At 38.6% G+C, this 243,793-nt stretch overlaps 4 protein-coding genes and 1 pseudogene across 5 annotated transcripts; 1 reads left to right on the top strand and 4 right to left on the bottom strand.

Annotated features, from left to right (window-relative positions):
* The first annotated feature begins 831 nt into the window (after positions 1 to 831).
* On the top strand, positions 832 to 102,095 carry PIGU (phosphatidylinositol glycan anchor biosynthesis class U). 2 transcript variants are annotated; one of them, XM_043982764.1, is made up of 13 exons: positions 881 to 1,017; positions 10,992 to 11,056; positions 25,834 to 25,898; positions 26,675 to 26,734; positions 37,381 to 37,443; positions 47,223 to 47,332; positions 48,601 to 48,701; positions 63,473 to 63,570; positions 66,181 to 66,335; positions 76,137 to 76,280; positions 79,535 to 79,659; positions 88,325 to 88,467; positions 101,780 to 102,095. In XM_043982764.1, the coding sequence occupies exons 4-13, from the start codon at positions 26,732 to 26,734 to the stop codon at positions 101,891 to 101,893; spliced, it is 1,056 nt and encodes a 351-aa protein (XP_043838699.1). In that variant the 5' UTR covers positions 881 to 1,017; positions 10,992 to 11,056; positions 25,834 to 25,898; positions 26,675 to 26,731; the 3' UTR covers positions 101,894 to 102,095. The 2 variants fall into 2 exon arrangements, with proteins under 2 accessions (XP_043838698.1, XP_043838699.1); XM_043982763.1 differs by lacking the exon at positions 10,992 to 11,056 and having other exon boundaries at positions 832 to 1,017.
* Positions 102,096 to 103,316: 1,221 nt separating this feature from the next.
* Positions 103,317 to 106,371, bottom strand: MAP1LC3A (microtubule associated protein 1 light chain 3 alpha). Its single transcript, XM_043982765.1, has 4 exons — positions 106,146 to 106,371; positions 105,263 to 105,318; positions 105,070 to 105,176; positions 103,317 to 104,146 (listed from the first exon to the last, which is right to left on the bottom strand). The coding sequence occupies exons 1-4, from the start codon at positions 106,183 to 106,185 to the stop codon at positions 103,984 to 103,986; spliced, it is 366 nt and encodes a 121-aa protein (XP_043838700.1). The 5' UTR covers positions 106,186 to 106,371; the 3' UTR covers positions 103,317 to 103,983.
* Positions 106,372 to 110,208: 3,837 nt separating this feature from the next.
* On the bottom strand, positions 110,209 to 120,869 carry DYNLRB1 (dynein light chain roadblock-type 1). Its single transcript, XM_043989996.1, has 4 exons — positions 120,721 to 120,869; positions 115,968 to 116,043; positions 113,309 to 113,476; positions 110,209 to 110,643 (listed from the first exon to the last, which is right to left on the bottom strand). Exons 1-4 carry the CDS (start codon positions 120,721 to 120,723, stop codon positions 110,600 to 110,602), a joined length of 291 nt encoding a protein of 96 aa, XP_043845931.1. The 5' UTR covers positions 120,724 to 120,869; the 3' UTR covers positions 110,209 to 110,599.
* Positions 120,870 to 123,472: 2,603 nt separating this feature from the next.
* On the bottom strand, positions 123,473 to 200,608 carry ITCH (itchy E3 ubiquitin protein ligase). Its single transcript, XM_043984645.1, is given in 25 exon segments — positions 123,473 to 126,553; positions 131,051 to 131,123; positions 133,675 to 133,771; positions 135,257 to 135,361; positions 139,188 to 139,308; positions 140,738 to 140,878; positions 141,243 to 141,376; positions 142,042 to 142,201; positions 144,807 to 144,895; positions 146,741 to 146,812; positions 148,779 to 148,851; positions 149,518 to 149,646; positions 155,831 to 155,915; positions 170,904 to 170,973; positions 173,226 to 173,400; positions 174,341 to 174,436; positions 183,308 to 183,530; positions 184,684 to 184,841; positions 197,569 to 197,585; positions 197,587 to 197,612; position 199,295; positions 199,350 to 199,372; positions 199,375 to 199,456; positions 199,458 to 199,486; positions 200,587 to 200,608. Coding segments are annotated over 25 exon segments (2,286 nt in total). The 5' UTR covers positions 200,594 to 200,608; the 3' UTR covers positions 123,473 to 126,453.
* Positions 200,609 to 235,315: 34,707 nt separating this feature from the next.
* Positions 235,316 to 236,707, bottom strand: LOC122742154 (annotated as a pseudogene).
* Between the last annotated feature and the right edge of the window lie 7,086 nt (positions 236,708 to 243,793).

The following is a 243,793-nucleotide window of genomic DNA, read 5'->3' as shown; positions in this document are numbered from 1 at the left end:
GTCTTATTGACTCCAAAGTCAGCTCTCTATCCACTGTGCTACTAAGACTTTACTAATTAATCAAGAAGTCAGTGCCAATGTGCTTTGCACCATACTTTGTTGCAGCTACAAGTACAAAGAGTCAAGCTGTCACTTCTGGTAATGAGTTTACATTTTAATGGTGAGGCGCATGTACATAAATAGTGATGTTTGTGGATTGATTAGTTGGTTAAAATATGTTTATGTATAGAATACATAACTCAGACTCATCAGGGTGGAGGGGCTTTCTGGGAGGCTTCCATGGGGAGATGACCCTTTGCAGCCTGGCCTGGCTGGAGCAGAAATATTCCTGGGCCCGGTATTAGACCCGAATCCCAACTCTGTTCATGATGTAACTGGATAATCTTGAGGTCTACACTCTTACATGGCCTCAATCTACCGGTTCAAAGAAGCAATCCCTAAGTCTCTGCCACGGTTTTATGCTCTACGTTTCCTGGCTCCGGCCGCTTGCCTGAGCCCCCGGAGAAGCGCCCTTTGAAAGCACCACGTGGTTGCAGATACAAGTACAAAGGGTTTGCGAGAGATGCGCAACAAACGCCCCCTCCAGGTCTCTACCGATCAGTAGAGCGGAGAATCTGTCAGCCTATAGAGCCTAAGAGCAGGTACGAAATAGTTGCGCCACGAGAACGAACGATCCCTCCTCGCTTTCCGTCGTTCAGGTCCTGCCACGGCCAACGAATTCTGGGAGTTGTAGTTTCCCACTCAAGGTACCCTCTTTTCTGTCGTAGTGCCCACCTTGGCGGTAAGAACTACAGAGTAGGGCGCATGCTCCAGGCGGAGCCCCGCACCGCTCAGCGTCGACCCCGCCCTTGCTCCGTGCGCCCGCCTGCTCTCCCGCCCCCGCTAACATGGCGGCTCCTCTGGCCCTGGTGCTGGTGGCGGCCGTCACTGTGCGGGCTCTGCTTTTTCGCTCTAACCTAGCCGACTTCATCTCCGAGAGGGTGGAGGTGGTGTCTCCGCTCAACGCCTGGAAACGAGGTGAGTCTGTGCAGGACTGCTCCGCCTCCGGACGCCCCTGGACCCGGCCCCGCCCCCGCCCTGGCCCCTCCTCAGCAGACGCCGCGAGGTTGGGCTGGGGGAGCGATACTGGAGAGGCGCGCTCAGGGTCCCGGGGGCTTTGCTTCCCCCTCCCCCACGAAGGGAAGGAGGGGTTGGTACGAGCTTGGGCGGGACCATCGAAGGGCGGGAGGGTGGGGGGGCGGGGTGAAAAACCTCGTGCCTCAACCGGTGAGGGAAGGGGCCGCAGGGCCATTGAATGGAGAGGGTGTGGTCCCTAAGGCCCGGGGCACACTCTTAGGCAGGACCTTCCTTTTATTTTTCTAGGGGCCTAGCCTAGAAAGGGGAACTGTGGTAACTGTGACCCTGGGCCTCCGGGGGAGTATGTGTGTTCCTTCTACTCTTCCTCACCTTCCCAGTCAATGAGGAGGGCGTGGCCATCGAGGGAGGGGGCGTGTCTTGTGGAAGTGCTCCACCCTCCCAGTGCTTGGATCTTGTTGAGGCACCTCCCCTAGGGCAGAGACCCCTGGGCTGGTGCCGATGATAATGTGTGACTTTCTGCTTTCTGTGGACGGTCATGGATGGGGTTATTGAGCACCGGAGCTCTAGAAGAGTGGGACAGTTTGTTTTTAAATCATAAAAGTATTTTATTATTTATTACTATTATTTATTATTTCAACATTTGTTTTCATAAGATTTTTAGTTCCAAATTGTTCTTCCTCCTTCCCTTCTCTCCCCCTCCCCAATACAGAAAGCAATCTGATATAGGTTATATATGTACAATCACATTAAACATATTTCTGCCTTAGTCATGTTGTGGAAGAAGAATCAGAATACAAAGGAAAACCTCAAAAAAGAAAAAACAACAACCAAAAAGTAGAAACAGTATGGTTCAATCTGCATTCAGAATCCACAGTTCTTTTTTCTGGATGTGGAGACCATTTTCCGTCATGAGTTCTTTGGAATTGTCTTGGATCATTATATTGCTGAGAAGAGCTAAGTCTATCACAGTTGATCATCACACAATGTTGCTGTTATTGTGTACACTGTTCTCCTAATTCTGCTCACTTCACTCAGCATCAGTCCAGTTAAGTCTTTCCAGGTTTTTCTGAAATCTACCGGCTCATCATTTCTTTTTTTTTTGGGGGGGGGGGATGGCAATGGGGGTTAAGTGACTTGCCCAGGGTCACATAGCTAGTGTCAAGTGTCTGAGGTCAAATTTGAACTCAGGTACTCCTGAATCCAGGGCCGGTGCTTTATCCACTGTACCACCTAGCTGCCCCCTCATCATTTCTTACAGCACAATAGTATGCTATTACATTCATATATCACAACTTGTTAAGCAATTCCCCAATTGATGGGCATTCCCTTGATTTCCAATTCTTTGCCGCCACAAAGAGCTGCTATAAATATTTTTGTACATGTGGGTCCTTTTCCCTTTTCTATGATCTCTTTGGGATACAGGCCTAGTAGTGGTATTACTGGGTCAAAGGGTATGCACAGTCCCATAGCCCTTTGGGCATAGTTCCAAATTGCTCTCCAGAATGGTTGGATCAATTCACACAAAAGAGTGGGCCAGTTTGAAATAATAACCTAATATTGATAGCCTCCTCAGGCGTTTTTTACTTCTATTCCTTCTTCCATTCATTTAATTAAACACCTATTGCTGAGAATCATCATGCAGGGCACCCTTGAGGAGATACTGGGTGTGGCTATGGGCAAGGAGCTTCTTTAGAGCCTCAGTTTCTTCATCTGTAAAAATAAAGTTTTGGAGTAGATGATCTCTAGGATTTCATTTAGGTCTGAATTCTTTGATCCTAAAATTGGGAGGGGGCCAGTGGATTTGTATGTCAAGAACATGCACCTGTGTGGAAATCTATGAGGAATTGTAGGCAACACTTTTAAGGATAAAAGAAGAGAGAAATAGAAGTGTTGTTATGGTATTCTTTTGGGGGGGGGGAGGGTGGTAATGAGGGTTAACTGACTTGCCTAGGGTCACCCAGCTAGCAAGCGTCAAGTGTCTGAGGCTGGATTTGAACTCAGGTCCTCCTGAATCCAGGGCTGGTGCTTTATCTACTGTGCCACCTAACTGCCCCCAGAAGTATTGTTATGGTAATATACTACAGACCCACTAGCCTGGAGTAGGAAATGCATGATGAGTTCTTGTTACATATCTCAAAATTAAATTCAATTAAAAGATATTTATTATGCACCAATAAATGTGTATTGATTGATGCTGTTATACTTGGAGTTAGGAAAGCCTGGGTTCATGTTCAACCTCCTACCTTAGCTATGTCACTTAACTTCTATATCTCAGGCAAATCCTTATGGCTTATATTCTTATGAAGGAATGTATGAACAAATGAAAAAGCATTTATTGTTTATTGTGTGACAGACACTATGTTAAGTACTATGACTACAAATTTTTTAAAAAAGGAGAGAGATTCCCTGCTTTGAAGGACTTATGATGAAAAATGCTATGTGATATGTGCACTTTTAGAGGAAAGGTCTGGGCTGATTCTGTCACTGCTTTTGTAGGGATTTTGAATGTTGTGTTAGATCAGATTCTCAGGGATAAAGCATGTTAGGGACCTGCCAACTTTGAGTACTTCCCAAGTGGTCAGATCCAGAGCAAAATCCAATCATTGACACCCTGGTCTGAGCTTTGTAATTTTATTTTATTTTTTTAAGCATTTTATTATTTTCCAGTTACATATAAGGATAGTTTTCAACATTTGTTTTCACAGGATTTTTAGTTCCAAATGTTTTTCTCCCACCCTCCCTTCCCTCCCTCCTACCCAAGATGGAAAGCAGTCTCATATAGATTGTATATGTAGCTTTGTAATTTTCTGACTTGGGTTTGGGTCTCAGTAACAGTGGAGTTCTGCTGGACTCAGCCACTCTCAGCAACTGGAAAGTTCTTCAGTGATAGAACCTATAGGCTGGAACAACAGTACAGGATCCCATTTGATTTAGAAATCCTGTCCTGATTATTCCTTTACAGGTTTCTGGTTGGGCTCTTCTCCTGGGGTCTGAGCCACACAATTGCTGCTTGCTTCTGAATTTCTTCCTTGCTTGGTATAGGTACACAGGCTAAGGTGTGCAGCCCCTCCTCACTCTTGGATGCAGGTCACTGCATCAATCTTTCCTACACCTGTGACCCAGAACTGGGTAATAAATAACAAAGCTGCCATTTGACACTTGTTCTCATACTTCACAGGAAGTCTGGATCTGAGACATCATCTTTCCTTTTAGCTTCTCCTAGCCAGACCCCACTGTTTCCACAGGCATTTTTGTATCTTTATGCTGAACTAGGCTGGACAAATGACTTACTATAATTTTTTCCCCTTAAATTTTCTGATTAGTATTACATCCAATTAATTTTCTAGCTGTATTTGGAGTTTTGAAGGGGGGAGCTCACTTCTTGCTACTCTACTATCTTCACTCTGCTTTCTTTTTTTTCCTTTTTTTGGGGGGTGGGGTGGGGCAATGAAGGTTAAGTGACTTGCCCAGGGTCACACAGCTAGTAAGTGTCAAGTGTCTGAGGCCAGATTTAAACTCAGGTCCTCTTGAATCCAGGGCCGGTGCTTTATGCACTGAGCCACCTAGCTGCCCCTTCACTCTGCTTTCTAATTAATTTTTGTCTCGCTTTACTAATAGTTCTATTCTTCAAAAGGTAGAATAGGTGATGAGAGACACCAGATTGCTAACAAAGAATTAATTAAAAAAAAAGATTTATATTGATATCTTGGTTTTTTGTTTGTTTTGTTTTGTTTTGCAGGGCAATGAGAGTTAAGTGAATATATCTTGGTGCTTTTTTTTTTTTTAACACAATGGCTAGATTTCGAGGGGCAGCTAGGTGGCGCAGTGGATAAAGCACTGGCCTTGGATTCAGGAGGACCTGAGTTCAAATCCAGCCTCAGACACTTGACACTTAACTAGCAGTGTGACCCTGGGCAAGTCACTTAACCCTCATTGCCCACCAAAAAAAAATGCCTAGATTTCTCTCATTTCCTTCTTGACCCTTCCAGATCCATTCCTGAGAACAGGGAATTTAAAAAAAAGAAAAAGATTTAAAAATCAACAGAACCGATCAATACATTGAAAAAAACCTGTTATATGCAATATTCTGTAACTCTGCCAGAGAAGTTGAGGGAAGTATTTTCTCATGTCTCTTCTTTTGGACCAAAGTTGGTTTTTTATAATTTTTCAACATTCAGCTTCAGTTATTTTGCAGTAATTGTTCTTTCCATTTATATTAATGTTATCGTGTATATTGTTTTCCTGGCTCCGCTTACTTTGCATCTATCTGTTCATGTAAATTTTTCGATACTTCTTTGTATTCATCATGTTTGTCTTTTCTTACTGCCCAGCAATATTCTATTACATTCCGGTACCATAATTGTTTAGTTGATTCCCAGTTGATCATATACTTTGTTTCCTTTTCTTTGTTAACCACAAAAAATACTGCTGTAAATATTTTGTTTTATATGGAGCCTTTCTTTTTGTCAACAACTGGCTTGAGAGCATATGCCTAGCAGTGGATGGATTCTCTCTAGGTTAAAGAGTATAGCTAATTTTGATTCATAAGGAGAAGGTGGTTGGTGAAGTAGGTACAGGAATCTTAGCAGAAAGTGTCATTTCAGAGTTGTAAAGCCTGGGTTAAAGGTAATGAGTTTCCTAGTTTATAGTAAAGCAGATTTTTAAAAGTAAAGGTAAAAAGCAAGTTGAAGGAGGAAATTGATTTAAGAGGGATAGAGAAGAGGCCAACAGCATAGTTGAGAATAATCCAGATTATGAAGAAAAATTGAAGAGGCTTCTAAAGAGGGTTGTAATGTGATTGTTTGAGAATTATGAGATGCATTTAGGTTTAAGATTACAATATACAAAGGATGGAAGCAGAAGCATGTAACCAAGGACAGATAAAAAAACAGGGCATGGGTTTGTAAGAATAATTTGGTTTTATGTTTATTGATGACTTAAAAAAATTATTGTTACTTTCCAGTAACCCCCACCCATAATAGAACTCACACCTTTAGCAAAGAAGGGTACTTAATACAAGATCTTGGTAATGTCTGACAAAATATGCTGTATTCCGGGCAGCTAAGTGACACAGTGGATAGAGCACTGGCCGTGGAGTCAGGAGTACCTGAGTTCAAATCTGGCCTCAGACCCTTGACACTTACTAGCTGTGTGACCCTGGGCAAGTTACTTAACCCCAACTGCCTCACCCCCCCCCAAATTGTTTAACTATTCTCACATTAATTGAGATCTACTTTCTAGTTTTTTAAATAATAAAAAGTGTTGTTTTAAATATTTTTTTATATAGGAGCTTTCCTACTGTATTTTTTTAAGGCTCTCCCATCTCCTTTTCCCCATTGAAAAAAAGAAAAGAAAAACAAATTTCTTGTAACAAATATACATTGTCAAGCCAAACAAATTCCTAAATTGGTCATAGCCTAAATATGTCTCATTGTGCACCTGAGTGCATCACATCTCTGTTATGAGTTGGGAAACATGCTTTCTGTTTTTCACTGTTTTGACTATTTTGGGGAGTATATGTCCATTACGGACTTTGTGAGGTCAGAGTGTATTCATCTTAAAAAGTTTTCTAGGGTAGTTCCAAATTGTTTTCCAGAATAGTTTGGTCAATGCTTAACTCTATCAACTCACCCTCTCACCATTTACCATTTTTGTCTTTTGTTACCTTTGCCACTCTGATGAGTGTGAGGTGAAGACTCGGTGGCTTTAATTTGCATTTCTCTCTTTTTTTAAAATTTCTCTTATTAGTATTTTGGAGCATTCTTTCATATGGTTGTTGATAGTTTTCATTTTTTTTTCAGAAACTAGCAGAAAAGATAGGGTCCTGAATATGTTGAGATTTGCCCGATATGCTAAAGGTAATTCAAATATTATTTTGTGTTTTTATTTTAGAAAAAAATATTTTAGTAGATCTCATTGGCATAGAGACAAATCTCAGCTCCCTTAGCTCAGCCTGATTCTTTTTTAGACTCCTCAGCTTCCTTTATTAACCCTCATTGCCCCACCAAAAAAAAAGAAAAGAAAAGAAAAGTCATTCCATATAACATACCATTTTAAAAAAATGTTACTTTCTTTTTTTTGTGGAGCAATGAGGGTTAAGTGATTTGCCCAGGGTCACACAGTAAGTGTCAAGTGTCTAAAGCTGGATTTGAACTCAGGTCCTCCTGAATCCAGGGCTGGTGCTTTATCCACTGCACCACCTAGCTGCCCTGACAACATACCTTTTTCTTTTCTTTTCTTTCTTTCTTTCTTTCTTTCTTTCTTTCTTTCTTTCTTTCTTTCTTTCTTTCTTTCTTTCTTTCTTTCTTTTTTCTTCAGGGCATTGAGGGTTAAGTGACTTGCCCAGGGTCACACAGCTAGTGAGTGTCAAGTGTCTGAGGCCGGATTTAAACTCAGGTCCTCCTGAATCCAAGGCCAGTGCTTTATCCACTGTGCCACCTCGCTGCCCCGTTAACATACCATTTTTAGAGAAGAAAAAAAGGTAGTGGAAAAAAATCAGCAAAACCAATTAATACATTGAATAAGTCTGAAAATATATGCAATGTTCCATACCCCATACTCTACAAAAGAGTATAGTGTTCACATCTTTTTATATATCTCCTTTGAAGCTTGTTATTTGTAATTTTATAGCATTCATTTTTGATTGTTGTGCTGTTCTTTCCAGTTACATTGTTGTCATTGTTGTGTATATTGTTTTCTTGGCTCTGTTTACTATGCTCCTCATCATATGGTGCAAGATTTGCCATGCTTCTCTGCATTCATCATATGTTTTGTTTCTTTAGCATAGTAATATTCCATCACATTCATCACAATTTATTTAGCCATTCCCAAAATGAATAGGCATTGACTTTATTTCCAATTCTTTGCTTTCACAAAAAATGCTGCTATAAATATTTTTATGTATATAGTGACATTTTCATATCAATGATTTCCTTGGAAAGCCTAGTAGTAGAATCTCAGAGTCAAAGGGTATGGACATTTTAATTATTTGCATAATTCTAAATTGCTTTTCAAAATGGTTATATTTATTCACAGCACCATCAACAATGCCTGTCTTTCCACATTCTTCCAACATTGACTATTTCCATCTGTCATCTTTGCCAATTTGATGAGTGTGAGGTGAAACCTAAGGGTTGTTTTAATTTGCATTTCTCTGATTAGTGATATGGAGCTTTTAATCTTATGGTTGTTAATAATTTGCAGTTCTTCTTTTGATAACTGTTCATATCCTTTGACCAGTTGTCTCATGGGAAATGGCTTTTGGTTTGTTAGTTGTTGAAATATTTTATATTTCTTGGTTAGAAAACTCTTAACTGAGAAATTTTATATGAAGACTCCCCCTGCACCCCTATATATCCACTTCCCTTATTCTAGGTACATTAATTTTTTTTGATTAGTAGCTTTTCAGTTTCACATAATTTTATCTTTTATAATTGCCTCTCTCCTTTAGTTAAGAATACATCTCTTATGCATAGGCATAAAAATATGTAACCTGCATTATGATTTGATCTTTAATATTAAGGTCATATTTTTATATATACTTTATTATGGGAGGAAAATTTATTGTGAAATATGGCATAAGCCCAGTTTTTTCCAGACTGCTTTCCTGTTTTCCTAGTATTTTTTATCAGATATGGAGTTCTTTTCTATCTATCCTACATTTTTATTTCATTTTCTTAGGAATTTATTTGTGTGTTTAGATGAATGATGAGACTGAAGGCAGGTACTTATATTAATTGCCAGAACATATTATTAAAGTGCCTATTTATTTGTACATGCTGCTTGTTATTGTGTTATTGTTAGAGCTTCCTGGGGCTTTTTACAACCTGGTAGGGTCACCAACTTTTTAGGTTCAGAAATGTAAGAAAATAATGGGATTTGCTAAATGCCCAAAGGCCCCAGATTGATTTGTACTGATTAGATTGACTGAGAGTGATTGACTTCAAAGATTAACCCACTTAAAGTTAATTCAGTTAAACCACACCTGGCTGACTCCCAAGAGGGAGTGTTCTCAGAGGCTGTGGACTATGACATCAACACAAGACTACCCTCAAGTCCAATGAACCAGTGGATTTGGGTGACACTAACTAATCAGCTTGAAGCAGTGTGTAAGGACTGCCTTTTCTGGGGGACGCAGGAAGTGCTTGCTTCCTCTCTTTCAGTCGATTATTCGGACAACCTGGTGGTGGAGTAACACTTGGGAGAAGGAGGCCAGGCTGAACTCTTCTAGGGTAGATAGGCTTCCCCATCTTTCTGAATTCCACATGTTCTCTCTTTAATAAATGCTTAATGCCCAAAGACTGGTGCTAAAGCTTCTAATTTATAAGTAAACCCTTGCTAGCTTTCCCTACACTTGGGACAGAAATAGGCTTCCCCACATTTAGATTTACTTGTCACAGTAAGTTGATTTTATCATTCAGTTGGTAAAAATCAGGTTCTAGGAGGACTGAATGATTCATGTTTATTAGACAAGCCAAAATGCCAATTTTAAAATTTACGTGAAGAAATATAATTGCCAAGGGAAGTTTGGAGAGGCAAGAGGAGAGGGTGAGGGACATACGTTTGGTGATGGCAGGAGAAGGATGTTCTTGTTGTTGATTGGTCACTGTGTTCTCTTCTGTGTAAGACAGAAATGGAATTATAATTGGAAGGTTGAGTTGTAGGGTTTTAGTGGATGATGTTAACTTTTCAAATGTGTGTACAGACCAGAATACTTGAATCAATCCACAATAACACTGTGATTTTTTTATATATAGCACTTTGACTCTCATTTCAATTCAACAAACAGTAGGTGCCACTATGTGCAAGGCACCATAGTAGTTACTAGAGATACAGTGGCAAGGATGAAAGTATTTTTCCTCCAGGAACTTTTTGGCTGCATGATAAAATGTACAAAAGTAACTGTACAAAATACACAAAAGGTAATGTAAAGTAATTTCAAGAGCCAGAAAAGTCTCTTAACTGGAGGAATCAGGAAAGGCCCCCCAAGTAGGAGCTGGCATTGAAACAGTCCCAGTGCTTTGAAGGAAGGGATTCCATGAAGGAATGACAAGGAGGGTGAGCATTCTGGGCCTGGAGTATGCAAAATCAAGTAAGCTGATGGGGAGCAGCTAGGAAGTCCAGTTTGTCTGGAATGGAGAGGACAGTGAGACATCATGCAGACCACTCCTCTTATGACAGCACTGTCATCTTTTAAAAAATTAGGTCACAGGGGGCAGCTAGGTGGTACAGTGGATAAAGCACTGGCCCTGGATTCAGGAGCACCTGAGTTCAAATCCCATCTCAGACACTTGACACTTACCAGCTGTGTGACCCTGGGCAAGTCACTTAAACCCCATTGCCCCGCGCAAAAAAAAAAAAACCACAAACCAAACAAAAAATTAGGTTACAGCATATCATTTCAGTTTCCTTGATGAGATTTAAGAGATAGCCTCATCTCCTTGATAAAATTTGGGAATCACCCTTTTGTCTTATCAGCAATAGAGTTATAAACCTTTACAAAAGGTAATTTTAAAAACATTTTTTCCCCAAATTCTAGGGATGCCTTTATTTGTGGCACTTGTACTTCACTAATACACTGTCTACAATACTGTATAAAGCTTGTCTTTTAAATTTATAATCCAAGAGGGATAGCATTGATGTGTACACAAAAATAGTCTGGGCCTGTGTTACAGATTAATGCAGAACTAATCAGTAAAATAGAATTACAGGATTCTAGAGCTGGATGAGACCTAGATTTTATCTAACTCCCTGATTAATGGATGCATCTCCTTAACATCATCTTTTGCAAGTGGCCATCCAGCCTTTGCTTGAATACCTTTAATGATAGAAAGCCCCTTATATTATAAGGTAGCACATTCAATTTTTGTATGACTTTGGTGACTAATGTGAACATTTATGTTGTCTTATCCTAGATCTGATGTCATGAAGAACAGTTGTAGGTGTGGCTAGTATGAGAAAGTCAGTGAAGATTTTACAGGTCTGTGAAAACAGGTATATCCCAGCGTATTTTTTGAAACCTCTCTGTTAGGCAATCATGCTTAGTTATTTCCTTTAATGATCTCTACACAAACTGTTGGAACATATATAATTTGGGAAATAATTGTGGTTTTCAAAATAAACTTACTTCAGAGGGGTATAAAATAGTAGTGCTAAGCTTTCTTAGGTTCCTCCGGCCAAATGAGTAGCTCATTTTTTAGTTAAGTTTTTTTCTTTTCTTTCTTTTTTTTTTTTAAGTGAGGCAATTGGGGTTAAGTGACTTGCCCAGGGTCACACAGCTAGTAAATGTTAAGTGTCTGAGGTCGGATTTGAACTCAGGTACTCCTGACTCCAGGACCCTATCCACTGCACCACCTAGCTGCCCCTAAGTTTTTTCTTAATCATTGTAATGTGTAAGGGGCTAAAATTCTAGCTATACTATCTAAAATCTAATGAGTGGTTGCCAATAAGTTATAAGCTTTAGCAAGAGTATTTAAGTGTTTAAGTATTTATTAAAGAGCATTAGGATTAGAGTGAAAGGTAAAAATCTAACTATTTCTAAGAGACCCTATCATCTGACCCACCATAGTGAGGTCAGGAACCAAAGAGACAAAAGCCCTCTGCCAGCGTCCACTTCCTACTTCGTGTCTTCCTTCCAGAAATGGGAGGCTCCTCAAGTTGATTGGCTGGTAGCCTTGATAGACAGTACCCATGAGCAAACATCACTTCCTGACGCCAAGGACCTTGACCACATGGCTTGCCCTCAGAAGCCTTCTCCTCATGGTGGAGCTTTCCTATAGTAGCTCTCCAGCAGGTGGTATCATTGCAATCATTACAAATATTTTATGGAGACTGTTGTATGTGACAGTCACCATTTAGCAATGTATAGTTTTGGGTGAGGCAATTGGGGTTAAGTGACTTGCCCAGGGTCACACAGCTAGTAAGTGTTAAGTGTCTGAGGCCGGATTTGAACTCGGGTCTTCCTGAATCCAGGGCCCATGCTCTATCCACTGCACCACCTAGCTGTCCCGCAATGTATAGTTTTAACATATCTAAAACTTGGATGGTATAGTTATTCAATATCGTGAAAATGTATTGTAGGATGAGAGGTGCAAGAAAAAAGAATGAGGTAAAGGAATTGGCTATAATACTGTTCCGTTCAAAACAAATGATAGAATCATAAAGTCTTAGGAGCAAGAAACACCTTAGCCGGTGGTTTTTAATCTGGGGTTGGTGAACTTTATTTCTTTTGATAACTTTATTTCAATTGAATTAGGTTTTTTTGTTATCCTATGTGTTTTATTTTATGCATTTAAAAACATTCTGAGAAGGGCTTAATAGACTTCCATGGCTTGAGAAAAATGGTTAAGAACCCCTCATTTAGACCAATCCTAACTTGACGCATGAATAGACTCAGTGATATCCCCAATAAATGGACATCCAATCTCTGCATAAACTCCTGTAGTGACAGAAAGTTTGCTCTCTCATTTCATTATTGGGCAGCTATAATATAACAGTTAGAATTGTTCTACAGTGGCGGTTCTTTCTTAAATTAAGCTAAAATCCAACTCACTGAAATTATCACCTACTGGTCCTAGTTCTACTCTCTGGGGCTCAGTAAAGTAAAGAACTGGAAGCACATTAGAGGCTTATAATAGGATCATGCCATACCTAATTCTACAACATCTTCCAAAAATGACCATCCAATATTCCTTTAAGGATCCCAAATAAGGGGTAACCACTATGCTCTAAGGCACTGCATTTTGTTTTTAGACAATTTCTTTTTTTTTCTTTTTTCCAGACAATTTCTAGCATAAATCTGCCTCACTATAACTTCCACACACTTTCTTAGTTTTGCTGAATGGTGCCAAGCAAAACAGGTCTAATCCTTCTTCCACATGATAGCTTTTTATATCACACATCTTCATATCTTCAAGGCACACAAGCATGCTTTCCAAATTTTATCACGGAGATGAGGATATCTCTTGAAGAGTACTTTATTTATCCCTTGATAAGTCTGCTTTTCTGTCCTCTGCCATCTTGGTGGTCCTTTTTCTGGATGTGCTCCAGCTTATTAATGTCCTTAAACTGTGGTACATAGAAATAAACACAATTCTTCAGAATTAGTCTGACCAGGGTAGAGTACAGTGGAACTGTCTTAATGAGCTTTTTTGTTTTCCATGTTGTACTGCCACTATATTCTCTTTCATTCCTGAATCACATGAAGAGGTGGCCCATCTCCTTACTGAGATTCTGTTTCATCATGTCTTCTCCAGAAGATTGGCTGTTCTGTCATCCCCACTTTCACTTATCTTCAGTGGCTTTTTCTCTGCTATCTACTTCCCTACTGTCTACAAACATACCCTTGTATTTTCCATCATCTAAACACTCTCACTTGATCCATCCATCCCTACTAGCTAACATTTCCTATCTTTCCTCCCTTTTTACAGTTAAACTTGGGAGATCTTTCATTCAAATCAAACCTTTCTCTAAAGTTACTAACAATACATTAATTGCCAAATCTAATGGCCTACTCTTTATCCTAATCCTTTTTGACCTCTGCAGCTTTTGTCAGTGTTGATTACTCTCTTCTTTAGGTTTTCAGGACGTTACTCCTTTTATCTATCTATCTATCTATCTATCTATCTATCTATCTATCTATCTATCTATCTATCTATCTATTCATTTTTGTGGGGCAATGAGAGTTAAATGACTTGCCCAGGGTCATACAGCTAGTATCAAGTGTCTGAGGCCGAATTTGAACTCAGGTCCTCCTGAATCTAGGGCTGGTGCTTTATCCATTGTGCCACCTAGCTGCCCCTCAGGACATTACTCTTTCTGGATTCTCTTCCTGTTTATCTGACTATTCCATCTCAGTCTTCTTTGCTTTATCTTTATCCATGTCATGCTCGCTAACTGTGGGTGTCCCACAGGGATCTATCCTGGTCTTCTCTCTGTATACTGTTTCACTTGGTGTATCATCAGTTCTCATGGATTCCATTATTATCTCTATGCTTATGGAGTCCTAACTTCCCTGTTCATGTCTAGTCTTGAATCTCCCATTCTCTATTGGACATTTCACTTTATGTTCTATACACATCCTAAACTCAAAATTGTCCAAATTTAAATTCTGAACTAATTATCTTTTCCCCCAAACCCTTCCTCCTACTGTTGAGGGTACTGCCCAATTATCTAGGCCCCCAACCTAAGTGTCATTTGTGACTCCTCACTTTCTGTTATTCTCTATATCCAGGCTATGGCCAAGGCCTATTAATTTTACCTTGTAACAAATAACATAACCCCATTCTCCCCTTTGACACTGCCACCACTTTGGTACAGACTGTATCACCTCATGCCTGGACTTTTGCAGTAGCCTTTTGACTTTTGTGATAGCCTCCCTGCCTCAAGTTTCCTTCCTCTTCAATCCATTCTACGATCAGATGTAAAAGTGATCTTCCCTAAGTGTAGGTTTTACCCCGTCACTCCCTCCCCACCCCCACCTCACTCAATAAACTCCAGTGACTCCTTATCACTTCCAAGATCAAATATAAAATCTTTGGCATTCAAACCCTTTCATAACCTTCTCCCCACCTTCTACATCCTTCCAGTTTCCTTATACTTTGTTCCCACCTATATATACTACACACTGATGACATCGGCCCCTTTGTTGTTCCTCAAACAAGACAATTTGTTTCATAACTTTTTGGGCATTTTCATTGGCTGTCCCCCAGGCCTGGAATGTTCTCCCTCCTCATCTTCCCCGTTTGCCTTTCTTCAAGTTCCATCTAAAATTTCACCTTCTATAGGAAGCCTTTCTTGATCTTCCTTAATGTTAGTGTCCTTCTTCTGATGTTTATTTCCAATTTATCCTGTACATGTTGTTTGTATATACAAACAGGCTGTATCTTCTATATCTTATTTGTACATATTCATTCACTTTTGTCTCTCCCATTTGATTGTGAGCTCCCTTAGGGAAAAGATTCTCTTTTGCCTTTCTTTGTACTCCCAGTGCTTAGCACAGTTCCTGGCACATAGTAAGTGCTTAATAAATGTTTATTGACTGACTGACTGTTGACTCATGATTGTTTCACAGGAATTGTTGATTAGCCATACTTCTCTCATAAAACATGTTGAATTTTTGAAACCAGGTAAAAGATGTTATGTTTATCCAGATTAAATGCCATCTTATTAGATATAACCCAATTGTAGCCTTTTCAGATCTTTTTGGATCCTGAATCTTCTATCCAAGATGTTAACTTCCTCTCAGCATTGTGATATCCACAAATTTGACAAGCCTACCATCTATAATTTCATCCATATCATCCATAAAAATATAAAATAGTGCAAGGAAATATTCTTGGGGCACTCAGCTAGAAATCTTTCCTCATCTAAAATAGATGACAAATCTTTAGGATTCAACAAGTTGTGAATTAACTTTATGGTCATATAGGTTATATTGGTTCATTTTGTTCATGGATATAGCATTAAAAACTATCAAATGTTTTGCTGAAATCTTTAGTATGTATCTGTAGATTCCTTTGATTTATCAATCTAGTAACCCTATCAGAAAAAGGAAATGAGGTTAGTTTGGCATGACCTATTAAATTTTTTTTAATCTTATTTTTGTTGACACCTTCTGTCTTTATTACACCTTCATTTCTGAATTCATTCCTTCCTTCTCTCTACCTAGTGAACCATTCCTTGTAACAAAGATTAAAAAAGAAAGAGAAAAAAGGCAATTAAGCAAAATTAATCAAAACATTGACTATGTCTGACAGTTTATGCAACATTCCACATCCACTGACTCTCACCTCTGCAGTGAAGGGGAGGTAAGGCACATATTCTCAACATTTCTCTAGGGCAAAACTTGCTCATTATAATTATGTAGCATTGAATTAAAAATTTTTTCATTTATATTATTGTAGTTATTGTGTAGCTTGTCTTCCTGGTTCTGCTTATTTCTGCATCATCAGTTAATTTAATTCTTCTCATGCTTTAAATTCTTCATAATTGTTTTTTTTCCTTACACAGTAACATTCCATCTCCTTAATGCAAACTCCACCCCCCCAAAAGAAAAACAAAACAAAAAAACCAACCCATTTAACCAGTGCTTCATTGAAGGACACCTACTTTACTTCAAGTTGTTTGTGGTTACAAAAAAGTGCTGCTATTTAATGTATGTGGGACTATTCTGTCTTGGGTCTTCTTGATGTATATACCTGTTGCCTCTCAGTCTGGCTAACAATTTCATAACTCAACTAAAACTCTTTCCTTTCTGGGTTTTCATGACATTTATCTCTCTTGCTTCTTGTCCTACCTGCTTGATTACTCTTCTGATTTTTCTTGTTGTTGCTGGATCATCATCCACTTCCTGTCCCTTAACTTTGGATATATTCTAGTGCTATGTCTTCAACCCTCTTTTGGTCTCTCTTTGCATTCTTTCTTGGTGATTTTATCAGCCCACATGAATTCAGTGATCATCTCTACTCAGAAAACTCTATATCTAGTCTCTTTCCTGAGTGGAAGTCCTATAATCCCATAATCATCTCAAACTCAGCATAGAATCACAAATTTAGAGCTAGAAGAGACCTTAAAGGTTATTGAGTCCAACCCCCACGTTTTATGTGTGAGGAAACTGAGACCCAGAGATGTTAAATGATTTGCATAGGGTCATAGCTAGTAAGTGTCCGAGATGGAATTTGAACCTAGGACTTTCTGACTTAAAATCCAACACTATCTACTATACAAAATTGTTTCTCTCAAGGCATGTCTAAAACAGAACTCATTATCTTTTCCCCAAAACCCATAACTATTTCTAATTTTACCTCTTTCTGTCAGGGGGTCCCATCATCCTCCTAGTCACCTGGGTTTGCCAACTTGTGAATCATCCTCTCCAATTTATTCCCTCTCACCTCATATAGCCAGTCATTTACCAAGTCTTGTTAATTTTCCCTCCACATCATTTTCATCTGCCCACTTTCTACTTGCATAGTGACCACCCTAATTCACAGCCTCATCACCTCTTGTCTGAACTATTGCAATAACCTCCTAATTGGTCTTTCTGTCTTGAAATTCTCCTTTCTCTAATATATCTTCCACATAATTGCCATAGTGATATTGTAAATTAAGGCACAAGTATATTGTTGTCATCTGCTCAGTAAACTCCACTATTTCTCTGTTGCCTCTAGGAGCAAGTACAGACTCTTCTGTTTGGTAAAACCTTTCACAATTTGGCTCAGCCTAACTTTCTAGACTTATTGTACATTATTCCCTTTCAGGCTTTCCAGCCTAACTAGCTTTCTTTGTGTTTCTTGCACATGACATTCCATCTCTTATCTCAGTGTCTTTCCACAGGTTTACCCCTGTGCTTGGAATGCACTTTCTCTTCTCCTCCATATCTTAGAATCTCCTAGCTTCTTTCAAAGCTCAGCTCTTGTACTACCTACTTTATTTTTTTATTTTTTTGCGGGGCAGTGGGGGTTAAGTGACTTGCCCAGGGTCACACAGCTAGTAAGTGTCAAGTGTCTGAGGCCGGATTTGAACTCAGGTACTCCTGAATCCAGGGCCCGTGCTTTATCCACTGCACCACCTAGCCGCCCCCTTCTTGCACTACCTCCTACATGGGACCTTTTCTGATCCTACCTATTAAATACTTTCCCCATGAAATTACCTTATATTTATTTTGTATATAGTTATTTGTGTATGTAGGATGTGTGTGCTGAGCATGTAGGCTCTATGTATGTCAGCATGGGTTGTCTATATACATCTTGCGAGGAAGCGTTGGTAGATATCTTGAGAATTTTGCCTACCCTGCTCCAGAGGAAACTTTGATTTCTGCCTGAAGGAGAGCAGGAGAAGGGACCACGAGACTGACCATTTGTTCTCCTCTGAGATAGAGGGGTACTAGACTAGAGTTATCTCTATCTGCACTCTAAATATTGCTAGTCTAGAGTAATGATTTTTTTTTTTTAGGTTCAAGGTGCTTTTCTGGTTGCTATTCCTTCAAGAGGTAGGGGTACCTTAAGCTTACATCTGGAGTCTTTACTGCTTTCTATCAAATGCTAATTATATAAAAACCCATCAGAAATAGTGAATAGTGAGTAAGAATTTATCCAAGCAGATAGCAAACAGATATCAGAGAATTTATATAGATTAGAATATATCAGATGTACACAGAGTGCTTGAGCTTACTGGGAGTGAGATGTTTCAGGTCAGCTGAGAGAGACCCCTTAATCTCATCTAAGGGAAAACTCTTTGAAGTTTCTAGGGAGGCAACTTAGAAATCAGGGATATATTGAAGAGCCAGGTTTCTTCTACATGTCTGCCTTCCAAAATCTGTGTTCTCTCTCTGTCTCCCTTTTCCTCTTCCCCTTCTTTCTCTCTCATCTGAAATGTCGTGTGCGTTCTATCAAAACAGGAAGCAAGAATATCCTTTCCAAAGTTTTCGTACCATTTCTATCCATTAGGTAGGCTTTCAGGGAACCATGATTTTTCCACCGACGAGGAGAGACTTATGTACATGCTTTAGTTTTGAAGCCATAGTTATATGTGTATATTGTTTATCCTCATGGAATGTGCATTTCTCAAGGGTAGGGACTATTTCATTTTTATTTTTGGATTCTCAGCATCTAGTATAGTTTCTGGCATAGTAGGTGCTTAATAAATACTTACTATTGATTCCCTCCTCAAGAGTCTGTTTTGCTTCTGACTACTGCCTCCTTTAATCTATTTTCCCAGTTATCCCGCTTCCTTTCTCTTAATTCCTTTCTTTCTTACTTCCCTATTGGATAAGATAAATTTCTGTGCCCATCTGTGTGTGTGTGTGTGTGTGTGTGTGTGTGTGTGTGTGTAGTCTTACTCTCTTTAACCATTTTAGATGCCCATGAGGTTCAAGGTTTGCCTGTTTCCCCCTCCCAAATTATCCTCCATTGTATACATTCTTACTTGTGTGCCCCATTTATTTATTTTTTCATTGATTGATTGATTGATTGCAGCGCAGTGGGGGTTAAGTGACTTGCCCAGGGTCACAGAGCTAGTAAGTATCAAGTGTCTGAGGCCGGATTTGAACTCAGGTCCTCCTGAATCCAGGGCCGGTGCTTTATCCACTGCTCCATCTAGCTGCCCCTCGTGTGCCCCATTTATGAGATAATTTTCCACATTCTTCCTCTCCCACCACCCAGTTCATCCCTGTTTCTCACTCTTCCATTCGTCTTTTGTTTTGTTTTGTTTTTGTTGGGTTTTTTTTGCAGGGCAATGAGGCTTAAGTGACTTGCTCAGGGTCACGTAGCTAGTAAGTGTCAAGTGTCTGAGGCCGGATTTGAACTCAGGTCCTCCTGAATCCAGGGCTGGTGCTTTATCCACTGTGCCACCCAGCTGCCCTATTCCATTTGTCTTTTAAGATCATCCCAACATAATAGAATCACACCTATACCCTCTGTGTGAGAGACTCCCTCTAACCACCCTAATGCTGATAAAGTTCTGAGGGGTTACGTGTATTGTCTTTCCATACAGGAATATAAACAGTTTTAATAACCTTGTTAAATCCTTTGTGATTTTTGCTCACATTTATTTTTATGTTTTTCTTAAGTCTTGTGTTTGAATGTCAGATTTTCTTTTCAGCTCTGGTCTTTTCATCAGGAATGCTTGAAAGTCCTCTTTTTTATTAAATGACCATTTTCTCCCTGTAAAATTACCAGTTTTTCTGGCTAGGTTATTCTTGGTTATTCTTTCACAAAAGTGAAAATCCTATGCTTCAATCTGCATTCAGACTCCATAATTATTTTTCTGGATGTAGAGAGCATTTTCCATCATGAGCCTTTTGGAATTGTATCTCCCATTTATTCTACTGCAGAATGGCTAAAGGTTAGAAATCCCCACTCTGCTCTTGGTCTCAGAGCCACAAAGCTATGTTTCTGGAATTTATTCCTTGCTCCTTACACACTAGAGCCCCTATTTTCTCGTGACCCTGCCCGCTTTTCTCTGCCTTGGAACTGTGACCCTGAACTGAGTAATGGGTGACAGAGCTGCTAAATAGTATTCATTACTGCTCACAATGCTAGTGCAGGAATCCCTTGCGATCTTTTTCTTCCCAGATATTCGAATGGTCCCCTGACTGTCCCTGAGCACTGGGCTATTCTTTGCTACTGCTGCTGTAGCCACTGCCTTCTGCCCTGCTACTACTGCTTCTGTGCTGTGCACCTGGCCACTCCCCACTCCAGTGTCCAAAGATCTCTGTTGTTTATCTTTCTGAGCTACCCTGGTCTGGAAAAATGACTCGAAATTTTTTCTTGACTTTCCCAACCAGAATCTGGTTTGACACACTTTTAGGTCATTGTGGAGGAGGTTGTGAAAGAGCGAAGACAGCATCTTTACCTCTCACTCTGCCATCCTGGCTCTGCATGCCCCTCCCCTCCCTTGAATGTCTATCTTAAAAATAATTCAGTATTCATATACAGTCTGAATAGAGTTTAATGAGTGGAATTGTCAAGTCCCTCATTCGATATTCTTAAAGTATCTTAGGATAATAGTTATTTTTGGTTGCTGGTTTGTCTCAGGCCAGTTCCTTGGTAGTTTTGGTTTGATTTTAGAAGAAAATGAGATACTTGTAGCTCATTCAACAGTTAAAAAAAGATTTACTTCACCATAACAGGAGAAGAATATTCAATTAATAAGGATAGGCAATGAGAGACCCTTGAGTTAATTCAGCTGAGAGAAACCCCCATTTCAGTCCACTAGTCCAGCATCTCAGGACCTTTCCAGGTCCTCTTGACTGCTTTGTTTTCTGGTAATAAGAAAATGACATCAGCAGACTTTGTTCCCTGAGCCAACTAAGTCTTGAGGAATGAACGTCTCAGTAGTTTTTGAGGAAAAATGAGCTTAACTTGTATGAGGAAGGGGTTAAGATAGTGTCCTTACCTCACCATACCTCCCCTAATCTATACTTATGAAATTTATTTTTGAGTGCAAGTGTTGAACTTTACATTTATCCTTATTAAAATTAATTTTGTTTTATTTGGCTCAACTAGTTTGTTGAGGTTTTGTCTATGTTCATGTCTATATCCATTTCTATATTCAGTGCTTAGCACAGTGCCTAGCACATAGTGGGTGTTTAATAAATGTTTGTTGAATACATTAATTTAATATCTTTATCTGTTCGTACATCTATAGCATTTAAAAAAATCTTAAAATGGTGGGTGGACCACACTAGACAAAGATGCAGAAGCAATTGAACAGAGTCCAGGGTTCAAGAAATCCAAGAATACAAACTGCTAACTCATTATTTGACAAGAACTACTGGGAAAATGGGAAAGCAGTTTTTTTGTTTTTTTTTTTTTTAATGTATGAGGTATTTTATTTTTTCCATTACATGTAAAGATAGTTCTCAACTTTTGTTTATACATGCTTTACAATTTCAGATTTTTCTCCCTCCCACCCCTCCCTCCCCCCTCCCCTAGACAGCAGGTAATCTGATATAGGTTATATCTATATATCTCTATACATATACATATACATATACATACATACATACATATATATATATATATATATATACACATAGTAACATTAATCCTATTTCTGCATTAATCCTGTTACAAGAGAAAGAATCAGAGCAGTGATGCAAAACCTCAAAATAGAAAGAAAAAAAAAAACCAACAGCACCCAAAACAAAAGAAATAATATGGTTCAATCAGCATCTATACTCCACAGTTCTTTCTTTCTTTTTTTTTTCTTGGATTTGGAGATCCTCTTCTATCATGAGTTCCCTGGAACTCTTCTGTACCATTGCATTGGTGAGAAGAATATAGTCCATCACAGTAGGTCAACACTCAATGTTGATGATACTGTGTACAATGTTCTTCTGGTTCTGCTCATCTCACTCATCATCAGCTCACGTAAGACCCTCCGGGTTTCTCTGAACTCTTCCTGCTCATCATTTCTTACAGCACAATAGTATTCCATTGTATTCATATACCACAACTTGTCCAGCCATTCCCCAATTGATGGGCACCCCCTCAACTTCCAATTCCTTGCTACCACGTAAAGAGCAGCTATAAATATTTTTGTACATGTGGGTCCCGGGAAAGCAGTTTGTTAAAAAAATAGGTTTAGGCTAGCCACAGTCAGCTATACTCCAAATATGAAAGGTCACACCAGAAAAAAATTAGAATATCATGGAAGGAGCATCTTCCAGAGTTTAATAAGAGAATTCACAGTCAAATGGGAGGTAGAGATGCTGACAAAAAATGAAATAGATAATTTTGATTATATAAAATTAAAAGGCTCTTAAGTGAATTAAATCAGTGCAACAATATTGTCACTGGGGAAAAAATCTTTTCATCAAATATCCCTGATAAAAATTTGATATTTAAGATGTAAGGAAATTAAAGAAATATATAAAAACTAAGAGCAATTTGCCAATAAATTAGTAGTTAGAGAATATAAACTTTTAAAAAGTTTTTTGATGCCCTTTGCTTTTTCATCTTGGTCTTTTCCTGATAAACCCCTTCCCACCATGGATCTTTCCTTATGAGACAGAAAAACAATTAAATAAAACCAGTTGGAAAAATGACCATATATAACAGTGAATGTAACATTTTCACACCCATAGCTCCTGACCTCTTTGTGGAAAGTAGGGAGGTGCACTTTTTCTCCTTTCTGTGGCCAATACTGGTCATTTGATTATGTAATAGTTGACTTTGCTTTAGTGTTGTTTATTTACATTACAATAGTCTCTGTATATTTGTTTGTTTGCTCTGAATCAGTTTATACAAGTCTTTCCATGTTTGACTCTTACAGAGCAATTAATATTCTATTAAATTTATGTACCCCAAATTTGAATTGATGATTTTCTCCTATGTTATATTTTTATTTTGTTAAACATATTCCAATTACATTAAAATTTTTTCTTTTTCCCAATCACATGTTAAAAACAATTTTAACATTTTTTTAAATAAAATTTTATTTTTCCCCAATTATAGATAGAGACAATTTTTAACATTCTTTAAAAAATATTTTGCATTTCAAATTTTCTCCCTTTCCCCTTCTCCTCTGCCCCAAGATGGTAAGCAATTTGATATAGGTTATATATGTTCAATCACAATATTTTTTTTATTTATTTCTTTATTTTGCGGAGCAATGAGGGTTAAGTGACTTGCCCAGGGTCGCACAGTTAGTGTCAAGTTTCTGAGGCTGGATTTGAACTCAGGTCCTCCTGAATCCAGGGCTGATGCTTTATTCACTGCGCCACCTAGCTGTCCTCAAAAATCCATTTAGACTGTGCTTTCAATTGCTTTTTTGTTTTGTTTTGTTTATGCTCATCATTTCTTATACCACAATAGTATTCCATCACAATTATATGCCACAACTTGTTCAGGCATTCCCCAGTTGATGGGCTTCCCCCAGTTTCCAATTCTTTGCTACCACAAAAAGAGGTGCTACAAATATTTTCCTTTTATTTGATCTAAACAGATGATTTTCTTTCTTTTTTCTTTCTTTTCTTTCCTTCTTTCCTTCCTTCCTTCCTTTCTCTCTCTCTCTCTCTCTCTCTCTCTCTTTCTTTCTTTCCAGGGCAGTGAGGGTTAAGTGACTTGCCCAGGGTCACACAGCTAGTAAGTGTCACGTTTCTGAGGCTGGATTTGAACTCAGGTCCTCCTGAATCCAGGGCTGATGCTTTATCCACTGTGCCACCTTTGCTATTTTTTTTTAACCTTAGAAACTGTATCCTTTTTAATCCTTTCTTCTTATTTTTTTTTTTGAGAGGCAATTGGGGTTAAGTGACTTGCCCAGGGTCACACAGCTAGTGTTAAGTGTCTGAGGCCAGATTTGAACTCAGGTACTCCTGACTCCAGGGCTGGTGCTCTATCCACTGCGCCACCTAGCTGCCCCAATCCTTTCTTATTAGTAGAGTATTTTGCATTTTATAATCCACTGGAGTCTTACTGCATTCTAAAGCTGAGCTTGTACTGGCCTGAGTTAGGTGTCAAATAAGACAGACAAAAAAGTTGTTTGAGAAGTAGGAGGAAAACCACAAGTATAGTATAGTAGAATGGCTCTCAGACTTTTTTTTTTTTTTGGCTCACAGGGTATTTTTACTCTTTTTTCTGAGGAATTATGGCACCTTATGGTATAGGAGTTAGAACTGTATATGCAACATATGCTTCTTTGCACGTGGAAGTTTCATATAATTTCTAGAGACTTGAGTGTTCAGTTATAAATGTAAGTTCCATACAATTTCTGGCACACTTAATGAGAGTTCATGGCACTGTATAGAATGCCTTTAAAGAACCACTGCTGTAGTGGCAGTGGTTATTGCCTTTCTTTCAACATGGACAGGTCCTTTCTATTCTTAGGGAGGAAAACATCTCTTTGGGAGGCTCCAAATTTCACTTTGTCAGGGGGTAACTGAGAGATGAGAAATTGTTTCTCGGTGGGCTGAATGTGCTTCTTTTGTATAGCACTCACCATCTGGGAAACAAAACACGGAAATGACATCTGGTGCTCGCTCCATTGTACTAACACTGTACTTCTATACAATAGTTGTTCTTAGGCAACTATTGACACTCTGCTAATGCCCAGGGTCCTGATTGGAATTGTTGGTTTTATGAAAGCAACGTACTCATCATGGCTGGAAGTGTTGGGCTGGGTTGGTGAAATATGTCTTCATTTTTCCAGATGATTTTTACTTTGGACTGCATGGTTTCTGAGATTGCTTTCTGCTCTAGATCTATGATCCTTTGATTAATGGATCCAGTATAAATAAGCACCAGAAGCTCTTTAGTGTAGTGTGAAAAGAGCCCTGGATAGAGATGGATTCAGGAGTACCGAGTTGGAAGACTAGTTCTGCCACATACTAGCTACCTGACTTTTACACAGTGGACCTTGAATACATATTGAATTGAGTTGACCTTGGGCAAGTCACTTTACATTCATATTCTTTTTCCTCATCTGTAAAATGGAGATAGTAATTATAGCTTGATTTGTATAGTTCTTTTAAGGTTTTTGCAAAACATTTTATGTAGATTGTTTTGATTGTTCTGTACAATAATCCTGTGAAGCAGGTGCACAATAATCCTATGAGGTATTGTTTCTATTTTACAAATAAAGACAATGAAGATAAAAGTGAAGTGACTTGTCTAAAGGGTCACAGAGCTAGTAAGTGTCAGAAGTAGAAGTCAGCCAAAATCTTTCAGATTCCCCACTCCATGCTTCATTTGCTACTGCATCTTACTTTAAGGTTTACAAAAGATTTTACATACATTTTCTCATTTCAGCCTCATGGCAATTCTGTGAGGTAGGTACTTTTTCCAGATGGGGAAACTGGGACTCAGCAGTTAACTGATTTGGTCATGATCATATAAGTAGAGTTAGGATTTGAACCCAAGTGATTCTAAGCTCATTGCTTATCTACCATGTCACATTTTACTGTAGCTAGTTCACAGGGATTTGAGAATCAAATCAGTTAATGAATGTGAAACATTTTACAAACCAAAGTGCTATATACACATATTGTTATTAGTCCAGAATCATGGGGAAGACAGTGATTCTTGAAGTTTGTTCCTAACACATTCATTTCCCTATCCCCCCACTCTTGGGCTCTTCCTTTGGCCATTTCACAATATGGGAGGTGATTGTATAAAAGAGTCAACCATTAATTTCAGGTGAGTGCCTCAAAAATCAAAATTTAAACTGCTTCAGAGTTTCTTAGGACTCAAGTCCTTTGATTTTGTTGGTATGTCCAAATAACTCAGATATGGGTTTTTGTTTGTTTTGTCTTTACAGTGGTTGAAGGACTCTCTCTATTGGATTTGGGAGTGTCTCCCTATTCTGGAGCAGTTTTCCATGAAGTAAGTATTAATGTTCCCTTTCTTTTCCATGTGTTAAAAATATTTTATTGCTACTCATATGAGGTAAGAAATTTAAAACACTGGGTATTTAATAGGTAACTTAAAATACCCTTTGAAAATAAGAAATAATCATGATTGAAACCCTCATCATATGACAGTGATATCACAATTGTGCTGGAAATGATTGCTGTATAAAACCAAAGAAACAGGCCTTGGCCATGGGAAATATGCCAAGAGAGGTATTTGAGAAAATAGAAAAACTTGTGCAAAGTTCTTTTCTTGACATTGTTCTTACATTATTTTCCCAGATCTCTATTTCTAGACCCACAGTATAGGTATTCAGTTTGGTAAATTGAGAAAGAAATGTTTTTGTATTCTTAGGTCTCACTAGTGAGTATGGTGTAGGAGAAAGAGAATTGGACTTAGGACACCTGCGTATAATGCGTAGTTCTACCACTGGACAAAGTTACTTAATTTTCTTATCTTCTTTGTAAAAGGAGGATGATCTTTCACTAGCTACATCAGGTTTGTGAGGAGATAATGGATATAAAACACTTTGTAACTCTAAAGCACAATACAGTGTAAGCTATTAAGAGCTTACTGTTAATATTTAGGTGGTTCTGTGGTTTCATATGTATGGGTACTTTTCCTTTGATGTATATTGCAATTCTAATAATTTCCCTTTTTTGGGTTGTTCTGGACATTATTTTCTTCTAGACGTTTCTTTCCATAGTGAGAGATTTGGCTTAAACTGTTTTGTTTCTTTTTTCTTATAGACACCGCTAATAATATATCTTTTCCATTTCCTGATTGACTATGCGGAGTTGGTATTTATGGTAAGCTGCTTTTTCTTGCTTTCTTTCAATTTAATTTAGTTTATTTTTTTGTTACATTTATCAGTTCTTCAACTCTAGGTGGATAGTATTGTGATGTTTAAAATCTAATGTGTGGTCACCTTAAATTAGAAGCTTTTAGCACCAGTCTTTGGGCATTAAGCATTTATTAAAGCATAGTGAAGAGAGAACACGTGGAGTTCAGAAAGTTTAGAAACCTATCTACCCTAGAGAAGATATCAAGAGTTCAGTCTGACCTCCTTCTTCTGCCACCAACAGGAGGTTTGGGAACATAAAAGAGCCAGAGCCATGGAACCAGCTGCATTTCTTACTTCCTGCTTCACTCCCCCAGAAGAGGTCATCTTTTAAGCTGATTAGTTGGATTGGCTCACTGGACTTGAGGGTGGTCTCATTGTTGAGTTCAAAGTCCTTAGCTTCTGAGAACAATACTCTATTGAGGGCTGGCCAGGTGTGGTCTTCTCCATATATTTGAGATATGAAGCCTTTATCCAAGAAACTGTCTATGAAATTTTCCCGCAACTTTCTGTTTTCCTTCTGATCTTGGCTACATCGGTTTTATTTGTTTAACAACTTTCTAATTTAATATAATGAAAATTATCCATTTTATATTTCATAGTGCTCTCTATCTCTTGTTTATAAGTAATCCACTTTTAAAGAAAAATCATTGTTATAATATTTATAGAATCTGTCAGAACTTGTCTTGATTGTAATAGTTTATGTATAGCCTCAGATTCTGAAACATGTTAATTCTTAGAACTGTTATAGTGTCATGAAAGCAAGGAGTATTTTCCAAATCTCTGGTTAAATAGATGGGAAGGAGTATAGTAGGGTGGAAAGAGTACTTGTATACAGAGTCATGAGACCTGTATTTAATTCCCTCCTCTGATGGTTATTAATTGGTGTGTCCTTGAGAAAGATACTTAACTGGCCCTAAATAAAAGGGCCTCTGTAAAATGGGTTAATACCTACCACAGGGTTGTTGTACATGGATTAAGTGAGGTAATGTACACAGAGGTGCTTTATAAGCAGTAAAATGTTATGTAGACACTGAAATACTTTGGAGAAAATGAATTCTCTCTCCCTTTCTTCTTCCCTTCTTACTCTTCAGAGTGGAACATAAAGATAAATTAAGACACAGTCTATACCGTCATGAAACTTTTAGTCTTTTAATGAAGGGGATAAGACATGTACACAGATAAATATAATGCGAATTAGAACATGACAAGTTCATGAAAGTTATAGAAGGTGTTATGAAATTAGATGAGGGAGCATTTATAGATGGGTGAATGAAGGAAAGTTCTTTACAGAGAAGGTGTCATTTTTTTCATGTTTGTCTTGGTGTTTTAAAAGATTATTTCTTGCTAGAATGTTTTCTAAAATTATTGATACTTATATTAATGGCTATTGCACCCATTTTGGCAGTAAACATTTATTATTAATTGATATTATATATTATTAAATTATTGATTGCATGGCAGTTAGCACAGGCAGAAAAGCCCCAGAGGACCCATGCTGTCCTTCAGAGAGCCACCATGAGGTCTCAAGGTCTAAGAGGAAGAGTATGCACCAAGAGACAGCATACTGAGCCAAAAACACGAGCCAAGATGGCAACCCTTTCGTGGTCAAGGCTTTTTATCCTCTTTTGATAGAGATGGGTCATTATACATTGGTGGGGGAGGGACAAAAACTGCATTTCTGGATCCCCAAGAAATTAATTTTTTTGGTGGGGGTGAGGCATTTGGGGTCAAGAGACTTGCCCAGGGTCACACAGCTAGTAACTGTCAAGGGTCTGAGGCCAGATTTGAACTCAGGTCCTGCTGAATCCAGGGCCAGTGCTCTATCCACTGCACCACCTAGCTACCCCCAGAAATTAATTATTAATAATTATTTTCTTGGAGATTTCTGGGGTGGAGCCAAGCTGGTGGAGGAAAGGAAGTGAGCTCTCGAACTCATGACATGATCACTCCAAAAAACATCCAAATAATGCCATAGGAAAATGCCCGGAGCAGCAAAACTCACAGAAGAATGTGCTGAAATCATCTCACCAAGAACAGCTTGGAAGGTCAGAAGGAGGAAGCTGCTGTGCTGATACAGGAGTCGGGCCCAACCCCACAGTCACCCTGACACAGATCCAGTCTTAGGAAGGCTTCACCAGAGCCTGTAAATCAGCTGAAGCACCAATGTCGTCTGGACCTAAGCTCACGGTCCGGTGAGAGGGTTGAGCCCAGGGCAGGGGGGAGACTACAGGGGTCTATGCTGGTGCTGAGGCAGAACTTGGATTTTTCACCCCTGCTGAGAACCAGGAGGTAGGCTTGAGTAGCAGTGGCCCAGGTGGGGGGAGGGGCACACGCTCGTTGGAGCTAACAACCATAACACACAAAGCTGGTTGATTAGCAAGTTGGTCTGGGGTCATCTAGGACCAGGAAACAGGCCAGGTGAGTGAAGAACCTGAGAACCTGATCCTCCTTAAATCATACCACCTGGGACTTCTTACACTTGGGAAACTGCAGCCTGGAAACAGTGCCTCATTTTAAGGAGCTAAAAGTCAAGTAAAAGAAAGGCAAGATGAGCAGACAGAGAAAGGTGAGGACCATAGAAAGTTTCTTCAGTAACAAGGAAGACCAAGGTGTACCCTCAGAGGAAGATGTTAATGTCAGGGCCCCTATACCTAAAGCTTCCAAGAAAAATATGAATTGGTCTCAGGCCATAGAGGCACTCAAAAAGGATGTTGAAGATAAAGTTAGAGAGGTAGAGGAAAAAATGGAAAGAGAAATGAGGGTGATGCAGGAAAGACATGAGAAAAAAGTCAACAGCTTGAAAAGTCAAATTGGCTAAATGAAAAAGGAGGTACAAAAGCTCTCTGATGAAAATAATTGCCTAAGAATGAGGAGCGAACAAATGAAAGCCAGTGACTTTATGAGAAACCAAGACACAATAAAACAAATCCAAATTAATAAAAAAATAGAGGGTAATGTGAACTATCTTCTGGGAAAAACTGCTGACCTGGAAAATAGGTCCAGGAGAGATAATTTGAAAATTATTGGTCTACCCGAAAACCATGATCAAGGAAAGAACTTAGACACCATCTTCCAAGATATTCTCAGGGAAAATTGCCCTGAAATTCTAGAAGAAGAAGCTAAAATAGAAATGGAAAGAATCTACCGATCACCTCTAGAAAGAGATTCCAAAAGGAAAACTCCTTAGGAATATTATAGCCAAATTCCAGAGCTCTCAGGTCAAGGAGAAAATATTGCAAGCTGCCAAAAAGAAAGAATTCAAGTACTGTGGACCCCCAGTCAGGATAGCACAAGATCTAGCAGCTTCTACATTAAAGGACCAGAGGGAATGGAATATGATATTCCAGAGGGCAAAGGAAATGGGGTTACAACCAAGAATCATCTACCCGGCAAAACTCAGCATAATCTTTCAGCAGAAAAAATGGGACTTTTTTTTTTTAAATGGGACTTTAATGAAAAAGAAGACTTTCAGATATTTGTGATGAAAAGACCTGAACTGAATGGCAAATTTGACTTTCAATTATAAGACCCTAGAGAACCATAAAAAATTGGAGCTGGGGGACATACCTGGGGTCGTACAGTGGGTGACTGTCTTGTGTTTGAGGCCAGGTTTTGGCTGGGATCCCCCTGGGTCCAGGGGTGATGATTTGTCTACTGTGTCACTTAGCTAGATGATAACATCTTTAGGGTTAAATTGAGGGGTGAAGGGGATTCATTGGGGGAGAGGGAAGGGCAGAAGTGAAATCCTACATGAAAGTAACAGGAAAAGGCTTATGGAGTGGGAGAAGAGATGGGAGAGGAGCAGGGCAGTAAATGAATTTTACACTCAATCAGAAAAGGCTCAAATATCTTAAACTCATCAGAGCTGCCTCAAGGAGGGACTAATAGACACACCCAACTGGGTGGAGTAATCTATTTAATCTGGGCAGTAAATGAGCCTAACACTCATCAAAATTGGCTCAAAAACCTCAACCTCATTAGAATTGGCTCAAGGAGGGAATAATGTACACACTCAATTGGGTGGAGTAATCTCTCTAACCCTGCAGAAAAATAGGAGGGGAGGGGGATAAAGAGAGAGGGGCAGTGGCAGCTAGGTGGCACAGTGGATAGAGCACCGGCCCTGGATTCAGGAGGACCTGTGTTCAAATCTGGCCTCAGACACTTAACACTTACTAGCTGTGTGGCTCTGGGCAAGTCACTTAACCCCAGTTGCTGCCTCACCAAGAAAAAAAGAGAGAGAGAGAGAGAGAGAGAGAGGGGCAAAAGAAGGAAGGGCAGAGTGGGGGAGGGGACAGACATAAGCAAATCCCTTTTGAAGAGTGATAGGATGAAAGAAGATGGATAATAGAATAAATATCATGGGGAAGGGAATAGGATGGACGGGAAACAGTTAACAGTAATCATGAAAAAGAGAAAAGGGGGGGAAATTGTACAAAAAATATTTATAGCAACTCTTGGTGGAGGCTAAGAATTGAGAATCAAGGGAATCTCCATCAATTGAGGAATGATGGAAGAAGCTGTGCTATATAATTGTAGCGGAATGGTTGTGTGCTACAGGAAATGACAAACAGGATGATCCCCAAAAAACCTGGAAAGACTAATGAACATCGATGTATAGTGAAGTGAGCAGAGCTGGGAGAACATTGTGCATAGTGACAGAAGAATTGTTCAATGAGCAATTTCGAATGATTTAACTATTCTCAGCAATGCAGTGATCCAAGACAATCCCAAGGAACTAATGAGGAAGCTTACTATGCACCCCCATAGAAAGAACTGATAAAAAGAACACTTGTGGATTGTACATATATAACTTGGTTGCGATCTTGTGGAGGGGGGAGGAGAGGGAGGGAGGGAGGGAGGGAGAAAAATTTGGAACTCTAAATCTTTTTTTTTTCTTTTTTTTTTTTTAGTGAGGCGGTTGGGGTTAAGTGACTTGCCCAGGGTCACACGGCTAGTAAGTGTTAAGTGTCTGAGGCCAGATTTGAACTCAGGTACTCTTGACTCCAGGGCCGGTGCTTTATCCACTGCGCCACCTAGCCGCCCCATGGAACTCTAAATCTTATGAAAATGAATGTTGAAAACTACCCTTACATGTAACTGGAAAGAATAAAATAAATGTTTGTTGCTTAAAAAAATAATAATAAATTATTTTCTCACATCACTTAATCTTCAAAAAAATTGACATATATTGAATATGCTAATGTGTATGACATGCTGTCCTTTATAATGACAAAGTTCATTATATTTATTGACCTCCTTTGATCCTCAAAAATGATAGGTCAAATGTTGATATACCATTTATAGATGAGGAAACTATAGATCATCTTGAAATTAAGCACCATGGTCAAGATTAAGAACCTATGGCAGGGGCAGCTAGGTGGCACAGTGGATAAAGCACCAGACCTGGATTCAGGAGGACCTGAGTTCAAATCCAGACTCAGACACTTGACACGAGCTGTGTGACCCTGGACAAGTCACTTAACCCCAATTGCCTTACCCCCCCCCCCCAAAAAAAAAGAACCTATGGCAAACCCAGGACATTCTGATTCAAGATTTTCATGTTGACCTCTGTTTACTACCTATGTGACTTCTTCCTAGCTACTTAACCTCACACAGGTATAGTTTCTTCATCTATAAAATGAAAGGTTGAACTAAGTGATTAGAGGTTCTTAACCTGAGGTGTGAACAAAAAAAAAATTGATAACTATATTTCAGTATAGTTGATTTCCTTGTAATCCTATGTATTTAAGTTTTTACATTTAAAAACATTCTTGGGGGGGCAGAGCCAAGATGGTGGAGAAAAGACAGGAACTCACTTGAACTCTCCCAAATTCTCCTCCAATTGACTTTAAATAATGCTTAAAATGAATTCTGGATCAGCAGAACCCACAAAAGTGAGCTCCAGACCAAGACAACTCAGAAGGTTGGTAGGAAAGGTCTGTTTTATAGGGTGTGCTCCATCAAACCAGCAGCAGGCCTTAGGGGTGACTGAACCAACTTGGCAGCTGAGGCTTCTGTAGCTTTCAGCTCACAGAAGGTAGGGGTTGGACAACGGTTTAGAAGGAGATTACAGGAGTCCCCTTGCTGGCAGTGCAGGACTCTATTACATTGCCCATACTTGTATTCAGGTCACAGTCCTGGTTTGCAATCCTAGGGCAAAGAGAAGTACCAGCACACCAGAGCTTGTGACTGCAGGGGTGTGGGGGCCCTGGTCACAGTTCCAGGGTAGAAAAGAGTGATTGTAGACACTGACAGATCAGAGCACAGGCCAGGAGAAAAGTAAATGCAGCTCTCCTTAGATCATGCTACCCATGGAAAAACTGAAAACTTACAGATCCCCTCCTCTCTCCTGAAGCTAACTCTGAAAAAAAGCGGCACAAAAAGCCTTAATCTTGGGACAGTTCCCCCTCCACCTCAGAAGCAGACGTTAAAAAGCAGAGTTAAAAGTCATGAAATGGGCTCGGAAAATGAGCAAGAAACAAAAAAGGAACCTGACCATGGAAAGTTTCTATGATGACAGAATAAGATCAAAAGATCAAAACATAAATTCAGAAGACAACAAAGTCAAAATTGCTACATCCAGACCCTCAAAGAAAAATACGAATTGTTCTCAGGGCATAGAAGAGCTCAAAAGGGATTTTAAAAATTAAATAAGAGAAAAAATTGGGAAGAGAAATGAGAGTAATGCAAGAAAATCATGAAAAAAGATCCAATAACTTGGTAAAGAAAGCACAAAAATACTGAAGAAAATAACACCTTTAAAAATAGAATTGGCCAAATGGATTTATAGAAATTCACCGAAGAGAGGAACTTGTTAAAATGTGGCTAAATCAAAAAGGAGGTACAAAAGCTCACTAAAGAAAATAATTCCTTAAAAATTAGAATTGAGCAAGTGGAAGCTAATGACTCCATAAGACATCAGGATACAATAAAACAAAATAAAAGAATGAAAAAATGGAAGACAGTGTGAAATATCTCATTGGAAAAACAACTGACCCAGAAAATAGATTATTTTTTAAATTTATTTTTTATTTTATTATTATTATTTTTTAGTGAGGCATTTGGGGTTAAGTGACTTGCCCAGGGTCACACAGCTAGTAAGTGTGTGTTAAGTGTCTGAGGCCGGATTTGAACTCAGGTACTCTTGACTCCAAGGCCGGTGCTCTATCCACTATGCCACCTAGTTGCCCCTCAGAAAATAGATTAAAGAGAGAGAATTTAAGAATTATTGGACTATCTTAAAGCCATGATCAAAAATAAGAGCCTAGACATAATCTTCAAGAAATTATCAAGGAAAACTGCCCTGATATTCTAGAACCAGGATTATGTCCAAAGTAAAATAGAAATTGAAGGAATCCACCAATCACCTTCTGAAAGAGATCTTAAAATGAAAACTCCCAGTAATATAGCCAAACTCCAGAACTCTAATATCAGGGAGAAAATGTTGGAAGCAGCCAGAAAGAAAATTCAAGTATCATAGAGCCACAGTCAGGATAAAATAGGATTTGTTTCTACATTAAAGACTGGAAGGCTTGGAACATGATATTCTGGAAGGCAAAGGAGCTAGGATTACAACCAAGAATCACCTACCCAGCAAAACTGAGTATAATCCTTCCGGGGGGGGGAAGATATTTAGTGAAGTAGAGAGCTTTCAAGCATTCTTGATGAGCCAAATAGAAAATATGACAGTTAAATATAAGATTTAAGAGAAGCATAAAAAAGTAAATAGGAAAGGGAAATCATAAGGGATTCAATAAAATTAAATTGTTTACATTCTTATATGGGAAGACGATACTTGGAACTCCTAAGAACTTTCTCATTATTACGGCAGTTAGGGATATAAATAGAGAGCATTGGTGTGGATTAAATATGGTAAGATGGGGGCAGCTAGGTGGCACAGTGGATAAAACACCGGCCCTGGATTCAGGAGAACCTGAGTTCAAATGCGGCCTCAGACACTTGACACTTACTAGCTGTGTAACCCTGGGCAAGTCACTTAACCCCAATTGCCTCACCAAAAAAAACCACAAACAAACAAACAAAAAAATATGAGGAGATGATATCTAAAAAAATAAAATGAAGCTGTGAGAAAGAGGAATACACTGGGAGAAAGGTAATGGGAGATAGGTAGAATGAAATAAATTATCTTAAATGAAAGAGGCACAAGAGAGCTTTTACATTGGAGGGGAAGTTGGGAGAGGAGAGGGGGACCGTTTGTCTTTGGAATTGACACAAATAGGGAATAGTATAGACACTCAGTTGGATATTGAAATCTATCTTACTCTATAGGAAAGTAGGAGGGGAAGGGGATAAGTAAAGGGGGTGCTGTTAGAAGGGAGGGCAGATTGGGGGAAGTGGTAGTCAGATGCAAAACAGTTGAGGGTAGACAAGGTGAAAGGAAAGAGAGTAGGATAAATAGGGAAAAAACAGGATAGAGGGACACACAGTAACAACTAAAAAAATGTCTACAGCTAATTTCTCATAAAGGCCTCATTTCTCAAATATATAGAGAACTGAGTCAAAGTTAATAAAATTAAGAATCATTCCCCATTTGATAAATGGTTAAAGGATATGAACAGGGAGTTTTCAGAGGAAGTAATCAGAACTATCTATAGTCATGAAAAAATGCTTTAAATCACTATTGATTAGAGAAATGAAAATTAAAAGAACTCTGAGGTACCACCCCGTACATATCAAATTGGCCAATATGACAGAAAAGGAAAATGACAAATGTTGGAGAGGATGTGGGAAAATTGAGACACTAAGACATTGTTGGTCAAGTTGTGAATTGAACCAGCCATTCTGGAGAACAATTTGAAATTATGTCCAAATGGTGATAAAACTGTGCATACCCCTTTCATCCACTCGCTGTTTAATGAAAGCTCTAGCAGATCTTAGCTCTTGTTCTATCTTTCTCCAGCAGTCAGACTGATTCGTGTTCCTTTGTGTCATTTTCTTTCTTTTTTTTTTTTTAAGTGAGGCAATTGGGGTTAAGTGACTTGCTCAGGGTCACACAGCTAGTAAGTGTTAATTGTCTGAGGCCGGATTTGAACTCAGGTACTCCTGACTCCAGGGCCGGTGCTCTATCCACTGCGCCACCTAGCTGCCCCCCTTTGTGTCATTTCCATTGTTAACTTTATCACAGTTCTTCTCAGTTAAACTATTTGCAACTCTACGTATTTTGATTTGGTGTATCACAGGTTCTCTTATCTACCACAACCTATGTCATTTATGCAGAGTAGCAAGTTTTGATTTAGTACTTTTCCTTTTTTAGGGTTGTTTGCTTTTAAAGGTATGCAATCCAAGTATAATTAGTAGCTAATTTTGGTTTCACTGGTAAAACTTTTAGTGTAATTAACATTTGAGGATATTCCCATGGAGGAATATCTGTAACAAATGGCCATTTTAGTCTTCTGTTTGAGCACCTCCAGTAATATAGTACTTATTATCTAGTGAAACAGCTTCATTCCATTATTGGAGAGCTCAGGTTGTTAAGTGTTTTTCCTTATATCAAGCTGATATTTGCTTTTTTATAATTTCTAATGCATTGTTCCACATTCTGTTTTCTGGAGCCAAGAAGAATAAAGCTATTCCCTCTTGTAGATTATAACTCTTTAGATATTTGAAGACATTAATCATATTCCATACTAAATTTTCTCTTTCACAGCTTAAACATATCTAGCTCATTAACTGATTCATGAATAACATTGTTTGAATCCTTTCACTGCCCCTCTTGGACATATTCCACTTTTTTAATGTTCCCCTCTAAAATGTGGTACCTAGAACTAAACGCAGCTTGTCCAGTTGTGGTCTGACTAGATCAACATGCTGTGAGAATCTGACCTGTCTTCTGCTATATGTACATTTATTACTATATCTAGAGTGTAGTCTAATTGGAAACAGCACCCTGACCTATATCACCTTGTTTAGGAATCCATGATTGTCTTGAATTGTGAAGCTAGTTTTGGGCTTATTCTGTGTTCCATATACATATTCTACCTAATTCTGCTAGTCACAGAGAAAAAGGGGTTGAAAGACTAGTTAGAAGTCTAGAAAACAATTTGGTTTAACAAATATTTTGTCTTTATATTCCAAATCCAATTATCATATTGTCTGATACAAAAGACTTATTTGAAAAGGACCTTGTGGAGACCCTGGAATTTCTGGTCTCTCTTGTGGATTTGAAATGGCCCAGAGCAAGGATTGAGCTGGACCCACCTTCTTTATTTACCTAATATTATTTTCAAAGGAATTATCCTGAGCCTTCTGTGAATTGATTTTTGAGCTCAGTCAGGGTGAGAGGGAGACAATACTTCTACATGGTTTAATGATTTTAAAAAATTTTTATTTTGGTGGGACAATGCAGGTTAGGTGACTTGCCCAGGGTCACACAGCTAGTAAATGTCAAATGTCTGAAGCTGGATTTGAACTCAGGTCCTCCTGAATCCAGGGATGGTGCTTTATCCACTGCGCCACCTAACTGCCCCCGGTTTAATGAAGTTTTTGCCTCAACGTAACTATGTGAAAGGAATGTATCTCTCTAGCCTTGAACTTTTCCTACTCCCATTTTGACTTGGTCTCATTTTGTAATCTTCTCCTTACTTTCTATAGGTAACTGATGCACTTACTGCAGTTGCACTGTATTTTGCAATCCAGGACTACAACAAGGTGGTGGTAAGTAGTCGGTAGCTCAGTCATTCCTTTTGGCATTTTTATCATCTGTTTTTTTCTTGTCTTGGTGTGAAAGGGATATGTGTTCAAAGAATCCCCTATCATCAAAATCATAGGTAGTGAGATTGAAGGTGCTTGTCAGATCTTATTGATTACAGTTGTGATGAAATAATGGGATTTAGCAGATACTCAAAGACCCACCTGGAGATTAATCTATACTGATTGAATCAAGTGAGAGTGATTGACTGCTGATTAAGCCTACTTCAAGTTAACTGGATTGTAATCACACCTGGCTAGCCCTTAAGAAGGTATTGTTCTCAGAAGCTAGACTGTGAACTCAACTTGAACACCTTCAAAATCAATGGATTTGGATGACGCCAACCAATCTAGCTTGAAGCAGTGTGTAAGGAACGCCTCTGTTCCAGACCTATAAAAAGGTTCCACAATCAGCTTGCTAGAGAGATCGTGATTGAAGCAGGCTTGTGGCAGAGGACTGGAGGAAGAACCAGACCAGGCTGGAACTCTAGGCTAAATAGGCTTTTTTCTTAACTTTCTGAACTCCATGGAAATATCTGTATGCTTTAATAGATGTTTAATGCCCAAGGACTGGTGCTAAAGCTTCTAATTTAAGGCGACCACAATTTAGATTTTAAACATCACACAGTTGGGGCAGCTAGGTGGTGCAGTAGATAGAGCACTGGCCCTGGATTCAGGAGGACCTGAGTTCAAATGTAGACTCAGACACTTAACACTTACTAGCTGTGTGAACCTGGGCAAGTCACTTAATCCCAATTGCCTCACCAAAAAAATAAAAAAATAAAATAAAATAAACATCACACAGTAAAGTCAGCTATAATCTGTGTAGCTTGTTAATAAACTTTATTAGTATCACACATCTGTAAGTCTAAACTTGAATGAGTTGAGCTACACTTTTGTTATTAATAGTAAGTCCTAAAACTTTCTTTTTGACCATTGCTTTTAACTTTCAAGGGAGAATGAATGATAGCTGTAATTCATTCATTCATTCAGAAGTTTCAGCAAACATTTATCAAATGCCTATCTCTTTTCTAAGCTCTGTGCTAGGTGTTAGAAATAGAAAGATGCATAAAAACATTGTCCCTGCTCTCATGGAGCTTTTATAGAGTCTAAAAGGGAGGATCTGACCCATTGATAAATAACAATAAACTTGGTATGCGTAAGTCAGGTGATTACAAAATTCTCTGTGAGGACTGACAAAGGAAAGATTGATTCTATTTAGGGTAGCCATATGGAAGAGATAAATAGCATTGACCCTTATTCATTGTTGGTGGAATTGTAAAATGATCTAACCATTTTGAAGAGCAATCCGGAATTATGTCCAAAGAGTTATTAAACTACCTTTATATATCCTTTGACCCAGTAATACCACAACTTTGTCTGTTTCTGAAGATAATTAGGAAAAAAGGAAAAGAACCCATATATTCTAAGATGTTTATAGAGGCTCTCTTTGTGTTGGCAAAGAACTAGAAATTGCAGAGATGCCCATCAATTGGGGAATGGCTGAACAAGTTGTGGTATATGATTGTGACAGAATACTACTATGCTATAAGAAATGTTGAGCTCGGTGATTTTAGAAAACCATGTAAAGACTTGAACAAAATAATGAGGAGCAAAATGAACAGAACTAAGAGAACACTGTATATAATAACAGCAATATTGTTTTAAGATTGACTTTGAGTGAATAAGTTATTTTGAATATTATAAATACCCATATTAACCATAAGGGACATATGAAGAAAGACTCTATCTGCATCCAGAGAAAGAACTGATATATAGAAGTATGTATAGAGTAATTTTATTTATTTATTTTTTCATTCATTCATTCATTTATTTTTAGTGAGGCAATGGGGGTCAAGTGACTTGCCCAGGGTCACACAGCTGGTTAAGTATTAAGTGTCTGAGGCAGGATTTGAACTCAGGTACTCCTGACTCCAGGGCTGGTACTCTATCCACTGCGCCATCTAGCTGTCCTCTAGAGTAATTTTACATGCACACACATATACTCAGATACATATTTATGTCTGGGTTGGGGCAAGGGGAGAAAAAAAAGAAATGTGCATGATAATTTTGTTGAATAGCAAGTTGTACATAGTAGATTTGCAGTTTTATGTGCAGTCATCTTTTTTATTGTACTATGTTATGGAAATACTTGTTTTCCATAAATTAAAAATAAAATTTTAAGAAAAGGAAGGAGGGGACAGCTAGGTGGCGCAGTGGATAAAGCACCAGCCCTGGATTCAGAAGGACCTGAGTTCAAATGCGGCCTCAGACACTTGACAATTACTAGCTGTGTGACCCTGGGCAAGTCACTTAATCCTCATTGCCCCACAAAAAAAAAAAAAAAAGAAAGAAAGAAAAGAAAAGGAAGGAATAGCATTTGAAATGTCTGAATAGGATGCCTGTGATTTCCTCAGATGAAGATAGGGAGAAAAAATTCTAGAAATAGTAAATAGGATTAGCAAAGATGCAGATTCAGGAACATAAAAGAATGTTTATAGACAGTGAGTAGTCTTGTTTGGCTAGAATGTACAGTAGTGCGTGGTACCAAACTAAAAATAAAGGTTGGTGCAAAATAAGACTGAACTTTCTTCAGTAGGTAATAGGTTGGTTACCTGTTGCTATTGAAGGGTTTTGAGCAGAGAGCTCTTATCATTAGGTCTTAAGCATAAAGATAAATTAGTATGTATAGAGTAACTGGGAAAGGAAGAGGCTAAAGTAAATAGACCAGAAGGCTAATGAAGTAGTACAGATGAGAGATAATGAAATCATGCAATAAATTGGTGGCAAGGGGAACAAAAGGAAAGGGATGGATGTCTATCTGTCTATCTATGTATCTATCATAGTTTTTTATACTTTTTCATTTTTATACAAGTCTTTCTGCTATAACCCCCTAAAGAACCTTCCCTTAGGGGCAGCTAGGTGGTGCAGTGGATAGAGCACCGGCCCTGGAGTCAGGAGTACCTGAGTTCAAATCCGGCCTCAGACACTTAACACTTACTAGCTGTGTGACCCTGGGCAAGTCAACCCCAATTGCCTCACCAAAAAAAAAAAAAAAAAAAAAAAAAAAAGAACCTTCCCTTATAACAAAGAAAAAGCTATGCAAAAGCAAAGCCAACACACCAACTGTGCCTTTCTTTGCTTGACTAATATTAGTAAAGAAGAAAGTCATAGAATCTCAGTTGGAAAGGATAGGGAGGGCTAGTTAGCGTTAACCGAGAAGCCCTTTCATAACATTGCTCAAAAATAGTTACCTTGCCTCCATTTGGAAAGCTCATGGAGTTTCAGAATTAGAAGGGGATCACAGCACTTCTCTAGTCTAACAAAAAAATACTACAACATGTCTGATAAGTTGTCATCTAACATCTGCTTTCAGACTTCCAGTAAGTGGCAACCCACGGAATCCTAAGGTAACTGGTTCTATTGTTAGATAACTATAATTATTAGGGCATTTTTACTTACATTAAGCCTAAATTTACCTGTTTGTGTTCTTCCACTTATTATTGCTCCTAGTTTGTCAACCTGTGGTCAAACAGAACAAATTTAATCCTTCTTCCACATGACAGCCTTGAAATATTTGAAGACATTTATCATATCCTCTGTCAGTCTTGTCTTCTTTAGATTCAACATCCTCGGTTCTTTCAACTGGTCCTTATGTGGCATGGATTCAGTGCCCTCAATCACGCTGGTTTTCAGTGTCTGGACACATTCCTTTGTCTCCCTACTTTTCAGCTTCCTTTTGTGTGTGGTCTTCCCCCATTAGATTGTAAGCTCCTTGAGGACAAGAACTATTCTCCTCCCCTCCCCTCCCCGGCTAAAAATCCCTAGTTATTTTGGTAATTTCTCATATAGTATGGTTTTTAGGTCTCTCTCTTGTGGCCATTTCCTAATATAACTCCCCCCCCCCAAAAAAAAAAAAACAAACCCAACCCAAAACTATCTGGTAGTGAAGTCTGGCCTCAGTAACCTCTGTTTCCCTCAGTTTCTTTAACTCTAAATTGGGGATGATAATAGCACCTACTTCCCAGAGTTGTTTTGAGGATCAAATGATATAATATTTGTAAAGTGCTTAGCACAGTGCCCAGCACATAGTAGGTGCTATATAAATGATGGCTATAAAAATTTTAAAGTGACTGTGTGTAACTACATACAGTATTCTGTTCTGGAATCCTTACCCTGTTGTCTTTCCTCCCCTCTCTACCAAATAGAGGGAAGTTATGAAACAGGGGGAGGATTCTTTCATCATCTGTTCTTTAGGACCAAGATTAGTCATTGCAGTTAAGTCAGATCAACAAGGATTTATTAATTGCCTGTATTTGCCAGCCACTGTGTTAAGTGCTGATTATAAAAAAGAAATGCAAACAAAACAACACCCTCCCCAGCAAATCCCATTTCCTGCTCTTCAAGGACCTCACAGTCTAATGGAGGAGACAACATAAAAACAACTAAGTACAAACAATATATAAACAGGATTACTTGGAGATAATAGCAGAAGGAAGACACTAGTATTAAGAGGCATCCAGGAAGCGGGATTTTAGCTGGGTTTTGAAGGGAGTCAGAGAAGACCAAAGGTGGGAATTAAGGAGAGAATTGTAGACATCAGAAGACATCTGGTTAAAATACACAAAGTCAGGAGATAGAATATCTTGTGTTAGGAACATCAGGGAGCCTGTGTCACTGGATCTCAGAGTACATTGGGGAATGTCAGTTGTAAGTAGACTGGAAAGATAGAAGGGAGTTTATAAAGATCTTTATTTCTTTTTTCTTTTCTTTTTCTTTTTCTTTTTTGGTGGGGCAGTGAGGGTTAAGTGACTTCCCCAGGGTCACACAGCTAGTGTCAAGTGTCCGAGGTTGGATTTGAACTCAGGTCCTTCTGAATGCAGGGCCGATGCTTTATCCACTGCGCCACCTAGCTGCCCCAGTTTATAAAGATTTTTGAAGGCCAAACAGAATATTTTATATTGGAGTCTGGAGGTTAGGAAGCCACTGGAGTTCATTGAACAGGACATTGACATAGTCAGACCTGAATTTGAGGAACATCAGTTTGGCAGCTGAGTGGAAGATGGACTGGAGTGGGGAGAAAAAGCAGGCTATTGCAGCAGTCCATTCTCAAGGTGATGAGGACTTGCAACAGAGTCATTACAGTCTAGATAATTACATCTAAGAATCATCAGGATAGAGATGATAATTGAATCCATGGGAGTCTGGTTGCTTTTTAGTATTGCTTTTGTTGATCTTACTGTAGTTTTTGTATAGTTCTTCTACTTCTGCTTGTTTTTTACTGCTTCAGGGTATATGGCATGTTCAGGTAGGACTAGTACCTTTGGTGTGAGTGCCACTGAGCCCTTTTCAGGGCTACTCATTCTTCCACCTTTGGTGTCCACCTGCCACCAATGACTCTGGAAGAGAGAGTTAGGCTGATGACTTCACAGAACTCTGCCTCACTTAAATCCAATTTATGTGTGAGTCAAGAGCTTTCACTCTTAACATTTTGCTATTTTACTATTTCATCATTTTATTATTTTACTATTCAATAATTTTAGAATTTTATTATTTTGTTATTCAGCTATTTAACTGTTTGGGGTTTTTTGTTTGTTTGTTTTTAGTGAGGCAATTGGGGTTAAGTGACTTGCCCAGGGTCACACAGCTAGTAAGTCTTAAGTGTCTGAGACCGGATTTGAACTCAGGTACTCCTGACTCCAGGGCCGGTGCCCTATCCACTGCGCCACCTAGCTGCCCCTATTTAACTGTTTTATTCCTTCTTATTTTACTATGTTATTACTGCACTGTCTTGTTATTTCGCCTACCTCAAAGGCCTGTAGTGATGGGCCAGTGACAAAGTAGCAGGTGCAGATATACTGGGAACTGTAGTCACAATCCTGCAAATGCCAGCTCAGGTCATAGAGTTGTCCTATCACTGGTCTGAAGCAGCAGTGGGACTTGGCAATCCCTTGGGTGTCTCAGTAGCTTTCCTAAGGATTGCATTGTTCACTTGATGGGAGGGAGGGGCTAGAAAAGGTACCCTAAAAGTTGTCTGTTTCACCTAACCCTGGCCTGCTTGCTGTAGCAGTTGGGGATCCCACCCTGCAGTCAAAACACGAGAACATGTACAAAAACTTCTGTAAAGATGATTCCAGTCACCATTGGTGTGTGGACTGTGCACATGCTTATGGACAGCAAGAAATTCATTAGACCCAAAAGACAGTCAGCTCTTGCTGCAAGAAAACTCAGCAGGTATTGCATCCAAATAGTAGCCCTGAGTGAAACAAGACTGGCAAATGAAGGCCAGCTTACTGGAGTCAGAGCTGGATACATGTGTTTCTTCAGTGGCCAAAGTTATGGGGAGTGCTGTGAAGCTGGTGTAGATTTTGCCATCATATCTAATCCAGTCAACAAGTTTGTGTGCCTCCCAGGAGGAGTCAGCAACAGACTCATGACAATACAATTGCTAATTGCAGGAAAGTGTTGTGCCCACCATCATCAATGCTTATGCTCCCACCATGACAAACCCCAAGGAGGTCGAAGAAACATTGTTTGAAGACCCTCATCACCAACGTTCCAAAAGAAGACAGGCTTGTAATTCTGGGTGACTTTAATGCCAGAATAGGCACAGTCTATCAGACATGGCAGGGAGTCCTTGGGTGGAATGGAGTTGGAAACAGCAACAGCAGTGGTCACTACTGAAGACTTGTGTGTTTCATGACCTCATCACCAACATTGTCTTCCATTTACCTAAAACACAGCAAAACTTCATGGGTGTATCTTTGCAGCAAACATTGACTTTTTGTTCACAGATGATTGTGTGCTCAATGATGCAAAAAAGTATGGAATAATTCTCTGCTTCTTGTGCTAATTTTGACTTAAGAATTAATAGTAAAGGAGGCAGCTAGGTGGCGCAGTGGATAAAGCACTGGCCCTGGATTCAGGAGGACCTGAATTCAAATGTGGCCTCAGACACTTAGCTGTGTGACCCTGGGCAAGTCATTTAACCCTCATTGCCCCACAAAACCAAAACCAAAACCAAACAAACAAATAGAAACTCTGTCCTGGGTCTTCTATATACAACTTTTCCCTCTATATACTATTTCATTTGATCTCATCAACTCCCATGGATTAAGTTATCATGTCTATGCAGACAACTCTGTAACAATTGGAATGACGCCACCTGCTGGAGACTTACTGTAGAAAAGCTCTGCCATGAAGTGAAGGTCTTTGAGGGCAAGACCAGGAGTCTTTTCTTTGGTGTTAGGAAGTGACATCTGCTTGTCAGAGGAAGAAGAGGGGGAGCCTGGTGCTCTGACGGGCTCTTTCCTGAGGACACTGGTGGAGAAGGGAGCTAGAAATGTACTCTCCCTTTAATAGATAGGAATCTAGGCCTTTCTCTCTCTCTTTACCAAATTCTTATTCTCCATAATAAATGCTTAAAAGCCTAACTCTTGCTAAAGCTTATAATTTATTGGCGACCACTCATTAGATATTTTAGACAGACTAGCTAGAATTTTAGCCTTAACAACTCTTAGATATACTTGTCTAGGTCTAACCTCTCTTCAGATTGCCTCTCTTGCATCTTCAACTGCTTAATAGACATCTCACACTGGATGTCTCATAGACATCTTAAACTCAGCATATTAAAAATTAAACTCATATATTTCCCCCTAAGCCCTCACTTCTTCCTAACTTCCCTATTACTTTTTTTTTCTTTTTTTTCCTCCCTTTTTCCCCCCCTATTACTTTTGACAATAACACCAACTCCTCAGTCATTCAGGCTTGGAACTTAGGTATTATCCTTGACTCCTCACTTTATCTCACCTCCCATAGCCATTCAGTAATCAAGTCCTATTATTCCACCTTTGTAACATCTCTCATACATGTCCCCTTCTTTAACACAACCACCAATTTGGTGCAGGCCCTCATCACCTCACACCTGGACTACTGAAGTAGTCCACTGTTTATAGTCCCGCCTTAAGTCTCTCCACTCCACTCCATTCTCCAGTCAGCTGTCAAATTGATCTTCCTAAAACACAGATCTGACCATATCACCCCTCTAATTCAGGAGACTCCTGTGGTTCCCTAACACCTTCAGGATCAAATATAAAATCCTTTGGCTTTTAAAGCCCTTCATAACCCCCTTCTTTCTACCTTTCCAGTCTTCTTACACTTTACTCCCTTCTTTATATTCTGTAATCCAATGACACTGGCCACCTTGCTGTCGTTCCTCATTCCAGAAACTCTATCTCCTGACTACATGCATTTTCACTGGCTGCTCCCAAGCCTAGAATGTTCTCTTCCTCATATGTGCCTTCTAGCTTTTCTGGTTTTCTTCAGGTGTCACCTTCTGCAAGAAGTGTTTCTAGTCCTCCTTAATGTTATTGCTTCCCCTTTGAGATTCTCCCCACCAGTCCCCACTTAATAGTTATGTGTACATAGTTGCTTGTATGTTGTTTCCCTCATTAGACTGTGCATTACTTGAGAGCAGAGATTGTTTTTGTTTTTATGCAAGATATTATAATGATGCATTTTTTATGTATTGTAATGTATTATAGCCATTTATTTGTATCATATCCTCCTTCTAGACTATAAGTTCCATATGAGCAGGGAAATGGTTTTAATTCAATTTTGCAGTTTCCCCAGTACCAACATGATATGTTGTATTAGATAGCTAATAAAAATTAAATTAAATGATGTCATTTTATCTTCATATCAGTTCTGTGAGGTAGGCATTACCAAACATCACTTAGCCCCAATTTTTAGATGAAGAAAGTAAAAAATGCATACAGAACTTCTCTGACTTTTCAAAGGTCACATAGCTACTAAGTGGCAGAGTCAGAATTTGAATTGTGGTTCTGTAACTTCAGGTACAGAATTCATGTCATTATATCATTTTGTCTGTATCACCATATTACCTCTCACATCTGTTGCCTCCCTGATTTTGTTATAGTGTCTTGAAGGAACTAGAACTGAAGAGTACTCTTCAACAAAATGTCTCAGGGTTTGTTGTTATCCTTAGTTTTGTAAGGGTCAAATTTAGTATGGGGAGAGTTAATTGGACGGCTTGCCATAATATTGGGGTAAGAAAGGAGAATAACAGCCTCTTTTCCACACACAAATCAGGTTTTATTAATGGTAACAAATCTACACAGGTGAAGTTAATAGAGCGAGGGACAATGAGAAAGGGGATAGAGAAAGGGAAAAATATGTCCCACTTCCCAGATAGTTAGAATCTAAATCTCTAGGGTAAAAAGACCCCAGGCACCCAAACCTGCCTCCAGCCCAGCTAGCCCAAAGAGCTAGCCTAGCTTCAACAACACAAACTCACCACCACCTGTAATCCACAGCTCTAAGGAGAATGTGCTGCATCTCCTGGCTTAGTCCAAAGCTCAAAACACCCCAGCTATTCTCTCTCTCACTCCTGGGCGACCAAGGGAGCGCTCTCCCGAGCTTCTACCTGAAGCCTCCCTGGAAACCAGAAACAGGGGCACACGAGAGCGCGCGCGCATGCGCGCGCGCACACACACACACACACACACACCCAAACTAATTGGCTGTTAGCTTTGATTGACAGAAGTAACAGGCGGGTCTACAGCTGCAAGTTGGCCAGTTTCCGGTTGTTAAAGTGACATGGCTTTTAAGATTACATCTTTTCAGTCTGACCATAATGAAGCAAGGATGTGGTCATGGAAACCCCAAATCACAATTAATTCCTTACAGTTTATGGAAACTCTTCTCTTTGTTTTGCCTTTTTCCAGGTTAAAAAGCAGAAACTCCTTCTTGAATTGGATCAGTATGCCTCGGACGTGGCTGAACTCATACGGACCCCTATGGAAATGCGCTATATCCCCCTCAAAGTAGCACTGTTGTAAGTATTTCCCCATAGAACAAGGCTTTAATCCAGAAAACAAGAGGGAAAAAATATGATTAGAGTTTCTCATGTTTGTTAGATATTTGGAAATGCAAATGTCTTAGTCATCAAATATTTTCTATAGTCCTATTGCATGACTGGCTAGGCATAGAGACAGCTATTTATTCTCTCTCTTTGGTAAAATGACTTTCAAAAATAGATGTTTTGTAAATGATTTTTATTTTTGGTTTTGATGATCTAAATTCCTTCTTTGACCAGTATTTCTGTAAAAAAAAAATGTTGGAATAATACATAGTTTTTTTATATAGTTACTTATTTTCTGTCTCTTAATATACTCATACTTATTGCTTAATACAGCTCAGGATGTTTTCTTTCCTGTTATATAGATTGGAAAACTGATGATGGTAATATGATAGCCACTGATTTACCCTTTGACTTGGGAAATGTATGGTATTTTTTGAAATTATGATGCTGCTCCAGAACAGTATTGTCTGACTTCCTCACGAGATAGCTACTTGATCCACATAATACTTCCTGCCAGTGGCTTTGATTCTCTTATGGGGATAGTCTTTATTCCTGAGAGTTGCAAATGTGAATTGATACAAACATTGTGCCTATAAAGAGAATTTATTCCTTTCACCTCTGGAATGGTCTCAAGTCTTTTCAGATTGAATTGCTTAAAAAAAAGTACTATCACTGCTTAGTCGCAGATTGTTTTATAGTTATAATGTCTTAAAACACTGGGAGATATGGACTTGTGGTTTGCTTTGTTAAATGTGTTTATATATCCTTCACCTTCAGATTCCCTTCTTGTTTCAAGGCTGTCTTGGGTAGTTTTTTCCCCCTCTGCCAATGCTCCCCAGTGGAAATTAAGAGTGTTCTTTGAAGTTGTATAGCATTTGAACTTGTGTACAATATAAACAGAATGTATCCTTGATACCCACCTCAGCGAGCCCTGCTGTTTGCTGAGAGCGGTAAATCTGAGATGCTTTTAACAGTTCAGAAGACATGATCAGTACCTAGGAATCTGATAACAGAAAACATTTCCCCCTGATTTTTCTGTAAAGGCCTTTCCTGGACTATGAGTGAGTTTGACGGATCTAGTGAAGTAATTTTTTCTTTGCCTGGGATGTAACATTTCTGAGACAGTTGCAGTTTTATTGAATATATTTTGAATGGATGTGCTGAAAAGTTAAGGCTGTGGCTAATGCTTACAGTTGGCAATAATTATTATGCTGAGTGTATGTTTATGTGTTCTTTCCCAGCTATCTTTTAAATCCCTACACAGTGTTATCTTGTGTTGCTAAGTCCACTTGTGCCATAAACAACACCATCATTGCTTTCTTCATTTTGGCTACAGTAAAAGGTAAGGTACTAAGAATATAGATTCATTTGCTGTTCAAATGGTCAGTTATTATTATGGTTGTTAAATATGAGATTTCTTAATATGTTGAACACGCAAATTGATGCATTTTGATGAATAAATTGTGTAATATGAAGGCTTTAACAATGAAATTAGCTAAGAATAGCTAGTGACAAGGGCATATGTTAATGACAGGAAAATTGGTGGACAAATATTGTTCCTTTTCTTTGTGACAACTAATTTTCTACTGATTAGTTTTAATACTTAAAGTTATCTGAGGCAGACAACCATCTTCTGTATGTTATAGTAAAAACTCATCTTTTGAAATGCATTGTTTCCTCTGAGTAGTGTTTGACAAACAGGTCTATAATATATGGGCATATGTGTTGCTATATGTATAGCTGGCTGAACTTTTTGTTTGTTCCTGACCTGTGTCAGGCAGGTATTTTGTATTCTTTCTAATAGTACATTTATTCTACATTCTAACAGAAACGAATAATTATGGGCATTTGGAAATGTTATCTCAAAAGTGGCTGTGCCCAAAGATAGACTGTGTATACAGGAGTCATCTTGTGATTTCCATTTCCTGTGGGTCTAAATGGAAACTGCAAGTCTATGTCCTTTTCTTGCCCCTTTAAAGTCAATGGAAATATTTTCCTCGAAGCTGTTGTTTTAAGTGGAATGACTGCACTGAGTCAGCAGCTAAACATGGACGAGCCCTGAAAGGTTTTACTTTATGACCAGCTTGTTTACAATGCAAACTGGGTTTTTGCTACTAAATATTCAATACTTGCTGTTGCTTTCTTTTTCATCCTGTCTTCCCGAACAGTAATCTAAGATAAAATAGTCTTATGTAGCCTCTGCACAAAGAGTTTTGCAAGTAAACCATGTAACACTAAAATCTCCAAAAATAAGTAAGTATTAAGAATTCCGCATCCTTATATCATTCACATCACTCAGTTTTTGGATAACCATTATTTGTGTGTATTTGCCAAATTTTTCTCCCTCATATTCAGTATGTACTTAGCATCTTATGTTTACTGTATAGTAATAATATATGTGTAACTATTGCCTTTGGCTCGCTGTAGTATGCCAGCATGTGCCTGTACAGTTTTCTTAGCCCTTCGCTTACTGGGGTGCATTTTTAGAAAGGATGTGATGTGTTTGTGGGGAAAGATAATGAATCCAGTTTTGGGCATGTTGAGTTTAAGATAATTACAGGACATCTATCTGAGATGTCTAAAAGGCAGTTGGAGATGCAAGACTAGAGGTCAGCAGAAAATTTAGAGCTGGGTGAGTAGATTTGAGAATTATCAGTATAAAGATGCTAATTAAATCTGTAGGAGCTGAGATCATCAAGTGAAATACAAATGGGAGAAGAGAAGAGCACTCAGTATAGAGCCCTGTGGCACATTCACAGTTAGTGGGAGTGACACGAATGAAGATCTTGCAAAGCTCAAATAGGTAGGAAGAGAAGCAGGAGAGGGGCACTTATTGCAGCCACCCTTCTCAAGGAGTGTAGGTACAGAAGGTGAGGGAAATATGGGAAGACAGTTATGGGGATGGGTCAAGTAAGCGTTTTTTGAGGATATGGGAGGTATGGACATGTTTATAGGCAATAGGGAAGCAGTCAGTAGATAGGGAAAGATTAAAGATAATTAAGAAAGATAGTGAGTAGACTTCATCTTGGTGATGTGAGATGAGAGGAGGAGGGAACTCATGATTGCTTCAATTTTTTCAGTAAAATATGAGAAGTTTCTTAGCCAAGAGAATATGGGGGGGGCAGCTCTGGGAGTTTTGAGGAGGGATAAAAAGGTTTGAGAAACATACTGTGGTGAGCAGGATAATGAGATAATTAGAGAAATGTAAAAGAATTGCTTAGTAGCAGGGAGAGCCCAATCAAGATTATGTAACAAAATTTGTAGTGGTATCAGTCAGGACAGTTGCATGATTTCCTCTACCTTTGTTTAGTAGCATGTGTGTAGGAGCAAAGGCAAGGGATGATCAGAGTGATCCAAGGCTGAGGCTTGGCAGGGCACAGTCAGCAATGTGACAAGGGGTCAAGGGACTCAAAGGAAGAGCACAGTGCAGAGTTGACCTCATTCACCAAGGAATTAAAAGAGATCATTGTGGCCAGTGGAAGGATAATGGCTTGGGAGAGAACTGAAAGGTCAGGGGATTAGAGGTCATGGTGTAGATGACAGCAAGGTTTGGTATTGGAAGGCATGTGGAAAGCCAATAGATTGTGATCAAATAAGGAAATTTCAGAGTTTATGAACATGAAAGTAGCACATGGTAGTACATATCTAAAAGGTATGGTTATCTTTGTGTGTGGTTGAGGTAGTTACTTATGGGAAATGAGGGCAGGAGTTGTGGAAAAAGAAAAATTGTGAGCCAGGTACTGAAATCATTAAGGAAGGAAGGAGAGTGTCCAAGAAGTCTGGGATCAGCTCTTAGCATCTTGATTGGGTGATAAATATTGATCGAATGAACCTCAAAGGAGGGGAAGTTGCTGAGTGGTGGTGGTAGAGGGAGAGTCTGGAAGTAGCAGTGAGGAGCAAGGATTATTCTAACTCCTCCACCATGACCATGATTCAGGGGGTATAAGTGAAGGCGCAACCAGTTCTGGAAGGGAAAGCCCAGGAAACTGTCATCAGGAGCGAGCCAGATCTCAGTGAGAGCCAGAAAATGAAAGGAATGTGAAAAGAAAATATTTAAAATGAAAGTATGCTCTTTGCTTATTATGGAGCAGGTATTCCAGAGGACACTGTGGAAAGGTTGGGTAGCTTTTGTTTGGAACTTTGGGGTTTGTAGCAGGTGGGGAAGAACCACGTAGACCCAGCAAGAGAGGAAATGATTGGGAGTGCAAACTGCTAAAATAGATAAAAGTAGATTGAGATCATGTGGAGTGGTTAGCCTTTAAAAAGATTTGTCAGGTTTTTGTCATACGTAATGCTGCCATGCACAACTGTTTAGATTTTGTTTGGTTTATTTTCCTGGTTGTACTCCCAGGAGTGGAATTACTGGACCCAACCAAGGCTATGCAGAGCTTTGTAGTTCCTGTTTTATGTCTCCATGTTATTCTCTGGAAAGATTGGACCAGCACTTTATCCCAATTCCTTTCAAGTGTGTATGTACTCACAGCCCTGCCAGTACTAGTTTGTACTGTTTCCATTTATTTTATTTTTGTTAAGTTAGTATGTAATGGTATCTTTTTTTTTTTTTGGCGGGGCACTGAGGGTTAAGTGACTTGCCTAGAGTCACACAGCTAGTTAAGTGTCAAGGGTCTGAGGCTGGATTTGAACTCAGGTCCTCCTGAATCCAGGGCTGGTGTTTTATCCACTGTGCCACCTAGCTGCCCCTATGTAATGATATCTTAAAGGTGTTTTGATTTTCACTTCTTTTACTACTATTAAAGATTTGCATTTTTTCCCATGGTGCTGTCCTTTTCCTCTTATATCAGCGTGGAACAAATCATATAGTTCACTTACTTCCTGACATGAATCCCCTTGCACAGCATTCCTGAAAAGTGGTCTCTTGACCTGTTCTTGAATATCTAAAAAAACAGGCAACTTAGCCCATTCTGTTGTTGGATATTTGTAGTTTTTATGTTGAGCTGAAGTCTACCCCATGTTAATTGTACCCCATTCTGTCATCGGCCATCTGAAGCCATCCTGAGCAAGTTTATTTTCTTTCATGTGACAGCACTTCATCTAATTAAAAGATTGTGGTTGTGTCCCCCCAAATCAAAACTTCTTTAGGTTAAACATTCATTTCTCTCATATAGTCTTCTTGTGTTTGGTTTTAAGTCTCCTCATCATCCTGGCTAAAATGTCCTTATGTAAATTCTAGGTCACCAAATATTTCCCTTAAAATCTTTTCAGAACTGAGCTCCAATTGTTGCCAGGTGTAAAGCAGGTCATACGTGAGGTTATCACTTCCCTTGTTCTGGACACTAGATTTGCATGCATAAAATTACCTTTGTGTGTTTTCCCCCAGTAATTGTCCAGTTTAATAGTTTCTTTTTAAAAATTTAATATTATTTTCATGAAGATCTGCATTCTTTCTCTCTCATCTCCACCCCCATTAAGAAAGCAAAAAAACCCAAACCTGTTACAAACATTTATAGTCAAGCAAAAACAATTTATCACATTAGCCATATCAAAAAAAAAATCTCAGTCTGTAAGGAGTCTATCACTTCGGTCAGGGCAACATGTTTCATCATGAGTCTTTTTAATTGTGGTTGGTCATTGTGCTGATCAGAGTTCCTAAGACATTCAGAGTTGTCACAAAATATTGTTATTTTCGTATAAATTGTTTTCCTGGTTCTCCTCACTTTATTCTGCATCAGTTCATCTCTTTCCATTTCATTATCTTCCTGAATACACTTAAGTCCTTCACTCTTCATGCTCCTTCTGATTTAGTCAGTCACCTAGCATTTATTAAGCACTTACTTTGTGCCAGGCAATATGCTGAGTGCTGTGGATGCAAAGAAATACAAAAGATAGTCCCTGTTCTCCAGGAACTCACAGGGGAGACAACATGCAAACAACTACAGACAAACAAGCTATATAAAGGTCTAACTTGGAGATAATCTCAGAGGGAAGGTGCATTAAGATTAAGGAAGACTGGGAAAGGCTTCTCTGATTTCTGCCAAAACACCTCCACCCTTTCAAATAACCTGGAATCTCCTCTTTCTTTCACTTTTATTTATACATACACCTACCTAAGTCTTACATATACTTTTGCTCACACTGCACCTGTCCTGAAACTGACTGTACTTGCTTCTGAACCCCTTTCCACACCAAGATTGAACCCATTCTCACAAAGGCTAGAGAATTTTGCACCAGTAGTTGCAAATTCTAGTAGTATCTTTCCTAAAGGTCTACCTTTTCAACTGCTTTCTAACTGAGTAGAACTCTTTTTTTAGTCCCTTTAAAAAAAAAGTCTTGATATCTTATTTTTCCTATTAGCAATTTCCTGGTATACCCCTACTTCTCAAGAAAGAAAAACAGTTTTAAAAAGCCAACTGACAAAATGACTGTTTGATAAAATGTGCAACATTTCACTCCCATAGTCCTTCACCTCTATGTCAAATAAAGGAAATATGTTTTGTCATTTGTTTTCCAGGAACAAAATTGGTCATTGCAGTTAATCTTAGTTCATCTGCCTTTTGTCATTGTGTATATTGTTCTCCTGATTTTATTTTATTTTTTTGCTTTGCATCAGTTCACATGCATTTTCCCATGTTTCTCTGAATCAGAGCTCAACTTTCATGGACCATTAGCAAATCACCAAGTACATGGAACTCCTGTGGCCTACCTCACTGATTAGGCACCACCCTAGTCTTCTCGTCACCACAAATCATTTTGAGTGAGTTTCTTCCTTGGAAAATGTCTACTGTTCTCTAATCCTATCTATTCAGTTGATTATTCTCAACTTTTGTTTCAGAAGGTAATACTTTCTGATCTGGTTTCAGAATTCTTGGTGTTTTGCGTCTACTGCCTCTCATGTACAGTCTCTATATGCTATATATACAGGAAAGAAGAATTACATGACCCTGGAGAATTACCTAAGATATAAATGGCATAGGCTCTACCAGTTTGTTCTGTAGTATTTGACCATATTTAGTTTGTCATGGGGTCAAGAAAAGATTTTTCCTGAGACAAAACATCATGGATGCCTTTGAGTAGAGTAAAAAATAAATCATATATATTTTATTCCCTAAGTTTCTCCCAGGACAAAACAGACTAAATTCTTTCTTTATTTTTTTTAATGGGAAGATTGGAGTTTGGAGGACCTGTCTCTAGGCTTCTCCTATACATTAAAGTGTGCTTGCATGCATGCACACACATATGTGCATGCTTATGTGCGAACACACAGACACACAGACAGAGCTTGTTTTCATTTTTCCATAGAAAATCATTCCACTCAAAAGTTGGTTCTTTCCTGTTATTTTTCCCTTGATTTAATTGATATTTTAGTATTTTATACAAAACCTTAGGCAGGTTTTGTGGCACCTTTTGCAAAGATCTGACCATATCCCTCCTCTATTCAATAAATCCCAGTGGCTTCTTGTTGCCTCTAGGACAGGGGTTCTTCATTTGGGATCCATGGATTTTTAAATTTTAATTTTGATAACTGTTTCAATATAATTGATTTCCTTTGTAATCTTACGTATTTAATTTTTTGTTTTTAAAAACATTCTAAGGAGTCCATAGGCTTGATGATAAGACTATTAACTCTTTGAGAGCAAAAATTGTTTCATTTTTGTCTTTCTGTATATACCCTGTTCCTACCATAGTTCCTGGCACATAGTAGGCACTTAAGAAATATTTGTTGATTGACTTATAATCAGGACATCCTTACTTCATGAGTATTGCTTACCTTCTAGTTGTTCTGTTGTTGATATGAAATGGGCCTTGGCCCATGCTCATAGACGTTGTGTGTGGTAGCCTCTGCTGGTGATCATTGACCTGGCTAGAAGAGAACACATTATTAAATTTTATTTATTGATTGCCCGTGGACACCTGATATCGTAACAGGGACTAATCCACAAAGAGAAGACCATTTAAATCCACAATAAGTTGTCCTTAACCTTTTGTCCTTTCAGTTCCTGTCTACTTCTTCGACCCTCTACTTTCCAAGAGCTCCCTGATCATAATAGGTTAATTTTTTAGTTTGTGTGTCCTGTAACTGTTTCCTCAAAAGCTCCTTTATCTTCTGTAGTTAAGAAGTCTTTTTTTCCTCCTAAGGTAGTTTTCAAATTTTTTCACTTTGTAAATTTCTTTGTTGGACTACCAATCCCATATGTTCCTATTTATGTCTGGAAAATAAACCCCAAATTAACCAAAATTAATGGGAAGACTATTAAGGTGTATGTATATCTATCTAATTCTATATCTAGCTCTCTGAAACAGCAGTGAAACAATGCCTCTTTAATTATTAATTAAGGAAATTATTCATTCACAGAATCTAAGTATAGACATCCTATTTGTCAGCAGGTTGGGTTTGCACAATTGATAATAAAAACTGCCCCATATTGGATATTCTGGACTCAAGGACATAAGAGAACATAAATAATCCTACACATTGTCTGACAAAGCACTAATTAAGTTATCATAGTACAGGTGACTTGTATATGTAATGACCAAATATTTGACATAGTTTATTGTTATTTTAAAGGTATTTATCAGTTTTTCTTGATTCTTGGTGGTGGTTTATTGAAATAAATATTAATTTTTGTGGGCTATGAACTTCTGAGTCAAGCTAGTTTCTGTAAAATTGATGATTGCTTCAAAATAACAAATTAACTTTGTGAAATTAATTCAATTTAATTTTTAAACTATATGAATATGTTGAAGATAGGCTGTTGCAAGTAGTCATAAATAATGATTGATTATTGCAGTTCCCCCAAAAAGCTAGCACTCCACACTAGTCTTAAGAAATTTTAAGAGTTGGTATGATATTAGAAAGTTTGATCACATACTGTTGTGCTATATAACACAATGCAGGATGACAGGTAGGATGCTTTCAGAAAAATCTGGGAAGACTTACATGAACTGATGCAAAATGAAGTGAGCAGAACCAGGCGAACATTGTACACAGTAACAGCAGTATTGTATAATGATCAACTGAATGATTTGACTATTCTCCGCAATACAGTGATCCAAGACAATTCTTTTTTTTTATATATATATATTTTTTTTAGGGCAATGAGGGTTAAATGACTTGCCCAGGGTCACACAGCTAGTAAGTGTCAAGTGTCTGAGGCCAGATTCGAACTCAGCACCACCTAGCTGCAGGGATCCAAGACAATTCTGAAAGACTTTTTTTTGGTTTGTTTGTTTGTTTTTTTTGGTGAGGCAATTGGGGTCAAGTGACTTGCCCAGGGTCACACAGCTAGTAAATGTCAAGTATCTGAGGCCAGATTTGAACTCAGGTTCTCCTGACTCCAGGGGCAATGTTCTATCCATTGTGCCACCTAGCCACCCCTCTGAAAGACTTTTGATGAAAAATGCTATCCACTTCCTGAGAAAGAACTCCTGGAATGTGAATGCAGATAGAAACAGAATTTTTTTAAACTTTCTTTTTTGTTCTTGGGTATTTTGGTTTGTGTTTTCTTTTGCAATATGGATAATGTAGAAATGTTTTTATGATGCACATGTAGAATCTATATCAAATTGCTTGCCTTCTCAAGGGAAGGAGAGAATTAGGCACTGAAAAAATTTAAAATGAAAAAAATTCATTTAAAAAATTAAATGAATGTTAACAATTTTTGTTTACACATAATTGAGAAAAATAAAATTAAGCATTTTTTTAAAAATTAGGTCACAGAACCATAATAATATTTAAAGATGGGGCAGCTAGGTGGCGCAGTGGATAGAGCACTGGCCCTGGAGTCAGGAAGGAGTACCTGGGTTCAAATCCGGCCTCAGACACTTAACACTTACTAGCTGTGTGATCCTGGGCAAGTCACTTAACCCCAATTGCCTCACTAAAAAAAAAAAGAAAAAGAAGATAAAAGGGTAGTATGATGTAATAGAGTATTAGTCCTGCAGTCAGTAAACATTGGTTCAAAACATATCTTAGATATCTGCTAGCTGTATAATCATAGCCAAGTCACTTAACTTTTTAAAAACTGAGCTTTTGGAGCAGGTAGGTGGCACAGTGGATAGAGCACTGGCCCTGGATTCAGGAGGACCTGAATTCAAATGCGGCCTCAGACACTTGACACTTACTAGCTGTGTTACCCTGGGCAAGTCACTTAACCCTCATTGCCCTGCAAAAAACCAAAAAACCCCCAAAACTGAGCTTCATCTTTACAAAAAAGTGAAGATAATAATATTTGTTCTATATATTTCTTGGGTTTCTTTGTGGGTTTTTGTTGTTGTTGTTGTTGTGGTTTTTTTTTTTGGTGGGGCAATGAGGGTTAAGTGACTTGCCCAGGGTCATACAGGCAGTAAGCATTAAGTGTCAGAGGCCGGATTTGAACTCAGGCCCTCCTTAATCCAGGGTGGGTGCTTTATCCACTGTGTCACCTAGCTGCCCCAGTACTATATACTTCTTCTTTTTTTTTTTTTAGTGAGGTAATTGGGGTTAAGTGACTTGCCCAGGGTCACACAGCTAGTAAGTGTTAAGTGTTTGAGGCTGGATTTGAACTCAGGTACTCCTGACTCCAGGGCCGGTGCTCTATCCACTGCGCCACCTAACTGCCCCTTTAATGTTGTTTTGAAGAAAGAACTTTCCAAACCTTAAAGCACTACAAAATGTCAGGTATTATTACCTAAGCATGATTCCAAAAGTATTAGTGTGCAGTTTTAAACTATTTCAGGCTTTTGCAAAAACTTATATTAAAGATTATCCCTCACCCTTTGATTTCCTTTAAATATTTTGTTTTTATATCTTATCATTTCCAAATAAACATATCCAGCAAGCCTTCGAAGCCTTGTAACAGAGAAACAAAACTTCTTAAGAAAAATCAGCTGACACATCAGCCACATCTGACAGCATCTACAACATTCCATATCCATAGGCTTTCACCTCTCTTACGAAAGTAGAGGGATATTCTTTTCATCTCTTCTTCCAAGCTTGGCTACATCATTAGAGTTACACAGTTTAATTTTGTTATTCTTTCCATTTATGTTGTTGTAGCCATCATGTATATTTAAAACTATCTGCTTTCCCCAACGTATTCCTCTCCCATTCCTCTTTCAAAGAATGAAAATTGAAAAAGAAGAAAAAATTCAGCAAAACTAACCAATACATTGAAAGAGCTAGATATTACACGCATTCCTATAGTTCCTCAACTTCTGGAAACAAGCCGTCTTATATTTCTTCTTTGCGGTGAAACTTAGTCATTATAATTTCATGGCATTCAGTTTTGATTGTTTTGTTGTTTCCATTTACATTGATGTAGTCACTCTAGATATTGTTTTCCTAGTTCTGCTTATTTCATTTTGTATCAGTTTTTGTAAATCTTTCTGTGCTTCTCTCTGTACTTCATATTTTTCCTTATGGTGTATTCCATTATATTTATTATATTCATGTGCTACCATTAATTTGTTTAGGTATTCCCTAATGAGTAGGCATATGCTTTTCTTCCACTTTTTGTTGGAACAAAAAAAAAATACTATTGTTACTGTTTTATACATACATTTTTGGTGTATACCTTTGTCTTTGTCTTTGATTTTCTTGGGGTATAGCGTGTGTCTGTGTCTATTCATGCTTTTTATCTTTACCTCATAGTCATTTCTTATACCTCCTTCAGATTGTATTCTCCCTTTTGATAAAGAAAAGTAAACAAATTTGATAGAGACCATATGTGAACAATGTACAACACTCTATCCTAATAGTCCCCCATCTTCTTCCATGAAGGAGGAGATATATTTCATTGTCTCTTTTCTGAAGAAATGTTTCATTGATGAATTATGGAGAGGGGCCGGGCAGTGAGGTTTAAGTGACTTGCCCAGGGTCACACAGCTATTAATGTCAAGTGTCTGAGGTCAAATTTGAACTCAGATCTTCCTGAATCCAGGACTGGTGCTTTATCCACTGTGCCACCTAGCTGCCCCCTAATATATTATTATCATTTTTTTTTTTTGGTGAGGCAGTTGGGGTTAAGTGACTTGCCCAGGGTCACACAGCTAGTAAGTTTCAAGTGTCTGAGGCTGAATTTGAACTCAGGTCCTCCTGAATCCAGGGCCGGTGCTTTATCCACTGTGCCACCTAGCTGCCCCTTAACTTTCCCTTTTAATAAAGAAAAACAGTTAAACAAAACCAACTGGCAAAATGACCATATCTGATAACATTTGCACCATTCTATTCTCTTTCTTCCTTTCCCCCTAACCACCATCCTATTTTTTCAGTTGAAAAAAGAAACATATTTCATCATCTGTTTTCTGGAATTGAGATTGATCATTATAATTAATCTGACTCAGCCTTTTAGTATTGTTTTAATTGGTGTTATTTCTTGTAGTTACTGTGTATGTATATGTGTGTGTATACACATATATTTATATAAATATATATTTTCCTGGTTCAGCTTCTTTCTGCATCAGTTCATATAAGTATTCCTGTATTTCTCTAAATTCCTCATGGTCATAGTTTTTATGTTGCAGTTGTATTTAAATATATTCATAGAATTAAAGATTTAGAACTGGAAAGGACCTCAGATTCCATCTATATTAACCCTCTCATATTACAGATGAGGAAACTGAAGCCCAGAAAGGTTAACTGTCTTGCTCGACTAAGGTCACACATATAGTAAGTGGTGGAGCCAGGATATGAACCCAGATTCTCAGATTCCAGAACGTCCTTTTCATTGTACCATACTATATTCATATGCCACGATTTCTTCAGCCATTTTCAGATCCATAGATCCTCGCGTTATTTCCTAGCTTTTTGATACCATAAAAGTGCTCCTTTGAATATTTTAGTATATATGGGATCTTTCTGTCTGTGACTTCCTTGGGAATATATATAGTAAGAAGATGACTGCGGTATGAACAGTTAAGTGGCTTTTCTCACATTATTTCCAACCGACTTACAGACAATGTATTAGTGTCTCTTTATTTCTGTAATCCCCCAAATATTGACTCTTTTGGTCTTTTTTCATCTTTGCCACTTTGATGTAACTTTTCTTCCCATTTACAGGGATGATAAGCTTGATTCAAGTTTGTAAAAACCCACAGGTATCAATTTTATACATACCTCCACTAAGAAGCAAGAAAATCTGATAGAGAAATATTCTTTACTGTAACAATAAATTAGATCAGATATTTGGTTTTTATCAAGATATATTAGAGTATAGATAATGATGTGGAGATGACTGATATAAATCAAGGAATCTCTCTAATGGAGAGATATTCCTCATCATCGTGCCTATGGCAAATACATATAGAAACATCAATACTTTTCTAACTAATCTTGAGATTTATTGTGATGCCAAACAAAATACTATTAGTTTATTTAATAGAATTAGATTAATCTGTAATAAAATCCATGTATTAAAAAAGAGAGACAAAAATATTACTATAAAAATGAAAACTGATGAGGGAGACTGTCACTACCAAATCTTAAAATATATTATCAGACAATAATTATTAAAAAAAAACTCCTTGTTACCATTGTGATTGAAATTAAGGTAAATTGAAATATGATTGGATGGAAATTGGGAATGGGGGAATTAGCAACAACCCCCGTCCTTCTCTCCTCTGATAGAAATGGTCATTGTTTGAGTCCAGCTGCATCTACAAAGAAAGAGATAGTAAAGCAATCTTCTTCGGATAACAAACTGGACATCCTTGAAGGGCGGCTTGGTAGTATAAAGATACTAGACCAGAGTCCCTGGTGTCTACCTCCATCCTTTAAGGGTAACATATTTCCTTGACATAAGAATAGAACGGTTATTAACAAGAAAACTGGATCTTAAAATTTAACTCATTACACATCACCTAAATTTTTGAATTAAGTTCAGAGACAAAGAATTATGACTTAGTTACAGAACAATTAACTGTAAACAGGATCAATTAAAAAATACATCAAATTAATCTGATTATTTCAGTACTTAAAAAGAGTAGGGAAGGGGGTGGCTAGGTGGCGCAGTGGATAATGCACCAGCCCTGGATTCAGGAGTACCTGAGTTCAAATACAGCCTCAGACACTTGACACTTACTAGCTATGTGACCCTGGGCAAGTCAACTTAACCCCCATTGCCCCCCACACACAAAAAATAAATAAAAAATAAAGAGTAGGGAAATAAATCAATGGAACATAAGAATTAGAACCCAGAATGGGAGGTGGCTAGGTGGTGCAGTGGATAAAGCACCAGCCCTGGATTCAGGAGTACCTGACTTCAAATCCAGCCTCGGACACTTAACTAGCTGTGTGACCCTGGGCAAGTCACTTAACCCTCATTGCCCCACTTTAAAAACAAACAAACAAACAAAACAACCCAGAATGGTTAATATTTGAAAATCCCATGCTTTAAAAACACTGGGGAATGGAAACACTGTTCAATAAGAACTGCTAGAAAAAGCTATTGTAGACAGCTGTATGGCTTCTCAAAATAAATTCTTGTTCTTTCCCTCCAAACCTATCCTTTTGAGTTTTCATATTTCTTTTTAGTGCACCACTATCCTTCTAGTTACCCAGGTTCATATCCTTGGCATAATCTTTGATTTCTCACTCTCCACCTCACATATCTAATTAGTTGCTAAATCTTGTTATAGTTACTTTCATAACATATCTCACACCTTTCCCTTCTCCCTGTTCACGTAGCCACCACACTAGTTTAAGTCTTTATCACTTCTTGCCTAGACAACTTCATTCACCCCTGATTGGTCTCCCTCCATCTTAAGTTATTTCTTCCTTAATCCCTCCTCCACACAGCTGCAAAAATTATTTTCCTAAAGCATGGGTGTGATACTGTCCTTTCCCTGTTCAGTAAGCTCCAGTGGCTCACTGTTGCCTCTAGGACCCAACATAAACTCCTTTGTTTGCGTTTAAAGTCCTCCCCATCCTGGCCCCAACTTGCTTTCCAAACCTATTATACATTATGCCCCTTCCTACACTTTTTAGACTAGCTAAACTGGTCTTGGTGATTTTCCTACATGGCATTCCCTGTCCTTTCTCTGTACCTTGCACTGGCATTCCCTGTGCTTGGAGTACACACCTATTTCATCTTCTTAGGCTCTCTTATTTCCTTCAAAACTCTGCTCAGGATCAACTTATATACAAAGCCTTTTCTGATCCCTCCCAGCTCTTAGGGCTCTCCCCTTCCCATAAATTTACCTAGTGTTTATTTTGTATGCATATATGTATAGTAGTATATATTATAGATACATATATCCTTTTATATGTGTATACACACAATGTTGTCCCACCTGACAGATTATGGACATGACAGATTTATGTACGTGTTGTCTTACCTGTCTCACTATAAGGGCATTGAGGGCAGAGACTTTCATATTTGTCTTTATATCCCTTGTGCTTAGCATAGTGCCTGACACTCAGTAGGCACTTAATAAGTGCTTGTTGGTTGATTAAACTACATGAGAGGGAGGGAAGGAAGGAAAGAATTTCAAACAGATCTGGAAGGGGACAAAGAATAAAATAATTTTCTTGGCTTTTATATTATTTGTTAGCATTCTTTTTTTTTTTTTTTTTGGTGGGGCAGTGAGGGTTTAAGTGATTTGCCCAGGGTCACACAGCTAGTAAGTGTCAAGCTCGGGTTTGAACTCAGGTCCCCTGAATCCAGGGCCAGTGCTTTATCCACTGCACCACCTAGCTGCCCACATATTATTTGTTAATTCATTTGGCACTGCCTTTCTAAATGCCAGAGGTTTTCTGTGCAGTGTTACCTGTTGTTCATTTTTATTGCTTGTTTTTGTGACTGGTTGTTAAATATGTAACAATAAGAAGTTAATGGTCCATAAGTCTTTCTTTAACATACACCAGTGGGTTGAAATTTATGGGACTACCAACATTTTATCTCCCTTTAAAAAGTTTCACAAGGAGTGTACCTGGGGAATCTTGAGCTATTAAAGGGGACAAGTATGGGTTTATCTTTTTTTTTCCTCTCATATCCAAAACCAAACCAACTCCTTTTAAATTCTTTCTACATTTGAAAAATTACTTGCTGACCAAAAGACACTTATTTGGTGGTTGATTATTTGAACAATAATGGGAAATTCCATGTTAACAAATACATGCCAAGTCTAATCTTGATCTGTCATGGTGGATCATTCACCACGTTTATTTGCTTCTCACAGGTAGTGCCTTTCTTAGTGCCATTTTTCTGGCCTTAGCAACGTACCAGTCTCTGTATCCAATCACCTTGTTTGTACCAGGGCTGCTGTATCTTCTCCAGGTAAACTCTTGACTGGCTAAAAGCAATAGCTCAATTTAAGTATAATAATGCTTGTTCTTAAGTTCTTCTGGGAAAGTTTGGTGCTACTCATGATTTCCTTTGGATTGTGACTATATGATGTGGTATAGGGCCAGTCTGAGTCAAGTCAAATCAGGATGCATTTATTAAGAGATTATTATGTGCCTGTGATAAGTGTGGGGAACACCGCCTCTGCTTTCCAGGAGTCCTCAGTCTGATGTAAAAGTTATGTATACATAAAATCGAGCAGTAAGGGAAAAGTACCAGGCTCTCAGTCTGGAGCCAGAAGACTTGAATTCAAGCTCTGCTCTGTCTTTTTTTTTTTTTTTTTTTTTTTGGTGAGGCAATTGGGGTTAAGTGACTTGCCCAGGGTCACACAGCTTGTAAGTGTCAAGTGTCTGAGGTCGGATTTGAACTCAGGTACTCCTGACTCCAGGGCCGGTGCTTTATCCACTGCACCACCTAGCTGCCCCCCTGCTCTGTCATTTAATGGCTGAGTAATCTTGGGCAAATCACTTTCCTCTATATGAACCTTTTTTTCCTTCATTCATACAACTTGCACTGTATGTCATAGGATTATGTGAAAAAAGTGATTTTTAAACTGAAGTGCATAAAGGAATGTGAACTATTACAATATCATTGTTGGATAAGACTTGATTTTTAGAATGTCCAGGAATTAAGGAGTAAACACTCAAACTCATGTAAATAATTTCTTTTAATAAATAAATAATAAACAGCAAGTGTGGATATGTGCACACACACACATATATACACATACACATACGATTGGTTATATAATGATTAGCCTTCTAAAATTTACTCACTAAAACTTGAATCCATTCATAGTCTCCAGCATTATTTAGTCTGTTCTTTGACTCCTGGCAGCTCATCCTATCTCTTCAGGTTTGAAGCATCTTAGTGTAGGAGATTCTACATGTGTGAGAAAACCATTTTGGGATTGAAATGGAAGCATGACCTCTTTAGGCCTCTACCAAGATCTGTACCTTTTTCTTCTCAAAATAAGGAAATAGAAAGACTGTTCCAGCTGTGGGAAAAATACTATAGTGGACAGAACTCTGGATTGGGATTCAAGAGACCTTTGTTCTCCCAGGTCTTCACCTGATTTGTTTTGTGACCTTGGACAGATCACTTCCCCTTTCAAGGTCCTGCTTTCTGCCACTAGGTCACCATGCTGGGCCTTTTTCAGTCTAACATTTTTCAGATATTTAGGCCCAGGGTTAGGAAATAAAAACAATCCAGTCACACATCAAAGGGGGAAATTAGCCTGATAAATGGGACAGTGACAGAGAGAAGATTAGTGTAAAATGCTGTATAATTGTTGGATGCTGCTCTTATGATTTTGGTAGCCCCTGCCATTAGTCATAAAGTTCATTTGGAGTTTTAAACCTCTTGAATGAACTGACTTCTGGTCTGTAACTGGGGAGAAAAATAGTCCTTTAAAAAATATATATTTTTAAAAATTAACAAAATCCATTTTTTCTCTCTTCTACCTTCTCCCTCTCTCAACTGCCCTTTGATAAACATTCTATGTCATTGCCTTGGGAAAATTAACTGTCCCTAAAGGAGGAAAATTCTTTGAAAGCTCAGTTTCCAAAGCTATGGGAGGAATAGTAGAGAACGGGTCCGGGAATTAGGGTTTCCCACTGGGTAATAGTAGAATTATAGAAAATCAGAGTTTCAAAGTACATTAGAACCAAGAATGTCAGGATGTAGAATGTCAGAACTAAAAGGGACATTAGACACTATTTATTCTAGTTTTCCCCAAACTGATTTGGCCAAAAAATATATCTGGCCTTGAAAATATCTTACTAGAACCCATAAGTTCCAGTCTCTGGGGGCCTTTGGGCATGGACTATATGTGCTCCTTTTCTCCCCCTATAAATTGGGTGTCAGGAAATTTTCGGAGGGGAAAAAAATTAGGAAACAGCCTTTTATACAAAAACAAATTGTTCTAGAAGGGTGTTTCTTTTCATTGATACGTTTTGTTTTATAGGCATTTCTGAAGAAACTTCCCAAAAAAGTATATTTCCTCAAAAGAATTCACAGCATGACTGTCTAATAGAGTGATTAGGATGGATAATATATGTCACTATACACGTTTGTGGTTTATTGATTGTTAACAGAAAGGAAGGAAGTTGCACAGGCATTTTTAATACATACATGATTATATACTTAACATCTTAGAGGAAGAATATTTCTGATATTCACATTTTCTCATGAAAACCCTTTACTTAATGTGGAAAGCTAGCATCCATGGGCTCACAGTTTGGAGGGCTGATCCATTACAACTAAGCTCACCGTACTCATGAGGAAAGTTATGCCCAGAGAGAGGAAATAACTTTCCAGGAAGTTCCATAGCTAGTCATGGGCAAAGCCTGGATTAAAAAGACTCACTATCCAGTCTTCTCTCCCTTTTTGTCACACTGAGAAGATAGCTTGTCATTTCCCTTTGTAATTTTTTTTTTTTTACTTATTTGCTTGCTAGGCAGGGGTATAACTTGATGATAAAACTGGGACATATATTCTGGCTTTGCCTCCCCTAATCTTGTTCTTTGTGTTCTTCTCCCTTAGCGGCAGTACCTTCCTGTGAAACTGCAAAGCAAAGCCTTTTGGGTCTTCACAGGACAATACACTGTGATGTACGTAGGAAGCCTAGTGGTTATCATCTGCCTCTCATTCTTCCTGCTCAGCTCCTGGGATTTCATTCCTTCTGTTTATGGCTTCATGTAAGTTATTACAGCCACAGTTCATTGAAATGATTTGAATGTTAATTTGGCTTAAGTGGTCTAACAGGAATCACAGAAGACAGCCTGTGCAAAGATGCCTAATATATCTTTTATATAACAATGTTAGAGGGCAGATAGTCTCTTTGGACATTCTAGAGACCCTAGAACCTTTAATTGGCTTAACTAAGTACTAGATATCAGTGTTCCACTGAAATAATATCTAATAACTCAACATTTATATAGCACTTTATGGTTCCAGAATCCTTTATAAAACTGTTGCTCATTTTTCTTATCCTCATTTGATCTTTGTGAGGCTGGTAATGTAAATACCATTATTCCCATGTTATATGTGGGAAAACTGAGGCTCATAGAGGTCAAGTAACTTGCCTGTAGTTACACACAGTTACAGAGCCAGGATTGGAATTGAAGTATTCTGATTCCAAATCTTGTTCTTTTTCCACTACAGCCTGCCACCTCCCATTTGGTTCAGCTGATCCTCATTTGACATGGATTTCCATCCTCTTACCATTCTTATTGCCCTCATCTAGAGGCATTCTAGTTTTCCAGTGCCCTTCTTAAAAGCTTCTTAATACAGTGTTCTTTTTGGAGCCTGGAACTAAACTCAGCACTCTAGATGTGATCTGACCAGGGTTCAGTACATCTGGATTATCATTTAGTTCCTTGTTCTAGGCCCTCTTCCTGTGATAATCACGTTAGCTCTTTTGGGCTATTGTTAAACTTTTAACTTGTATTGAGTTTGTGCTCTACCAAAATCCCTAAACTGCTGTATGGCCTATCCTTTTCTGTAATTAAGTGATTTTTTTAATGGATTGAAAAACTTCAGATTTATCCCCATTTAAATATCTTCTTTTTCTAGCCCATGGAGATCTTTTTGAGTCATTGATACAAATGTTTAACATCCCAGTTTCAAGGACAGATTCCTGAAACATTCCACCAGGGACTTCCTTTATATGTGACCAAATTGAGGCATTTAAGATTATCCTTTGGGTTTCTTCATTTAACCAATTCCAATTTTACCAGACTTTCTTGTCATATAAACCATATTTCTCCATCTTGTCACTAGGAATTGCATGAAACCTTTTGTTTAATGTTTTTCTGAAAACCAGGTTTACTCTGTATACAGTATTCCCCTCTAGATTTCCAAACTAGTTACCTTGTTAAAAAAAAGGAAATGGGGGCAGCTAGATGGCTCAGTGGATAAAGCACTGGCCTTGGATTCAGGAGGACCTGAGTTCAAATCCAGCCTCAGACACTTGACACTTACTAGCTGTGTGACCTTGGGCAAGTTACTTAACCCTCATTGCCCCACCAAAAAAAAAAAAAAAAAGGAAATGAAGTGAGTTTGGCATGGCTTTCTCTAGCTATATGGGTTCTTTGCAAATACTATTGGCCTTTCCAAATACTCACAAGCACACCTTAATAAATGTAGCCCAAAATTTTTTCAGGAGTCAGAGTCAGATTCACCAGTTTATAATTTGGAGATAACATTCCTTTCCCTTTTGGAGAAATTGCGACAACATTTTTCTGACTCTACCTGTGGGGCTCTTCTTCCATTTTCCATGATTTAAAAAAAAATGACAACTATAAACTTAATGCTAAACATTATTGCAAACAAGTAAGCTTGCTTGGCAGTTATTGATATTCGAGTAAATGAACTCAATGCACAAAATATCATAATCTGTCATTCCTTTTCAACTTTTATCACTTTTCTTTGTTAGTTTCTAATTAATATTTATATAGTGATAATTAATTAGGTTGGGTTTTTTGGGTTTTTTTTTTTTTTTGGCATGGCAATGAGGGTTTAAGTGACTTGCTCAGGGTCACATAGCTAGTGTCAAAGTGTCTTGAGTCCGAATTTGAACTCAGGTCATCCTGAATCCAGGGCTGGTGCTTTATTTATTTATTTATTTATTTTCAAACTTTTAATTAATTAATTAATTAATTTTTTTTGGTGAGGCAATTGGGGTTAAGTGACTTGCCCAGGGTCACACAGCTAGTAAGTGTTAAGTGTCTGATTCCACATTTGAACTCAGGTACTCCTGACTCCAGGGCCGGTGCTCTATCTACTGCGCCACCTAGCTGCCCCAGGGCTGGTGCTTTATCCACTGTGCCACCTAGCTGCCCCATGATAATTAATTAGTGCACAGTTTGTTCTTTTGGGTTGGTTTTTTTTTTTTGCTTTGTATTATTTCATAATCATTCTTCTAGGTTTCTTTATTTTTCTTATACTTGTCAGACTTAATTGCACTTGTACATTATATTACATTTGTATATAACAATTTATTTAGCTGTTTTCCTATTGCTGGACTTTTAAATTGTTTTGTTGCTTCTAATTTCAGTACTGAAATGCAAGTAATGCTTTTCTCTCTCTCTTTTTTTTTGGGGGGTGTGAGGCAATTGGGGTTAAGTGACTTGCCCAAGGTCACACAGCTAGTAAGTGTCAAGTGTCTGAGGTCAGATTTGAACTCAGGTCATTCTGAATCCAGGGCCAGTGCTATATCCACTGCACCATGTAGCTGCCCATGATATACTTTTTTTTTCCTGATAAAAGTATTTTTTTTCCAGTTACATGTAAAAATAGTTCTCAACATTTGTTTATACAAGTTTTCCAATTTCAGATTTTTCTCCTTCCCTCCCCTCCCTCCCCCATCCCCTATACAGCAGGCAATCTGATATAGGTTATATATATAATAACATTAAACATATTTCTGTATTAGTCATGTTATAAGAGAAGAATCAGAGCAATAAGGAAAAACCTCAAAATAGAGAAACAACAGCACCAAAAACAAAAGAAATAGTATGGTTTAATCAGCATCTATACTCCATGGTTCTTTTTTTTTTCTGGATTTGGAGATCCCCTTCCATCATGAGTCCCCTTCTCCTGTACCATTGCACTGGTGAGAAGAATCTAGTCCATCACAGTAGATGAACACTCAATGTTGATGATACTGTGTACGATGTTCTTCTGGTTCTGCTCATCTCACTCATCATCAGCCCACACAAGACCCTCTAGGTCTGATGATGAGTGAGATGAGGCTTTCCAGTAAGATCAGGGGTGAAACAGGGATGTCCATTATCACCTCTGTTATTCAATATTGTGCTAGAAATGTTAGCATTAGCCATCAGAGAAGAAAAAGGAATTGAAGGAATTAGAATAGGCAAGGAGGAAACCAAACTATCACTCTTTGCAGATGATATAATGGTATACTTACAGAATCCTAGAGAATCAACTCAAAAATTACTTGAAACAGTTAACACCTTTAGCAAAGTAGCAGGATATAAGATATATTCTTTTTTATTTATTTATTTATTTTTTTAAATTTTTTTTTACGGGGCAATGGGGGTTAAGTGACTTTGCCCAGGGTCACACAGCTGGTAAGTGTCAAGTGTCTGAGGCCGGTTTTGAACTCAGGTACTCCTGAATCCAGGGCCGGTGCTTTATCCACTGTGCCACTTAGCCGCCCCCAAGATATATTCTTAACATTAGAATTGTGGGGTAGTGGATAGAGTCATTTTCTAAAACGTTCTAGTAATGGACAGTTCTCCTAGCAATGAATACATGTATGTACCTGCTATTTCACAACTCCATCACAATTGGGTTTTCTTAGTTCTGATTATTTTTATCATTTTGATTGGTGTGGAGTATAATATCTCTATGCTATTTAAAAATAAATCTTTTTGATTATTAGTGAATTTGAATATTTTTCAAGTGATTAACAACAATGTATCTTCTTTTAGAAAAACTTGGATCTTTGGGTTTATCATATACTAGATTGCTATGGTCACTTACTATAATGTAATTTATACCTAATCGAATTTGACTGATCCATCGCTCTACTTCTTAGCCAGTATGATATTGTTTTGATAATTACTATTTTATAATACAGTTTGAGTTCTGGTACAGTCAGAACATCTTCTTTCACATTTTTTTGCCATTTATTCCCTTGATATCCTTGAACTTTTTTTCTTTCAGGTGAATTTTTTTTTCTAGCTCTATAAAATAATTTTTAAATAGTTTGGTATGTTACTGAATAAATTGATGAATTTAGGTACAGTGATCATTTTTATTATCTTGGCTTGGCCTCCCCATTAACAGTTAATATTTTTCCAATTATTTAGATCTGACTTTATTTGTGTGAAAAGTGTTTTATAGTTGTGTTCATATAGTTCCTGGGTTTGTCTCGGCAGGTTGTCTCCCAAGTATTTTATATTGTCTACAGGTATTTTAAGTGAAATTACTCTTTCTGTCTCTTGCTATTGAGTTTTATTGCTAATATATAGAAATGCCGATATCCTTATCTTTTTTTGGGGGGTGAGGCAATTGGGGTTGTGACTTGCCCAGGGTCACACAGGCCCATATCATTTTGTGGGGGGGGAGGCAGGGCAATGGGGTTTAAGTGACTTTCCCAGAGTCACACAGCTAGTAAGTGTCAAGTGTCTGAGGCTGGATTTGAACTTAGGTCCTCCTGAATCCAGGGCTGGTGCTTTATCCACTACTCCACCTAGCTGCCTGCGCCCCTATCAATTTTAAACAAACTTTTATTCATATTCATCTCTAACCAGCTCTTTCAGGGCAGTTCATTCCTTCTTTAATGTTCCATGACCCACTGGGCTGAGAGGAACATTTGACATATTATTTATCCTCGTTGCTACTTCCAGATATTCTTTTTATCATTTTCACTCAATGTAACCTCTCTTCTTAGTCTAAATACTTATTGTGATCTTTTAGCCTCTAAATCATTCTATTTCTCAAAGAGTTCAGCACAGACACACTGCTTTTCTCTTCAACCCAACACCTTTCGTATACCTATAGACTTATATATATAAGTTGATGTTCTCTCAAATACCTTAGCCTCCCAGTGCTTTAGTCTTCTCAACTCTCATGACCTATAGTTTCTCCCTACCTGAACTACCTGTAAGGATGATCATATCTTAGATGCCCCAAACCCTATAACTGATACCTCCTGAATTTTGAACTCTGAAACTCTTATGATCATAATCTCCTATCCTCCCATCTTTTCTTCTCCCTCACTCATTCTAAAGCAACTCCTTCCCCTCATCAAGATCTCCATTCCCTTATACCTTTTCTCACAGTCTGTCATACTTTCCCTACCACTTTCCCCCCTTAATAATCTTGACCCTGTAGATAATCAATTTGGCTACACATCATCACCCTCTCTTTACTCCCTTGTCCTACTGCCATTCATATCCTCCCAGTCTTGAGCCCTGAGTTATTCTACCTGCATTACCCTTGCCCTCTGCTCCCTTTACCTTCTCCATTTGTACTCTTGAGCTGCATAATACCACTGGAGGAAGTCATAGCATTATCGTGACTGGATCACTAAATTCATGTCACCTAATTTCAACTGGGCTTCCATTAACTGTTTTGCAAAACTTTTTTTCTTCTGTAATTGACTACATACTCCTCTTACAAGTTGTTCAAAACCTTTTCCTCCCTCTTCAAACTCCCAGTGCCTTTCCAACTCCCTCCTGCCTCTCAGGACATAACTTTATCCCCTAATTTACTGAGAAATTAGAGGCCATCTATATAAGCTCCCTCATTTGCCTTACTCCATGCCTCAGAACTCCTTGGTATCTTCAGTCCTCCTCTTCTCCTTTCTCTGTCTTTGAGGAAGAAATGTCCCGTCTCCTTGCCAAGTCTGAGACCTCTGTCTGAATCCTTTATCCCATCTTCTCCTGACCCCCCCTTCAGGAATGTGTCACATTGTTTATTCATTCTTTTTCCTCCCTGCTGCTTATAAAGTAGTTATCCCCCATCCTTTAAAAAACTTTGACTTCATCCTTCTATCTCCTCAAGCTATTATCTTAATATATTTCCTTCATTTCACTGCCAAACTGTGCTGTGCTAATAGAGGATTGTGGAAAGAACACTGATTTTTTTAAGTCAGAGGGCCTGGGTTTAAATCCTAGCTCTGCCACTTTGTGGTAGTCTATTGTGTAGCCTTGAGCAAATTCCTTAACTTTTCTAGGCCTTTAAAATGAGGAAATAGTACTGCATGTCCTCTAATGTCCCATTAAGCTTTTAATCCTTGCATGATCAAAGAAAGAATTGTTTACCTTTGCTACCTTAACTTTAGTCTGGCTTCCAATGCTATTACTCATTTGAAACTGCTCTCAAAGTTTATCTCTTTTTTTTTTCTTCTTTTTTTTTGTTTTTGTTTTTGTTTTTGGTGAGGCAATCGGGGTTAAGTGACTTGCCCAGGGTCACACAGCTAATAAGTGTCAAGTGTCTGAGGCCAGATTTGAACTCAGGTCCTCCTGACTCCAGGGCAGGTGCTCTATCCACTGCGCCACCTAGCTGCCCCTAAAGTTTATCTCTTAAATGCTAAAACTGGTAACCTTTTCTCAATCCTTATTCTATTTGACATCTTTACTGCTTTGGATACTACTGGGTTTTTTTTGTTTGTTTGCTTTTGTTTTTTTGCAGGCCATTGAGGGTTAAGTGACTTGCCCAGGGTCATAAAGCTAGTGTCAAGTGTCTGAGGCTGGATTTGAACTCAGGTCCTCCTGAATCCAGGGCTGGTGCTTTATCTACTGCGCCACCTTGCTGCCCCTGATACTACTGTTGATGGACCATCCCCTCTTCCTGTATATTGTCCTGTCCCTTGGTTTTTGGGACACTAATCTCTCTTGGCTCTCTTCCTACCTGTTTGATTGTTGCTTCTGAGTTTCTTTTAGTGGCTCATCATCGTCTGTTTCCTTGGTATGGATATCCTCTAAGGCTCCGCCCTGGGGCTCGTTCATGTTTTTTCTACCTTAGTGATCTAATCTGTTCCCCTGGGTTTAAGTATTAACTTATATGACTCCTAAATTGATATTTCTAGATCTAGTTGTTCTCTTGAACTCCAGTTCTGTATCAACTACCTGTTGTACATCCCCGTCTGTATGTTCTTTAGGCTTCTCAAACTTAGTGTAGCTAAAATTAAACTTACAATCTTAACCCCTTTAGGCCTGTCACTCCAACAATATGTCTTTGCTTCTGTCAAGGGTCTCACATCTTCCCAGTCACTTTGTAACTTCACAGTCATCTTCAGCTCTCTCCTCTGCTTCACTTCCATAGGCATTTAGATGCCAGGGCTCATCAGTTCTAACTCTAAGGCATCGCTTGTAGCTTTTCTTTCTCTCTACTCATATTGTCACCACCCTAGTTTAGGTTTTTTCTGATAATTTCTTGCCTAGACTACTGTCATAGCCTCATAATTAGTCTCCCTGAGTCTACTTTTCCCCAACCATCCTTCACACAACAAAAAAATAAACTTCCTGACGTAAAGGTTTGATTATGTTTTCCTCGACTCAGAAATCTTCAATGACTCGTCCTGGCCTAAGGATAAAATGTAAACTTTTTGGAGTTGACATTTCAAGCTCTCCACAATCTAGTGCCCCTTTCCCCTTCTTTCACCTTTCCAGCCTTAATTCATATTTTTTTCACTCTGTGTTCCACCCAAATTGTACTATATTAGCTATTTCCTGAACTTATCATGGCATCTCCTGTTGCTGTACATTTGCAAAAATTGCCCCAAAAAAACCCAAAACAAAACAAACAAAAAAACCCCTGCCAAAATCTCCTCATTTTTGGAATGTGCTTCCTCCTTACTTAATCCCCCTCAGAATTCTTGACTTTTTTTTAGCTACTTAGCCCCAGTGTAATCTCTCTGAAGCCTTCCTTGATGTCTTCAGTTGGTAGTGCGCTCTCCTTCCTAAATTTTCCATGTATAGTGCTTACTTCTTCATATGTTGTATTTCCCAGTGGAATGTAAACTTGAAGTCAGGGATTTTTTTATTTTGTCTTTGAATCCCCAGTGCCTGCCTAGTAAAGTGCCTTGATTAGAATTGAATTATACCTACCAGCTTTCTGAAAGTCTAGGTTTCCCCCCTTGACTACTTAGACTTTTTTCCTTCGTTATATTCTCTTTAAAGCACTTCTATCCTTTAAAGAAAAACTTTTTTCTTCCTAATTTAAAACATAGTTTCTCCAGCACTTTAATTTCCTTTTCTAATAGAAAGACAATTCCGTACTTGGTATTCATATACTTTAAAAAAATAAATTTTTTATATCTCTAGTTCATACATTTGTCTAAATTTTCTTGTTTTCAGTTTTTCTTTTCCTCTCCCACAGAGCCATCCCATATAACAAAGAATTTTTTTATTTTTTATTTTTTAGGCAGTGGGGGTTAAGTGACTTGCCCACAGTCACACAGCTAGTAAGTGTCAAGTGTCTGAAGTCGGATTTGAACTCAGGTACTCCTGAATCCAGGGCCGGTGCTTTAACCACTGCGCCATCTAGCTGCCCCTTTTTTTAAATTTTTATTTTTTTAGGCAAACAAAGAATTTTTTAAAGAAAAAAGTAAATAGTTTATTTTTATTAACATCATAAAAGTTTTTAAAATTAGGTAAGATAAAACCATTATATTATTTGAGCCTTGCAATAACCCTGGGAGGTATGTACTACAGGTATTGCTATCTTTACTGATGAAGAATTTGATGATTAGGAACATTAAGTGACTTGCTCATGGTCATACAAAAAGTAAGTACCAGAGGCAAGATTCAAACATGGGTTTTTCTTATCTTATAAATCTAATTTTCTTTCCAATATGCCATCCTTATTCTCTAGGCAAAAACATATACCATCATAATCTTTAAAAAAAAATTTTTTTATTTTGGCGGAGCCATGAGGGTTAAGTGACTTGCCCAGGGTCACACAGGTAGTAAGTGTCAGGTGTCTGAGGTCAGATTTGAACTCGGATCCTCCTGAATCCAGGGCCGGTGCTTTATCCACTGTGCTACCTTGCTGCCCCTGCCATCATAATCTTAATGACAATAACATAATATCTTTATTGTGCTTTACATTTTTCAAAACACTTTTATAAATATTATTTCATTTGAGCCTCATAACAACCATTTTAGGAGGAAAGGCAAGTATTATTATTTCCCCTTTTTCAGATGAGGAAACTGAGGCTCAAAGAGACTAAGTATTTTGCAGAAGGTCATATAACTAGTAGGAGCCAGAGGTAGGATTTTATCCCAATTCTTCCTGATTCCAAATATTGTATTCCATCTATTGAGTGAATATCATTGCACTCTTGTGAGCCATCCCTCTCTACCATATATTTTTAAAGTTTAGGCCCTCTGGTACTATCTTCTCTGACCTCTTTTTTTTTTTCCTAACATTTTTGGTAACTTTTATTTTACTCTTTTTTTCAATTAACAAGCATTTATTGGGGGCGGCTAGGTGGCGCAGTGGATAAAGCACTGGCCCTGGATTCAGGAGTACCTGAGTTCAAATCCGGCCTCAGACACTTGACACTTACTAGCTGTGTGACCCTGGGCAAGTCACTTAACCCCCATTGCCCCGCAAAAACAAAAACAAAAAAAACAAGCATTTATTTTCTTCTTCCTCTCACCTCCCACCCCTTTCTCCAGAAAAGAAAAAGAAAAAACAAAACAAAATAAAACCCTTGTAACAAATACAGATAATCAAGCAAAACAAATGCCTTCATTGGTCATGTCCAAAAAAAGTGTGCCTCAGTCTTCATCCTGTGTCTATCACCTTGCTCTCTTGTTAGGAGATGGATGCTATGTTTCAATAGTAGTCCTCTGAAATAGCGGAGTTCTTAAATGGTGCTCAAATTCTATGGGGGAATAAGCTACGGCTGACCACATACATACACACACATACACACACACATACACACGCATATATACATACACACACATGTACTTTATAATGTTTAACTTTTCTTTCTCTTTTAAAAATTACAGACTTTCTGTTCCTGATCTGACTCCAAACATCGGTCTCTTCTGGTACTTCTTTGCAGAAATGTTTGAACACTTCAGCCTCTTCTTTGTCTGCGTATTTCAGATCAATGTCTTCTTCTACACCATTCCCTTAGCAGTGAAGTTGAAGTAAGTGATTCTGGGTCATTACCCTTCTGTCCACATAAGTGTCTGGGGTTTCTCTGCTGCTCTGACACTACAAGTTTGATCCTAGCAGACTAAACTATGGCTCCATAGTTAGGTTTCTATCAACTTGGTCTAGGAAACCTTCTATCCTAAAAGCACTAGAAAAAAATCTGCCCAGTCTAATTTATTTATCAGTGCTTCTTTTAATAACTTAAGTAATAACTCCCATTTCTATAGAGCTTGAAGTTTTACAGAATGATTTCCCTTCGACAGTACTATGAAGTAGGTAATTATCCTCATCTTCAGTTAAGGAAACTGAAGGTCAGAGCAGTGACACTTCTCAAAGGGGTTAAATGATCTGCCATAAATGCAAGTGTGTGCCTTGTATCATATAACCAGTACGTGGCAGAACCAGGACTCAAACCTCTCAGGTGAGACGCTTTCCTTTTAGCATGTGCAAAGCACCATACATGTAACACAGTCACAGGGAAACTATAAATAGAATGAGCCAGATGGTTGAAGGAAATGACTTTTTGAAGCATGTACATTTTCCAACAGCTCTCTCTCTAGGGACCCGCCTGAGTAATCTACAATAGCTTCCTTTGTGATGTTTGCCATGATGGCTATGCAGTTGCCCTAATTCAGGCTGGCACTTCCAGTAAGTGTCAGGTGACTGTGATAAGAATGAATTTTGGTGCCATCCATAATCCACAGGAAACTAGAGGGCATTAGTGGAAAAGCTTGCCATCTGTAGCCTTGTTCTGGCCTGACATTCCCTGCCAAAGTATTTGTGCTTGTGAAATTCCCAGTTGCCATGTTACTGTGTAAGAGACACGGCCTGTGACAATGGAAAGCAACAATATAGCAGCCAAAATAATTTTTCCATCTGGTTTAGGTCATATTTTACCTTATGTGAAACTTCCCCAAGGTTCTGCGTGTGCCTGAGGAGGAAAAAGCTTCCTTTTTCTTTTATTTGCAAATAATAGTAACATCTCATCTGTCTGCTAGATCATGTTACCCCAGAGATCTCCTAGGGACCTAGCCCTTTAAAAATGCTAAAAATACATCATGGTAATTTCCTGTGAAGATTCTTATGAGTATTGATTGCTTCCTAGACAAGAAGACAGACACAGTAGTTTCTCTGAGTTCACACAATATATCCAGCAGGAATTAAGACTGTCCTCTCAAGACCTGGCTTCTTGTTCAGACTTCCATTTTCATTTGGCTGAGCACAGTAGGTGGGTTTCCATTTAGGGAAACATTTTGCTACTGTTTTATGTAACTGTGACTTTGGCCCAGGTCCCTAAGAATCCCCCATTTATCTCATAGCAATTTAAGGAAAGCAGTGGCTCCAGTCTACTTTATATCTCCTCAGTCCTTGCTGAAATCAGACTTGGCCTGGCTCTGAGCAGCAGTGGGACTAGGAACCTTTCAGAGAATTAGGCGGGTGGCAGGTATGTTGGACTTTCTCTCCTCTTTGTTAGGATAGTAGATAGTAAGTGTGCTTTCCTGTCTTCTGTGTGTGAAGGCCTATAAAAATAACTCCTGGTGAGGTGGTGACACAGTTATCATGTGACATTTCCTTGTCATTGGGGCCTCAGAGGTCACGTAGAATTATCTGACTTCTCCCAGCATCTTTACTCCTGTATTCTGAGAATTCCATCCTGGCTTTCTGGTCTGCATGAAAGAATGGTCCTTTGGAACACTCCAGGAGGCACACCAAATTTTTCTCCTGTTTTCTTTTCTTTCCTCCAGCATCTTACTCCCAGATTAATTTGTGGCCTGTCTGGCAGTTCACATCTGGCAATGGAGGTCTCTCTAGCAGGCTTGTTCAGAGGTTCAAAACATTTTCTGAGGCTGTGGAATTGTTAACTTGCCACCACATTTTCATTGGCCTTACTCTAGAAATGCTTCAGCTAATGATAGTGTCAATTGCCTAAAGTAGCAATCCATAGTACCTATGCTCTGTTGATTTTTTTTGTTTCTGAGAACGTTTACTAGCTCTCACATATTATTTTGTACAGGCTGTGGATCTGTGCTAACTTATATAGTAATTGTACTCTTGGGTCAGTTGAGTATCTGAGAAAAGCTGATGTATATTATGCTTCTTTTGTTCTCAGATATAAGATTTAGACCCACTGAATGAGCGCCTAGTTTGATCTACTTTTCATCACTTTGCTGACAAGGAAGGATTCATTATGTCCTACACAACACCCTTATGAGACAGGTTGCTAGTAGTGTTGTCCTTAACTAAGAGAGGAAAATGAGCCAAGGACAGTGATTTTCCCAGGGTTGAACAGAAAAGGGAACCTGAGAAAGAGGTTCCTTCTCATTGCCTTCACTCACCACTTTGGGCAGCTCCACAGACTGATGTTTGCATTATGTCATGGTGATAGTGCTGAAGTGATGAAATATGGTTATTGCTCTTTAAGGAACTTTACAACTTCATGTGGCTTACAGTCCTCTCTGAGAAGAATAGCTCATATTCCGGTACTAATAACAGCTCACATTTCTGTAGCATAAGATTTATAGCATACTTTTCACAAAGTCACCCTATGATATAAGTTTTAGGAACCAGATGAGATTCAGCAGGGCGTGTAAATATCAGTCCACTAGTATTTATTAAGTGCCTACTATGTGCTAGGTACTGTCTATAAAAAGAAAGACAAGAGACAGTCCCTGCCCTCAAGGAGCTCACAGTTGAATGGGGACAGGAGCCAGGGCTACTGACTCCAAGACCAGAGCTCTTTTCACTCTGCCCTTCTGGAACTTAGGTATCCTCCTTACCGTGTTTATTGCTGTAAAGAAAGGAGCTGGCTTTTATAAGCCCTGATTCTATGGGCTCAGAAGCAGGGAAAGCTTCACAGATGTCTTGGTTGACTATTTATGGCCAGCACTAAAAATGTTGACTTCATTTAGTTTCCCATTTGCCTCCGAGGTGAGAAGGTAAGTTTAGAATCATGGTCTGTGATACTGTTCAAGTTTCTGTGGTTGTTTAAAAGGGTTGCAGTAACCAGCTTTCCCTAGGTACTGCTAACCTCGGGATGCCTCCTCCATAGCGTTTGCTTTGTATGAAGGCTCTTTGGTTCACCTGGTAGAGTGTGTTTGATTGTTGGGCTTGAGGCCTTCCCATGCACTGGACATTCTTCTCTCAGTAATCCCTGGTGAAGTTTGTGAGGATCCTCCACATTGCTTACTTGGGGTTCTACTCATATTAGATGCTAATTTATCTTCTTGTTTTATTCTCTCTTTCTCAGGGATCATCCCATGTTCTTCATGTTCATCCAGATTGCTGTTATCTCGATTTTCAAGTCCTACCCCACAGTGGGGGATGTCGCCCTGTACTTGGCTTTTCTGCCAGTGTGGAGCCATCTCTACAGATGTAAGCACCTTCCTTTTGCCTTAACAGCCTCTTGGGTTTATATTTCTTAAATTCCCCAGTGGAAGATTTGTGTTCACTCTATTCTTTGATGAAAGGAGGAAGTTAGTGGTTACTTGGTTTAAGCTAGAAACCACCCCATAGGTGAAAGCCATAAAGAAACCAGAAAATCATTTAGTACTTGCTTTGTGTCACATGCCATTCTGGGTGCTCTGGGCACTAATGGTGGTGATCAGTAGAGAGGGCATTTGTTGTCATCATTGATGGCATTTATGTTGTATTTTACAGTTTGTATATGCCTTCCTATTCCTCAGAACTATAAAGATATATTTCAATCATGCAAGCAACATTTATTAAGTGCCTATTACATGCCAGACACCGTGTGAAGTACTGGGGATACAAATAAGGAACTCAAGTATATAATGACAACTTCTGAGAGCTAGTTAAGGTTTACAGAAGGTTTCCTCACAATAGTCCTGTGAGGACAATCATGTAAGTTTTGGCCCCATTTTACAGATGTGGAAACTAAGATCTATTGTCATATATATAGTAAGTGTCAGGGCCCACGGTTCAGACTCAGGCATCCTGACTCCAAGTGCAGAAGTGTTGCCACAAGGTAACTCCCTTCCCCTCTTTCCATGCTGCCTAAAGGAGCTAAAATGCCGTTTCTGGAGACAACATAAGAAAAATAAGATTAAATAGGTGACCGTAGCCATAAATAGTGCCCCCTGATTATAAGAAAATGCCATTATGCCCAAACTATCTGTCCACCAGAAATGTACTGTTTTAATTGACTAGAAAGAATGAGGAAGAATGACCTTAATAAGGAGATACAACAGGAGTTTAGCATTGGAATAGTGAAGATATCTTGGGTCTCAACCCAGTTCTTCCACTGACTTACTGTGTGTCCTTAGTAAGTCCCTTTACCTCTATGAAACCAACTTTAGTCCATCTAGAAAATAAGGCATTTGAACTGGTTATTCTACTGGGGCCTTTCCAACTTTTAACCCATTGGGATGCTGTGATTTGTTTTAAAAATGAAATGAGGCAGCAAATTTTTGCAACTTCTGTGGAAAGCTCATTGTAGTGAATGAAAGCAACTCTTTGGAAGATGTGTAGTCTGTTGTTGTTTCATTTACCAACCTGCTGGGGCTTTGTGTGCCAAGCAGGAAGTGAAACTGAGGAGTTCTAAACGTGAAACTGACTAATGTGACTCTGCCACCCAAACAGCAGGAAGAACAGTAAGTCAATAGTGTGAGTGGGTGCAGCATGTGCTCCTGCAGGTAATTGTATTCTGAGTTACCAAGCTGGATTTATGGCAAGAGCATTTGCTGCCCAGGCAGTTCCTCATCACCTCCCTGCAATTTCCTCATGGTTATCTGCAAGAGTCATCGAGCAGGTTTGGGATTGACCTGTGGCCCTGTAATAGCCAGGTCATTTGGAGAGTGTGTAGATCACTGCCAAGACCACAGGCTCCTCTTGATACTGCAGAACACAGTTTGTAAGGTGGACAAGGGGATTTCGTCCCTTTCACCCTCCTTTTCTTATTTTGCCTCTCAGAGTTAGATATTCTTGTTTTGGGAAAGCATGTTGATTCTTCAAACGAAAAATGATATAATAATTTTCTTTTTTTTTCTAGTCCTTACCTTTGATTTTCATTCTTTTGCTTCCTGGCCCTGCTTCATCTTATGAGTAGTAATAGTCATCCTCATAATAACAATAACAAAAGTAGTTTACATTTTTCCTTACAACACTTCTGTGAAACAGGCCGTATATGTATATGTTTTCCCCCATTTTACAGATGAGACACCTGAGGCTTAGAGAGGAAAAGTGAGTTTTCTGAAGTCACACAAATTAGTGGTTGAATTGGGACACCAATGTAAACATCGTCAGTGCTCTTTCTATAATATCACAGTGCCCCATTGTATGACAACTCGTGCAGACAACTTGTACCACATGGCAATCCCAAGGACAGGTCTGAGGACTGAAGAGATAAAACACATTTTAAAATCAGAAAAGTGATTAAAAACCAGATTCTGCCTTGTAGGGTAATGAGTTACTGTGAGAGATGGGGGTGAGGTTTCTGGGAGTCTATATATGATCCTAATGAACTGTCTCACTGGCTTTCTGAGATATGTTTTGTTTTTGTTTTTGTTTGACTTGACAGTCACTGTGAGCTTCTCAGCACCAGGGGCTGTGAAGACACTTGCTTGGAATGTTATGTTTGGGACATTACCACATGACCTATTCATCCAATGGCTTCTTTGTTTTCTGGAGGCATTAGATTCTGGCCCTTTTGTTTTATGGCTAGACATCGCTAGAAGTCTTTAAGCCAGTGGCATACACCTGAAACTGAGGAGTAGTTTTAAATTTTGTTTTTTTGTTTTTGTTTTTGTTTTTTTAATTTTAGCAGGGCAATGAGGGTTAAGTGACTTGTCCAGGGTCACACAGCTAGTAAGTGTCTGAGGCTGGATTTGAACTCAGGTACTCCTGACTCCAGGGCCGGTGCTTTATCCACTGCGCCACCTAGCTGCCCCCTAAATTTTGTTTTAAAAAAGTCATTAGTATTTACTTTTTACCTCCTAAGAGTTGGAAGGGTCTTAAGAGATCACCTAGACCAGTTCCTACCTGAAGCATGAATTCCTTCTATAGCATCCCCTACAAATGTCTATCCTGCTGCTACTCTTAACACCTCCAGTAAAGGGCATCAGCTCTAATTATTAGGCAATTTTTTATATTCAGCTCAAATTGGTCTCTTTGTAGCTTCCACCCATCGGTCAGTCTGAGTTAACTTTTCATGACAGCTCTTAAAATTCTTCAAAAAGGGGGCAGCTAGGTGGCGCAGTGGATAGAGCACCGGCCCTGGAGTCAGGAGTACCTGAGTTCAAATCTGGCCTCAGACGCTTAACACTTACTAGCTGTGTGACCCTGGGCAAGTCACTTAACCCCAATTGCCTCACTAAAAAAACAAAAACAAAAACAAAATTCTTCAAAAAGAAAAGTCAAGCAGGGCTTGAGAAATTTCTCCCAAGTACTGACCCTGTGAAAATGACTAAAGCATAAAAGACCAGTGAGGGGCAGGCTTGCCGCCTTGTCTTATAATTTGGCTGAAAGATTTGGTTGTTGGCAGGGATTTGGGGTATCTGGATTTTTCAGGATATATGTATGTAGAAGAAGAGAGGATATTTTAAAAATGTATTTTTATTCTGACCTTAACAAACACTAAATAAAATTAGCTTTCCCATAAATAAAATAAAATAGAAAAAGAGGGGTTTGCATAAAACTGTGAATCTTACACATAGCTTTTCCTTTTAAGTATATAATAAGTTCATCATATAATTTTTTTTTCAGAATATAATTTTCAAAGCTATCCAGCTTCCCTGTGTTTTCTTCAGGCCTACCTGATTCCCTCTTCTATGTAATTTTCTTAATTCTTCAATTATCTTTTTTCACTTTTCTTTTTTCCTTTCCTTTTTTTTTGTCAACCCCTATATTTTTCTCCCCCTCTGCCTCCTAATTCTACCTCCTATTGAAATTTTTTTTTCAAACTAAACCTTTGTAACAAGTATATAGAGTCAAACAAAATAAATTTCTATATTGGCCATGTCTGAAAATATGTCTTTTCTGTACTTTGAGTGCCTGGAATCTTACTGCTTTTTGCCCAGAAGGCTTTGTTGAATTTTCACCCATTTTGTTCTCATGGGTGTCATCTAGTGGTTGGAATGTGCTATGTCCTGTACACTCCACCTTTAGCTTTTGGCCTGGAGCTCTTGGCCCTCTGTTGCTTCTTGATTATCAAGAGATGTAGCAAGGCAGCTAGGTGGTGCAGTGGATAAAAGCATCGGCCCTGGATTCAGGAGTACCTGAGTTCGAATCCAGGCTTAGACACTTGACACTTACTAGCTCTGTGACCTTGGGCAAGTCACTTAACCCCCATTGCCCCACCAAAAAAAAAAGAGATGGAAGGAAACACTTTTTTTAAAAGGAAAAATCTGTCTCAATTAATCAACAAATATATAGTAGCAATAATAGTTGATACTTTTGTAGTGCTTTATAGGTTACAAAACACTTTCCTACAATCACCTTGGAAAGTAGACAATGTTGGTATTATTATTCTTGATGGAAAAACTGAAGCATAGAAAGATTAAATGATTTGTCTATGATTGTTTGGCTAGTAAATGTTGAGCCAGGACTTGAGCCCTGATCTGTCTCCTTGTGGCTCACAGAATAAAGTCCAAATGTCCTGGTCTGGCATTTAAGATCTTTGACAACTCAGTCCTCATCTATCCAATTCAGCAAATATTTATCTTCATTATTATGGGTTTAGTTGTAGAAGGGACCTTAGATATCATGTAGTTCCACCCCTTCATTTAAAAAAATTCTAACACCAAATAAAATGAACATTTCAATATACATAGTAGAGCAAATAATGAGGACTGTGCTTGAAACCTTAAATCTCTGTTACAGAGATTCTCCTTTTCCACGTATAAAATGTTTTCATTTTAAATGTATAATAAATCCTCTGTCACTTTCAGAGATGTCTTATTAATGTGTTTTCTCTTGAACTTCCTACTGTTTATTTCTATGCATTTTAAAAAATGCTTTATTGACTTGCTTTTCTTTTTCTCCCTCGTTTTTTCTTTTTTTTCTTTGTTTTCCTCTTCCTCTCTGACTTCCTCCCTCTTCCTTCCTCCCTTCTTCCCTGCCTCCTTCCTCCTTTCTTCCTCTTTACCCCTTCCCTTTCCTCTCACCTTTACCTTTGCAAAAGTAAGAAAATATTGGTGGCCAAAAGGGTTGACACCTTGGAGAGCCTTGGAATTGTTTTTTTGGGTAATAGTTACTTATGGGTTGATGGCCCCAGAAGTCTGGAGTGGCAGGCATCAATATGGCTTTCCTGAACCAAGCCTCATGCACCTGGCAATTCTGAATTCCCTGTGTCTTTAATGGGGCTTTCCTTTAAGTCCTTTCTTAAAGTTTCACCAGGGCTCAAAGAGATCCTGTGAGGACATTGTATCTTGTTTAGAAAACATATCCCATTTCCCCCACTTGCAAACTGTGAGGATATAGCCCCATAAAAAAACCCAAACAAACAGCTTTTTCCCCTGTAGAAAGCTGTGATATAGTATTATATTGGCACTGGTCTCCAAACTTCTGGGTCACTGCCACCCAGATCCAAAAAGCAATCACAGGGCTCTTAGCAAGATGCTAACCCTTGTATTTACCAATGTTTGTTTATTTTTGCAAGAGGAGCGGCTTCTTTTTGGCACCAGGAACACATAAAAGAAACAGAACATTTCTGGAGTCTTAGAGATAGCTCTGAGCACCTGGGGCTGTGAAGATGAGTTATTTCAGGCATTTAAGAAGGGCAGGTAGGGGGCGGCTAGGTGGTACAGTGGATAAAGCACCAGCCCTGGATTCAGGAGGACCTGAGTTCAAATCCAGCCTCAGACACTTGACACTTACTAGCTGTGTAACCCTGGGCAAGTCACTTAACCCCCATTGCCCCGCAAAAAAAACCAAAAACAAAACAAAAAAAGAAGGGCGGGTAATCTGCCTGTCAATAATTCATCTTTAATGACCTGTGTAGGCAGGCCCAAAAGGAAGACTGGGGAAGAACAGCAAAGTCATTTGTTGCTTGTCCATGGGAGGCACTAGCAGGAGACACATCACTCAGTTGAGATTTGGGAATCCTGTAGTAGAGAGGAAGATTCACCTCATCTCATAACTGCCTGATACAGGCATGTCCAGTCCAAGGCAGCGAGGGATTGTATTTTGCCCCAGGGAGTGCTTCATTCTTTCACAGGATTCGTTTGGATGCTATTTATGTGCCTGGCTGCACCAAAGAGAGTGTTGAATTACCAGCTAAGAAAGAATAAGGAATTTTTCAGAGGAGGGTGGACCTTGGTCATAGAACTAATCAATCAGTATACATTTATTAAGCACCTACTTAAGCCAGTCACTGTGCTAAGTGCTGAGTATACATAGAGGAATTACTATTTTTTAGTGGAAGGGGACCATGACTTTCATTTATTTATTTATTTTTGTGGAGGCCACTATGCCTAATCTGGCCTGATTTACTCTACTTAGCCTACCAAAATTAGCAAAAGAAAAATGATTGCTGCATTCCCACAGAGATCCTTACTGAACATTATGTTATGGTAAACTATAGCACAAAAGAAAAGGATTTCTGAGTTCAAACTTCTGTCTGAAGTTGGATTGTGGGTGATGAAACTATCCATTTTAGAACAGCTCTGAGGGGGCAGCTAGGTGGCCCAGTGGATAAAGCACTGACCTTGGATTCAGGAGAACCTGAGTTCAAATCCAGCCTCAGACACTTGACACTTACTAGCTGTGTGACCCTGGGCAAGTCACTTAACCCCCATTGCCCCGAAAAAAAACCCCCAACAACAGAAAAACAACAGCAACGACAAGAACAGCTCTGTTATGTCATCCAGCCTCTGCTTAAACATCTTCTAGTGACAAAGAACTCACTTGTCCATAAGGTAACTGATAAATAATAATTAATAAATTAAATTAATAAAGGTGTTCTAATTTTGAGCAGTTCTAGGTCTTGCTAAACATTCTAAATTAAAATACTGAATCCTCATTTAACATTCCAGTGCTGCTTGTGATCTTAGACATGCTCCAGCTTTTAAATGTCCTTCCTAAGATTTATTTTTTTATTTTTGTTTTTATTTTAAATTTTTTTCTCAATTACATGTAAAGATAATCTTGAGTTCCAAATTTTTTTTCCTCCCTGCTTTCCCTCCCTGCTCCTGAAGGCAGCAAGCAATTTGATATAGGTTATACATTATAGTCATGTTAAACATATTTCCACATTAGTCACGTTGTAAGAGAAGAATTAGAACAAAAGAAAAAAAACACAAGAAAGAATAAATAAAAATGATAACAAAAAAAGCAACAACAAAAGTGAAAATAGTATGCATCAATCTGCATTCAGACGCCATAGTTCTTTTTCTGAATGTGGAAAGCATTTTCCACCATAAGTTTTTTGGCATTGTCTTAGATCATTGTATTGCTGAGAAGAGTTAAGTCACAATTGATCATCACACGGTGTTGATACTTTGTACTATGTTCTCATGGTTCTGCTCATTTCACTCAGCATCAATTCATGTAAGTCTTTCCAGGTTTTTCTAAAATCCATCTGCTTATCATTTCTTACATCACAATAGTATTCCATTATATTCATATACCACAACTTGTTTAGCCATTCCCCAGTTGATAGGCATCCCTATAATTTTTTTTGGGGGGGGGTGGGGCAATGAGGGTTAAGTGACTTGCCCAGGGTCGCACAGCTAGTAAGTGTCAAGTGTCTGAAACTGGATTTGGACTCAGGTACTCCAGAATCCAGGGCTGGTGCTTTATCCACTGTGCCACCTAGCTGCCCCCCTATAATTTCTAATTCTTTGCTAACCACAAAAAGAGAAGCTATAAATATTTTTCTACATGTGGGTCCTTTTCCCTTTTTTATTATCTCTTTGTGATATAGACCTAGTAGTGTTATTGCTGGGTCAAAGGGTATGCACAGTTTTATAGCCTTTTGTGCCTGGTTCCAAATTGCTCTCCAGAATGGTTGGATCAGTTTACAGCTCCACCAACAGTGCATTAGTGTGCCAATTTTCCCACATCTCCAACATTTATCATTTTTCTTTTTCATCATATTAGCCAATTGGATAGGTGTGAGGTGGTACCTCAGACTATTAATTTACATTTCTCTAATCAGTAGTGATTGAGAACATTTTTACATTTGGCTGTAGATAGCTTTAATTTTGTCATCTGAAAACTACCTGTTCATATCCTTTGACCATTTCTCAATTGGGGAATGACTTGTATTCTTATATATTTGATTCAGTTCTCTCTACATTTTAGATATGAGGCCTTTATCAGAAACACTGTAAAAATTGTTTCCTAGTTTTCTGCTTTCCTTCTAATAGTGTTTGTGTTGGTTTCATCTGTTCAAAAACTTTTTAATTTAATGTAGTCAAAATGATCCACTCTGTGTTTCATAATGTTCTCCACCTCATCTTTGGTCATAAATTCTTCCCCTCTCCATTGATTTGACAAGTAAACTATTCCTTCCTTTTCTAATTTGCCTGTGATATCACCCTTTATGTCTAGATTTTATACCCATTTTGCCTTTACTTTAGTGCCTTCCTAAGATTTAGACCCAGAACAAATAAAAATCATCTAGACATGGTCTCACCTTCCTTACTCTGGACAATAGATTTCTATTATATACTGTACATAGTAACTGCTTTCTCAGCCAATTGTAGTTTTAGTGACTGGACTCATACCTAGGCTTTGATAAACCCATCTATGAGATTGTAAATCATCAGCTTGGAAAACTATTGACAAACAAAGGAATTGGTACATGAGGTAGCACAGGTTAACCATCTCTCTTGTCCACCTTTCCTCCAGATAACCAGCAAGAGATTTGTTGCTTGACTCTATTTATTTATTTTAGTGAGGCAATTGGGGTTAAGTGACTTGCCCAGGGTCACACAGCTAGTAAGTGTTAAGTGTCTGAGGTCGGATTTGAACTCAGGTACTCCTGAGTGCTGGCTCCAGGGCTGGTGCTCTATCCACTACGCCATCTAGCTGCCCCTGTTGCTTGACTCTAAATCTCATTGTTGTCTATTTTTTGCAGTCCTTCGGAACATCTTTTTCCTCTCCTGTGTGATGATTGTCTGCTCCCTGCTTTTTCCAGTTTTATGGCATCTTTGGATTTATGCAGGAAGTGCTAACTCCAATTTCTATTATGCCATCACGCTGACGTTCAATGTTGGGCAGGTGAGTCATGAGGGGAAAGGGTATTGGGAAAAAGCATATGGTAGCCTCTAACCTATGGGGAAAGTCTACACTTTAGTTCCATACAGTCTTCTTACTCTACTGCCTGACACTTTGGATTGTTATGCCCTACATTCATTAGGTGGAGTTTCCTTAGGTTTTGTTTTGCACTTCAAGGTCTTGATGATAACCAGTTGGGCCATTTAAATAGTCAGTTATCCTAACCTAGGCATTTCCTGTGAATTGATGGGGTATGTGGCTGGAGCCACTGACAATGCTCATTAATCCCTATAGAAAACACTTGCCTTTAAGGTTATATCCTGAGAGAGGAAAGGGGACTAAGACATTTTTAGTGAATGATGGTGCTAATGTTGCTTGCTGTAGCTATTTCTGGAGAATTATTATCTGGCACAGACATTTATCTTAGAATACCAAACACTGGGTCTGCACTTGAGAAGGGGAAGGGGATTTCAGGCCTGAAGTCTAGTGAGATTTAGTCCGAGAGTATACTCCAGTGTCTTTACCAAGAAAACCTCAAACAGGCTCACAGAGAGTTGGATATGACTGAAACAACTGAACAACAAACTATAATTTTCTTTCATGTGCTATTTCTTGGTGTCAGACAACCCCCAGACTCCCTGTCCTTTACCTCTCCAATGTCTGTATTCCTCCTTTTTCCTCCTCAGCTATTAGCATTGTATCCTAGGGACTTAGGAACACTAGTTTGGTTCTTTCTGAAAGGGAGATACTCTTTCTTGCTGGGAGCCTACTTGCCTGACCTTTTGTTAGGAGTTGCTTGGGCCTGAGGACTTTATCTGGTGCTGGCTGTGAGTCAGTCCTGTGACTTACCAGGTAACCCAGTTATTTTCTATAGGCTAATGTGGCTCCCAACAGTGAAGTTGAAAATGCTATTGAAGTGGGAAATAGTGCGGATGGTGGCAGAGGTTGAGAAAGACAGGGGAGGCCAAGATGGTGGAGGAGAGGCTATGACTCCCACAAGCTCCAGATAAACCCGTCCATTCACGCCCAAATAATGTGGTAAAAAATCAAAACCCAGAACAGCCTGATGCACATAAGAACAGAGTGAGACTATTTCTCCGAAAAAGAGGGCAATTCTGATCACCTACTGATCAGGCTGAACAGCTCAGCGCACGGTCCGGACCCAGCCAGGCACACTGCTTCCAGCGCATGTCAGAGTCTTCAGCACCGGCAGCTTCTGAGGCTCCGATCACAGACTGGTGAGGGGGTTCAGCAGTAGGCTGGGGTGAAGTGGAGGTAGTATCTACTGGAGTTGGGGCAAAAGCACGCCAAGCTTCTGACCATAGAGAAAGAAATGGGAGAGAGAAAGGTTTAGGGAAATATGGCCCAAACCATTTAGTTAGTCGATACCCTTACCTTCAAGTTTCAGGTCCACCTTCCTCTACCTAGGGGTTGCCTCCATTGTACCTTGTGGTATTGATTCAGAAGAATTCGTTCAGGATTCCTCAGTAGAAAATAGTGAACTTTACCTTTGTTGTTATCAATGATTCACTCAAACAGTATCAAGTGTGTGGAGGACTCAGTGCTAGGGGACATGGGCAAAAAGAGAAGCCAAATATGGTCCCTACCTTTAGTATGATTAGAAATAAAATTCATAAACACTTGGAAATCTAAATATTAACAAAAATGTAAATGACATCTTAGGACAATAAAAGAGATGTCACAAGATTATACACCAGTAAGTGCTTTAGGAGTTATATTGGTAGTAATTGCTATAGAGAGACAGAGGAAGGAAAATGCCATGGGCTAGAGACATTAGGAGAGTCTTCATGGAGGAGGTGCACTTCCCATTGGGCTAATCCAAACCTCTGTTCCGGGTCTGAAATGGACTTCCTGCTTGCATCTGCTCTAACTGCCATTGCTTGGAGTTTCTTGCCTGCCCTCCTTGGGAGGAGTTCTTTGCGTTCCACAAATCTCAGCTGAGAACAGAGTGAGCAGCTTCTTTGTATTAATAATTAAGACTTTTGTTTCACACTCAACTCACTTTGTTTACAGTTATTGAACTTTCAGGGCCAGTTTTCACGTATGTGTATCCCCAGTAAAGCAGGGCATTAAGATGTCAGACATGGTACGTCCTGATGAATGTCTATACAAGCCCAGGGTATAACTTTCAGGTATTCTGAGCTCACCCCAAGGTATCTGAAAGTGCTTTCATGATTCTTCAAATAGGTGGTGGGTGTGGAGAAGGGGCTGCTCCTACTGAAAAGAGGTAGTGGCTGAATCTACTTCTGTCCTCCTTGTGCTCATTGGCAAAGAAGCATCTTTTCTGTGTAGTCCTCACACGGGTTCATTTTCTCTCCACTATAGGAGATTCAGCTGCTCTTTTGTCACCATACCTGTTGAGGCCTTGCTTTGAATGTGACAGGGAATAGGATTCAAAACCCAGAGGAAAAGAACCAGATCTCTTTGGACAGACATACTTTTTAGTATTTCTTGTCCTGGATCCTTGCCCTCTACATTTCTACTGTGTAATATAATAATATCTCATCATCATCATAATGGTAGTGTCAATAGTCAGTAAGCATTTATTCAGAATCAACTATGTGACAGGCACTGTGCCAAATACTAGGGATGCAAAAAAAGGCAAAAGACAGTCCTTGTCCTCAAGGAGCTCACACTTTAATGGGGGAGACAAAAAGCAAACAAACACACAAACAAGCTATATACAGGATAAATAGCAAACAATTAATAGAGGGAAAGCACTAGAATTAAGAGGGGTTGAGAAAGGCTTCCTGTAAAAGATGAGCTTTTAGTTTAGATTTGAAGGAACCCAGGGAAGCCAGTAGGTGCAAATGATTCCAAGCATGGAGAATAACTAGAGAAAATATCAAAAGATGGAGTGTCTTGCTCATGGGAGGCCAGCGCTCAAGGAGGCCAGTGTAATTTGGTTGAAGAATATGGGGTGGGGAGTGAAGTGTAAGAAGGCTGTGAAAGTGTATTATGTGTGTGTGGTGGGTGGGATGGGGCTAGATTATGAAAGGCTTTGTATTTTATCCTGGAGGTGTTAGGGAGCCACTCTATTAGGAATGGGTTGTGACATGGTCAAACCTGTACTTTAGTAAAATCACTTTGGTGGCTAAATGAGGATGGAGTGGAGTGAGATGTAACAATTGGAGTGATGCCACCTGCTGGAGACTTACTGTAGGAAAGTTCCAACATGAAGAGAGGGCCTCTGAGGGCAGGACCATGCATCTTTTCTTTGGCGTCAGGAAGTGACGTTTGCTTGTGGGAGGAAGAAGGGGGAGGCTGGCGCACTGGCTCACTCTCTTTCGTGTGGACTCTGGCGGAGAGTGGAGCTAGGAATGCTCTCTCCCTTTAATAGATGAATCTAGGCCTTTCTCTTTCTCTTCACCAAATTCTTATTCTCCTTAATAAATGCTTAAAAGTCTAACTCTTGCTAAAGCTTATAATTTATTGGTGACCACTCATTAGATATTTTAGACAGTATAGCTAAAATTTTAGCCCTTACAGAGATGAGACTTCAGGCAGACAGAAAGACCCACCAGCATGCTCTTAAAATAATCCAGGTGTGAGGAGATGAGGGCCTGATAGCAATGTCAAAGGAGAAAAGGGAGCTTATTTGAGAGATGATGCAAAGGCAAAATCAGCAGATCGTAACAACAGATTGGAGGAAGGGAGATGAGAGATAGTGAGGAGTTGAGGATGACACCTAGGTTGTGAGACTCAACAGTAATAGCAAGTTTGAAAGGTTAAGGAGCAAGGGTTTAGGAGCAGAGATAATAAGTTTTGGGCATGGTGAGTTTAAGATGTCTACAGGGCATTCAGTTCAAAATGTCTGAAACTCAGTTGGAAATATGAGACTGGAGGTCAGCAAAGTGGTTAGGGCCAGATAGAAAGATGTGAAAACAATCAGCATAGGGATTATAAAGTCATGGGAGCTGATGAAATCAGCAAGTAGTATAGAGGAAAAAGAGAATAGGGCTCAGGACAGATCCCTGTGGGACACCTATGGTTAGAGGGCAATTATCTGGATGTGAATCTAGTATAGGAGACTGAGAAGGAGGATGATCTGATAGGTAGAAGGAGAACAAGGAGAGTGCTTCATGATTATGTAAGATGAGTTATCATTTATATAATCTCAAATTTATGTAGCACAAATTTCCCAACAGCTCTGTGAGGCAGGTAATGAAATTATTATTTCCATGTACCTTGTGAAGTGTTTACTATGTGTTGTGTACAGTTTGGTTAATTGAACAAACACAGCAACTTTAGTTCTCACTGCTACTGGCTTGTTTCCATATTAAGTTTTCTTCCAGGTTCAAAGCAGATTAGCATGTATGGATGTTTCAGAAATTATTAGAATCCCTGAAATTATCTCAGGATTAACTCTTCCCCCACCCCTACCTCCCCCCAATCCTTCTGTCTTCCTTTAGGGTTAAGTTCCTTTCTCTTAATCCTAAACTGAATACTTGTAGATTTGGAATGCAAATCATTGTAAAAGCTCATGACCTTAAAAGCCATTTCAGATAGCATAGGAATGTAAATAAGCATTTACATAGGCTCTGTGAGTGTGAGTGTGTATGTGTGTGTATGTATGTATGTGTTCATGCATGTGCATGTGTATTTTCTCTCTCCACATCCCCACCCACCTCTTCCTCCCAGTTGGAGGTTAAACAGAAAATGAATTGGTCAGTTAGAAGGGGCCTGGGTTTTCTTTACAGACAGCATTTGGGGGAAAACAGGAGCTGTGTACCAGATTTAGTCATGCTATGAACCAGTATGCTTTCCACTGCAGCCTATTCCTGCCTGCCTGGGTGCATCTCTCTCCAACTTTGTGCATGCTTTTCTGTTTGCTGCATGCTTTGTTCATGCTTTGAAAAGCCAACAATCCTACTCCTTCTTTGTCTTTCTGAGTGGCTTCTCTGAATCTTGCTTTTGTGGCTTGTTGACATCCCCCAGAAAGGAGTTTCACTGTCAAAAGGCCTCAGCAGTTTGGGGAACTATGGATAATACCTAGGACTTAGAATTCTCACACCATTAAATTTCTATGACAGAGGTCCTTGGGATCTTGGGATGAGGGGTTACATACACTTTACAGATGAAAAAATCTGAGGGGATAAGTGATTGGCCAAAGGTGACATAACTAGTCAGTAATATAGCCAAGATTAGAACCCAGTTCTCTTAACCCCAGATCCAGTGTCCCTCCCATTACACTGTGCTGCTGCAGGTTTAATTTGGCTCATGCTCAAAGCTCTTCAGCCTAGCAGATACACTGATGCACTTAATAATATGTACATTTTTTTAACATTGTATTGCAAGAAATCCTGGACAACCAACATTCTACTTCTCCTGTATTTTGCTGCTGACTTTTTTTAGGTAACTCTGATCCCTTGAAATCTTTTAGAAAAAGAAAAATTTTCATTCTACCAACTTATACCATGTTCAGAGTCATACAGAGATGGACATTGGGTTCTTTCTTCCTTGTATTTTATATAACATTAGAAGTGAACTTCTGTATTAGAATATGAGAAATTATGGATTTCTGTTTGCACAAAATTTTATTTAACATCTTCCCAGATTTGATTTTTTTCATTTAAACCAGTGGGAGAAATTTGTTTAATATAATAATACACATTAGATCAGACATAATCCCAAGATCCCAGAGCTGGAAAGTATCTGAGAGGTCATCTAGTCTTACCCTTTGTGCAATAAAAGAATCCCTTTACCATTTCTGATAAGTGTACATTCAGTCTCTTCTTTCTCCTTCACATTCCTCCAGTGCAGCCTATTCCATTGTTGGATAGCTCTGATTTGGAAGATCTTTATAATTCCTTAAAATCTGCATCCTCTATCTTCCAGCCATTGGTTCTGTACTCTGGACATAAGACCTCTAATCACTCCTCAACATGACTGTGCTTTAAATATTTGAAGACCACTAATGACCATCTCACCATCCTTTCCCCACTCTCCAAGTCTCTCTCTTTTTTTTCATTTTAATATTCTTTGGTCTTACATTACCTTAGTTTCTAAATGTAGCATTCTCTTCCTTTCCCTGGTGAGCCATCCCTTGTAAAACAGAATTTTAAAAGAAAGAGAAAAAAGCAATTTGGTAAAATCAACTATCACATCAGCTGAATCTGACAGCTTTCACATTATGAAGAATATTTTCAAAATATTTCCTCCACATACAGCTGCTATTTTCTGTTAAAATCACTGATATTTATTTAGCAGTTCCCAAGGCCAAATCTTGCTGCTGCAGAGCTTCTGGCTTCAGAATACCAGTTCCACCTACCTACTGGTTAATGGCTTTTTAACTGGTAGTCCAAACAAATGATATTAGGGACCCACTTGATGCAGACCCTGAGAGACGATCCGCACTTATTGAGCACATAATATATATCAGAAATTGTGCTAAGTGCTAGGCATAGAAAGAAGGGCAAAAAATAGTCCCTGGTCTTTCAACCTTTATATCCACCTTGGAAGGGAATGGAGATTCTTCATTTATATCAAGGTGTATAATTATTCATGCTCTCAGGGAAGAGTTGTTCTGGACCTGGCATCTTTTCTTTTAAAAAATTACATCTTAGGGGCAGCTAGATGGCGCAGTGGATAGAGCACCGGCCCTGGAGTCAGGAGTACCTGAGTTCAAATCCGGTCTCAGACACTTAACACTTACTAGCTGTGTGACTCTGGGCAAGTCACTTAACCCCAATTGCCTCACTAAAAAAAAAAAAAGAATAATAAAAAAATTACATCTTGGGGGCGGCTAGGTGACACAGTGGATAGAGCACCGGCCCTGGATTCAGGAGTACCTGAGTTCAAATTCAGCCTCAGACACTTGACACTTACTAGCTGTGTGACCCTGGGCAAGTCACTTAACCCCCATTGCCCTGCAAAAAATAAAAATAAAAAAAAATTTACATCTTGGGGGCAGCTAGGTGGCACAGTGGATAAAGCACCAGCCCTGGATTCAGGAAGACCTGAGTTCAAACCCAGCCTCAGATACTTGACACTTACTAGCTATGTGACCCTGGGCAAGTCACTTAACCCCAATTGCCTCACCCAAAAAAAACCCCCAAAACCAATTACATCTTATTGATTCTTTTTGTTTTTAGATTACAAATATACTGTCTCTCCATGGTAGCAAAGATAAAGAGTTAAAGAAAACTAACTGCTCCCATTGACTTTGATTCCTGACAAATGCCTAGAGTCATGAAAATTGTTGAATCACACTTTAATACTTGAAGGATCCATGATCTCATCAGTATGAGTCCTCCCTTTGCTGATGGAGATCGCAATCTCCCCACACTTTCTCATCCTATGATATTCTTCCTTAAGTTTTTCCTGAAATCTTTCCAGTAGCCATCCATTGCACTGCATAGGGTCCTTCCTCTGGTTCTGTTAATATTTATGGATACCAGTGCAGCGCTTGGGCTGTGTCATTTTTGTTCTTCCTTCCTAGTATTTTCCTGTCAAACATATCCTTGATGAGGTCTTTTGCACCTTGCATACAAGTCCCCTTTGACAATAGGCTGCCTCTCATCTTACATTCAGCATGTCTATTTCCATTACCCTTTGGATGCCTTACAATTGTGATTTTTCTAAAATTCTAATGGTCCCAGATTGGCAGCTGTATGGCATCATTAGAACAATATTGATGCTTTTTAAAAAGTGGGATTTTTGCAGCAGCCAGTTGCTTTGGCTCATTAGCTATAATGTGTAGTTTCCTAAATGGGACCTAGCCCAGTCTCTTCCTTCTATTCAATTCTGTACCTAGATCATTTTGCATCTGTAGTGCCTAATATACTGACGCACTCAGTGTGTTGCCTGTCCAACTGAATGTCATAGTCTGCATAATATGTGCCTTCCATACAGTTTGTTTTTCCTGTGTGGATGGTAGGCCACTCTCTTTTGAATAATCACTGAGAATATTTTGGTGTTCCAAGTTTCTCTCTGTATTTAGCACAGTGATAATCTGTGAATATCAGCATCTGCAAAACCTAATCTTGAATCCAGAATTTATATACTTTTTGGTCTTTATTGAGGACATCACATCCATGACAGTGTTGAAACACTGAGCATATATGTCTCCTTGTTTGCTGCCTTACTTGATGTTGATAATCAGCACATCTTTGAACAAAGTCTTTCTGTGATTGCATCTGCTTGAACCCTTGTGTGATTTTTAGGATTCCATGGTATAGACAACCCCCAGTTAAAAGACATCCTTTTAAGATGAATTTGGCTGTATTGAGTCAAGTGCTTTTTTTGAAATCCAAACAATGAAGAAAAAAAATCATGTATTCTCCATCCCTCTCAGTCAATTATGTGTCTGGAATCTTCAGGAGAAAATTGTTTACGAAATCCTGTTTGCTTCTTGTAGTTTTATTGATGCCCTTAACATACACATATACCATCCTTGTAAAGATTTTTATAACAATGAAAAAAGAAACATAAGGACCAGTACATGCCAGTCTTTTGTTTGCCTCCCTTTTTTTGGTGAGGGTATGAGCTGATCTTTTCCAATTTTTTGGAATCATCTTTGAGGTACCTTTAAAAATTGGTTTCTAGGGGCAGCTAGTTGGTGTAGTAGATAAAACACCGGCCCTGGATTCAGGAGGACCTGAGTTCAAATCCAGCCTCAGACACTTAACACGTACTAGCTGTGTGACCCTGGGCAAGTCGCTTAACCCCAATTGCCTCACTTAAAAAAAAAAATTGGTTTCTGGTTGCCTTTAAAATTGTGTTGGCTCCAGCATGGATTTCATATATTTGTATGCTGAATCATCATACAAGATGAAAATAGACAAGTCACCTGAATTAAAGATTTTTTTAAAAATGAGAGTGCAGTTGAAGTGGCTTCATTCTTCTGTAGGAAGAATTCTTTGTGTACTAGGTAGAATACCATGTACATGCATGATTCAGGCGGTCCTCAGAAGCATTTATTAAGCATCTCCCTGCACGTGGTACTAATTATTTGATAATTACCACTGTATGGCAGTGAAGAAGCTTTTTTTTCAGAATCTGTTGAGGGGTAGCACAGGAAAGTAGGAGGCCCTCCCCAGGGGGTGCAGCAGCCAGAGAATGGGAGTAACTCAGCTGAACAAAAATCCTTACAGACTCTGAAGCCAGGCAGGAACTGTTTCTTAGCTATAGAAAACCAACTATTTGCCAGTCCTGTGGCTGGGGATGCACACTTAATAGCACAAGGAATTTATAAAATCACATGTGAAATAGGGAACAGTTTCCCTTTTAACTCCACAGACTAGTTCTCAGAGGAAAATATGACCTTTCTAATGTTGGAGTAAGAATTTTTTTTCTTCTATTGAATTATTGACCCATCAGACATAAAAACTAATCAAGGACTACATATAAGTAAAAAGCAACTTCATTTAATTTTATTTTAAAAATATGAAATGGAGGGGCAGCTAGATGGCGCAGTGGATAGAGCACCAGCCCCGGAGGCAGGAGGTCCTGAGTTCGGATGCGGCCTCAGACACTTGACACTTGCTGGCTGTATGACCCTAGGCAAGTCACTTGACTCCAATTGCCTCACACACACACACAAAAATGAAATGGGGGGCAGCTAGGTGGCACAGTGGATAAAGCACCGGCCCTGGATTCAGGAAGACCTGAGTTCAAATCCAGCCTCTCAGACACTTGTCACTTACTAGCTGTGTGTCCTTGGGCAAGTCACTTAACCCTCATTGCCCTGTAAAAAAACAAAAACAAAACAAAACCAAAAAATGAAATGTTCAGTTCATCTACTTTATGAACTTTTTAATTGTAAGTTTAATAACTGTTAACAAATCAAACAAAACTAGAGGCAAAATCTTACCCAAATCCCTAAGCTGTTAAGGCAGACACAAAAGAATTAATAACAGACAAATAAATAAGATGCTTTTGTTCTGTGTCCTCTTTTAGACTTTTCTAAAATTCTACCACCTTTGGCTTGACTTTCATTATTTTCCAGAATGTAGTTGGAGTTAATATGTGCATAGCTCTGGTTCTCCTAATTTTACGCTGCCATTCTATAGATTCCTCCATATTTCCTTCCATTTTGGGGCATTATTATATTGTATTACATCATTTTGAATATTTTTACTTTTGCATTTTGTTTTTTACATCCCCATTCCTACCTATTCCTTCTTAGAGTGTACTCACACTCATACATGCAACCTCTAAAATATATTTAAGCAAAAAAAAAAAAAAAAGAGAATTTAAAAAAGGGGGGTGCAGCTAGGTGGCGCAGTGGATAAAGCACTGGCCCTGGATTCAGGAGAACCTGAGTTCAAATGCGGATTCAGACACTTGACACTTAATAGCTGTGTGACCCTGGGCAAGTCACTTAACCCTCATTGCCCCGCACCACGCCAAAAAAAGAATTAAAATACATTTAAGCAAAATTGTCTGGTATAGAAACTGCCTTTAACAGAATATATAACATTCTACACCACTATATTTTTACCAAGAAAAGAAAAAAAGTATTTTCCAATATTAGTCATCTGGAACCAATATTTGTCATTTCATTAGATCTTAATTCCTGTCTTTTAGTATTACCTGCATTAACATTATTGTAGTCATGAGTGTATAATTTTTTCTGGATCTGATTTCTTCATTCTGCATTAGTCCATATAAATCTTATTTGACTCCAAATTTCTCAAATTCATGGTTCCTTACAGTAAATAATATTCCGTTATATTCATGCCCCCATTGGTTTTGCTATTGCCCAGGCAATGATCACTTGCTTGTTTGCAGTGTTTTGCTGATATGAAAAGTTCTGCTGCAATTATTTTTGTTGTATGTAAGAAAGACTTTTCTTTCTGTCACTGCTCCATGTATATGCATAGTAGTGAGAGTGATTGATATGAATAGTAGTAACTTTTTTTGTACTCCAAACTGATTTTCACAACAGTTCTACCACTACTGCTTTACTGTGCCTGTCTTCCTGAAGCCCCTTCAGTATTCAATTTGATTCATTTCATATTTTTGTCTTTTATCATCCTTGCCAATTGATAGGTGTGAGGTTATATCTTAAGAGTTTTTAATTTTGCATTTCCTTTATTAGGTATGAGGAGAAATTTTTCATGTTTGTTGTTAGATTGCATATTTTTTTCTTTTGAAAACTTGTTCAAATCCTTTGACTAGGAATCTATTACAGTAACATCCCATAATGTATTCAGCTGTTTGTTGGTTATATGTGTGTGTTGCTATTACAAATAGAACATCTTTGAATATTTTTGTACAGACAGATCCTTTTTTTCTTTTATTTTTTTGAAATAGAGTCAGCAATGGAGACAAGGGGTCACAAGGTCTAATGAATTTTGTGACTCATTGCTTGTCAATCTGACCTCAAGTTTATGCTCCTTTAAGTTAAAGGAAAAGGAATACAAAACTTAAATCAGTTAATACAACAAATAACAAAGCATATTCACTTTATTTTTATGGCAAGAACATTGCTAGTTTATATATGGTGGCAGACAAATTAAATTAGCTGGGGCTTGGTTAGATCCAACCAGGGATTCCTCCACCCCACCTTCTTCATGTTGTGGAAGCTTCTCTTTGAGAGTCAGCTTCATGAGAGCAGGGATTGTGTCTTATTTGTCTTCATTTCCACCAGTGCCCAGCATGCTGTGGGTGCATAGCTTTGCTTTTTATTTTAGTCCCACCTGCCCGTCAGATGTCTTCCAAGGATGCCACAGTTGGGACCAGGGTGTGGCTTCCTGTGGAGAGAGGTGCTGTTCCTCTCAGCAGTCCAGAGTAGGATCCTTGGGCCGGCCATCCTTTTCATTCTGTTGCATTGTCCAGCCATAGCCCCTGTCCAGTGCAGCTGCTTGTGTCCCTTTATTTCCCATCTCATCCTCCTTTCACAGTACCAAGACTGCCAGCTATGGGTGTCAGGTCACAGCTGGGGGAGATCTGCTTTCTCAGAAACGAAAGAATCAGCTTCCTCCTGACCTCTTTAGGACAAAGGGGCCAAGGGCTGCCTGGTGGAGGGTGTGGGGAAGATTTTCAGAGCAGAGTTAACTCTTGTGGGGAGCCTTCCCGGGCCTTCTCTATCACATCACCGTGGCCTTTCCACCAGCCTCCCTGGCCCATTCTCTTTTCCCTATGGCTCATATGGAATACCAGAAGGCCTGAGAAACTGGTCACATTTGTGCTTGGGTTTTCTCCTAGAGACAGATTCCTGAGTCCTCCTAGAACTCTAGTCCCCCATCTTCCTCTACCACCTGTGCTGTTCTCATGGTGCTCACAGCTTTTCTCTGTTCCTGTGAGATGACCAATCTGGAGAAGTCCTGAGGAGTCTCAGGCAGCCAGGTGTTGTAAGTGGAATGAAGTGGGCAGTAGGTTCATTTGGATCACAGTGGAAAGGGCACTGGGCTATGGACACAGGATGGTTGGCTTCTAGTCATGGCCTTACTGCTTGATTGGGAAAATTCCTTGGAACAGCCTTCTCTGGCTGGTTGGCCAAGGGGCTGCCCTCTCCTGCCCTTAAGTCTGAGAGGTGCCTTGAAGCTGTTGCTTTTAAGCAGTTAGATGGAGGGAACGTGAAGAGTTTTGGCAGAGTCCTGGATGAAGGGAGTGGCTGGCAGAGCCTTATGGCCACAGCACAGGCCCAGCCTGGTCTCTTTGCCTTCTACTTGTCTTTCCCTTCTGGCAAGTGGAGGGCAGGCTCTCCATGGAAGCAGATCAAGATGTCTCAGTATGGTCTCTAAGAGAAACTGCTTACTTTTGGCTTCTGCATTGACAACCTTTCCAGGATAAGGTAACCTTCCTTCCTAATTGTAATGGAAAGTTGAAGACCTAGTTCTACCATGTAATAGCTGTAGGATGTTGGGGAAGTTACTTCTCACTGAGCTTCTCAGTTTCTTCATCCATAAAATGGGGCTAATACAGCTGTGGCGAGGAAGGCTTTTTGCAAACTTTAAAACATTGTAGAAATGTATTTTTGGGGGTGTTTTTGTAGGGCAGTGAGGGTTAAGTGACTTGCCCAAGGTCACACAGCTAGTAAGTGTCAAGTGCCTGAGGTCAAATTTGAACTCAGGTCCTCCTGAATCCAAGGCCAGTGCTTTATCCACTGTGCCACCTAGCTGCTCCCTAGAAATAAGTTTTACACAAGATTTGGAAGGAAATCACTCTTATTTAAGAAATAGTTGCTTATTAAACGTGCATGGTCCCATTACTCCCTTCTTTCATGGCTCACCAGCCCCATTACAGGCCGTGATTTGGGATTCATTTTAGGTCCTTTCTTATAGAAGTCATAAGGGTGGGTTTGGGGAAGCATGTGAATTCTTTCATTGCCCTTTCCGCCCCCCAGATCCTGTTCATCTCAGATTACTTCTACGCCTTCCTGCGGCGGGAGTACTACCTCACCCACGGCCTCCACCTGAAGCGCCAGGATGGGACTGAGGCCATGCTGGTGCTCAAGTAGTGAGGTGGCAGCTGGCCCTGCTGGAGATGGACTCCTCTGAGACCACGCTGGGAGAACTGAGGGTGGGCTGTGTGCTGTTTGTGTCGCCCCCTCCTCTCTCCCTTCATCTTGGCCCTACTTTGGGGAGGGCTCAGGAGGAGCTCATGATGCCTTCCACTGCACAGACCTGGATCCATGGAACTCAAAAAGGAAAACATCTATAAGTGAAAAATCTATAAGTGAAGCCTTCAGCATGGAGGATGAGTAGTAGTCCCTGATTGGGGAATGGCTGAGTCTGCCTTGGGCCCTTCCTCTTTGGGAAGCAGTGGAGGGCCTTGGGTGAGTTCTGTTTCTTCTCCCTGGAAATCATGGTTTCAGCAGGTCTTCCCCCCCCCCCCCAAGTCCTAAACCCCATTTTGTCTCCCTTGCTTTACGTAGATTATCCCTTGTCCACCTTAGCAAGGTACAAGTTTACCCCAGTCTTTATTCTCCCAGGCCAAGTATTCCTAATAACCCCCCCTCCCCCTGCCCTTTAATCTCCCAGGCCAAAATCTGAATTCCTACATATCCTTCCCTTGCCCTTGAGCCTGGACAGCCCCTTTCCCTTTGAACCTAAGTCAGGCAGAGCCTTGGTGTGTTGTTGATGCTGAAATAAATGTCTTTTTTCATAGTGAATACTGGTTGTTTGTGGAAATGAAAAAGGGGATGGGGGCAAAGTCAAGCTGGGGTGTTCACAAGTGAGGTACAGACCTGGGGCACTGATGCCTCTGCTCCAATGGCCTTCTCTGCCCTTGGAGCTGGAATGGTAAATCTGGCTGTTGTGCCAGAGACCCTGGACCCCAGGACTAAGTGTCGGGGAAAGATACCAGAGCCTGTTGGGCAGCACCGAAAAGGTTCCTCCCCAGCATCCCCACTTTTTTTTTGGGGGGGGGGCGAGTAAAGAGGTTAAGAATCACCCCCTTATGCATGTGTATAAGACTTAATTTACAGAACATTATGTGCACGGGCATGTGTCTCTCTTGGGAGAGCCCTTGCCCCGAGTCCAGGGAGGATGCTTATGTTCCACACATGCTCTGGAAGGTGCTTTGGAACCCACAGGCCCATCCACGCTAAGACCGATTACTGGAGGAGGTAGAAGGGCCTGTTTGAGGGTAAGCAGGAGTGCTGGTTCTAAGGTAAGGACACAAATTTGGACGTGTAAATGGTTCTTCATTGTCTAAAAACCCAGGCAGAAGAGACATATGGATACCCACCAAGGGATGCAGGCGACAGAGAAAGGCCTGGTGAAAGTTCCCAGTCTCGGGCTAGGAAGAAGCTGGCTCAGTCACTCATTGCCTATAGCTAGCTCTGGAGAGGGGAAGGGGCAGCGTTTTGTTTGCATTTAGTGTCCAGAAGGAGCAGGCTGTGCTGCTGTGGAGGCAGAGAGGGAACACTGGCCCAGGGCTGGGTAGCACTTGGATTTCTCTTTATTTATACAGAGTCCTGGTAGCTCAAGTAGGCTGGTGCTCCAGGACACTGTGGTACATAATGTGGAAGGGACAGCAGGCAGGGTGTTGTGGTCTCAAGGGGAAAGCTCAGTCCTTGGAGTGGCTGCCAGCACAGGACGGGTCCAAACTGCATGCAATAAAGACGGGAGGGACGGGTACCTAAAAAAAAAAACAAAAAAAGACCAGAGCCAAGGCAGGGCCCAGGCCACTGGTGCCCACCCCCTCCCCTACGTTAAACAGGGGACACCTTCAGAACCGGGAGGGGGCAGCCACAGACAGCTCTATGTCTATATTCTCATCCCCCACCCACAGACACACAGACAGACAGAGCAGCCCCCAAGGCATTTGGGGGTAGCACCGAGAGTTGATATGTGTACAGAGTTGGGATAAATGAAAATTCCTTGTTGACACAGGATTGTCCTCTGTTCTGTTCCAGCCCTGGGTGGGCAAAGTCCTTAGTTTGGCATTGATCTAAACCAACCACTCCTGCTTTGGGTCCTGGGGAAGGGGCCCAGAGAGGGGGTAGTCAGAGGCAGCTTTATAGTTCTGGAGTAGGGGACTGGGCTGCCCCCCTCCCCAGCTGCTATCTTCCCAGGGGCAGGATACTTCCCTGCCCCTTTTTGCTCAGTAGCCAAAGGTCTCCTGGGAGGCATAAACCATGTAGAGGAAGCCATCTTCATCCTTTTCCTGCTCATAGATCTCTGAGATGGGTGTGGAGACGCTGACCATGCTGTGCTGGTTCACCAGCAGGAAGAAGGCCTGAGTTGGGTTAAGTTGGAGTCTTCGACTGCATAGAGGAGAGGGGAATTGGGGGCAGTCCATTGGAAGTGCAACAAGACACCCCCCAAACCCAACTCCCAGCAGAGCCCTGACATTTGAGTTGGAAAGAATATCTGAGCTCTCTTGTCCAACCCCTTTCCCCATGTATGAATCTCCCTGACGACATCTCTAAGAAAAAAGCCATCCATGGGGGGCAGCTAGGTGGCTCAGTGGATAAAGCACTGACCCTGGGTTCAGGAGGACCTGAGTTCAAATCAACCCTCAGACGCTTGACACTTAATAGCTGTGTGACCTTGGGCAAGTCACTTAACCCCCATTGCCCAGCTCCTCCCAAAGTCATCCATCCACCCATCCATCCATCCACCTTGTTTAAGGGCCCAGAGTAAGTGCTGCCTTTTACTGGCTAGTTTGGGATTTTACAAAGTTTCTGTTGATCCAGCTTCTGCCTATGATTCCTTCTACACCCTCACTCCAACATCCACCCTCTGAGGCCCAGGGCTAACTCCTCTTCCACCTTGCAGCTCTTCAAATATTTGAAGCTAGCTATCATGTCTTCCCCAACTTCTACAAGCTATACATGAACTTGGTTCCCTTAAGCATGCCTCAAAGCATGAATTCTAATTCCTTTCCATCCTAGACACTCTCCTCTGGATTTGTTGGAGTTTCTCAATGACCCTTCTTAAACACGTTCCCAGAATTGACTGCCCTATTCTAGATGTCAGCTGACCAGGCCAGGGAACAACCTAACCCACCTACCCCCTTTCATCGTGGACACTGCCTCTATTAATGAGGCCTGGAATGACATTAGATTTCATAGCTGGACTGTCCTGCAGCCGACTCACGCAGCACTGCCCCGAGTTGGACTTTTTCCAGCCCTGGCCAATGGGAGGTGGGTGGATGGTGGGGGTGGGGCAACTGTGGCTCACTCACCGGATGATCTTCACTAATTCACTCATGTTGACATGATCAGGGACAAGGAACTTGGTCTTGTCCAGGACAGGCAGCTGTTTTTCCCCTTTGTATCGCTCGATGATCACCTACACGAAGAAGTATGGGTTAGAGAAGGCAGGGCGCAGGGCGTGAGCCCCAGGCATTAGGAGGTGGCCCAGCCCCCGGCACTCACCGGGATCTTACTGGGGTGCTGCTCGCGGATCTGCTGCACTTCCTTGCATCTGTCGGCTGGAAAGAGAGGCGGCAGTGAGGCTCTGGCCCGGGGGCCCGGGTCCGGGGAGAGCCTCCCTCACTGCAGCAGCCGCTTCCAGGCTCCCTGGACACTGGGAGCCACGAAGTGTAAACAAGGAGGCGGCGGCTTCCGGGGTGACCCGACCTCCCACCCACATGTCCCTGTCCCAGGCTTCGGTATCCCGACCTGGACCCAGCCCCTGGGATCCCCAACGACCGTCGGCACCCGCCCCCTCACCTCAGGCGAAACCCCCGCATGCACACCGCCCCCCACACACCCCGATACGTGCCCCGAAACGAGAGACACGGGCTACCTAAAAGACCTTTTCCCCACCCACCCAAACCTCATGCACAGACTCAGACGATCTAGGCAGGGGTCCAGGGCTCCCCTTGCCTGGGTGGGGAAAGGCAGCTTCCGACGCCCAGCCCAGGGTGGGGGCCAGGACCCCGAGCCCCTCGGACGCGGCTCCAGCTCTCTCCAGGCGCAGAGCCAGCCCCCTCCCCCGCTCCGGACACTCAGAGTAAACACGCCAAGGCTGCGGGGGAGGGGCCTCGGCTGTCTCCACCCCCACACCCCTTAAAGGGCAAACGGGGAGGGGGGGGAGGGCGAGTTCAGAAGGCAACCCTACCCCCCCTTTTCCCCCGCCCGCCCAGCCCCCGAGCTCCCGCAATAGAAGAGCAGTACCCTATAGGTATTTGCGTGACGCCACGCATGCCCATGACATCACCAGCCGGAGGCTTCCCACCCCAGCCGGTCCCGGGACGCCGAGCAGGGTCCGATCGAATCCTTCCAGGCCCCCACCCCCACCCCGCCCGGGCCTCACCGAAGCTTCGCCGCTGCTTGAAAGGCCGGTCGGAGGGCATCGCGCCGGGATCCTCGGTCGGGCAGGGGTGGGGTAGGGTGGGAAGTTTAGGGTCAGGGATCAGGGTGTCGCCGCTGCTGCTCCGGGTTCTCTCTCGTGCGCGTTCGGGCTCGTTCTGGTCCTCAAACCCGAGCAGCTGCTGCCCGGAGGAGATGGTAACTCGGTTCGGTGACGTCACTTCACAACATTCCTTAAAGGGGAGGCTGGCCCTGCCCTGCCATTGGGCCGACGAAAAAGCCGCCCCATCCGCCCACTGACCCTGTGACGCAAAGGCGGCTCCGGCCGGGAATGGACAACTGAGGAGGCGGAGCTCCCAAGAAGACGCCCCCTTCCTGGTCGCTGCCATGACAACAGATAGCAGCACATTTCTGCTATTGCCAGTGATGTCACATGCCACGCCTGTTCCCCCCTCCCCCTCTCCTTGGTCCCAACTCCGGGCCCACGTTGCCAAGCAGGGACTCTCGGGGCGTGCTCGGGCCTTCAACCCCCAGCAGAACCGACGGCGGTGTGGACAAGGTCTGAAGTCAGACGTGCTCCCTCAGCCTTCCACGCTAGTGCTGGCTCTGTCCCGCGGCAGGCGGGGGATACGCTGCGCCCTTGATCTCCATTTGCCCAGCGACCCCCCCCCCCCCGGGCTCCTCCGGCCTTTCCCTCTCCAGAAGACTCAGCCCACGTTTCAAGAAAAAGTATCATGTTTTCCAGGGGATCGTACAGGTCTCTCAGTGATAGGTCAGGACTTAGAGTTGGGGGGGCTCTATAGTGCAAGAGAGGAAGCAGATGTCGAGATGCCAGGGCCCTGCCCCGTGACACACGGTCGCTCAGTGGGAAACCACGTCTTCTGGCGTTTTCCAATACACCTCACTCCCAACTCACGTTGGGTCAATCACAGGACTTTTTCTGGGCCTCAGTTTTCCCACCTGTGAAATACGGGAGTTGGACCATATGATCTGTAAGGTCTCTTCCAGCTTAGGTTGGCATATTATTCTTGCTGGTTTCCCTGGTGGGGGCTCAGGATTGAAGCAGCAATGTCCCTTACGCCTAGAAGTGTTCATTGCACCTGTTTGCAGAACGACCCCTCACCTGAACATCACATGTAGCAGCACCCCTGTCCCCTCCCTTAAATTCATTAATACTTTAAAAAAACCAAAAACCTGGTTCTAACCCTTGGCAGTGTTTGTGACAGGAAGAGGGAGTGAATGAGATGATTTTGATGGGAAAATGTTTTAAATATAAAATTCATAATTGGGCTCATTTAAATAACATATGGTCTTAGGGGAAAGGCTACCAAGCAGATTCTGTATCCCCCAAAGGGCTGAGGGGGTGAGGAGGGAAGTGTGAAGGAGAGAAGAAAACCTGAGAAGCTGAATAGGACCGACTAGGGATTAACTCTTCCCCATCAACCCAGCCAGTGGATGCTCCTTCAATTCCCTTCTTGCCTCACAAAAACTAGGTAGGAGATTTGGGAAGGAAAACATATTCTTGGTCTTCCTCACAAAATGCTGAAAGGAGGCATGGTTATGAGAGGAATGCTACTCTAGTAAATGGCTTTACACAACAGAATGGCATGCAGGAAGCCCCAGTCTAAATCCTGGTCCTACTTCTGAGGACTTTGGTTTTCTTTGTAAAAGCAGCTTTTCTGATTCTAGGATTCTTTAGTGTCTCTTCCTCTTGTGGCTTATGGTAGGGATGTCAGTCCTGGCTTCTGTTCAGTGCCTCATAGTATTCTGCACACAGTAGGGGCCTAACAAATAGAATTTTTTCTGTTGACTAGGAATTAGCCAAGTGTTTGCAAAGAATGTAAGCATAAAGTTGATAACCAACTTTGAAGGAAGCAATTTAAAGAGAGGCTCCTGTCTTGCTGGCATACAAAGGCCTGCTGGGTCTCTGAATTTAAGACCCTGGGATGATAATAAAGTTTCTCCAGCAGGCCTATATAGTGACAACCCCAGCAGTCCTAGAGTGCCACTTGGGCACGCAGGGAGCTTGGCCTATGTTCTCATCTGAGGCAGGGCCTTATTTCTGTTATGAAACTCAAAAAATGTGTGGATACTTTTCAGTGGAGGAGAATGGAAGGGAGGCTGTTACGGTGTCCAGGGAACTCTCCTATGTTCACGTTTCAACTGAATCACAAGATGTCCCACTGGGGGAGGCAAAGGAAGGGCTCAAGGGGCCATCACAAAGCCACCCTACCCACAGTGCCAGAGCATGGACCTGGGCCCTTTTATGAAGGCAGGAAATCACCCACTGTATGCCAGGTCCCAAGGTTGCCTGGGCCTATCATCCTCTACTTCTGCCACACCAGATGCCCAGGGAGCTGGTGTTGGCACTCACATGACAGTTGTTAGTCAAAGGTGGTGTTTGTATCCTCATGCCACACAAACACCTTATTTCATGTGACGTTACTGAGAGAGGGAAAATAAGCTGTCTCTGGTAAACCCCTTTTAATAAATTAAACCCTTGTTGCTGAAAATCTTCAGAAAATGTCACTTTCTCTACAAAAGAGCCTCAAAGTGGTCCCCCCTTACCTAGTCTCTTCCCACCCAACCGTCAGAGGCTAGCTATCCCTCCTGCTCAAAAGCCTTCAACAGCTCCTTGCTGCCCTGGGACAAAATGCACAATCCTTACTCTGCCTGGAATTTAGGGTCCTCTACAGAGTCCAACCTACATTAAACCTGGAATGCCTTCCTCCACCACCTGGTTTTCTTCAAGTTTCAACTCAAAGGTTACCTTGACCATAAGTCCTTCAGCGAGCCTCACAAACCATCCTATTCCTTTCCAAGGCACTTTTCTGCACTGAGCAAACTTAACTGCTGAGTTGCTGGAATCCTCAATGTCTTTGAGCCTCCCCCCAGAACTCCTCCCCACAGGGCTCTGCACCTGTGGTTTTCCGAAGTGTAGGTATCTCCTGGTAAGAAATAATTAGCATCTCAGTCATCTCCAGTCTGTTTTCTGGAGCAGTGAGAAGTTACCCAGGTCACACAGTCTGGTATGTATGAGGCTGGACCTGAATCCAGGTTTTCCTTACGGGTTACTGTGCATGATGCAACACTGGCTTCCACACAGTTAAGTGCTCAGTGAGTAACCCTTTAATTGGTCAATAGTATCTCAGGGACCCAAAGGAATCTTTCTTTGTAGGGAATTCCCCTAGGGTCTCACCACATCAGTTCATTTTCTGGACCTTTGTCCTGAATATGGAAAAGTACAGCAGAAATGCTCACATAAAGGTCTCTGCTAAGTTGGGGTGAGTGGTGCTGAACATGCTTCTTCCACAGGCTTCCCTCCTGGTCCTTGGGCCACCCCTTTGGGCTCCCCTGATCTTTCTGGGCCAGTTCCCAAGCCCCTTGAAGGACCCTCCTCTGCTCTACTATGGGCCTGTGGAACCTGGTCAGCCTCAAACAGTGCTAGAACAAGAGCAGTGTCTGTGGGGCCCCACTGAGTGTGGCTGCAAGATGGAGATGGATGGTTTCACATTCACACCAGGACCTGTCCATCTGAAGGGTGTCCCCTTCAAATCCTCTGGAGAGGCCACACCCTCCCCCAGCTGCCATTTAATTCACAGGCTCTGGCTCCTCCATCAGGTCATAGGATCATAGATTTAGAGGTGAAGTGCTCTTGAAGGTTACCAAGGCCAACTCTTATTTTACAGAAAAAACTGAGCTTAGGAGAAGGGAAGTGACTTGCCCAAGACTACAAAGAACTCAGGTTGGGGGCAGCTAGGTGGCACAGTGGATAAAGCACTGGCACTGGATGCAGGAGGACCTGAGTTCAAATCCGGCCTCAGACACTTGACACTTACTAGCTGTGTGACCCTGGGCAAGTCACTTAATCCTCATTGCCCTGTGCAAAAAACCCCCAAAAACCAAAGAACTCAGGTCCTCTGACCCCAACATTCTTTTCTTTTCACTCTATCCCCTGCTGCCACCCTTGTCCTCACAGATCCAGGCTCCAGACCCCCACCCCCATACCCGCAATAACTCAGGAAGAGACTTCCCAACAGGGCATTTAAAGATACAACAAAAGAACAATCGTTACAGTTATTTTTAGTTAGACAGCCTTTCAAAATAGCAACAAAATTAAAACCAGAAGCCCAGAGCCCAGACTGGGAAAGGGAGGGGCCTAGCCAGAGGGTAGTTCAGGCCTTAAGGGCCAGCACCAGCCCAGGCCATTAAGCTTGTCTCGAAGGGCTTTCTTCCTGATAGCTGAAGGTTCCAGTTGCAGCCTGGAAGATTCAAGGTGGATAAAAGGTTAAGAAAATCAATCTGGGCCACGCCCAGGGTCACATGATCTGTTCGAATCCAATCCAAATCCATCATCCTTTTGTTTTCCACATGCCATTCAGTGGTGAGAGAGAATTAACAGTAATGCTTTCTTTCAGGGAGACAATTAAATTAAAGGAAAAAAATTAATGTTGCGAATTATTCTGTTGGATTTTGGATCACAATCAGGAAATAATCTTTATCTGCAAAAAGAAGAAAAGACACAGGTTACAGACTGATTCCCAACTCCCACCAGGCCACAAATCTATCGCTTGGTCTTGGACAAGTACTTTGCTTTCCCTAAGCCTCAGTTTCACAGAAGTAATGGAATTATAAAGTCAGAATGAGAAGGTACCTCATGGCTCATCCAGGCCAGGCCAGCCCACACCTCAAAAATAATTCCCTCTACAGCAGAGGTAAGTCAATTTAGCCTTTGCTCAAAACCTCCAGCAAGGGGGAATCTACTACTTTCCTCTTCACCTGGGAACTGAGTGATGGCAGGACCCTTGCTGCTTTATTCCTGAATGTGACCCCTCTCTTTACTGAGACTAACATGGCTTAGCCTCATTGGATACCATATCATCGTAGGACTCATATATCAAGCTTGTGGTCCACTAAAAGCCTCAGATTTTTTTTTCATATGAAACACTGTGTCTTACCAAGCCTCCCTCCATCTTGTACTTGCATATGTTTTGGGTTTTTATGGTGGGGCAATGAGGGTTAAGTGACTTGCCCAGGGTCACACAGCTAGCAAGTGTCAATTGTCTGATATCTGAACTCGGGTCCTCCTGAATCTAGGGCAGATGCTCTATCCACTGCACCACCTAGCTGCCCCCTCCATCTTGTACTAGTGAGGTTAAGTTTTAAAATCCAAGTGTCAGACCTGACATTTATCCCTATTAAAATTCTTATTATTCACTTCAGCTCATCATTCTAACCCATCACTACCTTTTAAAATCCTGTCTGACATCCAATACATGAGCTGTTCACCCCTACACTAGATTTGTGTCGTCTGCCAATTTGATAAGGATGCTATTTTTGCCTTTGTCTAAGTTATAGATTAAAGAGTAGGGAAACTCAAATTCTGGTTTGAAAAACACCACTCTGGAAGTAGCCACTTGCCCAGACTGGGGGCAGGAATGTGTGTGTGTGGGGGGGGGGGTGGTTAGAAGAAAATGCAGACATCCTTTGTGCCACAGGAGAGGACAAACTGGTCACAAGCTCTGCACTGTTAAGTTCCTTAAAGGCAAAGGCCAGGGTCTCATTTATCTTTGTCGGCATCTCCAGTGCTGAACCCAGGGACCATCATATAGTAAATCTTTACTAAAAGTTTGTTGAAAGGAAGACAGCATGTAATGGGATCTCAGGCTTAAACAACTCGGTCTCTTCCTCCAAATTCCGGCACAGGGACAAGCTGAATCTGTCCCAGGTCAGCCCTCCTGCCCGTGAACTTATCCTTTGTATTTGCTTGGTGCATATCCTGGACAGACTTCCTGTGTACTTGTTCTCTCCAGGAAAGGGACTGTCACTTCTGTGCACCATGGTGTCTCTAGCAACCCTGTTATAGTGCAGAATACAGAACTGATGCTTAATAAATTCATGCTGATTGACTGAAATATAGTTCTTGTTCCTGATTCTGTACTTCTGAGCGAAATGATTATTAACAACCAATGATTTGGGCAGAGCCAGAGTTCCTCCCTCTCTCTAACGTCTTCATTTTGCTGCTCAGTCTCTGAAGGACAGGTCTGATGATAGTAGATAGGATTAACATTCTCCTCAGTCTAGGTATTGTTACCCCACTCAACCTAACAAGGAATTTAATCAAAGGTGAACTTCATTTCACCCACTGTGTTCTGCTCAGGCTTGAGTGGGGGACATTAGATCCTTTGCCTAGATTCCCTGAGGCTGGGGGTGGTCTGGGAGTAAGAGAGACACAATCAAAATCATATTCTCCCTTCCCGTCATTAGAATAAATCCACCTCATTATTTGTTAATCAATCAGAGTTGATTGCCACCCTCAAAAACACCCACTCTTCCAAGGGCATATGAACTTTGAGCTCATGGCCTTGATTTATCTTTGGTCTAAGAGAGTTGTGCAAATCGCCATCCCTTTTTATTAATAATATACTACACTATTAATAAAATGATTAATTAAACAGAAACCAAGTCTCTAGAACTTTTAAAATGTCACACTTAATAGGTACTTCAAAGTAAACTATTTGTTAGTGTTGATGCAAAATACTTGTTACACTGATCTGGCTTGTGACTCACTTATTAGCAGTGTAGACCAGAGGTATCCAACTTGAAACTCCAACCAGATTAAGATGTTGTGGGAAATGTTTAACAAAATTAATAAAAATACAATACAACATAGATTATGTTAATTTCTATTTGAAATGGACACCACTGGTGTAAATTAACATTGATAGTTTCCTTATTCTGATGGAAAAGAGATTCAATCTAGAATGCAGGTGAGTGTCTGTTGCTGCTAACCCTAAGCAGATTCTTACATCGAGAAGTAGCCATTTCCTTGGTAATACGAACAGATGAATATCAGCTCTGGAGAAGTACTTTGGTTAAAAAGAGGCTGTGTGGTATAAGGGAGAGTAGCACTCCAGTGGGAGTCATGAGACCTGAATTCTAGTTCTGACTGCCCCAAATTCCCTGGGTTACCTTGGATAAGACACTGAACATTCCCTGATCCTCAGTTTCTCCATCTATGCAATGATGAGGTGCAACAGCATCATCTCTAAGGGTTCTCTAATTCCTGTATACTGTGCCCCATGGTGTCACCAAAGGAAGTTTCCTTCTGAGTTGCCCAATGAAATCTTGAGATCTGCTCTAAGATTCAGGCAATAAGACTCTTACCTGGGGCAACCATGATTTCATTTTTCTTGGAGCGAATGCGAAGGAATGTGAGATCATTCTGGGGGTCAATGTCTCGCACAGTGCCCCGAGCCTTCAGGATGAAGCTGTGCATCAGGTTGGCATACTGCATGGTGGTGGAGTTGTCCATGGTGCTTTTGATTGGAATGCCTGGGCCAAAGACAGGTGAAGGGAGAGAAAAATCAACACAAGCCCTTCTGCTTCTTCTCCCCATCGCTATGACTTACAGAAATGGCCATTTGTGATTACAATACAATAAAACATATACAATAACATGAGAGACTAATCTTTCTAATTTTGAGAGTTTTATGATATAAGCAGGGTCACCTATTTATTTATTTATTGGACTCACCTAGAGTCCAATGAGGATTATCTTTTAAATGAGCCCCTTTCTTTTAGAAGAGCCTTTTGTCCCAGTTTTGGAGACAAAAAGCTCCCTGAAGTAAGTCACCTCAAAAAACCTGGAACCAACCATGTGTTAAATGGTTGGAGTCTGGCTTAACAAATTGTAGCATATGATCAGTAGTAGGGTCTAGCTGCACCATAAGAAGGGACAGAAGAGATACAGGAAGAGGGGCAGCTAGATGGCGGCACAGTGGATAAAGCAGTGGCCTTGGATTCAGGAAGACCTGAGTTCAAGTCCGACCTCATACACTTGGAATTTACTAGCTGTGTGACCCCGGGCAAGTCACTTAACTCTCACTGCTTCGCAAAAAACAAAACAACAAAACAACAAAACAAAAAACAAAAAATAAATAAATAAATGTTTTTAAAAAAGAAGAGATACAGGAAGAACCCATGAAGTGACAAAGAGAAGAATGACAACACGGACATTGACTATGAAGATTCCAGGAAACAGCAGCAGCAGCAGCAAAATGTGGAAAAAACCCTAAGAGTTCAAAAGAAGAGAGAACCAATAGGTTCAATAGGTTATCTATGCTTTTGTGTTTCATATTTATTCTTTTTTTTTTTTGCTAGGCAATGAGGGTTATGTGATTTGCCCAGGGTCACACAGCTAGTAAGTGTCAAGTATCTGAGGCTGGATTTGAACTCAGGTCCTCTTGAATCCAGGGCCAGTGCTCTATCTGCTGTGCCATCGAGCTGCCCCCCTAGCTCTATCTTTTTGGAGGGCTGAAGGAAATGATCTGACATATTTATCAATGTTGTCCCAGGATTTGTCAGAGCTGAGCCACTCAAACTGCCCACGCTTTTGGCAGTAGTTCTGGAAATGTTTTGTGGCCCGATCCAAAGCAGTTCAAAGACCTGAATGAACAAGTAGTCTCTCAACCAAGAGGGTGATCTTAGGCAGTTCAAAGTTCCTGACATGAGAGGGTAGATTCAGATGCAAACCACCTGGTTGGTATGTTTTCACCCCCACCAAGATGTGCTTGGAGGTGCCTTGATTTTTGTGCAGCCTGGAAATTCAAACTCATTATTCATATGCTCCTCCCCAACGATCCTCTCTCCTTCTCATCCTGTGAGAATTCAGACCATAGGAGAGTTTCATCCACTAATGTTGCATCATGATCATAAGTGGCAGGACGTGCTGGAAAGAGCCTTGCACTGGCTCAGGAAATGGGAGTCTCACTGTGTGACTACAGACAAGTCAATCATCCTTCACCAAGCTTTGGTTCAATCTTCTGTACAACAAGGGATTGGACTGAATGAGCAAGAATCCTAACCACTGGAACATTCGCTAAGCGTTTATTCCCTACCCTGCAATGCCCTGTGCCTGATGCTGGGGGGGCAGATGATACCCAGAGCTCAAGGTTTACATGGAATGAGTTCAGTTTGGCCAGTGTCTCCCGTATCACTCTTTGGCTTATGCACGGCCCATGTTTCCCCTGCTGTTTCACAGGAGAGATAGCCTTGTCATCAAAGAGTCTGCAATGTAATATTCTTTAATTCTACAAGAGTCAATATGTAGGTGAATGTTCAATGTTGAAGTTACTTTTTTTTTTTTAGTGAGGCAATTGGGGTTAAGTGACTTGCCCAGGGTCACACAGCTAGTAAGTGTTAAGTGTCTGAGGCCAGATTTGAACTCAGGTCCTCCTGACTCCAGGGCTGGTGCTCTATCCACTGTGCCACCTAGCTGCCCCGGAAGTTACTTTTTCATCACAGATAAGCCCTCACTGAAACAACAGCTGTATGCTAGGCTCCAGGGTTCTAAAGAAGCTTGAATGCCAAGACATGGAGCGACAGTTTCCTCTCGAGTATTCTGCCTTCTCCCTCTTTCCTGGGAATGTCCTTCAGGAACCTGGAGCGCAGGGGGTTTCTAACTGGTTTGGGACAATCCTGGCACATGGGGAAAATAAAGAACATCAAGGTCAACACTAGAAGGGGCATTAGAGATCATCTGCTACAATTCCATCATTTAATAGATAAGGAAACATTTTCAGGGAGTGGAGTAACTTGCCCTGGATCCCAGAGACCCAGGGCTGGAGCTTGGGTTCAGGCTCTGTTCACCACACTCCCTTGCCTCTGAGCCTCAGTCTCCTGTTCTGTAAAAAAAGAATTAAGAAGCTGTGGCCCCCTTTGCAGGGCTGTCATAAGGATAAAATAAGATCACGAGTATGACAATGTGTCAATAACTGTAAGGAATGGCAGCCCTCCGAGGGGGTCAGAGAGGGAGGTTAAGTACCTTCGGCATTGACAACAATGATCCCTTGAACTCCCTTCTGGCTCTGAATTCGTTTTAGGGTTTCTTCCACCTCAGCCTGGGGGCGGAAAAGAGAGAGAAAAAACAAGATCAGGAATAGTTTCCAAGTTCACTTGGGCACCTATTGCCCAGGGTTGGTCGGACAGCCAGTAAGTGTCTGAGGTCAGATTTCACTTGGGCACCTTGGGCACCCCAAGGTTACACCCAGTTCCCTGACTCCTCAAATTTCCCCAGGAATTGTTAGCCCTGGGGTCATTGTAGCAGTTCCTTGGATCTTATTATAGTTTCCACTCCAGTTGACTCCTCCCATCATAACCACCGAACTTTGTTATGGTAGAATTTGTTCAAGCCTAATACAAATTAGGCCATGATTATTATTACAGTGTCTTAATGCATCATCATCATCCGGAAACAGGTCTGCTTCATATTAGTGGGGATACTTCTTGATTTTTATTTATTTTTTTTTTGCGGGGTAATGAGGGTTAAGTGACTTGGCCAGGGTCACACCACTAGTAAGTATCAAGTATCTGAGGCCGAATTTGAACTCAGGTCCTCCTGAATCCAGGGCCAGTGCTTTATCCCCTGTGCCACTTAGCTGCCCCCAAGTGGGGACACTTCTTCTTTTTTTTTTTTTGGTGAGGCAATTGGGGTTAAGTGACTTGAGTAGGGTCACACAGCTAGTAAGTGTTAAGTGTCTGAGGCCAGATCTGAACTCAGGTCCTCCTGACTCCAGGGCTGGTGCTCTATCCACCTCGCCATCTAGCTGCCCCTGTTATTTTTTTTTTTGGGGGGGGGAACACTTCTTAACATGCATGACAAGGATGGGCAGAATGATGCTATTTCTTCTAGTTCTTACTCTTCCCTCCAAATACCTCTTGCCCATGGGGCAAAGGATACTTAATGCCCATGTCATTTGGATACTTTAGCTATGAAAGACTTCCCTTAAATAAGAACAACTTCCTAGGGCTCTGATTCAAGGCTCAAAGTTTAGCTCCTCATCAAAGATCAGCTAGAAACAGCAGATTCTCCATCCCTTCCCTGGTGCCCGTGGAAATACCTGGGATACCCTCTGCTTACCAGGGACCCCCAAAACCCACTGTTGGAGCTGTATTGGAGTAAGTCATTTATTTTTTTTTCCCTTGAGAATATCTTTTCCCATATTCAATTTCCCCCATTTCAATTTTTTTCTTTTGGCAGGGCAATGGGGATTAAGTGACTTGCCCAGGGTCATGCAGCTAGTAAGTGTCAAGTGTCTGAACTCAGCTCTTCCTGAATCCAAGGCCAGTGCTTTATCCACTGTGCCACCTAGCTGCCCCCTTTGGTTTTTTCCCCCCATTTCAATTTTTAAAAATTATTTTTCCATGCTGTAAGAAATCTGTTCTCACCCCCCATTTCAATTTAAAAAACATTTAAGTTTCTACAATGGTGGTCCAGAGCACTGGACCTAGAATCAAGACTTGGGTTCAAATCTGACCTCAGACACTTACTGGCTGTCCGACCAACCCTGGGCAAGTTATTTGACTTCTGTAAACCTCAGCTTCCTCAACTACAAAATGGAGAGCTTACCAGCACCTACTTCCCAGGGTTGTTGTGGGGATCAAATGAGATAAGAATTGTTAAGGTCTCAGCACAGGGTCTGGACAGAGTAGGTGTTTAATAAATATTTATTCCCTTCTCCTACAGTGTGCAAGGCACTGGGCTAGGTTCTGGGATACAAAGAGAAAATGAAAAATTGTCCCTATCCTTGAAAAGCTTGTTCTATTGGGGGGAAAAAGGTAGTGAAAAGTGGTTAGGTCCCCCAGTATTATTGGTGTTATGATTCAGCTAAATGATGGGCTAATAACAGAAATCTAAGCAACATTTACAACATTGTTTTTGTGGGATAATAAGTTCAAAATTTATTATCTATTAGTCTACTTCCAAGTTGGGGATGACCTGCTTTCTTTTCACCTTTTTTGCGTTTGCTCCAAACCCTAATATAGCAGCTTAATTTTAATCAAGAGATAGGAGACACCCTGTTTTCCAGAGCTAAGGCCCAGCAAGAGAGCTGTACCCTGAACTTGGCATAGCAACAATCCTTTACTTTCACCCTCTGGAAAAATCATATAATTATTGTTTCCTCTTTTTTCTTTTTCTAATAAAGTATTTTTTTTCCTGTTACATGTAAAGATGGTTCTCAACTTTTGTTTATACAAGCTTTCCAATTTCAGATTTTGGTTCAATTGACAATTTGAGCAATACATACCACGTGAAGGACTTCATATGCATATAGGTAAAGCTGGGTCTTATCAAAGGGTCCTAAATTTTGAGTGAGAAAAGCTTGATTTGAGCCCTGCCTCAACTACTAGTTGTGGAACATTGGAAAGGTCATTTTAGACCATTCTAAGCCCACTTTTCTGAACTGTAAAATGGGCTGAAAATAATGTTGTAAAGATAAAATAAGACAGTCAGTGTATATAAAATAGCTTCATGCCTGTGAAGTTTTTTGTAAAGACTCATGTAAATATAACAACAGTAACATGGGGGAAAGGGGGTAGCATGTGTCCTCTCTTATTGATGAGAACTGGAAGAAAAACAGGACCATTTAACAACTGGAAACCTCAGAGTCGGGTGCCCAAACAAAAAATTCAAAACATCTTTGAGGAAGCAAATCTCCATCAAGGGAAGGGAGGACAGACTCAGGGACTTAATGCACTTAATTAACTGGCACCTGAAGATGACACATCAAAAAAAGCTTTATGCATGAAATGTGTGACAAGGACTCTGAATATTTGTTCTGTGGTGACAGTAAACACTTAGGAATTTATAAACAGGATAAAGAATAGAGGTCAAACCTAAAACCCTCTAAAGAGGTAAAGTCAATGAGGGAGCTTGCTCCAAAGAAAAACCTTTTGGTCCTAAGGCTGGACTTTGTCTTTTATGGAGAAGCACTTTCTTACAAGGAGCTAGTGTTGGGGAAGTCGTTCATAATCTGGTTATTTCCTGCTGGGTATTAGACCCATGACCCAATAAATCCATGATGAGAAATCGCAAGAAGATAAGGAAGCTGGGTAAGCCAAATTCTGCAAATGTAAAAAGACCTGGCACCTCCAATTTCTAGAGAATGGGTAAACATTTGAACTGGTGAGGTAGATTTAAGAGTATCTGTAATGGGGCAGCTAGGTGGTGCAGTGGCTCTGGATTCAGGAGGATCCGAGTTCAAATCCAGCCTGACACTTGACACTTACTAGCTGTGTGACCCTGAGCAAGTCACTTAACCCTCATTGCCCTACCAAAAAAAAAAAAAAGAGTATCTGTAACTCCAGATATAACTATATGGTATCAAAAAAATCAAGTAAGTGAATATATTCTAGCAATGGGTGGAGGCAAAAGGAGAACAAGCACAACTAATATGTTGATCCATGGTTTCTTGTCATCCTGGCCATAATCAATGGCATTCCACGGAGTCTCATCACTCAGGTACAATTGCAGAATGGGGAAGACATGACTATGTGAGAAAAGACTAGGAACTACACATGTGAATGGGCCCATGGCATGACAAGGCCACTAAAAAAGCCAAAGTGATCTAAAGCAGCCATTCTACTGTAGGAAAAGAAAACTGCCCAATACAAGAGAGGTGACAGATCTTTTTTTTGTTTGTTTTTTTTTTAGTGAGGCAATTGGGGTTAAGTGACTTGCCCAGGGTCACACAACTAGTAAGTGTTAAGTGTCTGAGTTTGGATTTGAACTCAGGTACTCCTGACTCCAGGACCGGTGCTCTATCCACTGCGCCACCTAGCTGCCCCTTTGTTTTTTTGTTTGTGTTTTGTTTTTTTTGAGTTGACAGATCTGCTCTTCTAACAGGATCTAATCAGGCCATCTGTAGAATGTTTGGGCTTCAAATATTAGGAAGGACAGTGACAACTTATAAGAGCTTAATGAGAGGACCGTGCCAAAGGAATCCATTGCCTGTCAAAGGCCTGTTTGGTCTGGAGAAAACTCAGCCAGAGAACGTGATGATTACCTTCAGGTAACTTAAGGTGTGTCATGGGGATGAGGGATTTGATTTCTAGCACCAAGGGGTATAAGTAGGAAGGAGACAGATTTCATTCAGCTCAGTGTCGGGAAGAACTTTTAACAAGCCTAACTTTCCAACAATAGAATTCGAGGTGGTGAGTTCCCTGTCCCTGGGGTTATTTCAGTTTAACTGTGAGACACGCATTTAGGAAGCACCTGCTAATTTCAGCAAAGGCCCCGTGACCACCCTTCAGGAATGCTAGGAAAGAAATGCCTGTGGGGACTGTAGGGGGGGCCGGGGCCGCGGGAGGTCTCGTGGACAATGGACGATGCTCTAGGACCCTCGGGAGCCTTCCTGGGATTTTATGACTGCGCTTCCGAAATGCTTCGCGGCTCCCGGGGAGAAGTCAAGGAGAGGAGTCCCAGAAGAAGGGGAGCCTGGAGTGTCGGGGGGGGGGGTCTACGCTGGGCCTGGCAAAGCGCGCTTCCCCAGCCTAAGCATCCCAGTGCAGTGCTCATCCCCTAGTAGTCAGAGCCGGGGAGGGGCAGTCACTTCCGGTCCCCCCGGCATTCGGGCCCAAGCGCTTTAGTTCCCACCCTCCGCCTCCCGGTCAGCCTCAGTCTCCAGACCCAATCGTGTGCTACGGAATTCCTGAATGGAGAAGGGCTTCGCCGTGAAGCAGTAGGCCATGAGAGAACCTGGAGCTGGGGCTACCTCCCTCCAGGGTCGGGCACTTACCATCCTCCAGACAGAAACGACAACACCACGGCTACAACAGAGGCGGGGGCACCCAACCCAGTGCAGAGACGGTCCCCTTCGGCGCCTGCGCAGCCCCACCCCGTAAACAGGGAGACGCTCAGGACTGGCATCTTTTTTAGCCAATGGCTTGTTAGTTTCCCTGGAAAGTGGGCTCTCAGCGTCCACTTCCCCGTCAGTGATTGGCCCAGCGAGAGCAGGAAGCGCAGCCCAGGCGCGAGCTTCTCGGCGTGACGCCACAGGCGCGCACTCTCTGCCGGCTGGGGTGCGGAGACTTTGGGCTGCTCCTGACTAGGGCGTCACTCCCACCCTGGGAGCCACTGCGGGCGTGACAAGCCGCCCCAGGAGAGCTGAGGGGCCGTAGGCGGTGCCTAAGGCCCAGGCTCCGATCCCGGCCCCGCGCCCAGCGTGGCGACCTGGGGAAGGTCTGCCTGTTTCCCCGTCTGTGAGATAAAGGGCTGGGTTCAGGCCCTCCATCTGTCGGGATGGGAGGAAGGAGACAACCTGGCCGCTGTGATGACTACGAGGGTGGGGAGCAGGTGCCCGCATTTCCTTCGCATCAGGAACACCCAGGACTTGGAGCCGTGGTCCGCTCACTACGCGGGCAAGTGGCACGGCCCGACTTGTGTTTTCTCCTCCCCAAATGGGGCAAGTTGTGGGGTGCCGCTATGGGGCTGGGCCCCAAAGCGGGCGTGAAAGCGCCTCGTGACGTCAGGGGCAGACGGGTCAGGGGCGCAGGGCTCCTGAAAGGCTCCCACGGGGACGTTCCAACATCTGCTTCGGTACCTTTGTCTTCCCTTAATTCTCCTGGAGATGGGACACTCCTCAAGGTCACCCTACAAGAGGGATCCCCAACAGAGTAGGATCTACCTTGCTTAGCCACCCAGGATGGCATATTAGGACAGAATATTGGACTGAATCTCAAGAGACAGATATGAGTGAGGGCCACGAAGTGTGACCACGCAAAATTAACTTCACCTCTCAGTCCCGCTTTCTGCATCTGTAATACGTAGGTAATACTTGAACCACCCACTTCACAGCTTTGTGGTGAAGCCGCTTTGAATACTTTGATTGTTGACATCTTGATTTATTTTTATAGTTCTATGATGTAGTGTTTAATTATATCCCATTTTCAAGAAGAGGAAACGAGGCTCGAGAGGAAATGACACACCTAAGGTTATTACTGAATAGAGGAGCTGGGATTCGAGCCTGGACTCCAGGGTTCTGAACTTTTATCAGTCTGTTCCACTTTCCATTTGGACTTTATAGAAGCCCTGTCCATGGAACAAAGGCAGTTCGTAGGACAGAAACACAAAGCTCAGTGGATAAAATCTATTTTTGCCTTTATGTCCTAAGGGTTTAGCTCAGAGCTAGGCACATAAACATTGGATAAATGTTTGTTGAAGAAATACTCAATGCACAGTAAGATCACTGACTTTTCATGCGATTTTGTGTGAAGCTGCTTGTGTTGGGATTAGGTGAACTGTTAAAGGTGCCTTGTAATCAGGTAGTCAAAGCCATTACAGACCAGTCAGGAGGCAGTATACCGGCCCTGATAATAAAAATACAAAAGTGACACAGTCCTTACCTTCAGGTCATTTCCATTCTATGGGCTAAATCCATGTTGAAAGATAAGTAAATAAAAAATATATAGTGATGTGGGAAGCATAGTAACAACAGGTGGAAATCAAGAAAGGCCTCTTGAAGGCTATAGCATTTGAGCTGGGCCTTTGCAAGAACCTTATATTCCAGGTAGCAGAGGTGAGAGAGAAGAGCATTACACAGAAGCAAAAGGTGGAACATGTAGGGGGACAGCTAGCAGACCAGTTTGGCTTGAGCATAGAGAACATGGGGGTGAGGAGAAATTTGTATGTTATCCTAAAGGCAATAAGAAACCACTGAGGCTTCTTGAGTTCACAGTCAAAGATCTGAGTCCCCTTGTCTAATATTACCTGCATGCCTTTCTCTAGGCAAGCTACAACCAGTATCTGTTTCATGATTTGTAAAATTAGGCTCTTTGCATCATTTACTTCAGTATCTATTTCATGATTTGTAAAATGAGGCTATTTGCATCATTTACTTCAGTTTAACAAACAAGCAGTTGTGGTGTTGCACAAGAATATCTGTGACAGATACCAGAGAGCTTGTAACTAACAAGGGTGGGGGGAGAGGAAGGAACAGAATTAACAGTGACACAATCACAAAGTGAGGCAAGGTCTCGGTAAAACCACTTTTACCTTGGGGATTGTGGGAGAGTTAAAGGAAGGCTTTATGAAGGTGGTATTTTGCCTGAATTGGGCTTTAAAGGGAGGTATTTCAACTTGAGTTCCATTACAGGTGAAGGCAGATGGGAGAGAGCAATATAAAAACAGGACAGTAGGGGGCAGCTAGGTGGCACAGTAGATAAAGCACGGAGCCTGGATTCAGGAGGACCTGAGTTCAAATTTGACCTCAGACACTTGACACTTACTAGCTTTGTGACCCTAGGCAAGTCACTTAACCCTCATTATCCCAAAAAAACCCAAACCACACCCCCCCCAACCCACCGCCCTCCCCCCCCCCAACTCCCCCTCCCCCAACAAACCCAGGAATGTAGTTCAGTGTTTTGAAAGGAAAGACAGGTAATCTGGAGAGGTAGGGTGGATTGATGTTGTAGAGTAGATTTGAACTCAGGTTCTCCTGAATCCAGGGTCAGTTGCTTTATCCATTGCGCCACCTAACTTCCCCTTAAACTGAATTCTACTAGGGTAATCTGAGGTCCCACATACTTAAAAGTCTTGGTTATTCCAACACAAAATCCTATAAGGAAAGAACAGTAGTTTATTTATTTGGTTATTTGATGTTTTCAAACCAAAATTTCTAAGAGAAATTTCCCTGGCCAGATCCTTCTCTCTTGTCAAGGACTGTGCTCCCCAGTTTCCCATCGAGAACAGAATAATGCACCAAACACTTATTTTACATCCTTTTTATTTCAATATAACATGCGGTAAAAAATTAACAGGATCTGTTAGCATTGATAATGCTTACAAAGAAAATGGACTTTCTAAAAGCATTTTTTAGTTAAGATTTAAGAAATCTCTCTAATTAAACACAACAAACCTATTTTCAAATGTTTAGTTTGGACCCAAATGTAAGGTTTCATCTGGTAGGTATTTGTATTTCCTGTATATCTGCAGTATTTTCACATAACCACCGGTTCTTGGGATATCCAGCCCCCAGGTCCCTAGTACAGCAGGAAAGACATATACATGTGGCCACTTAAATTAAAGGGAGAAATGGAATAAGGGAGCCCCCCAGGCTGCAAAAATATATACAAGCATTTAAACCTTTTCTGGAACTAAACATTTCATCCATAAAAATATTTAACAGCCAAACCCTATAGAACTAGGGCAATGGCTATTACAAATATAACTATTCTGTATCTTAAAAATATAGGGCACAAAGCCTCTTGGGTGATATTTATACATTTTAACACAATATTTCTATATCTGTAGATGAATCCTGATGCATTATATAGAACAAAAACCAGTCTACTTTCTTACATTATCTCACTTAATTTTGAAAATCTCTCTTGTAAGTCTCTTAAGTAACTAAATTTCATTATGATAATTCACCTCACCAGGAAATCTTTATAAGGCTTTGTCTCCTTCAGAGCCCATTACATATTGCAAAAGTTGGTCTTATATAAGTATTTGGGTAGTTGGTAATTATTTACTCAGTAAGACTGTCTCATATCCTCCCAACAGGAAAAAATGGCAAGTCTGCTTTAAAATCAGCTATGGCTTTAGGAGATCACACAATTTCCTGGGGTATATGCAAGGGATGTGTAAAAATAAAAATCAAACAGGATTGGGAGAGCCTCTTTTCCCTTTTATGCCAAGAGGCAGTCACTAGACAAGGCAGCCCATTCATTTACACTTAATCTCTGTTTTAAGATTCTAGTCTCTTAGAGCCTAAATATGCTTCATATCTTTACAGCTTGTTCTTACTCCAAGACAGAATTGTGGAGGAAACAAGAATGTCGTCTTCTAGGTGGGATTGGATTTTCTTTCTGACAAGCACTTCTTCTTTTTTTTGCGGGGCAATGAGGGTTAAGTGACTTGCCCAGGGTCACACAGCTAGTTAAGTGTCAAGTGCCTGAGGCCGGATTTGAAACTCAGGCACTCCTGAATCCAGGGCCGGTGTTTTATCCACTGCGCCACCTAGCTGCCCCTGACAAGCACTTCTTACATCTTAGGCTCTATCCCAGGCTCTCTAGGTTAAAACCCAGAAGTGCAATCCATCCCCAGACTTATCTATGTTTGTGTGTGTGACCCAAAGTGCAATCATTAATAAAAACCACGTCTAATCTTAAATATTAACGGAAAAGGAAAATTAAAACTGCTTAATTTTAAAATGAGAGTAATAATTCAACTAAGTTCAGGCACAACAAAAAACTGAAATGGCTACCTTAACATATGATGGGAAAATGATCAGTCTAAATCCAGAGAGAAAACTTTTCACAGGTAACTGAGTAAAAACACAGATGGGCTTCAAGCAATAAGAAAAAAACAACCAAAAACAACCCAAACCTCAAGTTTCCCCCAAAATGAAAATATAATTTCTGGAGATGTTTTACATTTATATAATTGGGATTAGAAGGTAAACAACAGAAAACTTGGCTTGTTCAATACCATTTAAATGTTTAAAAAAAAAAGACATTATCTGAATATGAAATGATTGCAAAGGTCAAGCCTATCTCCCATCTCTCCTTTTCCACCACCAACTTGAATCTGCAAAAATATTGTACATATTCAACCTAGTTGATTCCAATTCCAGGTGAACTTTTGCAAACAGTATACAACCATGATGATTACAGAGGGATATTATTTGGCTAGCTGGCACCTTTCTTGATGCCCCTTCCCTCTGTTTTGCTTTGTCCTCAAATTGCTTGTGGTCAAGCTTACTGGACCCATCTCACACAGCCAATGTGAACAATTCATCCCACTTCTTAACCACTTTCCTACAGTAATAGCAATGCCCAGGCAGTTGAGCATTTGCATTATGATGAAAATCCCAATGAATAGACAAACTTTTACTGTCATGTGCGGGCTGGGATTTAGTTCTGTCTGAATTCATTTTTGAAGTGGCACTGAACAGCAGAAAGTATTTGTGAACAGATGTGAGAGTTCTGAATCACTTCCCAGAGGTAACATCAAAATGATGCAAAATGGAAAACAGTCAGGCCAGGCTGCAGTGAAAAGAGGCACCTGAGCTGGACGCTTGCTCCTGGTATCTCAGAGCTGGCTTAAGCTTCAACTGATAATCCCTCTCCAAAAGGCTTAAGATGAAGAACCTGCGCATTGTAGCTATAAAAAGACTTCCCAGAATGTCTGCAGCTCCCCCAAAGAAAAACCTACCTCCAAAGGAAAGACTTAAAAGGTTAAAGAAACAATCCTGTTGAGTAAAACAAGGCAGGTGTCATTGCTGTGTTAAGTCTCAAGTTGTCAGGTTTCATCTGTAGCCATGTGACTTGAAGATCTTATTTCTGAAAGGGCTCAGTAGAAATCCAGAATTACTGGGGCATCAATCGCAAGGATAACATTAATTTACTTACACACAAATAACTCTTTAAACAGTCAGAGTCCAATTTACAAGATGTGCAACAAGCAGAAGAGGTGAAGGACAAACATTGCAAATGAATTCATGTCCTTCAGGGGTGCAAATTCTCAGAGGTTACTCTTGTCCAAATCCTTCCGTTTCCTCAATAGCAAATAAGAGTTTTTCCTTCAGTTGTTCATAGCTCTTGTAGGGCGGTAGATCCAAGCGATTAAAACTAAAAGTAAGAATGATCAGTATGAGGGAAGCAAACTCCAGGAAACACAACAAAGAAACTGACAAAATGTTTTACCCTTTGGAACTTGGTTACTGCCAGAGAAAGAAGGCTCCTATGCAGTTTTCCAGATGTCAGTGTTTTCTCCCTTTCCAGATTACCATGTATTCACTTATCAAAGTACACGTATCCCTATAGTAAAACGTTAGCTCCTTCAGGCACTGTTGGCACAGGGCATAAATATACTTGGTAATCAATAAACATTTATCTAGGGCTTACTAGGTATATGGCACTTCTTTCTCTAAAGGCTAAGATTACAAAGAAAAAGCAAAAACAGTCCTTGCCTTCAAGGACTTGCCATTTTAATATGGGAGATAACATAATGAATAGGTATAGACAAAAGAATACACAGAGAAGATACAAAGTAACTGAGTGGGACAGAGTAGCAGCCTTAATGAACTCCATGCCTGGATTATGAATTGTCTTGGCTCCCACATGGCTGCCTGTTAGGAACTGCAAATTGACAGAATTAAAAATTGCATTTGCATCTGGATACTTCAGTCTGGACCTAGTGCCTAGTTCCCTGGAAGCAATTCCAGGTATTTAATTAATTAAACTCATATGAAAATAGCAGTGTAACCCTAAATCCTTCCCCATAACAGGTTCAAAGTTTCAGAATCAACAAAATGAGGGACCTATGAGGAACTTTCCCAATTTTAAAACTTTATGATAATAGAGAGAGGGGAGATGATAGGTATGGTATACTACATATTCTGTCTGACACCACCAATCCCTGTTTTGCTGACTTGATTTTTTTTTCTCTTTCTTTTAAAAGTTTAAATTATGAAGGCTGGGTCACTGGCCAGAGGAAAAAGGAGGAACAGATTTGAAAACAAATATGATGCGAGACCAAAAAGACATTTAAAAAAAAGATTTTTTTGTTTTGTTTTTTTGTCTGATACTATGAAAAAAGACCAAGCATTTTCCTAAAACCAATATGCAATAGTAAAAAAAAAAAAGGCAAAGCTGAAAACACAATAATCTTGGAAGTAAGTTTTAAAATTTACTTTGGTGTCTCAAGTGGAATGTGCCAAGGAGGTGGTATAATTTTTAAAAATAAAAAAAAAAAGTTTAGAAATGGTTTTCAAATTCATATTATTATTCTTTCACTCATATTGCAGAAATAGCTTTGGATTCTTGTTGAAGCCTAAAAGTCAGTAAACTAAAGTTTGCTTATTCTCACCAAGTTGGGTTTCTGTCATCATAATGTAAAATATTGGGTTTTTTTAAACAAAGAATACTATCTTTTAAAAAAATGAGCAAACAAAAGAAGTGTCTTTTCCCAAGTAGGGTTACTTCTCATCTAAACATGGCAAAGGTGATAATAAAAGGTAGAGAAAATTCTGACCACATAAAATCAAGACCCTTTAGCACAAACAAGAACAATGCACTTAGAAGAAAAACTGCAGAACTGGGGAAAAAAATCTTTGTATTAAATATCTTTGGAAAAAAGTCTGATTTCCTAGCTATATAAAAAAATTGATACAAATTTGTAAGATCAAAGACTGCCAAAAGATTCATACCCATGACCTATCTGAAGTTTTCAAAGAGTCCCAGACTTTCAGAAGCCACACCAATTTCTAAATCCCTATAAGTGAAGTGGAAATTAAAATAGTTCTGAGGTCTCAGTTCTATCTCATGATTAAAATGATAAAAAGATGGAAATGATTAGTGTTACAGGGGGTGGATGAAGACAAATCCTATTCGTACATCTGTGAATTAGTATAATAGTTCTTGAAGACAATTTGAAATTGTGTGAGAAAAGTCACTAAACAGATGATAACCTTCTGATCCACTACTGGGCATAAAGCCCAAAAGAAAATGATGTACTAAAATATTCACAGCAGTAATTTTTGTGGTATCAAAAATATTAGAAACAAAGTGAGGGCCCATCAATTGAGAAATGGTTAGAGAAACTTATGGAATATGCATGTACATATAATTTACTATATGAGAAATTCTGGGAAGTGCTGGCATAAATTGAATATATGAACAGGAAGATGACATTCACAATGACCACAATAATGTAAAAAAGCATAGAGGAAAATCCTATGAAAAGGAAAATCATACTGAAAGGTGAACAACACTAAGTTCAGAGGCCAATCCTAGACTAAGAAAATGCATCATGAAATACCCTCTCTCCCCTCTGTAAGAGGGAGTGAACATTATTGGAAGGAATGGATATCACTGAAGGGCAAACTGGTTTTGCTGGACTGTTCTGTTATGAGAGAGGGTGTTTCTGGTAGGGCTGTGTATTGAGAAATGATTGTGGTATAAAAGCAAAAGGCATCACAGAGTGAGTAGGTAGGGAAGAAAGAGGCAAACACTGACTTTCTGGAATCTAAGCAGTGATAGGGGAAGCTATATACACAGAACATAAGAGCAAGACCTAAATATATTTGTAGGCAGTGAGGAAAATGTCAGTAGATAAGGAGAGGAAAAGATGTGAGAAGGATGACTAATGGGGCAAACTCCTGAAAGAGATGGGAAGGAACAAGATAGAAGGAGAGAAATTAACCTTAACCAGGAGGAGGGTCACCTCTTCAGAAACTGAAACAAAGGACAAGCTGGGTAAAGAGGTGATGGGGGGGTTTTGAGCTGTGGGGATGGGGAGAGGGTTCTTGAAATGGCATAAAATAGGAAGTGAAATAATTTTCCAAAAGGGAGCAGATTACCAGCAGGAAGGAAAATGAGCAAGCTTTGAATAGCTGCTGCAGGCAGTGTGACAGAGTCAGTAAAGGAAGAATAAAAGGTTTTCTATGCAACAGTCAGGAACCAGCTGAGATTAAATAATCAATTCATAATGGACCCAGTTGATCTCACACACATATTAAACAGCAGAGAGTGAATCTGAGATTTGGTCTACTGACAACGCAGTTTCTTTCCATGATATTGTGCGATGTAATTATTTCCTTACAGAATAAAGTACCATGAAAAAAGAGAGGACTTCATGCTTTAAGGTCGGTCCAGATGATTGCTAAGGTTTTTTCCAAATATACTCTGGCAATTGTTCTAGCAATCTTTTGATTATTTTTCTTCCCCAAGGAAAAATAATATGTTTTCCCACTATCATATCTGCCCTTACTCCCTTGATTTATTGCCTTGCTTTAATCTTCATTAGGTGAAAATTCAGAACATAATCAATTTATTGGTGCTTTCTTCTTTAAATCACCTTTCACTAACATTCCCCATGAGAACTATCCCTTGCTGAAAATGATAAATATTGGAAGGGATATAAGAAAACTGGGACATTAATGCATTGTTGTTGGAGTTGTGAACTGATCCAACCATTCTGGAGTGCAATTTGGAACTACGTCCAAAGGGGAAGCCAACTGTGCATACCCTTTGATCCAGTAATACTGCTAGTAGGTCTATGTCCCAAGGAGATCCAAATAAGGGAAAAGGACCCATTTGCACAAATATATTTATAGCAGGTCTTTTTGTGATGGCTAAGAATTGGAAATTGAGGAGATATACATGAACTGGTGAATGGCTGAACAAGCTGTGGTTTATGATTGTGATGGAATATTATTGTGCTATGAGAAATGACAAGCAGGATGATTTCAGAAAAACCAAGAAAGATTTACATGAAATGATACAAAGTGAAGTGAGTAGAACCAGGAGAATATTGTATACAGTAACAGCAATATTGTATGATGAAGAACTGTGAATGACTTGACTATTTTCAGCAAGACAATTCTAAAGGACTTATGATAAAAAATGCTATCCACCCTCAGAGAAAGAACCGATATTGTCTGAATACAGACTGAAGCATGCTATTTTTCTCTTTCGTACAAAATGCCTAATATGGAAATGTTTCACATGATTACATATGTATAGCCTATACCAAATTGCTTACTGTCTCAGGAAGTGGATGGGGGAATAGAATTTGGAATTCAAAACATTAAAAAAAATGTCAAAAAATTGTTTTAACTTGTACTGGGGGGTGGGGGGCAGCTAGGTGATGCAGTGGATAAAGCACTGTCCCTAGATTCAGGAGGACCTGAGTTCAAATCGAGCCTCAGACACTTGACATTTACTAGCTGTGTGACCCTGGGCAAGTCACTTAACCCTCACTGCCCCGCAAAAAACAAACAAAAAAACTTGTATTTGGGGGATATGTGTATATGTATAAAAAGAAATGTCCCCTGATGAAGTCTAATTAAAAAAACAAAACAACAGTAGCATGTCTGCTGAAATATGCTTCATTCTAATAGTTCCTCTCTTCCCATAAGTCAATATTAATCACCGAACTTCTGATATCCTTCAATCTTTACAATGCTATCTTATAGCTACATTTATGATAATTATTATGTATCCTCTAAAATTCTACATATTGATAAATACTACACTAGATGTAATTTCTCCACTTATGACAAATAATTTGTATATACCAGATTACTTGAAATTTTTTTCCATAGTCTGAATGATTTTACTCACCAGGTATGACTTCTAGGTAACCAATTTTCTTTTCCAACTTTTTCAATGCAAAACTTTTGTGGTCCATTGCTCCCTATAAGAGAATAAAATATTTATCAATTTTTGGTATGTCTGCCCTCGACAGAAAATGAGATTTTATGCTACAGTCTACATCTGGGATAACATATTATGTCCTGTAATTGGTAACAGGAAATACAGCAATGTAATACATGAAGAATTCAAATATTAATGTTGAAGGAAAGAGGATAAAATAATAATCAATTTCTGGTAACTTACTGTGATCAAAACGTGGTTTAGATCAAGAATTATTCAACTTTTCCGAAGAAGACTTAGGGGCCAAGGCCAAAATAGCTTTTGCAATTTGTATTTTTGTTCTTCCTCCCAGTGAATAGTGTCATCTCAGTAAGCTCAATACTAACCCCACCTTCTTATGGATGAAGAACAAGGAGGACATCTCAAATTAAGTTTTTTCCATTACCTCTATTGGATGCCACAGCTATCAATAATGGCTTCCCATGGGGTATATTTCATTTTCAGACTCCTGAGGGACATATTGCTATTTCCCATTCAATTCAAAATAGTAAGTGCTTATGATACACATGATAGATGCTAAATGCTGGAGAGAGAATCATGAAAAATGACACGTCTGTGACTTGAAGGAGCTGATAATTTTTAGCACTTAGCCCAGAGCCTGGTACTCAGTGGGCATTTAATAAATGCGTGATGACTTTCAATCTTTAATCTTTCCCAATCCATTAGTACTTTCTCATTTGCCTTTAAACATAGACAAGTCTTTTTTTTTTTTTTTTTTTGGTGAGGCAATTGGGGTTAAGTGACTTGCCTAGGGTCACATAGCTAGTAAGTGTCAAGTGTCTGAGGCCGGATTTGAACTCAGGTACCCCTGAATCCAGGGCCGGTGCTTTATCCACTGCGCCATCTAGCTGCCCCCATAGACAAGTCTTAAAGCAAATATCAGTCATTTAAAAAAATTACTTGCTTGACTCTGCTATTCCTTCCAGCTTCTGTCCTATTTCTCTTTCCTGTCCCCATCATATTACTACAGAGAGTGACCTATTATCATCTTTTCCCTTTCCCCATCATTCATTTTCTCTTTAATTCCCAATAATCTTGTTTCTACCTACCCCCAGCAACTGAAACTATTTTCTCAAGGTCATCTTTTAAACAGATCCAATGACCTTCTCAACGTTCTCCTCCTGTGCCTGCCTCTTTGTGGTTCCTGCCCCACTTTGCCACCCTTCTGTCTCCTTCTCTTTGGGCCATCCTTCTGTCTCCTTCACATGTCTTTCATTCTCAGCGCTCTGGTCTCTGCTCTTTCCCCTAGAGAGCAATATCGCCTTTATGTGAGTGTAAATTCAAAATCTAGCCTGGAAGGGGGGGGAGGGAAGGGGAAGGGGGGGCGGAAGCATGTACAATAAACACCTAATATAGAATTAGAGGATCTGGATTCAAATATGAGCCCTGCCATTTTAATTCTGTGTGTGACCTTGGGCAAGTCACTGAACCTTTCTAAAGTTGAGTTTTCTTTCTGTAAAATTGAGATTAGGGGCAGCTAGATGGCACAGTGGATAGAGCACCAGCCCTGGATTCAGGAGGACCTGAGTTCAAATCCAGCCTCAGACACTTAACATTTACTAGCTGTGTGACCCTGGGCAAGTCACTTAACCCCAATTGCCTCACTAAAAAAAAAAAAACAACCAAAAAAATTAAGATTAGACTTAATAATCTCTAGGGTCCCATTCAACCCTAATTTTTATGATCTTTAATGATCTAATGGATCTTTCCACTTGCAAATCCTGTGGGGTTTTTTTCTAAACAAATTCAACCATTTTTCTTTTCCTAAAGAAATGCACTTCTCAGAGTAAAAAAAACCAACATGTGCAAAAACAACAATATAAATTTAGTGTTGAGAGCTGATAAAACTAGTCAAACTAAAGCTAAGGGATCCATCCTGCTTTTTGTTACAACTAGTAAATGGTTTTGTAGAGGTGTCACTTATAGAGGATTCTGGGACGACATTCAATGGGAAGTCTGTTGTGTCAAAACAAAAGTTGTTTTGTTTTGTTTTTAAACAAAACAGTGTAATGATTCTAACGATGTTTGTTGGAAAACCAACAAACACCCTTTCTCCCTTTCCTCCCCAGCTCCTATCAAGGCTCCTGTCGTGTGCTCTAGCTCAAAGCCTTAAGGTTGCAACTGATGCCCCTTCTCCCTCTCTTCTCAACTATTTACTGACTTGTACTGTTATACCATTGCTTGCATGTGTGTTTTTTCTCTTTAATTCTTCTTTATTTCCCCTAGCAGCACCTAGCAAAATGTTAAACCCACAACAGACATTAGAAAAGATGATTTACAATCTTCACCCACTGATGTGAAATAAGTGACAGTTCAAAATCAGAAGGGAACATGCACAGAAAGGGCAACTTTATACAAACCCAAGTTAGTCAAAATTACCTAGTGAAATTACTACTTTAAATTTGATTTAGTTAGTTCTGACAAGATATATACATATACATACACAAACATACACATGTCCTTATATCTATATCTCTCTATAAAAAGAGCTGCCTGTGTAACCAATTTCTGTATTGGAAATATCTGCATACCCATGAGGTCAGCAAATCCCCCAACTGGCAACCTGCATGTTCCAGTAACAAACTGCAGTAGTCTCATTCTCTTCTCATTGTCAATTTCTTTCACAAACTGTCAAAAGGGAAAAAGTACTTTTAAACATGTGGAATTATTATTATTTTGAAGCAACAAACTAATGATATCAAGCACATAAAAATAGCGACATGTAAGGTAAAAAAATCATTCTGAAGAGTTCTTCAACACTGCCGGTGATTGGACTGACTGCTTCCTACCTCACACATTCTGTCATAAAACATTTATCAGGCATAAGACCTATGCTTTTTATTGCTCTTATCTCAATATTCTCATCTATGAGATGTTTTAGGAACTATTTTTGGGCTGCACAGAAGTTCCCTTAGCCCTAGAAGGATTCAAGGACACACCAGATGACCCCTCATCTAGATGACGTAGAGAGGATTCCTACTTCAAGTATGAGTTGGAGTAAGTGAGTCATAAGGTCTCTTCCAACCCAGATTCCATAAAGGCCTCTTCTGCCACTCTTAGTGGAAGACAGAGAAAAGGGCTGCATTTTGACACCAAACAGCTGTGCCAGATGTGATCTTACTATGTTGGGATCAAATGATTTAGGCAAAGCACCCCTGACTCTATTCAATACCATTGATTCCTTCCCTCCAAATACAGAAGAAATGCAGAAAAAAAAGAATAGAGAAGTGCCCTATGGCATTTATATGCACAGTAACCCAGTTCGATATAGATAGATTTGCTTTGGGGCATCTAGGTGTCGCAATGGATAGAGCACAGGCCCTGGATTCAGGAGGACCTGAGTTCAAATCTGACCTCAGACACTTAACACTTACTAGCTGTGTGACCCTAGGCAAGTCATTTAACCCCAATTGCCTCAGCAAAAAAAAAAAAATTATATGTGTGTGTGTGTTTGCTTTTTGGGGGGATTGGGGGGGGTTGGGGCAATGAGTGTTAAGTGACTTGCCTAGGGTCACATAGCTAGTAAGTGTCAAGTGTCTGAGGCTGGATTTGAACTCAGGTTCTCCTGAATCCAAGGTCAGTGCTTTATCCACTGCACCACCTAGCTGCCCCCTAGATTTGCTTTTATGAAAGAATTGTAGTTTCCACATTCAGGAAAAAAACCTATGGATTCTGAACACAGATTGAACCACACTGTTTCTACTTTTTTGTTGTTTGTTTTTTGAGATTTTTCCCTTTTGTTCTGATTCTTCTTTCACAATATGACTAATGCAGAAATATGTGATTGTACATATATAACCTCTATCAGCAAACAATATATTTGTACAATAGACCAAAACACAAGTGAACGTCACAATATAGAAAAATGTGGTATATTCTAGTTCTGTCTTATACCTTGTAAAAAGCGGTTAAATTACCAAAAGTCCTATAAAGGCCTTGTTATAAGATGGCTCACCAATGCCATCCCAAATAAATGGATCCAGAGGCCTGCAGTATAACCAGAGTACAGTGTGTGTGTGTTTTGTTTTGTGGCTTAGGTCCTGTATGATGTAGCATTTTCTAATAAATTATAAAATATTGACAAAAATAAAAGCAAGGAAATCAGCTACAAACCTGCCAAAACCACATGATTTGTTTGCTTGTCCTAGTATAATGTCGGTAGATGGCATGTCTTTGCCAGTCATTTAAATCAATCTCTTGCATTCCACACAAAAGTACCTTTGGTGACAGAAAATACATGGTTTATTTAAGGATTTTAGAGACATTATAAGCATACTTGACCAGGTCCCACCAATAATAAGAGTATCAAAGAAAATGTACAGCATATCATTTTAGCATGACATGATAGCCTAGTACTATTTAATAACTACTAGTTTTCAAAGCACCAGATCTACTCAGGAGTTCAGTTTTAAAATCATATACCAAGAACTACTATCCACCTACAATAAGATAAGTTTCCAGGATATTATATTGGTGGAGGAAGAGATGTATCCACAGAAGAAAAAGTCACTCATTGCAGACTTTATACAAAAACTTAACTTTTACTTAAGAATCTAGTCCAGGTATACTAATTCATTTGAATGAACATTTATTAAACATCTAATATGAACAATATACTACGGGAAGGTCAATAATGTCAAATGCCACAGAAGATATAAGGAGCATAAAGACAGAGAAAAAGATACTAGAGATTGGGTTAAATCAATAGGAGAGGGGGCAGCTAGGTGGTGCAGTGGATAAAGCAGCAACCCTGGATTCAGGAGGATCTGAGTTCAAATCCAGCTTCAGACACTGGACACTTACTAGCTGTGTATCCCTGGGAAAGTCATTTAACCTTCACTGCCCCGCAATAAAAAAAATTAATTAATTAATTAAATAAAATAAAGATCAATAGGAGAAAGAGAAGTGATCTTTGTCAGTGGAGCAGATTACAGACCACTTTGATATTAAATGAGGAAATAAATGAGGAATAGTAGTGTTGGGGACTTTTAATTATCCAGACATCTATAAAAGCTCTCTCTACCCTAAAAGAAAGCAGCAAATAACTTCCTGACTTGCCTTTATGGTAACTTCATCTTTCAAATGTCAGATGAACCAACAAGGGGAAATTCTATTCTGGGATCTGACTCTCACTGACAGGAAAGATCTGGTTGTTGGGATGGAAATAATGGAAGTGACCATGCCTCCTTGGAGTTTGTAACAGAGGGGAAAAAAAAACCCTGGGCATCACCTGATACATCATAGATTTGGGGAAAGTACACTGCAAAGAGTTCAGAGGAAGGATACACAGAGGATCCCCATGACTAAAATTCTGCAAGGAAAATCAGTCTAGAGGGAATAGAAGATGCTCAAGAATGAAATTCTGAGGACACAAAGGGAAATAATTTCACCAAAGAGTGAAGAAGAAAAGTTATTTGAAAATAGTAGCAAGGATGCACAAAGAATTTACCAAACAACTTGAATTTAAAAAGAAATGGACAAATGATGGAAGCAAGGGTAAGTCATAGAAGATGAATCAAACTGCATAGCACAGTCCTGTAAAAATGGTTAGGAGCACTAAAACGCAGAATGAGCTAAAGCTGGTGAGAAAAGAAAAGGATACAAAAAAGATGGAGTCTTTCTAACTATGGTAAGGAAAAGGAGGACCAAAGAAGGGGCAGAACCTTTGTTTGCAGTAAATGGGCTGACAACTGAGGAACATCAGAAAAAGGGCCAAGCTGCTCAAGTCTTATTTTGCTTGTTTTCTTTGCCAAAGAGAATGAATGAACTCTGGACTAGAAGTGGCTATTATATAGCTGTGGTCCAAGACAAATGAGGCAATGGTAAGAAAGGACCCTGCTGTACTTAGCCCAGATGAATGACACACTCAGGTGGTGAATGAACTGGTACATGGAAGGGCAGAAATCTCATCAGTGACATCTAAGATATCACTGAAAATGGGAGACGTATCACGAGACTAGAGAAGTGCAAATGTATCAATTTGCAAAAAAGGAAAGAAAACATTCTACACACTATTCAGCAGTGAACACTGATTCCTGATAAGACTCTAAAATGGATCAGTAAGATATGGCAGGTGAACCTCTAGAAAGGGAAGGAGTTATCACAAAGAGCTGCCTCAAGAACAAGGCATATACGACTCATCTTATTTCTTTTTGTTTGTTGGCAATGTTATTAAACTAATAGATGAAAGGAATTCTATGGATTAAGTTCCCTTGTATTTTAACAAACTATGATAAAACATTTCATTCTGTTCTCATGGAGAAGATGGGGAAATTTGGACTGGATGATTGATCAATCAGATGTGTTCAGAAGTAGCTTGATGATAACTCAAAGAGGAATTATTTATAGTGTGATGTCACTGTGGCAGGAGATATACAACAGAATACTCCAGGGATCTGTGCTATTAACAAAGCTGGGAACTCACTGCCAGACTCCAAAAAGACCTTAAATGGCTAGAGCTCTTGGCTGAGTCTAATAAACTAAAATTCAAAATTCAATAAAATGCAATGTCATGTTTTTATTCAGGTATAGAAATTAAACTTCAAAATAGCAGAATGTTTGAGAAAGATTCGTGGTCGCCATCTGTTAAGGGCTAAAATTCTAGCTAAACTGTCTAAAATATCTAATGAGTGGTCGCCAATAAATTATAAGCTTTAGCAAGAGTTAGACTTTTAAGCATTTATTAAGGAGAATAAGAATTTGGTAAAGAGAGAGAGAAAGGCCTAGATTCCTATCTATTAAAGGGAGAGCACATTTCTAGCTCCGCTCTCCACCAGAGTCCAAAGGAAAAAGCCCGAGACTGAGCGCCAGTCTCTTCCTTCCTCCTCCCACTAGCCCGCGTCACTTCCTGACTCCTGGTCTTGCCCTCAAAGACCTTCACTTCATGGGCAGAACTCTTCTACAGTAAGTCTCCAGCAGGTGGCGTCATTCCAATCGTTACAGGTCCCAGTGGACTGCAAGCTTATTGCATCAGCAATGGGATATGAAAGCCAAAAGAACCTAACAAAATTTTGGGCTGCATTAAATCAAGCATAGTCACTAGGCATAAGATGAAAGTTACTCTTTATTCTGTCCTTGTAAATCTTCATCTGGAAATTTTATTCAGTTTGTAAAGTCACACTTTAAGGCACTGACAAGGTAGAGAATGTTTAGGAGGGCAATCAGGATGATAGATCCATGATAAAATGAACTGGGGATATTTAGCCTAGAAGAGAGGATGCTGAGTGCAAGCATAATAGCTGTATTCAAGGATCTAAAGGGCTGTCATGTGAAGATGGGTTAGACTTACTCTGTTTGGCCCACAAAGGCAGAATGAAGATCAATGGGGGGAAATTCACAAAAAGGGAAATTTAAGGCTGATGTCAGGAAAAATTTCCTAACAATCTGATGCAAACTGAAATAGACTGCCTTCCAAGCAGGTAGTGTGTTTTCCCCTCCTTGGAAATATTAAAGCAGAGACTGGATGACTATTTCTTAGAGATGTTATGGTTGAGATTGTGTTCAGGTATGGATTGGACTAGATAGTTACTGAGATCCCTTTAAACTCTCAAATTCTGTGATTTGGCAAGGAGTTCATTTGTTCCTTCTAAAACTACAATATGGACAGGAAAAACATATCATAAAGATATTAATTACAGCCGGGGTGGGGATGGGGGGGGGAGGAGTTATCAATTAGCCAATAAGAGCACATATGTACCAGTGCTGCTAATTGCACATTTTATATAAAGTATCATAAAAGTTTTAATCTTTTAAAATTTAAAAATTGTACAAAGACTTCTGGAACACCCTGTAGAAATTAGAAAGAATTTACTTATATGGAGCATTAATTTTACAATAGAGCTTGATATTCATTATCTCAATTCATTTGATCCTCCCAACCACCTTGGGAAGCAGGTAGAACAAGAATCCATTTTCAGATGAACAAACTGAGATTCATTTTGCCCCACTGTACAGAAATAACTACAAGTCTGAATTGTTGGCTTTCTTAAGTACAAAAACCTACATTTCTTTATATGTCATCAAAGAAAAGAGAGATATTTCTTACCTCTAGTTCCTTAGCATCAAAGTATTGCAGGTACTGCTGGGGAAGAATTTCATTGAAGCCTTCAAAGAAAGCTTGTGTCTGCTCTTCAACACCTCGAGATAATCTCCATTCAGCTACCATTCTGAAGAAAAGAAAGAAAATATAGTGACTGAAATGCTCAGTGACAATCAGGTACATACTTTTAATGCATATGACTAGAGACAAAGCACAAAAGGGAAGAGATTAAATGAGGCAAGAAATAGATCAATGAGCTTGACTTTGATTACTAGGAAAATTCTACAATACAGAAAGGACAGCAGTGAAATCCTTTATTTAGCAGGGTTCACAGAGTCAGCATGATTCATCACAAGTAGATCAAGCCAAAAGGCAATCAGAAGTACTTACTTGTAAAGTAAAGTACAGCAATCATTTTTATAGGAAGATTGTAGGATAGCTTTTTTCTTTGTGGAGGAGGGAAGGAAGGGAAAGAATGACGAATTTATTTCTTTATTTAATTTTTTTAGTGAGGCAGTTGGGGTTAAGTGACTTGCCCAGGGTCACACAGCTAGTAAGTGTTAAGTGTCTGAGGCTGGATTTGAACTCAGGTCCTCCTGACTCCAGGGCCAGTACTCTATCCACTGCGCCACCTAGCTGCCCCAAATTTATTTATTTTTAAACTAAATTTTATTTTTTTTCAATGCACAAAAATACACCTTTTCTCACCCTCCAATGAAGAAAAGAAAAAACTATAGCCCTTGTAATAAATAGATATTCAAGCAAAACAAATAACTACATTAGCTATATCCAAAACAGTATCATAAACCAGCACTCTGAGTCAAACACTACTCTGTCAGAGAGAAGGGGCATGTTGCATTGATTGCTGTTAAGAGTATATAAGGGGGCAGCTAGATGGCGCAGTGGTTAAAGCACCGGCCCTGGATTCAGGAGTACCTGAGTTCAAATCCGGCCTCAGACACTTGACACTTACTAGCTGTGTGACCCTGGGCAAGTCACTTAACCCCAATTGCCTCACTAAAAAAAAAAAAAAAAAAAGAGTATATAAGGAAGGGGGCAGCTAGATGGCACAGTGGATAGAGCACCGACCCTGGAGTCAGGAGTACCTGAGTTCAAATCCGGCCTCAGACACTTAACACTTACTAGCTGTGTGACCCTGGGCAAGTCACTTAACCCCAATTGCCTCACTAAAAAAAAAAAGAGTATATAAGGAGGCAGCTAGGTGGTGCAGTGGATAGAGCACTGGTCCTGGATTCAGGAGGACCGAGTTCAAACCCGGCTATTTTTCACTTACTTTCATTTTTTTCTTTTATTCAAGTCCTCATACAAAATGACTATTATGTTTTACACAATCGCACATGTATAGCCTATATCTGATTCTTACCACATCAGGGAGGGAGGAGGGAAGAAAGGGGGAGAGAGAAAGAATCTGGAACTCAAAACTAAGTAAAAATGTTTACTGAAAAATTAAAGTAAAAAAACCCTTTTCCAAGGCAGTTTGATAATCTGGGGTAACAGGCCCCTCTTAACAATATAAAGAGTACGTTTTCTCTTACCTAATGTATTCTTCTTTATTTTCTTCTGTTACTAGAATATTACTGCCATTGGGTTTCAGTTCATGACTCTTAATTTCACCAAGAATTTCCTTATCGACTGAGAAGTACATCTCTAAACCACATTCTTCTATATTGTTTTCTCTGTTAAAAAAAATAGTATAACATAGTATCCATTTTTTATTCCCTGAGCAACTCAATTATATTTTGGAGTAACTACATTTCTAACTACTGATGTCTCACTATGAAATGGTAATTAAATCAAATTAACAAAGTAAAAGAATTAGGAAATGATGTTCTTTAGTTATTACACCTTTGTCCAAATCTAGAAATCTTAGTCACATTTCTATATTAAATTTACTTTAAAGTATAATGAAAGAAAGAATTTAGCATAGGAAAGGCTCATTCCAAAAATAAATTATACTTCAATGGTTTTGGTAGGAATTCCTATTAAACAATTAAGGCACCTGGACTGCAATTTCAAAAAATAAACTTATCATAAACTTACTTAACCCAGATGAGAGAATTGTAAAATTCTGGATCAATAGATTCTAAATCCTTGAGTCCAACTGGTTTATTCAAGATACGTTTATAGAATGGCAAAGAAAAGCCTGTATCTATGAATTTTCCATGGAATAATGCCTGAGGAATAAGAAAAAAAGATTTAATTTGTAGAATTCTTATAATATGAATTCAGCATTCAAAATGTTAAATGCAACTGTAGGTAGCAATGTCACAGAAAACTGATATAGTGACTTTGATGGATTGAACTTGTTCTACTCTGGTACCAATGGTCAAAGTACAGGGAAGCCAACTCAGAGAAAAACTTAACAATAAGAGCTGTCCAAAAGTGAAGTGGACTGCCATAACAAGAACTAGTCATATCAGTTCTATGAAGTGATTATTGTAGTTATTATTGTTATTTTTAATTTACAAATGAATAAAATGAGGTTTAAAGAAGTTGAACAATTTGCCCCTGGTCACACAGGTAGTAAGGATCCCAGCTGGGTCTCAAACCCAGTCTTCTGACTTTCTTCTTCTATTTTATTATCATACCAGCCTTTAGTGCCCTGTGATTGGCAGTTTTCAAGCAGAGAGGGCCCAGGCTCAAGGTTAGGGTTTGAATATGTAAATTTAGACATCTTTACAATTCAAAGATTTCGTGAATAACTACAAAATTTTGGAAAATCAGCTCTCAAGCCTTATGCTGAGTGTGTAGCAATAATTTTACTTCTTTCTGGGAAAATTTCAAATAAGATAATTAGAAAACATGCTCTGTAAATATTAGGCTCTCAACTTGCACTCACCATGGCAATAAACCTGCCAATAAAACGGAAGTATTTCAGATGATCCGGATTGATATAAGAAGCTGGGTTTATCTGCAAGCAGTAGTTATCTTTCCCTGCATATTCAAACAGGCAATACATTGGATTCAGCACTTCATGTGACAACAGAAAGAACCATTCTCTGAAATTAAAAGAAAAGGCATGGTAAAAACCTTGAAAATAGCCTGTTCACACATCTAAGTATGGTCCTATAACAAACTTCTCAGTTGTTAGCACTGCCCCTCCCCCCAAAGACATGTTGACTTTGCAGGATTCCAATGAAATTTCAATTATGTATGTGTGTGTGTGTGTGTGTGTGTGTGTGTGTTCATGTATATGTGCAGGATTCCAATGAAATTTCAATTATTTATGTATTTGTGTGTGTGTGTGTGTATATATATATATATATATGTTACACAGCCATGTATAAACACAGCTATGATTTTTACCACCTTATTATTGCAAATATAAAAAGTCTTTAAAAAATAGTTAAAAATAGTTAAAGCTACATGGTTGAAGTGTCCTGTGTCAACTCAATGTTTGAAATACAAATTCCTCCTCCTCCTCTACCAATCTACTTGTTCTACCTGTCTTCATACACATCTTTTTTAAAAATAGCATTTTATTTTACTTTTTTCTAATTATATATGAAGATAGTTTTCAAAATTCATTTCTGTAAGATTTTGAGTTCCAAATTTTTCTCCCTCTTTCCATTCCCTCCCTGCCCCCCTCCCCCAAGCCAGCAAGCAATCTGATATAATGTTATACGTTACAATCGTGTTTGTGGGGTTTTTTGTGGGGTGCGGGGCAATGAGGGTTAAGTGACTTGCCCAGGGTCATACAGCTAGTAAGTGTTAAGTGTCTCAGGCTGAATTTGAACTCAGGTCCTCCTGAATCCAGGGCTGGTGCTTTATCCACTGTGCCACCTAGCTGCCCCCCACATTACAATCATGTTAAACATATTTCCACTTTAGTCATGTTTTGATAGAAGAATCAGAACAAAGGGGAAAACCAGAAGAAAGAAGAAACAATAACAACAACAATAAAACACCACTAGTATGCTTCAATTTGCATTCAGACTCCATAGTTCTTTTTCTGGATGTGGAGAGCATTTCCTACCATTAGTCTTTTGGAATTATCTTGGATCATTATATTGCTGAGAAGAGCTAAGTCTATCACAGTTGATCATCACACAATGTTGCTATTACTGTGTACAATGTTCTCCTGGTTCTGCTCACTTCATTCAGCATCAGTTCATGTAAGTCTTTCCAGGTGTTTCTGAAATCTGCCTGCTCATTATTTCTTATAGCACAATAGTATTCCATTATATTCATACTTCATACACATCCTTAAAGGCACCACTTCTTCTATCACCCTAATAGTCTTCTCTGTGATCATTTCTTCCTCTGTTCTTTCATAATGTTTTGTTTGTACATCTCCCCTTATGCAATTATTATGCTGTACTTTGCATTCTTATCGTCTCCTTGTCCATGTTTTCTACTAGATGGTAAGCTCCTTGAAGGCAGGGACCTACATCTTATTTATTACTGCATCTCTCTCCAGTACCCAGTAATAATGCTTTGTACACAGAAGACACCTGATAAATGCTTCATGAATGACAATGACTGTGGACAGGCACATGAGTCTTAACAGACACACTAGCCTTAACTTAGCCATGGACTCCCAATAAGACTCCTAGCAATTTACAAATTCTTGTGCCCAAGTTTTTCTAACTCTAAGATTAAGTATGACTTTATTAGCTCAAAGAAGTATTGAAATGATTCAAAAAGCAGTAAGAGGGCTAGTTTGGTTAGAATACATCATATGTCATGAGGAGTAGTATAAAATAAGTTGAGTAAGGCAGTTGAGAGGTCAGAATTTTCAGGGCTTGCCATGCTGAAGACTTTGCACTTTACCCAAAAAGCAAGAGTCATTACAGATTCTTAGGCAGATAAGTGAGAAGGTCAAGCCTATAATTTAGGAGCTGGAAGTAGGAAAACCATTTAGAATGGTGCTGTAACAATTGGGTGAGAGGAAATGATGGCCTGCATGAGGGTGGTAACCATGAGAACAGAGAGAAGAGGATAGATGTAAGACATGATGTAGTGGTAGAATTAACAAAATTTGGCAAATGATTATATATGGAAGGAGAAGAAGAGTGAAGAATCAAGGCTAATTTTGAGACTGAAAGTCTGGGTGAATGGGAGAACGTTGGTGCCCTTGAGAGAAACAGAAAATTTTGTAGTTTAGTTGCTGCTATTATTCCATTTACAACTGGAGAAACTGAAGCAAACAGGGGCAAGTGTCTTGTCCAGTGTCTGAGTATCTTGAACTCAGGTGTTCCTGACCCCAGTCCCAGTGCTCTATGCACTGCAGCGCCATCTATGTGCTTAGACAGGGAGCAAGCAAACCAGGATAGGGCAATGACACAAAAGGTGCAGAGATTAAGGAGGATGAGGACTTTTTGAGAAAAGGCCACATGACTTAACAGCAGAGCAACACTAACATGAAAAAAGCAGTTTTTAATTGAGTTTAGAATGAAACATGCAGTTTTTTATCTAAAACTTCCTATATACCTTTAATCAGACACTAATAATGTAAAGAAAGCAGGAAACATGAAATTAAAATCTTAATTCTTATTCCTCAATTTTCCCAAATCAAATATAGGAAGAATATTCTAACACAAAAAATATACTAATTCTTTTATAGCAAAGGGACTAAATTCTAAGTAATCAGATTATTACTACCTTGCCACACCTCCATAATCTAAACCTTCTTCTCCTGGAAAAATCACCCACAAACGTCTTCGAAGATCCTGGGGATTGAAACTCATTATCTAGAAAGAAAAAAAGAATAATTTGTTATTAAAAGCCTCTTAAAGCATTATTTAAGAGGTATTATCTTCCTTCTTAAATCCAACTGACTTTAAGGACAGTATTTATATGTAAACACACACACACACACACACACTCACTCTCTCACACAGTGAGTACTGAATTTGCTTTTCTGTTCATCTATTAGAGTTTAATGTGGCTAGCTGCTTTAGTTGATCAGCACATGATGTCAATGTAACCAAGATCATTGGTTCAATTTCCTACAAGAAGCAGTGAAAAACAATTCATTCTACAGCCACTGACTGTACCCCTAAAACTAAATTATTTTACTTATTTGTGCCCAAAGCCCGTGTAAGGATATTTACTTTCATCAGAATTCTACCAGAATTACAAAAATAATCCTAACAATATATATCTTATCTAGGATCAATAATTCTTCAAATAGGAAATATAACACATTATGTCACAAAGGGCACAGTATCAACCTCTGTGCCTTAGTTTTTCCATCTATAAAAAGTGGGTTGGGGGGCAGCTAGGTGGCACAGTGGATAAAGCACCAGCCCTGGACTCAGGAGTACCTGAGTTCAAATCCAGCCTCAGACACTTGACACTAGCTGTGTGACCCTGGACAAGTCACTTAACCCCCATTGACCCACAAAAGGAAAAAAAAAGTGGGTTGCTACCACCTGCTTCAAATTTGGTTTACAAAGTGGTACAAAGTATGAATGTAATTAAAATCTTATTTTCTCTTAGAAAAAGGCATATCAAGAAATGAGATCATAGGCTAATATGTCTATATCTTATAAAGTACTAAAATATAATTTTTAAAATCAAAGTAGATTTTTAAAAAAACGTATCTATTCTCAGACAACTTGATAGGCCAGAGGAAAAACCAATATTAAATTTCAAATATAGATCCACATCAAAATCAAATAAGAAATGAAGTGTGAAGAAGATTCAGAAAAACTATGAATTTAAAATAAAATAACTAGGCACTAAACACAGTTTTAGGGAAGGGTCAATTAAAGAAAGCTAAAAAAATATGAGAGATGTGTTTAGCATTAAAAAGAGTTAAGTCATAGTATTTCCCACTAACATAGTTAATATCCATAAAAAATTCACAAGTATGTTCTCCTCAAAGTTTCTTTCAACAAGTAGATACAGCACAGTGGATAAAGCACTGGCCTAGGATTCGGGAGGACCTGAGTTCAAATCCAGCCTCAGACACTTGATACTTAACTAGCTGTGTGACCTAGGGCAAGTCACTTAACCCTCATTGCCATGAAAAAAAACCCCCAAACAAACAACAAGTAGATACAGCATTGTAACAAAATGAAAACTAATTTGTCCAGGTCATCATTTATCCTGCTACCAAAGAGTTCTGATGTTAATTTTCATGCCAAATTTGTCACCTTTGCACTATTAAGGAATGATGATCTGACAATGATTACTAGTTCCTCCCTAAAAGTTTATCTACCCCCCCCCAATGCTTTATTAGTTTCCTTCTGTCCTCTGTCGTTTCTACTAATCTTTAAAGTTTCCAAGAAATGTAACTACAAATAAGCTAGTCAATAGAGGCTGATAATCCAAATGCTAAAAGCATAAATTTATACAGAAAATGGAGGTAGGGAAAAATGAAATGCTGCTGTGCCTGATTGACTGTATTTAAGGAAAATCTCTTGCTATTTGGAAGGCCCAAGGTTCATCATAAACTTAGGAGATTCAGGATAAGCAGGTGCCATCACTGAGGTCATAATTCTAATTGAAGAAGAGGTGAAACTCTGAGAAAGAGGAGCTGTTCCTATGCATAGATCCTGTCTTCAGCATTTGACGACGCACCGCGATACCTGCTGAAATGAATCTTCAAACAAAGTTTTTCTTGTCACTGTAATCTTGATGTGCTGTGGCATAGCCAATTGCTGAAATAAAAGTGATTTAAGTAAAACACTAAAGCCAATTATCAAACAATGAAGGTGAAATTTACATTGAACATATAAATAAAAAGTGGTTACTTATGAATCTGAATTTATTTTTATCTACTTATGTATTTAAAAATATCAATGAACATTAAACATAAAATACACATGCAAGAAACATAAGCAAATAAAACTAAAAAAGTTATATGTACTTTTGCAATAACCATTGCCTAATTTTATGTTTTCAATGCTATATCAGATAATTTCTATTCCTAGTAATTACTTTTTTCTTGGACTAATTCTCCTCAGTCATAAGAATCTAAAATAATCATAGGAATTCTAAGTCATAAGAATCTAAGTGATAACAACTAATATAAAGTAGCAGTCATCATAGTAAAAGGTTAATTATTAAATTCATCTTACTAAAAAAAAGTAATCAATTGAAATGGACACCAAATTTCATACAAAAAATAAATTACCCAACACTAATTCATTTAAGTCAGTCATTTTAGTTAAGGAATTTAGTTTAGCCAAAAGGTAACTGATTGACTTAACTACGTTAAAAAATGGGCCTATGAAGTCATTATAAGTAAGCACATTATCATCCTGATCACCCTTGGAAAACTACTAATAATCAACTATCAGTCAGTTCTGGACCAAAGGCCTGAACAAATGTCCTTTGTCGTTATTAATGGTTTCAGACTCTTCTGTTAATGTGTCATTTCATGCAATTTCCCAAGCCTAATCTACCAAAAGATCAGAGAAAGGATCTCTATAAATTACATGAGGAAATAATTTGCAGATTTCTACAGAGTAGGAAGATGCTACTCCCTTTCCCAGGCAGAAGTGGAGCTCTATTTCCATAATATCTTCCCCTGAAAAAGAATCAGCCCACAATGATCTCTTCTCCTCTTTATTTCCTGTTGCACTTATCTGTTCTGCATAATTAGTATATTGTACAGAACGTATATTTGTCACTATTCCTAATAATTATTCCTATGTATAACAAATTGCTAAAACGTTCTAAGCACTTACAGAATAAAAACATGTTATATAATAACACTAATTTTAATATGCTAATTTGTGCAGTACTCAATTTAGTGCTTTATCACATAAATATAAAATTATCACTGAATATAATACTGTCTTGTCCACTATTAATTTCATACTTTATCTCTCCAGCTAGATTATAAGTTCCATGATGGGTGGTAGCTACATCTTCAATTTCTTTTGCACCCAACAACATTAAGCATAAACATATTATTAGAGTTTCATAAATACTTATTGATGGGCTGATATTGTAGGAAATTTAAATTTGTAATTAGAGAAGAATAGCATGTTTAGTTGTGGTATTATATTTCTTTAGGCTCCTGGCATTCATTGACATGTTGATCAATGCTTGTGCTCTAAAAACAAATAATGGCAAATATGAAAAGGGCTGGTAAAAAAAAAAATACTTTGTAGGCCTTAAAATGCTAGTAACAATGATGATGAATGTTTCTGAACTTCTTAAAATTTGAGGGAATCAATTTTCAAGTCTGACCAATTTTCACAAGGCTGATCTTAGCATCTGAGAAGATGCTAATGTAACCAATTCAGTCAATACTCTTAGATGCCAAGCTCTTTAAAAAGGATGAAAATGGGTGTCAAATTGGGATGGAGTCTCCTCCATAAATCAAGAGGAAGGGAAAAGATTCTACCAAACCCTTGTTTCCCCATCTTCCTATGTGAAAGCTATTACAAAACTGCCTAATTATAGGTAGCTTAAAAACAGCTATCAAGAAATATTTTGAGGGGCAGCTAGGTGGTGCAGTGGACAGAGCACCGGCCTTGGATTCAGGAGGACCTGAGTAAAAATCCGGCCTCAGACATTTGACACTTACTAGCTGTGTGACCCTGGGCAAGTCACTTAACCCCAAACTGCCTCACCAAAAAGGAAAAAAAAAAAAAGAAATATTTTGATACTGACCTGACACCAGAAACGGAAATAGTGAACTTTTGCCTTGAAATCCCTAACATATGCTATTTGGGGTCCATTGTCTCTGAGAACAGAAAGAAAAGGAATTGAAAACATTTAACTTCTGTCATTAGGATACCTGTTTATTTTGACACAACTGATCTAAAACTTATTTAGTAGCTGCAAAAATAACTGAAGTATACAGCTAGTGCCTAGCTATGAGTTGGTGTTCATATTGGACATGTCAGACTAAGAAAATCACAAATATTATCCCATGTGAAATTCAATTCCATCTCTAACCCATCCTTCTTTAAAAAGAGCTTTTGTGACTCAATTCCAAAAGCTTAGTTATATCCTAAAACATGAATGCTTTTGGGGCTGTAATAGGTTAGAAAGTAAAGAATAAGCTAAAAACCAAAAGAGACTAGAAAAGAGTCGAAATCAGAGGTGTGGATTACTCTGTAGAGAAGTACCATGATAGTGATTTCTATAGAGTAACAAGCAGTGCTTTGTTCTGCAGATGGTGGCCAGTAGGTAAAGACTTTAGGATACAGTGTCCAGTAAAAGCAGATAAAAATTGTAAATACTTAGTAGAAAGAGAAATGCTGGGATGTAGTTTCCCTAGGAAATACAACTCTCACCCCTTTGCAGCAAGAATTATGAAAGAAAAAAAAAATGAGCAAAGCTTTCTTATACTGCAACATGCAGTTCAAAGAGCTTAATGTTAATTTACAATTTGTAGAATGCTTACAGAGCAGATTTTCCAGTTCGGGGATCTATATACGTTGTTGTTCTCCTATTATGATCCACAAAATATGGAACCCCATCCACTGTAAATCTCATTTCCCAGCCTTCTGGCAAAGGCTTCTCATTTAACTGACTGAAAAACATGAAAATACAAAACCAGTTAGACAACATTAACAGTATATGGTTGCCAAGTGCAGAAATTACAAACAAGGACAAATGTGAGGAAAAACCTAGAATGCTGTCTCTCAGTTGTAACATTTTTGTCACTGGCATCATTTAAGTTCTATGGAAAATTCCTACGGTAATACCAATGAACAAGTTTCTCCAATAAATTTGAGCATTTGGACTTTTACAAGTACAGTATGTAATGAATAGGGAATGATTTAACACTTTCTAGTGGTGTTTATTATTTTGACTTTGGATACTAGAAAGAGAAATTTACTAATGCTGTCACTGTCACAGGAGTGATTTTTCCGTGGGCTATTACAATTTTGTTCCTTTGACTACACAGATGTTATTCCTAACTAGAATCTTACAATCTCAAATCTGGAAGAAAACTAAAAGTCATCTAATCCAATTCAACCTGAAACAGGAGAATCCTCTTACACATCATTAAGAAGCAGTCATCCGGGGCAGCTAGGTGGCGCAGTAGATAAAGCACCGGCCCTGGAGTCAGGAGTACCTGAGTTCAAATGTGGACTCAGATACTTAACACTAGCTGTGTGACCCTGGGCAAGTCACTTAACCCCAATTGCCTCACTAAAAAAAAAAAAAATAAAAAGTCTAAAAAAAAAAATAAAAAAAAAAGAAGCAGTCATCCAACCTTTCCTTGAACACTTCTAGTGACAAGGAACTCATCACCACAGAAAACAGCCTGATTCATTTTTGGACAGCTCTGATCATGCGGAAGATCTTCCATTTAAGAGAGGAAATTAAGTCTTTCTGTCACTTTTTCTCAATTTCTGTCCTCCAGGGTCAAGCAAAATAAAGCTATTGCAATAATTCTGATTTTACATGACATAAATTTTCTCTTTATTAAATTAAACAGCCTCAGTTCCTTTCATGTATCATTCAATTAGACATCAGTTTCATCAAAACTTCTCTTTGAATTAGAAGGACTGGGTTAAGGATTAAAGATCTATCTATCTAAGTCAATGTAAACTAAAATGCAACTCCAAGTATTTTTTTGTTTTGTTTTTTTCTTTGCAGGGTAATGAGGGCTAAGTGACACGCCCAGGGTCACACAGCTAGGAAATGTAAGTATCTGAGGTCAAATCTGAACTCAGGTCCTCCTTAATCCAGGGTCAGTGCTTTATCCACTGCACCACCTAGCTGCCCCCAAACTCCTAGTGTTAAATCAATTAACAAGCATTTATTAAACACCTGCTATCTACAAAAGCACTGAGTTAAATGCTGGGGATATTGGATTTTTTTTTTTTTTTAGTGAGACAATTGGGGTTAAGTGACTTGCCCAGGGTCACACAGCTAGTAAGTGTTAGGTGTCTGAGGTTGGATTTGAACTCAGGTACTCCTGACTCCAGGGCCGGTGCTCTATCCACTGCACCACCTAGCTACCCCTGGGATATTCAAAGAAAAATACAAGACAGTCCCTACTCTGGGGGAGCTCAGAGCTCAACAGGGAAAATAAACATGCAAACAACTATGTACAAACAAGATACACATTGGGTAAGTCGCAGATAAGAGGAAACACACAACCAGTAAAGGGGGTTGGAAAAGGTTTCTTACATAAGGTAGGATTTTACCTGGAAAAATTAAGGAAGGTTGTACCTAGACCAGAGGTTCTTAAGTGTCTGTAAACTTCTTTTCTTAGTTTTTTGATAACTGCATTTCAAAGTATATGATTTCATTTATACACGTAAAAACTACATTCTAGAAAGGGGTTCATAAGCTTTAGCAGATTGCCAAAGTTTCCATGACAGAAACAAGGTACGAACCCCTACTCTAAGATATAGAATTCTCTGAGCAAAGGGGACTATTTAAAATGTCTCTTTGTACGTCAAGAAGGTTATCTAGTGAGAAGTATCATCTACCCTCTTCTTTAAGTCACCTTCCTCAGACATCATCCTCTATCTACTCCTTTATTCTAGTTTCTAATGATGAGGTGTCATCTCTGTGACAAGGCCAAACCCCTTTTTTCCCATATACCCTTGATCCCATCCCCTTCTGTCTTCTCCAAACTGCCCCCATGATCACCCCCACTCTCTCTTTCATTTTTAACCTCTGCCTATCTACTGGATAGTTCCCTACTGCCCACAAATATGTTCAAGTTGCTACTACCTTTAGAAAAATCTCACTGGAACCTACCTTCCTACCCACTAGCTGTCATCCTATGTATCTCCTTCCTTTTTCACCTAAAATCCTTGAAAGTGTCTGATATACTTGGTGCCTCAACATCTTTTCACTCTTCTGAACACTCAGAAATCTGACTCTCAATCCTCATTCATCAGCAGATTCTTTTTGTTTGACTATGTTTATTTGCTTCTTTTTTTTTCCACGAGGGGTGTTTTTTGGGGGGGAAGGGGAAGGTGCATCTTCTTGCTTTTTAATTGGGGGCAGGGTTGTTGAAGGGAAGATGGGGAGTTAATGATATTTATCCCACTTCTGTACAAAAGAGGCCACTGAACCTTAAAAAAAAGGGAGGGAGAGGGGCAGCTAGGAGGCGCAGTGGATAGAGCACCAGCCCTGGAGTCAGGAGTACCTGAGTTCAAATCCAGTCTCAAACACTTAACACTTACTAGCTGTGTGACCCTGGGCAAGTCACTTAACCCCAATTGCCTCACTAAAAAAAAAAAAAGGGAGGGAGAGAGATAGAGACCAGATCTCCCTTTTGTGCCTAGCCCAGAAGGCCAGGGGCTACTTATCTACCCAATTCTACTCTGGTTGGCAAGGGAGCTTTGCTGGGCTCAATTTTCAGCTTACACCAGCTCACCCTCCTTGGATGACCTTGAGGTACCCCAACTCCCAGAGGATTACTATATTAATGATAAACTTAGTGAGGACACCAATAAATCAATTATTAAACACCTACTATGTCCTAGGTGCTAACCCCTGATGATATACGAAGAGGCAAAAATGGTCCCTGCCTTTAAGGTGTTCACAATCTAATGGAAGAAATAACATAGAAACAGGCTATATACAGCATAAATTGGAAAAAATTAAGAGGGAAAGAAAGCACTAGAATTAAAGAGGGGTTGAAAAAGGCTTCCTCTAGAAGATGGAATTTTAGTGGGTTTTTAAAGGAAGCCAAGGAGGTCAGAGGAAGGAGAGCATACCAGGAATGAGTGACAGTCAGAAGAAAGGCCTAGAGACAAGAGATGGAGTATCTTGTTTGTGGAACAACCAGGAAGTCAATGTCACTGGATCAAAGAGTATATATCAGGGAGTAAGGTGTAAGAAGACTAAAAGGTAGGAGGGAGCTAGGTTATAAAGGGTTTTGCATGTCAAGCAGAGAATTTGATATCTGATCTTGAAGGTGATAGGGAGGCATTAGAGATTATTGAACACTGGAGTGACGTGCTCACACCTTCACTTTAGGGACTGAATGGAGGATGGACTGGAGTGGGGAAACCCACCAGCAGGCTATTGCAATAGTCTAGGTGTCAGGTGAAGAGGGTTTGTAACAGAGTAGTAGCCATGTCAGAAGAGAGGGGGTTTTAGTTGAGAGATGTTGCAAAGGTGAAATCTTTAAAACTCTACTGAGGGGCAGCTAGGTGGCGCAGTGGATAGAGCACCAGCCCTGGAGTCAGGAGGACCTGAGTTCAAATCCGGCCTCAGACACTTAACACTTACTAGCTGTGTGACCCTGGGCAAGTCACTTAACCCCAATTGCCTCACTAAAAAAACAAACAAAAAACACCTCTATTGAGGGTACCACCATCTCCCCAGTTATTCATGTTTGAATCTCAGAATTTTTGACTTTTTTCTTCCTCTTCCACATCATCTCTCACATCTGTACCATACTCAACCCTCATAGCCACCACCATAAAGACTCAGGTTTTCATCACCTCTCATTTGTACTATTAATAGCTATGTAACTGCTCTTTCAGACTCCAAACTTCCTCTTTTCCAAGTCAACACTGGCAGAGCTTCCAAAATAACTTTCATAAGGTAAATTCCTAACCATGTAGCTCCCTTGTTCAAAAAACTATAGAGGTTATCTATTTTATTTAAGATAAAGTACAAATTTTGAAGCTTGGCACTTAAGGTTCTCAATAATCTTGTTCTAATCTATCTCACTTGCTTTATTTCATGATTCCCTTAACATAGTCTATGTTCTGAACAAATTGAATAATGTGTTCCTTAAACTTAATATTGCATCTACCAACAACATATCTTCACAAAGGCAGGCAGTCTCCCCCAACTAAAATACACTTCTTTCTGCTTTTCCTTCTTTCAAAGCTCAACTCAAGTGTTACTTCCTCTATATAGATTTCCTTATTCAATATTCTCTCCCTCTTCAAATATTCTTAGAGAACTCTGGATTTCTCCTTTGGACCTAGCATCACACCTTAGCCTACATTAGGTTTATCTGTGTGTTTCCCCTCTCCAGTAGGATTTAAGCTCTAAAAGGGCAGGGACTGTTTTGTTGTTGTCTTTCTACCCCCAGTGCCTAGGATAGTGCTCTGCACATACTAGGGACCTAACATCTGTTTAACTAAATTGCATTATGCAATAAAGTTGTGATCTCTTTGTATCTAGGAAATAGAATTCAGATTCGAAGCACATTTCAATAATGAATAATCAAATCTTAATTAAAAAAAAAAAAACTATGAGGGGGTAGCTAGGTGGTGAGGGGTAGCATGGTGGTGCAGTAGATAAAGCACCTGTCCTGGATTCAGGAGGACCTGAGTTCAAATCTAGCCTCAGACACTTGACACCTACTAGCTGTGTGACCCTGAGCAAGTCATTTAACCCTCATTGCCCCACTTAAAAAAAAAAGTTGAAATTTACAAATATGTATTTGAATGTTCTCATTGAATAATTGAATACACCTCAAATTTTTCTTTTTCTCCCACCTGTCCACAGCAAAATATCTCCAACAAAATGTTACCAGTAGAAATAAATCTCAAAGTAAAATGTTTCAGTGAATTTTGTCTGTAAGCTAATATTTCTTTTTTTCTTATGAGGCAATGAGGATTAAGTGACTTGCCCAGGGTCACACAGCTAGTAAGTATCAAGTGTCTGAGACCGAATTTGAACTTAGGCACTCCTGAATTCAGGGTCGGTGATTTATCCACTACACCACCTAGTTGCCCCTTTAAAAAAAATTTTTATTTTATTTTTTATTTTATTGGGGGGGGGGCGGGTATGAGGGTTAAATGAGTTGCCCAAGGTCACACAGCTAGTAATTGTCAAGTGTCTGAGGCTGGAGTTGAACTCAGGTCCTCCTGAATCCAGGGCCGGTGCTTTATCCACTGAGCCACCTAGCTGGCCCACAAGCTAATATCTCTTACCAAAAAATTTGGGTACAGATCATGCTGAGCTTGAAATATATTGCTACATTTCACATTGTTGTCTGTTTTTTAAAAAGACTGGATGGTGAGTCTCCCTACTTTGCCCAGGCTATAAGCAGGAACCAAACCCATTTTGAGTGGCCAGGGAGCTTTAAGCTCCCCCTTCTCCAATCTGGGCCAGCTTGTCCCTCCTTAGACAACCTTATTACAAGGGCCTGTCCCTATCCCTGTTCCTCCCCCACTATTTCCTTCCCACTATACATGATGGAGGATTGAATGAAGATAGATGTTCTGCTTAGTCCAGCGCATTACTCTTACTGGAAGCTCAAACAGGAGGCATGTGCCATTATACTTGACCTTATGTTGTTAATGTAGAAACTTTGTTATGAACTAGTGTTCAAGTTGAACAATTTAGAAAACACTACTCTCTAAGGCTTAAGGGACCAGCAAGTTATGATTTATATCTGGGAAGCTAAGTGGCACCATGGATAAAGCACTTGATCTGTACTCAAGAAGACCTAAATTCAAATTTGACTAGCTGTGTGAATCTGGACAAGTCACTTAACTTGTCTGCCCCAGTTTCCTCAACTATAAAATGGAGATAATAATAGTACCTATACCACACCCCCAGTTGTTTTGAGGATTAAGTAAGGTAATATTTGTAAAACACTCAGCACAATGCCTAGCAAATCACAGGCACTTAATGAACACTTATTTTTCCCTTATCCCCCTTATGGTATATACCTTAGTAGATTTTCAAAATTCTTATAGAGAAAGAATTCAAAACTTCCTCTGACTGAGGCAAATAAATTAAAAAATGAATCAGTAATTTAAAGTTCTTACCCCTGATTTCTGGGATCTTCCCACTGTGTAATACGTGTGTTGTGATTGACAAAATATACTCTGCCATTGTTGTCTGTTCTCTTCTCTAAAATAAAACAAAATAGAAAGTATTTTAGAATAGCCTTATATTTTCCCCTAAAACACGGATATCGCTATAATGATTTATTTAGTCAACTGTATTAATTTCTGAACTTTTTGTATTGCAGAGATAAATTTAATATACTTTGTTTCAAAGGCTTATAAATGTATACTATTTCCAAAATAGTATCATTAAAATATATTTTTCTGAATGTTAATATTAGAAGATAAGATGATTTATCTAGAAATAAGTGTTCTTGGAATCTTATAGCACATTGCCACAATGTAATATAGTACAGATAGATAAATCAAAGAGCTCATGCATTTGTTTCACATCTGCTGTAAACTGATTGTATCTATTTGATTTACCATATTCAAAACAAATTATCAATGGTACTGAAATGTAAACCAGGAAGAGATAAAGCAAAAGAAAAATCTATGGACTAACATAACTAAAATAATCATCAACATCTTTAACCCAAGTAGTGAATATTAAAGGTGGCATTTGAACGCACATTTTATGACTTCAGAGATGATGCTTTTTATACTAGTAGTACCACATTGCCTCAAGATTAATTCAACATTAGAAAAACTATAAATATTATACATGATATTACTAATTAGAGTACTAAGTAGAAGAGATGGGATTTGAATGTAGAACTTGATTCCAAACCTTTCTCACTATTTATGCAGGATAATGCTTTAAACCAATATATACCTTTAACAAAATTAAGCAAACTAATTTGTGTTAAAACCATAGGAATAAAAGAACCTTTCTTTATTGAATCAAAGTACCTAGAGCAAAGTACCTAGAGCAAAGTACCTAAAACCAAGAGCAAAATTATTTCCGATTTGAAGATGATTTAATTATTTAAGGAATTCCAAAGAATTGATGAAAATTTTGAATAAAGACCATTAATAACACCATACAAAAAAAATCTATTAAATTCATTAGTCTTTCTGTATATTACTTAACAAAACCCAGGAGGACTAGATTTGGAGAAAACTTCCAATAGAGATAACAGAAAGCATTAAATTCTGAGAATGACCTTAACTAAAACAAAGGGAACATACATAAAAATACCTATAAACATTTTTAAAAATATCTATTAGTATATAAATGGAAGAGGAGGTGAAGAAATTAATATATTGATATGGTAGTCATTATTACTTGTTAGTAGATAGTTTCGAATATATATCCCTATCTATATCTATCTTTGTAGGAATAGTCACTGTTAAGCTAAATACTAAAGGTTAAGTTCACATTTTTTTTAGTTTAAGTGGATGAGTGTTGCTCTTTCCAACACACCCAACAAGTGTATTGATTAACCCACATGCATCATAAAAGCAGCACTCCTAACCACAAATGTCCAGATACAGAAATAGATTTCTAAGGCAATCTCACTTTAACAGGCAGGATGACAAAACTGGTCCTAAGCCAATACAATACTAAATTTCATAGTTGTCACACCCTAAAAACTCCCCATTATATCCCTGACACGCCCACACTCCAAATGCTAGCAAAAATACCAAAATACACTCAATTTGCTTCAGAAGGTATCTAAACTAACCACAAGTAAAATGACATGCTTTGTCCAATTCAATTATGTTTAGAATAAGTTTCTCAAAATTTCTGTGACTTATTAGTCGTCTTTTCTATTATAAAAATGAGCTCTGTAAACCTGTCATTTGTCTCTGACCACTGAGGAGTCAGTAAACCTGCTCTGTTGGCATTATACTCATAAGTTTTGTGACTAGAACTTTTCTATTTCTTGCTCCATCAACATCATAAAAATGAATCTACATGAATTGCTCTATAGATTTAGTATTGTACCAAATGGACATTTTATAAAATTAGGCAAAATAACAACCAAATGCATTTCAAAGAATAAAAGGGCAAAAATATCAAGAGACAATGAAGAAAGATTAGGAAGGAATGGGGCTTGGTGTTAATGGATTTCAAACTATACTAAAGAACAGTATTTATAAAGATAATCCAGGGGCAGCTAGGTGGCACAGTGGATAGAGCACTGGCCCTGGAGTAAGGAGGACCTGAGTTCAAATCCGATCTGAGACACTTAACACTTACTAGCTGTGTGACCCTGGGCCACTTAACCTCAATTGCCTCACCAAAAAACAAACACCCCCACCCACCCACCCAAAAAAAGGTGATGCAGTACTGGATTAAAAAATAGAAAAACAGATCAGTGAAACAAACAGATCCTAGAAACAAGTGTATAACATAGTGTCATATGACCTCAAGAACATGAATGACTAAAGAAAGAACTCCTTATTCAGTGAGAAGGTCTGGGAAAATAAAAAAGCAATAGGGGAAAACAAGGTGTAGATCAGTATCTTATACCTTATGCCATAATAAATTCCAAACAACTAAATTATCCAAATATAAAGTCACACAATAAAAAAAACTGTTCACAGGGGAAAATGTCTAATCATAAACATAGAAGAGATCATAAATGCCATCTTATGTTCGCCTACACTTCAAATTCTGTGTGTGCATGTGCTCATGTGTTCAAATCTTTTCTGTCCATTTTAGATATGAGTGAGGTTCACCTTGTCCCTGGTCTCCCTGATCTTTCCCTCATCTATATTTGACTAATTTTTTTTCCTCACACAAACTATAAGAAATAGCAAATTCCATCCCCTTCTTCTGCCTTTCTATATTAAGGCATTTCCTTTCAATTTTCCATTTCTCTCCCTCACTTAAAATTGTTACAGTACAGCCAATCTATTCTCCATTCCCTCAGGATCTCTGTTGGAGTGTGTGTGTGTGTGTGTATTTAGTTGGGTTTTTTTGTTTTTATTACCTCCTCAGCATCCTTTGAAGACAGGAAGGCTCCAAAGAAACACTTGTTTGGTTGTTTCTCCCTGCTGTAATGTTATACATTTATCACACATCCCGTTCCAAATTACTCAAATAAATTTACCTTTCCAAGGTTCCTTTGACTCTTGCGTTTACATTTTCAAAGTTCCTATTCAGCTCTGGTCCTTTGTGCAGGAATGTCTGAAAGTCTTCTACTCTATTAAAGATATATTTCCTCCTGGAGGATTATTGTCATCTTTCAAGGTAAGTTATCCACGGTTGTAAGCTTTTATCTTTTGCTTTGAGGAATTACAAGATTGCCTCCTACTTATTATAGAAGCTGTCAGTTCTTGTTTGATCTTGTTTCCTTGGTACTTGAGCTGCTTCTTTCTAGATGTTCTATGATGTATGACCACTGAATTTTGGCTGTGGTATTCCTGGGATTTTTCCTTTATGGAGTTTCTTTCAGGAAATGATTGGTGATTATTACTATTATTATTGGTCTTTATTTTGCTCTGTGGTTCTAATAGATGTCGGTAGTTTTCTTGAAATACAGTGCCCAGATTTTATTGTTTTTTTTAATCATGATTTTGAGGATGTCTAATGCTTCTATATATGATGAATTTTCTTTGATATATTTTCTAGGCAAGCTATTTCTGACAGCAGATATCTTACGTTTTCTTCTAATTTTTTCTATTTATTCTAATATTTCTTGCTGTCTCATGGTTCTTTAGTTTCTATTTGGTCTTTTCCAGTTTTCAGCAAGACTATTACTTGGGTAAGGTTTACCACTTTCTCTACTAAGCTATTTCTTCTCCCTCTTCTTCCTGTCTGAAATTTTATATAACTTTTTTATCTCATTTCTTTTCATTATTATTATTTTTTTTTTGTGAGGCAATTGGGGTTAAGTGACTTTCCCAGGGTCACACAGCTAGTAAGTCTTAAGTGTCTGAGGCGGGATTTGAACTCAGGTCCTCCTGAATCCAGGGCCGATGCTCTATCCACTGCGCCACCTAGCTGCCCCAGAATCTCATTTTTTAAAAAAAATTCTTTTTTTGGCAAGGCAATGGGGGTTAAGTGACTTGCCCAGGGTCACACAGCTAGTAAGTGTCAAGTGTCTGAGGCCAGACTTGAACTCAGGTACTCCTGAATCCAGGGTCGGTGCTTTATCCACTGCGTCACCTAGCCGCCCCTCATTTCTTTTTTTTTTTTTTAGTGAGGCAATTGGGGTTAAGTGACTTGCCCAGGGTCACACAGCTAGTGTTAAGTGTCTGAGGCCGGATTTGAACTCAGGTCCTCCTGAATCCAGGGCCGATGCTCTATCCACTGCGCCACCTAGCTGCCCCAGAATCTCATTTTTTAAAAAAAATTCTTTTTTTGGCAAGGCAATGGGGGTTAAGTGACTTGCCCAGGGTCACACAGCTAGTAAGTGTCAAGTGTCTGAGGCCAGACTTGAACTCAGGTACTCCTGAATCCAGGGTCGGTGCTTTATCCACTGCGCCACCTAGCTGCCCCCCCCTCATTTCTTTTTAAAACAAGTTTTTATTGATGTCTTTTGGTTTTTTACATCATTACAGTGATCAGTCCCTCCCTCTCCTCCACTGCAAGGCATTAAAATATGTGCACTGTTCAATACTTGTGGAATTCCTGCTTCTGCAAAGGTGTGGAGCTGAAGTGTCTTCTCAAATCTCTTCTCTCAAGCCATGCTTGTTCATTATAATTTTACAACTTTACCTTTTACTTTTTTTTTTTAGTTGTTTTTCTGGCTACAAAGTTCATTGTGTCTTGTTTTCAAGACTGAATAATCTGTATCAGTAAATACAGATCTTTTCAAGCTCTTCATTTTTCTACTATTCAAGTAGTCCCTGAGGACAAGTTCATTATCCTTTGAGCCACTGACTGCAGTTTTTACTTGGAGCTACACTCTGCTTTTTTTGTTGTTGTTGTTTTTGGTTTTTTTTTGGCAGGGCAATGAGGGTTAAGTGACTTGCCCAGGGTCACACAGTTAGTAAGTATCAAATGTCTGAGGCTGGATTTGAACTCAGGTCCTCCTGAATCCAGGGCCAGTGCTCTATCCACTGCACCACCTACCTGCCCCTATACTCTGCTTTTAAATGGAATTTCTGGGTATTTCCATATCTATTAAAATTCTTTTTTTTTTAATTATAAAAATATTTTATTATTTTCCAGTTACATGCAGAGATAGTTTTCAACATTTGTTTTTATAAGATTTCTAGTTTCAATTTTTTTCCCCTCCCTCTCCTCCTGATGACAGCAAGTAATCTGATATGCTATATATGTACAATAACATTAAACATAATTCTGCATTAGTCATGTTATAAGAGAAAAATCAGAGCAAATAGGAAAAACCTCAAAAAAGAAAAACAACAGCACCAAAAACAAAAGAAATAGTATGGTTCAATCTGCATCCATATTCCACAGTTCTTTTTTTTTCTCCTGGATTTGGAGAGCCTTTTCCATCATGAGTACTTTAGAACTATCTTGTACCATTGTATTGCTGAGATGAATCAAGTCTGTCTCAGTTGATCAACACATAATGTTGATGATACTGTGTACAGTGTTCTCCTGGTTCTGCTTATCTCACTCATTATCAGTTCATGCAAGTCTTTCCAGGTTTCTCTGAAATCTCCCTGCTCATCGTTTCTTATAGCACATCTATTAAAATTCTTAATAGTGGGGCAGCTAGATGGCGCAGTGGATAGAGCACTGGCCCTGGATTCAGGAGTACCTGAGTTCAAATCCGGCCTCAGACACTTAACACTAGCTGTGTGACCCTGGGCAAGTCACTTAACCCCAATTGCCCCACCAAAAAAAAAAAAATTCTTAATAGTGGTCTGTATCATCTTATGCCTAAACATGTCTCCAAATTCAATTGCTGAATTTGGGTATTATCCTAGGACCAGGTTCTGCTTCTTGCTGAGCTTTTGGATGGGGTGGTCAACCATACTTGATCTTGACTAGGGTCACCTGAATTCCTAAGCTAACATCAACCTCCTGAGGTTTAACTCCCCTAAATATTTGTGGTTTAGAGCACTGAATCTTCAGGGCATGCAGTAGCAGCTCAGAACAGAATGCTATGGACCTTAGAATCCCTGGGCCTAGGATGTCCTATCAGATGATGAATAACATTCTAGGTGGTTTCCACGGAACACTTTATGGATTTCTGACCTATTTAAGGCTTTATGGGAGGCCTCCACTCTCATTACCACTAGATACAGTGCATTACAGATTCTACAAGTCTCCAGTCCCACTCTGGTGGGATGCAGAACTGTATTATTTTCTGAAGGCTTCCTTTCATAGTGCTTGTTGGCTTTTGGATAACATTGTGTGCAGTTCTGGGAGTGAAGAAGTAATTAATTGCAGCTTCTCAATGGATTTTTTAAATCATTATTTGTTCTGGTACAAATTTGTTTTTGGGGGGTTTGAGGTTTTTTTTCTGGTAGTGGGACTGTGGAATTTGGGCTACTTGCCTCCACTGAGAGAATCATATTGCCTAGAAGTGCCAGAGAATATACTTTAAAAGGCATAATTTAGGCTCTCCGTTAGAAAGTTTCTTGTGTCAAAACACAATTATATGTTTCAGTCAGCAAAAAATCTTTCATCTCACCTTCCCACCCTAAAACACACACCTCAAGAAGGCAGTTTGACATAGTAGATAGATAGCCCAGTAGCTGGGAAGGTGTGGGTTAAAGTCCTGCTTCTGACACATATTAGCTGTGTTACCCTATGCAAGTCACTTAACCTCTTAGTGGCCCAAACAATTCTCTAATACTATAAATTGAAAAAAAAGGTGCTAACCTGTCCTGGTAGAAGTTTATTCACCGGGAGTTGTCTATACTAATGAAATTACAGGTCCAATCCAAAAAACACAGAGGCAGAATGCATGGAAGTCTTTACAACACTGGAATAAACGTTAAGATGTGGCCACAAAAGTGATTCTGTACTAACTTTTCATGTTTATGACAGCATCCACATAACTTCTGAGTGCAATTATCCATATATCACCACCAGGCTATTTTTAGGGTGCTCTGTACAATCACAACAAGGAAGCATGTGTCTCTTTTAGCAATAACGTTATCAACCCCACCCACCCAGGTCCTTCACCCAAAAAAAACCACCCCATATGCTACCACTACCAATAGTAAAAACCTGGTGAAAGAGAAATTCATATCTTTCATGAAACCTCATGGAAGAACAAGTACTGGTTGGTTCATTTTGTTTTAGTACTCCACCTGGCTACCAGAAGTGTAAGGATAAATAATCTGTGGAGAAGTATTTTGGATTTCTTGGGTTTTATAGCATAGTTTGTCCAAAACATCATTATTATTATCCAAAGGGATAAAAATCTAACTATTCTAGGGGCAGCTAGGTGGCACAGTGGACAGAGCACTGGCCCTGGATTCAGGAGTACCTGAGTTCAAATCCGACCTCAGACACTTGACACTTACTAGCTGTGTGACCCTGGGCAAGTCACTTAACCCCCACTGCCCCAACCAAAAAAAAATCTAACTATTCTGAGCCTATTAGTTAAGTACAATCAAAAAATCTGCTTTAGGGACAAAAGTCACCAAGTTTTATGAAACAATATCACCTATTCTAAATTTCTGCCAATATTTAAATACTCACAAATACTTTAAAAAAATTTTTTTCAAATGAAGATCTGCCTTTTTCTCCCTCCAAACCTTCCATCAACTGAGAAAGTAAGAAGAACAAAAACCCTATTACAAGCATGTATGGTTTGAGCAAATCAAATTCTAATATGGTCCATGTCTTTAAAAAAAAAATCAAGTTGTAATCTGCACTCTATCACCTATTAGGAGGTAGGTATAGCCTGTTTCATCATAAGCTTTCTGAAATTGTCACTTGTCATTGCAATGATCAGAATTCTGTGAGAATTAATTACTGATCCTGTATTTTATATTTGATTTTACTCTGTAAGTGATTTTATTCTGTAATCATATTCTATATTCTAGGTAACAAACCTAAGCTTCTTCTTTGTCTGTAAGTATAGAAGCACATGAGTTCAAAAGTTCAGCCATCCTCTCTGAAGCTAAGTGCAGAAGTTTAAGCTTTCCCATAACCACTGTTCATTAAATGAAGACTCTGTTCTAAGTTTAGAGGTTCAATACTTTCATGAAACACTGTAACACTATGGGAACTGTTATCTCAGCAACACCTCCAAATCATTCCTGCGAAGGGATACCTGTATAACCACAGTCTCTGAAAAACATGGAATTTGTCTATCATCCTTAAGAATGACTTAGCTAACTTTGTCTCACCTTTAGCCTCATCCTTATCTAATCGCCAGGTAGCAGTGAGTCTACATTCCTGGTTCCCTATCAATGACCTCAGGATGCTGTTGGCTCCCATAAATTCACAAAGAATGCCTTTAAGATACAGTGCAGGGTCCCACATGTGTGTAATCTCTCTTTCGTTAATGTAACCAATCATAAATCCTCAACACCATGATGTTGCCAATTCCATAACCAATTCCATGATTTCTGTTCTGTTTTTTGTTCTGGACATGTAAAATTGAGTTCCATGTCCAATTCTGGGTTTGGGGCTAGCAACCGAGGAGCAATTCACCCCTTTATTAATAGGTATGGCCCCCTATTAATTAACACATCTTGCTTAGAAAAATGTGCCTCAGTTTAGCTTTTTGTTGAACGTCACTCATGATAGTTCTAAGTCCTTCAAAACTGATTTTCTTTATGATAGTGTTGTTACCAAATAAACAGTTCTCCTGGTTCTGCCTAATTTACTCTGCATTATGCAAATCTTCTCAGGTTTCTCTGAAATGGTTCCCCCTCATCATTTCATACAGCACAATAAAATTCTGTCACATACATATGTCATAACTCGTTTACCATTCCCCCAATTGATGGGTACCACATCAGTTTCCAATTAATTAGCACTGCAATCAGTATTATTATAAATATCTGTGTATACATAGGTCTTTTTCCTTTTTCTTTCATCTCTATGAGTTAGAGATTTGGTAGTATTATCAATGGGTCACAGGGTATGCATAGTTTAATAGTTTTTTGGGCATAGTTCCAAACTGATCTCTAGAATGGCTGGACCAGTTCACACCTCCACCAATAGTTCCTGAATGTACCTTTGGAAAGTCCTTTGTATATTTGTCATTTTCCTTTTTTTTTTTCCTTTGCAGGACAATGAGAGTTAAGTGACTTGCCCAGGGTCACACAGCCAGTAAGTGTCAAGTGGCAGAGGCCGAATTTCAACTCAGGTCCTCCTGAATCCAGGGCCGGTGCTCTATCCACTGCACCACCTAGCTGCCCCAGTCATTTTCCTTTTTGATATGAAATTTTAAAAAACCTACACAATTCATCAACATATTTGTATGTTACCAACAAAATCTAGCAGTAAGAGAAAGAAACAGAAATTCCATTTAAAATAACTAGATGCATAAAATGCTTGGGAAACTATCTGCCAAAACACACAGAAAATATCTGAACATGATTACAAAACACTCTTTATACAAATAAAGATAGATCTAAATAATTGGAGAAATATTAATTTCATGGGTAGGCTGAGGCAATATTATAAAAATGACAGTGTTACTTAAACTAATTTATTTCTTCATTGTCATATCAGTCTGATATATCTGTATGTATGTATGTATATATATATATATATATATATAAAACACAACATAATAAAATTCATCTAGAGGAACAAAAGGTGAAAGGGAATTAATGAAAAAAAAGTGAAGTTGTTAATTACTTATTTCAATTACTTTTTTAGTTGACCTTCTAGGATTATCTAAGTAAAACATCATATCATCTGCAAAAAGTGGTAATTTTGTTCCCTTGATATCTATGTTTATTCCTTCAACTTCTTCTATTTCTTCTCTTATTGTTATGGCTAGTATTTCCAGAACTATATTGAATAGTAATGGCAATAATGGACATTCTTCCTATACCCCTGATCTACTAGAAAGGCCTCTAGGTTTTTATCCCCATTACTGGCTCTTGATTTGACATTGACATTTCTTATTACATTAAGGAAAATTTCTTTATTCTTATGTTCTCTAGTGTTTTAACAAGAATGGGTGCTGTTATCCTCTCAAATGCTTCTGCTGTACCTATTGATATAAGGTGTGATTTTTGTAGTTCTTGGTTTTAATTAGGTCAGTTATTAGTTTTCTAAATAATTAATCGGTCCTATATTACTGGTAAAAATACAACCGGGTCATAATTTATAGTCTTTTTGTGATAGGTTTCTATGGTCTCCTTTGTAATATTTTATTTAAATATGTCACATTAATAATCATTGGGGATATTGGTCTATAGTTTTCTTTCTCTGTTTTAATTCTCTGGTATAGGTATCATACCATATTTGTATCCAGGAAGTAATTTGTTAGGAACCCTTCTTTCTCTTTTTTTTCTCCTCAACAATTTGTGTAGTAGTAGAATTATTTTTGTTTGTTTGTTTGTTTTGGGGGGAGCAGGGTAATGAGGGTTAAGTGACTTGCCCAGGCTCACACAGCTATTAAGTGTCAAGTGTCTGAGGCCAAATTTGAACTCAGGTCCTCCTGAATCCAAGGCCAGTGCTTTATCCACTGCACCACCTAGCTGCCCCCTAGAATTAATTTTTTAAAAATGTTTGGTAGAATTAAGTTGTAAATCCATCTGGTCCTATATTCTTTTACTTTTGGACTTTATGGCTATTTCAATTTCTTTTTCTATGACTGAGTTGGTTAAGTCTTGTATGTTCTATTTAATTAATCTGGGCATTTAATTTTTTTCTTTTTAAATGAGGCAATTGAGGTTAAGTGACTTGCCCAGGGTCACACAGCTAGTAAGTGTTAAATGTCTGAGGCTGGATTTAAACTCAGGTACTCCTGACTCCAGGGCCAGTGCTCTATGCACTGCGCCACCTAGCTGCCCCAGCATTTAATATTTCTATACATGTTCATCCATTTAATTTAGATTCTAAGTATTATTGGTACAAAAATGGGGAAATTAGTTCCTAATAGTTTCTTTTATTTCTTTTTCATCAGTTCTGATTTTACAGTTTTCATTTCTGATACGGCCAAATTGGTTTTCTTCATTAAAATACTGGTTTAACTGATTTATATTTTTTAAACCAACTCCTAAATTTACTGATTTAGGTTTTTTCTTTCAATTTTCAATCTCTTCTTTGATTTTTCCAGATTTCTATTGTGATGTTTAAAGGCAGTTTTAAATATATTGGTTTTCTGTGGCTAAAAGCTGCATGATTAATTCACTAACTGGTTCTTTACCTTACTGATTAAACTGCTCAGATATATATCTTCTAAGGATGGCTGCTGCTGCATCCTAAATATTTTAGTTATGTATCACATTGCTGTCATTTAAAAAAATAAAATTACTGATGTTCATATATATATTTTTTTGATCTACTGATTCTTTAAGATTAAGTTATTGGGGCAGCTGGGTGGCGCAGTGGATAGAGCACTGGCCCTGGATTCAGGAGGACCTGAGTTCAAATCTGACCTCAGACACTTAACACTAGCTGTGTGACCCTGGGCAAGTCACTTAACCCCAATTGCCTCACTAAAAAAAACAACAACAACAACAAAAAAAAAAAGATTAAGTTATTTAGGGGCAGCTAGATGGCGCAGTGGATAAAGCACTGGCCCTGGATTCAGGAGTACCTGAGTTCAAATCTGGCCTCAGACACTTAACACTAGCTGTGTGACCCTGGGCAAGTCACTTAACCCCAATTGCCTCACCAAAAAAAAAAAAAAAGATTAAGTTATTTAGTATCTAATTTTAATTGTTTCTTCAGCAATCTTTTAATGAATATTGTTTAAATGCATTCTGGTCTAAAATATGTCATTAGAATGTTTACTTTTCTGCATTTGTTTATAAGGTTTTTATGCCCTCATACATGGTCAATTTTTTGTGAAGGTGTGATGCATAGCTGAGAAATATGCATATTCTTTTCTATTCCTATTCAATAATCCCCAGGTTTATCAAAGCTAACTTTTCTAAACTTCTATTCAGAATCTTCACATCTTTTTTTCTTTAGATTTAAGTCTGAAAGGGGTAAACTGTGGTTCTGCGGTATTGGTTTTACTATCTCTTTCTCTCTATAATTCATTCAATATTTTCTTTAAGTATTTAGATAACTATGATATTTGGTACTTATGTTTAGTATTAATATTAATTCAATGTCTATGGTACCTTCTATCCAAATTAAGTTTTCTTGCTTATATTTTTAATTGGGTCTATTTCTGCTGTTGCTTTGTACAAGATCATGATTGCTATTCGTCCTTTTTTTTCCCCCACAGCTGAAGTATAATAGATTTGTGCTCTATCCTCTTATTTGAATTCTAAATCTATTTCAAGTATCTTTCTTGTAAACAACCTCCATCTTCTTCCTTTTCTCTCTCTTCCCCCTCAACATAATCCTCTTATCTGGTCTTTCTTCTTTTCAGATCATCATCACTGAACAGAACAACTCCCAGGGCCCAGGTCAAATTAGACTCCTGCTTAGACCTTGAATATGTATCATCTGCCTATATTAGAATGTAAACATTTTTTCCTTGTTTATTCCCTTATGGACAGTTTCTTATCTTTACTATTTTATGTTTCTCTTGACTCTTATGTTCATATTTCAAAGTTTCTACTTAGCTCTGGAGTCTTTTTATCAAAAATACTCAGAAGTTCTCTATTTCATTAAGCTCCATTTGTTCCCCTCCCTGTAGGATTATATTCAGTATTGCTGGACAAATTATTCTTGTTTTTTAAGTCTATATGTTTTGCCTCCTGGAAGACTGTATCCCAAACTCTACTCCTTGGAAGTGGTAGCAGCTATATCTTGTATGATCCTGATAGTGGCTCCTTAGTAGTTGAATTTTTTCTTTCAGTTTGCTTACAGTATTTTTGCTTTGACTCAGAAGCTCTGGATTTTAATTATAATATTCCTTAGAGTTTTCACTTTGGTGTGTTTTTCAGGATTCTATTTCCACTTTACCCTCTGGTTCTAAGAGAACTGAGGAATTTTCTTTTATATCTTCTTGAAATATGATGTCTAGGCTTTTAAAAAAAAATCATGACTTTCAGGTAGGTAGTCCAATGACTTTTTTTTGGGGGGGGGGGTGTTGAGGCAACTGGGGTTAAGTGACTTGCCCAGGGTCACACAGCTAGTAAGTGTCAAGTGTCTGAGGCCGGATTTGAACTCAGGTCCTCCTGAATCCAGGGCCAGTGCTTTATCCACTGTGCCACCTAGCTGCCCCCAGTCCAATTACTCTTAAATTATCTATTCTCAGTTTTCCAGGTCAGTTATTTTTGCTATGAGATAATTTATGGTTTCTTCCAATATTTCTTGTTGTCTAATGGAGACATTAGCTTATTTTTATTATTATTTATTAGTTTATATTTGATTCATTCTAATTTTCAGGGAGCATGTCTCTTTCTTTTGTACAAAATTTTCATTCTCTTTTGAATTTTCCTATAGTTTGAGTACTCAGCACTGGACCTCTTTCAGTTTCTGTGGCCAAAATGCCCCACTTGGTGCACTCCTGACTAAACTCTATATCCACTAGGGCCACCAAACTTTCTGTTTAGCTCCCTATGCTGTCCAGGACGGCAAAAACAATTCACTGTGATTTATTGCTTTGATTTTCCAATTAGTATTTGGTAGAACAGGTGTGCTGTATTTCTTCCTGCTACATTACCATCTTGGAGCCAAACCCCACTCACCATAATTCACAAGCTGAATTGTATGTAGTACACATGAAAATACTCCATCTTTTGATATGCAGTTTTACTATACTTTTCATGTTTTCATATTTGCTTTACTTTTCGGTCAGTCTTATTTTTTCTGAATACGTTTTATTGAAACTTATTGTTGGAATAAAACTAAATCGTGTTCACTATGAAAGAAAATTTAGAAGGTGGGTCCCAGGTTTATTCTTACCTACACCATTATAATTACAAAAGGAAATCCTTATGTCAGCCACATCATTGTATGGCATGAGCTTGAATTCTAGCAAGTATCTGATGTACTTTTACAACAGGTAAAAGGGTAGACTTGTCCCGTATGCAGTCCCAATGATCCTGTTTACTTTATAAAAGTAACAGAATAACCTTGAATCAAAAAAAAAATGCTTTTAATTTCTTCTAATCATAATCTTAGAAAGACTTAAACCCTGAGACTTATAATATCTCTCCACTGCCTACCCTATTAAGTTTAAACTTCTTAACCTGAGATTTATGGTTCTCCACAATGTTGGGCTACCCTATCTTTCTCCATTTATATAATATTTCTTTTATATCATATCTATCTTTAACCAAAATAGACTACTTTAAGCAAAATAGACTATAGACAGTTCTCACTTTTGAAAATGAGGATTTCTTTCCAGATTCTTTACATGAAGTTGAATTTGCATAATGCAAATTTATGTAAAATTGAGAACTTCTGTACTTTCTATCATCTATAAAGGTTCCTGACTATTCTTTGATGCTTAGGATTTTTCACCATTTCTGTCTAATGAATTGCTATTCATCATTTAAAGCCTACCTCAAATACCACCTTCATGAAGCCTTCCTTTATTTTTCTCTATCAGTAATCACCTTTTCTCCTTAGACCTAACACAGCACTTTATTTTTACCCCTCCAATACACTCGTGGAGAGGCTGCATGTGTACAGAAAGCAGGCCTTAGCAATCAAGAAGAACTGAGTTCAAGTCCTGCCTCTGACACCAACAGATGTGTAATTCTGATTAAATCTCTAAAACTGTCAAGAACCAAGCAACTTTCTGAGGCCTTAAGTTGCAAAGCAGATGCTGATCTGCAACAGTAAAATGAATTCCTTACATTAATGAAATTATAAGTCTAGGCCAAAAAAATGTACTTATGAACTACTTTGTGTTACAGCTTTATGTGTATATGTTCAATAATCTTAATTAGTAAGCTCTTTTAGCCCATGCCATCTCAATGTAGTATTCCTTTCAGTATTTAATACATTTCTCTCCACTAAGACATTTAATAAATGTCTTGTGAATTGAATTAGCGATATATACTATATTTTTAAATTTAAATTTTATTAAAGCAAAAGCAAAGTTATAATCATAAAGAGTTAGCAAATTTTTTTTCAAAGTATGATTTTCTCTAACTAAAACACAATTTGAATTATACTTACCCCATCCTGGTGGCAAAGGTCCAAGAGGATCAAATTCTTTACTCTGAGTTGAAGTAAACAAATCTTGATTCTACATAAAAATGAAAAGGATATATTAATAACTCAATACTAGCATGTGTCTTTAGAAATTCTAAGAACAGAACTCAAAAAAATACATTCACAGATCTGCTGAAGACTATGAAGCCCATTATAACTTTATTTTCTAAAGGATAGCATAAAGATGTGACAAAGCTTAATAGTAATTAAGCTTAATTAGTAATATATTTCTTTATCTTCATTTCTGTCCATAGTTTTTCTTAAATGTTTAACCCTCAATTATAAAATTAGTGTTACAATTTCAAAGTGGAAAAAAGGCTAATGAAAAAAGCAGCTGAAGGAATGAAAAAGATTATTAGATAGTTCAACAAAATTCTATTTTCCACAAATATCAGAAAAGGTTTTCAGACAGAATGTGGCTAAAGTTATAGGATAGAAGGGAGGTAGCTTATTGAATGAGTAAATGAGCTAATGATTCCAGAATATTAGTGGAAAAAGCAAAGATTTCAAAAAATACATCAAGATATTTCAGAAAAAATCATTCTAATCAGTTAGTGTTCAAAAACATAAATTAGACAATTGGTATAAGTATACATGGAACAATGATCATCATAATCATTCAAACAGTGCAAGAAACACAAAGAGGCTTATCATGGTGAGTTTGCCTACCACAGAAAGGTAGGCAAGTGGTCGATATGACACTATTGTGTTCACTGAAAAAGGGAAGAAGGTAATATAAGACGAGAACTTCAATTCTTAGAATTCCTTATTTCCTTCAAGACTCTCAGCTCAAACACTTAAATCTACATGAAGTCTTTCTTGATCCCCACCCAATGGCTGGAGCACCCTTGCCCTGATTAATTTGTATTTATTTTGTGTTTTTTCTATATATAATTCCATATGTAAATGTGCTTTCTCCAAGACAATGTCAACATTTTGTAAGCAAGGAATTCTGAGGGATTAGCATAGTGACTGGCATGTGATGAGTGTGCAATATATGCTTACTGAGCAGGTACTGTGAAATGGAAAGAAATCGCTCTCAAATTTTTATGGATTGTTTTCTTCTGGCTTAAACATAGGGGTTTAAAGATATGTGATCCTTTGGAACTTATGTTTTCCTAAATTTTTGGTCTCTTGGCACCAGTAGTCTAAAAATTATAAAGTAAAGCACTTACATATTTTGGCACACTTAGCAGTTATGCTGCCTCACTGCCAAGGGACTAAAAATAAATACAAGCCCTTTGTTTTCAGAAAGCAAAGATTCTTTACCAAAAAAGGGAAATATATTTCTGAAACTGAGATGTAATTTTTTGGGTCCATATCTGTTATTTCATCAGTATAAGGGAATCCCTGTGAGGAAATCCTCCCAATGGCCATCAGCAACTATTATCTGGCTCATAGCCTTACAAAGTTATCTTAGGATGCTAAGATGTTAAGTGGCCATGCCAACACAGCCAGAGTGTACTGGAGATAAGACTTGTAACCTAGGTCTCTTACTTTAAGGCTGGCTCTCTATCCACTATACCATCCTAGTTCTCAGGGTATTGTTTTTTAACATCATTCCTAGACAGCTTCTCAGATTCTTTCAAACAACTGGAGCTCCAAATAGCTTACCCTTTGGAAAAAATAATTAATATTTTTATCAATACATCCATGATAGTAACTTCAGTTTTAGTTATTTTGGGCTAAAGTTTTCCCTTACTCAAATTAAAACAAGGATGCTCTAAATTAAAAATTACTTATTTTCCCCCAATCTGGTCATATTTATTCCATTTTCAAAAAATAAGAAATAAATTTATCTTAACCCTTGGGGTCAATTTCTTTTTAATTAAAAAAAATTTTACAGTCTTTTGTTTTTATATTAACTTCATTTCTAAAAACATTTCTCCTCCTTTTCCTTCCCAGAGAGCTGTCTCTTATTAAAAAGAACAGAAAATTAAAAGGAGGATAGAAGGAAAGAAAATCAGCAAAATGAACCAATAATACCACCTGAGTCTAACACTGTTCCAAATCCATTCGTCTACTTTCTATATAACTAATGAAGAGAGGACTAGACATAAGGAGGCAACATACAGAGGAAACAAGATATCACTTATATGTTTATATGTAGGATATCCCAAACAAAAGTCTAAAGTATATACCCACCAATAAAAACACTGACTCATGATCTCGCTTGTGAACTTACTCGCTTTTTCTTGCAGCACTTTCTACAATCATTTTGACACATGCAGGGAAAGGCCCCCAAGTGATATTTTATTAGTCTGTAGCATAAAAACTACTGCTCACCCCATAAATGAATCTCTGGTTAAACTGCTGCATTGCTCCCTGGAGTTGACTTCGTTGTAGTTGCCACTGCTCATAGTTTCTAACTGACTCCAAAGTTGGCCGCTGCCAGGTAGTAGTTCTTGTGAAGTGGTCAACATAATAAACACGTCCCATGTTGTCAACTCGACGTTCCCAGCTAATGAGAAAAACTCTCAAAATTAATATCAGTGTTGTGGAGCTGTTAGAATAAACATGTATCTGAATATCATTTAGGCCACAAAACAGGAATCGCTAAACCCTTTTTTGAGTAGTGCTAATTGTGATGAATAGAGAACCACTACCACTGAAAATGTTGGTTCTGTTAAACCATTAAAGAAAACATTTGGCATGCAGGCCTCATTACTTAAGAGTCCACAGAGACCCACTCTTTTTTTGTTTGTTTGTTTTGCAGGGCAATGAGGGTTAAGTGACTTGCCCAGGGTCACACAACTAGTAAGTGTCAAGTGTCTGAGGCCGGATTTGAACTCAGGTACTCCTGAATCCAGGGCCGGTGCTTTACCATTGCGCCATCGAGCTGCCCCCCAAGACCCACTCTTAAACATGGCTTACAAATACATTTATATCTAGTTCAGTCAGAAAGATAGTGATTTTGTGATAAGGGCCTGAAATAAAGACATTTTGTGATCACCAGTAATAAACCCAAGAGAGAAAAGTAAGATTTTGAGTTCAGTCAACAGTTGATAGTGAAATACATCATTATAGGGGCAGCTAGGTGGCACAGTGGATAAAGGACAGGCCCTGGATTCAGGAGGACCTGAGTTCAAATCCGACCTCAGACACTTGACATTAATAGCTGTGTGACCCTGGGCAAGTCACTTAACCCTCATTGCCCCACCCCAAAAAAATTTAATTAATTAATTAAATATAGCATTATAGAAGCAGCAAGATCTAAGCAACCTCTTACTCAGATTAAATGAAAACCATTCCAATTTCTGCCTCTCTTTTGTAATATTTCAAACTTTGTGTAGAGTAGGGTAACAAAAAAACAGATCACACAAGAATGCAGATGGACTTGAAAATATTTAAATTTCTGTCTCTGAACAATTGTTCAAAGTTTTTCATTATTTTAGACTCACCCAGGAGGAAGAGGTTCAGGTCTATCCCATGATGTTCTTTTTTCAACATGGTCTACATAGTAGACTCGTCCATGCTGGTCCACTCTCTGTTCCCAACTTAAACACACATAAATAAAATGGCTGCTGTGGTTTCATAGTAGAAAAATATTCCAAATATTATATTGTTCTAACTATTTCATTTAAAAGTAGCACTTTTTTAAGCATTAAAAATTCTGGATAATGAACAATACAAAAATTAAAATTAAAAGAACATGTAATTCTAACAAAAATATACTCAACAATTAGAGTTATCCTAAGTAATCCTCTTTTTGCAAAATATTAAATGTTTCACCCTCTCAACAAACTATTAGTTATGTGAACTGCCAGGTCTGGCAGGCGTTCTGAGGATACATCTAAGCATGGAAAGGCTCATGATCACTATCCTGCCCACATGGTGATAAATACCTTTAATCGTAATAACCCATGAAATAAATTGTACTCAGTCTTATGCAACCCCTTTCTGTTCCTACAGTGACTACAGTAGAGTGGCAGAAAAGACAGCAAACAATACAAAGAATCAAATAATTCTTAGTTCATCTTTAAATATTAACTTAAGGGGCAGCTAGGTGGCGCAGTGGATAGAGCACCAGCCATGGAATCAGGAGGACCTGAGTTCAAATCTGGCCTCAGACACTTAACACTTACTAGCTGTGTGACCCTGGGTAAGTCACTTAACTCCAATTGCCTCACCCCCCAAAAAAATTAACTTAGCTGTTGGTACTCCAAATATGAGATCTTTGCCCAGTAAACAACCAGTGAGCATGTACCTAGAAAAAGATGTTATAAATGCTGATATTCTTACTATAAATGAAACCAGGAAAAAGTTGCAACTAAATGAGATAATGGCATACAGATTGTTCTTAGAGAGGCAAAAAAGGGATTTGAGAAATTAGTTTTATTATTTGTTGAAAAGTAATATGAAAGGGACAGCTAGGTGGCGCAGTAGATAGAGCACTGGCCCTAGAGGTCCTGAGTTCAAATCAAACACTTAACACTTACTAGCTGTGTGACCCTAGGCAAGTCACTTAACCCCAATTGCCTCACAAAAAACCCCCAAAACCAACCAACAAACAAACAAAAAAAGAAAAGTAATATGAAAGATCATTTCAAGAGTTCTTTGGCCACCTCACTGAAGTATTCATGGTATTTGAAAAAAGACCGCCATGAAAATAATTAGTTTATTCACTTGTATCTGCTCTAGAGAATGGAGAGCTAGATAAGATCATCAAAGTTCAAGTAATATGAATTCTGATATTCAGTGACTATAAAGGTAGATATATGGAAAGATGGTAAAAAAAAATGTGGGCAAAAACAGTTCTGGAATAAGAAATGAGAAAGCCCAAAGACTAGTGGACTATTCAGAAGCATCATACTGATAATAAAGAATTAATATTTTCTTGAAAAAAATGTAAGATAAAATTTTTCAAAAAGAAAAGAATCAAAGGTGATGGACAGTGGCAGCCCCAAATAACCTTATAAAAATGAAAGTTATTTTAGCAGACAAGAAATGACTCATTTACTGGTGTGAGAGTCATTATCTAATCATCTTTCTGCTTATACTCAATATGCTAAAGAAAAGATCAAATATAAAAATTGAACAAAAATGGGGAAAAATTAGGCATGTTTAAAAAACCACAACTTTTAACTTGAATTATTTAAACAATTTGCTGATATCAAAATAAGAGAAATGGGTGAGCAGATATCATCACAGACTACTACCATTTCCTAAAGAAGCCTAACAGATACAAGTCAACTTCTATAACAGAGACAAAAAGATTCTAGAAATTGTCCTTGGTCACTAGATCTTCTTGCTAAATAAAGAAATAATACCGCCAAGAGCTCATCACCTAAAAAAGTCTTATGTTGGATGGTAAAAAATTATGAGCAATATCATTTGAAAAAATAGTGAGAAACAATGGCGAGAAAACAAATTTGAAGAAACTTTGCTAAAAGATCTCACTAAGCAAGTCAATCTAAGGGCATTTAAGGATACACTTAAAAGACAATGAACAGATGGAAAGTGGAAAAGATTTTTTAAGTGTTCATATAACAAAATCTTTTCATCATTCTGAAGATTGAAACCACTATACTTGGTCTTACATCATAGATAGATGTACTGAAAGGAGAGGAAATGGCATTGAAGAAAACAATAGATTAACGGATAGATTAATTATAAACAAAAAAAGGTCCATGATGGGACACCTTGGAATGAAGGAAGGAAGGAAGGAAAGAAGGCAGGAAGGAAGGAAGGAAAGGGAGGAGGGAGGGAAAGAAGAAAAAAGAAAGAGAAAAGGAAAAGGCAACCTAGAGAATGTGAGGAACTACTTAATCAATATCCCTCCCTTATGATCTCTAAAAATGTTTATAGGGACAGCTAGGTGGTACAGTGGATAAAGCACCAGACCTGGATTCAGGAGGACCTGAGTTCAAATCCAGCTTCAGACACTTGACACTTACTAGCTGTGTGACCCTGGGCAAGTCACTTAACCCTCATTGCCCCCCCCCCAAAACGTTTATAAAAATAATGCCTGCACATGGATAACACAGTTAATGAAAGCATGAAAAGGGAATGGGCCCACTTCCACAAATGACATCCAACAGTAGATTACATTTATGATCCCACACCCAATTAAAAGGTGTGCAGAATGCAAGATTCCCTATGCTGTTTGATAATTGAATTTTTTTTGGATTTGGTAAAACAAAATGATAATTCAACAGGTAACACAACTCCTATATTTATCAAAACAACAGAACTCTAAAGATGCAATAACATTTACAGATATGTTTTATTTTCATAATTTTACTGAAATTTAGTATTTCCTTTGATTATGAATTTTTAAAAATCCAAGAAGGGGACCACACACAAGCTTCACTAGACTACCAAAGGAATCGATGAAATTTTAAAAATTAAGAATTCCTGCTACATGGGACAGCTAGGTGGCACAGTGGATAAAGCACCAGCCCTGGATTCAGGAGGACCTGAGTTCAAATCTGGCCTCAGACACTTGACACTTACTAGCTGTGTCACCCTGGGCAAGTCACTTAACCCTCATTGCCCCACAAAAAAAAAGAATTCCTGCTACAAATAGTGAGGTCATCCAGCTGCTCCTGTTTGTGTTTTAACATTTTGCTTATCATATCAAATTTAAGGAACATGGCAGAGTTTCCTACAGAAGATACACAATCCTCCAAAAATTCAAGGTTAACCAAGTGGATGAAGAATGTCTACTGTCCAGACTAGATGATCAGTTGTATGGAACAATACATTACAACTGGTCCATTATTGTACAGAAATGACAAATAATTATTCAGTTGAATGCAGAGGATGATGAGAATGGACTGTATTACCTTCAGAAAACTGTACAGTTCTTTTAATTGTCCCAAGCTTTTCCCTGAAATAAAAGTTGACCTTTTTAACAGCAATATCTTTCTACTCATGTTATACTGGCTTAGAATTATGAAGGACGGCAAATGAATATCACAAAAAAAGAAATGGAAAGTATATATGGTGTGTATGAGCAGGTGATACATTATAAACATGTAACTACACACAAGTGCTATAAAGGTATAAAGTCACATCAGAGAAAGATTGAAGGGGGAGGGGGAAAAGATAGGCTGGTCTTATAGCAAGAGTGAGGGATAAAGTGATAGACAGTCTTTGTGTTTCACTGGAATCCACCAATGTCAAAAGAACGTAAAGACTTCAAGCACTCATATCTGAGAAAAGGGAAACAAAATGAACAGGATAAGCAGGTATGAATGAGATAAAATCTGCATCACTGTACAGAGAACCTACATTGATGGAACTCCTGAAGTCTGAGATAAAATTCAAATAGCACTAGCTATAAATACCAGATAAGTTTTTAGCTTCTACATTTATTTTTATCTACAATGACCATAGTTTGTTCAGTACTGGTGCCATCAGGAAAAACATTTCAATTGTTCCATTTCTCTGTTACATGGGAACTCATAAGAAGACTAAAGGAGAAATGAACACATAGTGCACATAAGTCATTTTGATAACCAGTTGATGCCCCGTTCAAATGCCATTTTCTCCATAATCACCCTACCCAAAAACCTCTGCCTCCTGAAAATTTCTACATAATACATTCTGAATTTAACATCAAATAAAATGGGCATGTCCATATAGAGAGCAGAAAAATACATGAGACTATAAATTTATTTTGTATAGCTTGCTTTTCTTTCTATAGTACTTCACATAATTTTAGTACACCACAGCTATACAAATCTTTAGGAGAAATGTACTAAAAGGTCACAAAAACATGATGTCACTTCCACAAAATTCAGTCCTGTTACTGTTTCTTATGTACATGTGCTATTCTCTATTCTATCTAGGTCCCTCTCTCTTCAATTGTTGTAACTTAAAACTGAGGAAGAAACAATCTTTTAACATGGTTAACTCTATAATTCAATATCCAAATGGATGTGATCTCACTGATATTAATATTCTTGCTAACAATGAGTATTGTAACTCAACCATGCCTATCCATCCTAAGTCACATTCCAAGTCATCCCATAAATTCAACAGCAAGGAGTCTACCCAATACACTAAAGGTCTTCCTTGCTTTTTCCTGACATCATAAGGATAGCAGGTAAGCACTTGGGCTGTCATTTATTATTCCTCACACTTTCCATATAACCAGACCATCTTTTAATCTTATCATAATTCTATGACATCTAGGTAGTACAGCGAATAGAGCTCTCGACCTAGTAGAAAGACTTGAGTACAAATCTGGTCCCAGGAACTTACTAGCTGGGAACTTGGACAAGTTACAACTTCTGTTCTTTATCTAAAAACAGGAATAATAATAGCACTTACTTCCCAGGATTTTATGGGGATAAAATGAGGTAATATTTGTAAAGAACTTTTTAAATTTTAAAGTGTTATATAAATTCTAGCTATTATTTTTAAATCATCTTTTATGCCTGTTCATCACAGTTTCTCAATTGTTATAACTTGCTCATATCCATTTTGAACCTGTCTCTCCATTGCCCTCTATACAATGTTCACTTTCAATTATTATGAGATTATTGTATTATTATACTATGCTGGTATAACTGCTATTAAACAGATGGGCCTTTTGTTTCTGAGAAAAGCTTTTGATCAACATAGGAGTTTTGCAATTTCTAGAAGCTATCCAGCTTGCTCCCTTCCTCCTGTTTAATTCTGGGCCCAATTCATTGTCCATTTACATTGTCTGTCCCAGGGGATAGAATGCTGGACCTGGAGTAAGGAAGAACTGAATTCAAATCCAGCCTTATTTTAGAATTATTTTAGGATGTATAGCCCTGGCAAGTCACTTAACCTATTTGCCTAAGATTCCTAAACTATAAAATGGGGATAATAACAGCACTTACCTCATGGTATTGTTCTAAGGATCAAATGAGAGACATTTATAAAGCACTTAGCAGATAATAGGAGCTTAATATATAAGTACCTGTCCCAGAGAGTCACAATGATAGATTCTCTGTTGTTCATCTGTATATTATAATCTGAGCAATATCTTTCCTGAGAGGATGGTCATGTCAACTTATCAACACATTTATTATCTACCTTGTGCAAAGCATCAAGCTAGGTGCTGAGGAAGAAAAGTCAGATGGAAGAGGTCAAGTGCTTTTGAGTCATTATGGATCTCTTCCAGTAGTTTTTGAAAAGTTCTAGGGCATGATGTTATTTGCACATTATCTTTCACAAACAGAAGTATCAGGAGGACACTTCCACATTCATAGAGAATATCTCTTCAACTTAGACTTTTTTACTGGATCTCCTAAAATACAGTGGTAAATAACTTTAGAGTGCATGTTTCCTTATTATGCCTCACCTGATTATTTATGATCAGAGGGTAACAGAACAGAATAATTTCTGTTTTTCTATCTTTCAAAGAATCTTGAATGATTTTTATATGTAGGAGATGCATTTTGTTGAAAGAGAGCTTTTCATTCTATTGAATTAAACATGGTGAACTCAATACGTGGTTTTTCATAACCCACAAAAATAAACAGTGGTATCTTCATTTCAATATATCTTTCAGTTAATTGAGAAATGGCAAATATGTGGTTCATTGTTGAATTCATCACTTGCAAAAGCCTGCTTATTTCCCAGTTAAAGTGTCACCAAGAACACCCTCAATTCACATATGAATGGGTCTCAAACATTTTATGCAGATGAAAAAGTATAAAAGGTTGATAATTGCTGTTGTTCTTCTCCTTCACTGTTTTTCAGTATTGTAACAAAAGTCTGAGATTTTTTTCCCCCAACTCTTTGGTATCTTCCCTCCTTTGAATAACTTGAGAATTAATCCTTTGACACTCAGGTGTGTTACTTCTAGCCCTCCTGCACATGTGGTTCAATCTAGCTGCTTTTCTTGACTTTGTTCTCTTTAATGCCAATCTTACCTCCCTTATAAGTAAATCTGGCACTGTGATGTTAAAATCCAAGTATGGTGGCTCTACTGTCCTTAATGGTGAAAAGTTTGTTTTGTAAATCTTTGCTGATTTTTTCCATTTATCTTCTACTTGCTGTCCTCCTTCCATTTTTGTCCTTACATATCCTCAGGGTGACTTCATTTAGTTGGTATCCTTGCCAAGCCTTCTTTAAAGTGGTTTTACCTTCCAATGCTTCTCTCTGTTTAATGAGGCAATAATGCTCATAATCATTCATCATCCATCTTCATAAAATTTAACATCTGAGTTTATACTCTAATACAGTCTTGCCTTTGGCTTCCATCTCTCTCCTTGTTGCAAATAAGTCAAAATATTTGACTGCTTTATGGATTCTTTTGGTCTTCTTGCTATGGCAATGATTTATACAGATTAACTTTGGTATGAAATAACTGATGTTAATGTCATGTCTGCTGTCCATTACCCAGTCTCCATTATCAATTTTTTAATTCAAATAGTTCAAGACTGAGTTGTCTCAAATATGCTTATCTTTTTTTCACTAACATTACTTCATCTAGCTTATTACCTCTGATGTTTCCTTTGAAAAGTCTATGATCTACCTGGTCAAATACGGGGCAAGTTATTATTGTTGTGTTTACTGAATAACATTTTATGTCCCTGATTAGTAACTTTAAAATAGTGATTAGTGAAACCAACTTTCTTTTTACACACACACACACACACACACACACACACACACACACACACACACACTCCAAAAGCTGTTATGAGCCAAGATGCTATGATACAGATCAGGAGCAATTTTGAGTTAAGTTCACTCTTAGGTGGATCCAGTTGTGGGAAATGTGTATATAAGGGTCATTCTATCTACTGAGCAGGAAACTCATGAGACCTCACAGTACTTCCTGGCAGGCTACTTTTACCAAAGATCAGTAACCATCTTTCTGTGGAGAACAGAGCAAAATTGTGCTCACGTGTACCTCTGTTTAGTAAACTGAATGTTTTTTAAAATCTTTGACCCCAAGATGCACCAGATGTTGAATCTCCTTCCTGGGACACCTGGAGTGATAGATGGAATCTGTCACAATGATCTTAGCTCAGGAAAAAATAGAGAAGTTGAGGAGGGCATTAATTCCCTGGCCCTCAATCAAAAGTCTGACCATTAAAAGGAGCAGTGATACCTGGTTTACTGGCAACAGCCTAAGCAGCACCTATAATGTTGGGACAGAGGTAAGGTCAGTAGTGTCCTGGTGTGTAGGCAGTAGTTTGGATAACACTAGCAAAAACAGGATTACAAAGAGGGTACCCTGGCCTACAAGAAAGAGTTCAGATAACACTGCAGCAATGTGGCTAACATTGACAACAGCAGAATTGCCAGGAGGGCACCTTGGCCTTCAAGCAGAAAATCAGATAACACTGGCAATAGGAAGATCACAAGGAGGGCACCTTGGCCTTCAGGCAACAGTTCAGATAGCACTGGAAACAGCAGGATCCTAAAGATGACACCTTGGCCTGCAGGCAGTAGCTTGGAAAGCCACCAGTAGCACTGAGAAAGTAAGGAGAACAGTGTTCCCCTAGAGGTAAAAAAGCAGTGGAGTGAGCAGGTATCTGAAGATTGGGTAGCACCAAGGGTTCCAACAGTGTGAGCAGCATCATGCATGAGCCCTTGTACATCAAGCAGCAACATGAAGCATAGTAGCAAGAAACAACAGGTGAATGATGATGAGCAGCAGAAGAGAAGGAGGATGAGCAGCAGCAGCAGAAGAGGATGGATGACAAGCAGCAGAGGAACAAGGATGATGAGCAAGAGAGGAAGAAAAATGTCAGGCAGCAAAGAAGGAAGGAAAGTGGGCAGCAGAAGAGGAACCCTCGGTGGTATTTTCTTTGTTGTTTCTGCTGTACTGAGGCCCTCTCCACTTGGCTGTAAAGATGAAGGGGTGGTGATTTTTCTTTGCAGCTGACACCCTGAGGTGTCAGGATTCTAGGGTGCAGACAGGGAGAGTTAGTTCTTCATCCTCCTAACTCTCAGGGCTGCAGTGAGCTAGGATGGTATCATACAAAATCAGGGCAGCGTGAGTTCTCTCTCCTGAGGTGGATTAATCTGAAACCCAGATGTATGCTTTTGGGGCAATAAATGTAAAGAATTGCTCTACCTATTGACCTGGAATTCTCTGCGACTCCACAAAAATTCCTTGAGTACTGCTCTTCTCTGGAATCAATAGTTGTGTCTTAAGGAAGACAAAGGAAATCTATCTTCACTTACTTATATCTCAGTTTGGTAAAGGAATTGTTTATTTGATCTTCAGACTCCAAGTAGTACACTGAATTAGATGTGGAAGCCCTCCTTGAATCATGGCTCACAACAGAAAACAAAATTTTCCACCTAGAAATTTCCTATTTTACTTGATTTCTGTTATTTAGGCCATGGAATTTCCTTTCCTACACAGTACTTTCAGAAGAAATGTCAGCAAAGTAAATACAAATTTTAAATGTTAAGATACTCACCCAGGTGGAAGGGGACCTTGATTAACTGTACTGAGTTGCTGAGAAGCAGAATTTACTGGCTGTACTTGTCTAGAAGTTGGAGGTGTTGTCAAAGCCACGGTGGTAGGAACTGCTGCTCCAGCTGTTGCTCCTTCAGGAATTACATTCATATTTGTTGATGGTGATGACTCTGTACTAGATCCAGGAGTTTCAGAAGGTGCAGATGGAGAACCATTGACAGATGCTATAAATGGGTTAGGTGAGAAAAATTTTTTAAATGAACTTAATTTTTTTCTAAATTGTGACTGCAATTTTGATTTGTCAAAAGGCGCTGAAGCCCAAATACAAGCAAACTCATGTGAAAACAAGTGACCAAATATTCACAAAATGAATCCTAGGATTATAGGGCTAGTCCTTGAAGGAATCTAAGAGGCCATATAGTCCAAATTTAGGGACAGGAAATTTAATTTGTCTTCCCAAGGTAACAGAGTCAGGATTTGAAACCAGTTCCTCTGAACTCAGTGCTCTATTATATCAATCTACACGCAAAAAACTTGAAAGTTTATTTGTTATACAAACCTCTATGTGCCCCCAAATCAAAATTACAGGGGCAGTTAGGTGGCACAGTGGATAAAGCACTGGCTTTGGATTCAGGAGAACCTCAGTTCAAATCCAGCCTCAGACACTTGACACTTACTAGGTGTGTGACCCTGGGGCAAGTCACTTAACCCTCATTGCCCCATCAAAAAAAAAAAATTTTTTTTCAATAAAAAAACCATTACAGGCCTTTGTCATTTTAAAATGTGATCATTCAGGATTTTCCAATGTATGCCAAGCAGCATACATACACATTCTACTTTAAAGATGGATAAGAGGAATAAGCTAACAGATTCAATTAATTGACCCTTACTGGTGCTGCACTAAGTTATGTATTACAGGACCTCAAAGCTAGAAGGGACCTCAGGAAACTTTTAGGCCTTTAAGACTTTTTTAGTCCAAATGGAACTGGAATAGCGGTACCCCATATAGCATATTGTATTGATTCCAATACTATGATCTTAGCAGAAGGTACCATCTATGCTTTAGCCATGAAGACATAATGCAAATGAAGTTGTCACCTTTCACGGATGACCAGATGTAAAAATTTCAATAGTCCAAGAAAAAGTGAAGGAAAGGCTATCAAGTGTCTGATGATTGTTTATGGGAAGATCATCCTTGTCAAAAAATACAAAGAGAAAAATGCAACCATGAAAACACTCTAAAAATAAGAAATGATAGTTCTACTGATGCTCATGTGAACAGCAACTTAAAATAGAACAAAATAATAATAAAGATCATAATGATCAAATTATAACATTAACAACTCAGCTTTCAATATCTCTTTTTACAATACCAACCTGGTCTACGAGGATTGGGAGGAGGTGGCCGTGAAGGTCTTGGAGGTCTAGAAGGTTTAAAACCTCCATTTGTGAGAGATGGAGAATTATTGCCATTGGCCTTCCTGTTTTCACTGGATCCTGGTTCTTCAGCATTTTCCGGTCCATTTGTATTTGATCTACAAAAGGGGTGGGGAAGAAGGAACAGAAAAGGAAAAATAAAGAATTCCCTCTGAATCTTACAAAGTATGACAAAGAATAAAATCTTATGTCTCTACAGGTAAGACTCCTCATTTAGCCTTATCAAATACTTATCTGAATAGTTTTTGTACAAACAAGGCTTCTTATAAAGACATAGGCCAGGGGGCAGCTAGGTGCCACAGTGGATAAAGCACTGGCCCTGGATTCAGGAGGACCTGAGTTCAAATCCAGCCTCAGACACTTGACACTTACTAGTTGTGTGACCCTGTGCAAGTCACTTAACCCCCACTGCCTTGCAAAAATAAAAAATAAAAAAATAAAAATAAAGACATAGGCCAGGTTTCAGGTAAGAATACCTTCTCTGCAAATGAGCTGAGTGATTCTGATTAAATGTGTACACACACACACACACACACACACACACACACACACACACACACACACACACACACACCCATATAGTTTATAGATAGGAAAATACAAGGTGTTTAAACAAGATAGAGCCCTTCAATCTAACTGTTTGGAAAAACTATTTGTCATTACCCTAATAAGCCTTAAATATTATTACCTGGTGGCAGATAAGGGCAGGAGGGCTACTAATATTAAAGTCACCAATGGGGGAACAATGTTGATAACAGTTGGGTTCTCCTACCAACCAGAATCACACAAAACTTGGAGAGCAGAATATGGTAAGCTACAGAGTAATGGTGAAAATAACTGCTTGGAAATCTTACCTATAGATCCTGATCTACTGAATAAAGATCCTTAAAAGAACAAGATAAAGTGAAAAAGTGAATATATAGTAGAATCAAGCAACATAATGAGAGAGGAAGCACAGTGTGATAGAAAAAATACAAGTACAACAGTCAGGAGGGTAGTCTTAGCCTTATTAACTTAGCTACATGGACTTTTGAGCAAAAACACCATTTTCCTGGGTCCCAATTTCTCCATTTGAAAACTGATAGACTGTGGGGCAGCTAGGTGGCGCAGTGGATAAAGCAACCAGTCCTGGATTTAGGAGTACCTGAGTTCAAACCTGGCCTCAGACACTTGACACTTACTAGCTGAGTGACCCTGGGCAAGTCACTTAACCAATCCCCACTGCCCCACAAAAAAAAGAAAGAAAAACTGACAGGTTGCATTAATTTCTATCTAGCTTTAAAATTCTATCATTCCATGATAATAAAGTGACTACAATGTCCATACCTCTTTAAATCAGAAATTCCATTACTGGATTTATACCCCAAGGAAGTAATGGATAAGAAAAAAAAAATCTCCATATACACCAAAACATATAACAGCACTTTTTGTGATGGCTAAGCTAGAGCTAGATGTCAGATAGAGTACTGGGCCTGGAGTCAGGAAAACTCTTCCTAAGTTCAAATCTGTCTGGGGGCAGCTAGTTGTGTGACCCTGGGAAAGTCATTTAAACCTGTTTTACCTTAGTTTCCTCGTCTGTAAAATAAGCTGGAGAAGGAAACAGCAAACCACCCTAGGATCTTTGCCAAGAAAATCCCAAATAGGGTCACAAAGAATCAGACATGATCGAAAAAACAACTGAACACAAAAACTGGAAACAAAGTATATGTTTATCTACTGAGGAAGGGCTAAACAAATTGTGGTATATAATGTAGTGGAATACTATTGTGCTATGAAAAATGATGCATGTCGTGAGTATAGAGAAGCATAGTGGAGGTGGGAGGTCCAGAATTATCATTCCTATTTCATGTGTTTTCAGACTATTTAAATGTATCAATCAGTTGTATTATTGTTGGTTTTTTCCTCCTCTCTAAAAAAAAATGCCATTTTAATATGGTCTGGCTCTCTGGGAGGGGAAGGGAGAGGAATGCTTGAGATAACTATGATATATGAAACAGAAGAGAACAATAAAAACTTATTTTAAAACTTCTATTGCTCTAAATAACTTTGATCAGAGAAAGGGCAAAAGCCTGGATTTTTAGGTTGTTATTGTTTGTCCTTCATTCTTGAAGAGGACCATGACATCAGGAGGTGATGTCATATAACTGCAGGAAACTGAATGTGAGAGAGAGCTGTGAAAAGTCAACAACCTCACTCTCTCCTCCAGAGCCATCTGGGTCCAGTGGCAAAATATACATCAGGACAAGTGGAGATGGCCCTGGTTGTTTGAAGCAATTGGAGTTAAGTGACACTTAAGTATTGATTTTTAGGAATGTATGTGGGGAAAATAAAACATAACTTATGGTTAATATCACAGAAACATCAAAGGTATGGTAGAAATTGGGTTTAAAAAAGAGCTTATTATCTATTGTCATATAAAAAAAAATGCTCGAAATCACTACTGATCAGAGAAATGCAAATTAAAACAACTTTGAAATATCACCTCACGCCTATCAGACTGGCTAATATGACAAAAAAGGAACATAATAAATGTTGAAGAAGTTGTGGAAAAATTGGAACACTAATGTATTGTTGGTGGAGCTGTGAAGTGATCCCACCATTCTGGAGAGCAATTTGGAACTATGCCAAAGGGCTATGGGACTGTTTCATACCCTTGACCCAGTGGCACCACTACTAGGTCTGTACCCCAAAGAGACCATAGAAAAAGGAAAAGGACCCACATGTACAAAAATATTTATAGCAGCTCTCCTTGTGGTGGAAGAGAATTGGAAATCAAGGGAATGGCCATCAATAGGGGAATGGCTAAACAAACTGTGGTATATGAATGTAATGGAATACTATTGTGCTGTAAGAAACAATGGGGGCAGCTAGGTGGAGCAGTGGATAGAGCACCAGCCCTGGAGTCAGGAGTACCTGAGTTCAAATCCGGCCTCAGACACTTAACACTTAGTAGCTGTGTGACCCTGGGCAAGTCACTTAACCCCAATTGCCTCACTAAAAAAAAAAAAAAGAAAAGAAAAAGAAACAATGAGCAGGAGTTCAGAGAAACCTGGAAGGACTTACATGAACTGAACTGATGCTGACTGAGAGGAGCAGAACCAGGAGAACATTGTACATAGTAACAGCAACATTGTGTGAGGAACAATGGGGATAGGACTTGGCTCTTCTCACAAGTGCAACGATACAAAACAGTTTGAAAGAGCTCGTGATAGAAATATTCTCAACATCCAGAAAAAAAACTGTGAATTATGAATGAAGATTGAATCACTGTTTCTACTTTTGGACTGTTTTAAAATTTCCTTCTTGTTTGAGGTTTTTCCCTTGTGCTCTGATTCATCTTTCCACAAGATGACTAATGTAGAAATATGTTGATGTGAATGTACATATAAACCTATATTAGACTGCTTTCTGTCTTGGGGAGGAGGGAGGGAAGGGAGGGGAGAAAAATTTGGAACTAAAAATCCAGTGTAAACAAATGTTGAAAACTATCCTTATATGTAATGTGTAACTGGAAAATAATAAAATAAAATTTTAGACCATCCATCAAGAACTTCCTCTTGATGATACCATAAGGAAATTAAGAGATTATAGAATCATTTATCTGTCAGATTATGGGGCAGAGGAAGAATTTAGGACCAAAGAAGATATAGAGAGTAAAATAATTGGAAAAATAGATCATTTTGATTATATAAAATTAAAAGCTTTTGCAGAAACAAAACTAATGTAACCAGATTACCAGGGAAGTAGAAAACTGGGAAAGAATTTTTGAAACAAATCACTCTGGTAAAGGCCTCATTTCTCAAATATATAGAGAAACTGAGTCAAATTATAAAAATACAAGTCATTCCCCAGTTGAGAAATGGTCAAAGGATATGAACACGCAGTTTTCAGACGAAGAAAATCAAAGCTATTTCTAATCATATGAAAAAAATGCTCCAGATCACTATTGATCAGAGAAATGCAAATTAAAACAACTCTGAGGTATCACCACAACACCTATCAGAGTAGCAAATATAACGAAAAAGGAAAATATTGGATGTTGGAGGGAATGTGGGAAAACTGGAAAACTAATCCACTGTTGACAAACAGTAAAAATGTGACCAAAAGGCCAGATAAGAATTGGTTTGTGTTACCACTCTGACAAGTTAGCATTGTTAAATATATCATTTTCGTTCATAGAAAAATTTGCAGCTTTTACTAGGTATAATAAGAATAATAACTGGAAATGTAGAAATATATGTCTCTGTAGATAGGCAAACAACTTAGTCATGCATTTCTATACTATTACGTATTCCGTAAAAAAGATAATTCCTTATACATATGTATATATGTGTATATGTATGCATAGTTTATAATCCCATATCATATGAGTGGGGTTGGACAGACTTGCACACTCCCATTTAAATCTCCTATTTTATACCTTGTTGCCAGTTTTTTAATATCAGGTTTAACAAGACCAAATGATGCAATGGATTATTCTAAATTCCATAGAATGGTAATATCAAGTTTCACCTTAATCAGTTTTCATCCCTTTGTTTGACTCACATGGGTGGGTTATACAGTGTTGAGAAAAACAACACTATATACCCACCCACGTGAATCATTGTTCCCAAATTATAAGTGGAAAAAGACACTTAAAGTTAAAGATTTCCAAATATGTGAATATTGGTTTAGAAATAAAGTTTATTTCTGAAAATCACCTCTAATTACAGCATTGACTGGTCCCCCCTGTGCCCCAAATATGCTGAGAAGGTCCTTTTGTATATTGGCATCTGTTGTCACCCATTGATAGTTCCTATCCAGAAAATTTACAGAGTAAATTTATTAGTTTTTGCTTTTTAAAAAAAAATCTCTTTCTAGCAGATGCTAAACAATCTAAGATCTCCAGTTTTATAAACTCTGACTGCCCTAAAAGTGTTGCTCTCTCCTACCTGAGCTAATGTTCATTATCTTGTCATTCCAATACGCACACACACACACAAAACTTCTCACTTTATGTAAGTGGACCATTCTGCAAAGTTATACATAAAGTGATTTTTAGGTAATGTGAATTGCTGATGATGTGGGGAAGGGAAGGAATGGGAGGGAGGCAGAAAAGGGGATAGAGTGCTCACTGACGGAGGAGGCCATCATATGGTTCATGAACACATGGATAGGGACAACTAGGTGGTGCAGTGGAAAAAGGACTGGCCCTGTATTCGGTAGGACCTGAATTCAAATTCGGGCCTCAGACACTTGATACTTATTAGCTGTGTGACCCTGGGCAAGTCACTTAAACCCTCACTACCCCTCAAAACAAAACAAAGAACACATGGGTGCTAGGGACGAAGAAAAGAGAACAAAAGAGTAACACATGACAGCTGGGGCCAGCATGGGCCTGCTCAGAATCAAGAGAAGCTCACAGGAAGCAGAAACATGGGGGCCAGATATGGATACAGACAGGAGAGAACAGGCAACATGCAGGAGCTGGGCCAGAGATGCCATACCCAAGCAGAATATATTCATGTGGGGCTTGAACATGCAGGCAGGTGGGTGGAGCAGGGCAAAGGTCTCTTCTCTCAGTACTGCGGTCTCAAGTCAAACCCCTGAACTACCACCAGTAGTAACTTCTCATCTGCTCTGCCTTCACTTGGGGGGGGTGGTAATTTTTCTTTTATTTTGTTTTTAATTGGGGGCAGGGGATAGAGGCCGCAGAAAGCTAAGTGAAGGGGCAGGAGGAGAGAGAGAAAGGGAGAGGGAGGGAGGGGGGAGAGAGAGAACAAGTGAGCACACAAGCAAATAATATTGCACAGTAAAGTTAACAAAGGTGTTTTTATGGAATGCAGATTTCTTTCAGAATTCTTTCCATAAAGTACAATCTGTATAAAGCAAATTTATGTGAAGTGAGAAAACTGTGTGTGTATATGTATGTGGGTATATGAATACACACATATATAAAATAGTGATTGATTGATCATTCTAACATTCATCCCAGGACACTGTCAAATAGCATAATTCTTCTATAGTTTTTAAATTGTATTCTATAGTTGCCAATTGGGATTGTCTACCTACTTGTCTGGTCCAAGTTAACTCATTGTCATCACTTTATTTTTATTTATTGTAGAACTCAGTTGCATCAACTTGGGAAAAAATAACAAGCATTTACCTAACTTATATGTCCTCATGGTTATCAATGTCCCAGTTATGATTAACAAAAGCCTTATGACTGCCTGCCACCACCCTCTCCCACATGCCTCCTACAGCAAAACTCTGAAATTTGACCAGACCAAATGATAAAGAAAGCCAATGCAAAGCCACAGGAAGTGACTTTTCCTACCTCAGAACTGAGGTTTCTGAGTTTCTGAGTTTCGGGCAGTAGGAAAGGGGGATCACCAGTTAACACATTGAGATTGCAGGGTGGCAGCTAAGTGGCGCAGTGGATAGAGCACTGGCCCTGGATTCAGGAGGACCTGAGTTCAAATCCAACCATAGACACAACACTTACTAGCTGTGTGACCCTGGGCAAGTCACTTAACCCCAATTGCCTCACCAAAAAAAAAAGTTAAATAAAATAAAAATAAAAATAAAAAAGATTGCCGGGTAGCCTCTAAGACTGACTAGATATAAGATATGACCACAAAATGAGCCTGCAAAGCTCTGGGTCTGGGAGGTAGGAAAGAGCTCTTTTCTGAAAATGACATGATGGTCAGAAAGCCTCAGGGAAGGAGACTTAGATGCCCTCAGGAGAGGTGGTACCCACAGCACCAAGCCAAGTACCTTTGGCTCCAGGGTTTCTGAGATCCTTAACATTCTGACCAGCAATACCAGAGAGGGCATGAATTCCAAGGGAAGTCTATCACCAAGAAGCAGAGGTCAGACCAGGAACCCCACAGTGAGAACAGGCAAGGTCAAGCAACCACTGCATTTAAAAGTACATGCAGGCCAAAACCTGGCCCTGGCAGAAACCCTAGATGAGGAATTAACCTAGAGAGATGAGTAAATCAAAGAAAACATCAATTAAACTATCAAAAATTATTGTAAGATCTACAAACGGAGAGACTAACTCCATAAGAACAGTAAGCAGAGACTCAAAAGGGGAAAGAAAAAAAAAAAGGATTTGCCACAAGGACCAACCTTAACACCTAAAAGGAATTAAGCAAGAGATAATAAAACCTCTGGGGGAAGAATCAGAAGGAAAATAAAAACTAAGAAGAGAAAGTGATAAACCTTAACAAGAAATGGACTTTTTGAGCACTAGAATACACAAAACAGAAATCAATTACTTTCCCACACAGCAAGAAATATTAAAACAAAAACAAAAAAGACTGAAAAAGACTAGAAAATGTAGGATATATCAGATACCAAAACCAAAAAACTTCCCCAAAACAAAACTGGTGTAGAATTCAATTCAAGGAGAAATAATTTGAGAATCACTGAATCTCTCAAATACATGATTTCAAAATTAAAATCACAAAGGAAAACTGATTCAGAGGTATTAGAACCAGAGGCAAAGTAAAGACATGAACATATAAAGAATCTAATGATCATTCCAATTGATTTTTTTTTTTTAGTGAGGCAATTGGGATTAAGTGACTTGCCCTAGGTCACACAGCTAGTAAGTGTTAAGTGTCTGAGGCCGGATTTGAACTCAGGTACTCCCTGACTCCAGGGCTGGTGCTCTATCCACTGCGCCACCTAGCTGCCCTCATTCCCAACTGATAAACAAGGGAAAGTTCTCAAGGGAAGAAATCCAAATCATATTGAAAAAAATTATCCAAGTCAACAATAGAAAATGCAAATTAAAGCAACACTGAGGTTCTTCTACCTTATAGCCATGAGATGGCAAAGACAAAAATGGAAAATGATAAATGCCAGTGAGAATACAGGAAAAAAGGCACAATGATGCACTGTTGGTACAGCTGTGAATCCAGCCATTTTGAAAAGCAAGTTGGAGCTGTACCTATAAATTTACTAAACTATGCATACCCTCTGAGATAGTGATATAACTACCAGGCCCAAATTTCAAAGAGAGCAAAGCAAGAAAAGAATACACACACACACACACACACACACACACACACACACATTCCATATCTCTTTTTTTATAGTGGCTAAGAGCTATAAGCTAAGGGGGTGCCCATCAAGTGGGAAATGGGTGAACAAATTATGTTATCTGAATAATACTCAATGCTATAAGTAATGAAAAAAAGACTGTTCAAAGAAACCTGGAAAACTGGTATAAAACAAATAAAGACTGAAATAAGTAGAACCAGGAGAATACTTTATAATGATCAACCATAATTCCAAGAACCAGTGTTCCACTAATCCCCCCCTTAAAGAATCCCCAAAAGGAAAGTTCCCATAACCCAAATCCAGAGCTCTCACATCCAGGAAAAGAAAATGCTGCAAGCATCCAACAATAAGCAGTTTAAGTACCATGGATCCACAGTCAAGTTCACACAAAACCTTAAAGTTTCTACTAAAAAGCAAAGGAGATCTTGGAATACACTATTTCAAAAGACAAAAAGAAGCCTTACAAAAAAAAAAAAACTTACCCTAAAAAGCTTAGTATAATCCTATGGGGAAAAAAAAAAGACCTTTAGGGGAATAGAGAAGTTTATTTCAGTCAAGAGAAACCTAGAAAGGCAAATGTATTTGAGTAATGGAAGGGGTTGTAATGGTGATATAGTGCTAACACTGTAATAAAGGAGAAGAAACAAATGTTCCTTAAGAACTATGTTTTCGGGGCAGCTAGGTGGCTCAGTAGATAAAGCACCAGCCCTGGATTCAGGAGTACCTGAGTTCAAATCTGGCCTCGGGCACTTGGACACTTACTAGCTGTGTGACCCCCGGGCAAGTCACTTAACCCCCATTGCCCTGCAAAAAAAAAAAAAAAAGAACTATGTTTTCGGGGCAGCTAGGGTGGCACAGTGGATAAAGCACTGGCCCTGGATTCACAAAGGACCTGAGTTCAAATTTTGACCTCAGACACTTGATATTTACTAGTTGTGTGACCCTTGGGTAAGTCCCTCAACCATCATTGCCCTGCTCCCCCAAAACAAAACAAAAGAACTATAATGTTTTCAAAGGATACTGAGAAAAACTGAGGTCTCCTGGGGAGATTCATTGGTTCCTTTCTGAAGGTTTTTTTAAGAGATGAAAAAGAACAGGTAAAAGGAAGAATACTACCGTGCAGAAAGGAGGAAGAAAAAGGTGGACTTCGGCTATGCCTTATAAATGGGATGAGTGAGAAGAGTTTTTTTATAAACATGTAGGGGATAGCCTCAGATGAACCTCTCTTATTAAAACAGACATTAAAGAGCTGAAAACACACATAGATAAATATATGATGTTTGGTATAAAATACCTTCATACTTAATTTGAAGACAATCAGGTTTTAGAAACCAAGGATTAAGATATTACTTAGAAGGCAATAAAGTACAAGCAAAACACAGATCTTTGATTCTGAAAGATGTACAAAAAGGGAAAAGAGAAAGAACTAAAATCTGAGGGGGATAACCATCAATTGGGTAGTAGTTGAACAAACTGTGTAGCACATGATAATTCAAATACTCTGCATCATAAGAAATGACAGAAAAGACAACTCCAGAGAATCCTTGGTAGAATGAACTAATACAGAGTGAAGTAAACAGAACCAGGAGAACAATTTATACCAGGACAACACTGTGGAGGGGGAAAAACAATTTGAAAGATCTAAGAACTCTGATCAATGTAATTATCAACCCTATTTCCAGGACCTAGGATAAAGCATATTATCTAATTCCTGACACAGAGATAGTGGCCCAAGGTGCAAAAAGAGACACATATTTTTGGACACAGCCACTGTGTAGGTTTTACTTCACTTTGCTTATTTATTCATTTCTCTTTTTTTAATTTAATAAAGTATTTTATTTTTTCCCCATTACATGTAAAGATAGTTCTCAACTTTTGTTTATACAAGCTTTCCAACTTCAGATTTTCTCCCTCCCTCCCCTTCCTCCCCCCTCCCCCTAGACAGCAGGTAATCTGATATTGGGTGTTATATATGCATACATACACACACATATACATATATACATAACATACACACATACACACACACATTATATACATACATACATATACAACATAATAACATTAAACATATTTCTGCATTAGTCATGTTTATAAGAGAAAATAGAGCAATGAGGAAAAACCTCAAATAGAAAAACATCAGCACCAAAAACAAAAGAAATAGTATGGTTCATTCAGCATCTATACTCCACAGTTTCTTTCCCCCCCCCTCCCCTGGATTTGGAGATCCTATTCTATCATGAGTTCCCTGGAACTCTTCTGTACCATTGCATTGGTGAGAAGATATAGTCCATCACAGTAGATCAACACTCAATGTTGATGAACTGTGGTACAATGTTCTTCTGGTTCTGCTCATCTCACTCACTCATCAGCCCACACAAGACCTCCAGGTTTCTCTGAACTCCTCCTGCTCATTGTTTCTTACAGCACAATAGTATTCCATTGTATCATATACCACAACTTGTCCAGCCATGCCCAATTGATGGGCATCCCCTCAACCTTCCAATTCTTGCCACCACATAAATAGCAGCTATAAATATTTTTGTACATGTGGGTCCCTTTCCCCTTTCCATGATTTCTTTGGGGAAAAGACCCAAAAGTGGTATTGCTGGGTCAAAGGGTATGCACAGCTTTATCGCCCTTTGGGCATAATTCAAATTGCTCTCCAGAATGGTTGGATCAGTTCACAGCTCCACCAACAATGCATTAGTGTTCCAATTTTTCCACAGCTTCTCCAATATTTATTATTTTCCTTTTTTGTCATTTTAGCCAATCTGATAGGTGTCAGGTGGTACCTCAGAGTTCTTTTAATTTGCATCTCTCTAATCATTAGAGATTTAGAGCATTTTTTCATATGGGAATAGATAGCTTTGGTTTCTTCATCACTTTGCTTATTTATTACAGAGTTTCCCCCACTCCTGACTTTTTTCTCTTAGCTTTTAATGGAAGAGGAGGGAGGGTTGGCAATAGTGGTGTCAAAAATAGGAGTCAATGAATTTTTTTAAAAATGCACAGGAGAAAATACAAGGAAGTTCAGAAGGAAACAAAAGGGAAAAGGTTGAAAGTAACATGATAACTCATTAATATATTTTTTTTTTAAAAAGCAGTATGAAATAGAAATGTATCGCCTCATATAAATATTTTAATATTCTGCTGCATTTATGGAAATGCCTCTCTTTTTTTGGTGCTTAAATTCAAGAATAAAAAAATTTTAATTCTTTTTTTTTTTTTTTTTGGAGAGGCAATGGGGGTTAAGTGACGTGCCAGGGTCACACAGCTAGTAAGTATTAAGTGTCTAAGGCTGGCTTTGAACTCAGGTCCTCCTGAATCCAGGGCCAGTGCTCTTTCCACTGCGCCACCTAGCGGCCCCAATTCTTTTTTGATGATCCTGTTATCTCCTGCTTTGCTCCAAAAACATTAAATCCATTTAACAAGAACTTTGATGTCTACTCCCAAATCAGTACTGTCCAGTCATGTTCTCTTAGACCAGCAGTACTATTCAACAATGACTGAACTCTGTATGATAAGGAGAACAAGTGACCACAGATTTAGTAAGATAAACTGATATCAAAATCAAAATTCTGTATTTCCCATGAAGCTATAAAATATATAGCCTGATCTTTTTTAACCTCCCCACACTGATTATTGTCTGAATGTCTACTATAATAAAAGACCCAAAAATCTCTTGGCCAACAATGTCCAGGGCCATACATGTGAGACTGCTGATAATATCTAAGGAACCCATGCACAAACCTCAACATCACTTAAGGCTGCCTAAAGGTGACATTCTTGTTATCCATAAGTGGCAATGTTTCAGAAGCCTGCAATAGTATTGTATAATCACTAAATAAGATCTCAACAAATGTCTCAAATAACATGAAGGCTCTCTCAAGATACATCAATACTATTCAACTACTGCAAAAAGTCATCAAGGCAATTAGAGCAAGGGACCTCTGAGTTGCCTCTATACCTGTTAAAACATTTACCCTCCAAATTGTAGTTTGCTTTACAAAACTCACAGGAAACAGAAGACGAACTTAGAGCTTGTCAAGATGTGGAAAAATGAAGAGAAGCACTGAAATCTAAAAATCACCTTCAACACTGTTTTCTTGTCAATTTTATTCTTCCCCTTCTAAATAACGACCTCCTCTGCCCCAAAGGCCAAAGTCATGACCTTTCCTTATTTTTCAACCCCCATAGAACCTAGTATACCCAAAAGCCACTTGAAAAATTATTAAATGAAGCAAAAAGAGACTTTGATACTATTAGCAGCTAAATTTCAGAGCATAAGGTTCACCTGATGCAGTTACAACTCTTCCTGTAGCAATTAACTGGTACAAATGCAAAGAAGATAACTCTCTTTGGTTTGACTATACTCATATTCTCATAGTTATGAGTTTTAATTCATTACAAATGGCAATTTTCAATTGTTATAGAAAGTACTTCAGATTCTCTTTCTTAGTAACCTAGGACACAGTGACTGCTTTATCTACTCTTCTGTACTTGGTATCAGCAATTAATTAATTTTTAATAGAAATCTGAGCATCCTCTAACACCTTATGACCACGGTAGACTAAGTTATAAGTCTTTCAGAGTATTAATCTGCAATTCATATGAAATTTACCCCCTTTTAATCTTTATCACTCAATTCATTTGCTCCAGTGTGGGCCTGACTAAAAAAGTAGTTTTCTTTATTAATTCATATATTAAACTTTCTTTCATCTAGTTCTGTAGTCCAATAATAACCACTTGTGCTCATGTGATATATCTTACCTTGCATCATTCCTGGTTTCTGGAATCATCACTCTGTGAACTGCCTTATCATCAGCAAAAACAAACAAACAAAACCCAATGAGATTAGAGCCTTGCTTCCAAAAACCTTTATTACTTAGACTGTGTAACCTAAATGTTCACTTAATCTTCCTAATAAAAAAATATTTAATATGAAATCAAGAGTCTATGGTTAAAATAAAATGTAATTAAATAATTTAATTTAAACTGAGGGTTAATTGATTTATCAATCACATGAATAAAACTAGTCTTACTATAATTTATATGTAACAAAAATGTTTTTCTATTGCATTTCAGAGATACACTGCATTTATGTGGGCTATAAAATTAAAAATTTTATGCACCTTCTATAAAACATGTTACTTCTGGTTTTAATTTAAACCTAGTCCCTTTTCCTTTTAGAACCCAATAATGCATAGCATAGTGTAAGAATGTAGTAACTGCTTCTGAATTTGAATATAATAATGCCTCACTTTATCTGGAGGTCACTTAAACTCAACGACTTAGAAAAAAGCTGAAAATGAAAAATAAAAAAGGCTTCAATGCCGTTGAAATGGATGACATAAAGGACATAACAATATTGACAACTATAAAACTGTTAACAATTATAGCTCCTGGATAAACAAAGTAATTTTGGTCACAGAGACCAGTTTCGTGATGTAGGGCTTAGGACCTTTAAAACCCCTATGTTTGGGAAAATATTTAATAATGAAAGTAAAGGGAAAAATCTTATGAAAATTCACAGGTAACATACATTAATGAGACAGCTACTAAGTTGTAGGCGTTTAATGTAAGAAGTTCACATGACACTGAAACAGACACTAGAAATAATCATGGACATTTAAATAATTATCATCAGTATTAGCTAACAGCAGCCTATTTTACAGAAACTAATGACACACTAAAGGCTTTTATTTTAATAATTATGGTTCCATTACTGGTAACAAAAAAGGGCAAACATAAAAGTGCACTAAGAGACTGAGAAAACCAGAGAATCATAAATTCTTATAGGGATTACTGACTCTTACTGAGACCTTTTCAGATTACCTAGTCCTAGGTCCAACCCCTATCTGAAAAAAGGGAAGCATTTCTACAACATTCTTCAACAGTGATCATACAAACTCGGTTTAAAAGCTCTAATGATGGGGAGAATCCACTACCTAATCTCAGGTGGTTAGAATAAACACAGTTTTCATTAATTAGGCATTAGCCTAGAGAACCCTTAAGAAGTAATATTCTAAAACACAAATAAATGAAGGCCTGGGACAGAAATTGATTAAAAATTCATATTTGTTTGATTAATAGGACAATTTGAGTCCAAATTGTGTTTGTTGTGTCTAAAGTATTCAAATTGTGGGTTTTTAAAAAATATAATAACTAATGCTAAAAAGGAAGTAAAATAAAAATTTAAATGCCACTACGTGGTACTTATAAAAACTAAGTGCCTCAGACTATAAACATCTGAGGAGATTGGGAAAGCAATAAGGATAATGAAAATAAGAGATACAATAAACTAAAAACAAAACTAGAACAAGAGAAACAATGTTGATTCAAAATTACATAAATTCAATCAGTTCATAATCAATCCATATAAACGATCCATGAAAAAAAAGGGAGAATATTAAAAATAATTTCGACCAGTTGTAAAAAAAAATTAAATAATTTTGTTACCATGACAAAAATGACAGGAGTTGAAAAGTATCATTACCCTCTGCTAAAAGAAGAGGTGACCAATAGTGACTACATTATTACATATTAGTTACCTTCTGACATGTGGCATAGCCTTCGTTAGAATCTCAGGATCTACTTGTAGTCCATCAAGACAAACTGACAAGTCTCCTATGAGTTCTGTTGGCTCTTTGTCACCCACAGAGTTGTAATGTCACAATTACTTCATCAACTAAGGAAAACAAAGAAGTTTTTTTTAATCTTTGAATAGTCTTACTGAAAGTGTTCATAAAAAGTATATGATTATATCCATCAAAAGGATACATAAAACTATAATTTACTTGGGTAAGTGATTCTATCTTCAAGTGAACATCAAATACTATATATGAAATAAAAGAATGAAATAAGACCAACTATTCATCCACACTGACATCTCTGCCTTGAAAAACTGAATGCAGCATTAAATGCCTAAAAGCTATAAACTCATTGGACCAGGAAGGAAGGAATAGCAGGAAGTACAAAAATTTGTTCAAATATCTTCACTGTTATAACCTATTTTTTAATTAATTTTTTTTTTAATTTTAGTGAGGCAATTGGGTTAAGTGACTTGCCCAAGGTCACACAGCTAGGTAGGTGTTAAGTGTCTGAGGCCCGGATTTGAACTCAGGTCCTCCTGACCTCCAGGCCGGTGCTCTATCCACTGCGCCACCTAGCTGCCCCTATAACCTATTTTTAAAGTTTGCCATTTAATTTATTTTCTAGATTTTTCCCCAAACTTGTCAGTGAGACAAAATAATGTGAGGCAAGCATGAAACGCAAGATCCTTTATCAAAATAAACAGATTAATTTAATTAAAAGAGAAAACAAGACTACAGAGAACTTTAGCTTGTCTTACAGTATCTTAGAAGACCACAATGGGGAAGAAAGATTCTAGAAATTGTTCAAATCAGGAAAAATCTTATGATTGGGTAATCATTACACATTTGTTTTGAATCTAGAGCTTAAAATTTTCTTAAAATGTATGAAATTGGGCAGCTAGGTGGCTCAGTGGATAAAGCACCAACCCTTGATTCAGGAGTACCTGAGTTCAAATCTGACCTCAGACACTTGACACCTTACTAGCTGTGTGACCCTGGCAAGTCACTTAACCCCCATTGCCCCGCCCCCCCTAATTTATTAAATTTCTTAAGATTTTTCTTATTGTTAAAGCTACATCCAAGCTAACAATGACATGCTCTCCTACAATTACAACTGTTTTCTAAGTCTGGTAGAATTCCATATATGCTATACAAAGTAAACATAAGTTAAACAAATTTTCATTTACATACATACGTTTCATATTATTTGACTTTAACGTTTCATGAATATCTAGAGCAGCACTTCCCAGCAAAACATCGGATTTTAATGTCTGGTGACTCCCATACGCGAAAATTTAATTTGCTGATGGGGTGACAATCTAAAAGGAGAAAAACGTTGAAGGAAAACTGCGATTTTTACTAAGCACCACAATGCAACCTAGAACAAGTAAATTATAGTTTCTATCTATGATAAAATAACTCTATTAATATACTTTACACTACTAATTTCATTGGTAGATCAATCACCAACAAAAATATTTTTTTTCCTGCAACAAACTGCTACATGTACATAATTTTATTGTGATATTGAAAGTGACCAAGAAAACACAGCAATTCTCCTTCCTCATACTGATCACTATTCAACTCTTGACAAATACTTGGATAACACAATCATGGATGAGACTAAAAGAAAATCAAGTTCTGAAAAGTCTGTGCAAACTGACATTTTCTTCCCACCTCTTTTCTACCAACATAAAAAATTACTGAGGGAAAGGAGACAAAGAAACCATTCTTAACCTTCAAGGCCAACTGTAGCCATTCCCACTGTCTTCTTAAAATTCATAGATAAAACACATGCAAAAAATAATTTTTCACATCATATTCCTCACTTTTTTTTTTATCAGTCCTAAGCTTTCATAGCTATAGGGTGTTCCTGGTGAGACCACTCTCTCACAAATGTACATTAGCAATTATTCAGCAACGTATAGTCTTTAGACTTGCTTAAGGCATTGTGAAACTTGCCCATGGTCACATATCCAACATATGCTGGAGGAAGAAATTTGAACCAGTCTTTCTAACTACAAGGTCATTTCTCTAACTGCTTAGCCATCCTTCCTCTCTTCACTTTCTTAACTTGTCCCCAGGAGCGTTTCTTATATATACAAAGAACAATTCTCATGATGAATCTAGAGCATCACACTAAAGAAAAAAATAAACAAACAAATACACTTTTTCTTATCTAATGTACCCTGCCTCCATATAGAAAATATATTTTACCAGAGATAATCATCTCCAAATTACTCCAAACCAATTATAAAGGGGAAAATCTACTATAATTTTCTCACATGGAAAGAATGTAAAGAATTCAGACACTTGCTTTTCTGTGCCTAAAATGCAAGAACTTATGAGCTAAGCTCCTGAAATATTTTATCTTAACTACAAAACAGCTATGCTTCATCAAAAGGATGAAATAAGCTCTTCCTCATATCTGCAACTACTTAGATCCAACCATGACAGGCTGTGCTTTCTTTCCATGTTATGTATAATTCAGCAAGTAAAAAATTCCACTTTACTCTCAAGTCAGTGCTTATTAGAAGGACTATGGCATAATGGGAAGAACAATGAACTTGGAGTCAAAAGACAGGTTCAAGTCCTGACAACTTTTCAGTTGTAGTACAACCTTGACCTTCTTTGTTCCTTTAAGTAAAATGTTGATCTAGACAGTTTCTGAGGTCCCTTCTAGTCCTATGATCTTAGAAAAACTACAAAATAGGACTGTTTATTGATATATAACCTCCTTACAATATGATGCTTTGGTGCTTTGGGGCAGTAATTCAATCCCTTTGGGCCAGGGGCTGAGATGGATTATTTATATGAGGAATTCCATTCTGCAGTCTTATACTGACATGCCAATGTATAAAGAAAATGAAATTTATTAACTTTCATTTAGTTGCAATTAAATTTCTTGAATACTATCTAAGCTGACTGTCGCAAAAATAACCAAAGATTAAAGTTTTCCCCCCAAATTAAAAAACTCTAAATAATTAGCAATAGGCTGGACATGTTTGCTGAAGCTATAAATAATCTAAAATTTGTTTAAAGATAACCGTATCTTATCATTAATAGAAATGAAGTCCAGTGAAAGATCCCCTGATATGTACATAAGAGCAGCACAAAGATGGGGAAACCTGCTTCCTACTAGCCTATCTCCCAACTCTAATCAAGAAGAGAAGGTGAGAACCTTTCCTACAATGTCATGTATACTTTTCACATACTCAAGTTCTTCTAATTCCTGACATGTTGCCCAATGGTGAAAATTACTAATTATTGTTGCTACCACTTCCAACTAAGACATGCAAGGAGAAGAAAGACAAAGACTGGAAAAACAGAAAAAGAAGTGAGATAAGAAGAAAAACAGTTAAAGACAGAAAAAGAAAAGAGGAACAAAGAAGAGTGAAAAAGAGGACAAGGAAATATAAGAAAAAAGAAGAGGAAGGAAGGGGAAAAGTGAAAAGAAAAAAAAGAGGAAGAAAAAAGGCTACATTTATGCTGACAGCATTTAAGATTATACTTTATATTACCTGCTAAATAACTGTACTCACAAAATATTTGCAAACCTACACAGTAAGAGGCTGCTTCCACTTGGACTGTTGGTATTGCTGCATTTTTCTGTCTTCTTTGACTGTCCATCTACTGAGACTTCCACATAAGGACTTGGTCCAAACCAGTTCTTTTTATTTTCTTTAAGTTTTTGCTGAGATGACTATTTAAAAGAAAAACAGAAATGTTTTCACTGTGAGGTTCTCCTCAAAAGATGTTTCAAAAAAAAAAGTTCAATTGAGTGCTCAAAAAAAAAATCATACATTTTTTTGATGATACTCACTATCATTTAATTACCAACATTGAGAAATGTCAATGAATGAATGGCTTTATTTTATATAAAAATTTCATACATCTTTAATAACCAATTTAATTTGCAAAGAATAAATACAAAATTATTCATTTTACCAACAGGATACTTAGGAACAACAAACTGACTCATCATGTTGATTCACAAATGTTTGATCCCATAGACTTTGTACTCATTTTGAGAAAAAATTGAAGATTTCTTCCATCTACATAATTTTCCTCCAGTAGGACATTAATAACAACAATCCAGGATCTCTGAAGTATGTTTGTTTGTTTGTTTTTGTGGGGCAAGGAGGGTCAAGTGACTTGCCCAAGGTCACAAAGCTACGAAGTGTCAAGTGTCCAAGGCGGGATTTGAACTCAGGTCCTGAATTCAGGGCTGGTGCTTCATCCACTGTGCCACCTAGCTGCCCCTGAAGCATGTTATGGAAAGCCTCAAGTCTGCAATATTAACAGATATATCTCATTTAACATTACCCTAACCATCTTAATAATGTAATACTGTTAAGGCATTATACCCAACCCTAACCTAATATCCCACTCCTCTTTCTGATTGCCTTTTCATTCCTATGAATGTATGACCAGCACAGAGACAACTAGACACTTGAAAATTCTAAACTGGGTTGTAGAGAGTTCCAAATATGCAAAGAACTCTATCCAGAAATATTCGGGTGTGGAATCACTTCTCATTCATTAAAGAACTCTCAGGCTTGGACTGCCAATCCAGCTTCCTATTTCTGGAGTTCTACTCTGATACCCTGATGTACCACTTTCAAGCCATGTATATATGCATATGTGATTAAATAATGTATACTAACTGAATGCTGTAAAATTATAATGACCAAGCCTGACCACAAAGAAGAAATATAAGAATGAACCTCTTTCCCTTTGAATAGATAGGAGATTATGGCTGTGTAATTCAATGTGATAAAATAATGGGACTTGGCAGACTCCCAGGAGCCCCATCTGAAGATTGATTTGGAATTGACTGAATTGGGTGAGACTGAGAGACTGAGAACCTACTTAAGGATGATTAAATCGGGACCACACATGGGGCCACCCCAGAGTAGGGTGCGGTTCTCAGAAGTTGAACCTAGTTAAGGTTGATTAAATTCAGACCACATATGGCCAACCCTAAGTAGAGTGTGTTCTCAGAGGCTGTGGACTGTGACATCAACAGGAGACCACTCTCAACCAATCAACTTGAAGAACCTCTCATTTCAGGGAGGAGGACAAGAAATAGGAAGCTGAAGATGGCTGACTAGATCTTCCTCTTTTAGTCTGGGAAATGAGTGTGGCAGTAGATGGACATGGGCTTGGTGGTGAGATATATCATGTGGGCTGCTAGGAAAGAAAATTTCTTTCTTTCTGGTTATACCGAATTAGATCTGAGCTAGGATTTCCATGCTATAAGGAATCTGTTCTCAATCTCTCTCTCTTCACTAACTTATTATATATATATATATATATATATATATATATATCTTTAAAAGTCTAAACTCTTGTTGGATTTATCGGTGATTTAGAACCTACAATTTAGATTTTAAACAACACATCTCCATTTAACATTGGATGTGGTTGATGGTTGGTTAGTTTCACTTTTATTCTTTATTATAAGGAATAGCTTTCTGGTAGAAAGAAGCTATACTGGGAAATGAAAGTAACATTAAAACAAAAGATATCAATAAGAAATAAAAATAAAATACTATGCACTTAAGTGTTTTAATATCCATATAATTAGAAAAGTGATTAATTATAAATTAGGAAATGGGTGAATTATGGTTCCTTAGACATATTCATACTTTAACTGAATTATTACAACTAAATATGTTAGCTGGACTTAGACCACTACTATGAAATACAAAACTTAAAAATCTGAACACACAAAAATATCAAGGGAATTAGTGAAAAAAAATTTGAAGGAAAGTAGCCTAGCCTTCCCAGACCTCAAACTGTATTATAAAGTGGTAAGGTAATCATCAAAACAATCTGGTACTGACTAAGAAACAGAGTGGTGGATAAGTAGAATTGATTAGGTACAGAATACACAATAGTAAATAACCATAGTAAACTAGAGTTTGATATACCCAAAGATTCAAGCTTTTGGGACAAGAACTCACTACTGATAAAAAAAAAAAACCTACTGGGAAAAATAGAAAATAATTTGGCAGAAACTACATATAGAACAACATCCTATATGATATACTATATAAGGTCAAAAGGTATATGATATACACAAAAGAAGGAGACATAAATTAGGAGATAGAGGAAGAGTTTACCAGTTAGATCTATTGAGAAAGGAGGAATTTAGGACCAAACAAGAGATCTAGAGGATTAACAAGATGTAAAATGGATAATTTTGATTATATCAAATTTAAAAGGTTTTGCACAAACAAAACCAATACAACCAAGATTAGAAAGAAAGCAGAAAGGGGGCAGCAAGGTGGTGCAGTGGATAAAGCACTGGCCCTGGATTCAGGAGTACCTGAGTTCAAATCCGGCCTCAGACACTTGACACTCACTAGCTGTGTGACCGTGGGCAAGTCACTTAACCCCCATTGCCCCGAAAGAAAGAAAGAAAGAAAGAAAGAAAGAAAGAAAGAAAGAAAGAAAGAAAGAAAGAAAGAAAGAAAGAAAGAAAGAAAGAAAGCAGAAAGGGGGCAGCAAGGTGGTGCAGTGGATAAAGCACCAGCCCTGGATTCAGGAGTACCTGAGTTCAAATCCAGCCTCGGACACTTGACACTTACTAGCTGTGTGACCCTGGGCAAGTCACTTAACCCTTATTGCCCAGCAAAAAAAAAAGAAAGAAAGAAAGAAAGAAAGCAGAAAACTAGGGGGAAATTGTTTTTAAAAGCAAGTATCTCTGATAAAGGTCTCATTTTTCAAATATATAGAGAATTGAGTCAAATTTATAAGAATACAAGTCATTCCCCAATTGGTAAATGGTCAAAAGATACAGGCAGTTTTCAGAAAAAAATAAAAGCTATTTATAATCATATGAAAGAATGTCCTAAATTACTATTGTTTAGAGAAATGTGAATAAAAACAATTAACTCACACCTATCAGATTGGCTAATATGACAGAAAAGGAAAATGATAAATGTTGGAGGGGATGTGGGAAAATTGAGACACTAATGCACTTTCAGTGCAGTTGTGAACTGATTCAACCATTGTGGAGAGCAATTTGGAACTATGCCCAAAGGGCTATAAAATCATGCATAACCTTTGATCCAGCAATATCACTAGTAGATCTGTATCCCAAAGAGATTTTTAAAAGGTGGGAGAAGGATCTATTTGTACAAAAATATTTATAACAGCTCTTTTTGTAGTGGCAAAAAATTGGAAATTATGAGGATGTCCAGAAATTGGGGAATGGCTGAACAAGTTGTGGTATATGGCTATGATGGAAAACCATTGTGCTAGAAGAAATGATTAGCAGGATGCATTCAGAAAAACCTAGAAAGACATTTTAAATGATGCTGTGTGAAATGAGAATAAGCAGGAGAATATTGTACACAGTAACAGCAATATTGGACAATGATCAACTGTAAAAGACCTAGCTATTCTCAGCAATACAATGATCCAAAACAATTCCAAAGGACTCTCGATGAAAAATGCTATGAGAACTGATGGAGTTTGAATGCAGATCAAAGTATACTGTTTTTCACTTCCCCCCTTTACCTCCCATTATATGGGTTTTTTTTTGGTTTGTGTTTTCTTTCACAACATGACTAATATGGAAATATGTTTTACATGATTGCACATGTGTAACATATCAAATTGCTTACCATCTCAAAGAGGGGGGACAGAAAGAGAATTTGGAACTCAAAAAATGTTTAAAAGAATTTTAAAAATTGTTTTCACATGTAATCAGGGAAAAATTATTTTTAAAAATGTAAATGCATATTGAAAATGGACCTTTAGACTATCATGCTGAAGTAAAAAGTACTTAAAAGTGCTGCAAATGTTATAGAACTACATAAATGTTAGAACACACAGCTTACAAATCAGCAAGATTTGAATTCAAATCTCCAGATATTAGCTGTGCAACCCAAAGCAAGTTATTTCTTTTTCTTTTTAAATTTTTTGTGGGGCAATGAGGGTTAAGTGACTGACACAGTGTCAAGTGTCTGAGGCCGCATTTGAACTCAGGTCCTCCTGAAACCAGAGCCAGTGCTCTATCCACTGTGCCACCTACCTGTCCCCAAAGCAAGTCATTTAACCTTTTTCAAACATGTAAATAATTATTGTGGGACAGCTAGGTGGCGCAGTGGATAGAGCACCGGCCCTGGAGTCAGGAGTACCTGAGTTCAAATCCGACCTAGACACTTAACACTTACTAGCTGTGTGACTCTGGGCAAGTCACTTAACCCCAATTACCTCATTTTAAAATTATTATTATTATTATTATTGGACCTATTTCCGAGTTGTTATGAAGATCAAATAAGATAATGTATGTAAAGTGTTTTTCCAACCTTAAAAAAGTTATGTCAGCTATATTATGACTACAGCAGAAAATAGGATAAAAGCAGGGAAGAGGCTAAAATAGAGTCAGTTGGGGGTTTGAAGAACAAGGCAGATACTGCCACCAGCTGAGCAGAGGCTGTCGGGGATCATGGTAGACTACACTGAGGGTTCTTTGACAAATAGAAACCTCAGGCTAGGTAAGTCTAGAGTCAGAAAGAGTGTTTATGTAAATGGATTATTCCTGGTCTTTAACAACAACAAAATCAAACAAATGAGGTTTTACTGTACTTGTAAAAAAAAATAAACATTTTCACTTACTAATGGCAACTACCCAGTTGTAATCAAGGCAAAACTTTCTTTCCCTAAACAATTCGCTTTGGAGCTAAAAGCATATACCAATGATTTATGAATTTTCTAAATATATAAACATATACATAAAATGTCTTGCATGCCACTCCCACACTAGGATGAGTATATGGCACATGTTGGGTAATCAATAAATATTTAGAGCTGAATTAATGATACTTGAGAATGCATAAGATAGATTAGAATACGAAATGGCTCTGGGTATGAGTGGGGTGAGAAGGAGAAGGTTAAGCAAAATAAGATCATGACTGTAGCTATGAGAATGGAGAAGGACCTGATCCAGGAAATATTTTAAAGGAAGAACTATCAGAAATTGGTGACAAACTGGACATGAGGTATAAAAGAGAAAAGTTAAAGAAAACCTCAAATACAGGTGATGCACAACCTTATTTCTTATTTATGAAATTCTACATTTTTGTTTCTAATATGAATAATTAACTTTTTCTAAAAATAAATTATTTTTAACATTAAAACTTTTTTTTAGTTCTGAATTCTCTCCCTCTCCCGAGTTACTCCCCTACACATTAAGAAAGCCAGCAATATGGTATCACTTATACATGTGAAATCATGCCAAACATTTCCATATTAGCCATGTTGTTAAACAAAAAGAAAGAAAAATAAAGTGAAAAAAATTCAATTTCAGTCTGCACCCAGAATTCATCAGGTCTCTTTCTATAGGTAGAAAGCATTTTTCATTGTGAGTCCTCTGGAAATGTCTTGAATCATTATATTGATCTGAGTAGTTAAGTTTTTCAGAGCTGATCGTTGTTATAATATTCCTGATTCTGCTCACTTTACTTTGCATCAGTACATATAACTCTTACCTGGTGGAAGAATTTACTGTTGATACCCCTTATTGCTATTACATTAAAAAGTACTACTCTGCTCATTCATTTTGTTAACAGATGGAGAAGGTGGTCTGTGGGATATTTTGTTGACTGTGGTCTGTGAACCAAAAATATTTGAAAGCAACTATTGTAAGATTATGTGCCTAAGAGAATGACATGCTGGTGGGAAAGGTGATGTAAAAATTGTGAAAAAGAATAAGCTATGCTTTTGACAGAATTAATTTTAGACAGTCACAGAAAATGCAAGAAGACAAGTATGTGAGAAAAAAGAAAAGAAGACAGGATCACAGATGGCAGAATTTTGGGCAAGCCTGGAAAGGTGTATAAAACAAAAGCATTTTCTTTGAATAATTGTTGTTTGTTTAATTTGCTCAGCGATGCCAGCTTTTTAAAGATTTTTTTAAATTCTGAATTTAAATAATATACCAAAAATGAACATTTCCTTATACAAAGTAGTACAGAAAATGAAATGTGAAACCAGGAATCTCTTTTACTTACAGTTTAATGTTTTAAAGAATCAGAATAAATTCAATGTTTCTTTCAAAATTGTTCTGCTCTTTCTTTCCTATTGAACTCTCTTCTCTATGCATTTAAAAAAATTTTTTTTTTTTTTGGTGAGGCAATTGGGGTTAAGTGACTTGCCCAGGGTCACACAGCTGTCTGAGGCTGGATTTGAACTCAGGTACTCCTGAATCCAGGGCCGGTGCTCTATCCACTGCGCCATCTAGCTGCCCCTCTATGCATTTTTTAAAAATCCAAAGACCCTGGGTTTGAGGCAGGAGGGGAGCAATAGTATTACTAGCTCCATTTTTATCCCAAACCCTCCTCCTCCCAATCTCATGAAAAAGAGAAAAATTCTAATTAAAAAGAAGCATAATCAAGCAAAACAAATCTATATTTTTACCATGTCCAAAAACATATATCTTACTGTGTACCTTGAGCCCATCATCCCTCTGTCAGAAGATGATCCCTCTGTAGCATGCTTCCCATCATCAGTTCTTTGTAGTCCTGGTTGGTTATTGCATTAATCAGAGTTTTTAAGTCTTCCAAATTTTTTTTTGGTCACAATGTCATTGTTACCATAGAAATCATTGTCCTGGTTAACCTCACTGCATCAGATTATACAAGTCTTCCTAGTTTCTCTGAAGCTATCCCTTTCATCATCTTTTAATTTTTTTTTTTTTGCAGGGCAATGAGGGTTAAGTGACTTGCCCAGGGTCACACAGCTAGTGTCAAGTATCTGAGGCTGAATTTGAACTCAGGTCCTCCTGAATCCAGGGCCAGTGCTTTATCCACTGCACCACCTGGCTGCCCCCCTTTCATCATTTCTTATGGAACAATATTCCATTACATTTAAACACCATAGTCTGGTCATCCATACCCCACCTGAAAGATACCCTATTTCTTCCAGTTTGTCGCTAGAATAAAAAGAGCTGCTGTAATTGTTTTGTTTCTTTCTTTCTTTTTTACATTAGGGTCTTTTCCCTCTTTCTTTTATCTCTTTGGGGTGTACACTTAATATTAATGGGTCAAAAAGTATAGTTTAGCGACTTCTGTGGCATAATTCCAAATTGATTTCCAGAAAGGCTACACTAATTCACAATTGCACCAAGAGTACATTAGTATGTCTATCTTCTTCCCATAGCCCCTCAAACAATTTCAATTTTCTTTTTTTGATAATTTTTGCCATTTGACAGGTATAAGGTAGTACCTCAGAGTTGTTTTAATTTATGTTTCTCTGCAGAGATTTGTGATTTAGAACAGAAATATCAAACTCATGGCCCACAAGCTAGAAAGATCTGGGGTGGGGCCTGAACTAGATTAAAATGTAATTGGGAAATATTTTTTAAAATTTATAAAAATAAAATATGACATTATTAATTTGTGGTTTTTCTTTTTTGCCATTCATTTTTATATTTTGAGTTCTAAATTCTCATTCTTCCTTTAGTCCCATTGAAAAGGCTAGCAATATGATACCCACTGTACAAGTAAAGGCATGTAAAACACATTTTCCACATTAACCAAGTGAAACAAAAAAAGGAAAATTTTTTAAAAATATGCTTCAATTTGCACTCAGTTCATCAGAGATCATCTCTCTCTTGAGGTGGAGAGCATTTTTCATCATGAGTCTTTTGGAAGTACTATGCATCACTGTATGAACCCGAGTAGTTAAGTCTTTCACAGTTGTTCATCATACAATATTGCTGTTACTATATACAATGTTCTCCTGGTTCTGCTCACTTCACTTTGCATCAGCTCACATAAAGCTTCCCAAGTTAATTTGTGAAGTTTTTTTTAAGTTAATATGTGTCTAGCAGTTTCTTTTTGAGTTTACTACTGATTTAGAGAATTTTAAAAATATGGCCAGCTCTGACTTGTTAAAAGCTAAGGTTTACAGTGGAAGTTTGCCCATTTTTTAAAAATTTGACTTTTTTGTTTAAAGTAAGTTAAGGGGCAGCTAGGTGGCGCAGTGGATAAAGCGCCTACCCTGGATTCAGGAGTACCTGAGTTCAAATCTGGCCTCAGACACTTGACACTAGCCGTGTGACCCTGGGCAAGTCACTTAACCCCCATTGCCCTGCAAAAACAAAAACAAAGGAAAGGTAAGTTTATACATACATACATACACACACACACACACACACACACACATATATATATATACACACATACATACATATATTTTTTTTCATTCAAGTAGAGATGTTATACTAGGAATATGAGAATGGAATACATCAAACCTACAGATATAGATCTAGAGTCATTTGTTTAGATTTGATCACTGAACCTAATGAGACTTAGCTGAGTATCCCAGGTTTGTAAATGTAGAAGTTCTCATTTTTCACTAGAAAACATTATTCAGGCAAAAGAACGTGGGCTTTATTTCCTACATGCCTTTTTTTTAAAGTAATAAACATTTTTATAAATAGTTTTGGGTTCCATTTGTTTGATCCCTCCTCCTCTCCCCGCTCCCCAAAGCAGTAAGCAATCAGATATGGGTTATACATGTACAGTTATGTAAAACATTACCATACTGGTGTCCTACTCCGTTGCAGAAATAGGGGTCCATGGGTATGGAATACTGCATTATAACATCAAACTATTATTTTACATGTTGGTTAGTTGTGTGGAATTTTTTTTCTTCTTTTAAAATTTCTTTATAATAAGAGTTGGCTATCTGTGAATGGCTAAGGGGTGGATACAGTAGGCTGTAGGTTGTATAAAAACAAGATATATCAACAAAAAACATTTTTTAAAGAAAAGACAGCAAAGTATAATTAGTGTTATATTTTACCATCTTGAGTTTTCTTTAGAGATTTTAAAGAAGTATACAATACGCTGGGTGGGAAGGGCGCTGTAAGTCTTTTTGTTTTTTTCCAACCTCTGATTGTACAGACCTTTCCCAAAGGCTATGGGCATGGCCACTGGCATCTGTTAAAAGGACAAAAGACTGCTGATTGTCTCTGTGACTGGAGCTCCACAAAAATGAATTAGTTGGTTTGGAGGCTTCCTTTAGTGGTTCCTAGGGTTTCGTGAACCGAGGCCACTCTCAAAATGATGTGGTTGGGGCGGGGTTCCTCGTGCAGGAGGAACAATCCTCTTTTGTGCTGGCCTAAAAAAGTGAGTTGATAAATCTGCTTAGATCTTTTATGCTTCCAACCTCAATTTTACCTTTCTGGTCCTGAGAGCATAACAGTATAAATAATAAACCTAGTTGGGGGCAGCTAGGTGGCGCAGTGGATAGAGCACCGGCCCTGGAGTCAGGAGTACCTGAGTTCAAATCCAGCCTCAGACACTTTACTAGCTGTGTGACCCTGGGCAAGTCACTTAACCCCAACTGCCTCAGTAAAATAAAAATTTAATTTAATTTAATTTAATTTTAAAAAAAAGAATAAACCTAGTTTCTAGGAAGGGAAGACTCCCCTCCAACCAGAAACCATTGATAGCTGCCTTAGAGCAGAATCAATGAACATTTATTAAGTTCTTACTATATGTCAAGTACTATGCTAAAGCACTGGTCATACAAAGAAAAAGCAAAAATAATCCCTGCCTTCAAAGAGCTTACATTGCAATGGGATACAGAAGCCTGACATGAACTGGTACATACAAGATTGTTGTTGTTTTTTGTGGGACAATGAGGGTTAAGTGACTTGCCCAAGGTCGCACAGCTAGTTAGTGTCAAGTGTCTGGGGCCGGATTTGAATTCAGGTCCTCCTGAATCCAGGGCTGGTGCTTTATCCACTGTGTCACCTAGCTGCCCCCACATACAAGATTAAAACAGAGAACACAATAGAGCCTTAGAGGAGAAGGAACTAGCAGGTAAAGATGACAGGAAAGGCCTTTCTAAGATGCCATTTGAACTTGGTCTTATAAGAAATTAGGAATTCTAAAAGGTAGAGGTTCAGAGGGAAAGCATTCCAGGCATGGGGGATAGCCACTTCAAAGGCACAGAAATGGATAATGGAGGATTGCACATGAAGAACAATAAGGAGACCAGTGTGGATGGAACACAGTTTGTCAAGAAACAGCACACCACGGCGAATGGAATTCTGAACTTGGAGTTAAGAAGACCTGGGTTCAAAACCTGCCTCAGATGCTTAGTAGCTGTGTAACTCTAAGTAAGTCATTCTGCCGCTTGGAGGTGAGCAGAGAGGAGAAAAGAACATTTATTAAGCATCTATTCTATGCCAGGCACTGTGCTTATGCTTTACAAATATCTCACCTGATCCTCACAATAACCCTGGGAGGTAGGTGCTATTATTATCCCCTTTTTAAAGCTAAGGAAACTAAGGCAGAGGTGACGTGACTTACCCAGGATCATATTGGTAGGAAACATCTAACACTCCTCAGTGTCTTCCTGACCTCAAGCCCAGTGGTTCTGTTTTGCTTTGTTTTTGTGAGGCAATGAGGGTTAAGTGACTTGCCCAGGGTCACACAGCTAGTAAATGTCAAGTGTCTGAAGCTCGATTTGAACTCGGGTCCTCCTGAATCCAGGGCCAGTGCTTTATCCACTGTGCCACCTAGCTGCTCCCCAGTGGTTCTATCTACTGCACACATACCCTACTCTAGTTTCCTCACTTGTAAAATGAAGGGTTTTGACTTGAAGCCCTTTAAGATCTCTCCCAGTTTCAAATCTATGCTTTTATGAATGGTGAAATTTATGAGACTAGAAATCCACTGGAAGAGGCTGGAGAAGACAAGCAAATTAATGCACTAGTGATGGAGCTGGAAACTGGTCCAGTCATTCTAAAAAGAAATTTGAAAGTATACTAAAAAAGTCACTAAGATATACAGATTCTTGATCCAATAATACTATAGCTAGGTCCAAATTACTATAAATAATGAATCCTGTGAAGTGGATGCATTATTTGAATCATAACTGTGTATTTCAATTGGAATGGAACTAATTACCACACTTTACAATTATAACTTCAAATAATTGAATTCAAATATATGTGACCCCTTCACATGGGATTCATTATTCACACTAATCAGAACCTGTCTTACAGTAGTACAAAGGGAACAAAGAAAGATGGAAAAAATATAACAAAGAGAACAAAGAAAGATAAAAAACCCTACATTTGCAAAAACATTTTTAGTACCACTTTTTGTTGCAGTAAAGAACTGGAAGCAAACTGGGTGTCCAAAGCAATTGTCAACCATGAATCCAGAAAACTAAAGATGAAGAGTAACATTTACTGCCTAAAACAAAAAGACAGATTTGAGATGTAGGTTGAGAGACATTTTCAAATATGGCCAATTCGTTTTGCTTGACTATGATTATTTGTAAGAAGGCGTTGTGGTGTTTGTTGGTTTTTTTTAATGGGATGGGAACATAAGGACAATAGTGATGATAGTTATGCAGGAAAAAAGTCATTAAATTTTTTTTAAATGAACAGAAGAGAACAGGAGAATCTTTATAAGAAAATACAGATGGGGCAGATAGGTGGGGTTAGGGTTAGGGTTAGCACACACACACACACACACACACACTCTATGGCATTATTTGAAGGTTTATAGCATGATTGTGTGGAGCTTCAAGAGGTTCAAAGAGGCCTTTCCTTGGGGGCAGCTAGATGGCACAGTGGATAAAGCACCGGCTTTGGATTCAGGAGGAACTGAGTTCAAATCCAGCCTCAGACACTTGACACTTACTAGCCATGTGACCCTGGGCAAGTCACACTTAACTCTCATTGCCCTGGAAGAAGAAGAAGGAAGAGGAGGAGGAGGAGGAGGAGGAGGAGGAAGAAGGAAGAAGAAGGTCCAAAGAGGCATTCCTCTTTTGTGTGCACGCATGTGTGTGTGTGTGGGGGGGGGAGGTGTTGGTTGGCAGGACAATGAGGGTTAAGTGACCTGCCTAGGGTGTGTGTGTGTGTGTGTGTGTATGTATCGATAACTAAAAATTTACTGAGAACTGAGTCCCCACCCAGTCCCCCTTCTCAGGCAGGTGAATTGCCTGCAGATTGATCTTTGTCAATCCCAAACTCTTGATATCCCACCTCTCCCCAAGCAAACTATTCCTCCCCCCCCCCCAAACCTTACTCCCAGGATTTAGTGTTATGTTAAAGGGTCCATCTACATTAAGTAGTTTCTATTTAGAGTTAAGTAGCTTCTATACTTAACTCAGGAGCAGTTCTGTGGTTTCTTTTGTTAAAGGTTCATTTACATTAAGTTCCCTTTTGTTCTGTTACCCCATAAAAACCCTGTTCTCAGTTCCCATCTTTGGGTATTCCTAACTTCTTGCTTTGCCCTGATTAAAGACCTTATTTTCTCCTGTATTGATTGTTTCCTTAATTTGCAGGTTAACAGTATGTTTGTATATACACACCTATACATATATATACATTCACACATATACACACACACATACACATGCATGCATACTCTAGCAGATAGACATTTATTATCTTCGGTCCCAGTATAGGAGCTGGGGTCCCTGTTCTACATATCTGTAGAAACACAGACATGAATTATAACTAAATCCAAGATGCCCAAGAATAAGCCTGGGGCACGGGCAACCAGCCAAAAAAAGCAATATATATTAGCCTTTTGGGGGAGGTCCTAAGTTTAAAAGGATGGTGATACTGTCTCTTACTCATGGTACCTTCAGACATGGTAGCAAGACTAAAAAACTAACCATTATTTAAAATGTAAATTAATTTTTAAAACTTATAAACATAACTGATTTCAAAACATTTAAGATTAAGTTATTTAATAAAGCTCCATAACTGTTCTATTGTAACTTTAATTCCTAATATTAGCATTGGCAAATAGATTTGAGTTCCTTTGCTTCAGAGAAGGTTGGTTATGAAGACCAGTATAGTTTCTATAGCTATCTCTTGACATTCATGGGCGTTAGGGACACTGGACCCCACCATGAATGTACAAAACTATGAATAACTCTAGGCCCCATCTAAAACCTTTATTTTTAATGATTCTTTGATCATATTTATTTAATACACAAAAGAATTAAAACAATATACTGCACCCATAAAAAAGCTGCAGTTTCTACGAGCGAGAGCGAGAGAGAGAGAGAGAGAGAGAGAGAGAGAGAGAGAGAGAGGTTGGTAGTACTTCATATACTATATCATGAAGGTGCATTAACTGCTTCATAGATTTCCTTCTCCTACAAAAAAGCACAAGATACATCACTGTGGGTGAAAAATGACCTGACTGAATCTGGATGGCAGAAAGACAAAGAAGAGGTGGTCCCAAAGAGAGTGCTTAGTTCACAGTTCTTTAGTACACTGAAACTTTTTTTAAAATGTCATTGTTTATAATAAATTTATATATGTATATTTATGGTATTCAATGATAAAACAGATTAATGACAAAGTATTTGTGCATTTATGACAGTAATTTTTAAATTAGCTTTCTTTACATACATGTGGCACCTGGGATTTTTCACAGTACACCACAAATCTCCAAAAATTCCCATTTAATTATCGATGCCTAACCCAGAAATTACCAAAACCAAGAATGTGAAACACATAAATGTTGGAGTATAACTGTAGTATGAATTTCTCCTAAAATCAATTCATAATTGCTTTTTTCTAAATAATACTGGAATATCTTGCCCTGTGGGAAGGTGGGAGGGGAAGGGGATAAGGGAGGAGAGATGAAGGGAGGGCAAATTGGGGGAGGGAGAAGTACAAAGCAAAACACTTTTGAGGAAGGATAGGGTGAAAGAAGATAGAAAATAGAGTAAATATCAAGGGAAGGTAATAGGATGAAGGGTAATGCAGTTAGCAATAGTTACTGTGAAAGAAATGATGAGCAGGATGCTATCAGAAGGACTTATGAAAAAAACAATCCATCTACAGAGAAAGAACTGATAGTATCTGAATACAGATTGAAGTAAAATTTTTTTGTTAGTTCCTTTTTCTAAAGTTTTTTTGTCTGTTTTCTTTTACAACCTGACTAATGTGGAGATGTTTTGCATGACTGCATATGTATATAACTTATATTCAATTGCTTGAATTCTTAGGGAGGGAGGAAGAGAATTTGGAACACGAGGTTCTAAAAACATCGATGTGAAGATCTGTTTTTACATGTAACTTGGGGAAAATTCTAAACAAACAAATAAATAAATAAATGGATGAGCAGACAAAAATAAATAATTAAACAAGTGAGCAAATGAATAAATAAACAAATAAATGAATAAATAAATAAATGGATGGATGGCTAAATAATGCCAGAATTTCTATTCTTTGGCTTTTATAATGGGGAAAAGGTACAAAACCCACTGGGTGATTCGGGGTGGTTTTTGTTCCCTTAAAACTAAAAAATAAATTACTACCATAATGCATTTCATTTTAAATTATCAAAATCAACCAAAAAATACATTAAAATTTTTATGCTGCTAACTTTCCAAGAAGGAAATTACTTTCCAAGGAGTCATTGTGACATAACCAGTGAACTCAACATTTTACACACTCAAGGCCAAATACACTGGGGGATTTTCCAGGGTAAAAGATAGATTCCCCTATTCATCCTGCTTTTATTTCTTTACCCAGAATAGTGACCCAGGAGAAGCCAAGAAAAGGAAATATAAAGCCTTATTCTGCATAGGCTTCCTTTTTTGGTACTCATCCCTACTGGATTCAATCTCAATAGAGACAACCTACTTGCCTACTTTAGATCTATCTTCAAAATGAAATCCAGTGAGTTATAAATCTAACTGGACATAATTAGAAACAAGTTTAACTGATTCCCCAGCCTACCATACTCAATTTCAAATACTACAGAAGTTAGGATTTTATACTTGCAAAATAAAATTTTAGTTTTCTAATAAAAATGATTTACTCTGTACTCACTTAAATTTGCCTAGTATAGACCTGTACTAAAAGTAGCATTTTAAAATTCATAATCAACAAAACAATTAATAGTTTTAGAATGTAATTCATCATTTTAGTAAAAGGTCTAAAAATTAAAGTTGTAGTCCCCCCCACCTGGTCCAAAAAGGTAAATACAATGTGCATCAATGAAAAACAGTAGTTGTACCTATATTGCTTTTGTACTTCTTTGGATCTCTCTATCATGCCTTCTTTTCCCAGAAAAGGCATCACTGGAAAATCTCATTACCCTACAAAAATGAATTAATAATTCATATATAATTATTTATTTATATCCCAACAGTATCCTCGGTCCTTCTGATTTTGACAGGAAGACAGGATCATGGGCTCCAGGGCCTCTATCTCACTATCCTCCATTTATTTTTTAAATTTTGAGTCATTACTTTTCTCCCTCTTGCCTGCTTTTCCCCTACCCATTGAAAAGGTAAGCAATATGATACTCATTTATACATGTGAAGTCATGCAAAACATTTCCATATTAGCTATGTTGCAAAAAAAGGGTAATAAAAATAAAGTGAAAAAATATGCTTCAAATTTGTACTCAGAATTCATCAGTTCTCTCTCTGGAGAGAATATTTTTCATCATAAGTCCCTCAGAACTGTCATGGTCATTGTACTGATCAAGAGCAGCTAAATCTTTCATGATTAAGTGTTACAATATTGCTGTTTACTGTGTAGTGTTCACCTGGTTTTGTTCACTTCACTTTCATGTAAGATCATGTAAGTCTTTGCAGGCATTTCTGAAATCCCTCATCATTTCTTATAATACAATAACATTCTACCACAATTATATACAACTTGTTCAGCTATCACCCAAATGATGGGCATCCCTTCATTTTCCAATTCTTTGCCACCAAAAAAAGAGGTACAGTCATCCCTTGACACTCATGGCTTTCACATTCCCAGTTTTGTTTATTCCAATAATTAAATGAGAATTTTTGGAGATTTGTGGCATACTGCAAAAAACTACAGATGACGAAAGTATGTAAAGAAAACAAAAAACTTTATTGTTATGAATACATAAATGCTGCATATCATTAATCTATGTTATCATTCATTACCATAAGCATACCCACATAAATTTATTATAAACAATTAAATTATTTTAAAAGTTTCAGTGCACTAAAAACTACAGGCTAAGCACTCTATACTATATATATATATAACTGCAGCTATACTAGCAGTTATGAAGACTGATCTCTCGAATAGAAACTGCAACTTTCTTATGGGTGCAGTGTGTTGTTTTATTTGTTTACTGTATTAAAGAAATATGATCAGAATTATTAAAAAAAGAAAAGTTTGGGGTGGGGCCTAGAGTTATTCCTGTTTTTTCACATTCATGGGAGTCCTGTGCTCCTAACCCCTGCTAATGTTGAGAGATGACTATACCTTAAATATTTTTGTACACATGGGTCCTTTACCTTTGATCTTTTTGGGATACAGACCTAGCAATGGTATTGCTGGGTCAAAGGGGATACACAGTTTTATATCCCTTTGGGCATGCTTCCAAATTGTTCTGCAAAATGGCTGGATCAGTTCACAACTCCACCAACAATGTACTTATTTTTCCACATCCCCTCCAGCAATTGTCATTTTCTTCTTCTGACACATTCAGCAATCTGATAGGTATGAGGTGGTACAGTCAGAATTTTTTAAATTTACATTTCTCTTATTATTAGTGATTTTGAGCATTTTTCATATGACTGATTTCTGCTTCTGAAAACTGTGGGTTCACATCCTAAGACCATTTGTCAGTTGTAGAATGGCTCTTATTTTTATAAACTTGGCTCAGTTGCCTATATATTTGAGAAATGAGGTAGGGCTTCTATTTAAAGAAGGGGCTGAGCAGACTTTTTATCCACATTTCTTACCAATTATATACTTTTTTTGTACTTCTCTGGAACTCTCCATCATGCCTTCTTCTACCACCTTCACAACCCACACCATATTTTCTGCTATCTTTTGTGTGTGGTCTTCCCCCATTTGATCGTAATCCCCTGAGGTGAAGGACATCTTTTTTCTTATTTGTATTTGTATCCCCAGCACTTAGCGTAGCACTTGGCACAAAGCAGGCTCCTACAATATTACAGAAGTTTATTCATGTATCTACTATACCCTAAAAAAATGAGAGTCTTTCTGTTTTCAGGGCAGCTAAGTGGTACAGTGAATTGAGTCCTGGGCCTAGAGTCAGGAAGACTCATCTTCCTGAGTTCAAATCTGGCCTCAGATACATATGTGATCCTGGGCAAGTCACTTAACCCTGTTTGCCTCAGTTTCCTCATCTATAAAATAAGCTGGAGAAGGAAATGCCAAAGCACTCCAGTATCTTTGCCAAGAAAACCCAAATGGAGTCACAGAGTTGGACACAACTGAAAAACGACTGAAGTTTCTGTCAAAGTACAGGCAGAAAAAAGACTTTTCTTATTCCCTTCACAAGGAGGCTCTAGTTTTAGACTTTATTTTTAAACACAATGACCCTTTGTTATCTAATCTCTCCTAACTCATACCCCTCAAACCTCTTATCCAGTCACTCTATCTACCATAAAAATAACTAACCTCAAATGACTTTTAATCCTTTTTAATAGGAGAAATACACACACACACACACACACACACACACACACAGACTTCTTTATGGAATAGATGCATCAACAAACTATATCCTATACAAGGGCTTCTTAAACTTTTTCCACTCACAACACTTTTTGCCTGAGAAATAGTTACATGACCCCAGGTATATAGGTATATAAAATAGGTATACATAATCTTTCACAGTTGCCAAATTTTTCATGAACCCTACATTTAGTTATAGGACCATATGGGGTCAAATCCACAGTTTAAGAAGCTAGGTCCTATACAGTTCTTATTAGTTTACATTACCTCCATCCTATCTAAACTTTGAAGAGTTTGGATACATTGCATTGTATGTTCTTCTTGATATAGATTCTATATTATTCTTGACATCACAAGGCAAGGCTCTAACCTTTTACTGTCCAGCACTCACCTGCTATTCTGAGTTAATTCAACACATATTTATCAAGAACTATGTGCACAACACTGTGCCAGATGCTAAGAAAGATATGACACAGTTCTCTATCCTGTCTTCTTAGATTAGCCTTTATAATCCAACAGAAGAATGATGAATACCCAATCAAGTAAGTGAAGGATAAAACAGAATATGACAACTGCATAAAAGTAGAAACAAAATGCTACTTGAAGTTTGAGGAAGGAAGAATAATTTTTAAGGTTCGATGAAAGGGAAAAAGGAAGAGGGAAGATTTTATGAAGGAAGTGATATTAGAAACTAGGTCAGGTGACTGAGCAGGATTTCAACAGTTGAAAATAAGGAAGAAAGACACTGAGGCATAAGGAATGTTAATGGTACAAAGCTAAGAAAACACAAGGCTATATAAGGAGGAGGGCACCAAGTAGTCACATTTACCTGGTACTTAATGTACACTGTGAAGCATAGTAATATAAAACTGAAATGATACAGTGGTACTAGATTATTCATGGCTCAATTGCCAGGCTGAGTAGGGACTTTATTTAATGAGTGATAGGAACCCATTAAAGGGCTTTAAATCGAGTGAACAAGAGTACATAGTGTGTCAGCAATGTGAAAGAGGTAGAGAGACTGATGAGAAGATTACTGCAGTAGTCTTAAATGGGAGGTAAGACAATAAGGGCCTGGACTAGGATGGTGGTAGTAGAAATAGTAAGGGATGGATACAAAAAATTTAACACAGGTAGAACTGACAAGACTTGGCAATCAGTTAGATGTAGGAGGTGAGGGGGAGAGAAAAATGAAAACTAGCCTGAGGTTTTGAGCATAGTAACTGAGTAAATGGTACTACTTCCAACAGAAATAGATAAGTCAAGGGGAAAACCAAGTTTTTAATGAAAGCAAACAAGGAAGGCCAGTAAGATAATCACTCCCAATGACATATTAAAATTATAATTTATTGTTGGTATAATCTATGCTTAGTTGAGGAGATAGAAATATTAATTAAAATAATCTCTGCAATTTTATCTAAGGATAAAATTTTTGATAGAAATTTATTTAAAAAGATGGAGAAATTCTCAAAACATAAAGCATAAAGAAATAGCTAATTCTATGGTTCTATTTTTATAAGAATTTAGCCATCGTTTTTTATTTCACCAATTAAAATACTCAAATTATATTTGATAATAGCATTACTATGACATTTTAAAGTTTGTAAAACACTTTACATACATTATCTCATTTGATCCCCATACTACCTGGAGAGGTATTATCCTAATTTTACAGATAAAGAAAAGGAAGCTCAGAGAACTAAAGCAACGTGTCCACTGTCAAAGGTATTAAGTACCAGAGGAGGAAAATCAAAATCAGTCATTTCCTTAAACGCCATTTCTCTGAAGCCTCAACAGAAATAACTCAAAAGTTAAAATGAATTTTTAAAAATCTTTCTTATTTCTTCAACAACAGCTTTAAGAACCCCCAAAACAGTTTTTGACCATAATTAACATACAAAAAGAAGAAAGGGGGGAATTTGACTTTTTCAGGAATGCTCTTTCATTTAGCAGCTTGGGGTAAGGAGGAAATGAGAAGGAACAAGACTGCTAACTACTTCCTTCCCTCTTCCCTTTACAGGTGAGGAGGGTTTGCATTCCTATCTTCCCAGTAATAACAGTAGTTGCCCCATTCATCTACACGTTAAAACAGGAACAAACTAGTAACATCAACAGGTTAGGGACCACTTCTGCAGGCAATGAGAGGTCACTGAAGGTTTTGAAGCATTTCTAGTGAATCATTCCTAGTGACCTTTTGAGGCCTTTCTTTTCAGTGTTTGCTGATGTTTACATCAAGTTGAGCAGTATATTATATATGTATTACTATGTCCTTTTGATTGAGCTTTTGATACAAAATAACTATGGAGACATGTGCTAATAAAAATTATGAACAAAAAACATTCCTGTTGTCAAAAAACTTCTTGAAGGTACTTCCAAAGCTAAAATAAAATCTTCCCAACCATTTACTCAAAGATAGAGGCCCCATTTACTAAACTGTCATCTCAGCAAAACATTCATTAGTTTAAACTGCTTATTTTTTAAAAATCACTCACGCTTTAGAATTAGGACCTGAGTAACCGGCCTAAAAGCTATTCTGGACAAGTTAGTCATGTCAACGAAGAAATGTATGGGTGCACAGGAGGGTCATTTTGGACTCCGCCTTCTTCTGTAAGTATCTTGATCATAGCAGAAAAGAAAATGAATCACTGGATCTTGATGCTAGAAGACTTTAAAGATAATCAAGTAATCCTAATCTTTGCTGCAGCATGAATCACATCTACTGGAAGCAGGTTACTTAACAACAGACACTGAAGGATCATGAAGTAAAGAAGTCTTCCACTCTTTCATTCCTTTTTTCCTGAGGGGATGGACCCACCTACTTATTGGAAGAAGGTCATCAAATCTCAACAATTAGTCCAGAAAAAAAGCTCTTTATTATTCTTCAATTCACTTTTTAAAAAATTCTTTGTTAAGTATCTATTTGACACAAAGAACTTTTAGGAACTGGGGGTGGATCATCATCATCAAAGGTTCACATCAGTATAGTACTTTAAGGTTTATAAAGCACTTTACATACATTCTCATTTGATTATCTCAACAACTCTGGAAAATAGGTGCTACTAATATCTCATGTGACAGATAAGGTAACTGAGAATGAGAAAGGTTAACTACCTAGCCCAGGATCACAAGAGAAGTGTCTGGAGGAGGGATTCAAGTCCAGATCTTCCTGAATTCATGACTATCAGTCTTAAAATAGAAGAGGTGTCAAACTTAGGGCAGCCTGACTGCTTCAGAACCAAATTAAAACGCAATTGGAGGGGCAGCTAGGTGGCGCAGTGGATAAAGCACCAGCCTTGGATTCAGGAGGACCTGAGTTCAAATCTGACCTCAGACACTTGACACTTACTAGCTGTGTGACCCTGGGCAAGTCACTTAACCCTCATTGCCCCACAAAACAAAAACAAAACGTAATTGGAGACAAATAAGTAGTAAAAGGATATGAATGGGGGCAGCTAGGTGGCACAGTGGATAAAGCACCGGCCCTGGATTCAGGAGGACCTGAGTTCAATCTGGCCTCAGACACTTGACCCTTACTAGCTATGTGACTCGGGGCAAGTCACTTAACTCTCATTGCCCCGCAAAAACAAAAACAAAACAAAACAAAAAATGATATGAACAAACAGTTCTCAAAAGAATTGCAAAGTATTCACAATCACATGAAAAAATGCTCCAAAATCCCTAATAATGAGAAAAGCAAATCAAAACCACTCTGAGGTTTCACCTCATACCCTGTAGATTGGCAGAAATTATAAAAGTCAATACTGGAAGGATTGTAAAATGAGAAGTTGCTGTTGGTAGAGCTGTGATTTGGTACAACCATTTTGCAAAGCAATTTGGAATTATTTAAAGTAACTGAAATTTCTATATATTCTTTGATGCAGAGATTCTATTGTGAGGCTCATATTCCAAAGAAGTAGTCAATAACAAGAAAGCCCCCATATATACCAAAATATTTATAGCAGCACTTTTTGTGATGGCAAAGAATTGGAAGCAAAATAGATGTGCATCACTTGGGGAATGGCTAAACAAATTATAGTACATGGATGTAATGAAATTTTACTACTGTGCTGTGTGTAATCATGGAAAGATCTATATGAACTGGTGCAGAGTTAAGTAAACAGAGCCAAGAAAATAATATATACAATAACTACAACAATGTAAATAGAAAGAACTAGACACCCAAAAAATCAAAAGTGAATATAACAAAATTATAAAGACACAGCAGGACTCAAATGAAGAGATATGAGAGGAAATCACCAAACCACCCCTTCATGGAAGTAAGAGGTCCACAGGTATTACACACGACACATATTTTCAAACTTTTTCAATGTATCAATCAATTCGGCTGGGCTTTTTTTCCTCTCTAAATAATACTGTATGTCATATGGGATGCCCCTCTAGGAGGGGAAAGGATACTTGGGATAGGGATGATGATTTAAGAAACAGAAGACTAATAAAAATTGTGAAAAAAAGCAAAAATGTACTTGGGAAACATTTATCAAAATTAATAAAAATACAATACAAAATAGATAATGTGTGGCTTTTTAAGTCAACATGCAGCCTTCAACATGCAGCATTCAGGGAGTTTCTGAGTTCAACACTAATACTCTAGAAGACCCAGACCCTATTTTCAAGAAGTTTACAATAAAACAGGAAACAAGGAAGAGTGTAGTAGCACGTGCCAAGCAGAGGTCCAGGCGAAGTGCTAAGAGAAAGATGAAGATATGAATTAGGATGGTTTTGTGGGAGTAGAAAAGGGGGAAAAAATAACATTGTAGGGGCAGAGTCGACAGCATTTGGACAAGGTCACATAGCAACTTAATGGCAGAACAAGATCTTATTTTAAATTTATTTTTATACTAGTATTAAACAATTGTGTGATAAACAAAAAGTTAAATTCTTCAATAAGAAGCAGGCCAATTTACAAATATTTACCAAATACCCAGCACATACAAGGCCCTCTGTTAGGTATTGTTAGAAATACAGAGACACATGAGTCATCCTTGCTCGAGAAGAGCTTACAATCTAGTTGAGGAAGCTATAACATGTACACAAATGATTTTCAGCTTTTTAATAATTTAAGCACAATTTATACCTTGAAAACATTTAATAAATCAGTATGAGAGGCAAATAATTCCTCTCTCAATGTTATTTTTCAACTTAGAAAAAAAAAAGTAAATGACTATCTTTTCAAAGACTTACCAATGATCTGAAGTTGTGATTTCATGGTCAATCCCCCCACAGACCCTGACCGTGAACTACTGCCAGACATGCCACCAACTGGGCTATGGACCTAGATGTGGCAAAGGAGACATTTTAAACATCATCATACACAATTCTCATTTTAATAAACAGCATCATAATAGCACCAACAAGACTATCTTCCACGTCCTAGCAGATGGCCCAGAGTAACTATTCATTGCTGACCTACTTATAATTAATTATATTAAATGAAAAAACCTATAGAACAGATCACTTTACAAGTCCTCATCCAGAAAGTAGTCAATCTCTTCATCAAAGATATTTTGGCATGGAATAACTGTACAGGCCTACTCAGCCTAGTTCTTTAAATGGTTCCTCAAAAAAATGACATTAAGTGAAACAATGTTAAGAATAAATTCAAGTGAGTTAGTGCCAAGCATTGCTCTAGTACTAGCATGGGTCATGGTTAACCATCCAATTTGCATCTTCAATAATCATTCAAACTATATTCAGAAGAATTTCATTATAACATGTTAATGTTATTGCAAAATTGTTGTTTTATAATTCAGTTGAGGCAACATTATATGGCGCATCTCTCTAACCTAAATGCAATACAACATTCTTCAAATTTGACGTTTTACAAAAGTATGAAGGAAGAAAGGGATGAGTACTTTCTCTGAGAACTATAAAGATGACAGACAGAAGTAGGACTGAAAGCAGATGATTAAGAAGATGGAAGAAGACGAGGATGATTAAGCTAGGATCCATGAACACTAACAGAAAACCAAGTAGTTGAACTTATAACAACAGCCTTGGCTGCACATTTCAGCATTACATTTCCATTTTCAACTACATGTGTATACAATGAAACAATATTTATTTCAGTCTGTTAAGACAAGATCCTACTTGTATAATCAATAATACATGTTGTCTTAAATAAGTGAAAGATTCATTTAATCAATCAACATTTATTAAGCACCTACACTGTGCAACATAAGGTACTAAATCCTAGGTGAGATAAAAAGTTTAAGATATGATCCCTTGTCCTCATAAAGCCACATAAGGAGAAGCCAGGACTCATTGGAAAAGACCTTGGCATTGGGAAATATTAAAGGCAAAAGGAGAAGGGGATAGCAGAATATAAGATATGATAGTGTCATGGAAGCAACAAACATGAGCTTAAATAGGCTTCAGGAGATAGTGGAGGATAGAAAGGCCTAGTGTGCTATCAATGAATGAACAATAGCAAAAGAAAGTATGGGGGGCGGCTAGGTGGCGCAGTGGATAAAGCACTGGCCCTGGATTCAGGAGTACCTGAGTTCAAATTCGGCCTCAGACACTTGACACTTACTAGCTGTGTGACCCTGGGCAAGTCACTTAACCCCCATTGCCCCATAAAAAAATAAAAAAAGAATTAAAAAAAAAAAGTATGAAGAAGAATTACATAAATAAGCCTGGAAAAGTAGATGGGTACCAGAATGTAGAAGGCACTGAATACCAGGTAAAGGAATTCCAATATAATTATTACCCAACAGAAAGCCCAGGAAAGGTTTTTGAGAAAAGGAATGACATGATCAAATTTATGCATACGGGAAGATTAGGCTTGTAGCATACAAAGGAATAGATTAGAAGAGGTGAGGATAGAAGCAGGATGTCTTTTTAAGAGGTTATGATAACAGTCCAGGCAAATGTTAATAAGCACCTATTCTAGGGTAGTTTCAGGAGTAACAGAGAGGAAGGAAGGAATTTTGATAGATGCTACGGACAGCATCTTCAAAACTGAAAAAGCCATATTTACTGTTTCTACTTTCTCACCTCGTATTCATTCTTCTGCCTATTCTGACTTTCTGAACTTCAAAATCATGATTCTATTGTTCTGTCTCGTCCTGGAACTTCCTTCAGCACCTGGGTCCTCCCAGCCCTGGAACATGCTCTCACTGCTGTGGCCTGCTCTCACCATACCTCTACCCCCCTTTCTCCTATTAATGAGTTCCTCCTCCTGGAGTCTCCATGTTTGTGAAGGAGTATAGGATAGCCTTCCTTCCCTTTCCTGTCTTGTTCCTGACTTTCTAGACCTCAAAATAATGTGCTAGGTACCTTTATTACCCCTGTCCCCCATTTCTGCTGACTGGTGAACAGAAGCAATTGTCATTTTATTTTATAAAGATCTAGATATTTCTAAACATGAAAACATAAAAGATGTGTTTTGACATGACCAAATTTGATGTTTACTCTTACTTCATCTGAATGAGTACAATTTTAGTGATAATATACTAAAATAAGCCTTTGTACCTAATAATGTTATGCTTTGACTACTGGTGAATGATGAATTTTCTGGTTTATCAAAGTGATACATAAATTTTGCTTTCATATCTGAGTAACATGGAATGAAAAAGAATTGGAAATAGAAGGGATGGCCATCAATTGGGGAATGGCTGAATGAGCTGTGGTATATTGTGATGGAAAACTGTCATGTCATAAGAAATGACAAGAAAACGATTTCAGAAAAACCTGGGAAGATTTATATGAACTCATGAAAAGTGAAGTGAGAAGAACCAGGAGAACCTTTTACACAGTAACAGCAATATTGTAAGGATGATCAACTATCAAAGACTTAGCTACTCTGATCAAGACAATGATCTAAGACAATTCCAAAGGGCCTATGACGAAGAATGCTATACACCTCCAGAGAGAACTGATGAACCCTGAATGCAAAATGAAGTATTCTTTTTTTTGTCTGTGTTTTCTTTTATAACATGGCTGATATAGAAATGTGTTTTGCTTGACCTCACATGTATAATCTAAATCAAATTGCTTGCCTTCTCAAGGAGAAAGGAAGGCCAAGAAGGAAGGAGAGAATTTGGAAGTCGAAATTTTAAAAAATGATTGTTAAAAATTTTTTTTTACATTGGGAAATAGTTGAAGTAATTTTTTAAAAGACTTAATAATGATCTCAATTAGTGGTTTTAAAAAATTAGTAATAATACCATGAATAAAGTCATATTTCGACAAACTTTGCACCAAAAAAAGCCCACCCATCACATTAATAACATTTTGTTAAAGAATAGCTATTAAAACTAACATTTTATCATAAATATTGGTCTATGTTTTTTTAACAATACGATGTGTGGGTATAGAACCCATAAGCTCTATAAACCTAGTAATAAAATCTTCAATATTCCATTACAGCCACATACCAAACTGCCCAATTTTCCAATATTTGAGGCATAACAGTTGTTTCTTTTCTTTCTTTTTTTTTTTTTTGGCTGATGCGAATAATGTTACTATATTAAGATTTTTGTAGAGCTAGGTCTTTATTCCTTTGAATAATAACCTTTGGATAGGATTCTGTTAGAGAAGTATCAAAGAACACCAACAGTTTAACATCTCTTTCAGATACTGCCATATTGCTTTACAAAAAGCCTCAACAATGCCAAATGAGAAACATAAAGAATATAAAGAAATACAAGATTTCACTTTGAAGTGAAGAAAGCAGAAAAAAAAAGGACATCTATTACCACTATTTAAAATGATAAAATTGAAACAGTGTACTGTTTAAAGTTCAGAGGGGTCAAAGATATAGAAACATCTGTTACTAATAGTAAGGCTGGAAGGTACCTGTCACTAGTTTTTCCTAGTAATTAAGTCTTGAACTCTTGATACTGCTTTCTGGTCACCTATGACTAAAGTAGTCTGAACTACTTAGGCTTAACAGGCTGCCTCCCAGCCATCTCACCACTGTTCAACTGCCAAGGCAAGGCAACTCCACCTAAGTGAAATAATATTGTATTTTTGCTAAATATCTTTCCCATGCTATTGAGTAAACTTCCTTTTGTTAAGTTATATGTTTCATTCAATTCCAAACCAAAGCCAACTGAGTGGGCAGAAAAGCAGCAATGCAAGCACCAGCATAGGCGGCAGCATTAGAAAGTCCACCATAGATCTTAGCTGATGATCCTCCACACTGCTTCCAGGACAGCACCCAGAGTCAATCCCATAACTGCCCTCTGCCCAAGGATGAGGGGTTGGAAGAGGAACCCTGGGCTAAAAATTAAATGGACTCAGGGGCGGCTAGGTGGCACAGTGGATAAAGCACTGGCCCTGGATTCAGGAGTACCTGAGTTCAAATCCGGCCTCAGACACTTGACACTTCCTAGCTGTGTGACCTTGGGCAAGTCACTTAACCCCCAGTGTCCCACCAAAAAAAAACCAAAACAAAACAAAATTAAATGGACTCTTGAAATATCTTTGTCATCATGCCTGACTTACTGGAGTTGAATATATTACTCTTCCTGGGAGCCGTTTGAGTGATGAATCCACCACTCTAGGAATATAGAAAAGCCTCTCAAGTACAGTGGTTTCTTGGATCCAGTCCCTAAGAAGACTCAGCTGATAAGGAAGGGCTGCTTATATACATTCCCAATTGATCCTCTTCAACCCTTTCTTTCCTCCATCTAGAGTTGACATAACTTTGAAGTCTCTGACACTCAGAGGAACCAGGAAAAGATGCAAGGTTACCTCAATTGGTAATTCTTCTTTCCAAGAGTGTTTAAACAAATTCTTCCAAGGAAGGATTTGGACCAGGTGGTAGAATTACTTAAAGAAACCTTCCTTTCTAAGCATTGGGAGTCCCTGATCCATAAAGAAGATTGCTGACTATGTCAAAATCATCATGTGTATTGTGGTCCTGATGTTGCTGTTCCTGCTCTTAAACTCTTGTCAAAATTTACATTGGGAGATGCATTCACTGCAAACCACTCTCTGCCCACATGGATTATTAAGATCTGGGAATGCTCCTGAAGGGGAAAGGTAACATCTGGAATATTTGGTCTTGGTTCATCAAATTCTTTCAGACTGCTCTGTGTCTTTTTTTTGGGGGGGGTCTCCTCCACCAAACAACCTACCTAAGGCTTTAAGAACCTACAGACGGGGGCAACTAGGTAGTGCAGTGGATAAACCACCGGCCCTGGATTCAGGAGGACCCTAAGTTCAAATATGGCCTCAGACACTTGTCACTGTGTGACCTTGGGCAAGTCACTTAACCCTCACTGCCCCACAAAAAAGAACCTACAGACCAGGACTATCTAGGATTTGTGATTTGTGGCTCTAAGGTCATGTGAGTAGTGGAAGGAACGTGAAGAACTTTAGGATATTTTAAAGAATAGGATGAGGCAGGAATAACATCTACTATTAACAAAAAGAGTGAATGGATCCATCTAGGCTAGTTTTTCTCCCTAAAAAGCTTAAGCAAATATCCTTGATAGTTAATAATTGGTCAAGTTGATTAATGCTTGAACTTTTTTGTCATTTCCTGGTAGAGTGCCTAAAGCACATAAGCCCAGCATACAAATAAAGAGTAGGTGCCCATCATACTTGACTATCATTTGGGTCAACACACTTTTGTTGGCATACTATCCTAGCAAAGAAGTGAATGGGGGGCAGCTAGGTGGCCCAGTGGATAGAGCACCGGCCCTGGAGTCAGGAGTACCTGAGTTCAAATCTGACCTCAGACACTTAACACTTACTAGCTGTGTGACCCTGGGCAAGTTGCTTAACCCCCGTTGCCTCACAAAAAAAAAGAAAAAAAAAGTGAATGGAGCTGTGCAAGCTAAGCCTACACCATATTCTGTGCTGAATATCCTTGATATGCTATTGCTCAGTAAATTTCCTTTTAGTAAAAGACATATAGATTACAAATGTCTGACTTCATCCTAATCCTGAACCTAACTCAATAGACCACCCTGAACTAGTCTTGGCCCACAACAGAACCAAAAAGAATTCTTATTTTATTTAAATTATCATATATGTATTTCATATGATAAGAACTAGACTTTATAGTTTTATGTATAATTACTTTTAAATTCTTGGGGTTAAAAAGAAAAAAAATTCTTGGGTTTTTTTTATAATGATTTCTTGCCTTTAGGGATAGCTATAAAATTTAGAAAAAGACATTTTTTGGGGGGGCCGAGGGGGTTGTTTGTTTTTGTGGGGCAATGGGGGTTAAGTGACTTGCCCAAGGTCACACAGCTAGTAAGTGTCAAGTGTCTGAGGCCACATCTGAACTCAGGTACTCCTGAATCCAGGGCCAGTGCTTTATCCACTGTGCCACCTAGCTGCCCCAGAAAAAGACATTTTTTAAATATTAGTTTTTGTTCTTGTTTTTTTGTGAGGCAAATGGGGTTAAGTGACTTGCCCAGGGTCACGGAGTCAGTGTGTGTCAAGTGTCTGAGATCAGATTTGAACTCAGCTCCTCCCGACTCCAGGGCCGGTGCTCTATCCACTGTGCCACCTAGCTGCCCTCTAAAAGGACATTTTTAAAAGAATCTATTGGGGCAGCTAGGTGGCACAGTGGTAAAACACCGGCCCTGGAGTCGGGAGGACCTGAGTTCAAATCTGATCTCAGACACTTGACACACACTGACTCCGTGACCCTGGGCAAGTCACTTAACCCCAACTGTCTCACCCCCCCCCCAAAAAAAGAGTCTATTATGTCTCCATGGAAGAGTATCCTCTACTAATTAATAACCACTTTAAAACCAAATGCATTTCAAATGAAGGTTTGACAAGTTATTTCTTTAAGAGAACAGGAATTGCTGAGCAGCTTTTTCTTCTGTGGAACTATAATTGAAAAAAAGGAAAAACTAAATTTTGAAATAAAGTTTTTGCAGAATATCAACTTAATAGACCAATATAAGTTCTTTCCAATAGGACAGTTCTAGTCCAAATTTAAATTGGAAAAGAAACATTTTTTTTTGCAGGGCAATGGGGGTTAAGTGACTTGCCCAAGGTCACACAGCTAGTAAGTGTCAAGTGTCTGAGGCTGGATTTGAACTCAGGTACTCCTGAATCCAGGGCCAGTGCTTTATCCACTGCGTCACCTAGCTGCCCTGAAGAAACATTTTTCTTAAAAAAAAAAAAATTTATTAGATGCTTACCTCCAGAGACAGTCAATAGTAAAACAGATGATATAATGTAGCCAATGAATGCTTCCTCTTTACTCATACCTTAAAATTAAACATTTAAATGTTCCAAAGACTGGAATCTTGGGAAATTAATTATTTAGTGAATGAATTGATTGTGGCATAGAAAAATAAGTGTTTTAATTGTTTTACACATAAAGTCCTACTTTGATGCATCATCAAGTGTGATGGGCTCTATTCCAGGAGTGAAGCTTTGATAAACTACCAAAATGAGAAGGCTCCAAGGACGAATACAGCAACTTGAGGACCAATCTAACTACAGAAAAGCTTATCACATAATATCAGACACTACACATCAGTGGTTCCCAACATTTTTTATTCTTTGAACTCTTTCCATCAACAATACCAACATATGTGAATCCCCAGGGTAATTTAATATACTACTCATAATATTCAACAATTATTTATTGCTTAAGGCATCATTAAAGAAATTTAACAGGAACCCCTTGGACCATAGTCACAAACTACTAAATGGGAACCACCGTAGTAGGTGATAAATTATGTAGCTCGTATACTCCTCCACCCAATTTTTAAATTTTTTTTTAAATTTTTAAAATTTTTCTTAATTCCATGTAAAGACATTTTCTGAGTTCCAAATATTTCTCCCAACCTCCCTTCTCTCCTCCTTCCCAAGGCCAGTAAGCAATTTGATATAGGTTATACATTACAATCATGTTAAACATATTTCCACATTAATCAGAAAAAGAAAAAAACGCAAGAAAGAATAAACAAGAACAGTAACAGAAAAGCGACATCAAAAGTGAAAATAGTGGGGGGCAGCTAGGTGGTGCAGTGGATAAAGCATAGGCCTTGGATTCAGGAGGACCTGAGTTCAAATCCGGCCTCAGACACTTGACACTTACTAGCTGTATGACCCTGGGCAGGTCACTTAACCCCCATAGTCTCACTTAAAAAAAAAAAAAAGTGAAAATAGTATGCTTCAGTCTGCATTCAGACTCCACAGTTCTTTTTCTGAATGTCCTCCACCCATTTTGCTGTGATTATAGTAACAAAGTGTCAGAAAAGAAGATAGTTCTAAGAATCACACAATTCTTAAACTACCTAGCAATTTAACTTCTGAGAAGATTTTTGTCCAGTGAGCGACAAGTTGATACCATTAGTAAAAATGAGCAATATCTATAATGATATACCCAATATAAATATAAATGAAACCAGAGAACAAAGAAATTGCATTTAAATGAAAAGACAGCTCACAGGTTCTTCTTTGAAGAGGCGAATAAAAGAATAGGCAGAAATATTCTGCCAAAAAGAATCATTTCATGAGATACTTGGTCATCTCATCTTGCAATGTTCTTGACAGCATAAACAATCAAAAATAATTAGTTGAGGGGGCAGCTAGGTGATGCAGTGGATAGAGCACCGGCCCTGCAGTCGGGAGTACCTAAGTTCAAATCCGGACTCAGACACTTAACACTTACTAGCTGTGTGACCCTGGGCAAGTCACTTAACCCCAATTGCCTCACTAAAAAACAAAAAAAATAATTAGTTGATAAGCCAACATCTGTTGTATAAGACAAAGAACTACAGAAATTCTACTCACTACAAAAATGTCCAGTTCTCCTCAATCCTTCTTCACTTGACTGTACCAATCCCTCAAGATATCATTTTATATCTTTCTCCCTTTCATTACCAACCTCCTAAGGAGTTGTCTAGCAATATTATTTTATAAAGAACTGTGAAGGACTTAACTATTCTCAGCAATAAAATGATCCAAGACAACTCCAAAGGTCTAATGATGAAGCATACTATCCCACCTCCAAAGAAGGAACTGATATTGATTAAACACAGACTTTAGAATACTGTTTTTCACTTTCATTCTTTCATTTTTTTGAGTTTTCTTATACAAAATTACTAATATGGTAATGTTTTACATAATTGTACATGTAAAACCTACATCTGATTGCTTACTGCCTTAGGGCAGGAGGAGGGGAGGGAGGGAGGGATAGATTTGGAATTCAAAACTTTAAATAAAAATGCTTATTAAAAAAAAAGTTGTCTAACTTCACTACCTCCAATTCCTTACCATCCATATAATTATGCTTCCAAATAGCTCTCTCCAAGGTTACCAGTGATCTCAAGTCCAAAATCCAAGCCTTTCCTTGGACCTAATCTTCCTTGAGTTTATCAAACAAACCCTCCTTCCCTTGAATACTCTCAACAAGGCACTACTCTCCCCTGATTCTTGTCCAATCTATTTGATCAATCTTTTGTGGGGTCATCATCTACCTCCAGCACCTAAGTGTAGATATCTCCCATGATGATGCCATGGATTCAATCATCTCTCTGTAGAAGACTCCCGAATCTGCATTATGTTGCTCTAAACTCTCGTCACACATCTTCAAAAGCCTGCTGACCCCTCCTTCAAAGTCAAAGTAGCAGAAATGTTTCAGATGCCAGCTCTGATTCTCAGCCTGGGTGTATCCATGGCTGAATATCAACTCATCACAATCAGCACACAGGGGTTTCTCAATGTCACGGTAATGCCTGACACAATACAGCTTCCCATTCTTCCAAAAATAGATCATGTCCACCATTAGCTCATTGCAGGTACTACAAATGAAATAGATAGGGTGCCAAAATTTCTTATACCCAGCACTCTGTGTAAACTGTAGGATCACTTTCTTTCAGGCTCTGCTTGCAGCAGTAGCAGGGACAGTCCTCTTTTTGATCTGCTGATTTATCCTCCATTGCTCCCACTGCAACTGTAGTGCCTCTGTGCCCAACATCATGTGTATGGTCAAAAGCTTTTCTCTCTGTCTCACTGGGAGCTTTAATATCTCCAACACTCAGAGCTTTATCCTTATATTTCTTCACGCACTGTTTTGTTTCGCCTCACTCAGGCAGTTGCTTAGCTAACTGCTTCTTCCAATGCTCCCCCTCCAAACCAGCAACAGGTTATTTGTGCCTTGGAAGCAGTTGCATATATCACCTAGCCAATGCCTAACTCTGGAGAGGGGGAGCCCATCTGTGTTGATGGAGACATTCTTCTTGGCAGCCACAGGATTGGTCAAGATAACACTGCTTCTATCCATGGGAATCCCATCTGTTTTCAGCTTTGCAATTGAGGTAGTTTATTTGGTATCTTCAAAAAACCTTCCCACTTTCCAATCTTCCTCATTGCTCATAAAAACACCATTCTCCTCCTGGTCACATTTGCAGTTGCAGCATATTTTCCTCCAAAGTGTGGCTTGAATCCTTCACATTTATTCTTTTTTTTTAAATTTTATTATTATTTTTTTAAATGTATGAGGTATTTTATTTTTTCCGTTACATGTAAAGATAGTTCTCAACTTTTGTTTATACATGCTTTACAATTTCAGATTTTTCTCCCTCCCTCCCCTCCCTCCCCCCTCCCCTAGACAGCAGGTAACCTGATATAGGTTATATCTATATATCTATATATCATATCCATATACATATAGAGAGATATATATACACACACACATATATATATATATACACACATAATAACATTAATCCTATTTCTGCATTAATCCTGTTACAAGAGAAAGAATCAGAGCAGCTTCACACTTATTCTTGCATTTTAAGCAGAGGGCACTAAATCCTTGCTTGTGACCTAAGCCCATCTTTTTCATTTTGTTCTCCAGGTCCATGATTCTCTTGCTCAGGTCTTCCTCCCTCTCACCCAGGAAATAGTGGCAACATAAGCTGGCTTGGTTTGCTACAGGGAGACACCTAGAAGATCTTCCCAGTGGGTGCTGAAGCTCTCTTGCAAGCCTCTACTCAGAGGCAAACTTACCCTGCAAGCACTGAAACTTCCATTGCGATGCCACTAGTATCTCAAACTCAACATGTCCAAAAAAGAAGTCAACATCGTTCACTCTAAACACAGCCCTATATCAGACTTCCTAATATCTCCTATCAAAGTCCTTATTGTCTTCTTGATCACCCAGATTTTTGTTGTCCCATAACCATCCTCAACTCTATTCCGTCCCTAAACCCTCACAATGAATCAGTAAACTACTTTTGTAAATTCTATCTCCTCAGCATCTCTATTCTCCACAGTCATAGCCATTCCCCTAGTTCAGGCCCTCACCTCCAACTAGTTGATAAGCTGTTTTTCAGTTGTGTTCAACTCTATGTGATCCCATTTGGGGCTCTCTTGGCAAAGATACTGGAATGGTTTGCCATTTCCTTCTCCAGCTCATTTTACCAGATGAGGAAACTGAGGTAAACAGGGTTAAGTGACTTGTCCAGGATCACATGGCCAGATCTGAACTCAGGAAGATGAGTCTTCTTGGCTCCAGGCCTGAGACCTCCAACCTTGATAATAGGCCCTTTTAGTCTCATGACTATTAGTCTCTCTTCTCTCCAATCTATCTTTGATAAAACCGCCTTTCACTAAAGTCCTACTCTGATGCCTCATTGTGAAAGAGGTGACTCTAGGTTCTTGAATGTTATACTGACAGAGTATAAGCTCTGGCAGGTCCTAACAAGCTAGATATTTCAAACATGGGCCTGATTATGGAAGATATAAAGATATGGACTGAATGTGTAATTTCTCTATATAGAAACTCCCTGGTAAGGAAATGAAGATTTGTAACTTCTCTGCAACTTGAGTTTTATAGAGTCACCTAGAACACTAAGTTTGAATGACTAGACCAGGTCACAGAAACTTACCTACATGTCAGCAGCATAACTTGAACCTGGATTTCCTTCTAGGTCCAAGGTCAGCTCTTTCTCCACTATGTATCTCTGGTGCATGCGTGTGTGTGTGTGTGTGTGTGTGTCTGTCTGTCTGTCTGTCTGTCTGTCTATATCCCAAAGAGATCCAAAAAAGGGGAGGAGGGAGGACCTATTTATACAAAAATATTTATTCCAGTTCTTTTTGTGGTGGCAAAGAATTGGAAATTATGGGGATGTCAATCAACTGGGGAATACCTGAACAAGTTGTAGCATATGATTGTGATGGAATAATAGTGTGCTAAAAGAAATGATATGGGGCAGCTAGGTGGTGCAGTGGATAAAGCACCGGCCCTGAATTCAGAAGGACCTGAGTTCAAATCTGGACTCAGACACTTGACACCTACTAGCTGTGTGACCCTGGGCAAGTCACTTAACCCCCATTGCCCTGCAAAAAAAGAAAAGAAAAAAATAAAAGAAATGATGATCAGGATGCTTTCAGAAAAACCTGGAAAGATTTATATGCACTGGTACAAAGATACACTTAACAAAGGACTTTGCCTTTTTTTTTTTATTAATTTATTTATTTTTAAAAATTTTACATATAAGGTATTTTATTTTTTCCGTTACATGTAAAGATAATTCTCAACTTTTGTTTGACTTTGCCTTTTTTATTAAAGCACTTCTAATCTACACCATTATTTTGGGTGATATTTATCATCATACTAAGAAACTGTGACAAAGATAAATATCAAATATAGGAAAAAGGTGTTAATGCATAGCTAGGGATAAGAAATTTTATACAGTAACTTTAGCACATCTTTCTGAGAAACCAAAAAAAAAAAAAAGATAAAGAAAGATACTATCCAAGATTCTTTAGTTGAACCACCTCACCTTTCCCAAGCAAAACAAAGTTCCCTAAAATTTCTTATGAACAGAAATCTTTATTTACAACTAAGTTATTAAGCTAATAGGATATAAGATAATACCACAAAATTCAGTTGATCTATTTTTAGAAATGATACACCCAATATAACCAGATATTTTTAGAATGTCATACCCACTTATAACATATCAAGTCTTTAAAATAAATGTCTTTTAGTCAGCTATTTTTAAAAACAAGTGCAAGCCTTGATGTTTTATTTATCAAACCACTTGTCAAAAATCAAAACACAGCAGAAAGACTGAGAAAAAGACCAAGCTGAAAAGGAAAATACAGAGTTCAAAAATCTAGAGTACATGGTGCTTAGAGACATGGAACCTAAGTACAGTCAACTTTCAACCAATATCCCATAGATAACTGAAAACACTCAAATAAAGTCATTTATTTGCTCATGGTGCTAAACCAAATAGGGAATGAGAACCAGGAACTGGTGCGAAGAATATCTTCACAATGTCTGACAGAGTTAATTACCACATACCTATCACAATGAATGGAACTCTATATTAACCATTTTGGAGAACTAGTTGGTGGGGGAGTAGGAGGAAAAGAGTCAGAAAGGAGTTGAGGCTCTTCCATGGAAAGGGAGACGGTTCCCTGTAACAGAATTCTAAGCATCTAGTAGTGACACTTGCTTAAATTAAAACTTTCATCATAATTTTGGTGGGGGGTGGGCAGGCAATGAGGATAAAGTGACTTGCCAGGGTCACACAGTTAGTAAGTGTCAAGTGTCTGAGGCCAGATTTGAACTCAGGTCCTCCTCAATCCAGGTCCGGTGCTTTATCCACTGCGCCACCTAGCTGCCCACATATTTTTTTAATAGTAGCAAAGCTGGTTCCCAAGAAGCCCTTCCATTCTATTTGTTATTTTGGGTACTATTTCCCAGAGTTGTGGGAAGTGAAGACCTCTGTCTATGTTTCTGGGGAGTAAAGAGCATCCCTTTACCAGCATGAATCAATCAATCAACAAACATTTAAATCTCAAGGACTGGGAATACAAAAAAAATCATATTCTAACCAGGGAAAAACACATACATATACAGTTATATATACGAGACAGATACAAAATAGACACAAGGTAAGCATGGAGGGGAAGACACTAGAAGCAAGAGCAAATGGGAAAAATCATCCTGCAAAAGGTGTTGCTTGAGCAAAGACTTCTGAAGGAAGACAGGGATGGATGTTAAGCAGCAAGTACAAAGAGAGAGCACTGCAGGTATGGAGAACAACCAGTGCAAAGGCAAAAAGAGAGATAGATGCCCTGTGTGAGTGACGGTAAGTAGATCAGTAAACAGAATGTGTATGAACATGGGAGTAATATGTAAAGACGTTGGAAAGATAGGAAAGGGCAAAGTTCTTAAGAGCTTTAAACAGGGGATTTTCTATGTGATCAAGAGGTAAACAGGGAGCCACTAGGTTTCTTGAGTCAGGGGAGGTGAGTATGTGATGTGGTCAGATTTGCATTTTCTGCATGGAAGACAAATTGAAGGGCGGAGAAATTTGGGGCAGGAAGACTTAGATCACTGCAATAGTCTAGAGGAAAGGCAACATGGTCCTGAATTATCATGACCATGTGAGAAGTGAAGTATATATTACACATGTGGACAGATGTCAAGATTTGGCAATTAACTGGATACGTTTGTTAGATGAGTGAGAGTGAGGAATCAGAATGAGACCAAAGTTGTGAATCTGTATAGATGGTGGTACTCTCAACAGTAATAGGGAAGTTAAGAAAAGGGAAGAATCTGAGGGTAAATGGAATCAGTTCTGTATTAAGACATATAGAGGGCGCGGCTAGGTGGTGCAGTGGATAAAGCACCGGCCCTGGATTCAGGAGGACCTGAGTTCAAATCTAGCCTCAGACACTTGAAACTTACTAGCTGTGTGACCCTGGGCAAGTCACTTAACCCCGACTGCCCTGCAAACAAACAAACAAAAAAGACATATAGAGCCTGGAGCTGCCTAAAGGACATCAAGTTCAAAATGTTTAATAGATAGTTCTAAAGGAGGACTGGAGCTCAGGAGAGAGACAAGGCCTGGATATATGAGTAATCTGTATAGAGATGTAACTGAATCAATGAGGAATGGATGAGATTAACAAGTGAAGAATATAGAAAGAAAAGGTCTAAGGCAAAGCTTTGGCATACACCCCAGGTACTAGAAATGACATTAATGAAGATCCAGCAAAGGAAACTAAGAAAGAAAAGCCAGGTAGGAAAACTAAGAGAGAGCAGTAACACAAAAATCCAGAGAGTATATTTAGGAGGAGAAAGTGGCTAACACTATCTAATGCCAGAGAGATCATCAAGAATGAACACTAAGACCTGAATTTGACATTTAAAGAGATTGCTGGTAACCAGAGAGCAGTTTCAGCTGAGTGATAAAGTCAGAAGCCAGATTTCAGAACATCTAGATGAGAATGATAGGAAAGGGAGCAAAGGTGTAGACAGCTTTTTTTTCTACAGAGTTTAACTGAGAAGGTGAAAAGAGATATAAGACAATAAATATAGCCTTCAAGGATGGTAGAATCTACTGAGGGATTTTTAAGAATGGAAGAGGGGGCAGCTAGATGGTGCAGTGGTAAAGCACCGGCCCTGGATTCAGGAGTACCTGAGTTCAAATCCGGCCTCAGACACTTGACACTTACTAGCTGTGTGACCCTGGGCAAGTCACTTAACCCTCATTGCCCTGCAAAAAAAACAAAAACAAAAAAAACAAGAATGGAAGAACCTGGGGCGGCTAGGTGGCGCAGTGGATAGAGCACCAGCCCTGGAGTCAGGAGTACCTGAGCTCAAATCCAGCCTCAGACACTTAACACTTACTAGCTGTGTGACCCTGGGCAAGTAACTTAACCCCAACTGCCTCACTAAAATTTAAAAAAAAAAAAAAAAGGAAAGAATGGACGAGCCTTAAGTGTGTTTGTAGGCAAGCAAGGCAAGAACCATTAGAAAAGACTAAAGAGAGGAGAGGGGGTATGGGGAGAATGAGAACAGAGGTAGTAATTCATAAGGCAGGAGGGGATAGAATCAAGAGTAAATATAATGGGATTAGCCTTGACAAAGAGAACCCATAATCAGAGTTATGCAAGATAAGGAGAAAGAATGAAAGAAGAAACAACTTGTAACCTCAATTTTAGGGATGAAGTATAAAACAAGGTCTCCTTCAGGTAGAAAGAATGGGGTAGAGCTGGTATTTACTTTTACAAACTGCTTCCTGTACAAATTTGGCTTTGACTTATTATTTAAGTTTATGTAAAAGACTTAATATGTCACAATTAATGACAGCTGTCCAAATAATATAAGTTTAACTTTCTTAAATATAATATCGGTCTGTGCCATGGTTATGCCTCATCAGTCCTCTGGGATTGTCTTGTATCACTGTATTGCTGAGAATAATTAAGTCATTCACAGTTCTTCAAATAATATTGCTGTCTTGTTGGTGGAGCTGTAAACTGATCCAACCATTCTGGAGAGCAATTTGGAACTATGCCCAAAGTATTATAAAGCTGTGCATACCCTTTGACCCAGCAATACCACTATTAGGTCTTTTTCCCAAAGAGATCATAAAAAAGGGAAAAGGACCCACATGTACAAAAATATTTATAGCTGTTCTTTTTCTGGTGGCAAAGAATTGGAAATTGAGGGGATGCCTATCAATCAGGAATGGCTGAACAAGTTGTGGTACATGAATGTAATGGAATACTATTGTGCTGTAAGAAACTATGAGCATGCAGATTTCAGAGAAACCTGGAAGGACTTACATGAACTGATGCTGAGTGAGAAGAGCAGAACCAGAAGAACATTGTACACAGTATCAACAATATTAGTGTTGATCAATGTGATAGACTTGACTCTTCTCAGCAATACAATGGTTCAAAATAGTTCCAAAGGACTCATGATGAAAAATGCTCTCTCCAAATCCAGAAAAAAAGAACTGTGGAATCTAGATGCAGATTGAACCATACTATTTCTACTTTTTTTGTTTTTCTTTTTTGAAGTTTTTCCCTTTTGCTCTGATTCTTCTTTCACAGCATGACTAATGTAGAAATATGTTTAATGTGATTGTACATATATAACCTATATCAGATTGCTTACTGTCTTGGGGAGGGGGGAGGAAGAAAAATTTGAAACGAGAAATCTTATAAAAACAAATGTTGAAAACTATCTCTACATGTAACTAGAAAATGATAAAATACTTTTATGATTAAAAAAATAATAATAATAATATTGCTGTCACTGTGCACAATGTTCTCCTGGTTCTGCTCACTTCACTATACATCAGTTCATACAAGTCTTTCCAGGCCTTTCTGAAATCATCTTGCTTGTCATTTCTTACAGCACAATATTATTCCATTACCATCATATATCACAGCTTGTTTAGCTATTCCCCAACTGATTGGCATTCCTTTGATTTCCCATTCTTAGCTACCACAAAAAGAACTGTGATAAATATTTTTGTACAAATAGATCTTTTTCTCTTTTGGGGGATGTCTTTGGGCTAAAAACCTAGCAGTGGTATTGCTGAATCAAAGGGTATGCACAGTTCAATAAGGTTTTTAATGTCTTTTGTTTTTTAATATCATTTTAATCATACTATTTTTAAATGTTTTCTCCAATATGCTTCCCCTTCCCTCTTGAGGAAGACATCTCATATGACACACATCTTCTGGTTTTTGTTTTTGTTTGTTTTTTGTGGGGCAATGAGGGTTAGGTAACTGCCCAGGGTCACACAGCTAATAAGTGTCAAGTGTCTGAGGCCAGATATGAACTCGGGTACTCCTGAATCCAGTGCCAGTGCTTTATCCACTGCGCCACCTAGCTGCCCTCACACAGTATCTTTTAAAGACTAAAAAAGAGGAAAATATCATCGCTATCAATTACCACACTAAAAAAAAATCCAAAAACATGTAATATGCAACACTTGTGGACCACAACCCACCTCAAGATGGGATGGGTTGAGAGCATCCTCTTATATCTTTTAAGTCAAGCTTGATCCTTACAATTTTGTCATACTATATTCACTTTTGATCTCCCCCATTGTCCTTTGCATTTACATTGTTGTAGTCATTGGGTATATTTTCTTGGTTCTGCTTACTTAACTCTGCATCAATTCAGAAA

This window comes from Dromiciops gliroides, chromosome 2, assembly GCF_019393635.1.
Source record: "Dromiciops gliroides isolate mDroGli1 chromosome 2, mDroGli1.pri, whole genome shotgun sequence".
NCBI classification, from domain to species: domain Eukaryota; kingdom Metazoa; phylum Chordata; class Mammalia; order Microbiotheria; family Microbiotheriidae; genus Dromiciops; species Dromiciops gliroides.
This window is presented reverse-complemented; position numbering and strand designations above follow the sequence as displayed.

What these genes read in the sequence shown, in the direction of transcription:
- DYNLRB1 (XM_043989996.1), bottom strand. An exon ending in CATTGTTGTCAATGCCGAAG is followed by an intron (nt 113,477 to 115,967) that starts GTACTTAACCTC and finishes TCTTTGGCCCAG; the next exon opens with GCATTCCAATCAAAAGCACC. An exon ending in TGAAATCATGGTTGCCCCAG is followed by an intron (nt 110,644 to 113,308) that starts GTAAGAGTCTTA and finishes TTCTTTTTGCAG; the next exon opens with ATAAAGATTATTTCCTGATT.
- MAP1LC3A (XM_043982765.1), bottom strand. Translation starts at nt 106,185, where the DNA reads ATGCCCTCCGACCGGCCTTTCAAGCAGCGGCGAAGCTTCG. An exon ending in CAAGCAGCGGCGAAGCTTCG is followed by an intron (nt 105,319 to 106,145) that starts GTGAGGCCCGGG and finishes CTCTCTTTCCAG; the next exon opens with CCGACAGATGCAAGGAAGTG. An exon ending in AGCACCCCAGTAAGATCCCG is followed by an intron (nt 105,177 to 105,262) that starts GTGAGTGCCGGG and finishes TTCTTCGTGTAG; the next exon opens with GTGATCATCGAGCGATACAA.
- PIGU (XM_043982763.1), top strand. Translation starts at nt 888, where the DNA reads ATGGCGGCTCCTCTGGCCCTGGTGCTGGTGGCGGCCGTCACTGTGCGG. An exon ending in CTGGAGCAGTTTTCCATGAA is followed by an intron (nt 25,899 to 26,674) that starts GTAAGTATTAAT and finishes TTTTTCTTATAG; the next exon opens with ACACCGCTAATAATATATCT. An exon ending in CCCCTCAAAGTAGCACTGTT is followed by an intron (nt 47,333 to 48,600) that starts GTAAGTATTTCC and finishes GTTCTTTCCCAG; the next exon opens with CTATCTTTTAAATCCCTACA.